Genomic DNA, 288,358 nt, shown 5'->3' with positions numbered 1-288,358 from the left:
TCACGTCGATGTTTCTCTCTCTCTTTCTCTCTCTCCCTCCCACTCTATCTGAATAGAAAAATGGAAAATGTCCTCAGGTGAGGATTTTTAAAAAGTCAATATAAACACATGAAATATTTAAAAAACAAATAGTATGTATGTGTGTGTGTATCTATATCAATATCTATCTACTGAAAAACTCTAGAAACAATGCCCAACTCAGGGACTATGAACACCCCTAGAGACAACTGTGGTCTTGAAATACTATTTCAAGAAACCAGGCTTTTTATTCTTGAAGATCTGGCTGGTTTCATGTATGGAGCAGGAAGTGTACAAAATAAGCCATCCAGTCATTCCAGATAGCAAGGTAGTTGTCAAAGGTACAGGGTCATGTCAAAAAGACTTGAAGCCAACTTGAGGAGTTTCTTGGTGGCCAGAGATGGAACAATTTGAGCTTCAGTAATGATAATAACTACCATGGATTGCAACACATAAAATATATTGGAATTAATGAGTTCATAATGATATATTTTCAAATATAAAAATAATTGGGTTTTAAACTTTATTTTATTGATTTTTTAGAAATAGAGGAAGGGATAGGGAGAGATAGATGGAAACATCAAACAATGACTGGCTACCTCCTGCATGTCCCCTACTGGGGATTGAGCCTGCAACCTGGGCATGTTCCCTGACCTGGAATCCAACCAGTGACATCTTGGTGCACGGGTCAGTGCTGAACCACTGAGCCATACAGGCTGGGCTAATTGGTTATTTTTAAATCAGTCACCTTGAAAATTGGTAAATAGATGGAAACACTCAAATACTTATCCTGCCTTTCCTATATAAACTTTGCCATGTGTAACCAAATAGTAAAGAAGGAAAATATCTCTTTATAAAATTATTCCAGCTGATAAATGAAAACTAAATTATATCATTTGAACATCACTGATTTGCAACCACTAATGAATTAATGAGCCTAGGTAATGAACATCAATGGCCGCTATCATCATTTAAAAAGAGCCATCCAGCCCTGGCCAGTTTTGCTCAGTGGTTAGAGTGTCGGCCTGCAGTCCAGAGAGACCTGGGTTCGGTTCCCACTAGGGGCACATACCTCGGTTGCAGTTTGTCCCCAGCCCTAGTTGGGTCGTGCGGGTGGCAGCCACTTGATGTGTCCCTTTCACGTCAATGTTTTTTTCTCTCTCTCTCCCTCCCACTCTATCTGAACAAAATAGGGAAGTGTTCTCGGGGGAGGATAAAAAAAAAGAGCCATCCAGACATTATGTGCCTCCCGATGAAAGAAACACAACCTATATTCTTGCCAAAGGAGTAAAACCTGCGTTTGGTCAAGACTCTGGGTCTAGCACCCGATCTGCAAGAAACACAGAGGACAGTGAAATGTATTGAATGCACCATAAGGATACAGTCAACAAAATCCTACCTGTGGAAAATGCCAAAGGTTCGTGATTCTCAAAGTGTGGTCCCACACCAGTTACACCTACATCACCTGGGAATTTGCTAGAAATGCAAATTCTCAGCCTTATCCTGACCAACTGAATCAGAAACTCCAGAGGTGAGGCCCAGCACATGAATTTTAATGAGCTCTACAGCTGAATTTGATGCAGGCTGATGCTGGAGAGCCACTGCTACAAGACAGATGTTCAGGGTTCTTCCTCAGAAGTGTAAGAGAAAGGAAGGATGGAAGAGACACTGTGGATTAAAAGATATATACCAAATTTTTAACAATGGGCAACACTAAATCATAGTGTCTGACGATATGCACTGAGGGGGGAAAAAGCCATAAAAAACCATAAGGAAATTATTAGTTAAACATCAAGAGTGTAGTTACTTCTGGAGAAAGGCAGGTTATGACTTTGCTGAAGTCGGAGCACGTGGATGTATCTCTGGAGGGCTGGCAAACTTTTATTTCTTGACCTGGATTATAAAGGTGTTTGGCTAATAATACTTCACTAAGCTATCTATTGGTGTTGTGAGGTTTTCTGTTTTCTTTTTGTTTTATTTCACAATGAAAAGGTATGAAAAAGTATTGTTGGTTGCATGACATTCATGAAACCTCCTGGGCCTTAGCTGCTTTGCCTGAGCTGTGAAGATAGAGCTTCATGTTCACTCTGGAATTTTACTTTACAACCCAAATAATGTTGACCTTATAGTAGTTATTTGTCATAGTTATGGGAAATGACTGCATACATTAGAGTGCTCAAAGCCGGTGCTTACGCCACGTTTGGGGAGTGGAGAGGAATGGCTTTATTTCCACAGTAATTGCCTCCGCGCTCCCATTTTCTCTTTACAGCTGCCTTCGCAGTGCCCTCTCCCACCAGGAGCCCATCGCGGAGAGGAGGAAGGTGTGCGGTGGGACCTCCCAGGCTGTAAGCTCTCCCAGCTCTTCTTTCTCTCAGGAGGATGCATGTTTACAATCTCTACCACGCCCTCCTCTTAAAACTGGGGTCACCACCCAGGCAGCCTGCTGAGAACCTTCAGAGGACTCATGGTTTGATTCCTTTAGCCCCAATGAAGGGGAGGCTTGGGAAGAGATTTCAGCAATGTCGCAGGGCAAGGTCCAACCCATCCGTGACTGAGGTGCGGGCTGAGTTGTTGACGTGGGGAGTGTAACACAAAGGTAAGCCAGACGGGAGGTGTCGAAGCTTTCCTGGATGGGGAAGCTTTCCTGGATGGGCGCTCCCTCCGACCTGTGCCCAGGGCCTCAGGGTTTGTGTGTAGAAAAAGGTAATTGTGGGGGAGCTTGAAACCACTCACTTGGTTTTGGAACATTTACATCCCTTATTTCTCTTTCTTCCTCTTTTAAACGCATATTTGTTTTGTAAATAAATATTTAACATCTTTCTTTACTATTTAATTTTTATATTTTATTTTTATTGTATTTCACAGAATTATCAGTCTAGGACTGATGGGAAATTAAAAACAAAAACGAAAATAAATGTGTCTGCCACAGGCAGTTTAAGAAGCACTGAAATTGACTACATTAAAATCACTACATTTTCTTCATTAAAAGTCACTGTGAAGAGTGGAAAAAACAGCTAAAGCCACGGAATGGGAGAAAATATTTACAACACCTCAAAACAACAAAGGACTAATATCTAAAACACCTAAATAATTTATTTAACTTAATTAGAAAACTGGGCAACAAAACTTGAATAGTCACTTCACAGGAAGAGGAGACCCTAATGGCCAGCAAGTATACAAAAAGGGTTCAGTTCATCTGGGAAATGAAAAAATACCCCAATGAAAAGCAAAAAATTGCCCTGGCCGGTTTGGCTCAGCGGTTAGAGCACCCACCTGCGGTCCAGAGAGACCCGGGTTCGGTTCCTGCTAAGGGCATGTACCTTGGTTGCAGTTTGTCCCCAGCCCTGGTTGGTCGTGTGGGTGGCAACCACTCGATGTGTCTCTCTTACGTCGATGTTTCTCTCTCTCTCTCCCTCCCACTCTATCTGAACAAAAAATAGAAAAATGTCCTCAGGTGAGGATTAAAACAAACAAAAAAAACAAAAACAAAAAAAGAAAAGCAAAAAATTAAGTCTCCCCATTCTGAACGCTGGCTGAGAAGCTCTCATACACGGACCAGGAGAGTATGAATTTGGTGAGGTCATGTTCGAAAACTCTGACAGTGTGACTCTACCAAAGTTTAATACACGAATGCCCCATGAACCAGCAACTTCACTCCCAGACACTTCACAACTCTGCTCTCCTCTTCCCTTAAAACCCAGTTCTGAGCCACCCCGAGGCCATGCCTGCCCCATGCTCCCTGGGCCTGGCCGAAGCACCCCATTGTGTTCACATCACCGAGTGCATCTCTCCATTGTGCACGCAGGGAGTCTCTGCCAAGTGGACGGCTGCATAGCACTTTGTGAGAAATGAAGGTGACACTGAGAACTGGTCTGTTTTGCTTGGGGGGGGAGCATGAGTGATGAAGGGATGACACTAATTTATTTTATGAATTGGGAGATTTACCCATGCTTTGCCCTTTCTCTGTCAGCACAAACAGCAATGAGCTGGCTGCACTCTTAAAAGGGGAAGCTTTGTGGTTCCCCATACACACAGTTGCCGCCTGCTTAGCCACAGCGAGCAGGGCCCTCCTGGTCACTGTACATCTAACCGGAATCGGCACGAAGGCCTTCACACCCCCTCCGAAGGCCTCACCTGGTGGTCCTCACCTTATAAAGAAAAGCCTCAAATTTTGCTTACAAACTGTATGTGGGAAAAGGGTTATATTTGCCAAGCATAAGGAACAAAATGCAAAGTGTTATACTTAATAGCAAGAGTGAGAATTCATTTTCAGTGGTCTCCCCTGTGTCTCGGGGTGTTGCAGATTGCTGCTTTTTGTAGCTCCTGCCTGGGACTGACTCACTGTTGAGAATAAACATCACTCAGGAACAGAGAGAAGATGAATAGTCTGCTGTAAATCCTGTTGGTTCACAGCTTTTGCACATATGTTAGTATCGATATGTGGCTTTCAAACACTTCTCCCATTACGCCGTTGTTCCCCTCCAACATCCCCTGTGGAGGGTTTTGTGTGTTGAATTACTCAGCTCCCTAAACACAGGTTCTCACCTGCAGGCGAGAAACACGGTCCGCTCTCAAATACGCCAGGCCACAAGCGGAGGGGGGCAACTCCCTTCCGAGTTAGGAAAGAAGGACTACATTTGTGAGGGGGGAAGTTTATATGTAAGTATTTATAAAGAATATATTTTTATATTGTATCTATTAACTATATCAGTCAAAGTGTGTTAAGGATCTGTGATGTGCAGAGTATCCTGGTGTGCTGGGGACATGACAGGGAATAAAGAACAGTCTCCAACCTGAGTTCTAACAGTCGAGAGAGCGTGGGTACTGGGCTACCACACAGCAATGCAACTTCTAGCTTTTCACTAATCTTTTAAATTGTCATATTTTTTAGATTCATCACTCATCTGAGCATCAGTCTCTTCTTTTAGGTTTTGAGAAGGAAAAGCATCAACTTAAATTTCTGTTCTTTTGTTACGGGAAAGGGGACCGGCCCTGGGCGGGTCTGCCTAGGGCCGGCTTGTAGTGTGTGGGTTCTTGACTTCCTGTGCGAAAAGTTTCACAGCATGAGTCCAGGGGAATTTAGAGGACATTTATTAAAGCTGGGGACAGTGAAACAAGGAAGGACTGGGGAAATGAGCCTAGGCTGGGCTGCTCTGGCTCAGTAAGAAGTCAGAGAAATATAATGAACATAACAGTCTGAGGAATGGGGTAGTCCCAGAGACGTGGAAGTGGGGTACAGACTGACAATCCCCAGAAGAGGGGGTGGTGGGGGAGAGATAAACCACAGAACTTATATGCATGTGTGCATGAACAGTGGACATGGACAACAAAGCTGGGGACAGGGTGGGGCGGGGGGGGATCAGTGGGGGGAAAAGGAGAAACATCTGTAACAAAAATAAATTAATTAATAATAATAAAAAAGAAGTCAGAGAAAAGAGGGCATTGGGGACAGGCTCAGAGGGTTTGTCTAGGATGAACTGCCACTGCCCATTGGTGCCCTGGTTGTAAGCCTGCTGGGGTCCCTTAGCGTCTAGGAGATGCGCCTGTGGGGGAAGAATGGAGGGAGGGGCATGGGTGTACTCCCCAGAAGGGGAGAGTGGATGCTGGGTCCTGTGTATTGAGAGGGTTTTATTTCTCTCTTGCAGTTAGGAATCTTAGGGGATGTCTCGGGGGAGGGTTTCAACAGAATATTCATCAGTTTTCTAGGTGAGCTCCTTCAGGGTCATGCTCCTCACTGACTGGTCAGCATCAGGGCAGGGGGTCGTTAGTCATTGCAGCTGGTCCTGGTGTTGTCTACCTGGTTTTGCTGCTTTTCTGGGTCTAGAACTGAAGTACAGCTGAGGCCTGAATGTTATTTCTAGGGCTGTGACCTTCTGTATCTGCTGTAAATTGCTCTGTCAGTTTGTTCAGCTATGGGTCTCAGTTTCCCTATTCTGCTTGTCCTGGCTCACTGGCCTGCCTCACTTTTGTTCAGCCAACAATAATTCCTGCGACATCTTCCCGAGGCGTCTCCGCGTGAAGAGCAAAGGCACACACATGGCGCGGATGTGGGTGGCAGCTCCCTGTCCACGGGCATCAGCGTGCTATCATGTGGCCACAATGCAGGCTCGAACTGGGACCTACAAACATCATCACACTCCAAGGAGGGTGGCTCCTGCTAAAGGAAGGCCGTTTTTACCAGCTGTGCCCTTTCCTGGAAGCTGAGTTTGGAAGCAGGGCTGGAGAATGTTTGTTTTGCAAGACAGTGAGAAGGATTGGAGTTCTCAGTGCCCATCCAGGGGAAGGAGGGAGGAGTCAGGGGAGAGTGAGGCTAGAATGCTATTGGGGGACGGGGGGGACGGTAAAATGGCCAGAAAACCACCCTCTTTGGCGGAATGGCCTAAAGGATGATTTCTGAGAGTCCATGTGAAGCAGTTTGCGTCATCCCGGTAAAGCATCCCGTTTCCCTGGCAATCTTCTCCGAGACCCTTCGGTAAAGTCCGCTGCTCATACACATGCTGTATGAATGAGCACTGGGCTGTGTGGTGGGCAGAAAGATGGCCCCCAAACTAGTCCTCATCCCTGGAGCCTGTGATTATGTTAGATGCCTCTGCAGATGTGAGGAACTAAGGATCTTGAGGTGGGGAGATTACCCTGATTATCTGGTGGGTTTCATGTAATCACAAGCATCCTTGAAAGAGGAAGAGGGGGGCAAAGAAGGAGAGCAAGAGGGAGATGCGACTACAGAAGGAAGGCGCAGTGATATGTGACATTGCTGCTTGGAGGGAGGGGGCCAACCTGAGAGCTGGAAAACGCAAGGACACAGACTTCCCCTTGCAGCCTCTTGGAGGGGAAGTATCCCTTGTCAACACCTACCTTTCAGCCCTGGGAGAACCGTGTTGGACTGCTGACCTCCAGAATTGTAAAATAATAGGTTCATATATATATATTTTTTTTATCCTCCCCCGAGGACGTTTTTCCATTTTTTGTACAGATAGAGTGGGAGGGAGAGATAGGAAGAGAGAGAGAGAGGGAAACATCGATGCGAAAGGGACACATCGAGTGGCTGCCAACCGCACAGCCAACCAGGGCCGGGGACAAACTGCAACCGAGGTACGTGCCCTTAGCGGGAACCGAACCCAGGTCTCTCCGGACCGCAGGCGGACGCTCCAACCGCTGAGCCAAACCAGCCAGGGCAATAGGTTCATATTTTTAAGCAACTAAGTTCACGGTAATTTGTTAAACCAGTAATAGAAAACTAATCCAGGGCGTATATCAGGGAGACGAGTTGAGTGCAAAGACAGGAAAATGCAAGGATGATTTAGGGACTGCCATTAGACCAGAAGGTTGCTGCGGGGGTGGAATAGGATTGAAAGTCAGAAAAGTCAGTTTGAGTCAGACTGTGGGGAGCTTTAAATGAGAGATGAATAAATTTAAACATTATCTTTGGTCCAGTGGATGTGGCTCAGTGGTTGAGCATCGACCCATGCACCAAGAGGTCGCTGGTTCGATTCCTAGTCAGGGCCCATGCCCAGGTTGTGGGCCTGATCCCCAGTGAGGGGCATGCAGGAGGCGGCCAATCGATGTTTCTATCTCTCTCTCCCTCTCCCTTCCTCTCTCTCTCTAACACCAAGAGAGAAAAAAATTTAAAAAGAAAAAAAAACATTACCTTTGGGCCATTGGAGAATCACTGACGGGTTCCAGAGTGGAGCTGTAAGGAGCAGAATGTCAGAAACGAGGACCGCGAGAGCGCTGAGGGACCTCTCACAGGGGCCTCTGCAGACATCTTAGGGCCGCCTCTGGCTTGTGTTGATCTGGGCAAGTGCACAGGCCCTTGCACTACCATCCCCACTCCTCTGGAGCACTTCGCCTGTTACATATTCCGGGCTTCCACTTCAGGTTTCATCTGAACAAGGGATCTGTGTCTAAAATAATAAAATGGAAAGAGCCTGACTTGCTGTCCAGAGAGGCTACGCGTTTCATTCCAGGTCCCCTGGATGGAAGGTTGGAGGACAGGGACTGTTCCCTAGGAGTCCCGGCTCCCAGGCCTGCACCCTTCTGGTGGTGGGCTGGAGGGGTTGGAAGGGAGTAGAAGAGGCCATCTGTTAGGTGATCCTAAGTTGTGGTCAGCGGGAGCTTTGAGCATGACAGGAAGGGCCTGGATGGGAAAGACAGATCCCAAGAATCAACGTATCTGGGAGACTCTGGGGACCCAGAGGCAGTAGTGCTTTATCCTTAAGTCAGTGGATGCCAGAGAGAAACACCACACCGGACCCTCCCCAAGTCCACGAATCCACAGAAAGAGGAACTGAACCCTGTAGGGCTCCAGCATGAGGAGTCACATCAGCCGGCCTCAAAGAGGAGACACTAACCGTGCTTGGGATGCTTTCATGAGGACGGTCCAGTCTTGGGTTAACAAAACAATGAGTGAAACTGTAGAGCAGGAAGCAGAGACCTGCGCCTGGGCTTCTGCCCACATTCCCAGAGGAATTACAGTCCCGTCTGCAACCTCCTCAAGGCCCGGCTTCCAGGAACCTTGTGACATCATAAACCAAACAGCTCTGGGAGGGCTCCAGATGAATGTTTAGGACCACGGTTCTCTAAGGAGGCCTTTCAATGGTCAGGGCATTACTGCTTAAATAGAAACATTGGAATTACTTTCACATCATTACAACACACTAAGTAATGTAAGCAGTGAAAATGCTTTAATGAATTACTAGTTCTTTGGATTCCTACAGTTTTGCATCTCATGTACAGGTATCTTTTAGAAGTTTTCAGATCCATACAAAAGCTGCTACAGCTCTTACCCAGATTCTTAAATTTTTACGCCAAACCTGTATGTCTTACTTCTTTCTGGACACGCCATCAGAAGTCCCACCCTCAGCTCTACCTCAGCTTGTTCAGAGTTGAATCTCATTGCCTTTCATCCCCAGCTTGCTTCTCCTCGGATATTTTTGATCTGGGTAAATGGCTTTTCTACCCATTTGTCATTCAAGTCCTGCATTTAGGAGTAGTCTGCATTCTTCTCCTTTTTGCGCTGGCTCCCACCTTTACCCTTTGCATCCATATGACAACATCAACCACCACCATAACAGTAACAATAGTTGTGGCCATTTTTGAGTGCCTATTATATCTGTTATTGCTCATCTTTATAAACCCTACAACATTTATATTATTTAATAGTCAAAGATCCTGAGGTTCAGAGACATTATTTCAGCAAAGTCCACAGTGGGGTCAGGATTTAAAACATATGCATTTTCCACTCCCCAGGGCTGTATACAATAGATCACCAATTGTTTTGCCAAATTTTCCTGTTAAATATTACTCAAATTTCCCTACTTGTCCCATCTGCAGGTAGTTGTGGGCTACCTTAGTTATGCATTTATTTGTTCTTGCTGGGACTGACGGCACAGTCTCCTCGCTGGTCTCCCTATCTCTAGTGCTGCTGTATTCTCAGCTAACTTCTCCAGTGGTGTAATGGCAACCTGACTGGTCAAAAATGATCCTGCACACTCACCCTGGACCCATTACACCAGAATCTCCATGCCTCTGTGTGAGTCCTAATAACAAGCATCCCCCTCCATTAATTCCCTCTATTAATTTTTCCCCCCTAAAGATTTTTATTCATTTTGAGAGAGAGAGATATATAAACATCTACATGAGAGTGAGGCCTCTATTGGCTGCCTCCTGCCCCCCACCAGGGATCGAGCCTGCAACCCAGGCATGTACTTTGACCGGGGATTGAAGGGCAACCTTTTGGTGCATGGGACAATGCCCAGCCAACTGAGCCACAGCAGCCAGGACCGTTAATTCTTTTTTTTTTTTTTATCTCCTCCAATCTCCTCCCCATCCTTAAAAAAAAAATTTATTTTTCTTTATTGATTTTAGAGAGAAAGAAAGAGAGAGAAAGAAATAGAAATGTCAATGAGAGACAATATTCATTGGCTGCCTCCTGCATGCCCCCCACTGGGGATTTGGCCCACAACCTGGGCATGTGCCCTGACCGGAATCTAACTGGCAACCTCTTGGTGCATGGGTGGATGCTCAACCACTCAGGACCGTTAATTCTTACGGTCAACCAGTACAGATAGAGATCTCTAAGAAGAAAACCCCCTGCTAAAACCTTTAGTGGCTCTTGGTCCCCACAGGATAAACTGATGTATAGGTCTTTTATGATTTGGCTACAATTTATCCTTTTTAATCATGCTGGTCCATAGAAGTCACTAAGTAAATTCATGCACAGTGTAGTAGGCAGTTTGGTGAATCCTCAAAGATGTGCATGCTCTAATCCCTAGAACCTGTTACCTTACATGGCATAGGGGACTTTGTAGACCTGACTGAGGTTATGGACCTTGAGATGAGATTATCCTGGATTATGTAGGTGGACCCAAGCTAATCAGATGAGTCAATAAAATGAGAAACTTTTCTGGCTGTGGTCAGAGAGAGATATGATGATGGGAGAAGGGTTAGAGAGATATGATGTAAGAAGTAATTGAGCTGTCATTGTTGGTTTTGTAGATAGAGGAGGGATCCATGAGCTAAGCAATGTGAAAGTGTGTAGAGGCTGAAAATGGCAAAGAAACAGATTCTTCCCTAGAGCTGCAGAAAGGAATGGAGCCCTACAAACATGTTAATTTTAGCTCATGTTGGACTACTGACCAGAACTATAAGATAATAAATATGTTTTGTTTTATGCTGCTAAGTTTATGGCAATTTTAAATGACAGGAACAGAGAAAAATGCACATAGTTTTCTGAAGGTGACCTGCTCATCCACACTTCTTGCATGTACCACCTTCTCTGCCTAGAGTGCCCTTTCAGGTCTACTTGGAAAACTCCTACTCATCCTTCAAAACCCAGCTCAAATTTCACACTTGATCTTAGCCAAAAGGCCAAAGTGATCAAATGGACTGTTTCAGACAGGTATTCATGAATAGTTCCTTCAACTTCAATAACACCTAATATTTATTCATGATAAGTGCTAACATTACTTTGTTTCATATTTATTTGTTTATTTGTCCACATTTTCCATTCTCCTTAGGACTGAGATCTTGTCTGGCTAATTTTATACTCCTAGGCTGGCACAGTGCCCGGGATTTAGTGAGTGCTCAAAACATATTTGCTGGGTAGTAACTATGAAGATATTAAAGGGATTTTATTATAGAAGCACATGTAAGATCATCAATGTTGGATTCTGTAAATTCTTAATAGAATACAAGGTTTTCAAAACCAATCATAGTAATTCCAAAGATAAGTCTCTATTCTCTTTTGAAATCAGATTATATTTATTGTTCTTACATGGAAAGGATTTATGTCTAATGGAAAAACAGAAGAAAAAAAATTACCTTGATTGAAAGCAAATTCTATATCCTGATGTCGTTATTAAAGTTGAGTTTACACATCTTCCCAGGAACCTGACTCCAGCTGGCCCCTTGCTCCGCAGCTCTGTGAAGAGGTCGGGAGCCCATTCCCTCCACGTGTGAGAAAGCCCGTGGACGCTGGGAAAGCCTTACCCAGACCCCAAGGAGGGAACTGGGTGCTCCCAGAAGGGTTCCTGTGGTTTTTCCTGCAACCCCTGGCTTGCACTTAGGGTCAAAGGGAGCCCAGGGCCCGGTCCTATGCCAGCCTCAGGACACAGGAGAAGAACCAGGACAGGGACTTTGGAGGTGTCACCCAGGTTTACTGCCCTAAGGTACCTGGAGAACTATTACTGTTTGTTTTCATGAGTTGCTTGGTTGTGGATCACCTGGAAAGCTATTAACAAGTTCCTGTGGAATCCTTATCCATTAGTCTGTGGTAGGGCCTGGGAACTGGCATTTTTCAAAGCTCCCCAGCAGATTCTGATGTGAAGCCAGGGTTGTGGTTCCCACCAGGCATGATTTTCACATTTCAGTTGGACTAAGAATCACCTGGGTGCTTGTTAGGCACGAGGAGCGAGGGCTCCCATGGGCAGCAGGTCTGGTAGAGCCTGGGCACCTGCTGGTGTGACGCAGCTCCCACCCGTGTGATGCAGCCCTGCAGCCGCTGGGGTGGGGGGTGGCCCCCCCAGCCCCGCCCATCACTGAGGCCAGGACATGGTTCTAAGAAGCAGAAACATGGGAAGGACCTTGGCTAGAGTCCCTAAGAGAAAGCCTAGTGTTACCCATATGCACCGATTTGTCTGTACCATGCTGGTAACAGGAGTGGAAAAAGTGTGTTTGTTCGTGTGTAGTCATACACAACACACCCTCCTTTCCCACCAACTGATAAAAGTGAATCAGGCCTTAATTCCTCCTTACCTACAGTCACCACCACCTGCCATAACATATTCACATCTTACATTTCAATGATAAATTGCAAAGAACAGTTAAATGGAAAGCCACCCATGAACACTCACTACACACTGCCAACATTCAGTTATTTCAGAGTCTTTTTATTTCTGCTCATCCAGCTTGTATTCACTCAGCTTAAACTGTATAACAAAAATGTTTGGAGTTTTCTGGCACAGCGCACAGAAATGTGTGAGTGAGTCACGGTCAGGGTCAAGCCTGCTGTCGGGCAGGTCGGCTGTGCTCAGGTATCTATGGTTTCATTTAGGAACGTTTATATAGGCAATCTTGCTCATCAAACACAAGCACACATTTTCTTCTATGAGGCAGGAAAACACAAACATCCCCAGTACTCATGCTCACTTTTCCCACCCTCTTTCTTGGTTGGATGCAAGATGGTATAGAATGAATGAGTCAGGTCACCTCATCTGCTGAGACCAGTGAGCTTCTCACACACCCCATGTTTATGCATCAGGATGGATCCAGTTGGAGACTTGAGGCAAAGACACAAGTGTGGGTCATCTCCAGGTCAGCTCTGCTTCTGGGAGCTCTGGGAGTGGCGAGCAGACAGCTGTTGGGCTGGGGATCCTCTTGATCAAGCTCAGTGCTGCCAGAGTTTGATGAGACCCAAGGGTTTGGACTCTTCTCTTTGAATCTTCTGCAAAAAGACTCCAGAGTCTTGGAACAGATGTGGCTTGGGCTGGTGGTAGGGTCACAGTCTTCAAGATGGGTTGACACAGGCTGGTGTCTATAGATTTTTCTAGCCCTCTAACCCTGCACATGACAACAGTGAGTGGGTCTAACCCAGTCCTTGTGGGTCACTGTGCCTGCAGCTAGACCAGGTCACACCCCTTCCCTTCTCCAGGAAAGGCTAAGATGAGGAGCTACAGCATTAAAAAAAATTATTGCTGGGATATCTTGAATTAATAAAATTTATAGCAAATCTGAATGTGTGAAAAAATGACAACTGTCCATCTGAACGCATTTCCCCAGCTGGTCAGTTGCCACCTCCTGACAGCCAATGCTGACAGCACAGAAAAACCCTGACACTTTCCCTCCAGGATCTTACTGGCTGCAAGTTGTCTGCAATTTGTGGGAACAATGGAAGAAATATAGGCAAAGGAGGGACTTGACACCTTTTCTACACACTCTTGCCCAGGGCTCACCTGCATTCCAAATTCCTCCATCATTCTTCACACAGCACATAGTGTACTTTTCACTGGTTCATTCTTCAGGTGGGTTTGGGTCTTAGATAAAGGAGGGCAACCACTTTTAAATCCCCCCGTGATATTACCTGCACTGCTGATTCGGTGAGAGACTTTGTAAGATGCCTTCCTTGCTGAGGAAGGGATTAGGTTCATTCTCTGTTCCGAACGGATCGTTCGCCGTAATCGCATCCTGAAGAGGAAAGTACCCAGTGACTTGCTGAATTCTCAGTGTGACGTGAGCTCGCTGAGGACAGGGACCATGCTTGCCTCTCACTGGCCCTCCAAAGTACTTTGCTCTGACTGAGCCCCTCGAAAGTGTTACTCGAATCAAAGAATTATTAATCAACTAATGTCAAGCTATACACGACTGGGTTCTATCCGAATTTAATTGTGCTTTGAGTGTTTCACAACCGACGTTCGAAGGCTTCTATGAGAGATGACTGAAGTAAAAAATGGTAGTGTATGGAATCTGACGAAGGAAACCACATATTTGCAAACTGCTAACAAAATGAAAATGCTTTAAAAGGCTCCATGGCTTTGTGGGGCTGTGGCGGACTCTGGCTCGAAGGTGAGGAGGCCCGTTGCTTGGTGTTGACAGAACACAATGTAGTATAGACAGATGCTGAATGATAATGTTGCACACCTGAAACTAACAATGTTATAAGCCAGTGTTACCTCAATAAAAGAAGAACACGTTTCTCTGGCCAGTCGTGGGAGGGCCTGTGCGCTCACGCACAAGAGGGAGAACTGAGACTTTTCAGTGGCTCTCCAGGAAAGACATCTTTTTTCAAAACACGTTTTCCTTTAGCACAAAAATGTCTTCTTATTCCACTAAAATGGTGGCGTGAGCTACTTATTCATGGGCCCTAGAGGAGATCTAAGTTTAAATCAGGAACTCTCTCCTCGATTCTATTGATTACCTGACTCACGAAAGAGCTGTGATCTGCAGTTGGAAAAATACTGCAGTAGGAAAATCAAGAGTGTCCCCAAACTAAAGGCTCCGAAGGCGGCCACAAAGACTGCTGGGAGGTTTGGGGAAGCTGTGGCCAGAACCTCCACCCTCAGAACACACTCGTCAGGAGCGGCTCCGGGTCTGGGAGCTAGGCTGTCTGCATGCGCTGGGCACAGCACCCCGAGCCCCAAACTGGGGAGTAGGGACAGGGCAGGCTGTGCCTCCTTTCTCCTTCAGCACAGCATGTCCAGGAACAAGCCACTACTCCTTGCTCTTAGCTGAGGCCCATAGAGTTCTGTTATCCCAGAAGGACACCGCTCACTCTTTGAGAAAAAACTCAAATGTCATTTTCATGAAACATTCCTTTAACTCATGCACTCAAGTCCTCTTCTCAATACCTGCAGCACTTAATCCACACTTCACTTTGTGTACATAACACTTTCTGAACTGTGGATTAGTTATGATTTGGTCTTACCTCCTTTACTGAGTGTAAGTAGCTTGAGGACTCTTCTAATATCTTACTCATTTCTGTGTCCCTGAGTGAGCACAGTGCCTCACACACGGTACGTGTTCCATTGATATTTGGTACATACAAGGAAGCCAGAGAAATACTTTTCTTATACCTGGAATTTGAAAATGATTTATCTTTGAGAAAGTGTCACTAATATTCTGCAGAAGATTCACTTATCTAGCATCCATCCATCCATTCACCCGTTCATTCATTCATTCATTCTTCCACCTATCTATCCATTCATCCATGCACTCATCCAGCCATCCATTCCTCCACCATCCATCACTAATCCCTCTTTCCATCCAGCTAACACTTATTGATAGTCTACTGTGTTCCTGAGCTAATCATTGTAATTACTAAGATGGATACGACAGTCCTGGTCTCTGAATCCCTGATTCTAGTGGAGCAGAAGACAAGGCAGAGAGCAACGACAATATAGTATGAGAAGTTCTATGAGGAAGAGCAGTTAACCCAAGTTCCTGACTCACATCATAATCCAGTGCTCTCTCACCAAGTAGTTCGTCTACTTTTCTCAAACTTCTTAAACTCTGCCCCATCAGCAAAGATTTTGTTAAGATTTAGATCCTGTAATTTGTATTATGAAAACCAGCCCTGGCTGGTTTGTCTCAGTGGTTAGAGCGTTGGCCTGTGGTCCAGAGACACCCAGGTTTGGTTCCCACTAAGGGCGCGTACCTTGGTTGTAGTTTGTCCCAGGCCCTGGTTGGTCATGTGGGTGGCGGCCACTCGAAGTGTCCCTTTCACGTCGATGTTTCTCTCTCTCCCTCCCACTCTATTTGAACAAAAAATGGAAAAATGTCCTCAGGTGAGGATAAAAAGAAAGAAAGAAAGAAAGAAAACCATATCTGTGTAGGAATGTAAAATTGTTATAGTACTGAATGTTTTGTCAAAGAGTTTATATATATATATATATATAAAGCAAAGATGATAAAACGGGAATTACTATACAGCATGAAAAGCAAACTGTTTAAGTCGAATAGCTTCACTTTACTAAGGAGGCTCAAAGGCTTCCCTTTGCCCTACGAATGAGTCGGAACTGAAGCCTTACCATTGCTAAAGGTTTCTGCATGATCTGCACCCTCTGCTTCTCTCTCTCCACACTCTTTTCCTAGCTGTGCCCTCATCTAGCTGAGGTGGCCCCCTACTGTCCCTCCACTTGACACACTCTTCCTCCATCCCTGGTGGTGGTGGTGGGAGGGGTTTGCACAGCTTAAAAACTCATCAGAAAGGCCTTCTCTGACCACCTTGTAAAAGGCAGTTGCCCACTATTATTTCCTCTCATAGGAGCCTGATCTTTTCCTTCGCAGACTTAATCATAGCATGTAATTATTTCATTTGATTACTTGTTTCTCTTGCTAGACTCTGAGGTCCATAAAATGTTCTGTTGTTCACCAGCCTATTCCCAGAGACCCACGTGGTTTCTGGTACCTTGTAGATACATTATAAATATATTTTTTAAATAAATGAATGTTATGGCGGTTCACAGAAAGAGCACCTACTTGCAAAGGGGAGGATCTCTTTCCGGAACAGCAAGGGAAAGGCCTCTGCAAAACCAGCAGTGGTACCACAGCGCCACCAAGCGGCCAGTCCCCATTACCCAAGACATCTGTTCCTTTCTAGAAATCTCGGCATTTAGAACACTGTTCCTAGTATCTAAAGGAGAATCGTAATCCGCTAAACTTGTTTCTTTCTTTATTTCATTTATTTTAAAAATTAAAAATTGCCCTCAAACCTCTCTCACCTTTCTCCCTCCACAGAGTGGGACATCTGCAGGCATGTGGAGACTAGCTAGCTAAGGGGACTTTGGGAGTTACTATGGCAACTTTTCCCTTTTTCACTAATCATTTGGAAACCTCACATTTTCAAATCTGCACGCTTTGAAAAGGTCTGCTTGCTTGCACTTACTTTTTTCAAGCTCTGCTTTGATTTACCCTATTTAATTGGCCCCACCTTCTAATTTGTTAAACGACATGTTATTAAAATCCCCCAGCAGGAAATTTGCTGCCACTGAGAGACAAAACTGCATTCTGGGGGTGGCAGTGATCCCCCCCCCCCGAGCACCCCTTACAAGGTTTTGAAAACCCATTTGGGTATTATTGCTGGGCCGCTGTGGCCAGAGTGAGCTTTGGCCTGGAAGCCGCCCCAGCAATGCAAGTCTGGATGCTGGAAAAGCCTGTCTCTTCGTTCTGCCATCCGCGCCTCCTTCTCTGCTGCTGCTGGTCCTGGGACGAGAACAGTGACTCTGACTGTCCATCTCACCTGCTTGTTTTCTCTCATTAGTCATCCCTACAAGACAGGAAAACAGAACGTTCTTTGCTCAAGTAGAACGATGCTAAAACGTGCCGTTGAGGTCTGTCCTGCACAGACATGGAATGGGTGTAAGCAGCAGAACATGCCAGCAGGCGGGCATGGGCAGGGCCGTGCTCGCTCAGGACTGCGGGAAAGAGGGTAATCCAGGGAGGCTGCATGGTGGAGGCTGCCCGATGCAGGCTGTCTCACGGCGGTAAGCAAACAGCAGTGTTAAGTAGGGGAAATGCTGGTTACAAAAAACCTGCTCATGTTGCTAGTAGTACAAGAGCTTCCAGGAGGAAGGCCAGGGTAAAAAAAAATTTTGCGTTGTGAGAAAAATGGGTGCCAGCATCTTCTTAAACATTATCAACCAAGTTTAGGCTCCATCTTGTCCTTTATGTAAAAGGGAGGCAATTTCCCCCAGCAAAGATCAGATCCTTGGTGTACTTTCTGTTAAGTGATATGTGCTTCCACCCCTACCCTATTTTATTTATTTATTTTTATTTTTTTATTTTTTATTTTATCCTCACCCAAGGACATTTTCCCATTTTTTTGTTCAGGTAGAGTGGGAGGGAGAGAGAGGAACAGAGAGAGAGAGAGAAACATCTATGTGAAAGGAACACATCGAGTGGCTGCCACCACACGACCAACCAGGGTCGGGGACAAACTGCAACCGAGGTACGCGCCCTTAGCGGGAACCAAACCCGGGTCTCTCAGGACCGCAGGTCGACGCTCTAACCGCTGAGCCAAACCGACCAGGGCCTATTTTATTTATTTTTAATGGTAAATATGTGGTAGTTGTTTTATCTGAATACTTGTTCCATATAAAAGGGGAGGAGGGTGTCAAATAACACAGAACTATATACAGAAAAACCTACAGTTCCCTTATCTTACTCCCTTTCTATTCGCCTCTCCATAAGGGGTCCACTTGGAGCAGTTTGGTGTGTAGTTTTACATATTATATGAGTGTATGTGTGTATGTGTATACACACATACAATTTAGGTGTACAATTAAACTTTAGGGCTCAATGCTCTTGCTGGGCTATTTTACTGAATGGAGATTTTATTGTTGCTTAATTTTGGTCCACTTTGTGTCTCATGCACAGGCCTCCTTGGTCTCCTGACTCCTCCCCGCCCTTTGTGCAGGCCCCTACTCCTTGCATGTTGGATCTGTGTGTCCTGGGCACGCAGTCTGGATTTTGTCAATGCCTTTCTGTCACCTTCGGGTTTTCTTCAAAAGCCCGCTCTTATGCTGACCACCATGCTTTCCAGAGTCATTTCATCTGAGTAAAATCCACCCTCTCCCTTATTTCCAGCAGCACAAGAGTGCCCCAGCAGCTTCCATGGTGTCTCCTTATCTCTGGGTGTGACACAGAATTCCAACCATCTTCCATAGGGTGTCTAAGGGACCCTACACTCACCTGAGCTCTCTTTTCACCAACTTTGTTATCTTGCTACTTTAACACCAGGTTTGCCTCTTTCAACCCTAGGGTTTCCCAGATTTGGATGAATTGAGGGCACATCCATCCCACACACAATCTAGCTGGTTGGCATTTTGCACTATGAAAGCCATTTTTGCTTAAGAATATGGGGGAGGAAGACACTTTTCTCTACCCTTCAGTGTACTTTCAGGTGGTCTGATAATTAAATCTCCATGAGACAGATTAACAAGAGAAAATAACCAAACTTAATTGTGTATTATGTATTATGTACTATGTACTATGTATTATGTATTATATATGGGAACCCCACATATATGAGAGTCAGAGCCCCACATACATGAAAGCGTCAGGGACAGACGTTAAAGTGAGGTGTATGTGGCATTCTGAGCTAAGGATGAGGTGAGGTGTCTTGGGGCTTCAGAGAGGAGGAAGGTCTTTGCAGGACAGCTAGAAGAGCAGGCATTCAGTATTTGGTAGTTTGCCCTGCCATATAGAAATGTCAAAAATGTTATCTCTAAAAATCTCTTATTATTGGAAAGTCCTCTAATTTAAATTCTTCTAGGTAAATAAGGGGGGGGGGGCTAATGTTTCTTTTGAGCCCAAAGGGTCTCAGTTGCCTTTAGTTCAAAATAATCCTCACACCAGAGAGACACATCTTGGGGTGACTCGTTCTGAACCTCTACAGTCTGAAATAAGAGCTCTGGCAGGGTTGCTCAGTTGATTGGAGCATCCTCTCAAAGCACTGGGGTTTGGAGTTCAATCCCTGGTGAGGGTGGATGCAAGAGTCAACCAATGGAGAATTCCAAAATGGCGGCAGAGTGAATGGAAGCTACACAGACCATCTCCCAGGATCAAACTGGAATTACAACTAAAATAAAGACAAATTGTTGGGAAAAACCAACAGAAAAGCAGCTGGAGGGACCCGTATAACCAGGGACAGAGAACGGACACTAAATCAAGCCTGGTAGGAACTGTGGAGGCACGAGAGGGTGGACTGGGAGCCTATGGACAGCAGTTGTTTTAGCTGTGAGCAATTCCCACAGGGTTAAAATCCCAAGCCAGTTCCACAATGAAGAGGGCTGGGACAAAGCACTAAATTAGCTACAGACACTCACCTTGGGTTCAGCAGAGGGAGGGTGGACTGGACAGGAACTACACGTGTGGAGACTTGGGAGCTTAGAGAGCTGGGAGGGCAATGGGAGTTTTGTGCTAAATCACACACTCACAGGACAGTAATCATTGTACTCAAAGAGTCCCTTCCCAGAGCCCCAGGGAGAAGGAACAGCCCCTCCCTCAGGAATGTAACACCACCCAGCTAGGCCAGAGAAATGCAAATTGAGGCTCATTTACAGCCAGCAAGCATCTGCCCCACCCTCTGGAAATCCTCTTACCCTGAACACCTGAGGGATTTTTCATTCAGTTGAGGGCTACAACCCAAGGCTCATCAAGTAACTGAGACTAATAGCCTCCAGGCAAAAAGCTAGAGAATAACTGAACCTTTCCTGGGCTTGAAAATCTACCCAGAAAATTTGACAGTGGTATTTAACATGGGTCCTCCCACACTCATCCAAATCCAGGAGAGGGAGCCACAACCAGCAGAACACCAACACCCACAGGGAAAAAGTGGCAGGCTCCAAAACCCACTGAGACATCCAAAATGGTGAAACAAAGAAACAAATCCCAAATAAAGAACAGAGAACTCTACTAAAGAAAAAATAAATAAAATGTAGTCGAGCAAGTTATCAGAGGTAGAGTTCAGAGTGATGATAATGAGGAAGCTCAGCAGCATGAGTAGAGAGATAGAAACATTGAAAATCAACCAACTGGTAATGAAAAACCACCAAGCAGAAATGAAGAAAAATATAGCAGAAATAAAGAACACATTGGAAGGAGTAACAAGCAGAGTAGAGGAAGCTATGGATCAGATCAGTGAATTAGAAGACAAGGTAGAAAACTATCACCCATTCAAATAACTAAAAAGAAAAAAACAATTAAAAAACAGGAAGACAGCTTAAGAAAACTATGGGACAATATGAAACGTAACAACATCCACATCATAGGTGTGCCAGAAGAAGAAAATGAGCAAGGATTAGAGAATATATTCAAAGAAATAGTGACAGAAAAATCCCTAATTTGGTGAAGGAAGAAGGCATTCAAGTTCAAGAAGCACAGAGAACCCCAAGTAAGAAGAACCCAAACAGGCCCACACCAAGACACATAGTAATCAAAATGCCAAAAATTAAAGACAACGAGAGAATCCTAAAAGCAGCAAGAGATAAGCAACAGGTTACCTACAAAGGAAACCCCATAAGGCTCTCAGCTGACTTCTCACAAGAAACACTACAGGCCAGAAGGGAATGGCATGAAGTAATCAAAGTAATGAAAAATAAGGATCTGAATCCAAGACTACTCTACTCAGCAAGACTATCATTCAAAATAGAGGGTGAAACAAAGTGCTTCCCAGACCAAAAAAAAAAAAAAAGGCTAAGGAAATATATTAGTAACAAACCAGCACCACGAGAAATGTTAAAAGGACTGCTGTAATTAGTAGAACAAACAGGAGGAAAAATAGAACCACACTAAACAAAAATGGCAATAAATAAGTACATATCAGTAATAACCTTAAATGTAAGTAGATTAAACACTCAGATCAAAAGACACAGGGTAACTGATTGGATAAAAAAGCATGACTTACAGATGTTGTTTATAAGACTTGCATCTCACAACAAAAGATTCACACAGGCTGAAAGTGAAGGGATGGGAAAAAAATCTTCCAAGCAAATGGAAAAAAAAAAAAAAAGAGCTGGGGTAGCAATACTAATATCCAATAAAATAGACTTCAAAATCAAGGTCATAACTAGAGACAAAGAAGGCCACTACATAATATTGAAAGGATCTATCCAACAGGAAGATATAACCTTGGTAAACATATTTGCACCCAATATAGGAGCACCAAAATATATTTTAAAACTTCTGGAGGAATTCAAAGGAGAAATCAACAGCAATACAATCATAACAGGAGACTTCAACACCCCACTGACATCACTGGATGGATCCTCTAGACAAAAAATTAACAAGGAAACAGAGACTCTAAATGAAGCACTAGATCAAATGGATTTAATAGCTCTCTACAGAGAATCACACCCCAAAACTGCAGAATTCACATTCTTCTCAAGTGTAAATGAGACATTCTCAAAGATAGACCACATGTTAGGATACAAACTAAATTTCTACAAGTTCAAGAAGACTGAAAGCATATCAAGCATCTTTTCATATCACAATGGCATGAAACTAGAAATCAATTATAGAAAAAAATGTTTAAATACATGGAGGCTAAATAGCATGTTGTTAAACAATGAATGAGCTCAGCTTGTGTGGCTCAGTGGTTGAGCACCAAAACATGCACCAAGAGGTCGCCAGTTGGATTCCTGGTCAAGGCACATGTTCAGGTTGTGGGCCCAATCCCCAGTGGGAGGCATGCAGTAGGCAGCCAATTGATGTTCTCTCTCATTGATGTTTCTCTCTCTCTCCTTCTTTCTTCCTCTCTCTCTAAAATCAATAAAAAAAATTAAAATTAAAAATGAATGAGTTACCAAGAAGATCAAGGAAGAAATTAAAAACTTCCTGGAAACCAATGAAAATGAACAGAAAACAACACAAAATCTATGGGACGCAGTGAAAGCACTCCTGAGAGGAAAGTTCATAACACTACAGGCCTACCTCAAAGAAACAAGAAAAATTTCTAATTGATTATTTAATCTTACAACTTAAAGAACTAGAAAGCAAACAGTGAGAAATACGCAGAGCAAGCAGAAGGAAAGAAATAGTAAAGATCAGAACAGAAATAAATGACACAGAGACTAAAACAATTTAAAAAATCAATGAAACAAAGAGCTGGTTCTTTGAAAAGATAAACAAGAATGATGGACCCTTAGCTAGACTCACCAAGAAACAAAGAGAGAGGACCCAAAGAAACAAAATCAGAAATGAAAGAGGAGAAGTAACTGATACCACAAAAATACAAAGGATCGTTAACAAACACTATGAACAATTATACCCCAACAAATTGGACAATCTAGGTGGAATGGACAAATTCCTGGAAGCACATAATCTCCCAAAACTGAACTGGGAAGAGATTAAAAAACTTGAACAGACCAAGTACAACTAAGGAAATTGAAGATGTAATTAAGAATCTCCCAGCAAACAAAAGCTCGGCCCGGACAGCTTCACCGGGGAGTTATACCGAACATTCAAAGGAGAACTAACACCCATTCTCCTCAAACTATACCAAAAAATTCAAGAAGAAGGAAGACTTCAAAACTCGTTTTATAACGCCAGCATAATTCTAATTCCAAAACCAGATAAAGACACTACAAAGAAAGAAAACTACAGGCCAATATCCCTGATGAACATAGATGTCAAACATCTTTAACAAAATATTAGCAAATTGGGTCCAGTGATGCATAAAAAAAATTATTCACCATGACCAAGTGGGATTTATCCCAGGGAATGCAAGATTGGTACAATATTCGCAAATCAATAAATGTGATATACCACATAAACAAAATGAAAGTTAAAAACCATATGATCATATCAATAGATGCTGAAAAAGCATTCAACAAAATCCAGCACCCATTTCTGATAAAAACGCTCAGCAATGTGGAAATAGAGGGATCATATCTCAACATAATAAAGGCCATATATGAAAAACCTACAGCCAACATTATACTCAATGGGCAAAAACTAAAAGCATTTCCCTAAGACCAGGAACAAGACAAGGATGCCCACTTTTGTCACTCTTATTTCACATAGTACTGGAGGTCTTAGCCACAGCAATTAGACATGAAGAAAGAATAAAAAGGATCCAAATTGGAAAGGAGGAGGTGAAACTGTCATTATTTGCAGACGACATGATATTGTACATAGAAAAACCTTAAAGACTCCATCAAAAACCTCTTAGATTTAATAAATGAATTTGGCAAAGTTGCAGGATACAAAATTAACATCTAGAAATCAGTGGCATTCAAATACACCAATAATGAACTCACAGAAAGAGAAACTATAAAAACAATCCCATTTACTATTGTGGCAAAAAAAATTAAGATAACTAGGAATAAAATTAACCAAAGAAGTAAAGGACCTATTTGCAGATAATTACAGAACATTGAAAAAAAGAAACAGGAAGATATAAAAACGTGGAAGCATATACCTTGTTCATGGATTGGAAGAATTAACATCATTAAAATGTCCATACTGCCCTAGCCAATTTAGCTCAGTGGTTAGAGTATCAGCCCACAAATCAGAGACTAGGATTTGGTTCCCGCTAAGGGCACGTACTTCGGTTGCAGTTTGTCCCGGGCTCTAGTTGGGGTTGTGTGGGGGGCAACCAGTCGATGTGGCTCTCTCACATCAATGTCTCTCTCTCACTTCCTCCCTCTCTGCCCCCTGCTCTATCTGAAGATAAATGCAAAAATGTCCTTGGGTGAGGATAAAAAAAAATGTCCATACTACCCAAAGCAATCTATAGATTCAATGCAATCCCCATTAAAATACCAACAACATACTTAAGAGAACTAGAACAAATACTTCAAAGTTTTATATGGAACCATCCTGGCCAGTTTGGCCCAGAGGTTGTAGTGTCGGCCTGCAGACCAAAGAGTACCGTGTTCTGTCCCTGCTAGGGGCATGTACCAAAAAAAAAAAAAAAAATTTATATGGAACCAAAAGAGACCCCGAATAGCCACAGCAATCTTGAAAAAGAACAAAGTAGGAGGGATCACAATACCAGATTTCAGGTTATACCACAAGCCCTTATAATCTAAACAGCCTGGTACTGGCACAAGAACTGGCATATAGACCAGTGGAACAGAACAGAGAATCTGGAAATTGACCCAAGACATTATGCTCAATTAATATTTGACAAAGGTGGCAAGAGCATACAATGGAGTAAAGACAGCCTCTTTAATAAATGGTGCTGGAAAAATTGGACAGCTACATGCAAAAAAATGAAGCTAGACCACCATCTTACACCATACACAAGAATAAACTCAAAATGATTAAAAAGACTTAAATGTGACTCATGAGTCCATAAAAATCCTAGAAGAAATTGTAGGCAACAATATTTCAGACATCACATACAGAAGAATTTTTACTGATACAACACCTAAGGCAAGAGAAACAAAGGAAAAATTAATACATGGGACTACATCAAACTAAAAAGCTTCTGCACAGCAAAAGAAACAAGCATCAGAATGGAAAGTGAACCCACTATATGGGAGAGCATAATTGCCAATGATACATCAGATAAGAATTTCCAAAGTAGAGTACTCATACAACTCAACAAAAGGAAGACAAAATGCCCAATTAAAAAATGGGCAGAGGACCTAAATAGACACCTCTCCAAAAAGAACATACAAATGGCCAAGAGACATATAAAAATTGCTTTTCACTAATCATCAGAGAGATGCAAATTAAAACACTATGAAGTATCACCTCACACCTGTCAGAATGGCTGCCATCAACAAATCATCAAACAAGTGCTGGCGAGGGTGTGGAGAAAAGGGGACTCTAGTACACTGCTGGTGGGAATGCAGACTGGTGCAGCCACTATGGAAAACAATATGGTGTTTCCTCAAAAAATTAAAAATTGAACTTCCATTTAACCCTGTGATCCCATCTCTAGGAATATATCCTAAGAAGCCTGAATCACCAATCAGAAAGAGTATATGTACCGCTAGGTTCATAGCAGCACTATTTACAATAGCTAAGATCTGGAAACAGCCCAAGTGCCCATTAATAGATGAGTGGATAGAATAGCTGTGGTACATATACACAAGGGAACACTATGTAGCTCTAAGAAAGAAAGAGCTCTTATCATTTGAGACGACATGGAGAGTATTATACTTAGAAAAATAAGCCAATCAGAGAAAGACAAATTCCATAAGATCTCACTTATCTGTGGAATATTATGAACAAAATAAGATGTTGAACAATATAGACCCAGAGACATAGAAAGGAATACGATTCAGACAAACCTCAGAGGAGGGGGGCGGGGTGAGGGATGAGATAAAGCAAAGAACTTACAGGCATGTATGCCTAACCAATGGACATAGACAACAATGCTGGGGAAACGGGGGATCTGGTGGAGGGTGTCTAGGGGGAAAAAGGAGAAACATCTGTAACAAAAATAAATTAATAAAAATTGCAGAGAGAAAAAAAGAGTCAACCAGTGAATGGGTGGAACAAATCCATCTCTCTCTCTAGTTAACAAATAAATTAATTAATTAAAAGAATAAAATAAAATAAAAATGTGTCCTTATTGTAAAGCTTGTCACAGGAGCTCCACAATAAAATCATTTTGCATTTGCCTCTAAGCAGAATTGTGATAGCTATTGGATGGCTAGTACTCTTCCTCCTTTCAGACTCTTTATTTTTACCTATGATTTATTTGACATCGATGGAGAAAGTAGTTATTCAGGGCATAACCCTGTGATAGGCACCGTGAGGGATATAAAAAAGCCCTGGGACCAACTCCTTTACAAAGGTGTTAATTGGATTTCCTCATCTAAAACCCCCCCACAGCATTTTATTTCCTAACTCCGCTTCTCACAGTCAACTTCATTTGCCCGTTTAATGCAATTTCCTTCTCATGATAAGATTCTATTAAGTGATTATTAAGACATTCCGCGCTACTTCAGCCAAGCACGTCTATAATCATTACCTGCCTCCTGGGGGTGATGCGAGGTGTAATTACCTCCCAGCATCCAGAACTACAGAGACCACTTCCACACAACCAGTCTGCCGGCCCTGACCTTGCTCCCCAGCAGGACCCGAGCCGCCGGTTCGCACCTACAGGAATCCCACAGACCTGTGTTTGATGACAGTCAGTGTCGGGCCTGTGGACATAGCCAGCATGCTACAAGTTGGCTTCCCCCGTGGATAGCAAATCCCATCCCTAAGTGTTGATTTCTTTTGGTTTCTAAACCATATTACATAATAGCTCTAATCATACTGTTACTAAAACAAATAAAAGAACCCTCCACTACAGACCGAACGAGGTTGAAACAAACCCACCCCACATGATCCTCCGCCTCTGTCACTCAGAAACACTGTTCCCCGAGAGCTGGTCTAGGATCCACGGCCACAGTGCTATGGAGGAGCTGGTTTTTAGTCTGCTGGGAGATCCGAAGCATTTACTTAGAAGAGGGTGCACACGACAGTGAGAAAGGACATACGTGACACCCCTGTAATAAGAGACCGGGCAGAAAAACGGAAAGAAGCAAGAATTCATGCAGCGTTGCAGATCGGGGACATTTAGTTTGAGGGCAACAGGCCCTGTCAACTCCAGCGGCTCCTCGGGTCACTTTGCATCACAGCACAACACAGGCGTTTATTTTCACAACGACTCTAACACACCAAGAGACGGGGACATCAGAAAGTGTTTCGAGAACTTTAAATCTGTTCTTAAACTGTGTTCAATCATCTCTTAAAGTAACTCTTCAGTCATAAAATGCAGAAGGCGAATTTTAGTTCAGTACCAAGCAGTGTTTTCTAGCAATTTTAGTTGCCCCTAAGTGGGTTTGGCTACTTTGAGAGGTGGTGAGTGTTCTGTGGCTTAGATGTATTTGAGCAAAGACGGGACAGCCACTCATGGGGTGGCTGCCAAGGGACTTCAAAGGTCAACCTGCCACGCATTTGGTACAGTCTGAGAACCAAGAATGGTTTTTACGTTTTTAAATGTAAATTGTAAAACGCCAAAGATCTATCAGCTTTTCAGTGAGAACAGGCACTCAGTTCTACCTCTCCACCTGGCAAGTCTAAAACATCTACTACCCGGTCCTTTACAGGACCTGTGTGCGCCTCCCGGCCTGAGGGACTGTCGTTTCCCGACTCTGGTGCTGGGATCTGAAGCACGCTGCCCTTCTGATGAGGCCTCAGTCCAAGTGACTCTATAGCAAAAGTGCTTCACTGTGGAGCAGGGACATGGACGATCCCCAGAAACAAACCTCAGTCTACCCTTAGGGAATGTCTGGTAGGATATGCAGGTATTGGATCCCTCCTTCTCCTCTCTTTCTTACAAGTTAAATTTTATGCTTTCAAATTTTCTGCATTGGCTGGGGAGAAAGACAACTCAATAGCTCCAAAGGCAAACAGCAGGAATAGGGAATGTGTCAAAGTCAGCCACACCCCCTTCACATCAGTGCCAGAGGGACACGCCCCAGGGCACCCTCCAGGGAAGGTGGTAGAGGCAAGGGGCAGGGACTGCCATGTTATTTTTACCCGTAAGAAAATGAAAGTGTACAAATTTCTCTAATTTTTTTATTCCTCCAAATCTGGGGGGAAATAATCGAAGTTTAGAAAAATGCCATCTCCACCTGTTCTGTTTTTGCTGAGGGATTAGCAGACCTTGCAAGGCATGTGGGGGGCAAGAAGAGGGTTCATCTGTGACTACCACAGGGGTGTGGTGGTGGGTTCAGTAAGGTGGGTACGATCTCTGGGTCTCCCAGAAGTGAAGATACAAAGGCCGAGAAAATCCTGACTGCCCAGTTAATCTTCAATTAAGGTAACACATCCCACTGTTCAGAGTGTGAGCCAAGGAACAACAGTCTTCAGGGGATTTCATAATCTCTGAGGACAAATATGTTTTGAGATGTTTTTTCAAGTGTGCATCTATGTGTTTCTTAGCAGCAGTGTAGCTAGGCATGGCAGATCGCTCTGGCACCACAGTGTGCCATGTGTGGCACTAAAAATCACATGTTCTAAGTATCTTTAATTATTTCAAGGAATCTCTCTCTCTCTCTCTCTCTCTCTCACACACACACACACACACACACACACACACACACACACACCAGCCTCAGTTCCCTGGCTTCTGCTGTTGCCTGGCACTCCACTGCATGTCAGATTTCAGGGCACAGAAGCAAAGCTCCCTGCAGAAGAAAGGCTGAACGGATGCCACAAGCCTGGTATGAATTGTCCACATCTTTTATTGCATTATATTTGTATCACATTTTACTCCACAAAACCCAGGTTTCACCCACTGTGGGTGCTTGCCCTGTGGCTGTTTTCATAAGCTTCTGTGAGAGAGACTATGAAGGGACCAAAATTCTGTCACCCAGAAGTCGTTTTGGGGGAGATTGATTTTAAGCTGTTTATTAAGAAACAAACGACTCAGAAAGCATTTGGTCATCCCCCTTTCCCTGCCCAAGAGATCCAGACGGAGAAAGCTGCTTCAGGAAGGAGATCTGAGAACGCTGCCTTCGCCTGCTCTGAATGAAGTGTGGTGCACAGAGGGCTCCAGGCAGGTGCCTGTGTCACTGTTTCTGAGTCTAGCAAGGGTTTTCCTGCTGTGTGTGTTCTGCTCTTCTGCAACTACCTGTAAACGTTCTCACTTCTGAAATATAATACCTCCTTTCCCCGCTTTCTCCTTTGTCCAAAAAATCTATATATCCAATGCTGCCTCGGTGTCTCTGGAATTTTCCTGGATTTATCGTGTCTGAGTTCCTCATGTGCATGTATTAAACTTTGATTTTCTCCTATTAATCTGTCCCTGTTAATTTGGTTAGTGACCCCGCCAGAGAATTTAGAAGGTGGGAGGAAACTATATTCATATTTTTTTTTAGCCCCCACAGCTAGAAATATCACAATACCTTTTAGAGTTAAATTGTGGTCAGAAAACTACAATTAGCGTCACTTCACGTGTCTAAGCTTCCTGTTCCCTGCTCCCCCACCTGCCCCTTCTCTTTACACCCCAGCTCTTCACCTTCTTTTTCTCACACAGACAATCTCATGCTTCCCTTGGAGAATGGACTCGGACTGCGTGTACAACGAGAGGCGGGCTGGATGGACACGTTTCCTCCATCACAAAAAGGGCACACGTCTTTATCCAAGCCCCTCTCCCACCCCTCGCCTCCTTCCCGGGCTGTTTCCCGGTCCCTCCGTGAGAACTGGGCTCAGAGGGAGGAGCTGGGCTCAGCATCCGCCAAGGCCGCTGGAGAGCAGGCCGGACGCCCACTCCGCACAGGGACCGGAGCGCCACGTGGGAGGTGCCGAGGTTGCCGCAGAAAGGAAGCTTTGTTCTTTTGTTGAGTTTGTTTTAAATGGAGAACATAAATGATAAACACCCACCACTCGTTCTGGCGGTCTGTGCAGAACTCGCTGGCAGTCCTTGCAGTAGTTTTGGGCGCCCACATTTTCCCTGAACACGGCGGGGTCCACGTGCTGGCCTTGGCCACCAGATGGATTAAGTCTGATTAATTGCCAGCAGTAAATAGTACTCCTATAACTTTGCTCCTATTTAATCAGTGAATGAGGTTTTTCCTTCTGAAACAAGCATGTTTCCCTCTAAAAATTAAGAGTTCTGTTTTCACACAACCCCCAAATCTCACAAAGTCAATTGGAGCAATGCGTGTCCCCACCACCTTGGCCAATGTGCGTGTTGGGGGAGGGGCGGGGAGGGGTGCAGGGAGGAGGGGCAAGAACATCCCTACCCTCAAGGCTCCTGAGAAAAAACTTCAAATGAAGAAGACTGCAGGTCTGTTTTGCCTTCTGCTAGCCAGGTTTGTTCTCTTAGGGAAATCCTACATGCTTCTCAAGGTCGCTCACTTCAAGCTGTGAAAAGCACCTGGAAACTGAGAAGCCAGCCGGCTTGCTCAAGGTCTTACCCAGCCCTAGCAGCGCCGGGCGCACCACAGACCCTCGTGCTTGACTGGATCCATGAATGAGTGCTTTTCGGGTTACATAAATTCTTGATAGTGCTCGGCCTGTGTGGCTCAGTGGTTGAGCATCGACCCCATGCACCAAGAGGTCGCCAGTTCGATTCCTGGTCAGGGCACATGCCCAGGTTGTGGGCCTGATCCCTAGTGGGGGGCATGCAGGAGGCAGCCAATCGATGTTCTCTCTCATTGCTGTTTCTGTGTCTCTCTCCCTCTCCCTTCCTCTCTCATCAATAAAGAAAAAATTCTTGATAGCTTAAAATGTGGTTTGGAAACACATTTAATGTGTGTGCATACTTGTATGGATGTGCACATGTACACAAAAAGATCTAAAATAATCTGGGCAATGCATTAAAAGGGCTAAACATTATTTATTGCTGGTCTGTATTTTCTGTTTTTCATGTATTACTTTCGTCATCTGAAAATAATTAGCTTCATTTTGAAAAGGAAATAAAACATGTAACTCTAAACCAAAACAGTATCAATCATCATCATTATAGTAATTGCAGTTTGAAAGGAACCCAGTGGGTGCTGTGTGTCAGGCTGTTCTGAGTATCTCAGGTGCATTACCTCATGTAGTTCTCATGACCACACTACTAAGTAGGAAATATTATTAACCCCTTTTACAGAAAGGAAATCCATTACTGCAAATGATTTACGTTCTTAAACAGTATGCATAATGCAAAGATAAACAAATGAGCACAACATGCACTTTACCACAAATTTCCCGGGGCCGTAGTATACTGACAAGTAGCATTAATGAAAGTCACCTGAAGGACAATGCCTGCCTCCTTGGGTTTGAGAGGAAAAAGTTTGTGACGGAGCTAACAGAGCCTTTGGCGACAAGACGGAGCTTTCCCCAGGGCTGGGGCGTGTCATGAGCGCACACCCCGAATCTGGAATGATGGCGTAGGTAGGTCTACATAATATCTTGAATATTCTTCTTAAAGGAATGAATGTGAACAGGTTTTGTAGGAATGGAGGAGAGAAGCCTTCCTCTTCCAGAAGAGGAAGGAGGCTGGGAAGAGGTTTCCTGTGCGGAAAATATCCTTCAATGACTGAGTTCAACAAGTACCTGTGGGGCACCTGCTGTGTGCCAGGTACTGGGATGACAGGGGCTTCTCCCTGGTCCTTGCCTTCCGGGAGCTGGAAATCTAGTAGTCAAGCCTAGAGAAGAACAGATCACTAGAAGCATCCAGACCTTGGGGAGAATGGAAGCAGACTCCTACAATTCAGGAAGAGGCATTAGAACATTGTAAAGTTCGTTGATCCAGAAATGAGCTGACCATAAAGCTCTCTGATGTTGGCAGGGAGGAAGGGAGAGGAAGGGATTACACCTTCTCCTTTAAGATGTCTGATTCCCTTCTCCGAGCTCACGTTGTGCAAAGCCTCCTGCATGCTGCTGAGTTACCTTTCTGAATACGGACAGCCTTGGGCCGCTCTTCACAAACCATCATCTGCTTTCCTTTGGCTACAGGGAACTCCTAGTGTGGCATTCGAGGCTCTTTACAGAATGACTCAGCCTATTTTTCTGTCCTCATCCCCCACTTCATCCTTGCATCTCCTGGAATGTACCAGTGTTATTGGTGGGGTGCCCTCTGTGTCCCCACCTACTATGGTAGAAGTGGAGCTCTTGGGGTGCCACTGGAAAAAGAATTTCCTGAGGCCCCCACGGGAAGGTGAGGTACTGTGCAAAGCTTTATTGATGATGTAAAATGAAGGTGATTCCCTTCCAAGTTCCCTTCTCCCTTCATCTTGCCATGGAAAAAGTCCAATCTTGTCTTCTGCAGGGCCAGGATAAAAGCCATTGCTCAGTCTCCGCTCCATATTAAAGCACAGTCCCGTCCAGCATCCGGCTGGCTTAGCCTGTGTTCCCAGTAGCAGACCATTGCGTGTGGGGCTAGTCCACAGGGCAGGCTAGCGCACGGGCGAGTGCAGGCCACGGCGCAAGCGACAAACGGAGCGAAAGCAAGAGAGAGAACTTTGTCTGGGGATGATAACTAGGAGCTTAACCAATTAACCCTACGGGTTTTCACACGCTCGCAGTGGCTCTACCTCTCTTGCCAATTATCTTTCCCCCAGGTTAGACTGACAGGCAAGCACCTTACATATGTCACCCCAACTTCACTGTGCATGTGCCCATCTCCCCCTTTGTTGGACTCTTTCTAGGGAGTGTGAAGTTGCAGCTTCCTGGTAAAGCTGCCCAGATGACCATGTTTATAATGTCTGGCCTCCCCTTTGCTCTCTTTCCATTATTAATATTAATAAACTAGATAATTATGATGATAATACCAGAAATGTACTTTTGTGCACACATGGTTCATGCTCATGCCCCTTTCTAATGGCCTCTACTCCCTCTTCCCTTTAAAGGGCTAACTCAAATATTATCAGTCCTGGGAAGATTTCTCCTCTCTCAGAAACTCATTTCATTCAGTTCAACAAAACATCCATCGTATCCCATTCTCTCGGTGCCTCACACATTGCTCTTCACATGACGGCATCTTAGGGAGCAAAATCCTCAGAATCTGAAGAAATGTTAAACGAAATTGCTAATAGGTGACTCCAAGTTGCAGACTTAGAGTTTTGTCTTGCATGCTAAGCAAACCCTGTCTTTTGTGCAGAGAAGATTTCAATGCAACATTTTGGCCGAGGACATGTGCGGTGGTTGATGAATGACGTCTGCCACTACCCCAGGACTCAGGCGGCAGCATGCCATTTCCCATGATCTCACCGGAAGCTTTCAGAGGGCACATTTTTGTTGTTGTCAATATAATATAGTCCTGGTTGTTTATGACTTTTTGTTAATATAATACTATATTTTGGTGGTTATGAGCCACTTTTTCAGCTGTCTGTGGCCCTTCCAATTGACTTCATCCACATTTGGCCCACAGATTCTTGAGAGCTTCCATTTGTATAAAAGTTCCCATCATTCAGAGCTCTGGCTAGATAATGAGGGAAAAGGTCTTAAAAACAAAATGCATCTGGATTAAATACCTTCCGTTGATTTTTGGACTTATTAAAGCATTATTATAATGTGTAAGCTTAGCTTTCAATGTCTGAGCCGCCAATGCTGCTGATTTTCGGCACAGCTAATCCTGCCTAATGCTGTCTTCTGCAGTCAATTAATAACGTGTTCTGGATGCTTAACAATGAAGCACAGTCTGATTTTCATCCAGCAATTTGGGAGGCAAATGCTGTTGTAAAAGACCAAGTATACTCTTCCCATCCTTATTTGACTGGGTGCCTGCACACAGTTGGGGACATTTTCAGACACTGAAGCTCAAACAGGTCCCTCTTTGATCAGACACTCCCTCATGAGGTTTCTAACCCAAGTAGGAGTCCACTCAGTGTCCTGTGATCATAGTCAACTCAGGTAAAACAAGGAAGCCTCCTGAGTTAAGCAGGTTTTGTACACTCTGGGTGTTTTTTCTTTTTTCACTTTCCTTACAGCGTTCAAAGTGATTATCTTCCTAATCAGGGAAGAACCACAGCAAAGGAATGCAATCCTAATCCTTGTAAAACCCAGGGGCACAGGGGTTTCTTTCTCTAACCAGAAACGAGGCTCACAATGCAGAGAGGCCACCTGGGATGTCTCATTGCCAAGGGACAGGGGAGGGAACAGAGCCGATGCCGAAGCTCAGCCGGAGGGGAGGCAGCTGCCATTTGAACTAACGCTTCTGCAAATCTCCTGCTGGGAAGAAACTAGGAAGAGCTAGTGGATGTAATGAACCAAGACTCCCAGGGAAGCCAGAGAGAGTGAGCAGTACCATCAGCCGAGTCATTTAAAACTAGAACAAGGAAAACACTTTGGAAGAGAAACACCAGTGGGCCATTCAGGAGATGGGCAGGAGCCCCTGAAATCAAGAGCTAGTAATCAACCCTTTAGCCCTGAAAGAAGTGACTTTGGGCACGTCTAGCACAGAGACAAGAGGTGGGTGATTAGCTCCAAACAGGAGTCTTGTACCTGCTTTCGGTAGGGGTCTGGATGACGAGAACAGTTTACAAACGTAGACTGCAGTGGAGGGTAGCACAGAGAGCCCAGGGCGGCTGGGACTGTCTCCTCGCACAGACCCCTCCCCGGCTGTGTCCACAGCAACTGGGCCATCTCATCCTTGTCTGAGGGCATTCAACGAGGCGCCCACTGCCACCTTTATGTGTTAGTGTCTTATTGCTGCGGTCACCAACTGCGCAGACCGAGTGGCTTCAAACAACACAACTTTATTTTCTTAGTTCTGCAGTCAAGAAGTCCATAATGGGTCTTATTTGCTAAAATTGAGGCATTGGCAGGGTTGGATCCCTTCTGAAGACCAAGGGAGAATCTAGTGCCTTTTTCAGCTGCTAAGAACTGCCCATATTCCTTGGCCCACGCACCTGCCTCCATATTCAAAGTCAGCAGTACAGTGTGTTCAAGTCTCTCTGACCCTCTGGCTCCCCTTTTCCTTGTAAGGACCATGGTGATTACACTGAACCCATCTGAATAGTCCAGGATAACCTTCCCATTTAAAACTCCTTCATCTCGGCCCCGGCTGGGTAGTTCAATTGGTTGTGGGTTCACTCCCCAGTCGGGGCACATACAAGAAGCAACCAATGAATGTATAAACAAGGGGAACAACAACTGATCTCTCTCTCTCTCTCTCTCTCTCTCTCTGTCTCTCTCTCTCTCTTTCTCTCCCTCCCCCCTTCTTCTCTGTAAAACAACCAATTAAAAATAAATAAATAAAATAAAGTCCTTAATCTCATCTGCCATGTCTTCTTGTCATGTAAGGTAATGTATTTACAGGTTCCTGGGGTTAGGACTGGATATCTGAGGACAGCCATTAATTGCCGACCACATCCTCCTACAGTCTAATTTCAGCATCCAGAGTGGCAGACATGCCCGGCTGTCTCGGGAGCAACAGCTCAGGAGTCAGGGTGAAGTTGAATCTGATGGGACCGGGAACTGGTGGACTCTTAGACTAAGTGGCAAGAATTTCCTTACTGTAGCCCCTCTATCTGGTCCCATCTGGCTCACTGTCACGGTGGTCCTGAGCTGCAGCTCTGGGAAGCTCAGAACTTCTACCCCTTCTGGGTAGACGCGTTCACCTGGAGCTTGGACACTCCGTGCCAGACCCGTGAGTTCAGGTCCCCTGAGGCATAATTCTTCATTTTGTCTCAAGCTTGGCTCCCCACCTGGGGCTCGACACATGTGGAGTTCATAAGTTATGTCCCCCACCCGCTCTTCCCCACCCACTTGCTAGCAGGAGCTGTTGAATCACCATGACAACAAGGGGCATTTGAGTTGTAGCATAATGCATTTTTCAATGAGACTGGTGTTAACAATCATGGAGAGAAATCACTGAAATTGCACCTATGCCCAAGGTACATGACATGTGAAACAGGTTTGTTGGATGGCTGAAAACTGACCTTCATCTTAAACTTGGTTTCTATAGCAAAAATGCTACCGAATAGCAAATGTTTATCAGGGCCCCTGCCTGAATGATTGCTTTCCAGCCAGTCTGCTGGACATTTCACTGCATTGGCTCATCCACGCAAGTGCCTCCATCACCCTCTGTTACATTGCTCTTTCACTGGTAGCTTCAGTCCCCTTGCTATGCACATGCCTCTGTGCCTTATAGAAAGAGCTTATAACATTGAACCTCAATGTAAGGGTAATGGGAAGAGCAGGGACATGCAATGAGTGGGAAGTTGTTGAACCCGAGGCAGTCTTGTATGGTAGATGAGGGAAGCACACAGTGGTGCTTGAGTCTGGGCTCAAGATCAGACCTTCCCGGATTTTCATCTGAATCTGTCGCTTCCAACTGTGTGACTTGGGCAAGTACAACTGTAACCACCTCATGTCTAGCTTCCTTATCTTTCAGTGGAAGATAACAATAGTACATGCCCGACCCCATCTTCCGTGCCTGCTTCAAACTAGAAGTTGAGCGTACCAGACACATGGCTTCCCATTCTCCTTTGCAGACAGGATGGCACAGTTCTGGACAATGGGCGAAAGAGGGTCTGCAGGGAAGCTTGGGAAAACAGTTTCCTCTAGAGCAGAAGGCATGGGAGGAGATTCCTTTTTCCTCTCTTTCTGCTTTGGATGCTGCCATGTGAGAATGTGATGTTTGGGACCGCCATAACCACGTCACCATGAAAGGAAGGCCAAAGGAATGTGGCGGTGCTCACCCAGTGCCCTGGCATCACTGACTGCTGGACCAACTCTGGGGCTGCTCACCTCTCAGTTGGGTATGTCGAATGAACTCAAAAAGAGTCTGGAGGCTTTGGCTAGAAATAAATGATAATGATTTATTTAAGGCTCTTAGGATTTGCAACCTGGAAACACATCTAGGCAATACCCAAGGAGGTTTCTTCTTGGCTAAGAATACAATGAATTGTTCTCTCAGCCCAGCATGAGCAAACCTGTCTATTGCTTTGATAAAATGTCTATTTATGCTACAAGGCCTTTATATAATGTGACTTTTTTTTTTCCAAGAAGAAAGAGATGACTTGTACAGAAGAGTTTTAAGAAAATTGCTTACTGCAAAGAAAAATTGATGATTATTTTTTATAATACCATCAAGTTGGTCACTGTGAACCTGTGTACGCGGGTGTATGTGCAGTTCATTCTTACCCTCAAGGTTTCTTCCTTATGCATTAAAATTTTATTAGTCAAGACCACCAAAAGGATTTCTTGTCTCCGGTACACTGTGATGATCAGCGTCAATCACCAGATTTTATACTTGTTCGTGTCTTTTCATCCTCCTTTTCCAGTTAGGAACCTGTATTCGTTGCAAATAACAGACTGGGTACATTTGTGTAATAAATATGTAGTTGGGAGATAGATGGTCTCGGCCTGGATTGGCGATTCGTGCTGTTATCAGGAACTTGGGTTCTTCTCTCTGCTTTAGCATGTGGTTCCCACCGAAGGCTGCCTCAGGTTTCACACATGGTCACAATAATGCCAGCATCGCGCGTACCTCCCCGATAGGAAGCAAAAGAAAGAAGGGAAGAGAAAAAGAGTACATCTTTTGAAGGAACCTCCCTGGACTTCCCATCTAACAGCATCCTTATATTTCACTGGCCAGAGGTTAGTCATACGGGCATACCTGTCTGCAAGGGAAGCTGGGAAATGTAGCCGCATTGCGGAGGAAGCAGGGAAGAATGGAGATTGGACGGAAGCAACCAGTATATGTCTTGTCTCATCTTTACTCTGCCTGCCCTTCCCTCTGCCTCCAAAATCCACCTAAGTTCTGACATGATCTGTTTGGGTTTTGGTTCTTCCCTAAATCAGTGTTTTGATGTAATGTTTATTACCTACTGTCTGTGTGGAGGGGCCGTTTGTGGTGTCATTAGTGATGCCCTTGCACCGGAACAGGTCGAGCGGCTCCACCCAGCCAGGATGCGCTCTCACTTGAAACAGAAGCTGATGCCTCCAGCGTGACCTGCCACTAACTTGCCAACACCACCAAAGACACAAGTGTAGAAAGAGGCAAACAACCTATTAATTGAGCCTTCAGCATGTCTCCTTTAATCCTTCTGACCAACGGCCCTAAGTGGTAAATGCCATTATTAACCCTTATTTTATAGAGGAGGAAACCAAGGATCCGAGAGGTTAAGCGACCCAAGATCACACAGCTGTGAGTGGGATTTAAACTCGGGGGTGTTTTATCTCAGAGCTTTTCCTACTCTACCGTGAGTTCTGGACTTTCCTACTCTGTCTTCATGAGTTCTGGACTTTCTCTTGAAAATCAAACTAGGCCCAAGTTAGCACCCACAGATGTCGGGTCTGCCCAGAACCCACAGCCCCAGCCTGGGAGTCACTGACCTCAGAAGCTGCTCTTAGCTCGTTGCCAACCTGCGTTATGGAGGCTGGAGGGGTGGTGGAGAGGTTCACCACGGGTCTGGTCCTGTCTCTGTGCTGCCTTCTTCCCCTCATGGCACATGTGCAGGTGATGAGACTCGTCCAGCCTGGCAGTGAGCCAGGCCCCTTCCGGCCACATTTGCGGTTGTCCCCTGTGCGAGGAACACGAATGCGCTTTTCTGTTCCAGGCTCCAATCCAGGACCCCACATTCCATTTAGTTGTCCTGTCCCTTTTGTCTCCTCCAGTCTGTGACGGCTCCTCAGTCTTTCCTCATCATTCGTGACCTTGACACTTTGGGAAAGTGCTTGGTCAGTTACTTTTGTGGAATAGTTCTCAGATTGAGTTTGTTTGATGTTTTCTTACGATTAGATTGCAGTTGTGCATTTTTATCAAGGATGGCAAGAATGCCATGTGCCCGTCTCAGTCCATTGTATCCGGAGGTCCATGATGCCAGCATGTCTTATCACCGGTGATGTTGACCATGCTCATTTGGTTAGGGTGGAGTCTGCAGGGTGTGCCCACTGTAAAGTTGTTATTTCTCCCTTTGCAGTTAATAAGTGTCTTGGCAGAGATACTTTGACACTAACCTCCTTCAAATGACCTGTTCTTTTCAAACCTCTGCTCACTGATTTTAGCATCCATCTGTGGATCTTGCCTGTAGTGTTCTAAAGGTGATTTTCATCCACCCTCATTCTCTCATTTGTTCATTGTAATTCTTCTGTAAGGAATATCTGTCCTTCTCCCCTACTTATGTATTTATTCAACTATTTATATCAGGATTGACTCAGGCATATTTGTTTTATTCCGTGAATTATAATCCAATGCTATCATTATTTTGCTGCTCAAATTATTCCAGCGCTGGCCATTGGGAACCCTTTCAGATCAGCTCCGTTTGACATGCCATTGTCCTTGGGGGTGGGGCGCCACTTCCTTCCTTTCTGGAAGCACCAAAAGGCTTCATTTTTATCCTGGATTTCCCCTGCGTTGGTCCTATAATCACCCACTTTGCCAAGGGGGCCCTGGTTCCTTTGAGTGGAGAAGCGTGTTTAGAAAACAAGGTCTGCATGCTAGGTGGCCTTCTGTTTCACTGTAAGGCAGCTGAGAATCAAAATGTGATTCCACTTTCAGAGATGAGAAGCACAGAGATTAGCGAGGCTACATAGTTGCCCCATGTGACCCAGCTCACAAGTGACAGAGAAAGTTCAAACCAGGGCACATCCTGTACTCTGAACCCCTCCTCTGGTGCCAATGCCTCATGAGTTATAAATAGGAATTCTTACTTGGCAGGAAAAGGGCAGATGTGCCAAATTAATGTGAGTTTTGGTTGATGGGATGTCAAATAAAATAGATTCGTATATCAAAACAAACTCGGCATCTAATAAATATTTTTGTCTAAACTTTGTTAAATGAATTATCATTATCATTAAATAGTTCTTGATCTCTCTCTGTAGTAATAAAGCATCCCTGTTCGGTTGTACTTTAAATTCTTTCTGGAACATGGTAGGGCATAAGTAAAAGCAGAAGAATAAAAACAATGGCAGATTCACTTTCTGGGTCCCCACGATCTTGGCTGGACCTTTGATGGCAGAGGTTACCTCCCTTTGCCATGTTGCTTTAGTAAGCTACGAAACCAAGGCTTAGGGGGTGAGCAGCTCGCGTTGGGAGTGCTGAGCAGAGCAGAGTTTGCCTCGAGATCTCCAGGTTGAATTCTCATCCGCCTTTGACCCTCACGATCTGATCACTGACAGCTCCAGGCAGGAGGACAGCGTCCAGAGGCACAGCCGGGGCCGGATCACAGGGGAATTCTCTGTACCTGTGGCATTCTCTGCTGGGGAAGAGACCTAACAATTCTATTCCCTTCCTGTTTTTCTGTGTTTAATCCTCAACACCAAAGCTGCCTCCTGCTTCGGGAGTGGCGAGGAATCTGAGACACACGTAACTAGAGGAAGAAATCACGGTGGTTTGACTGAGATGGATTCAGAGGTAGGAGACCTGGTTTCTAATCCGAGTTTTGCACTAACTAGTTTTTTACACCAGGCAAAATCTTTCCTCTCTGAGCATCACTTACCTGGCCTTAAAAATGATAGGTTTGGACTAGATGACCTCTAAGACCCAATCCTGCGTTGTTTGAAAATCTTGGAAGTTTCAAATTCCCTTCCAGAATTTCCCTAAAAGGGTCTTGGGCCAGCCGCATCTCATTGGTGGAACTCTTGCGCCATCTAGTGGCCAACTCAGAGGCCCTTTTTCTCCCTGAAATGACTTCTGCTCACAGGTCTGAGCTCAACGGAAGCAAGAGAACAAAGCCAGTTCAGTCCTTCCTTTGCAGTAGTGTGGCAAACTGCCAGACCTGGGAGAAACCCATGTTTAATTCATGTCCTAGAAAGACCTTTTCTGTGAATACATTGCCACCTCCTATGATAAAAGCCTTGGTGTGGCGGGCATGTGGTTACAAAGCCAGGCTCCGGAAGTCAGGAGCACCCATCCAGGTGCCCTGATAAAGGCAATCAGAAGGAGATGTGTTTGGGTTCCTCCCTGGGTGCTAAATCTGTTACATGCTGGTCCTTAATGCTGTCGGCGCTCCCCAGTTAACACTCATTAAGCATGCGTGCAATGCTTCCATCCTGGGCTGTCCCCTGCGGGCAGACCCTCCTTCCCAAAAGAGGAGGAAGGACCCGTTGGGTTTCCTGCTGACCCTGGAGCAATGCTTCATCATTTAGAAGGTCTGTCTGGGTTTTTTCTCTCCCTGCCATTCCCTTCTAAATAAAGACCACTTCTGAGGCCTGCCTGACCTTCTGTGTCAATCACCTGGGTCGTCCTGGGCTTAGGTGCCTTATCCACCTGTCCTGACGTTTGCCGAATGTTGCCACTAATCCCCGAATGACGGCCACTTCCTGACTGCTCATCGCCCTGTGGTGATGACTGCTGCTCTCCTGCAGCTGGGAGTTCCAGGTCTTTGCTTTAGTTTCTATATCCTGGTGAGGCAAGTACACACAGCATTATTGGTGCCCATTGTACAGGCAAGAAAACCAAGGTCAAAAATGGGTTAGGTGACTCTGCCCAGGTATCCAAACAGGAAGTGGTTGGGTCACAATAGAGTGAAGGATTTCGGACTCCCTGTTCAGTTACGGTGTGTTTGAGAATTTATTTATCTATTTTTAATCCTCGCCTGAGGATATTTTTCCATTTATCTTCAGACAGAGTGGGAGGGAGAGAGAGAGGAGAGAAACATCAATGTGAGAGAGACACATCGATTGACTGCTCCCCCACCCCACCCGGACCAGGGCCGGGGACTGAACTGCAACCGAGATTTGTGCCTTTGACCGGAATGGAACCTGAGACTCTTTGGTCCCTAGGCTGACGCTCTGACCACTGAGCCACACCGGCCAGGGCGAGAATTTATTTTTTTACGCTCTCCATGAGGGGCCATTGGTTAGTTGATTTCCACCACAAACCCTGATGAAAATCATCAATTGCCTGGGCCTCAAATAGCTGTGTTTTGTTTTTGTTTCTTCTTGCCAAGCCAGACAATGCAGTCAGCGGGTGGAAAGAGCACGTGGGGCTGGGAACCAGACAGCGTGGTCCTGCGGGATGTGAGCTCCCGAGGCCTGGCCCGGAGACCGGCCAGCCTGCCCCCACTCCCGCTGGCAGAGGAGGGCTGGGCTAAGGCTTCCCGCCTTCCAAGGCCTGTGTAAGGAAAGGGCACTTCTGATTGGCGGGTTTCCACACGATAACCCTACTCTATCCAAATGATTCAGGGAGGATATCTCTGCTTAGCAGCTGTGTATCTTTCCTCTGGCCAGTTCAGGTTTGCTTTGTTGATTTTTAAGCTCTCTCTCTCTCTCTCTCTCTCCTTTTTCTTTCTCCCAGAGAGCTGGCCTGTTTTGGGCAGAGAATTCCATTCCCAGGTTAAAATTCCTTCAGGGCAGTGATGACACCTAGTTTTCACCTTGAGTGCCCTGCAAATCAGTGAGCGTTGGCTGTGGAGAGCTCTGTGCTCTCGTCCCTGAGGCTCCGCCGGAGAGTGATGGATTGGCCAGGTCTGCCGTGGGCACGGGCCGGGTACCTGCGGAAGGGCAGGGCTGCCCCTGTGACAGGCGGCGGTGAGGAATTAGAGCGGGTCAGGGAAACATGCCAGCTCAGAGGCACACGGTCGCTTAGAAGCGGTGGGAATCCAGGCCTTCGCCCTTCAGGTTCAGCTCCCCCCGCCCAAATCTTCCTCTTGTTGGGGATGATGGCAATCAGGGGCTTAGAAGATGCTTTTTGACGGAGATGGAGACAGAGAAGGGGACGGGGACGGGGACGGGAGGGCACTCTGGCAGGAGGCTCTGCCTGCTCTCTCTGAGAAACTGTACTTAGGCCACAGATGTCTTTTTTCCTTTCTGTGGGACAGAAAGCCTTAACACTTGCCAGGATGACTTTAATGCATGCTCTAAAGACTCATGTCCCCATTAAAATATGCCTCTCTCCTCCTGGCTAGTCCCAAGGGAGACTTCTAAAAGATATGCCTTGCACATGGACAGGTAGCAGCAGGAGGACAGCCTCCTAGCCGCAGGAGGAGGACAGGGAGAGGTAGGGCCGGGGGACAGCGAGGCCTCGTCTCACAGGGGCATCGGCAAGAATGACGACGGCTGTGGCCTCCGCACGGCAAGGCACAGGCCCAGGGAGGCTGGCTGGAGGCCCCCGTCCAGATGGACTCGCTGTGCTGTGAAGGAACATTCTGGTCCCCGGGTGGCAGCTGGGCCTCTATCAGCCGCCCCTGACTGCACACCGAGGGCCCTGCCGGCTTTCTCAGGGGCACCCGGAGCTCTGCCCCGAGCGGAGGCCTGGGCTGCATGTTCCCACAGAGCGGCCGTGCCTGCGGCGCCCGTGTCTCCCCACCTGGGAGGCAGCGCCCGGCCCGAGTGTGAGTGGGGGGCCTTTGACCAGGCTCAGGAGGGAGAACACCCCGGGGTGGAGAAGGCAGCCTCGGCTCTGGGCCTGGGAGACACTGGCACCCACCCAGGCCCTGGAGCCTGAATGCCCTTCTGTTCCCAACGAAATCAAATCTGCTCTTTAAAAAAGTATCCAGGTTGCCAAAACCCCAGGTAAAAGGAGTGCAGTTGACTGCTGCTAGGGAGGAATTCCTCGGGCTCTGTGGGCCATGACCCCTCTCCAAGGAAGGCCTGGGCCGGCTTAGGAAGGGGGCATTCCCCAACACTTGTCCTTCCCTGCAGGATGGTGATTCTGGAGCAAGGAATGACCCAACCCAAGTCTCTGAGCCACCAGAGAAAGGGCTCCAGGTCCCAGCTTTAGGTTTGGGAAAGGCCTTATATATATATATATATTTGATTTTAGAGAGAGAGAGGAAGGGAGAGGGAGAGAGAAACAAACACTGATCACCTGACCCCTGCATGCCCCCTACTGGGGATGGAAGCCGCAACCCAGGTATGTACCCTGCCCTGGAATCGAACCAGCAGTCTCCTGGTGCACCGGACGATGCTCACCTTTCTTTTCTGAAGCACGGGGTGTCTTCCAGTCAGAGCCTCGGGGCAAGGCCTTCCCATCCCCTCCTCCTCCATCACACCCACAGCCTACCCAGATCCCACCAGACTGAGCTACAGATGCTGACCGGCCAGGAAGTCCAAGAATAAAGGAAACCCAGTTACTACTGGCTCTCCAGGGGGCCTTGGTTTTCTTCTTCAGGGTTATTCCTTTGTCTGCCACCTTCAGCACCCATTCTTCAAGCAAGGACACCCTGAGAGGCCGGGTGTGTTGATTTCCAGACCATGATTGTCACCACCGGGTTTGGAACCACACATGATTTGGGTCTTGAAGGACCTAAATCACCGTCAAAGGTGAACTCGTGCCCTGGCCAGTTTGGCTCAGTGGTTAGAGCGTCGGCCCGTGGACCAGAGAGTCCTGGGTTCAGTTCCCGCTAAGGGCATGTACTTCGGTTGCAGTTTGTCCCTGGCCCCGGCTGGGGTCATGTGGGTGGCAGCCAGTCGATGTGTCTCTCTCACGTCGATGTTTCTCTCTCTCTCTCTCTTCCTCCCTCCCACTGTATCTGAAGATAAATGGAAAAAAAATGTCCTCGGGTGAGGATGAAAAAAAAGGAGAACTTGTTATCAGTGAGCTGAGACTTGGGACTATGTTTCTGTCTCCAAGGATTCCACACTTCACTTTTCAGGCTAAGCTGAGTCGCAGCTGGTCAAACCATCTTTGCCGTTGAAACGGGATCAGGATATTTTTGTAAGCATTTCTGACCCAAGCTATCTTGTCAGGTTTCTTTCTTTTTTTTTTATCCTCACCCGAGGACATTTTTCCATTTTTTGTTCAGGTAGAGTGGGAGGGAGAGAGAGAGAAACATTGATGCGAAAGGGACACATCAAGTGGCTGCCACCCGCACGACCGACCAGGACTGGGGACAAACTGCAACCGAGGTACGTGCCCTTAGCGGGAACCGAACCCGGGTCTCTCTGGACCGCAGGTTGACGCTCTAACCGCTGAGCCACACCGGTCAGGGCTTGTCAGGTTTCTTCATCCACTTGGCCCCGTTTTACGTTCGGATCCACATGCATTTCTCTGCATTTTATTGTAGGCAGAGGCTGCTCCCGTGTATAAATATACTCCCTGCCACCTCAGCAGGAGGAGTCCTCAGACAAATAAGTGAACAAGCATGTATTGAGTATCCACTGTGTCCCAGGCACTGGGCCAGCCTCAGGGCCCCCCGTGGGTCCTCAAGAGGCTTTCATACATGAAGAAAAAAGCAACAGGATACAATGTTGCAGGTGCCATGTGGAAGGACACAGTGAGTTGGAGATGTGGAACACAAAGTAGGAGCCATTATTTCCTCCGTGGGGGAGGAGTAGATGGGGGGTGGTGCTTACCACCTGGAATTGTTTTGCAAATAAAAGTTACAACAGAGGAGCTCTTCCACAAGCCCTTAGATTTGCTTGCCAGCCTTCAGCCAGGAAGTCAAGGGCTGTCTGCGCAGTCTGGTGGGGACCAGCGTCTAGGGCATGGATCAAGCTCTCTAAGCTCCCAGGGGAGGGTTAGGACAACAGGTAGTCAGTACCCTAATTTCCCAAGGTGGGAGCTCCATTTGTTCACAGGAAAGCACAGCCGTGGGGAGAGGTCGCTCTAGCCTTGCTCAGGAAACCCCAAATCGAGGTTTTCTTCCTTAAGAGCTATGTTTATCTAAGAAACATTCCAAGTGGGGGAGAAAATAAGTAAATAAAAGAAACAGAAGACACAACCCACCCATTGCCAGAGACCTGCAGTTGCCCAGGAAATCGGGCTCATGAGCCACACCTTGTGATTTCTGTGGAACTGCCAAGAAAAACATTTTCACCGCACACGTCCGGCCTGCCCCACTGCTCCCCCGTGACAGCTTGGGTCCTCCCAGCACCCAAAGTCACGATTCGGGGCATTATAGTTCCTAATGATTGCACCCATTCCCATGCCATCTCCGGTAGTTTCGTCATACAGCATGTATATTACCATGTCATAGACAGAAATTCTCAACCAAGATCCAAAGGCAGCTCCTTCCTTACCTTGCCAATGTCACTGCTCAGCATGGATACAGAGAAACTGAATTCTAATGGGAGCCCCGGCCTGTTTGGTTCAGCGGTAGAGTGTCGGCCCACGGACAATGAGTCTGTGGTTCGAATGGGCCAAGGGCATGTACCTCAGCTGCGGTTTGTCCCCGGCCCTGATTGGGGTTGTGCGGGAGGCAACCAGTTGACGTGTCCCTCTCACCTCGATGTTTCTCTCTCTCTCTCTTTCTCTCCCTCTCTCTCCCTCCCACTGTCTGAAGATAAATAGAAAAGTATCCTCAGGTGAGGAATAACAAAAAAAAATCCAAACATGAATTATGGCGATTGCTAGAGTTCAAGGAGCATGCTCTCCTTTTTTGCTACTTGCTATTTTGTTTCATTTATTTTTCCTCTTGGTAGATTTCTCTGCTTTCTGCAGGAAGGCACACCTCACTTATTACCACCTCTAAAAGCGCTTAGAGTTTACAAGCCTGCATGTTGGAGAAACTCCATGTCCTTTGGAGGTACCTCGAAATCAATCGCCACTGAGGGCTCTCAGGTGCATCTTTGTGCTGGATTCGCCCTCTCTCTGGACCCCAGTGGGGGGTGTGAAAACAGGAGCCCCAGCAAGGAGGTGCCAGATGGTTCACTGCTCCCTGAGCCGGTTCCTCTGGCCTTCCCCAGGCAGCAGCAGGAAGGAGGCAGCTCTTTGTCCATGACACCCCACGCCCAAACCCCCAGGTGCCATCCACAGGGCGTGACATGAGGGAGACAGGTAGCTGCACCTGAGTGGCAGCCAGGTAGAGCCAGCAGGAAACCTCACTTTGCTTTTACTGATTGAAAACCATGATCCAGGCTATGTGCTGCCATTAAACACGAATGGGAACCTATCCCGTTGCCACAGGTTACCTTTAAGACATGCCTTTTGTCCTTGAGGAAGTTGCACTCACTACCCAGTAACAACCCTGGAGGGTGAGTGGGAGAGAGGACTGGACAGGAAGCATGCCCGGGAGGGGAGCTCCCTCAAAGCCACTTCAGGCTGTAACCTTCAGAGCAAAGAAAATGGTGAGCGCAAGGGATCCCCTCCACCTGCGCAGGTGGCTTTGCACCTGGGGGCTGTAAGGCTCGCAGGAGCCGCAGTGGGTCAGGCTTTCTCGGGCACTCGGTTAGCAGCTCTAAAACTCAAGGCCTGTCCCAGATGTACAATAGCACCTGTGCCCAATGTCCAGTTTTAGGCTGTCATCCTACGGAATCGTAACTGTGCAGAAGAGAGGCCTTGGCTCACGGGCCTTCCCCGTGTAGATACTTGGTCCCCCCTTCGGGCAGACACTGCTCTGGGCACCAAAAACCCAACACGATTGCTGTCAGCGTGGGGCTAATGTCCGTTCAAGCAGACAGACAATAAACACATATGCACAGTAATATATAGGACAGTATCTGGTAGTGCCCTGTGCCCTGCGGGGTGGGAGGATCTGAGCTGCCCTGGGCGGGCTGCTCAGGGACGGTGTGGGGAAGGGCTGCCCTTTGAGCAGATCCTGAGTGGAGAGACTTCCAGAGGGAACAGCAGGGACGAATCTGCCCAAGAGCACTGACGACACTAAAAACAGCTACTACTATTAAGTGCTTATGTGTGTACCAAGCACGTTGTACACATTGTATGCTCCTGACATACGTTGTCTCCTTGAATACAAGTACAATTATTCTCCCATTTTATAGATGATGAAGGATGACCGAGTGGGCCTCAGATCGCATAGTTAGACATGGCAGAGCTGAGGCTGGAGCCTGTGTCTAGTCTGGTTCCAAACCACCAAGTCCCTCACCTCTAAGACAAGGTGGGGCGCGGCCCTCTCAGAGAGCACGCCCAGGCCCACGGGCTCTGCGCGAGGGAAGAGGTGTCCAGGCTCCAGGATGCCTGGGAGGTGTTCCTGCTCACTATGCATATTGCTTTCTTTGATGATTGTTTCTCTCTCTTACTTGGAAACATTGTCCAACCGAAGCTGCTTCTCCCGTGGCTTCCTGAGCCGATGCTGCTTCACTGTTTTATGAAGTATGGGTGGTTGCTACCAGGATGCCGGCGAATGCCCCTCTGGTCCTCAGCTTTATTTCAGGGCTGCGTGGTGATGCCAAAAAGATTGCCCAGCTCTTTCAGGAACCTGGGATCTGGGACTCACACTTGACGGGTTTCTTTGTTCTTATGTTAGCCCTGAGATTAGAAATGACTGTCCGAGGAGAGCCATTTCGGTGAATGCGTCACCCCGCAGAACCCGTGGACACCATGCAGCGTGGCAGGAAGAACAGTCGGTTTGCAGTTTTGCAGAGTCAGATGAAAAATAAAAGTCTGCATGATCCAGAGTGGATAAGTCAATGATCCTCCCTGAACCTCAGAGTCCTCATCTGAAAAGTGGGAATAATTATGCCAGTGTCTTTCCACCCTGCTCAGCAGCGGTGACACCCCCAGAAGATGCTCCTTGTGAAGAAGCTCCTGCCTCCCTCCCAGACGAGGAAACAGACAAAGCGCCTGCTGCAGAGCCCAGTTCGGTCCCCTGGATGTGAAAAACCCGGGCGCTCCACAAGCACCCCAGGAGTCATTCACGTTCACACGGGAGCTCTGGGTGCTGGCTGGCTCTCCCACTGCCCTCAGGAGGTCAGGCACGGTCACGGGAGGGTGTCGCCTTGGGCAGAAGCATGGGAAGTACCCTGAGTCAAGAGGAGTAGGAAAGCATCTCCATAAGCACGTTTTGGATTTAGAAAACCCAGAGTGACCCAAAATGCAAATGTGTGAATGGGTGGCTGCAGGTGTGATCAGTGGGGAAGGTGAGAGGTCGAGCCAGTCCCTTTGAGTTCAGGTTGTGACCCTGCCGCTTACTAGCTATGTCACCTTAAGTGACTTACTTGATGTCTCTGTACCTTTATTTCACCCTTTGGTTAATAATAGCGCTTACCGCAGGGTTATTGGGAGATTTCACAAGTAAATGTAGCCCTGGCTGGTTTGGCGCGGTGGTTGGAGCACTGGCCCATGGACCAGAGAGTCCTGGGTTCGGTTCCCGATAAAGGACGTACCTTGGTTGCAGTTTGTCCCCGGCCCCAGTTGGGGTCGTGAGGGTGGCATCCACTCGATATGTCTCTCTCACATCAATGTTTCTCTCCCTCTCCCCCTCCTTTTCTTCCTCTCACTCTGTCTGAAGATAAATGCAAAAGTGTCCTTGGGTGAGGATAAAAAAAAAAAGTAAATGTACACACACACACATAGTCCAGTCCCTCCAAAATTAAGCAACACTTTTTTTTTTTTTTAAATCTTCACTCAAGGACATTCTTCCGTTTTTTGTTCAGGTAGAGTGGGAGGGAGAGAGGGGAAGAGAGAGAGAGAAACATCGATGTGAAAGGGACACATCAAGTGGCTGCCACCCGCACAACCCAACCAGGGCCGGGGACAAACTGCAACCGAGGTACATGCCCTTAGCGGGAACCGAACCCAGGTCTCTCTGGACCACAGGCCGACGCTCTAACCGCTGAGCCAAACCGGCCAGGGCATAAATTAAGCAACATTTAAGTGTTGGCTATTATTATATGGAAAAGACCAGGTAGGTGCTGGTGCTTGATACTAGTGTCTAAAAACAAACAAAAGGGGAGAGAGAGAGAGAGAAAAGAGACAAACTCAAGGACCTTTCAGCGAAAACCATTTGGTTTAAGGGAAAACAGTTCCCAGCCATGAGAAAGGTGCTGTCTCTTCAACATCCAGGGGACGGTATCCTGTGGGAAAAGCAATCCAAAACGTGCCCAGGAAAAGCGGCTCCGTGGCTGAGGACACGCCGGCTGGAGCTCTGGGGCGCAGCTGCGGCCTCTGCAGCCGCGGGGAGCAGCCCGAGCGCTGAGCAGGCTGCATTGTCCTTAATTAATTTCTTCAGGGCTGCAGTAACCAGGAGGCTCATTATCATCTTCATCCTGCCTTTCATTTAGAGAACGAGTAGTAAATGGAAATGCAGCGCACTTCGAAACCTTTAAAAGCTTTCAGCCCTGTAGTAGGAGGGGGGACACCTTGGTATGCCCCTAAGGAACAGGAAAAACCCAGGAGGGCTTCTTTCATCACACGAAAGAGGAGCAATTCTAACTCAACAGCAGCAGAGGCTCCCTGCGGCTTTTCAAAATATGATCCTACGGATCTGGTTGTCCCTCTGCTCTTGTACACTGTTTAAAGACGCCGCGCTTCATCCATATTTATATTCCTCCCAGCAGGGAGTGTAATCCTGACGGGCAGATTCCAGGGACCAGGGGTTTGCAGGGCCTGAGCTCATTGGGGCGGGAGCAGAAAAGGCTGTGGAGGAGGAGGCCCCCAAAGGTCCCCACCAGAGGCTTGGCTGCTGGGCCAGGGTAGGGACACAGGCCAGCGGCTTCTCTAATTCTTCAAGGCTAACCTCGGGGTTACACACCCTCTCCTTTGCTCTAACCTGGCCCTCCCACGAGGAGGTGCCTGAAACCGAGCCAATTCCGTCTTCTCTGCGGAGTCAGCATGTTTCAAAGGACCTCTCACATGGACCTGGACCAACTCTTCTTCCCAGCTATTCCTGTTAAATGAATATGTAAATAGCTTGGAACAGTGCCTGCTTGCAGTGAGCCCTGGAAGAGCGTACTATTCTCACAGCGTTACAATTGCTAACGGCGGGCAGATGGTGGGCCACAGGGTCTGGGGGGTTCTGTCCCTCCCTTGGTCCACATGGCTTCCTGACAGTAACTGCTATACAAGTCATCACGCAACCAGCCACAGCACCTTGAATTGTGACTCAAACGTCCATCCTTTCTATTTCTCCATCTTCCTCTTTGATCCACTTAGGTTGGTAACCCTGACGCTCATCCGGACCCTCCCCCAGTGTGGGGAAGGAGGCTGGGCCTAGGTCTACCCTCCTCCCAACGCCCAGTGTAGCACATGCTTCTGGTGGGGATGAAGGTTAGCCCACAGGAACTATTAGTAATAGATGATCAAGAAATATATCTAGATTGATGAGCTACATACAAGGCTTTATAAACGAATATGCAAGTATTAATCACCATAGTATTGGCACTACTTCCAGCCTCAGGAAAATGAGCAGGATGAGGGACTTGGGGTAGGGTGACTAACCCCACATACTGTAAACTATGCTGACTGACCCGCCACCCCAGTTTATCATCATGACCTTCTCTGACCTCCAGGCTCAAGGGAACCTGTTCCCCAGGCTGTTTACTGTGCTGAGGGGCAAAGGACTCCTGCAAAGTACAGGGAGGTACTAGGGGGGCGGCCCCCTTCCCAGGTCATCCACAGCAAGTTGGGGCAAACTTGGTTGGCTCCCTTCTCCCTTCCAAATAATAGGCTATTCAGTCTTGGGAGAGAAATGAGCCAGCATCCCCAGGGCCATTCCAGGCCCAGACGACTGCCCGCTGGGCGGCCCGTTTCAGGCAGCCATCCCTATGAGCACCCCAGCTGACTCGAGCAAATCAGCCCCCCTCACCCCCGCCCTGCGGACGCCAGAAGGGCACATATGTCTGCATGAAAAGGAAGTTGTTTCACCCTCTGTGGCATTGTTCCACTCAAAGGAACACGCTTCATTTCTCTCAAAACTTGGCTCCCCTCGACTTGCCAGGTGAAAAAGGACGTGAAGTTACAGGAATCGTCTGCCACGGGAAATGAACCTGAGCTCCGTGAAAGACGCTTTGCTGCTTTTTCGAAGGACAGCAGTCCACCTGTCCTCCGAGCAGTATAGAAGTCCGCTCTCGGGTGAAGACAGCAATTATTTCAATTAGCAGTTGTAGTGGGCGCAGAAGGCACCGAGGGATAAACATGCTGCACCAGACCGATGATTTACTCCATCTGCTGCTCCTCCTTGTTCTAGCTAAGGTGACAAAGGCAGCCTGAGGCAGCTCTGGGAGGACGGACGCCCCGCTCCCCACCGACTGGATCACAATTCATCGTTAGCTGCCTGATGAAGAGACTGCACAAGACCTGAGATGCCCACGGTGCCCGGTGTGCCCTCGGTCCAGTACTGCCCCAGGCGCACAGCGACCCCTGCAGAAAATGGAAAACTCCGAGGTTGTATGGTAATCAGTGAACCAATAATTTAGAAATACTTTTGGCTCTATTGCTGACATGAAATAAGGAGGTTCCAAGGGTCTAGAATATTTTTATTCAATGTCTTCTTAAACCATTCTTTTTATTTTAAGGATCTGTGCTTCTGGAATGGGAGGAAGGAAAAGAGAGGGGCAGGAGCCAGAGCCAGAGCAGGCGCCTTGTCTGGGCAGACTTCGACCAGACTGTGCTCTGTGCAGAAAAGACGGAGGCACCCGAGACTGTTTTACCACATGTAGCACATCTGAAGTTTCTGCTTTGATTAGTGCCTCTCTGTGTTGTCTGAACATCTATCATTAAAGCAAAACCTGACAGAACTTCAAGGAGTGACTGACAAATCTGTGATCAGAGTAGGAGATTTAGCACATTTCTTTTAGTAATTGATAGATCAAACAGCCAAAACATTCAGTAAAGAATAAAGGTTTTGAACAACATGGTTAACAAGTTTGACGTACGGGACTAGAGCACCGCACTCAACCACTGGCGAATACACACTGTCTCCAAAAATCACGTGTCACATTGATGAAATCTGGTGGTGCATTGGGGCGCAAAGCAAATAAAAATCTCAACAAATGTCGAAGAATCGGTATCGGAAGACTGCATAAAATGAAGTTAGAAATCAGTGAAAATGATAAGTTAACACTTCCATACATTTTGACATTTAAAAGCATGTTTCTTAGAAATCCAGAGGCGGGAAGGTGGTGGTTGCCAGGGGCTAGCAGAAGGGAGGGCCGTGGTGTGGCTGCTTGATGGGAATGGGGTTTTCTCGTGTGGTGATGAAAACACGTTGCAACTAAATATAGGTGGTGGTTGGCAACATTATAAGTGTATAAATTGCACTCTTCAATATGGTTAACTTCATGTTATATGAACTTCACCTCAAAAAGAAAGAAATGCTCATATCTCTGTTTAAATCCTGATCTGTGGATACATGGGTATGTGGTGTATGAAACTTTTCCAAGCTATACACTATGACATAGGCACAGTTCTGTATTATATGGGTATATGTTTGCATTTTCTATATTTAACCTCCTCAATAAAGAGTTTAAAATTTACAACACATTACTCAACTCATAGTTCAAAAGAAAAAGTTGCACCATGAAGTATATGTGTGTGTGTGTGTGTGTGTGTGTGTGTATAATATGACTAGACTCAAAATTTATGGTGTGCAATGAATTCATTCGGATCTAGGGAAATCAGCCATGACAGAGGAGGATGAATTGTTCAAGGTACATGTAAAAAGACATTCACAGCTTTAAATGTCTGTCTGGGGGGGAGGCTTAAATTAATAAGCTAAGCATAAAACATAAGAAGGTAGAAATAGAATATCCTCAGATAAAGTAAAAAGGAGGACATAATCTTAAAATAATGAAACACATAATAGATACAACAAAAACAATCAACAAAGTAAAAAATTGGTTCTTTGAAGAGACTAATCCCAGGAAAGACCGAATAAGGAATTGGGGGCGGGGGGGTGCACAAATAGTATTAAGAATAAAGAAGGAAAATATACAAAGATAAAAAAGATAATAGAAACATTAGATGCAAAACCTATGCTGGTAAGTTTGAAAATGTGCATTTTACGTGGAAATGAAAATATTCCTAGAAATATATAAATGACCAAAATTGACTAAAAAATAAATAGAAAGCCAACATAATCAGCAATAAAAAAAAAAAAAAATCTTCCCACAAAAGAAATCCAAGGCTCTTCAGAGTTTTATTTGTAAGTTTACAGTACATTTTAATTATAACCTTCAGATTATAACCAGTACATTAAATAAGCAGAATTCATGGGATATAATCGAGAAAGTTACTACATTTTTCATCTCCTACTGTCCCTTTAAATCTTCTCAGTAAAAGTAATCCCTCCCCTGGCACTGAATGAAAACTCAGGCAAGCCCCTTGACTTTTATGGTTATTACTGAGTAATAAAAATGCTTATATTTACTTTTAGACATAATCCCAGACTCAAATTAGTAACTTAAAATGTCCAGTACAATATATAATAAGCTAGGCTTTCAGTGTAAAAGTTGAGACCTCTTCCACCTTCTCTTCCCCCAACCAGGGCTATGGCAGGCTGACCACCTGTTTTGGGGGAAGGAAATTGAGTCCCTGTCCTCTCTTTTCCTCTCCCACCTTCTCAATCACCCCCTTTCCCAATCAGTAAGGTCTAATCTGGAGACAGAAGACACACCAGTTATTTGAGGACAAGTTTAATGTAAAGAATGATTAACTAAATGTAAAGTTACTAACCAGGTCACTGAGGAGACAGGAAGAGAATTCTAAGGGATCACAAACAGCAATTTCAAGCAGCCGCTTCCATGCCCAGGGCCCAGGGAATGAAAGAGAGAGGCGCAGTTGTTAACACTTCGGAGCTTAGACTGAGGATCCCGGCGCGGAGGAGGAAGTGATGCTCAGTTGGTGCTGGTGTGTGAGCTCAGAGAAAGGATCCTGTGAGGTGGGGTGACTCTGAAAAGGAGGTGCTGGCCTGCACGCAGTCCTGTCTTAGGATGAAGAGGCCGATGAGATGAGCCCGGGCCTGCATGTTGTATAGAAACTGCAAACTGGATTGGCTGCTGCTCTGGAAGGAACTGCCACTGGCGGAGTGAAGAAATGATGCCGGGGTGACACTCATAGGGACCGCCAGCAGACAAGAGACCCACAGGAGAGAAGCAGGGAGGAGCACATCTCTCTACTTCTCCAGCCTTGCAGTCTCCCGTTAGCATCGATTGCAGAGGTCGACAGAGAACAGCTGGCCAAGCAGAAATGTGGTTCGCAGGGTTGTGGCCCTAGCATCCCAGAGCAGAGACTAAAAGCATGGTTTGGGGCTGAAAGACAATAACTTCATAACTGACACTGCCCGCCGCCCCCATTCACCCACTGTTGCTTCTGCTCCTTTCCAGGTCTGGGAGGTGGAGAAGGAAGGGGAACAGAAAGTCCTTACTTAACGGCCACTGTTGATTATTAGAGTCTTTGCCCTCTCTGGGTCTGCTGGGCTGTTGAAGCTGCTTTTTTCCCTCATGGAGTGTTTTCATGTGAATCTGTTCTCACCCATCACTGCGGAATTCCTCTGCCTGAGCGAGTGCACTGCATTCTGGAAGTCGCTTACTAACCACCCTTTAATGCCAAAAAAGCAGCCTCCACCTCCAGCTCCCCCTGCAATGAAAGCTCTTCACCTCTCCAACTGACCTGACTCTGATATGATCTAAGATGACCCCTGCCAGCTCTTTTGTGCATTTCTGGGTGTCTGTGAGCAAGGAAATACTCGTGCATTCTTTGCCCGGGCAACCTTGGGGAATGCAAGCTCATTAAGCCCAGCAGCACCCTGCTTTCGCTCCATCACCGAGGAGCTAGCCAGCCCCGGTCTTGCCTTCTGTCTTCTAGACGAGAGCCAGACACACACACACTGGACCTGCCCGGCTGCAGAGTTCTCCAAGAGGAACTACTGAATCCCATCTTGCTCAATTCACCAGTAACACGTTTCCCCCTCCAAAAATGGAGAAATCCATCAAACGCCACTGCTCTCAAGCCATTACATTACACAAGGCATTGATAATGTCTGGGAACTAAGTCCTGGGTATTTCCTTTGAAAAGGCTCTCTTGGCCTACCGTGTCACTTTGGAAGTTTATAGCTCTTAAATCTTGGTGCTTCAAATGAAACGTAATTGAACATCTTCTTGCACCAATCTTAAATTCTTCCAATTTAACCTATGAGATTAGTGTGACATTAGCATAATGTTGATCCTAAAATCAAATAAAATAAGACTAGAAAGGAAAATTATAGGTCAGTTTTATTCATAACCAAAGTTGCAAAAACAAGCTATTCAAAACTAACTAGTATCAACCAAATCCAGCCGAATATGACAAAAATAATCCATCATACTAAATCGGGTTTATCCCGGGAATGAAAAAATGGATTAACATTATACAAACAATTAATGTAATTTATTACATTAACAGATTAGAGAAGGCAGACCATTTGCTCATCTCAATAAATGCAGAAGAAGTATTTGAGAAAACAAACTAATTTGTGACAGAAACTCTGAAAATAATAATGAAGAATGTAACTTCTGTAACAGGATAAAAGCCCCAAACAAAAGCTTATGGCAGATACTATTAATGGTAAAACTGACAAGTATTCCTTTTAAAATCAGAAACAAGTTGATGATGCCCAATATCATCATTTTATTCAACATGATTCTCATTAGTAGAGTTTAAAAAGAAAATTAAATAAAAGGCATACAGATTGGAAATTAAGGAATTAAATTATCATTATTAGCAGATGATATAATTGCCTATAGAAAATATGCAAAAGACTCTATAGTCAAATTATTAGAATTAAGAAAATAATTTAGCAAAGTGGCTGAGTATACAAAACCCAATTGCCTTTCCACATAGCAGTCATAAAAATGATAGCAATCTAATTTATTTATTTATTTTTGCCTTTTTAAAAAACATTAATTTACTTTTGTTACAGATGTTTATCCTTTTCCCCCCATTGATACCCTCCTCCCTGCTCCCGTTCCACCTTCCTCCCTTCACAATATTGTTGTCTATGTCCATTGGTTGTGCATATATGCATATAAGTTCTTTGGTTTATCTCTTCCCACCCCCCACCCCAACCCCTCCCTCTGAGGTTTGTCAGTCTGATCCCTACTTCCATGTCTCTGGGTCTATTTTGTTCATCACCTTATTTTGTTCATTATATCCCACAAATAGTGTGATCATGTGATATTTGTCTTTCTCTGATTGGGTTATTTCGCTTAGCATAATACTCTCCAGGTCCCTCCATGTCGTCTCAAAGGATAAGAGATCTTTCTCCTCACAGCTGCACAGTAATTCATTTAGTAAATGTACCCTAGCTTTTTATCCACTCATCTATTGATGGACACATGGGCTGTTTCCAGATATTAGCTATTATAAATAGTGCTGCTATGAACATAGGGGTGCATATATTCTTTCTGATTGTTGTTTCAGGCTTCTTAGGGTATATTCCTAGAAGTGGGATCACTGGGTCAAATGGCAGTTCAATTTTTAATTTTTTGAGGAAACTCCATATTGTTTTCCACAGTGGCTGCACCAGTCTGCATTCCCACCAGCAGTGTACTAGAGTCCCCTCTTCTCCACACCCTCACCAGCACTTGTTGTTTGATGATTTGTTGATGGCGGCCATTCTGGCAGGTGTGAGATAATAACTCATAATCATTTTAATGTGCATCTCTCTGAATGGCATTGAGCATTTTTTCATATGTCTTTTGTATGTCCTGTTTGGAGAGGTGTCTATTTAGATCCTCTGCTCATTTTTAAATTGGATTCTTTGTCTTCCTTTTGTTTAATTTATTTTTGTTACAGATGTTTCTCCTCCCCCCCCCCCGACACCCTCCTCCCCATCACGCCTCCAACACCCCTAGCATTGTTGTCTATGTCCATTGGTTATGCATACATGCATATAAGTTCTTTGGTTCATCTCATCTGCCCCCCTCCCTATAGTCTAAGTAATCTAATTTTAAATGACAGTAGTATAATAGAAACACAACTATAATAAAATAAGGTTAAGACCTTTAATGGAGCCCTGGCCGTTTTGGCTCAGTGGTTGGAGCGTCGGCCTGCAGACCAGAGAGTCCTGGGTTCGGTTCCCACTAGTGGCACGTACCAAAAAAAAAGAAGACTTTTAATAGAGAAAAGCTTTATAGAAAAATGTTTAAAAAAAGAGACCTAAACTAAGAGATATAATATATTCATAGGTAGAAAGACTCAATGTCATAAATACGTCAACTCTCCCCAAATTCAATACAATTTCAACCAATATCTCAATAGTTTATCATAGATATTAATAATCTGATTCCAAAATTTACAGGGGAGAGCAAACGCCCACAGATAGTCAAGACACTCTTGAGGAATAAGTACAAGGTGTGTGTGTGTGTGTGTGTGTGTTGGAGTGGAGGAAGGTGTACTGACAAATAGCAAAGTTGATATACCTATGTATGTAAGACAAATGTAGTATTGAAACAAGTATAGGCAAATAGACCAAAGGAAAGACTGATGAGCCCATAAATGGATTCATAAAAATATGAGGACTGATCCACTGATACTGTATAGCAGTGTGTGTGTGTGTGTGTGTGTGTGTGTGTGTGTGTGTGTGTGACAGGAGGTGACGGGATGAATTGTTTCAATAGGTAGTGCGGGAACAAGAGTTTATCCATATTGGGGGAAAAATGATATTGTATTCCTTCCTCACACCATATATAAAATAATGTCAGGTGAAATAAAACTTAAACATGAAAGGAAAAACTTAAAAATTATATATGTCAATATAGAAGAGTATTTTATGATTTAGAGTAAAGAGTATTTTCTAAACAAGACCCAGAAAATATAAACCATAAAGGAAAAGACTTATAACTTAGAGAAATTTAAATTATGAATTTATTTTTATTTCAAGACATCATAAAAAAAAATAAGCCAAAAATTTGGAGGACATATCCGTCATGCACATAATTAACAAAAGATTAATATACATAATTGTTGAAGAACTCCTAAAAATAAGAAGAACCCCCTGCTCCCCCCCCCCCGACAAATAAGCAACAAGAATGAAAAGGCTTTTTTTTCACAGAAGAGAAAATGTGAATAGCCAATCAATATACAAAGTGTAGCCTAAGCCTTGGCCAGTTTGGCTGAGTGGTAGAGCGTCAGACCATGGACCAATGAGTTGCGGGTTTGATTCCAGCCGAGGGCACATATCTCGGTTGCTATTCTCCCTGGCCCTAGTCGGGGTCTTGTGGGAGGCAACCAGTCGATGTGTCCCTCTCACATTGATGTTTCTCTCTCGCTCCATCTCCCTCCCACTCTATCTGAAGATTAATAGAAAAATATCCTCGGGTAAGGGTTAAAAAAAAATGTAGCTTAATTTTGTTAGTAATTAAGCAAAAGCAAAATAAAATCATAATGAGATTCTATCTGATTGAGTCACAGGTAGATTCACATCTAATCTGATTGATACATATTTGAAATCTGACAATGTTACATGTTGGAAAGATGGAGGTACAATGAAGTCTCCCAAACACTAGTGATGGGTGATAACAATCAGTTTGGAAGATAATTGGATGTGGTATTGTGCAGGTGACAGCACCATCTCCTTCACCCCCTACACGTGTGACTTAGGGAACTCTTGCACATGAGCACCAGGTGATATGTTTGAGGCAGCTCTGTTTACACTAACAAAGAACTGACCACTCAAATGTTCGCCAACAGGAGAACGGATGGATCACTTGTGGTATATTCATTAAATGGCTGTAACCATGAAAATGAATCCACTACATACCTGAATCTCAGAAATAGAATGTTGAGAGGAAAACCATGCATGAAATATATGAGAGTTTAATAAACTTGGAAAACAAGCAAGGAAAGCAGTGATAACAAAAGGATGACAAAGCTAAATTCCAAGGCAGTGGTTCTCTGTGGGGGAGGGACTCGGGGCTGTGATTGGTGAGGTTCTCACAGGTAGTGTTGCCAAATAAAATATGGGGCCCAGATAACTTTGAATTGGCACAATAAATAATGTTATTAGTATAAGTATGTCCCAGATATTGCATGGGACATTCTTTTTTGTGTGTGTGTACATGCCCCTAGCAGGAACCGAACCTGGGACTCTCTGGTCTGCAGACCAATGCTCCAACTGCTGAGCCAAACCGGCCAGGGCTGCATGGGACATTGTTAAATAAAAAATTATTTATTATTTATCTGAAATTTGAAGTTCTTTGGGCATATTATTTTACTGTTGTTTGTTTTGGTTAAGTCTGGCAAATCCCTACTCCTAGGAAGCTTTGGTGATATTTAGAAGGTTCTAGTTCAGCCCTGGCCGGGTAGCTCAATTGGTTAGAACATTGTCCCAGTCAGGGCACATATAAGAATCAATCAATGAAATGCATACGTAAATGGGACAACAAATCAGTCTCTCTCTTTCTCTCTCTAAAAATCAATCAATCATTTTTTTTTTTTACTTTTTTAAAAAAACCTTCACCTGAGGATATTTTTCCATTTATTTTCAGACAGAGTGAGAGAGAGAGAGAGAGAGAGAGAGAGAAACACTGATGTGAGAGAGACACATGGATTGGTTGCCTCCCGCACAACCCCAGCCAGGGCTGGGGACTGAACTGTAACTGAGGTACATGCCCTTGACTGGAATTGAACCCATGACTCTTTGGTCCATGGGCTGGTGCTCTTAACTGCTGAGCCAAACTGTCCAGGGCATCAATAAAAATTTTTTAAAGAACATTCTATTTTTTAAGTTGAGTGGTAGGTACATGGCTTCTCATTTTATTGTTTTATTTAAAAAACAAACAAACAAACATTAAAGCAAGTCTGTCATTGTGTATAATTCTGCCTGGTGGATCCAACGTTTTGCTAAATCTCAGCAGTAGCTGTAGGCTGGGTTGGGGTGTCGGGTGCTCGTCCGCCCTGGCCACCGGGCGATGTATCAAATTGCTTGTGGCTGGGCTTTGCCCTTGCTGCTCTCTGGGTGCCGCTGCTGGTGATAACTTCACCCACCCCACAACTAAACAGCCGCTGTCGGAATCAGTTAGGCTATCCTACCATCTTCCTTCTACAGTGTCTAGAAGTGTGGGGTGGTATGCAATGCAAGATCCACTTTAAACTCATGTTCCAAGCCATAAAAGATTTTTTAACCATCAAAGGGCCCTGGCATCTCCCCAAGTCCTCAGGAAAAAAAAAATCAGAAAAGAGATCACAGAGAATGTCTAGATTAAAGAGGCTATTAGCTGCAAAATCACTTGTCTAGTCCCATGAGAAGGAGCTTACCAAAGGGAGAAAAGCCTTCCATAACATTTAACTGATGAAGACATTATCCAGAGACTTTTCTTGAAACAAGTGCATAAGCAGTGAGTAAAGACTTTGCAAAGAATTCTGAGACCCTCAAAACAAGAGGAGGAGATTCTAGCATTGCACAAACAGTAAGGGGTGGGGGAGGGGGCCGCTCAGGACAAAGAGCGTCCAACCAGATTTGCCATTTATGAGCTCAGGGTGGTGAGCAGCTCTGTTTTGCTCATGTTGTATTTATTCCCAGTGCTTAATCCAGTGGCTGGCATAAACTTGTCCTCAATAAATGCTGTGGGTGGAATGCATGAATGCATAATGAGAGAAGTAGTAAAGGGAGTATTAAAGGTTTTTACCAGATCCTCAGAAAGGAGGAACTAGAGAGTCACACCAGAATCTGTTGATTGTCTTCTACATGTCCAGAGAGGGCGGAACCAAAGAAGCAGCTATGCCGAACACATTCCTAACAGGAGCCACCTTAAAGGCCTGCTTTGTGTCTGGAACGCTCGGTCACTCTCGCACCACTCTTTTGTACATCTCTGGTTCCGGTAGACCTTGAGAGATGATGGCCCAACTTCTAACGCATTTCCTTTTTCCATAAGGTACTGGCCTTCTCCATGAATTCTTGCAATTGACCATTCGTTCAATAAACATTTATAAAGCATGTACCAGGTACTGTGCTAAGCCCTAAAGATTTAGAACTAGCATTTACTTACTAAATCAGGCATAATGTTAAGCACAGTGCTTAAATTACCTAATTTGCAGCCTGAAGCCACAGATACTATTGTTATCCTGTTTTACAGATGAAGAAACCCAGAGAGAGGTGAGTAGGACATGGTCAACAGCTTCAGGAGGGGAGATGGACATTTACAATACATCGTTCTGAGGATTTTCCAAAGTACCACGGGAACATAGTGTATATGTGACCCGAGATGCTGTCCCTAATCACCTGTATTAGTTACCTATTGCTGCACAGCAATATCACCATCCAATGAGCAGCTTAAAACAACACACGTTTGTTTTCTCACAGTAGCTATGGAATCGGGGGTCCAGGCACAGTTTATCTGGATTCTCTGCTTCAAGGTTTCTCACAATCAAGGTATCAGCCAAGGCCAGGTTCTCATCTGAAAACTTGAGTGGGGAAGGGTACGCTTCTAAGCTCCTACAGCGGTTGGCAGCATGCAGTTCCTCGTGGGCCGTCAGGCTGGGGGCCTGTTTCTTGCTGGCTGGCAGCTGTCGGCTTCCCTCAATTCCTGGCCACATCGCCCTCTCCGTGGGGAAGCTGACGGCAGCCTGCTTCTTCAGAGCCAGCGAAGGAGAGGGTTTCCTAGCAAGAGGGGCAGTGCAGTCGTAGGCAGCATCACCTAGAAGGAGCACACTGTCATCGCTTCCACGTGATATAGGTTGACATGAAGTCACAGGTCTGGCCACACTCCAGGGCAAAGGGGTAAGAGAGGGTGTGAATGTAGATGTTGGGAAGCACAGAAACCGCTTAGGGTCTGTCTGCTCTTCTTCATGGGTCCAGATCAGCTGCCCCTCCCACCTGCCTCCAGAGCTGCCAGGTGCACAGGGCGCCCCCCCACCTGGAGTTGTGAAACTTTTACTTATCTATTGTAAGCCTTGCTTTTATTTTTTAATTTTATTTTTCAATTACAGTTTACATTCCATATTATTTTGTATTCATTTCAAGCGTACAGCCCAGTGGTGAGCCAGTCATACACTTCACAAAGGGGTCCTCCCAATATTTCCAGCACCCACCGGCCCCGTACATAGTTATTACAATATTATTGACTGTATTCCCTATGTGGTAGTTCACATCCCCACGACTATTCTGTAACTGCCAATTTGCACTTCTCAACCCCTTCGCCTTCCTCACCTAGTCCCCCAGCACCGGTTCCCTCTGGCAACCGTCAGAGATGGAAACTTTTATGTGTATGTCCCCAGGATAGCAGGCGCCACGCACGTGGAAGTAGAAGACAGCTCGCTCACTCGGAGGAGCCAGGGGCCCCGTGGGGACGACGTCACAGAGCAGGCACGTTAGACTCTTCCTTGTCACTCAGGTCCAGCTGGACACTGAGCTTCCTCAAAGAGACGTCAGGAACAATTTCCAATGAGATATAATAAAAATCTTGGGTTACTGTGCTCTGGTTTCCTACTAAATAATTTCCATGGAAATAAAAACAAAAACACCCTGTGGATTCAATCCAGTGAAAAACCGTTCTCCTTGTCCTCCTACTATGGTCATGGGAGGCAGTAAGTGGGGTGTTTCCTCTTTTTCTGGAGCTGGTAAGTTGGGCCCAGAGCAAAGAAAGGGCGCTAAGCTCCCTGCAGTCCAAGCTGGGATGGCATCCTGCCCTGGGCACACCCCTCTGAAGGGCTGGCTGAGGGATGCCCTCTTACAGTGCCAGCCACCGGTCCCTCCCACCACCTCACTTCTCTCCTGTTCCACTGTAAGCCTGGTCACACGGGTGTGGCAACAGGAGCTTTACAGTTGTGAGTATGTGAAACAGTTTATTCTTGGGTTATTATATATTAATTTGTATTCGTTTCCACACAAACACTGAAAACTTACTTTTGTCACACCTTGTATATTTAAAAATCACTGTCAAGTCTCTTTTTAGGTTTTTCTTCCTATAAAATTATTTTTGTTTCTTTGGAGTTTCTTTATGGTTTCCACGTTATAGGCCTTAAGTCATTTGCTGTGATTCATCTGAGGTTTGAAAATGATAAAGTTAAGACCAACGCTATATACACCAGGTCAGGACAGCTGCTGCCCAGGGCTGTCTCACTTAGACCTGACCAACGGGCCAACTGGAAGCCAGTGGAAATTTTAGGACCAGCAGCCACACATAAAGAAACCAGTGATGTCCGGCTGGTGTGGCTCAGTGGTTGAGCATCGACCCATGCACCAATAAGTCGCTGGTTCGACTCCCAGTCAAGGCACATGCCCAGGATGTGGGCCCACTCCCCAGTGAGGGGCATGCAGGAAGCAGCCAATCAATATTCTCTCTCATCGATGTTTCTCTCTCTCTCTCTTTCTCCCTCTCACTTCCTCTCTCTCTGAAATCAATAAAAGAAAAAAAATTTTTTTTTTTAAAGAAACCAGTGATTTCTGAAGCAATGAATAGGAAGTAATGCACTAAAACCAGCATGGTTTCCATTTCAAAATGACCATTCTATTGTGCACCACAGCTTCTTCATCCACTCATCCACCGATGGACACTTGGGCTGTTTCCAGATCTTAGCTATTGTAAATAGTGCTGCTATGAACATAGGGGTGCATATATTCTTTCCGTTTGGTGTTTCAGGCTTCTTAAGATATATTCCTGGAATACCATGCAGCTGTAAGAAAGAAAGACCTCTTACCCTTTGAGACGACATGGAGGGACCTGGAGAGGATTATAAGTAAAATAAGCCAAGCAGAGAAAGACAAATATCACATGATCTCACTTATCTGTAGAATATAATGAACAAAATAAGCTGACACAAAATAGATCCAGAGACATAGAAATAGGGAACAGACCGACAAACCTCAGAAGACAGGGGGGTGGGGGAGAGAGAGGAGATAAACCAAAGAACTGGTATATGCATAACAGTGGACACAGAGAGCAGTGTGGTGAAGGCTGGGGGCGGCGCAGCCTGGAGGTGGGGGAAAAAGGAGGGACAGTGTAACACTTTCAATAATAAGGATACAGCCCTGGCCGGTTTGGCTCAGCGGTTACAGCGTCGGCCTGTGGTCCAAAGAGATGGGGGTTCGGTTCCCGCTAAGGGCGTGTACCTCAGTTGCAGTTTGTCCCCGGCCCTGGTTGGTCACGCGGGTGGCAGCCACTCGATGTGTCCCTTTCACGTTGATGTTTCTCTCTCTCTCTCTCTCCCCCCCACTCTATCTGAACAAAAAATGGAAAAATGTCCTCAGGTGAGGATAAAAAAAGCCTCCAAAAACCCAAAATGATGAGTCTGTAATTTTCTCTGTGGGGACAGCGTTGGTACCTCAAATTAAACTAATAAAGAAACAGAAAGTCCAATGCTTGCCTGAATGCCACACTTACGGCACTCTCCTGGGGAGGAGAGGCAGGGATGAGCAGAGCCCAGCTTTGCTGGAACTCAACGTGTTATCTGTTCGGTCACTAAAGGCCTTTGGAGCTGCTGTTCCTCCGGTGCCAAGGAACACTTTGACCCAGAACAAAGCCCCTCCCCCTCCCGCAGTGAAGGTCACGGCCTCCTGCTGTTCCCACCACAGCGCAGATCCCCTGCTCACTGCCTGCACACGGATTCGGATTCCGTTCTGCCGGCCTCCCTTGGCCCTGCTCCTGAAGGATGGCATAGTTACAAAGTGTCTTTTATGTTGCTTCTATTAAATGTGAGCTTTTTGGTGCCCTTGAGTAGTTCTAAGGCAGTAAAAACTAGTCAGAGGTTAATGTTGCTTTTAAAAATTAATATTTAATTTATTAAAGTTCCAGATTAAAAACTATTTTCCCTAAAGCTTTTAAGTTCTGCATCAAACCTTATTGTTCTTTGTATATTAGATACAGGCTATCACACTGTTTAAAGCTGTGCTCAAGGCCTTTGACCAATATACGATCCTATTTCTAAGCATAACTAAGTTCATAACTTCAACTGTTTTAAATTGCATTTATACATCAATGTCTTCTATTTCATTTTTATTATGTCAGTGTTTTGACTGAACTGACATAATTTCCTGAGTACTCAAATACCACAGAAAAGCTAAAAAATCAGACTTATAAATAGGGTTATCCTTAGCTTCTTTTAAATATTTTAATACTGTACCTAAACTAAGAAAATTATAACTTATAAATCTAAAAGCAATTATTCACACATTATAAAACGGAGTCTAAAAATTTGTAATTTTAGCCCCTGCCAGGTGCCTCAGTTGATTCAAGCATCGTCCCAAACACCAAAAAAAAAAAGGTTGCAAGTCCGATTCCTGGTCAGGGCACTGGATTCAATCTCCAGTTGGAGTGTGTACAGGAGACAACCGATTGATCGCGCTCTCTCTCTCTTCCTTTCCCTTCCTCTCTCTTAAAAAATCAGTAAAATCATATCCTTGGGTGAGGACTAAAAAAAAAAAAACACCCACAAATATGTTAATTTTAATATTAGACCAAATAGTCTTAAACATCACAGGCACATGAAATAACAAAGATGTGCTTCTCCTTCACACAAATATTAATATACAACAGATTGATTTCCTTAAATACTTCAGTGCTTAAATCTAAACAAATCTACAGTTGAGTGATGCTTACATTGTATTGGTTTCTTAGGGCTGCCATAAAAACTGCTACAAACTGGTTTGCTTAAAGCAACAGAACTTGATTCTCTTACAGTTCTGGAGGCCGGGAGTCTAAATCAAGGTGTCAGTGGGGTCCGGCTCCCACTGGACTCAAGGGGAGGCTCCTTCCTCTCTTCCTTCTGCAGTGGCTGTCAGCTTCCCTTGGCTTCCTTGGCTTGCGGCCACATGACTCCAATCTCTGCCTCCGTCCTCAAATCACCTTCTCTGTGTCTCCTCTTCGGTCCCTTATAAGGACATTTATCATTGTATTTAGGGCCCACTTGGGTAATTCAGGTAGGATGATCTTACTTTAAGATCCTTACTTTTATTACATCTATAAAGATCTTTTTTCCAAATGAGGTAATATGCACCGGTTCCAGGGATTTGGACATAGACATGTCTTTTGGGGGGCATCATTCAACCGCTCCAGAGTGCCAAGAGAGGGGTGGGTTGCAATTTAGATTGGATCAATAGAGAAGATTAAATGAAGGAGACAACTTAAAAAAATGTTTTTTTTCTTTATTGATTTTAGAAAGAGGAAGGGAGAAGGAGAGAGAGAGAGAAACATCGATGAGAGAGAATTATCAGTTGGCTGCCTCCTGCCTGCCCCCTACTGGGGATTTGGCCCACAACCTGGGCATGTGTCCGGACCAGGAATCAAAGTGGTGACCTCTTGGTGCATGGGTCGATGCTCAACCACTGAGCCACACCGGCCGGGCAAGGAGACAATTTTTTAAATTAATTTTTTTTTACTGAATTTATTGGGATTGCATTGGTTAATTAACTAGATTTCAAGTGTACAATTCTGTAATACTTCATCTGCATATTGTATTGTGTGTTCACCACCCATAGTCTAGACCCCTTCTGTCACCATTCTGCCCCCTCCTTCCCCTTTATCCTCTTCTAGCTACCTCCACCTCCCTTCCCTCTGGTGGTCACCATACTGTTGTTTGCGTCCATGAGGTTTTCATTTTATTTTTACAGTGATATCTCGGTTCTCGAACATAATTCGTTCCAGGAGGACGGTCGAGAACCAAATTGTTCGAGAACCGAAGCAATGAAACCAATAGGAAATAATGGAAACTGGATTAATTCGTTCCAAGCCCCAGAAAATGCCTATTTACTGGCCTAATTTGTATATAATATGTAGAAAAACATAAGTCTCAACAAGAAATAAAAGTGTACAGTATGTCTAAGGGTTAAATTCAGTGTAAAGCGTGACTCTCTCCACAAAGCGTGACTCTCTCTCTGCACTCACACTGATGATGCAAGCAAGGTGCGCTGGGCCGAATGAACGCCATTCGGCTCAACTCGGCTCATCTCGGAAGTTCGAGTTCCAAATATTTGTTCGGATTCCGAGACAAAAGTTTCTCGAATCTCCTGGTCGAATACCGATTTGGTCGAAAACCGAGGCGTTCGAGAACCGAGGTATCACTGTATTTGTCTTTGCTTAATCCCCTCACCAATTTCACCCAGCCCCTCAACCCCTCCCCCACCAGCTTCAATCTGTTCTCTGAATCCATGAGTCTGTTTCTATTTTGTTTGTTTATTTTGTTCATTAGATTCCACATATAAGTGAAATCCTATAGTATTTGTCTTTCTCTGACTGGCTTATTTCACTTAGCATAATAACCTCTAGGTCTATCCATGTTGTCGTGAAAGGTAAGATTTCCTTCTCTTTCAGAGAAGGCGACATTTGAGTAAAGACTTCAAGGAGGAAAGGGAGTGAGCTATATGTAGATATGTAAGGAGACACCATTCCAGGCAAAGATATCAACAGTGCAAAGGCCTTGAGGTGGGAACATCCCTGACATGTACAAGGACAAACAACAGGATGATGTAGCTGGAGTGATGTGGGTGAGGGGGGCTGATGGGAAAGAGCTAGAGAGGTGACATGCAGATCATGAAGGTCACTGGCAACACTGTAATGAGGTGGAAGCCATTGCAAGGTAAAGAGCAGAGGGATGACATGATTTGACTTGAATTTCAAAGGCTCACTCTGGCTACAATGTGGAGAATAGACTGCAAGAGGGGAAGGGTAGAAGCAGGGAGACCAGTCAGACAGCATGTAGGAATTCAGGCAAGAGATGAAGGCAGCTCAGACCAGGTACCACTGGAGCTGGTGCAAAAAGAGCTAAGGCAGTCTGTTGACCTAGTGCGTGTGGGGTGTGGGAAGAGGTAAGTGAAGGAAGACGCTATCACTGGGACCTGAGCAAGCTGAAGGACTGGGTTACCATCAACTGAGATAGGCAGGGCTGTGAATAGAGTGGCTCTGAGGTGGGTGGGAATACATCCTAGATATTCAAGGGGAATTTTCTATATGAGTTTAGAGTTTGAGAGCAAGAAAGAGAAGTTTTGACTATAGAGAGAAATCTGGGAGTTGTCAGCATACCGATGGAATTCAGAGCCATGTGACTCGATGAGATGACCAAGGGAGTGGAGGTGGACAGATGGAGAAGAGAACTAGACCAGAGGTGGAACCCTTCAGTATAAGGAGCCAGAGAGGAGAACAAACCAGCAAAAGAGAGTGAGAAGTGGCGACCAAGATAGTGTGGTGTTCCGGAAGCCAAGGAGCTGTATCCTTTATGGTGCTTGAGTCTGTATTTAACTCTGGAATGTCCTCCGTGTGATGACAGCAAGCGCATCAGCAGTCCCCGCCCTCCCAGTTTCCCCCAATTCTTCCTCTCGGACAGAACATCTTGTGCTTTTCTGCATAGACTTCTGCAGGGGAATCAAGTGGATTTTAATAATTAAAAAATTAGAAAGAAAATAAAAATCAAGACATGCACCTAGAATAGCAATAATACTTTTTTCAATGTATGGATAAGTAATTCAAATAATCTCCATAAAATGTGCACTTCCGATGCAAACGCCCTTGCGGTCATTGGTTCTTAGGGACATCCCAGTTGGTCCCATAGAAATAGTGTATTTTACACCATACCTGCAAGTTGTGCAAAGGTGACCCAAATGGCACTTTTGGACAGTCATGAATCTGGTCATGCATTTGGATGGTGTGGGCAACCACTGAGTATTAACCCCCTTCTTGCCCCATGATTATCTACTGGAAGAGCCTTAGTCACTAGTGTATGGTTTTTTTGAGCTCGAGATCCATCTTATTTTACTTGGTCTCTTTTTCAGTGCCCAGTACACTGTCTGGCTGAGGGCAGACACTCGTAAAAGTTTGCTCGATGAATGAATGAGCAGTGTCTGCTGCATTAATGAATTACTTGAACTAAAACGACTTTCTTGGTCAGAAACTGAAACTCAGACAAGGATAACAATCACACTTGAAAGTGACCTTTTATGTTGAATTTATTGTCTACTTTTGATTGGATCATTGATACTTTTTCCCCCTTATAAATAAAAACTCACAAGTGTAGGCTTTCTACCATGGGACAGGCAGGATACTTTCCCCTTATTTGGACCACACGTATTTCCAAAGAGAATAACTAGGTAGGGGGCTGGGGAACCCAGCTTTCTAGTCAGCACTGCTGTTGAGGACAGATGCTATTTTATTTCTCATCTCTCTTTCTCTTTTGCTACCATTTCAGGAATTATGGTTTTCTATATTCTCAAAGTCAAAACAAACAAAAGATCTCTGTGAGAAGGCAAGCAAACTGATGTTATTGCTGCGTACACCACACAGGTGCGTATGAAAAGCCAAAGAGGCATAAAATAGAGTTACTTGCAAACCAATCCAAAGGGCCATTTCAGAAGCCGCAGCCTTATTAGATATGTAATCAACAGTCTGCTTAGGGCTTCTTCCCATGGAGGAAATGGGGAGATAAAAATTCTTTTTGTCATGTTTTCATATCATTCTTTGCTGTTCCAGAATTTTTTTTTTTTTTCCCAGCACTCAAACAGACGACTATAAAACTGATTGGCTTGCAAGCCAAATAAAATAGAACACGGTAGCGTACTATGTCATTTACTACAAGCTATTTATTATGAGCAGTGCTGTGTTGGGATATCAACCCTGAGATTAAAACTAGAGAAATATAGATTCTAAGATTTTGTGGACACATAAAGCTCCCCAGCCTTGGTGATAGATGATAATGAGATTATACTCAGAGACCATCTTTCATCTCGGTGGAGCCCACGAGCTATCATTAAAAAAAAAAAAAAAAAAGAATTGTGCAAACAATGCAGGGGACATGTGCTTAGCAGTTCGGCAATGCCGTTTTCCTTGGGCCCCAAGTACATTGACAGGCAGGCTGGCTCTGTGGCTACTGAAGACAGACACCCTCCCCATTCATTTATTTGTTGGTTGATGGGTTGAATCATTTTTTCCTTCATTTACTTCAACCCACCTGGCCATGAGAGGCATCCCGCTCCCTGAACATTCCTGGTATTCACCATGTTCTTTCTTGCCCGCCCGCCTGCCTTCCCGGAGTATCCCTCCAGCTGGCAAGCCCTCTTGAATCTCCGAAATCAAAACCCCACTGCACCTTTAACACACAGCTCAAGTCTCACATCTTTCCCCAAATCCTAAGCAACATTTGAGAGTAAATTGGTTCTGAATCTAAATCCTGGCTTTGCTACAGGTTGGAGGTGGAGCTGGGGAACTCCTGTCAACTTCTGGGTCTCGGCTTATTTACTCAGACGTAGGGGTTGTAGTTCTTATTTATTTGGGTCTAAGTGTATAAAGTTCACAGTACAATTTCTAACGCAGAGCAGGTGCTCATTCAATGTTCATTTTTCCTCTTTGCTCCTTTGCTCCTTCAATTCACAGCCCACGTTTAGGTAACTTAATAGACACTGAATTTTTCACAGCAGATGTCCTGGATCTCAGGCTCTTCTGTGAACCCTCCCTTCACCGTTAGCTTTCTTTACTCCATGGTTCTGAGCCCTGGCTGCATGTGGCAGGCACTTCGGATATACCCACCGCCTAGAGATTCTGATTTAATTGGTTGGGATGGAGCCCAGACATTGCTTGACAAACAATTCAAGTCTGTCTGCAACTCGACTGCAGCCAGGCAGCAAGAAGGGCTGAAGAGAAACACATGAATTTTTGGAATAGTCCTAAGTCCCTGTCCACCGGCCTGTCTGGATGGGCCTTGGTCTGGCAGCCCCACTAAGTCCCCTGGTCCACAAACTCTCCCACGCCTGATTTTCCACCTCCTCCTCTCTCCTCAAACCCAGCTCCTCTTGCCTTATCGTTACTCTTTGCTAAGAATCTGAAGCACTCGCTCACTAATAAGATAGGAGAAAAAAGTAAACACACCCCATCAGCACACTTCCAACTCCCTGCACGCCTGGCCTCCCCTCCTCCTACTGTGGATGTGATTGTCTCTGCCCTCGAAGGCCGGATCCTCCACTTGCACCCTGGAGCCATTCCGTCCAGGACTGGTCACCACAACCCTCCCGAAACGTCACCTACTCCCTCTCCACTGGATCATTCCCACCACCTGCTAATATGCTGTAATAATTCTGATCTTCAAATAAATCCAGCCCCGCCTCACATGCCCCTCCAGCTACTGCTCCATTTCTCTGGTCACTTTTTTTTTTTATCCTCACCCGAGGACATTTTTCCATTTTTCGTTCAGATAGAGCGGGAGGGAAAGAGAGGAAGAGAGAGAGAGAAACATCGATGTGAAAGGGACACATCGAGTGGCTGCCACCCGCACGACCAACCAGGGCCGGGGACAAACTGCAACCGAGGTACGTGCCCTTAGCGGGAACCGAACCCGGGTCTCTCCGGACCGCAGGCGGGCGCTCTAACCGCTGAGCCAAACCGGCCAGAGTCTCTGGCCACTTTTTAAGAAAAGAAAAGAATTTAAAAATAGCTAGTCCTCTCTGACTCCATTCTCTCCTCCCAACCTCGCTTGAACCCCCTCCAATCAGGCTGTTGCCTCAGCCACTGCACTGAAACAGCTTTGTCAAAGTCACCAAAAGCCTAAGACACGAAATCAACTGTCAATTCTGGAGTCTCGGGTGGCAGCATTTGACACAGTTGATCACTCCGGTCTCCTCTGACCCTGGGCTCCCTTCTTACACACCAGACTGCGCCTTGTCTCCTCAACGGACTCCTCATTTCTCTGACCTCAAACACGACAAATGCCCAGGGGCCGGTCTTCAGACATGTCATTATCTCTGTCTATACTTACTGTCCACGTGACTTAGTCTAGCCTTGTGGCTTTAAATGCCATTCCCGAGCTGCTGACTAAGTCAAATATCTCCAGCCTGGATCTCTCCCCTGAGCTGCAGAGTTGTTGCTGCAGCTGCCTCTCGACATCTCCACCTGATTGTGTCTCTGCAACAGCAAATGTCACACTAAAGCAGAATTCCTTCTCTCTGTCCCTCTTTCCTCCTCTTCCTCTCTCAAACTGCCATGTGAAGACAGCAGAAAATCAACCACCTGCAACCCACGAAGAGCGCCCTCAACCCCAAAAACAACCTTGCTGGCACTCTGATCTCAGATTTCCAACCTCCAGAACTCTGAGAAAGAAATTTCTGCAGTTTAAGCAAAAAATAATAATTCATAAATAAAATATAGCAGAATTTCTGGCTCCCACCCCCCACCCAGGTCTGTTGCACCTTCTGCCTTCTCTGTCTCAGTCAAAAGAAACTTCACTTCTGTAGTTCAGTCCAAAACCCTGGAAGTGACCGTAGGACACCGCTCTTGCTACCACAGCCAATTCACCAGCAAACTGATTTGTACATCACGTGTTTTTCAACATTATTATATTATCCATGCCCATAATTCTAAATTGCTAAAAAGCATCCTGTCAATAACACTAACTACACCATACACAGTGGCCAGCACTGTTCTAAGTGCTTGACATACATCATTGAATCTCCACGACAACCCTACGAGACAGGCAGAGTTTTCTCCCCATTTTATAGGTGCAAAACTAAGGCACAGAGGGACTTGCCCGGAGTCACACAGCTAGTGAGTGAAAGAGCTGAGCTATAAATCAAGGCAACTTCTCCAGTCATTGCTTGATGACGATGCTTTACATTTATCATGTGGTTAAATATCTAAATTATTTAGAAGTTTCCTTTGTTAAAAAAAAGAAGAACTCCTTGTTATAAAGCATGTTGTTTCGACCCCCTTAGTGTGCAGTCTTTTCCTAATTTAGAATCACTTCTTCAGCTTATATTCTCAGAAGCTGAATTGTTCAAAGAGCATAAACATTCCTAATTCCTGAAATAGCTAACCTATTATTAGTAAACATTGGCTTTTTGAAATCTGAAGTTACATACAGTTTTTAGGAAACTTTTCAGAATGAAAAAGAAGCTATTTAAGTATGATTCTTGATTCATTTAATACTCACCCAATATTATGGACTTCAGTTTCTTTAACTGTAAAATTAAGATAAAATCCCTGCATTACTTCTTCACAAGGATATGTACATTAGGACTTATTTCTTCTCCTTCTTCTTCTTTTTAATTATATAGAATTATTCTTTTTATTCATGTATTTAGTTGTTTTTTTTTAATATGTTTTTATTGATTTTAGAGAGAGAGGAAGGGAAAGGGAGAGAGAGAAGAAAACATTGATGTGAGAAACCTAGCGCACCCCAACCTGGGCATGTGTCCTGACTGGGAATCGAACCAGCAACCTTTCGGTGCACGGGATGATCCTCAACCAACTGATCCACATCGTCCAGGGCTCAGAAGAAGGAACTTTAGTGTTACTTTCCCCCAAACAAACAACAAACTCTGAAACTTAGATCTATTATTGTTCTACTCTAGGAAGAGGTTAATCCATCGCATCTTTTCAGACTGTAGAACACTCAATTCTGACTTTTAAATGATTCCACACATCATAATTTGACACCTACTTTGGCTCACTCACTATTGTCTAAAGATCCTCTCCTCACAATCATCTGGACCTGAAGGAAAGACTAAGTAGAGCTGTGTTTGCCATGGTTGTATAGTAACTGTGACCACAAATACGCTGTTCCTCGTGCTCTCGTCTTAACTCGAACTTCATGAGTTGGATGATGAATAGTAACAAGCAAGCCATGCTCTTAGGTTCTTTTTTGTCTTTTTCCCCTTCAGCCTTTAGACGATCCATTTGCTATCATGTGGAACCTGTAAACTGTATGTACCAACTACTTCTAGAACTACTACTCTAGAAGTAGTTCTATTCTATTCTACTCTGTCAAGAAAAACATGGGTTGGGTTAGCTATTGGAGTCAGCCGTATTGCGGATCTTTTTTTTTATCCTCACCTGAGGACATTTTTTCCACTTTTTGTTCAGACAGAGTGGGAGGGAGAGAGAGAAAGAGAGAGAGAGAGAAACATACATCGACGTGAAAGGGACAGATCGAGTGGCTGCCACCTGCACGACCAACCAGGGCCAGGGACAAACTGCAACCGAGGTATGCGCCCTTAGCGGGAACCGAAACCGGATCTCTCAGGACCGACGCTCTAATGGCTGTGCCACACAGGCCAGAGCTGAGCCCAACTGACCAGGGCGCGGGTCTTTTCTGTGCTCCCCACTGAATCTAAAAGGTTGAAAGCCTGGGAACTATATAGGGTTGAGCAAAAGTAGGTTTATGGCTGTGAGTATGTGAAACAGTTTATTCTTGTATTATTGTTTACTAATTACTGTATTATTTTCCATACAAATAACTGTAAACCTATTTTGCCTACCCTGTATTTCCTAGCATACAAAGCCAGCAAATACCCCAGCTTAGGTTCTGCCGGTGGCAGACAATTATGAGAGGTGGAGAAGGCAGAAGGGGAGCAGAAATCATCCATATTCTTTTTGAAGCGGCAGGCTGGAGATTTTAGTGGCCTCTGGGGGTCCCTCCACAAATCACGGGCCTCAGGAGGCACTTTTCAGACGTTCCTGACTTGTGTGGTGATAATTCCCTGAGAGTTAGCTGCACATATGAGAGCTAATGATGAGCTCCCTTTACCTTTGCTCTTCTAGTTTTTTCGACTGTTTAACAAGCACCTAACCGCCTATTTGAAAAGCCTCTTGCTTCAAGTACCCAGCATGCTTTCTGCTTTTCTAACTGATGACTGACTGATACGTCCCATCTCCTAATTTATAAACATGTGGTCAGGCATCCATCTAACTAAGAAAAACACAACTCTAATTTAAGTGATCAGTTCCAGATTCCCAACCCATAAATTGTAAGCTGACTTTAACCCAAAAGGTTCATACATTTATGTGACTTCCTTTTCTTCCCCTAGGTTTTGGAAAATTCTACATACTACAGAGACCAGATCTATAAAAAGAAACACCAATATTATCGATCTTCCATGGTGACTCCTTGAGGCTGTCTACATCTACACATATTTATCCTTAATATTTTCAGTTCTCTCCCTTTCACTTTATTTCCCTTGGATTATTTGTACTATATATGGATTTATTTATTAACTTATTATTTTTAATCCTCAACCAAGGATATGTTTTTATTGATTTTTTTTTTTTTTTTAGAGACAGAGAGAAAGAGGTGGGGGGAGAGAGAGAAACATGGATGTGAGAGAAACATTGATTGGTTGCCTCCCATACATACCCCGACCAGGAGTCGAAGCTGTAACCTGAATATGTGCTCTGACCAACAATCGAACCTGAAACCTTTTGGTGGACAGGAGGTTGCTCCAACCAACTGAGCCACTTGGCCAGGGGTGTATATACGTTTGATTTTGATTTTTCTAATCATTTAAGGGCAGGGCTTTTTGTTTATTTGTTCCCTAGTACCTAGGAGATGTTCAAAGATGTTGATTAAATAAAACATGAAACTAAATGTGTGTTTTTCTGTTTGCCTTGCTGGAGTACATATTTCGAGTTCAAATTCACTTTAGCAAGCATAAGCAGATTACCAAGCCTCTTAGGTTCTCTGTTTTAATCAGCAGTTCCATTTTATTCCGGAAATCCTTCCCCTTCTTTTTTTTTATCCTCACCGGAGGACATTTTTCCATTTTTTGTTCAGGTAGAGTGGGAGGGAGAGAGAGGAACAGAGAGAGAGAGAGAGAAACATCGACATGAAAGGGACACATCGAGTGGCTGCCACCCACACAACCGACCAGGGCCGGGGACCAACTGCAACCGAGGTACGGGCCCTTAGCGGGAACCGAACCCGGGTCTCTCTTGACCGCAGGCGGACGCTCTAACCGCTGAGCCAAACCGGCCAGGGCTCCCCTTCTTATATTGATGATGAATTTATGACTACATATTTCACACCTGCCTTAATGTCATAGATTTTAGGTGGTCTCCCTAGGTGACTCTTATGCACTAAAGCTTGAGAACCCCTGCAATCCATGAAAACAGAGCTCCTTTTCTTGGAAATCCTTATGCAAGGAGTGGAATTCAGAGAATTTAAAGACCATGGGTTCTTCCTAGAATTCACATCTGGGAGGTGATGTACAGAATCACAGGATTTGGGAGCTGAAAAGGTCTTTACAGTTCATTTAATGTGAGACCCTCATTAACAAAATCAGCTATTGTATCTAGAGTTTCATAGACAGTTTAGGAGAGAACAGACATTAGAACCCTGGTATTCTCAATTTCAATCTAGTGCTTTAAAAAACTTTTTGTTTTTCATTTATTGATAAGAGAGAGAGAGAGAGAAAGGGAAAGAGACAGAGAGAGAGATATTGATTTGTTTTTCCACTTATTTATGCTTTCATTGGTTGATTCTTGTATGGATCCTGACCAGGAATCAAACCCTCAGCCCTGGCATGTCAGGATGACTCTCTAACCAACTGAGCTACCAGGCCAGGCTTCAATCTAGTGCTTTCATTAAGAGGGTTGTCATGTACATTTGTGTGAGCGGTGAACTGAACATGTCTATGAGTGCCAGTCATACTGAGGACATGCATATGTACTCACAGTTTTTCGAAAGGTAGCAGTAAAGTACTAACAAAACTAGTGTATTAGATGATATATCACTAGATGCAAGCAAAGTGTCTGGAGGAAGGGATACCATTTCCTAACATGCACAAAGATGTGACATGGACTTGGGACAGGTGTTCTCCCCACCCCCAGTTGATTTTCACTGCAACCTTATGTTCATATAGAATGTGGAGGCTCTAATTTTAATAACAAATACAATACAGATGCAGTTTATGGAAATTTAAATTATGCAAACTTGAAGGTGCTGATACAGAAAAATGTCATAAAATTTTGCTGCATAAAGCTCTCTAAATAGCTGCAAGAACTGCAAATTCCTGAACTGGTTGACCCGGTGAATGGCAAACCATGTTTCCGGACTGGCACGCGGCGATGCCACATCGTATAGTGCAATGTGAGCCACACGCTCATCGACGTGCCCTGGAGCCTTCACATGCGACCTCAGTGACCACGTATAACAGAGCACTCTGAACCCCAGCCACTGCCGTTAGTCGTTGCCAGCTGCTCCTTTGGGAGACAGGACACTCTACCCAGCTCCAGAGAGGTGCTATAAAAATGAAATATAGACTTAGACCCCTTTTCCAAAGCACCCCCCACCGCCAACAGCAACAGCATCTCCCACCCTAACATTATTCCTCCGTGATAACCGGTCTTTTATTATTATTATTATTATTTTCTTTATTGATTTGAGAGAGAGAGGAAGGGAGAGAGAGAGATAGAAACATCGATGAGAGAGAACGATTGGCCGCCTCCAGCATGCCCCCCACTGGGGATCGGGCTCACTACTTGGGCATGTGTCCTGACTGGGAATCGAACCAGAGACCTCTGGGTACATGGGTCGATGCTCAACCACTGAGCCACACTAGCCGGACTGTGATAATCAGTCTTAAATGATAAAAATTTTAAGTTATGTGGTGTGCTCAGGAGACCACCCTCCACACAAAGTGCAGATTCTCTTTAAAAATCCTCTATGTTTTTAAGTGATTCTAACTCCAACTCTTGTGCCTGAAAGACAGTGTGTAAAATTGGAAGGAGTCCTGAGGGTTTGCAATTTAATATCACACTTAGTGGTCCACCGCGGGGTACAGTCTCTGCTAAGCATCCCAGAAGTCAGATCTGCTTCTGCGTGCTTTGCATTCTTCTTAGCACATGGTGAGAGGCGTCGTTGTGTAGAGTGACTCTGGTTATTTTTACTCCAGGCACTTGCAGGGCTTGAGTTGGTGGTTAAGTCACCTTCCCGGGAGTCTTTATAGGTTTTACTTTCATTATGCTTATTTGTTCAATTGAAAAAGAGGGCCAAGCATTTTTATTGCCTCCTCCCTAAATGATTACAGGATTAATAAGCTAATAAGCACAAAATACTTTCAACATCATGAAATTAGTCTACAATCATGAGGCAGGGCATGCCCTGCAGTCTACGTGGGGTGGCATCCTCAGATAAACAGAGCTGCCCCTCCACCCGCACCCCAGCCTGGAGCTGACTCTGCTGACTTCACCGGTCCTTGGTTCTGGGCCGTCCAACCACGGGTTGTGTGTGCATCGGTACCAGTGAAGCGGGCACGGCAATTTCTAAATTTTTATTTTCAGTATTTATCAAAAGCATCCATGTGCCGATATTGAGGGAAACTGGAGCTTTGATGGAGGCATGCATTTAGTGTTGTTCTTATTTGGAGTTACACAAACAGGGGCAGGGTGGTGCCATAATCGTTTCAGTGCTCAGAGCTTCTAAAGGTCCTATTATGCCCCCAAGTCTACCACCCATGTTTGAAAGTTTCACCAAGAAATTTCAATAATGTATTAAAAAAAATCTTTCTTTCCAAGCAGGCAGTCTTCACAAAGGCTTAAATTCTCCCACGAATACAGACTTATCAGGGCTGCCAATCTAAGAAGATTCAATCGTATCTGGCTAGGGAGTAGCCCATGCTCTGAGTCAAGAACTGGTCTGACCAAAAAAACAATTCAAAGGATCAATGAAACAAAGAGCTGGTTTTTCGAAAAGATAAACAAGATTGATGGACCCTTAGCTAGACTCACCATGAAACAAAGAGAGAACCCAAATACACAAAATCAGAAATGAAAGAGAAGTAACAACTGACACCACAGAAATAGAAAAGATTGTTAACAACTACTATGAACAATAATATGGCAACAAATTCGACAATCTAAGCAAAATGGACAAATTTCTAGAAACACATAGTCTCCCAAAACTGGACCAGGAAGAGATAGAAAACTTGAACAGACCAATATCAACAGAAGAAATTGAAGATGTAATCAAGACTCTCCCAGCAAACAAAAGCCCAGGCCCAGATGGGAGTTTTACCGAACATTCAAGGAAGAACTAACACACATTATCCTCAAACTATTTCAAAAAATTCAAGAAGAAGGAAGACTTCCAAACTCCTTTTATGAAGCCAGCATAATTCTAATTCCAAAACCAGAAAAAAGACACTACGAAGAAAGAAAACTACAGGCCAATATCCCTGATTAACATAGACGCCAAAATCCTGAACAAAATACTAGCAAATCGGCTCCAGCAATACACCAAAAAAATTATCCACCATGACCAAGTGGGATTCATCCCAGGGATGCAAGGCTGGTACAATATTCGCAAATCAATAAACATGATACACCACATAAATAAAATAAAAACCACATGATCATATCAATAGATGCCGAAAAAGCCTTCGACAAAATCCAGCATCCATTTCTGATAAAAACGCTCAGCAATGTGGGAATAGAGGGATCATATCTAGACGTAATAAAGGCCATATATGAAAGACCTACAGCCAACATCATACTCAATGGGCAAAAACTAAAATCATTTCCCTTAAGAACAGGAACAAGGCAAGGATGCCCACTTTCGCCACTCTTATTTAACATAGTACTGGAAGTCTTAGCCACAGCAATCAGACAGGAAGAAAAAATAAAAGGGATCCAAACTGGAAAGGAGGAAGTGAAACTGTCATTATTTGCAGATGACATGATACTATACGTAGAAAACCCCAAAGACTCCATCAAAAATTTACTAGACTTAATGAATGAATTTGGCAAAGTAGCAGGATACAAAGTTAATGTCAAGAAATTGATGGCATTCTTATACACCAATGATAAACTCACAGAAAGAGAAACTAAGAAAACAATCCCACTTACCATTGTGGCAAAAAAATTAACATACCTAGGAATAAACTTAACCAAAGAAATAAAGGACCTATTCGCAGAGAACTACAGGTCATTGAAAAAAAAATAGAGAAAGATATAAAAAAGTGGAAGCACATACCCTGTTCATGGATTGGGAGAATTAACATCGTTAAAATGTCCATGTTACCCAAAGCAATCTATAGATTCAATGCAATCCCCATCAAAATACCAATGGCATACTTCACAGAATTAGAACAAGTACTTCAAAAGTTCTTATGGAACCAAAAAAGACCTCAAATAGCCACAGCAATCTTGAAAAGGAAGAACAAAGTTGGAGGGATCACATTACCAGATTTCAGGTTATACTACAAAGCCACCATAATCAAAACAGCTTGGTAGTGGCAGAAGAACAGGCATATAGACCAGCGGAACAGAACAGAGAACCCAGAAATGGACCCAAAGCAATATGCTCAATAAATATTTGACAAAGGGGGCAAGAGCATACAGTGGAGTAAAGACAGCCTCTTTAATAAATGGTGCTGGGAAAATTGACGGCTACATGCAGAAAAATGAAACTAGACCATCAACTTACACCCTACACAAGAATAAACTCAAAATGGATAAAAGACTTAAATATGACTCATGAATCCATAAAAATCCTAGAAGAAACTGTAGGCAACAAAATTTCAGACATCATACGCAGCAGAATTTTCACTGATACATCACCTAAGGCAATAGAAACAAAGGAGAAAATGAATACATGGGACTACATCAAACTCAAAAGCTTCTGCACAGCGAAAGATACAATCATCATCCCCCACTGTATGGGAGAGCATCATTGCCAATGATGTATCAGATAAGGGGTTAATTTCCAGTGTATATAGAGTGCTTATACAACTCCACAAAAGGAAGACAAAGAACCCAATTAAAAAATGGGCAGAGGAACTAAATAGACACCTCTCCAAACAGGACATACAAATGGCTAAGAGACATATGAAGAAATGCTCATCATCACTAATCATCAGAGAGATGCAAATTAAAACAACAATGAGGTATCACCTCACACCTGTCAGAATGGCCACCATCAAGAAGTCATCAAACAAAAAGTGTTGGCGAGGGTGTGGAGAAAAGGGGACTCCAGTACACTGCTGGTGGGAATGCAGACTGGTGCAGCCACTATGGAAAACACTATGGTGTTACCTCAAAAAATTAAAAATTGAACTTCCATTTGACCCAGTGATCCTACTTCTAGGAATATACCCTAAGAAGCCTGAAACACCAATCAGAAAGAATATATGTACCCCCATGTTTGTAGCAGCACTATTTACAATAGCTAAGATCTGGAAACAGCCCAAGTGTCCATCAGTAGATGAATGGATAAAAAAGCAGTGGTACATATACACAATGGAGTACTACGCAGCTGTAAGAAAGAAAGATCTCTTATCCTTTGAGACGACATGGAGGGACCTGGAAAGTATCATCCTAAGTGAAACAAGTCAAACAGAGAAAGACAAGTATCATATGATCTCACTTATTTGTGGAATATAATGAACTTAACAGTCTGAGGAATGGGGTAGACCCAGAGATGTGGAAGTGGGGTACAGACTGACAATCCCCAGAAGAGGAGGTGGTGGGGGAGAGATAAACCACAGAACTTATATGCATGTATGCATGAACAGTGGACATGGACAACAAACTTGGGACAGGGCAGGGAGGGAGGGAGAGGGGGGAATCAGTGGGGGAAAAAGGAGAAACATCTGCAACAAAAATTAATAGTAAAAAAAAAAAAAAAAGAACTGGTCTGAAGGGTCTAAATAAAAATTTTGGACCTATCCTCTCAATGACTTGCCGATAAGCGTGGTGTCCTAGAAACTGAGGAGAAGCAATGTTTTTCATTTTTTGTTTTTTGTTTTTTCCAAGAGAGGGGTTTGCTGAATTCTCGGTGAGCCCTGTGACCACGGCCACTTGTCATTTCCAAATATACACAACTCCTTTACTCTGGCACCATCTGAGATGTGTGTGCATAGGGAAAAAGCTATGTATTTCCACCGTGAGTTTTCACACTTGGAGCCCCTCCAGACACCATTCTGAGTATGGCGCTCTGTTGCAGGTACTAAAAATGGTGCTTTCCTCAAAATAAAACCTTTCAAGATCCCTTAGTAGCTATTTGGGGACTGAAATTCAATTTCAATTCTCCACCCTTTGGCCAGCTGTAGATTCAAAACGCTTACATAAAACAAAAAGGGTATGTACTTCACGGCAATTGTGTTTTTTCCCCTGCAATAAAAAAGTGTGCTATAGTTACCACAAACTATATTTTTACTTAGAAAATACATAAAACAGCCCTGCCTGGTGTGACTCAGTTGGTTGGGTGTTGTCCCATGCATTGAGGGGTTGCAGGTTCAATTCCCGGTCAGGGCACACGCTCATGTGGGTTTGATCCCTGGTCAAGAAAGGGGGGTGGGGCGTGTGGGGGGGGGGCAACTGATAGATGTTTCTGTCTCACATTGCTGTTTTTTCTCTCCCTTCCTCTATCTCTAAAATCAATAAAAACATATTTAAAAAAAAAAAGAAAATACACAAAGCAATAATGCACCTCAAGAAGAGAGAAGAGATTCTTTTTTTAAATTTTATTTTGTAGGTAGCTTTGATATACGCTTCAGATAGACTCACTTACTACACAGAGTTTGTGAAATCTACACCTTCATATCATAACACTCTATTTTAGGTCATTATTATCTAAAAGCACTTTACAAATCCTTTTATTCAAATCCTTTTATTACAAGTAGTTCTTGCACATAAATGTTATATCACAATAGCAAAAAAAAAATGTAAACTTCTTTTGCAAACTACATAAATACTATCATATCTGCCTTGAAGTTATTGTTACTTTAAAATCAGAATATACTCTAAATGCTGTACACAGAAAACTTTGGTCAGCAGCCTACGTGTATGAAACATTTTTCTTACTGACTTCCCTTTCATGTTGCCTACTTAGGTCTTTGAACGAGAAAAACTTTAAATAAGGCCCATATCAAAATTCAGTCCACAAGTAAGACAGAACCATGTTGATAACTATGGGCAAAATGAGATGTGAAAATTATTCCACGTACTAACTCTGACAAGCCACCAGGGGTATGGAGGTAATTGCAAATAAGGACATGAGTCAAGCTCCTATATGGAAGGACTTCAGCCTGCTTGTCAATCTACCTTTTACTCTGCTGTATGTGTTTTCAAACGACTCCCCTTTCTCTTTTCTTCAGAACACAACAGGATTGTGAACACAACAGGTGGCCAGCGAATTTGTTTCATCATCACTGTTCTTGATGTCTTGAACTGCCAATTTGAAATGTATCGATATACAGGTGCATTTACACACTCATGCACGATTAAGACCACAACAAGGCTTTTTACATTTTTATTTATTTTTTGCCTCAAGAGAAGTTTTTAATGTTGACCTGTTTATTATTACTTTACAGTGAATCCTTTTCTCAGACTGTTCTTTAAATTAAAAACCAAGTTTTATCTGGAGCTTTTACCGATTTGTTATTCTGAGATTCCTATTGAATACCTAGCTACTGGCCATGGTTTCTTTGAGCAAAAAAAACAACCAAAAAACAAAAACAAAACACAAGTACATACATACATGTGTATGTATATATGTGTGTGTGTATATATATATATCATTGCTGAAGCACTTTTAAACATTTTAAATGCATGCAGAAAGAACTACAGGTTTTCCAAACAGCTACATAAAGTGGCTCAAGTAACAGTATTATTCATTGTGGCCTAAGCCCTTTACCAACATCTTTTAAAACACAACGAGAATGGCTGCAAGGCAGCGGCAGAGCCCAGCATGCACGTCCAGGCCAGTGGTGCTGCAAGCGGTTCACAGGACAGCAAGCAGGAATCCATTGTGTTATCTTCCCTCTTCCTGTGCATTTTCTCTAAATGCACGGTGTTCTCCCTTTACTGCCCATGCGCTTAAACTATGCAAAACAATTCTTCTCTTAATGTAGCACTGGTTAATCCAGACCTCAAATAACACTGTACACGGGCTTCGTTAGAGATAGATAACTGCTCTCAACAGCTCTCTTCCCCGCGGAGGCCGGGGGGCGGGGGCATCCGGGGCTTAGGAACTGTTCTTGGAGGCCGTGTTCTGGCTGATACCTTCTTCCAGGTACTGGCTGCCCGTGTTGCTCCTGCTGAGGACTGTGGAGGTAACACGCGAGGGCCGCCGCTCCGGGTTGTTCTCCTGAAAGCAGCAGCAGATCATCTTCTTCATGGTGCTGTACATGTCCTCGTCCTTGTAGGAGTAGATGACAGGGTTCATGAGGGAGTTGAGCAAGGCCAGCAGCAGGAACCACCTCTTCACGTGATGCAGGCCGCACTCCTTGCAGTTCAGGCCGTCCAGCAGCAGAACCACCAGGCCCGGGGTCCAGCACACGACGAAGGCCCCTGCAGGGAGAGAAAAGGCAGGCAACGGGGGCTCAGACCTCGGGCTGCTTAATTAGGTTTCCTCTGGCCCAGCCCCCTTTTGGTGGCATCAAGGGACCTTTAGAATTAGTTTTGACGACTGCAAAGCAAACTTGCACCTTTCGTCTGACTGTCTGAGTGTGAGACCGGGTTTGTTAGAGGCAAACAGCTGAGGACCTTTGACCGCTCCACATTCTCTGGCACCTTCTTATCTGCTGACTCAGGTTTGCTAATTAGGGGCTCACATTTACCTCCTGCTTGCTAAGCACTACACATACCTAATCTCCTCTGTTGGTTCTCAGGACCTCACCAGGAGGCCACTGCCGTCACTATCCACGTTTTGTGAATCAGAAAACTGAAGCTCAGACCCAGGGGCATATACAGGGAGGCCTCACACACTTAACCAAACACTCAGTTGTTCTCTAAGTCAGATTTTCTGCACAGTCTCCTGAAAACGAGACACATCTATGGCATTCTCCTAGTCTTTTCACTAAGTCGCCTGCTCAAACATTTTATTCTTTATATATCCATGTTGGTGCTTAGTAAGCTCTAACATATTCATAGGCCATCTGCTTAATAATCTGCTCTAGACAGATTTTTTGTTTGGCCAGAAATAAATCTCTTTCATGATGTGCTTTTTAGCACATTTATTTAATTAGCACAATTTTTGCCTCAACTGCACATGAATGGTAGTCTCTCTGAGTCTCTAGCCATCTGATTATACTCAGCTTACCTCGAAACTTTCTGACATGTTTTTCCTAAAATGTGAGACATAGGTCCAATAGTCTCCTATTTAGTCATCATAACCTCAGGCCACAGTGCTTCTACAGCACTTAAATGAGCCAGGAACGGGTGTCTTTCCTTGAGCAATGCATCGCGCACCACACTATGAGGCATCATTAGCGTCCCCAGGAAACTGAGGCACAAGAGAAGTTAAGTGACTTGCGTATCATCAACTAGCTTGTAAGGGACATCTATTTTTGAACCCAGGCAGTCTCTCACCATAGGCCGTGCTCCTGGCCACTCTGTGACCTGCCTGCCTCCCTACTGTGATGTGGTCGCTTTCTCCCAAAGTCCTTATCACTTCTACACTTGATAATCCCGTCCCTACATATTCCCTGGGAGCTTGCAATGCGCCGGGCGGGAGCTGTACTAGGCAGTGAAAGAGGTGAAGATGCGCACTGCAGGAGCTGCAGGGCTAATGGGGGGGGGGGGGGGGGGGGGGATAAGCAAGCGAGTCTGCAAACCGCATCACCCAACTAGTTACTCTTACTGCTTAAAACTAGTCCCGGACAGTACTCCTCTTGTTGCTTTATCTTTCTGAGAGGTATCGTGATAAGCAAGTCAAGTCAAGAATTGCAGAGTCAGTGCGGGGCACGAACGTCCCTGAGCTGTGGGGTCAGACAGCTGTGCCCAGCTCCCCATCTCATGAACTACATGAAGGAAGCACATCACTGATCAGAGCCATCGCTCCCTCATTTCTAACACGAGAATAATCTCGACTGTGCAGGTGGCGGTGAGGGCCAGCGGGATGGGGAGTGGTGCCCAGCGGCCTGGGCTCACTAAGCAGTGGTTATCCCACAATCAGAAGACTCCCATTTCAGCCCCAGCCAGTTTGGCTCAGCGGTTGGAGCATCGGCCTGCGGTACAGAGAGACCCGGGTTCGGTTCCCGCTAAGGGTACATACCTTGGTTGCAGTTTGTCCCCGGCCCTGGTTGGTCGTGCGGGTGGCAGCCACTTGATGTGTCCCTTCACATCGATGTTTCTCTCTCTCTCTCTCTCTCTTCCTCTCTCTCCCTCCGGCTCTATCTGAACAAAAAATGGAAAAACGTCCTGGGGTGAGGATAAAAAAAAAAAAAAGAAGACTCCCATTTCATAATGACAGCTCACCAGTGGCTTCTACGTCTCCACCCTGTATGATTTGTGGTCTGGCTGACATGTGAGCATGAAGTGGACTTCGAGATAAGAGTTCAGGGATCTGGCTCCCAGCTCTCCCTTCCGTACAACTCTAGGAGCCCCGCGCCATCGGTCTGGGCTTCGGCCTCCTAAGCTGTAAATTGGGGACTTCAGTCTCGTTCTGGGTGTTTTTACTGTGTGTCTGGACGCTTTCATGGTATGCAATCAATTTAATGGGTTTGGGCAAGTTTCTTCTTAATGAAAGGAAGGAATGGACTAGAAGGCCCATATTGTACTACGTAGACTAAGGGAAGTATTGTTTCATGAAACTTTTGTTTCAGTTTTACAAACTATTCTTAAGTGTATGTTGGGGTATGAAATAAAACAGTTTCTTACTGTTGGGCTAAGTCAAAAAGTTGAAAAAACACTAGTTTAGATGATCGTGAAGCTCCACGCAGCTCCCGTGGCCTGTATTCCCTGTAACAGTGACCCTTGTGCTCCGTCTGCCGTCCCCACCAGGGGTGGGTCACCTGCTGTCGAGAGAGAAGAGCTAGAAGGACCAGTCAACAGTTGCGGCCCCGACTTTGAAGCGAAGTCCTTTCTGTGTTAAGCTGCCTATGTCCAAAGACACTCCTTTAAGAGTGTTTAAGGGCCTTGTGTTCATGAGAAGGAGGGGCAAGTATTGATTAACTTTACTCTTTGTTAAATAAACATATCAAATTTAATAAAGTGTGTAACTTCCAAACCAATGACAGGGAGAGAATGGAACTAAAGGAAAGGAAAAAAGACCTCGAATAATAAAAAAAAAAAAAAAAAAGGAGGATGGGGAGAAAAACATGGATGTGTGAGACAAAGACCAAAGCAAGATGCAGGAAATGAGTCCCAATATACCAAAGACCAAACACAGCGTTTACTATGGTGTAGTTTTAAAAAACAGATGACTCTGAGCAATCTGATAGCTCACAGCACACCCATAGGTGGTAAGACCATGAGGAAAAGCAAGATAATTAACATGAATTCACGATATGGTTATTTCTGCAGGAGAGGAAGGGCCACTGGACGGGCACACAGGAGGTTCTAGAGTTAATGGTAATGTTCTATTAAATAAATCAGGTGGCAAGTACACAGGTATTTAAAAAAGGTTTTATTCTTTGAACTTTACATATACCTTTCTGTAATTTTGTTTGATATATTTCTCATATACTTATACACATCAAAAAGAAAAGATAAAAGTAAATGGACGCTCGGCTAGTGTGGCTCAGTGGTTGAGCGTCAACCCAGGCACCAAGAGGTCACTGGTTCAATTCCCGGTCAGGGCGGCACATGCCCAGGTTGTGGGCCAAATCCCCAGTGGGGGGCATGCAGGAGGCAATCAACTGATGCTCTCTCCTTAATGTTTCTATCTCTCTCTCCGTCTCCCTTCTTCTCTCTCTAAAATCAATAAAAAAAAAAAAAAATTATTTTTTAAAAATAAATGGACAATGTTTTCCTAAAAACTGTTTTCTAAAATGAGGTTTATGCCCTGGCCAGTTTTGCTCAGCGGTTAGAGCATCAGCCTGTGGTCCAGAGAGACCCGGGTTCGGTTCCCCCCAAGGGCACGTGCCTCGGTTGCAGTTTGTCCCCGGCCCTGGTTGGTCATGCGGGTGGCAGCCGCTTGATGTGTCCCTTTCACGTAGATGTTTCTCTCTCTCTCTCCCCCTCCCACTCTACCTGAACAAAAGATGGAAAAGTGTCCTCAGATGAGGATTAAATAAATAAATAAATAAAATGGGATTTTTTTTTAAGTCATAAAAGCTTTTTTCCCCTCTAGCATGGAACTCTAGTTTGGATTAATCAGAGAACTGAAACACTCTAAATAAGTTTTCAAATGTATACTCTGTTTGTCACATGCAGTAATTCATACATATTTTTCCTTTGTATCAAATTACACCCTTCATTCAGTCAACACCTGACAAACTTTTCATGGAGCAATGATTACATGCCAGGCACTATTCTAACATGTCACATGAATTAACCATTTAATCTTCATAACAACCCTTGGAAATAGGTACTGATACTTCCCCCATTTTAAACCTGAGGAAACGGAAGCACAGAGAAGTTAGGTAGTATGCTCAAAGCCACACAGCTGATAAGGGGAAGAGTCCGGATTTGAACCTAGGCAACCTGGCTCCAGAGCCTGTGCTCCAGTCCACATGCTAGGTTGCTCGGAAGTGGGTCCTAAAAAAATCTTATTACTAAATTGGGTGATGGAAGAGCGGGGAGAGGAAGGTACTTCTGGGCTTTAAAGTCCCATTCATAGTATGTCATATCTGGTTTGCTAACAGAAAGATTTTTCAGGTCATGGATGGATGGAAGGAAGGAAGAAGGAAGGAAGGAAGGAAGGAAGGGAGGGAGGGAGGGAGGGAGGGAGGGAGGGAGGGAGGGAGGAAGGATGGGAGGAAGGGAGGAAGGAAGGATGGGGGGAAAGGGGAGGGGAAAAGAAAGAAAGAAGGCAAGAGGAGGAAGAAAGAAAAATTCCAACAAAAAGATATGCTGGCCATGGGAGTGAGAAGAGAAACACAAATCTGACCTTTTCTTTATACTGTTTCCAGGAATAACAAAAGGCAAGTCTTTGACAGAACAGCCCCAAACGCTAACAGCGAAGCCAGAGAGAGGGTGCTTCTGGGCTGTCCTGAGATGACGCGCCTCTGGGCCAGTAACCTGGGACGCGCCACTTAGTTCCAGGACTGCTCCCCCCGCACATCCCAGAGCAGACGCACAGTTTATCCAACAGGTCATTCTTTGGGGGGTTTTAGTGTATGTCAGCAGCTAGATAGGAGGCCGCCCACAAAATTTCAAAGGAGAAGAATATATCAGGAATGGGTTAGCCCTTAAAAACTGTAATCTTGACCCTGGCAGGTTTGGCTCAGCGGTTAGAGCGTTGGCCTGCGGTCCGGAGAGACCCGGGTTCGGTTCCCGCTAAGGGCACGCACCTCGGTTGCAGTTTGTCCCCGGCCCTGGTTGGTCGTGCGGGTGGCAGCCACTCGATGTGTCCCTTCACATCGATGTTTCTCTCTCTCTCTCTTCCTTTCTCTCCCTTCCACTCTATCTGAACAAAAAATGGAAAAATGTCCTTAGGTGAGGATAAAAACAAAACAAAACAAAAAAAACTGTAATCTTGGAGAATGTGTGAGATGTCAGAAACATACAAATGGGCTTTTTTATTTATTGATTTCTAGAGAGAGAGCAAGAGGAAAAAAAAAGAGAGAGAGAGAATTTGTTGTTCCACTTATTTGTGCATTTATTCGTTGCTTCTTGTGTGTGCCCCTGACCGGAGATGGAACCTGCAACCTTGGTGTACTGAGACAATCCTCTAACCAACTGAGTTACCTGGCCAGTGCCTGGGCAACTTCTTAAAAGAGTGGCTGATGATGGATCCTGGGAAATATATATCAGTTGCAATAAGTTTTGGAAGAAAGAGCTAATACATTTTTTTTGTTTTTTCAGTAGACTCAATACTCAGACTATGACAACTGGGAACAAGCAGAGTTTTCAAAGAGGTCATGCCAAGCCCAAATCACATTAAAAAAAAAAAAAAATCAGGCGTTAGCAAACAGTGGAAATCAGGGATGTTTCTCTTGGAGAAGAACAGGCTCAGGAAAGGCGCGATGTGTCCTTACCTGCTGCAAAGCCTAAAGGGCCATCACAGAAAGAGGAGGCACAAGCTTGGCCTGGTCCAGAAGGTCACATGAAGCAAATGAACAGCCCAAAGAGGCGGGATTTGATGTAAAATCTCTGTGAAGTAAACTACTTAGGAGAGGAACTGGTTGTTCAGAGGCCAGAGAGCCTCCCTCGAGCAGGTGTTTCCTTGCCTGGGTTATCCTGAGATGCTCAAAAGGAAGTATTTTTCCTAAATAAGAGGAAGAATGCAGCTTCTGAACTCTTTTCCAGGTAGAAAATTGCTAAATTCTATAAAACCATGAATTTCCACTTCCCATAAAATTCAAACAAATTTGACTTGTTTCCCACACATAATTAAAAGACAGAACAGCTAAACACTGATTAGGGTGAATTCCCTGAGCTAGCAGTTCCCAAACCAGCTGGCCATTGAAACTACAAGGGAAGCTTTTTAATAATGCAGATGCCCTGGTTCCGCATCAGACCCAATGGTCATAAGCTCTGGGGCAGGACGTGGAAATGCGTAGGACTCAGAAGTTCCCTGGGTGAATATGATGCACAGTCAGTTTTATAAACCATTGCCCTATGCCGATCCAAAGTGGTTTAATCAAGCTAATCCTACCAGCAAAATACAGACTGTATATAGACTGAGTGAAAAGTCATGGAAAAGAGAAAGGAGGCAAATTCGTTAAAATAAAAAACCAAGCATCTCTCAAGACCAATACCCTCAGCTTCCATTGGGACAAATATTTGCGCACATGATACACATAATTGAATGCACACACACTAGTAGACAAGGCATACACGATCCTCCTCTGGCCTTTGCTGGTTCACTGGTTCACCTTACCAGGAATGCCTTCCCACCTCCTAATCTGAGATCAACTTTACTTTCTAAGTTTAGCTCACATTCCGCCTCCTACATCAGATCTCTCCCATCTCCACCTGCCCAGCCCACTGTAACCATTGCCTCCTTTCAATTCCTACAGCACTTTCCACCTACAACATCCACGTGGCACTGGGCACATTATCTGCTTGGTTCCAGTCTAACATTCCCCCAGAGCTCCGGGCCAGACAGGGCTTTATAAGTAAAACTCCTAGCCTGATAAGGTTGCTACCCTTGTTATTATTCCAGTTCCATACATGATGGATGGGAAGGTTAGAATGGCTCAAGAGTTTGTCCTAGGTCCAGAAGCCAAGAAACACAAAAGTCATCATTTGAACCCAGGTGTGACTCCCCCAGACATCCTCTTGGGCATTATGCTCTACTGGAAGGAGTTTTTGTTTTGTTTTGTATTTTTTATCCTCACCCGAGGATATTTTTCCATTTTTTGTACAGTTAGAGTGGGAGGGAGAGAGAGGAAGGGAGAGAGAGAGAGAAACATCGACGTGAAGGGACACATCGAGTGGCTGCCACCCGCACAACCATCCAGGGCCGGGGACAAACTGCAACCGAAGTACGTGCCCTTAGCGGGAACGAACCTGGGTCTCTCCGGACCACAGGCTGACGTTCTAACCGCTGAGCCAAACTGGTCAGGGCTGGAAGGAGTTTTTAAATACATATGTCCTGTCTCTCATATGCAAAGCCCCGTAAGCATGCAGGCTGTGCCTCTTACCTGTCCATATCCTTAAAACTAAGTATGGAGCCCCACACTCGGTGGAGATGAGTCAGTTGCATGTAACTGAAGTTTATTAAGTGCCCACACAAGGTCAGGTACTTCACTAGCTGGAGCACCTGCTCATGCAAACAGTGTACTGTCCTGCCCAGGCATTTCCAGGCACGGAACCTAGACGTGATGACTCTGACTACTGTCAAGGAAGATTTCAGGTGAAATGACACTCAGTTGAGTCGAACGCTGAAGGTCATGAATGACTGTGCAGAAGTGAGAAACAGCACGATGTATTTGGGGAATTCCAGATGGTTCAGGGTGGTTTTAATCCAGGTAGGTAATTGAGGAAGTGAGATGAAATCTGAGAGATGAACCTGGGTTAGGTTTGGAAGGACCCTGTGGGCAATACCCAGGAGTCTGAATATGCGATATAGATTAGACCTCATGAGCCTTTTTTTAAACAGGAGTTTATCAAGAAATTAAGCCTGAATGCCCTCAGGTATCCATTGTGTATAATGAATCTCCAAAGCATCTAGAATGGCCTGGTATGAGTTGAGTCATATACCATACTTGAGAGGATTAAGAAAACACTTCTATGTTCCATGGTTCATAAAGAAATCCCACTGGAAAAGGCTAGATCAAAGGTTTTTCAGATTCAGTTACAACTCATTAGTAAGTTGTAAAATCAACTTTGCAAATTTGCAATTGTCTAAAAGGTAAAATAGAACAGAACAAAAATCATCAGAGTACATCAAGTATAGTAACGGTATGTTGTATGAAACTTGTTTCAATTACACACAAAAATACCTGTGTGTATTAAGCCATGATAATATACATTATTTCTTATTGTGAGTTTTAAGTTTTAAGAAGAGTTGGAAACCCACTTCTATAGATCAGTGGTTTTCCAAGTCATTCTTCAAAAAAGTAGAGGAATACTTCCCAAAGGACATCTCTTGTTAAACTTCAAAATCAGAACTTCTCTGACTAAATTGCTTCTCATCTTCATACCACAACCCCCACCCCACACTCATTCATGCCTCTGAGGAGCCCTTGGGAACCCCATGGGAGCATAATTTGAAAACTACTGCTATAGAACAGTAGAGTTTTTTGTTGTTGTTGTTTTTTAAGATTTTGCATCAGGGGCATAGCCAAGTCTTCCGTTTATTTCAGAGTGAAGCTCTGTCTGAGTGCTCAGGATAGACCAGAAGTAAGTGAAACACAGTCTGTTCCCACTTGCATCAGAATCACCTGGGTGCCTGCTTAAAAGTCAGATTTTTGGACCCTTCCCAGCCCTACCAAATAAGAAACTGATGAAGGTATAACCCGGGTATCTCTAGTTTTAAGCAGTTGCCTGGGCAATGCTTCCGTGTAGTTAGTGTAAGAACCCAGGCAGGGAGATTCATCTGGCTGAAATTCAGGTGAAATTATAAGCATGTGAAATAGTAGCAGTGGTGGAGAAGGACAGACACAGATGGGTTAGAGAGTCCGTAAGGAGGGAAAACATTAGTCCTCGATGAAGAAAAGGATCTAGGAAGTGAGGGAGAGGGAATAATTCAGGGTGACGGGGTGGCATGGGGTTCTGATAACTAAGCGGGAGAGATGGAGGAGGGGCAGGCTGGGAAGGAGAGAGTGGTCCAGTTAGGCACTGGGCCCTTAGGGATCTGTGGCCCCTCCAGGCAGAGGACAGGACAAGGCAGCCAGACGTGTGTCAGGACCTGAGAGCTCCAAATGGAAATGTTGACTGGGGAGTCACCAGCAGCGGGTGGGCACAGAAACCATACGTCCTTCTAGTACTAAAAATTTACCAAGCAACCACTTACCATGTGCCAGCTACTACGAGCGAATGTCTTCATGATGATTGTCTTTGGATAACAATTCTCATTTCCTCCTATTGCCGAGTGACGGGTCAGTTATTGATAAGAAGCAATTATTTTTTATTTTAATGATGTTCTCTGTTTTTTTCAGTACCTGTTTAAGAGACTCCTTATAGTCCAAATAGACTATTAATGAGCTTTCCTCTAGTAATTAAATAAACTAGCTTCAGTGCTTACTCAAACACCAATATCATGTGTTCAATGTTAATTTTTAAAGTATAGTGAATCGTATACAAGAATATTCGATTAAGTACTGAAATAATGTTTAATGACTGCAATTTAACACAGTCAGAAACATCAACTTCAGGAATGTCTAACACATTAGAAGATACAATTACAAATGAAAATATTGGCGACAAGTAAAATAAAAGATCTTTCAAAGTCCTCAATCAATCTTACGTTTAAATAATCCATCCCCTTCCCTTATTTGGAAGTTTTCAAAATATATCAAACAATACTTGGGTTAATACCTCATCTTCACATTCTAGGAAAGAAGAAGGAAGAATCAGTCCCTCGGGGAGAAGGGCCCCTCGCTGGAATGTATTTAAGATAGCTCAGCATTCTTGGGATTTCAGTGGAAGGATCCACCGAAGATTGAAGCCCCGGTTATATGAAGCCTGTTCTTCAAGACTCCTACTTTTCCATTCCAACTACGTAGACATATTTTCATCTGTTTAAAAATTCACACGTGCAATTCAAAAGAAATCTTGACGTGTGAGTGGCACACAAATAAAGCATCCGTAACAAAAGCAATCACTCACACAGAATGGTTTTGCCTTGGCACATGGACTATTCATTTCGTCCAAGGGGAGGATATATTTTAAACATGTTCACTCTGTTATTCTTTGTGTTTAGTCCAGGAAAAAGTGGCAGGGCACAAGCAGTGATGCTAACCTAGTAAGCCACAGGGCTGTCTGATTTACTAAAATAGAAAATTACAACTCTACATAAAAATCAGGTGGTGAACCTCATCTTAGGAAGCTCTCTTCTGATTTGAAAATAATTTAAAAACTAAAATGTAAAAGTAAATGCCTCTTGGTTAGAAGCATTACAATGTGTAAGTTGCACACTAATAGAATATTCAAGCGAAAATGCTCTTTCCATACTAAAGAATTTATTCAATAATTTAAAAATAACACTTGCACATGTGGTTTGCATTCAAGTGCATACTCATTTACCCACAGTGTTTTAGAAGTCCAATAACTCAGAAAATAGATTGTCACATATGTGAAAGGAATGAAAATATATACCTTTGGTAAACCTGACTTATTTTTACTGCAGCAAACAAGAAAACACGAAGACACTTCAAATAGATGATGAGCAGCTAAGCGTTCCACAAATCATTCATTTAACACTATTGTTACCACGGCTGGATCTTTCAACTCTGGCAACTGCTTTTAGACACTTGTTTTAAACTTATGGCCAGCTCTGGAAAATTGAAAATCTTGGTGACAAGCGGTTATGAGATAAAAATTAAAGCAGAGGCATACCAGCTAGAACCACAGCCTAGACCTAATTGTAGCGTTTAACTCTGGGCAACAGCTGGAAGTCATGAAGAGCAGAAGAAAATACCCTCTAGATTCCTCTGTGAGAGTCGCAGGCAATACCAACAATACCTCGGCGCCGCACTCACTATCACATCAAGGGCTCCCTGGCACCTGAGAAAAGGTGTGCGGTCAGTTATGCACACTGGTGTGTTGCCTGTATAGTCTTCATGGCTGACAGACCCCAGCGAGCCTGCCCAGGGATCTGAAACTCTTCTCGCCAGTCACTCCTTAGAATGAATAAGGCTGTGTTGCCCCGACCTAAACACATTAACACAGTAAGCTGTAAGCATGTACCATTTCATCACAGGAGCTGCCGTCAGCTCAGAGTAGGGTCCTGGGGCAATGCCAAAGAGGTGCCTTTGGGGAGATTAAACATTTTGACGAGGGTTGGAGCACAGAACACTGCGTGCTGACCGAGTAGCAGATGAGATTCTGGATACCCAGGCGGTGCAGAAGGAGGAAGCAGGACGTAGCAGGAGCTGGGGGATGTGAGTCAGAGATAGTTGGGCCTGGAAAAGTGACAGCGTGGTCACTACAAAGCCCTGACATGACGGTCACCACTTCCCATCCCGCGCCCCGGCAGCCGCCGTGATCCACCACACCTCGCTTCTGAGCCCGGGTGTGCCTGGAATCCGCCACAGCAAACGCTCCAAGCGGCCCCAGCCATCCGCTGGCATTTGCCCTGGAAATGAAACCCACTTCCCATCCCTGTACAACACAAAGAGCGTAGGCTTGAGAACCAGCAGACCCTGAGTTGAAATCCTGGTTTTTGCCCATGGGCAAGTTAATTCACCTTCCTGGGCCTCCCACCATTTTCTTGGCTATGGAATGGGCATGTCGATACTGACACAACTGAGTTTTGGGGAGAATTTAATGAGAGAACGTGTGGAGAGTGCCCAACAGAGAAAATATTAGTTCCGACTGGCCAGACGGTGTTGGTTACTTCCCCTGAGGTACTTCCTTAGGTAATTTATAAACACCTCTGGTAGGTGCTCAATTGCTGTTGTGTGCCCACATGTGTGCACGCGCACACACACACAATTTATCACACTGTATCCTGTTTCTGCATGCACCTGGCTGCTCTGGTAGCCTTAGGAGACCCCTTTTATATCTTATTTAACTTGGGATACCCAGTGATTAGCCAAGTGCCATTCACATAGAAAGTACTTAATACAAACTTGTTAAATGAAGAAGTGAGGGCCTTGGCCGGTTTGGATCAGTGGTTAGAGCATCGGCCCACAGTCCAGAGAGACTTGGGTTCGGTACCTGCTAAGGGCACGTACCTTGGCTGCAGTCTGTCCTGGCCCCGGTTGGGGTCATGTGGGTGGCAACCAGTCGATGCATCTCTCTTACACTCTCTCATGTCAATCCCCCCCCCCCTCCATCTGAAGATAAATGCAAAAATGTCCACAGGTGAGGATAAAAAAAAGAAGTGAGGGATCTTGCTTTGATTCAAATCTAGGCCACTGGCCAGGAGTATGCTTTTAAAAAGTCCATTCTATGTCTCTGCTTCCAGTTTCTTCTTCTGTGTATTAACAAGGTGGGACTGAATGACCTGCAAGGTTCTTTTTGCTGATTCTGGGTTTCACTCATAGCTTGCTTTAGTCATGGCCAATGTATAGTCCAAGTAATTGAGTGGAAAGGCAAAAATAGATGGTCTGTGTAGTGCTAAGCGAAAGACAGAATTTTGTGGCAAATTTAAGATGCATGTCACTTGATTCCAGCAGAAACTGGTATCCGGAGAGGAGGCATCCAGAATGCTCTCAGATAGTCTGTATTTAGTCAGCTTGCAATGAGCATTTAAGTGTCAGGTGCTGTGAACAGCAAGACAAAGGAGACAGAGGAGCTAACGATCACCATGCAGGGTGTACACAAGCTATTGTGAGGGCATACTGCCGAATGGTCTCAACAACAGGTAGAATTGCTGTTCTCAATGGGGTCATCATGGGTTGAGTTTTTAAAAGAATAGAGATGTTAAGAATAGCAGCTACTATTACATTGTTTTCAATATAAACAATATTTGTGAAATAAGTGAAAACAATAATAATATTGAAATCAATAATATTGATTGAATATTACTGAAAACAATTATAGTATTGATTACTGAAACAGCTATTAAAAACAATGATATTCTGCCCTGGCCGGTTTGGTTCAGCGGTTAGAGCGTCGGCCTGCGGTCCTGAGAGACCCGGGTTCGGTTCCCGCTAAGCGCGCGTACCTCGGTTGCGGTTTGTCCCCGGCCCTGGTCGGTTGTGCGGGTGGCAGCCACTTGATGTGTTCCTTTCACATCGATGTTTCTCTCTCTCTCTGTTCCTCTCTCTCCCTCCCACTCTACCTGAACAAAAAATGGAAAAATCTCCTCGGGTGAGGATAAAAACAAAACAAAAAAAACAATAATATTCTATAAAAGATGTTCATAATATATTGCTGAGTTTACTTAAAAAGTTTATAAAACACTATAAATAGTAAGATCCCATCTGATTAAAAATAATAAACTAAGCATGCATTTGTGTGTGTATATGTACACACTTAGAAAAGATCTCAAAATACATATCCAAGTATCCTGGCAGATAAAGGCAACATGATCCAACTGATTTGTCCTTCTTCCTTAAATCTTTTATTGTCTTAATTTTTTGCCATGAGCATGTCTTTTTAAAAAAAAAAAAACTCTCACTAAACGATTTCTGCTTTTATTTTAGAAACAAATACACTTGCATGCACTGAATTTCTACTACAAAATAACGTCATTAAAATTGATCCTATGTGGTTGAGGAGTGAGGTCAAGACTGCCTTTCCCAAAGAATCTCTTAAACATAATTTCACTCCCTTTTACTAAACAGGAAAGTTTACTAAACAGGTAGTTTACTAAAAAGGAAAATGCACAGCAAGAGTGATAGAAAGTCATTAAACCATGCCATAACCCTTGAGATGGAATCAATAAAAATCAATTGTGTAAAATGTGAGGTTTGCTATTGCAATATTAATTTAAATTATTTCTCATTAGTTGTACATTAATCACACAAAGCACAAAGGTGAAGAAGGGGAAACATACTGTGCTGTACACTGAGCCAAAAGGTCTCAAATGATCGCTTCCCCCTCCCCACAGAGCATAACTACGGCTGGTCTCCATTTGAAAGCAGGGACTGGGGGGACGGAGGCTGACTAGATTCCCTCATTAGTCTACTATCAGAGAATGAGAGTCCACACAATCCACTTTCCAGATAACTGAAGCTTAGAAACCTTTTAAACACACACAAGCCTTTCCTCCCTTCTTCACGAAGCGGAGCCTCTGCCTTTTCGTGATACCTGTGCCACTATCGTGAGCATCGTCACCTCCAGAGTGGGTGGCATCTCTTGACAGCTGCCCTTCACGTGTGCCCTCGTGGTGGAGGCCATCAGCTATCCACAGCCGGCAGCATCTGTGCCTCTGACATGCCCTCTGCCCTTCAGTTAGCTGCTTATACAATGCTGTGGGCTTAGCAGGTTTAGTTAGCACGGCGGCCAAATCAAGTCAATAGAGCCCTGAAGAATGACATTGCGGGGTTGGGGGGAGCAGTCAGAGGCTTCAAGATAACTACAGGGTATCCCCCAAAAATGTATACAGGGTGTCTGTAGATTCTATTACATTTTGAGAATAAAATGTATTTTAATGAACACTGGCTTTATAATTATTCAAAGTTGTGCATATATTTTTTGAGGACATCCTATATTTGTGGTCAGAGGACATTTTTCACTATGCGGGTAGGTACCAGAGATTGTTTTATAGATTACATAAATTCAGGGACACCCAGAAAACACATTTCATATCTATATAGGCTAATTTTAAGAATTCATTCCCATGAAACATGACAACTAGCCTAGCACCGTTACATTTATTTACTTTTTTAAGCAAGCAAGCAAGCAAGCAAACAAACAAAATGGTAATTAAGCAAGTCATGTATAGCTTAGTTCCAAAGTTCTGTCTGCGATCTGAAAACTGGTACAAGGACACAGGAAAACAGAGTCACACATTGTTTTCCATTTCAATTCCTCGCTGTGAAAGCAGGCTAAGCAAGCTTTGGACACATCCACACAGATATGGAGATATTCTGTTGTGAATACACCCTACTAATTCTTTTTTTTTTTTTTTATCCTCACCTGAGGACATTTTTCCATTTTTTGTTCAGATAGAGTGGGAGGGGGAGAGAGAAAGAGAACGAAAGAGAGAGAGAGAGAGAGAGAAACATCGATGCCAGGGACAAACTGCAACTGAGGTACGTGCCCTAAGCAGGAACTGAACCCAGGTCTCTCTGGACCGCAGGCCAATGCTCTAACCCCTGAGCCAAACTGGCCAGGGCCACCCTGCTACTTCTTAAACAGCCAACTTCTTCTCCAATAACTAATTTTGCATGGTTGATGCTGTCTGCTGCCAAAAGTGAAAAAAAATCCAAGTGACAAACATTGTTTTTCACTTGGCAAGAGTATGAATCAGAGCCACTCGAATTCTGTAGAAATCCCTTCCACGTGATACTTCTGATCATATTAACTTTTCCCTAAGTTAGTTGGAATTGGTGTTCACCATACTTTTCTTCAAAGGAATGCAATGGGACACCACCTTTGTTTTCTAAGGACTTTTTCTGTTTACTGTGTAATATACAAAGCAACACTGGTAGGAGCATAGTGGTCAAACCCCAGGAACACGTCCGTATTGACTGCTGCACCTGTGAACCAGCAGGACCCTGATGTCAGAGGTGCTGACACAGACTTGTTTTCTCGCTTTCTCAGCCCCTTAGCTGCGCTGCTGCCACCCTCCCCCAACCCTGTCCTGTTATTCTCACACTCTTCGCTATCCAATTTTCTCTTTTTCTTCAGGAAGTCTGCTTGTATCTTATCTGGAATGATAACCGCACCTAACTTTGGCCTTGGGAGGAGTTTCCCTTTGTGTTACATATCGTAGCACCCAGCGCAGCCATTCCTTCAAACACCATCCTGCCTGATGCCCTGTATCACTCTCCACACTTGCTTATTGGGTGGCTGACTGTTTTACTAATTCACATCACCCCATTTGGAAAGCAAGCCTAAAGTGGGAACTCTGCCCATTTCATTCACCTACAGACACTTTCCCTGTATACAGTGCTTCCTTGATCCCGTCTGGAAGGTCTGATTCTAGGAGTCTGGAATGGGGCACCAGAATCGGAATGTTATCAGTGAGGTTCATACTCAAGAAAAAGAACATTATTGGTAAAACACGACCTGGTTAATAATTTACTATAATGAACAAACTATGCCATCTGAAAAAGAAAAAAAAACTCACATTATTCGGAAACATATTCTTAGTTTGCTTTGAGCACACTTTCAAAGTTTGATAGAAGAAATATGAGGAAATGGGTGGTTTAAGTCTATAGTCAAGGTGAAGACAGAGAAGGTGAAGTAGGGTTGGAAAACAAACACAATATGTATAAAAGGTAACGATGAAAGAAAAGGTGGACCCGGCCAGCAGGAGAGGCAATGCCATTTAGGTAACCCCGAGGAACCTGGAAATGGCAGAAAAAAGGTTAAGCTCCAAACCAAAGCCACGCGAAAGAGGTTGTCCTAGCCCCCAGACCTGCAACACCTTTACTGAAATCTGACTGAAGGCAACAGAAGAAAGAACGTCATGAGAGCCAGGATCTCTAGAAGGACCCGCTGCAATCATTCCCAGGGAGAAAAGTTCTCGGTCAAGGTCAGTCTGTTCTCGTGGCTGGGACATTTCTCTATTCTGAATCTTTTCAAAACGCAGCCTCTGATTTTAACTGGATTTGTCATGTATTGAGTATCTGAACCCCTCAGTAATTATATTTCCTTAGTCCAAATAAATATGTTGGCATTCTAAGTAATTAGACACACACACACACACACACACGCACGCACGCACACGCCATCCAGAGAGAGGGCAGGACACATGGAGGAAGTGAGGAGGTAATTCGTTCTGACGCCCACGCTTTATTCACGGTCTTCCCCCTGCTACCTTCACTGCCTGGTGGTCTCTTCCTCGTTCTCCAAAGAACAGCTCCTTTGGTACCTTCTCTGGGAAGCTTTCCCCAGTCGCTCCCCTCGGGGAGCCAGCAGCTCCCTACGCCACGCTTCATGGCGCTCTCTCCACGCTTACTGTCGAATCAGACTCCGTTAGTGGATTATCGCTCTGCTGGCAGGTAGACCGAGAGCACCTGAGGGCAGAAGGGCTGCCATACTCAGATTGGGTTCCCGACACCTGACTGGGGCTGTATGCTTAGTAGGTGCTCAATTTTCAAGGAAGCAGGAAAGCTGAAATGTCACAGACAGAAAACACAGAGGTAACATAACGTAAGCCTGACCCTTGCTGGATTTTTACTTAGAAGGATCCATGCCCATGCACTGGCTTCAGACAGAACATTTCTCAAGCAACAGGCCCTGATCACTTTTCTGTGCCATCGAAGAAGGGCGAGGCTGCGGCACCACAGGAGACCCATTTTGTGAATTTAGTCAACAGCTTACTCTGTCTCCAAACTCTGCAAGTTGGTTGGGTGGGATTCAAAATATACTTTCTCATGAGCACAAGAGATACTTGGGGTTCTACGTCCTCTATAAAAACCTGCTCATCCACAGACAGTTGCTCACTCTGCGATCCTGAACTCAGTGATTTAATTTTCAGTGACTTTTCATTGATTTTTTTTTCTTAGTCGGTTATACCCTTTTTAGTCTTGCTAATATTTGAAATAACTTCCCACAGTCTCCTCCCAAACTGGGAGCCCTACCTTGCCTGAGGCCCAGCTACTTCCTGCAAAAGGCTTAGGAATCTATCTCTGTTTCTTCTGGTTATTTCTTCAAGACCCCTCAGCCCCTTCCCAGAACTCCATGTACCTCTGCTGCCTCTGCATTTGAAAATAAACTAAATTACATCTTAAGACATACAACTGCTTACTCTATTTACCCTGTATATTTCATATATATATACACTTACAGGCACACTTTAAATACATACACATGCTTTATATTATATACAAATATTTTATTCTGAGTTGATAAAATAGAGTATTGGTAAAACATTTCCTTCAGCGAGAGAATGAACATTCCGGGCCCTTGGATGGGAACACAGTTCCCTTTTAAAACATCGTTTTTACTGAACTTTAGCTTCCATCACTGTGTCCCAGGCCCAGGCCCAAGCAGCAAGTGTGAGCACGAGGACGCCCGAGCTCAGGGCGCTGGATCCCCTAACCATCGCGTCCTCCTGGGCAAGGGTGGCGGTTTTCTTCTCATGACCATCAACACATTCACTCCTCTCCGTAACAAGTGCTGGGAAAACAAGACGGTCTAAGGGACATTTCCTGTCCTCAAAGTGTTTGCCCTCCAGCACGGCAAAAAGGGCACACACATAAAAATAACTGTCGTCAGGGAGTAAAGGACATGCATCAAGTGAACAGAATGAGCACAGGATAAAGTAACTCAAAGAAGAAACTTCTACAGGTTGGGCCGAGTGAAGGAGAACTGACGGAGAAGACAAGAGTGTGAGGGGGTCATGAGAGAAACGCAGGAATTGAATTATTAGGTAGGAAGAACACTCCATTTGTCCCCTGACCCACTGGCCAAACACATAACATAAATACACCGAACGCCTTAGAATCAGGCGCCGCGCCAGGGTGCCGCCGGGCAACGCCGCGCGTTTCACCAGGGGAACTACAGACCTGCTGTCGCGGGACCAGCAAGCTGAGGGCGCCTCCTCTTCAGGGTCATTATCATTCAGGGCAGAAGTCTGAGGCTTTCCTTACAGTCCACGTGTTTTCACATTTGGGTTAATCAAGCACATTTCAACCACATTCTATCATAGTTTGAAAGAATCTGCTGTTTAAAAACTTACTTTTACTACCCTAGTAATTAAATGAGATTAGTACGTCAAATGTGTGAACAACAATAAATAATTTGTAAATTGTTAATCAGTGAAGAAGAGACATCTAAATCACGTAGGTATAGAGAAAGGTCGTTCAAGGTTAAAGGAGTGTCTTCGAATTAGACACCAGCTGTGTACCTTACGCCAGGATATTAGACAAGTCAAACACTCTAAATTCATTAAGGGACAAATACATGGAGTCTAGGATACTGTCTCAAACCGTGGAACTGAAGACATCATGATACTCAAATAACAAAAAGCTCATCTTCTTATCCCTTTGCCTCCCACAGGAAAAACATAAAACCCTTCCTCTGTCAACATCTCAATTTTTATTTTCTTGAAGCAGCTTTGTTTATGTATTACTGTGTACAGTGACTAACTGGGTATTTTTACCCAATGATATACATGCCCCGAGGGATTTACTAGTTAGGCAAACTTGGGAGATTTACTTCAACGCTCTAAGCTTTGCTTCCCGCTCTGTAGACAGACAGCAAAATCTGCCTCCTGGGGTTGGTGAGGCCTGAGAGGGATGACTCGAAGGTTCTTCAGGGCAGCACTCAGCATACAGGGTCATCGTCATGTCATGACCTCTTACTGCTCCAGGAAAGGCCTTTTGTGATTAGGAAAACCTACAGTGGCTTTGGTCAGAGGCGCAGTCTGGTGTAGTGTCTGAACAGCTTGGCCTCAAGGGCCAGACTGCTGGGTTCAAATCCCAGACCTACCATTTGCTTTTGGGTACCCTCAGGCACTTTTTGTTTAACCTGTTGAGCCCACCTGGACCTCAGTTACCTCATCTGTGACCTGTAAATAATAAGAATCCCCACCTCCGGGGGTTGCTGTAAGGGCCGTGTGATTGACAGAGCATGAAGTACACAGAGCAGCGACCTGTTAGGCTCTTCCTGTGGCTGCCCCTGCTCCCCACATGTAAGACAGGCCGGGTCAAACTCGAGAGTGTGGCGAGGGGTGAAAAACACTCGGTAACCAGCATTCTTCGAGATGCAGACACTACCTGTTGTTTTCTAAGTAATTCCAGAAGGATCTGATTTTTGTTTTTTACCCTCACCCGAGGACATTTTTGCATTTATCTTCAGATAGAGCGGGAGGAAGAGAGGGGAGAAGAGAGGGAGAGAGACATCGATGTGAGAGAGACACATCAACTGGTTGCCACCCACACGACCCCAACCTGGGGCCGGGGACAAACTGCAACCGAGGTACGTGTCCTTAGCGGGAACCGAACCCGGGGCTCTCTGGTCCACAGGCCAACGCTCTAACCGCTGAGCCAAACCAGCCAGGGCGGGGATGCTGATTCTTAAAACAAATTAGTCTTTTAGGGCACAGCTGTACAGATGGAGCGACAAGAAGACTTGAGTGGCAGGGGGAGCACGCTGAGCCCTCTCCGTTCAGCGTATCTCTGACACAGCACTAGAAATGCTGCAGGTATTTTTTTATTTTATGCCTGTTTTTTTCCTACTAGACCATGTGTGCATCAAGGACTAGGGCTATCCACAGCTGACGTACTTTTTGCATTCCCAGTTCTTAGCACAGTGTCTGACATAAAGCAGGCACTTATCATGAGTGAATGATAAAATGAGTAAATAAAAGAATAAAGATCCATGCAGATATTTGTCCAAGTGCAAGCAGACTCTTTAATACTAACAGAACAGAATCTGACTTTTGGGTCACCAGGTAGGAGCCAATAGCAAACAAGAAGACAGATGAATAGAAATGATGTTCCCATATAACCTCAGTTTCACAGTTGCTAGTTTTCACTGTATGAAGCTTGTATAATGAATCATCTTGTTTGTTTGGCAATTCCCATTAGCCCAGCCAGAGCTAATGTATTGCACGGGCCTTTGGCAAGATTGCTTTATGTAGCTGATACACACCCAGGCAATTAAAATATTTAATGCTGTTCCCAGTTCAAAAATATCTTATGAATAAATCTAATAAAACATTTTTTTGTAGACTCACAGACTCTGAGACTTGCAAGAACTCTTGTTTCTCTATCTATCCTCCCACCCTGTGAAAGAATCCCTAAGTAACACACATAGAAGGGTCATCTAACACCTACCCATCACCTCCAGCAAGGTGGAGCTTACCCTGAGGCAGCCAGATCCGTTGGAGAACAGCTCTCATTTTTAGACGTTGCTGCTAAGTTAAAATATCCTTTCTGTAACTACTACAACTTGATCCTAGCTTTAACTTCCAAGCTCTGTAATATAATTCCTCTTCTAGGTAACAATTCTTAAAATGTTTTTAAGATAACTGTTGGGTTCTTGTTTAGTCCCCCCTCTGATGACAGTTCCCTAATTCCTTGTGTTCTGGTCCTTCACAGCCCCAGTCACCTGCCCCTAGCTACACACCGCACTGACAATATTCCTGGAAGAACATGATGTGTGGAGCTGGCCTCACAGCACCACCGGGACTTACTTGTGTCCAGAGAAAGCAGAACAACTTCTTCTCCAACTCTGGGTTCTTCATGTTCGGTTACTATGTCTATGATTGCAGTGCGTTTCGATAATCGCACAGCATGGAGTGCTCCATACCACAGAACTTCTGGTCAATAAAAACTGTCCTTTTCTCCCCCCACACATGCACTGTTTTAAAGGAGGTCTTTCTTATCATTGTGGTTGTGTAGCTGCAGAGTGCATGCGTGTGCGTGTATTTGCACACATATGTGTTTTATCTAAACCTATGGGCAATATTTATTCTTGCTTGTTTTGGCATATCATTCTACTTACTCTGTTGACAGCTGAAACCTCCTACCCAACATATTAGCTCTTCTTTCCTCTGTTTGCCCCAACAAAGCAATTTTCTTACATCTTCTACAAGTCATTGCTATTTTTGCTGAGGAAATACAGACCAAGCGCAGAGTTCTCTGCCAGTCCTTGGGATTCTTGCTAAGTTGATGTCAAGCCTATCATTAATCACCAGGTGTAACGATTCAGTTATTGATGAATCTCTTGACTATCCTATCACCCTGACCACAGTTGTTCTTGATCACCAGAATATTATGTCCAATTAGCAAAGGACGGTCTGACATCCACATATATACTGTTTATAGCATCCTCTTTATCTATTTGCCTTGCAACCTGATCGCAAAATGTAAATGGGGTAGTTAACTTTCTATTTAATTTCTGTAGTGTGTTAGGAACACCACTTTTTTTTTTTTACTTAAAAATCTATTCTACAAGTTTGCTAAGCATATAAGACTCTTCATCAAACATTAAAATAGTTAAGCAATATAAATTCATGACTTATTTTCTGATGTCATACAAAACCACTCATATTTATAAAATATTCAAAAATTGTCTAGAGATGGCCAGAATATGAAATGTAAAGTTTTAAAGTTCAAAACTATTATATTCTCCTTTTTTAAAAAAAAAAAAACTTACACATTGTGTACTAGGGAAGAATAATAACGTATTTTCAATCAACCATTATGCTTATTTGGGACTTAATTTAGAAAATTAGAACAAAATGTTAAAACTACAGGTCTCCAAATGAACAGTCATTTCTGTGCTTCCTAATGACCTCATCTTTTAGATGAAGAAACTAAGACACAGAGGGATGAAGTGAATCTTATTAGCAAATGACACAATCAAGGCTGATCTCTCCTGCAAATTAAAAGCCCTATATCCTTAAAAAGAATTCTATCACTGAAATAAAATCACTTACTTTATCACTTATTAATTAAAAAACTCATCTGATATGAACACAGCACTTTAGTTATTTAAAGAAAAACAAACCATGTCTTTAGGCTGATTCCACAATGTCAGCTGAAGTGCTCTCCTGCAGGTGGCCAGTCTGGGGCCAGCAAGGAGAATGTGGGATCCCTTCCCGTTCCAGAAAGACAGCAAGGTGACACAGCAACTATGGAGTCAACACAGGGTGGATGGAACGCCAAACTCTGGCAGGAGTTTCTCATCATTAAGGCACGGAAACCAGGTCTATTAGCAAAATCTTGATGATATGTATCATACGCACACACAGTAATATTCACACCAGTGTGTTGCTGCTGAAAGGAAAGGCTGAGATACAACGATGGAAACGAGATGCAGAAACCGGAGGGGAGAGCACCTGGGGAGCATTGGTGTGGACTGAGATCCGACTTCACTTTCCTGTGCATACCCCTTCTGTTCTGGGCCACAGTGAAGTCAGAGGGGATATGGTTTCCTCCTCTGGGCAGAAACTTATATTCTTATTTCCCCAGAAACTAGAGTAAAAGGAATATTATCTGTAGCTAGAAAATAGACGAGGTGAATCAGAAGTGATGTTCTTACAATTTGTGTAATTCAAGACCGTGACTGCAATACCCTCCTGGGGTGGTTGAACTAGGTGGCCTCTCTGGTCCCTACTGGTAGAAGGCAGTGCGGTGTTTTAAAAATCTCCCTAGAACACCAGGGCTCTAGGACGTACTGGGGCATAAAGGGCATCAGGCCAACGCCAGAGAAGAACGTTGCACTCACCTCCCACCAGGGAAGGAGCTGGAGGCTAGAGGAAAAGCTGGGGGCCCTTGAAGCAAAAGGCATCTGAGGGTGAGGTTCACTACTGCCAGCAGACTGGGTGTCAGCCTCTCGGGCGAACGCGAAGGAACATGTGCCACCCAGGAGCAATGCCGGGTCCGCGGCAGAGGCGGTAGATTTCTTTGTAGATCCCGTTTCACTGAATACTCCACCACCTCTCATGGTCTCGTTCTCAGGGATTCCAGATCGGCCACTTGTACGTACGGATTACAGGGAATAGGATCACTGTCCACTCAGTTGTCCACATCAGAAATTCAGGTGTCATCCTTGACTTCTTCCTCTCCTACCCTCACATGGGAACAATTGTCAGCTACTGTCAATTCTACCTCCTTAATGTCTCTCTAATCCATTCATTTCTCTCCAACCATCCTATCCCTCCCTCGGATCAGATTCTCGTAACCTCTAGCCTGGATTAATTTTTAATAGCTTTGCAAATGGCCTCCCTGGCTCCAGCCTCACTCCCTCTAATTCCTCTCCAAAGTGTGGTCAGCGATCTCTCTATCAGACAAGTCCGACAAAGCCACTTAAGTCTTCAGGACTATCCCAAAGTCCACAGACGGAAAGAAGGGTCCTTCGTGACCTCACCCCGACTGACCTGCTGGCCTCCTTGCTCCTCAGACACATTGTTCCTGTCTTCTGTTTTGTTTGAATTGCCATGAACTGGCCAGGTCAGCTTTCATTTCCAGGTCTTTGTCCCTACGGCTCCCTCTGCCTTCAGCACGCTTTACAGATCCACAACCCAGCCCCCAGACCACCTCACGGCCTCCAGTGCGTAGTTTAATAAAAATACCTGCTTATACTTAATGTGAGGGGATCTGTTCAAAGCATTTTTAAGCATTTGGTCACTGAATCCTCATACCAACCCTTTGAGGTAGGTATTATCATGTTCCCCTTCTACAGGTGAGCTCGCATGATCTCTCGGAGTTAGGTTATGTGCCTCCTCTCAGTGTTCCCCAAGAGCCAGAGTTTATCATAACACCTACCATGATTAGTTCTCCCAGTTTTCTGCCCCACAGACCTTAGGTCTTGAAGGGAAAAGGATGTCTGATTTTTGGTGGTCTCCTCAATGAAGGAAGGCCAAAGAATATTTGCTGAGTTAACAAATGATGACAAAGCTGAGGAATATGGTTTAAGAGTTAAGAGCATATTCTAGAACTAATCTGTGCTCAAATCTTGGCTCTTCCAATTACTAACTGTGTGACCCTGACCAAGTTATTTAACTTCTCTGCCTAGAATGGGGATAAGGAAAACCCGTAATTCGTATGAGAGTTAAACAAGTTAATATCTGTAGAGGGCATTGATGAGTTCCTGGCACATATAAGGACCATGGGTTTACTATTAGTAACACTAATGTTAATGAAGGAATTAAAAGCACTTGTAAAATGGAATAAATATCATTAGCTCAACTTTACAGGCAAGAGGAACTGACTAAGAGAAAGTGACAATCCTCAAATATACTCTGACCCTAGAATTACATGTTGCCCAAAGATCTGTTACAAAGCACTGGAGAAATTGCTGAATGGTTCCTGACAATATATCTGAACAGTAGACTTGTAAACAAACAACAAAACCAGCAGAGAAAATGATCCAGAAGTTTCAGGACATACCACTTACTCATATAAAGGATAAACTCCTACACAAGAAACCACATTTATAAGAAAGTTACCAAAAAATAAATAAAATGTTTCCTGAGATGAATACGTAGTATGATCTCAGATTTGTGAGAGTCTTTGGGACCTAACAAGTTTCATTTTATGGGAAATTTTCCTGTACGATTTACTCACTAAGAGGGAAAAACTCGTGTCCTCAGACTTGGCCAGGGAGGTTGGTTCTGTGCTCTTAAAAACAATGCAGATGTTTTATTAAAACAATTTTGTTTAGGAAAAGACTTAACCAAAGGAGTGAGAACCATACCAGGATTCCGTCAGGAGCGTTGTGTTTACGCAGAGATTACTGAAATGGAGACCCCATTGACTGAAAACAGTGGCTAGAGCCACAGGTACAGAAAACGTATTCAGAGTTGACCCTCTGTTGAGCAATCCAAGGCCTTCATGCTCACATCTGTAACCTATTTTATTTATTTGTTTTTAAATCCTCACCCAAAGATATTTTCCCATTTATCTTCAGGTAGAGTGGGAAGGAGGTAGGAAGGGAGAGAGAGAGGGAGAGAGAGGGAGGTAGGAAGGGGGAGGGGGAGAGAGAGAGAGAAAGAGAGATCGAATGATTGCCTCCGGCACAAACCTGACCAAGGCCAGGGACAGAACTGCAACCGAGGTACGTGCCCTTAACCAGAATCAAACCCATGACTCTTTGGTCCGAGGGCCGATGCTCTAACCACTGAGCAAAACCAGCCAGGGCCTGTGACATATTTTATGTCATTATTTTTATTTATTTTTTAATTTATTTTAAAGGCTGCTATTATTTTTTTTTTAAATCCTCACCCGAGGACATTTTCTTGCATTTGTATTCATATAGAGCAGGAGGGGTGGTGGGGAGAGAGAAACATCGATGTGAGAGTGACACATTGACTAGTTGCCACCCACACAACGCCAACCAGGGCCGGGGACAAACTGCCCTAAGCAGGAATCGAACCCAGGACTCTCCGGTCCACAGGACACACTCTAACCGCTGAGCCAAACCAGCCAGGTCCTGTGACCTATTTTAATACCCACTGGAATTTCCTTGTGAAGAAACAGCAACCAGAACTTTTACCATAAATGTTATGCTTCAGTTCTCAACAGTGACTCCATACTTTGGAAACGTTTCGTGACAAAAATAATAGAACATCCACTGAAGTTCACCTTTTCTTTCGAGATCACTAATCAAAATGAATGCCCGAAACTCTATTTCTCATTTTTGTGATAGAGATTAAAATCCTACTTAGAATAAAGCATAATCATAAAAAAATCTTTATTTGCCTGAGAGGTCTGCAAAGACAATGGTGCCTTATGACAAATAATGTTTTATTCATTAATTTAATAAAATGGTGCCTTAAGACAAATAATGTTTTATTCATTACCTTAATAAAAACATTTTGAAACAACTCAAAGGCCGGAGAGTCCTTGGATTTCACTGAAGTGGAGTTTGTCTTTTAGTGGAAAAAAAAATAATCATGGGTAAAGCCCCCATGAGATTCTAGAAAATTCTCAAGGACTCCTCTGTCACTTCCACCTCTGTACTTTCAGGTCATTCAGCGTGTACGACTTCATGTTTGGGGTCTGAAATGGCCACCTACAATCAGGATTCCCTCTTTTCTGGTAACTGCTTCTACCTGCACCCTCTCAACTGATCTCTCTGTGTCTGTCTCAGCTTTGGAGTAATTAAGTATTGCATCCTTCGTTTCTGACTCTGTCTCTGTCGCTCAGTTTCTTGTCTGTCTGTCTCTCTCACATTTGCATGTACACACACATACCCTCCAGCCACGTGGCTACACAGGTGAAGCTCCTGGCACACCTGATTCCTCCCCTGACCAAAATCGGTTCTTCCCTAAAGCCCCTGACCCTGAATGGGCCAATAAAATCCCCTCCCTGGACCTCAGCTCTGGCCAGATGTGAACAGTCTAAGGGTTGGCATCTAATTCCAGGCTGGGCCCGTTGAGTCCTTTCCCATGAAACCTGGCTGCCATATTGGTACCGTATAAACAGAAGTACTGGAAGGGGAAAACAGTTTTCAGAGAGAGAGATGAATGAAAATAGGTACACTGGGGAACATTCAGATGAAAAGTGAAAAGCATTCCCTGGATAACACGGGACTTTCCACCCACTGCCTCCAGGCTGCCGTGGGTTTCTCTCCTTTTCCACTTAAGCAAAGTAAGTTGTTTCCTGTTTTTGCAATCAAAAGGATAGTTAATACATGAGTGGGACTCTACATTTAAGTATAGGACCCAAAACTGAAATACACAGTTTCTTCCAGACATGATATAACCACCAATATCATATCAATCATTTGCTATAATTTCAGAGTCGCAGACAAAGAAGTTCAATCACTGGTCAAAAGCCAAAAAGTTCCCAGAGAGTTTGTAAAAAAATAAAATAAAATGAACTAGCAGAAATCATTTTCCTAACATTTCCATTAGCTTCATAAGTTAGAGCTTTGAAGAAATCTATTAAAGAATCACACTTAAGTAGTTTTCTTTTTAATAGAATGAAGAGTACTTGGGCAGATTATAAACCTCCTCAGTCTGTTTATTCATAGCACTCTTTAAAAATGGCCATTTAAAAAATTATCTGTTAAAGTACTTATGAGTAAGCACATTTTTTCTTTATATAGGTAAATGAGGGTAGCATTGGGAGTTCCTCTTAGAAGCAGAAGATAATACTAACACTTCTATGTTTGAATTTCAAGTTCAATATCACATTTGGCGTGGATTTCAAAGTCTTCCCGGGGTGCTGTTTTGTTCACAAGGAGGTTTTTCTCGTTCGAGCCCTCTTGCGTAAGACTCTTGGAGGAGAGCAAAGTAAGGAGATCCACTGCATGTTGAGACATGGAGGAATGAGTGTGCAGGAAATATAAGCCACCCAGTTAGTAAGCATGGCTTCAGTTTCTGTGATTATATCAAGTCCATTTCACCCTTTCCTTAAAAGATGAGGTCTAGCCCTGGCCAGTTTGCTCAGTGGTTAGAGCATCGGTCCGAGGACCAATGCGTTGCAGGTTTAATTCAAGGGCATGTACCTCGGTTGCGGTTCCTCTCTGGCCCTGGTCAGCAACCAGTTGATGTGTCCCTCTCCTGTCGATGTTTCTCTCTCTCTCCCTTCCTCCCACTCTATCTGAAGATAAACAGAAAAATATCCTCAGGTGAGGATTAAAAAAAAGATGAGGTCTAAAAGGAGGCGACCACGTGCTGAAGGGAAAGTAAATTCCTGTCTTGGTCTCCACACTTGAAGTAAGCCAAGCCTGGGTTAGTCCAAGGCTGGGAGGCTCTGGCCGGCAGGAAACTAACTCCTGCCTTCATCCTCATATTCGGAATTGTGTTTTTTCTTTCCTCATTTCCTTTTTCCCCTCTACATGGCCACTCCTCAATGTCCTGGCTGCTGCTCTCGGCCTATGCTGGAGTCCCTGAGTCGGGGGAAGTGGGGTGACCCATCCTTAGACACAGGAGTAACTTCCCGGCCTGGTAGTGGCAGCTTCTCTCTGTGACCACCTTCTGAGAAACCTCATTTTGAACTGTGATTTCTTCTCTCCAGTTGTAGTAAAACACACTCAATAACGAACTGGGCTCTTACGAAGCCAAGAAACAGGAGGAAGGACCCATCCGTCCTCAGAGTGTCTTGGTCTCACCTTCTCCGTGCCGGAGGGGCGGTGGGTCTGTTCTGTAGTTGTAAGTTTCAATACCGGCAGCCGCGTGCTAGGGAGAGGGGCTGTGTGAGACTTCACACCTGCTGGACCCTGGCAGCACTCACGGTGCAAGTCCTGGTTACACGGACTGCATTGCTCTTCCAAGCAGACATGAGCATGTCCCGTGTTCATTCACCTGAACACGGCCTTCTTCAAAGCGAGCAGCCCAACTGTTCTCTTCCCGCAGATCAAAAGTCAGTGAAGCTTTGGGGCTATTTCTGAAACCCTCCAACTTGCTCTTTTCTCAGGGCTTTTGCTCTGGATGGAACTTTCCCTCCAGATTATCACTGAGCTCGGCCCTTGCTATATTACCACCCAATTTAAAGTCGCTGCCCCTCCCACCAGCTCTGCCCGTCACTCTTTGCCCTTCCCCGCTGTACTTTTCATCAGAGCTCTAAACACTACTTGACACTGTTCTAAGCCATTTGTTCGTGATTCACCCACACTAGAATGTGAGCTCCCGAAGGCAGGAACTTTGTTCTGTGTGTCACTCTATTCCCAGGGCCTCGGTAGGGCCTGGTCCACAGTCAGTCCTACTTAAATGAATGACCAGGAATTGAAAAGCCAACTATCTCAATTTCTAGCTTAACCTGTGCTCACCTCCCTGTCAGCTTTACTTTACTCCTCTATGCTTTCTGCCCTTGGTTTGCTGAGAGGGGTTGATAGATAAATTGTTCTCATGCTTTCAAATGTCTTGTGCTAAAGCAGAAATGTTTCATTTAAAGGTATGTGAATTATAAATATATGGTGTTAATGGAAAGCATAAAGAGTATTGTATTATCTGTGGGAGTGTAGATTGATATTATCTGTTGGAGGACAATTTAGAAATATCTAACGGAAAATTTAAATGGGCATTTCTTGACCTCATTCTCGAATAATACAGTCCATAAAAATAGTCCTACAAATGCTTAAAGATGTATATGCTAGGATGCCCATTGCAGCATTATTTATAATGGTGAAAAATCAGAAGTAGCCCATGAAATATCAACAATTCAGTGTGGAATACAATGTAATCTTATGTAGTCACTGAAGATAATCAGACAGACATGTTGATACTGACTTAAAAAAATAACCAAGATATATCATCAAATGAAAAAAGCATGCTGGACAACTAGTATAAATACTGAGAACACATTTCTGTACAAAAATCATTACTACGTGTGTGTGAGTGGTATCTATATGCTTTTATTACATGCAGGGAAGTGTTGCAAGACAGCACATCCAACTGTTCTGATCTCTCTAAAGACAGAGGGCTGAGGGGACCTCCACTTCCTAAGTCATGCATTTCTGTAATCTAAATTTTAGCAAGAAGCAAGTATTACATTCATAACAATGAAAATAATAAAGGTTTGCAACATCCTTCTGGAGAGAAAGCATTTTTATATTTATAAAATTGTTTACATCCTGAGCTCTAGTCTCAGTGTTTAGATGAATAAATCTTGTCACTTCTCTGGGCTTTATTTATTCCTAATCCATAAAATGAGGCTAAGAATTCTTGTCCTGTCTGCTGCTCAGGGTTACTGGGTGGCTAAATTAAATTCATAGGACAAATTTTATTTTATTTTATTATTATTTTAAAGCTTTATTTATTTTTCCTTTATTGGTTTTAGAGAGAGAGGAAGTGACAGGGAGAGAGAGAGAGAAACATCGATTGGCTGCCTCCTGCATGCCCCCCACTGGGGATCAGGCCCACAACCTGGGCATGTGCCCTGACTGGGAATCGAACCAGCGACCTCCTGGTGCATGGGTCAACGCTCAACCACTGAGCCACACCAGCCGGACTCATAGAACAAAAGCATTTTAAAACCTATTATGTTATTGTTTAAGCTTTTTGTTAGCAGTATATTTCATTTACTCCTGAGAACACTCTAGGAGATATTTGTGTTATGACTTGTTCAGGTGAGGAAACTTGGGAGAAGAGAAATTCAGTTTCTCTCTTGGAGAACAGAACTGGAATCAAATACTCAGACTTCAACTCCTTGTGCCATCGCATTCATCACCCAGCGAGAAGGCAGGGGACAAGGCCCTGTGAACCTGACGCCTCCAAGAGGAAAGGGACAGGATGGAGTCAGGAGCAGTAATAAGCACCCTCGGAACTGCAGAATAAACCAAAACTCCAGGGGAAAATCTGTGTTTCTTATCCTGCAAGGCATGTTGGTCCATCATCACAGTCCGTCTTTCAATTATGCTCAAATAAATGCTTTGATGCACCTAAAAACCAGAACAGTTTAGGGAAACCTCCTTAGAATATTCGAGATTGTTTTAAAGATGAAGAAATACAGGCTTTGATAAAACAAACGTGTCTTTACCTGGAGGAAATACGAGCCTGTAGAAGGCAGAGGCAGCAATTCACACCACCAAGCAGTGGCAAGGGAGACTCGATCCCCCGGGAATTTGGAAAGATTTGCTTGTTATGGCCATGCTACCGTTAGATACAAACAAGGTGTACGAACAAGAGGGCCGGACGACATGGTCCACCTGTTCCACGTGGCCATAATCCTAAAAGTTACTACACACACCAAGGCTCTGAATAAGAGGGCCCGTTTCTAAATAAGACAAATGGGCACCAATTTCCTTAGCTACAAGCAAGCACATCTTAGCCCAATATCACAAAGTTCCATCCACTTTCCAGCACCAAGGGTCTAGTAAGAAAATAAACAAGAGAGCAAGTTTATTGATCATCACAGATGATCAGAAAGATTACCCTGAGAAAGTTTTCCTAAGTGTTGAAAAAGGCATTTTAAAGATGTTTCAGGTATACAGCTGAAACAGGAGGCAGCTACCAATTACACAGGCCCTCAACATTATTTCTTAAATGATAATTATTACTCTCTCTTCCTTGGAAGTGCCATCCAGAGATGTTTCGTGGCAATAAAAGGCTGTCTTCTAGGAGACTTTTTTTGCTTAAATAATTCAATTCAACAAACATTACTTGAGCCCAACCGCGTACAGCGCATTGTGCAAGACAGAGACAATGAGGTGCACTCGTCTCTGCTGCAAGGAAGTTCACCTGACACAGAGCATTACAGTTAGACATTGTAACCTGGTTTGCACGTCTTTGGAATTTCTAGTTCCCATGCAATTTTTATTTCCCAGATGCTATAACCCAGTCTCCTGTGCCCGTTCAGACATACTGGTGCATTAGACGTGGCTGCTCCAAACCAGTCACCTTGTCACCAGGTCCATTTTAGAAGCCGCTTCTCCCCTCTCCTTTCTAGTACGGCTACTTCCCTGCCTTCTCTTTTAGTGACTTTTCCATATGCAACATTCTCTGAAATATGTGGGGGCAAGATTTCATTCCCTGCCTCCTCAAGCGTGCGATAATACTAGAAGCACAGTTCGTGGGTCACTGGGAGAGGTCAGCGAGGGGTCCCCTGGTGTTAATAGCTTGAGGAATATTGTTTCTCCTTCAGACCACACCATTAAATTGTTTTCATGGCCCACAAAGGGATCATTGGTGTCAGAGCCAATGAGATGTGAAACAAATTCAAACGGGCTCATTCCAACCTAACAAAATAGCTTATTCCCAATAACTAACAACAAGGCAATGGCAAAAATTGGCAGTCTCTGTGATGACGGGCAGAAGAGAAGGAATGTGCTCAAGAGACGGGTCCTCGCGGAGCAATGCTGCGGTTTCAGTGTGCTGAGAGCTTCGAGGGGCTACCCTGTGGTCCTAGAGACTGGGGTTGGGAGAGTATCTTCCAAAGGTTTTCAAGAAATGATATCGTATGTTCTCTAGGAGCATCAGAGGTTCTGCTTGGGGCCTACTTCGTGGAACTTCTTCCGGTTCTGAACCACCGTGTTCTTTCTTCTTTCCACCACCCACACGGAAACCCCGAGGCCAGCGGAGCATCCTGTCTGCTCCCTCACGCCCCGTGTCTCCACCTCCTGAGGCGTCCATCGTGTTCATGTCTTTCAACTCCATTCTTCCTTTCCCTGCCTCGCAGTTTTCACAGTAACTCCTGCCTCTCCAGGGTTTCTGCACGGGGTGAGGAGACTCAGAATACCTAGCAAGTTGCTTCCAAATAGGCACGCTGGGACTGTGCCAGCAGACCCCCGACCTAGACACTGGGCTTGTGCACCGGAGGGGAGAAGCTCACGCACATGTTGAAAACGACACGAGGCACCACACCACCCCAGAAACCACATTGCTGTAGCTGACCGTCTGGGCCCTCTTTCCGCGGCCCTCCACGCCAGGCCCCGGAGCAGTTATAGCCCGTCCGATCGGGAGGAACCGGGGAGCCCCAAGCCTCAGTTTAGCCCTAATACTGGTGTCTGCTGTATCTTCACCCTGCTAATTAGGTCTCCAGAGTAACCTGCCTGGTAATATAGGTCTGCTGAGGCGGGGCCTCTCCCCAGCTCCTGTCACTCTCTCAGGGACCTGCTGGCCCTTCAGAGGATGTGTCCACCCATTCCGATCCCCAGCCCGGCCCAGGTCAGTACCTGCATCCAGGCTCCCCTGCACTGACTTCCCACTGGTCCCAGGTGACCTGCTGCACCTGGCTGCTGGAGTGGCATCTGTTGTCCCCAGATCCCCTGCCTGGACCCCAACCCTTCCTCAGTGGAGCTTGGGCACTGTGCTAGGGCCCATGCGCCGTGCTGGCATCCAGGATCTGCCACTGATGTGCCTGTGGCACCGCCCCAGCACCACTGCAAACAGCAGGCACAGGCCTCTGTGATCTGTGAGCCTGCCAGACCCAGCCAGTCCTTCCTGCCATGTTCGCACCAACCCTGGGCCCAGCCGGCAGCTGCCCGGCCTTTCATCTGCTGCAGAACTCCACAGTGGCAGTGTGAGGGGACAGAGCTTTCCACTGCCATCTGCCAGCCCCCACCTGTACTACATCCTTAACCTTCAATGCAGGTCCTGCCACCAAGCTGTGACCCGTTCCTGGTCGGCAGGTGCTGGAGAGGCCCCACCCAGGAAGGCCACTGGATCTCAGGGCGCCACTTGTGAGAGGTCAGGGAATGGCCTCACATGCCGAGGAAGTGCTCAGAGAGCTTTCCAGGAAACTCAGGAGGAGCCAGAGATGCTGGAGAATGTTCTCCTGTAGCGACACGAGTGCTGTGAGCTCTGCATCTGACCTTTCCTGCTCGCGTATGAAAAGTTGTCTCAGCCTACTGCCCCCGGCTCATCTCTGTAAGACATGCATCAGTGTGCTCCAATAGGTCTTTAAGGGGCCTTGAGAGAATGAGACCTGTCTTACCGAACCCTCGGACCCTCGTCTACTCTCTTTTCCACTGTCCGAGGCCGCCTCTGGCTAAGCCCCATGCACCTGGCTCAGCTGTGTTCTCTGAATGACTGGTGCCCAGTGGGGCCAGTCCCCAAATTATCCAAGAAGGCTGCTCCCTCCTGAGGCCCTGAAGCCTCCTGAGGCTTTCCTTAAATCCCCAGGTCCCCAGAGCCTAACCCTAGGGGCTTTGAGGGGCTGCAGAGCCAGGCCCCAGTGAACTCCGTGTAGAGATCTGTCCTGTTTGCCAGACCCTGCAGACTGCAGCCCGTCCACAGTCTGAGGGCCCTCAGGCTGAGCCTGGCCATCCAGTTTCCCTCTGGGGCTGTCCTGGACTTGGGTTTACCCACCCCCTGCCCCCAGCAGAGAACTCTCCATGTTACCTCATTTCTGAGCTTAAGGGAATCCAAGAAAGCCCTCAATTTAAGACCCTCCAGACTGTCCCTGTGGGGCCCCAGGCCAGCCACTGTCCCTTCCCAGATGACAGAAGTCCAGAATCCAGTGACCAGTTCTTGGCATTGTCCCTGGGGACCACATTCGGAGAGACTCTCTGAGTCAGGAGGGTCTGCATGGGCCCTCATTACACAGAAGCCAGCAAAGAAGAATCCGGAAGCCCCAAGAGTCTCCAGGCTCAAGCAGGTGCTACCTCCCTGAACCCCACCATCTCTGCAAGTTGCCTCAAAGCAGAGGGACACTATTTCTCCTTCAAGTGAGGACACATGGAGGACAGTCCAGTTACTGCCCTAGAAATTAACATTAACCTCTCTAGGAGCACCCCTATGTCCATCTGAGGGTCGATCCCATGCGACCGAAGAGCCACAGTTTTAGCTTCTAAGCTGCATAAAGATTTAATTAGCGCGCCCAGAGCAACTCGGTTCTGCTGCGCCACCTCAGCGTCCTCAGGGGTTCCTGGGTCCCGGAAGAGGACACTGAACTCCCCTCTGAGGTGAGGTTCCGTAGGTTGCCGTGTGTCCCGAAAGTTGCAGCAGGACGTACAAGTGGCTGTGCGGATCCTGGGAACTTTGCTACATGTCTTCTGGTGTCTGAGCCCTCAGAAATGAACTCAGTATAACTCTTCTGGGGCCCAGAGCCTTCAACAGAACATCAGGGCTAACTATGAGGAACCCCAGAATCCAGGAGTTTGAAACACATCCTGGGGAGGAAATCACTGTCCTTCCAAAGCAGGAGTCACTTAAGTCACACGAAAAGCTCTGGCTTTCATAGGAGGCCCATCTATGGGGTTCTTGAGTTAAGCCCAGCCAGGAAAGGGACTGTTCTGGATGTAACACTTTACTGCATTAGCCTTGTCCTGGGCCCGAGAGGCAGGCAGAGGACAGACACGGAGCCGGAACAGACCGTTCCCTGACTCGCGGTGAATCCAGTCTGTATGAGCTGTGAGTGGGAGCCCGACTATCTCAGCCACACGGCCTCGGTCTACCTCCTGTCGTGCTCAAGCTGGTGACGAGGAGCCCCGCCCTGGAGACGGGCACCTGCCCTGGAGAGGACGGGGAGGCCTTTAGGAAAATTCCTCTCGCAATCCAGGAGGTCGATCACGAGACAGCGCGTCTGGCTGGCCCTTACAGTCTTGGGGAAGTGAATTTGATGAGACCTAAGCCCCCCAAAGTGCCCTGCATCATAGTAACTGGGTCCTGGGCTAGTTAAGGCCGACAGGTTAAGGTGGGGAGCCACAGCCAGCCCGTGGTGCGTGGGGCCAGTCCATTCACTCAGGGGCCGCTCACAAGGGCCCCTCACTGGGCTTACAGCTCTGCTGTGGCCGCCTTGAAATCCTCAATAATTTTATCTTCGAACTTTTAAAAAAATTAATTTTACTGTTGACAGTATTACAGTTGTTCCCTCTTTTTCCCCCTTCCCCCCTCTACCTGGTTTCCGCCCCTACTGTCTATCCATGGGCTATGCACATACCACATAAATTCTTTGGTGTTTTTTGTAAGTAAAGCCTGGTGGACAATGGAGCACACAGTGTGAGCAGAGTAAAGAACTTTATATTTCAGTATTTTTAGTGGCACTTTTTTTCCTGCTCTTTTGCCAAGAGGCCCAGTCCTGTCAGCAGCCCAAGCAACCAGCTCCCAAACAACCAGTTAACCTGTGAATGGAGGAATTAAAGACATAATAATCACCAGGAACTCTCTGGAGATTCCTCAACCTGTAGCCTCAAGACTAGCAAAAAATCTTTTCTGCCTTTGGGTCACTTAGCAAGTCAATCCATCATTACCTGGTACTCTCTTCAAACTCACCCAGCTCAAAAGAGAAGCTCACTGGTGAGAACCAGGGCATAGGGTCCTGCATTCCAGGAAGCAAATCGTGTTATGACACCACAGGGTCAGTGCAAAGGGTCCTGAGTGGCCGTAGAACCAACCCTGTGGTTATGGTCAGCACAGGACGGCGCTGGGGCAGCTGCTCTGCTCCTGTCCTAGGACCCACCCAGTGAATGTGTCTGTTAGTTCCTCTTGCAAACATTTTTTAGTACCTGCTGTGTGCCAGGCACTGTGGAGATGAAGACACAGTCCTGTCCCCGACAAGAGACACCAGCATTTAGTGAATGCATCATAATAAAACGAGCTAATATTTTTATGCACATATAGTGTGCTATAGAAGCACTGGATAATCAATGCTGCCTGAGGGAGTCAAAAATATCCCAGAGAAGGATCTTGAAAGATGGACAGAGTTCGCCACGTTAAGAAACACCGAGAGCAGCATCGAGACGTCCCTGCACACAGCCCCCTGCAGAATGGTGAGAAGCTCGGCATGGCACGCCTTGGGCTGTGTGGGAAGGGGACTGTTTGGAAAACAAGGCTGGGCATAGAGCTGTGAAGAAGGCCTTGTGACGCCAGCTGAGGAATCCAGGTTTACCTAGTGCGCAACAGGAGCCAAGAAAAGATTAGACAGTGTTAACTGTGCTTTTTAAGGAGATGCTTCAGCTGGGGGTATGGGAGAAGGGCTGGGGCAGGAAAAACCAGGGAAGGGAATCCAGGCAGAGACAGTGGTAAGCAAGAGAATGGCGAGGCTTCGTCTAAGCCTAAGGGATGCGGTAAAATTGGAGACACCACTCCAGTAGACTTGTCGACTAACTGGATACGGGTGTTGAGAGAGAGCGCCCTACCAAGCGTTCCGTTTGGGGCAAGGCAGAAGGGACCTGCGGGGCAGACACCCAATATATCACGTGGAGCAGGTTTACAGGGGAAGACGGAGTCTGCAGGGCCTGCAGAACATCCTGGGGTGTGTGTGCATCAGGCATCTGGAAACAGATCTGGATCTCCGGAGGGAGGCTGAGGATGGACACTGCTTTGGGAAGCATTCCCGTAGAGGCATTGGTCCTCGCCACAGGAGTGCAATCACCTCGAGAGAACTTGGGGAGCCAAAGGGCATTTCAGGGATGGCCAGAGATGGGAGAGACTGGACAAGAGACAGAGAAGGAACAGAAGGGGGAAGAAACCATCAAACTGTAGCATCAAACTGAAACCATCAAACTTAAGCAGGCAGCCGCGGATAAGGGAGGTCAAGCCAGATCACTCAATTCTGCACCTGGGAGGGCTGTGCTGGCTTCATTGGCACAGTCTCAGGAGGGGCAGAGCTGGCCCGCCATGGTCTGAGGTATTAATAGGATAATACAAGGAGGGAGAGAGACAGAGCAGTCGTTAGAAAGGGGAGGTAAGGTCACGGGTATATTTTTTAATGGTGAAATATACAGGAGAGCAATAATAAAGATGAGAGCCAGCTCCGAGGGAGGCTGGAAGCAGTAGGCTCTGGAAAGCTAAAGGTAGGGATGGGGGCCTTTGCAGGTTGGGTAAGCTGGTGAAGGGAGGGGGGTTAGGAACATTCATGCCAGATGACTTCTATTTTCTCAGTTAGCAGGAAGGTGAGAAAAGGCAAAGCTCAAAGGCTTTAAGGAGTCTTAGTTTCCAGGGTGGATACCTGCTTCCTGCTATTTTCAGCTCTGCCTCCTGCCGGAGTTGTGCAAGCTCACGCTGCACTGTCCTGCTCCCCTGATGCTCCCCTGCAGCCCCTGCAGCTCCCAGGCTGCTCCTCCCGCCCTGTGTAGACTCAGCCTACTGCTGACAGATGCATCTTCCTTCAGTGCCTGCTAGGACAGGCCAGCTCGGCCTCTCTCTGACACCTGAGCCACCTATGACCCATAGAGCCCTGGGCCAATCCCAGCAGTCTCCCCCGTGCTCTCTCTCTCTCCCACCCACCTCCCATCTTTCTAAAACTCAGCTTTGCATTTTAGAAGCTCCCACCTTCCTCTCAACCCATCAGTACCCCCAACAGGCACTCCCCTTGCCAGATGAGGCAACTTAGCTGTGGGCCGAAGACCTATTTGATTTGGCCTGCATGGTGTTTTAACAAAAGGAGAATCCATCCAGTTAGCCATAGGTGCCACCCTTCCCTATTGCATCATACCCACCCCAGGCCCAGTTCACACACCAATGATATCTACCTGCTCTCTGCAGGTGTGTGAAAAAAAGGCCACACTGTCTGAGGATTCAAGACCTTCTGTTCTCTGGCTTCAGTGCGTCTCTCAAACCATATTGCCATTACTCTGCAAATCCCTTAGTCCAGAAATGAATCTGCCCTGTCCCGCTTCCCACTCCTGGCCCCGGTCTGGCCTCCCTAGGTATGTGCACGCCTGTCTCCCACACTGCCTCTCCTCCTATCTGCGTGCCCTCCCCTCTCCACTGTCACGCTGAGATCAGGCTCAAATCCCACCTCTTCAAGGTCTCTAGACCATCCACAGCGTCTTTCGCCTGGACTCCTCTCACATGACCCTTGTGTATATTTCTTTATCTTTTTCTTTTTGTAAGTTTCCTATTTCCTCAGATAAGCCTATAGAAAGGATTCCTTATACGCTGTATATGAGGAAAGCCACATGGCGCAGACCCGCCTCTGGGTGATCTCTCTCGCACACGAGCCAACCCGACTCAGCGACCTGTGATCTCCTGACCGTGAAACACGACAGCAAGCACAGACCCACAGTGCCTTCAGGGCAGAGGCCACAGCTACCGTCTGCAGACTGCCTAAAACTTAGTAGGTACTCAATAAATAGTTGCAATGAGTAAGTGAAAAAAAAGCAGAACTCTCTTTTTCTTCCGAAAACAGATGGGCAGTAAAGTGTCTCCTTGCTGGAAACAAACAACCGCTGCTGTGCATCTCGGTCATGGAGGCGTCCAAGGCCAGGTGTGCTTCACGGAGGTCCGAAGGGACAGACTCTAGAAGCAGCAGGAACTAGGAAGACCAGAGCTCTGGCCACAACACTAGCAGTGATTTACAAGGTGAACTTGGGCAAATCTCTCAACAGCTACTGATTCCTCAAGGTAATGGGATCCTTTCTTCTCACACTCTGCAGAGTTACAATGACCATCTGGTGGGGAGCGAGAGTGAGTGGCTGGACTGGAGGAACAACTATCAGAATAGGCGGGAGGGCTGCTCGCCTGTGGTGTCCTCAGCCAATACTACGGGTTCGCCTGCTCTTTGTCCCAGCTTCTGTGTGGATCCCTAGGTCTGTGATAGGCTGGGATTCCAGCAAACACCCTTGACTCCCTATTCCCACCCAACCTGTTTGTTTCAGCTACACACAAGATGCAGCAGTTCCCAGTGGAAAATTTAAAAGGACAAACAATGTTCACATGAGTTTGATAAAATTCTACCATGGTCAGCACGCACCATGCTGTTCCAGGTGTCAGCCCGGAGTTGAGACAGGTAGTGATCACACTCTCCTTTGGCAGAAACCAAGGCCCTGGGACAGCAGTATTGAGTTTCGGAACGGTGACCCTCCCAGGAGGCTGGGTGTGGGCAGAAGGGGTGGATGTAGTTGGGTAATCGAACTTCCCTGCTAATTGACATAAGCCAGAGAAAGACAAACACTGCAAGCTATCATTTATGTGGACTTTAAAAGAAAAAAAAAAAGAATGAGAACCCCTGTAGGACCTTGAGGGTACTGACAGGTTGAGAGGAAGGTGGGCACTGCTAAATGCAGGGTAGAGTTTTCCAGAATAGAGAGGTGGTTGCCAAGGGTGTAGGGCAGGGGCAACAGGGAGATGTAGGTCCCAGGGTACAAAATTTCAGTTACAAATTCTGAGGATCTAATGTGCGACGTGATGACCATAGTTGGTAACATGGTACTGCATACTTAAAAGTTGTTTAGAGTACGTATTAAGTATTCCCACTCCCCAAAAACAAAAACCGAATTAATTATGTGAGGTGAAGGATGTGTTAATTCTCTTGATCTTGGTCATCGCTCCACAATGTCCATGTCCATCAGCTCATCACACTGTACACCTGCAATGTGTTCAATTCTATTGGTCAGTCATTTCCGTAACGTTGGGGGGAAAGAGGTAGAGTTTGAGAAGTGTTTGTTTACCCTGCACTCAGGAAATATTCAATAACTGCTTGTTCCAGCCGCAGAGGAGAGTTTCAGGTTTCTAACAAGAAGAAAAGCCAGAGAACAGTTCTGAAGGAGGAAGTGCGAGGGAGTGAAAGCCGAGTGCACTGGGATATGCGGGGCTGCAAAGGACGTGCAGGAAGGCAGAGCAGCAATCACGCCGGACACACGGACGAGGACTCAGAAAAATGACTTCTGCACAGATTCAAAGGGAGGCATCTGCCACAGCGAAGCAGGAAAAAGAAGGACCAAGAGCCAGACAGCGAAGGGCTACAGACAGCCGTCCAGCGGTGGGGACAGGACTAAAACTGTGCTGGAAGAAGTGGCAGGAAGCGAGACAACGTGGAAGGGTGGATGGAGTGGCGTGCAACGATGGGACGTTTTTATTTATTGGAAACTGTCTTCCTTCTAGCATCAGACATTGAGGTTTCTCAGTCGCCACCCCAAGGGCTCTGTCAAACTGTATCGCCAGGAGAAGCAGTGGGGAGCAGGCTGTATTTTTGCACTCACTCGTTTACAGGGTGCCCTGGAATAAACGCTTCTCTCCCTCAAGGCCCTGGTTGCAATGTGTGTCTGAAGCACAGGAGCACGTCTGCACTACGGTGCTCCTTGAAGTAGCTGTTTCAAGACAAAAGTACGAACGCCCTGGACTCAATGTACCAAGCATTGGTGCCCGGGTGACTTGACTGGGAGAATGAGCATTCTGACATGACTGCGCAGCAACCAGACAGCTCTGTGTGCCAGCAATCTGGTCATCTCACTCAGCACTTCTTAAGGCAAAGCTTTAACTTTTTTTTTTTTAAAGCAGATATTTGATTACTAAGGCATGCAAGGCAGCAAACACTGAAAGCAGGCTTCTGTGATACAGAAAGCACTCTAAGGCCACAAAAGCTGAAAACAAATGTTTCAGAATTCCCAGGGACTCTGGTTAGCTTCTTTGGATTCCTGGTTTCTGCGTGTGCACGTGAGTGAGTGTGCCCTGTGTGTGTGTGTGTGTGTGTGTGTGCGCGCCCCCCCCCCCCCCCCCCCCTTTTAAAAATAGAGCAAGGGCACTTCATTGATGAAGGCTGGAAACAGAAACAGTATCTAAGGTCTGGGTTCTGGTCCCCAGTCTTTTCGGAAAAAGACAAATTTCCCGTCCTAGTAGAGATGGTAATGGTACCTGACTGGCTAGGCATCCCGGTAGAATTTATTAGCAAGATGAGGACAGTTTCGTATGAAGACTGTCTTGAAGATCTACAGACAAGATGTTGGTGCTGGATGACAGGATTCTTATTAAGCTAATGCTTGATGGTCAGGGTCTTGCTTATAATGTTTTATTCATAAATACTGCAAAAGTGAAATGAATTATTAATGCAACGATCATCTGTCGGAGACAGGAATCATTAACAGAATCTCACCGGGGCTGGGCTGGTTTATAGGGACTAGCAGTGCAAATGCTTTTCAGTTCTGTGGGGACCACGTGTGCAGACTGGCCCTGGTCCCCAGGAATCAAGCTGGCGCCATTCACCAGCTGTCAAGTAGCCACTGCAAAGCACACCCAGTTAGCTTCCTCCCGTCTACCTGTCCACATTAGAACACCTGCCATCACTATGGCACCCACAGTAGGTCCCCAGTCCCCATCTCTCCAGTTCCTGTGGCATTACTGGGGGGAAAGGGTACTCTGCTTGAATACAGGGCAAGGTTCCTCAGGGTCAAACTTCGGCCTAAATAGAGTAGCTTACTCTCCTTAGTACTTATTATGTAAGTTGCGTACTACTTACTAAGTGCCAAGCACAATGCAAGGTACTTTATGTGTCTCATCTCATTGTATCCTCCCAAACTGGCCATGCCAGAGGTCCTGATTATCATCCCCAACTTTCGGATGAAGAAGCCAAGTCACAGAGAGGTTAGGTACATTGCTCAGGGTCACACAACTTGGAAGTGGCAAAGTTGGAATTTAAATCTGGTTCCCTCCTTATTCCAAAGCCCCTACCCTTGCCATTGACTTTAATGAACATCAAGTCGGAAGCCTGTGGGACTGTCATTCCTGGGAGATATTGTCATAACTGTTACTCCGAGGCTGCAAAATCTTCAAAACCGATCAAGAGGAAGCTAGACTTCAAAAGATCAAGCGACTTTACAGAAGTAAACTTACCTAGAAATTAGTCTGCTTGGACTCTAATCTCAGCTCTCCTTCTAATTATGGGCAAAACACTGGATCCCTCAGGGCCTATTTCCTCATCTGGTAATAATACCAGAACTTCCATCATAGGGCTGTCAAGAAGATTAAATGAAATAAAACATGTAAAATGCTCAGAACCACATATAGCACATGATGAGTATTAACTATAATTATTTATACCAGTATGGGTCTACGGGCAAGATGCTTAAGTCCACCTAGGTTTCCTTATCTATAAAACAGATGTGCGCAGTTGTTATGAGGATTAAGTGAAATAAAATCCTAAAAGCTTATCACATGCAGACCCCCATGTAAGAGGCAGACCGAAAATATGTTCATTTGCTTCCCTCTTCCCAATGTAGTACTATCACTTAGTCATCTGAGACCTCCGCCTCCCTTATTATAAAACAAGATAGCCACTCATTCCCCAGCCATTGTGATCTCAGGGTTATACCACAGCTGGAGCCTGCCAAAGGCCAGGCTGGATTCAAGGAAACCTGGGTCCCACTGATAGTTCCCACCTTTGAAAAGCCCTTTAGCTTCCCTAAGTCTTCTTTATCCATTCTATGATCTCTGAACAAGTGTGTCACAGATCATGTCAGATATGCAAAGATAGATAAGGTACAGTCCCTGACTTCAAAGAATGCACATTCTAGTTTAAAATAAAGGCACATAAACAATTAAGTGCATTGATTAAAGTATGGACAAGACAGAGGTGGCCCCACAGAGGTGGCCATCAGATTTACCGAGGCAGGACAGGAAAGATTCAGAGAGGATAAGCCCTGGGGTTGAGTCTTACAAGATGAATGGCAGTTTCCCAGGCAGAACGAGAGGAAAGGTATTCCAGCAAGTGCAAAGACTTAGGGATGCAAAACTAGGGACTGTAAATAATTAATTGTAGCTGAGTACAGGGTGCATCTAGGGGAGTGGCAGGAAAACAGGATAATGTCATCCCCACTTACCTGGCAGGGTTTCTGTGAGACCAATGAGAACAATGTATTTAAAACGCTGGAAAGGACACAGTGTTGCAGAAATGTCATGTATGATTACTAGTGTACTCTAGGAAGGCTCATTATGGTACTAACTTCACCCATTTCCTAGCATGAGAACTGCGGGCGGGTATTGTTTCTTGTTAGCACCACCTTGCCTCCTTCCTCTCCCGAGAGAAGGCAAACAAGATTTAGCATTGATCTAAGTGCAGAGGTGAGAGGGAGAAATGAGAAGAAAAACATCCAACTCTTTGTTTCAATGACCACAAATCTTTTGAAAGTTCCTTAACTAAATAGTTCTCATATTTTTTAAAGAGTTCAGTTCTTTTTGGCCAAAAAGGAAACCTTGATCCTAAAACCATGATGTTTTAAATATTCTTGGCCATAGCCCATAGTAAGAAATACCATAATCTAACACACACACACACACACACACAAAGTTGTAAAAACAATACTTAATACCTACTACGTGCAATGCACTCAGATATTTTCTCTTCTATTTTATGTCATTTAAAAAGGTGTCAGTTAAAATCTCCTAACTGATTTCATTATTTGCTAGTGGGTCACAAGCTTTGAAAAACACCACCTTAAGGCATAGGAAGGTTCATGGAAGATTTCAAAAGTATAATTCACAAATTCCCTCAACCTTTCTTTTCTTTTGTATTTCAAGGCATTGCAAAACAGGAGCAAGTCCAGCCCATTTTCTGGGAAACAAAACATCCCTGCGTGCACAGTTCACATGGTGTGTTGTCTGACAGAAAAGGGGAGGTCTCCACGTGGGCTTTCTTGTGTGTTTGGTTGCTGCAGATGATTAGGCATGTTGACGAGTAGAATTTCAAAACACAGGCCTCTCTCTTGGGCAGGACCTTGGTGCACTGTGGAAAGTAAGATCTTATGTCCCCAATGTCTTTTCGATGAGAATATTCAATAAGCAATTTCTTTCACTTAAGGAGCCCATCACACATCATCACCCAGAAGTGAGCAAGCATTCTGCCTCAGGGCTGCTAGAATGGGAACACAATGACTAGATGCCTTTCCAATCATGCACAGATTTAAAATTCACAGCACCATCATCACTACTACCACCTCCCTCAACAAGGCAAGAATCTGCTCCCCATCCAGCTCTGTATACTTTTGTGTCCAACTAAAATCCTCAAGCTGGAAGGAAACACAAAGGGCATCTGGTCTACCTCCCTCCTTCCAAAGAGGATAGCCAACCAAACTTCTCCAGCTCGAAGTGGAAGTATTTCCCCTTGTACCACAATGTGCATCTGTGCTCCACAGGGCTTTCCTTGTGCTGCACAAGCTTTAGATGTTTCTCCTATCACACTTTTAATGATACTGTTTATCCTACTTGGAATGTTTTTCTCTCTTGCCCACACAAATCCCACTCATCCTTTCAGAACACATCCCAAGCTCTCTAAGAAGCCTTCCCCAAACTCTACAGACCTGTCCATCCCTCCCTCCTCCTCTGAAATGAGATTCAGCTCATTGAACTCATGCAACCTTTTGCCTCTGAGATGCTGTTTAACAAGATTAACGTATTTGTTAATTGACTGACTTTCTAATATTTAAAAGATGGTGTGTTTATAAGTAATTTTAATCTTAAATTAACCCTTCTTACAGCATACATAGTAAGGAGTAAATAGAAAGATTTTGCATTTTATTAGGAAGATATTTAAATCAGGTTATCATTACAGCAATAAGTATTAAGCTATTAATGTCCATGTACTCAGAACCAGTGACAACTGCAATGCAGGCGCCAGCACTGCTGTTTTTCTGACACTGGAGACACTTGTCTCGGGCAACCAAATTCTTGCCTGTATCTGACAGAGCACCTGAGGGGCTCCGTCCCTGAATGGATACTATGGTAGATGCATCATGCAAGGAGACTCTGTACTTTGATACATAGTCAATCCACTACACTGTGTTGGCTTTGGTTTTTGTTATAATAGGATCACTGAATTTTATAACTTTGAAAAAACTTAAAAGATTATCTATTCCATCTCATACGAGGAAATTTAACCCCTAAAAGAGGTAAGCTAATGGGTTTCAGATCACCCTTGTAGAAAATGACAGAGTTGGGGCCAAAAAACCCAAATCTTCTGTTATCCAAAGAAATCAGGAGCTAGAAGTCTAAAAACCCCAGTCCACCTAGCTCTCAGTTTCATTTCCCCTGTCCCTAAACTTCCCGTCTTCCACCAGATCCCTCTGTCTCACCACCGACGCACTTCCCCAATCCAGGACACCAAACTGTCTTCCTCTCATCAACCACCTCCCCGTGTGGTTCCATTTCAGTGTCACGACTTCTCTTATCCCACCTGGCAATTTCCCTGTTTATTCAGGTTTCTCCCTTATCCAATACCACATCTACCAAAACCACCAGGTTGCTTTATTTTAAACCCTTCCTTATGGTCCAGACAACCTTACCTACGAAACCGAAGCTAGTGACCATGACTGCCTCACAAGAGTCCTGTTCCCTCCACCTAGGATTAATAAAGTCTTTTCCACCTCATGCTGCGTGTGACTATAATACGCTGAAAACAGACAGTTTTCCCCTTCATCAGGCAGGCAAATGCTCAAGACACAAAGCCAAGCAAACGATTGCCAGTTGAGCAGGGAAAGTAGCCGAGTCCATCCACACTACCAATAAATGACAAAGTTTACTCTTTACCCAAAGTTTCCTCTCTAGCTCAAGAGTGGAAACAGTGACTAACTGACCCCTTGTTTTCTTCTTGTCTACCTTCTCGCCAAGGCACTCAAAGAAGAACGAGGTGCTCAGAGCAGAAGACAGGACAAAGACGAGCCCAGTAAAAAGTCCAAACAAATCAAAACTAGCTGCAGAGTGTGGTGTTCAACATGCGGCCTCGGAAGGCCAGCTGGCCGGTCTTGGTTCCGCCAGTGACAGCTGAGTGACCCTGGGCGTCCCGCTTGAACTCTGCTCAGTTTCATCTGGTAAGTGGGGTCACAGCAGTACCTACCTCACAGGGTTGCCGCAAGCATCAAGTGAGTTAATACATGTGAAATACTTAGGACAAGGTTTGACACAAACGGAACACAACCTAAATGTCTATGCAGTGAAATCAACCCTGAGTCGGAAAGTATTCTGACAGCCATGCCCTGCGCCTGCCGATCTGCACCCTGCCTAGCAGCTCCAGGACTCAGAGACATCATGATGCTTCCTGTACCGCACTGCAGACGCCCTACGTCCTCCACGGTGGTTGCTTCCCGAGAATTCATTTTTTAATTCCTCTTCATCGGGACTTGACCAGAATCAACTCCTGGGTCTCTCGCTAACAGTCTCCATCGCTGCAGCCACCACACCTGGTGTGGAAAGGCCTCGGACACAAGACAAGGCCTGTGAAACCACACAAGTGCCTGTCTGCCCACACATCGCAAACTCTGCCTGTAACCCAGGACTGGAATTGGGGGACAAGAGGCCACCTCCACAGAGTAAACAAAATGAAGGCCATATTCTCCACGCCAAATGTGTCTTCTCGGTTCAGGGCGCACACCTCACAGAAACTGTCCTGAAGCCTCTCCTCCCTGTCCCTTTGCATTGTGCTGGGACTGGGCTCTTGGCTACACTGAATGTAGTCTTCTCGAGGCCACTAACACATGACCACTCTGCTAAGGCCCATAAACTCATCCGTCTCCACCGCCCAGGAGGGTCACCTCTGCTGATGCTCCTGGTCCTTCGGGGCTTCCCGCTCTTGGCTTCTAGGCTGGCTGTTCCTGCCTTCTCCTCCTCCTCATACTGGGGTGTCCTGAGGCTCAGGCCTGGGTCCTCTTCTCTTCTCCATGAGGAGATCGTCCAGTCTTGTGGTTTAAAACACCATTTCTTTTCTCAATGGCTCTCAAATACAGCTCTCCAGCCTGATTCACACATGCAGCTGCCTACTCAGTGACCCCACTGAGGTGTTCGTTAGGATCCTAAACTTAGCTTGTCCAAGACCAAACTCCTGACCTTGCCCCCATCTCCCCCTCTTCTGTCCTCCCCATCTCAGTAAGTAACACTCCCCACCGGCCCCTCTTCCGCTCACCTTCCTTCACACCTCACCAGCCAGCAAATCCTATCAGCTCTCCCTCTAGAAACATCCAGAATCTGACCATAGCTCATGACCTCCAAATTGCCCTCTGCTCTCCATCACGGTGGTCTCTCCTGTACTGAAATACCCTCGCAAGAAATTCTCCAGCATTTACCCTTGCCAACCATAGTGTTTTCTCAAAACGGCAGCCAAAGAGAAGCCATTAAAACTTAAGTCAGGTCATGTCACTCCTTGTTCAAAAGGCTTCAGTGGCTTCTCATCTCACTCAGAAAAGTCCTATGCTAAGTGTATAGCCCTACATAATCGGAGCCGCCCCTACATAATCGGAGCCGCCCCTTCCTAACCACTCCGACCTCCCCTCCCCCCTCTCCTCTGCTCACTGCACTCTGACCTCACCCCCTCCTCTCCCCTGCTCACTGCACCCCGACCTCACCCCCTCCTCTCCCTTGTTCACTGCACCCCGACCTCACCCCCTCCTCTCCCCTGCTCACTGCACCCCGACCTCACCCCCTCCTCTCCCCTGCTCACTGCACCCCGACCTCACCCCCTCCTCTCCCCTGCTCACTGCACTCCAGCCACGCTGCCGCCTTCTGTTCAGGGCCCCTGTGCTTACTGCCTTCCGCCTGGGACACCCTTCCCCAGACAGCAATGTGCGTGGCTCTCGCACCACCTTCGCATCTCTGCTCAAAAGTCATCCTCTAGATCGGGGGTGGGGAACCTTTCTTCTGCCAAGGACCATTTGGATATTTATAACATCATTCATGGGCCATACAAAATTATCAACTTAAAAATTAGCCTGCTAGCCCTGGCAGGTCTGGCTCAGCAGTTAGCATTGGCCCTCAGACCAAATGGTCGCGGGTTTGATTCCCGCTCAAGGGCATGTACCTGGGTTGCAGGTTCAATCCCTGACCCCGCTCAGGGTCCTGTGGCAGGCAACCAATCAATGTGTCTCTCTCACATCGATGCCTCTCTCTTTCTCTCTCTCCCTTCCTCTCTTCCACTCTAACTAAAAAAATCAGTGGAAAAATATCCCCAGGTGAGGAGTAACAACAACAAGCTAGCCTGCTGTATTTGGTCAGGCTAATTCAGTGAGATGTGTGATGTTAGCTGGTGATGATTTTGCGGGTCAGCCCTGGTCTAGATGAAGCCGGCCCTCACAGCACTTTTTAGATTTGCAAACTGTACCTATTTGGCACTCCTCATCCCCCTTCCCTGCTTTATTTTTCCCAATGAGACTCATCAACCTCTTATTTTATATATTTTATAGTAAAACATATTATAAAATTACTTTGCTTCTCCTGACTAGGACACTCATGCTGTCTTCCGCTACTAGAGTAAAAGCTTGAGGCAGGAAGGACTTATGTCTGTTCTCATTCACTGCTGCATTCCCATACCGAGTAAGTGCCTGGTGTACAGCAGGTGCTCAATACATGTTTGCTGAATGAATGGGAATAATGGCTCTCTTGGTTCCTCTTACCTAAGACAGTCATCACCGTCTTCATGAGCTTCATGGGTGTCCTCCGGCGGCTGATGGAGCCACTTGTATGTGGAGACAACACGTTGGTTTTCCTCTTGACATACATGTAGATCCGCAGGTACACCACAACCATGATGAAGAAGGCCACGAGGTTGGACACAGTCCAGAAAATGAGGTAACTCCTGCTGTAAATGGGGGCCAGGGAAGAGCAGGCGGAGATATCACAGAGGCAATTCCAGCCCAGTGTGGGGACCGCCCCCATAAAGATGGCAATGGCCCAGACAAACAAAATGAGCAACGTCACCCTCTTTTTGGTCAGGTTGCTGTGGACCCGCATCCTCATGATTGACATGTGCCTCTCCACGGCAATCACCAGCAAATTGGTCAGGGAGGCAGTCAAGCTAGTGTCCAGAAGCCCCTGGCGGAGGAGCCAGCGGTTGACAGTCAACGTTTTTGAAACGGGGCCAGTGTTGAACATCAGGAACACATAGGCAATTCCAGCAAAGAAATCTGCAGCGGCGAGGTTAGCCAACAGGTAGTAGAAGGGGAAATGAAACTTTCTGTTTTTAATCACCGCCGCGATGACCAGAGAGTTAGAAAAGAAAATAAACAGGCAGAAAAATGTTCCAACGCATAAAACAATCACCAGCTTCGTTCCTGTCCAGTCATCGACAGTGTCGGCACTGCTCCTGTTATAGAAGAAGTCCATCTGCTTATCATAGTGACACTCATTCATTGTGGAGAAGGACTGAACATCCTAGAAGAAAATTAAAGAAAAAACAAAATCATTCTTTGCAAAATCAATCAATAAACCACTCACTGCCCCTTGTTTGGCCAGCCCCTCTCAATCCTTCAGACCTCAGGAGATGTCCCTTCCTCTGGGACCCTCGCCCCTGATTTCCTATCACAGCGTTTGTCTCACACTGGTAACTGGTGTCTGTTTCCAGGCCTAGGTGCAAGCTCAGTGAGAGAGGATTTACGTCACCACTATAACCCCAGGTCTCATTTGCCCTGGCTGCCTGACGGCAGACCTTCGCTGAATGCTGGCTGACTGGCTGGCCGAATCAACCAATACATAAGTGATCATGGAGCCAGCAATAAGTCAAGTATTCCGGGCCCTGCAGTATCCAGGCTGCACTGGTAACAATAACAGCACGACATATGCATGCTTTCTCCTGGTGGTTTCCAGCTCATTTCTTATTTATGGGTTCTATTCATTAATCAAAGGCAGGTTGGCAATGCCAGGCACATTCTTGCCAAGATAACGGGGGTTGAGTTACTTTTCACATGACCAAGTGGCTTCCCCAAGAGTTCAATTTTCCACCACTCTGATTCCAGTCCTGATCCTGCTTTTGCCGTCTTTTGGTTTCGAGCTACAATGACAACCCTCACTTATTAAGCAGGTGGTGCAGGGCTGGAGACTGGTCTCAGTGCTCCTTCCTTACCTTTCTGTTACTCCTTTCTTAGTCTCCTAATCCAAACTGTACCAGCGTGAACTTATTTACTGGATTTTCCAACTCAATCACTTGGAGTCAGTTTCCGTCCCTGGGCTCCCTTCAACAGGCCTCCATGGGCAAGGCTGAGATCTGGGGCTTGGGCAGACCTCCAAGGATATGAGAACATACCTGCCAAGCGAGGGCAAGTCCTCAGGACACAAGTCTGAAAGTAGACCCCAAACTGGGGTCTCAGGCAGACAGGGAAGATACTACTCTCAGGACAAGATCTCTTAGACCCCAAAAGTGAGGGATTCTGGCCAACGAAGGGCCGAGCAGAGGCCCTAAGACTACCCCGTCTTCTGTGCTTGGCGGGAAGACCAGGTGTTCTGCCTCACAAGGGTCTGGGAATAGCCAGGAAAGGTCCTATCAAAAGAGACTGGGGTTGAAGGCCTGCAAATCTAGCTTCTGGGGAGAAGAACTGTGGACTCCCTCATAAGCAATGAGGCTGCAATTTATCTGCTGGAGACCCAGGAGGCTTGGGCACTGAGCAGTTCACTGCCGGAAATGAAGCGTCTCTAACAGCAGGGGCTTTATAGAAATCCCCAGCTTTTAAGGTTCTTATAAATTCTGAAATCCAACACCACATACAGAACCAGGATAAGCATATCAGATATCAATCTGAAGTCCTACAAAACAGAAATGGTATGTTAGGCAGTCTCCTTTTTATTTACATCTTAATGACATGATACTTTTGAATGAATTAGACAGGTACCCCTCTGCTGTAGCAAATGAAAGGTAAGCACTTCACTTTATATGCTGAAAATAAAACTGAGAGTGGTCTCAAGAGAAAAATAGTCCTAGTGCTTTTAAATGACAAGGAAGGGAGACTCAATTTTAATAACAACTAAACAAAAATTATTTTTGCAGAATTCACCAGTACTTAATTGCCAATATCAGATAACTCCATACAACAGGCCAATATATCTACACTTTATTGTGACAGTTTTCCTAAATTAAAAATATAGATATATTTGATCATTTTAATAGCTTCCTAATATTCCAGTATAAGAATATACCACACTCCATTTAACCGATCCCTAAATGCTAGACCCTTAGGTTGTTTCCAGTATTTTGCTTTTATAAGCAAGGTTACATTCTTGTGCATTTATCTTTACATACTTGGCCAATTATTTCTTTAAGATTAATCCACAGACTTCAAGTTGACAAAGTAAAGGATGTAAATTCATTTAAAGGTTTCTGATACATATTGTCAAACTGTTCTTGAGACAGATTGTATTTCTAATCCTACTAGCAGCATATGGGAGTTGAGTGGAAGATACTAATCTAGTGAAATTCAATTTAAATATCCAAGGAGAAAATTCAGCTTTCAACAATGTTGAAAGTATACAGAAATTCAAGTCAAACAATAAAAAAACAAAACAAAAAAAAAAAACACGCGAACTGTTAATGATGCAATTAATATGTGTCCTTTCACTAATGAATAATAATGAATTTTATTTTTATTTTGCTATAGGCTATAGATACCTAAGAGAAACACATCTCTAATTTAAAATTATATTATCCTTGATTAATTCATCAGTAGTATCAAGAGTAATATGCCAGAAAAAAAACTTTAAAATTTTCTTTTGAAGGAGCCTTATCTTTTATTATTATTTTTTTCTTTATTGATTTTAGAGAGAGAGGAAGGGAAAAGGAGAGAGAGGTAGAAACACTGATGAGAGAGAACATAGATTGGCTGCCTTCTGCATGCCCCCCATTGGGGATCGGTCCCTCAACCTGAGCATATGCCCTGATCAGGAGTCCAACCAGGGACCTCTTGGTGCATGGATCAACGCTCAACTACTGAATCACACCAGCCAGGCAGAAGTCTTAACTTTTTATTTTTGGTTCATAAATTTGGTTGAATTTGTAATTATATGATATCTTAATAAGCTCAATGATTTTTACTTCAAAGGTCTTCAAATTCAACTTTCCCCCATAAAAACCAGAATGGCACATTCTTAGACATATTTTAACATGTAACTGAGAAGTAGTTTTGTCTTGTAAATGAGAGAAAACATGATTAGCTGTAACGTCTGACAAGCAGCTCCCTATAACCCTGAGCCTCAGATTCTCCCTTTGGGTGAAACAGACAAGAACCAGAGAGTTCACTCAGGGAATTGGTAAAAGATATTTCACAGGACAGAATATTATGCAGCCATTAAAAATCACAATTACCACAAAGTTGTGTTAATATGAGAAAAAACATATGCCATTACTTTAATTACAAATAATTATATATGTATGTGTATGTATACAAATATTTATATACATATATACACACGTAAATGTGTGTTGGTGTCCTATTTTTTAAAGTTACAGAAAAAAGGTTTTATTTTTAATTTCAAAGTGTAATATTAAGAATGGTGGAATTGTGGGTCATTAAAAAAAATTCTTTCCAGATTTTTCTATTCCACATTTTCTGTAATAAATAAGTAGACTTTTACATGCTACTGTACAAATTCTCTCTTAGGGGCACACATTCTACTTAATGTGTTGTACCTTTCTTTGACAACTACAGTCTGAACATCAAAATTAATGTTCAAAGGAAAAGCCTCAAGGATTCACTTATGGTCATTATTACTACATTTAGCAGCAAAACGCACTTTAGAGTTTTTCAGTGATAATGAAAATAAAATAGTTTTCTACTTATATAACCATAAAACCTTATATGCTGACAACTAACCAAATCAGGACATCATTTCCCCCAACTCGCCTATAAAACATTTCCTAATTCAATCATCCCAGAGCTCCAAAAGTGAATAACAGGAAGTTTTGTGAATTAGTACTCTTGATATTTTTCTCCTCTGCCATACACTGCCAAGCTTGTTGACAGTCCCAGTCTATCACCAATACATATCAACTACAGATCACTGTATTTCCTTAGCAGGAAACTACCAAAAACTTTGGTAAACTTGTAACAAATTATCTGATTTATCACCTCTGGACCTCTCTCAAACCTTGAAATATTAGTCTGTGATCCTAGCCTAAACATCCCCTTCTCTGATCAATACAAAGTCACTCCACACCCCTGAGGCTATAAAACTCTTAGAAAAAACATAGGCAGTAAACTCTTTGACATTTCTCTTAGCAGTATCTTTTTGGTTATGTCTCCTTGGGCAAGGTTAATAAAAGAAAAATTAAATAAATGAAACTACATCAAACTACAAAGTTTCCGTACAGCGAAGGAAACCATAAACAAAACGAAAAGGCAATCTACAAAATCAGAGGAGATATTCCCAAATGATATATGTCTAATAAGGGGTTAATAACCAAAATATATAAGGAATTCATACAACTTAATGCCAATAAACCCAAACAATTCAAATAAAAAATGGGCACAAGACCTGAATAGACATTTCTCGAAAGAGGAAATACAGATGGCCAATAGACGTATAAAAAGAGGTTCAACATCACCAATCATCAGGGAAATTAACACCACAACAATATATCACCTCACACCTGCCAGAATGGCTATCATCAATAAATCAACAAATGAAAAGTGCTAATGAGGATGTGGAGAAAAGGGAACCCTCACACACTGTTGGTGGGGTTACAAATTGGTGCAGCCACTATGGAAAACAGTGTGGAGATTCCTCAAAAAAACTAAAAATAGGCCCTGACTGGTTTGGCTCAGTGGGTAAAGCGTCAGCCCGAGGAATGAGAGGTCAAGGGTTCGATTCCATCAAGAGTGCGCACCTGAGTTGCAGGTTTAATCCCTGGCCTCAGCTGGGTTGTGCGGGAGGCAACCAACTGATGTGTCTCTCTCACATCAATGTTTCTCTCCCTCTCTCTCTCTCTCCCTCTAAAAAAACAAGAAAAAATTCAGTGAAAAAATATCTAACGGTGAGGATTTAAAAAATAGAGCTGCCATACAATATAGCAATTCTACTTCTGGGTATTTAGCCAAAGAAAACAAAAACACTAATTTGAAATCACAGATGCATTCCTATGTTCATTGCAACATTGCTAATAATAGCCAAGATATGGACAACACCTAGATATCCATCAACAGATGAACGAACACGTAAGTGGTATATACTGGGTGGAGTAAAATTACGTTTACAGTTGTGAGTACACGAAACATAGAATATTCTTGTACTATTATTTGTTAGTTGTATTATTTTCCATACAAACAACTGTAAACCTCCTTTTGCCTCACCCTGTATATACAATAGAATATTATTCAGCAATAAAATAGAATGAAATCTTACCATTTGCAAACACATGGATGGACCTGGAGGGTGTAGTGCTAAGTGAAATCAATCAGACAGAGAAAGACACATACCGTATGATTATACTTATTTGTGGAATCTAAAAAAAAAGTAAGAAAACAAAATAAAAGCAAACCCATAGATCTAGAGAACAAGCTCATGGTGGCCCAAAGGGGGTGGGGAAGTAACCCCACAATCTCAGTACCAGAGCACCCTGTTATATCTTCCCCAGAGCACCTACCATCTGTTACATATTTTCTTTTGTGTTTACGCATTTAGAGCCCATCCCCCACCATGCCTTTTAAGCTCCTGTTGACAGCATCGGCATTTGTGGAATGAATGAATGAATCATCATCCTACACTATCTTTCCCCCACTAAAATGAAAGGTTCAATTAAATGCCTCTGCTGACTTACATGTCACCCACTAAATATGCCAATTAAGGAACTCCTTTCCTATTAACTACGTGACCTTGGGTTAGTTACTTACTCTCTCTACTTCATTACTGACACTGTATTTTTAATTGCTGATATTTGAGTGATTAGTTGTGCCTGGTGCCAGACTAAGCAATTTACATGGGTCATCTCACTGAAGCCTCCCAGCAATGCAGATACTCGTATCATAGCGATTTTGCAGAAGAGGAAACTGAAGCACCCTTCCCTGAGGTCACATAACCAGTGAGGGGAAGGCCCCAGATTCCACGGCAGCAGCTGAGCTCCCAGGTACACATGCTTTTCTACAACCTTACACTATCTCTCCACAGACAAAGCATCAGACAGACCAAGCGTCATACTTAAGGTAACTACAGAACTACCAAAACAGAATTACCCGACCAAATGACATCCGAAGACTGTCTCGCACGATAAAAATATTGGGTATTCTAAAGAGTCTTTGGTGTTTTTATTTGTTTTGTTCTAAGAGCCCTAAGAAGCATAAATAAGTCATTTTCTAAAGATATTATTTTCTAATTTTATGATAACAGGCCATACAATACAGTCAACATCAAGATAAATTTAACATTGCTAAACTTCAATTCTGCCAAATCCTAAGCTATTTTCTTTTCTTTCTTTTTTCTTTTTTTCTTTTCTTTTATTCTAAAAGAATAAAGGGCTTGAATAGTTCTGACCCAGAAACAAAAGATGTTAAACTCTGGAGCTATTACCACAACTTCAACCTTCAGTAATTTAAGACTTCATGAAATGAAAGTTTAGAAAGTCTATATGTGGAACCCAAATGAAAACTTCATGGCAAAGCTTTCATTTAGAATCTCCCAAACCTGATTCTCTAAAAAAAATGTCCAGCCAACCCATAATGTGGAAACAATTATGAAAATTAAGACATCTGAAAACCACTCAAGCAGCTTTTATTTCTAGTTACATCCTACGAGACAAGTCGCTGCCTGCCTTCCAGCTGGCTTTCACCCCCACTCTCCTCTTCCTCCAAGGCAGAATTGGGGTGTAGTCCAAACAAGGTCACTGGGTACTGGGCATGTTTTCGTCCCCTCTGGTCCACAAATGTAGAAGCGTCCTCTCCATTCTGGGAACCCCGGCGACATGGGAGCTGGGGGCTTGGTTGGTCGGCATGCTCAGCAGGAAAGAGACCACTCCTGCATAAAAGCAATCATGTTTGCTCACTGAATTCTTTTAATCATTCATGCTAATGGAAAAGTCAGGACAGCATGGGAGATTTAAACCCACATATGACCCCTGAGGCCTTTGGACTTGCTGTTCCCTCTTCCCAGAACCTCTTCCCCAGAAACCCAAAGGGCTCACGTCTCCACCTCACGCCTGCTCAAATGTCACTTCATCAGAGATCCCTTCCCTGCTGCTCTCTAAAAGAGCACCTCACTCCACCCTGCTGCACCTTCGCGTGTTAGTGCTTATTGTCCTCACAGCATTTCTCAATACCTGACACTATCTACCTGGGGTGACAGCCCATCTCCCCGTGTGCTGAGGACGGCGGGGATGTTGTGCTGTTACGGCACATCCCCTCTACCTGGGACGATGCCCAGCACATAGCAGACGCTGAGTAAACACTTGTTAAATGCAGAATTCAATGCGGTGTCCTTGTGCACATGTGCCCGCATGCACCCTGACCGTTTACCCACACTGAGCAGTCTTACCTTCTTCTTCTGCACACTTTCTAATTTGGGTCTCACAACTCTTTCATTTCCCTCTGGAGACTTGGCTCCAAGCCCTGCTGGCTGAGAGGTGTGAGGAAGGGTGTTTGCCAGCCTTGAACAGAGGCTTCATCAGAACAGACAAGACAGCGTGATCTGAAGGACAGTCCTGCAATGAGACCTCTCCCTTGTCAGTCCAGACATCAGAAACTATGGCTCCTCTTGGGAACATAACTTCAAAAGAGAGGGGGACTCGGTGGCTAAAACTAGAACAATTTGAGCAACAAAATCAAAGTGTTATAACCCAAAGTATAAAATGAACATCCAAGAGTCCATACCAATGTAAGTAAATGACTGAATAAAATTATAAATAAGTGAGGAAGGAGAGGCAAATCTCCCATGCTGAAGAATTGCAGATAGATGATAGAGCTATTGCACGCTAAAGGAGGGGAACATAACTCCCACTCCTTGAGTGTGGTCTATGCATAGTGACTTCCTCCCAAAGAGGACAGTACGAAGAAGTAGGGAGTGAGTCACTCTTCAGTGGAGAAACTTGACAAACACCACTTCAAGGTGATCAAGGTCAACATCAACAGTGATAAATCATGTTGCTAGTCTGTAATCTCAATAGAATATGTTAAGAATGGCACATTACTCTGTTACCTTCCTCCCCAAACCCGTAACCCCAGCCTGATCATGAGAAAAACTTCAGACAAATCCCATGGGAGACAATCTATAAAATTCCTGACCAGGACACCTCAAAAATCGTCAAAGTCATCAAAAACAAGCAAAATCTGAGGTACTGTGACAGCTAAGAGGAACCTAAGGGGACATGACACCTAAGTAGAATGTGTATCCTAGATCCTGGAACAGAAAAAGATATTATGTACAAACGAAGGAGCTCTAAATAAAGTATGGATGTAAGTTAGTAATAATGTATCCATATTGGATCATTAATTGCAACAAGGGTACATTAACATAAGATGTTAATAACAAAAAATTGTGAGCAGAAGTGGAGGTATTATGTGGGAATTCTATACAATTTGCTCAATGTTTCTGTCCCATAAATAAATATAAGTAAAACTGTCCTATAAATTAATAATTTTAAAACTATTTTTAAAAGATGGGGAGGGGGGGCAGTGCCCGGCCGGTGTGGCTCAGTGGATTGAACGTCATTCCATGGACTGAGAAGTCCCGGTTCGATTCCTGGTTGGGGCACATGTTTGGGTTGCGGGCCTGATCCCCAGTGGGGGGTGTGCAGGAGGCAGCTGATTGATGCTTCTCTCTCTCTCTCTAAAAAAATCAATAACAACATTTTTTTTTTCATCCTCACCCGAGGACACCTTTGCATTTATCTTCAGACAGAGCAGGAGAGAGAGAAGGAAGAAGAGAGAGAGAGAAACATCAATGTGAGAGACACATCAACTTGTTGCCACCCACACAACCCCAACCAGGGCCGGGGACAAACCGCAACTGACGTACGTGCCCTTAGCGGGAACTGAACCCAGGCCTCTCTGGTCCACGGGCCAACCCTCTAACCGCTGAGCCAAACTGGCCAGGGCAATAAAAACATATTTAAAAAAAATGTTTTAAAAAGATGAGAGTGAGGAGGATATTCTCTCTACTATACTGCAGTAATTTCAAAGTAAATAAAGTCGTATGTTAACCCTCTAACCGCTGAGCCAAACTGGCCAGGGCAATAAAAACATATTAAAAAAAAATGTTTTAAAAAGATGAGAGTGAGGAGGATATTCTCTCTACTATACTGCAGTAATTTCAAAGTAAATAAAGTCGTATGTTTCATAAGCAGTTACTTTACTCTCTGCTATGGTAAAATACACTGAAGGATAGCAATTTGTTTGAGAGTCAATGCAAAAGGATATTGTCTGTAATTAGAGCATTGGAAGCCTCTGATATTACTGGGTAAAGCTCAGATGTTAAGCCTGTTAAGTGGAGGGCAGTTACAAAGTGGCCACCCTATCCTAATGCACTAGGTCATTTCTGCACTAGAAGCTAAACTCGACCTCGCTAAAGTTTCGGTACTTGGTTTTTTAAGATCGTATGGTAGTCTCAGGCACAGGAAATTGTTGTAATTTGGATCCTCTGTTCTCTACATATAAACAGGTCTCCACAACACACCCACGGCCTCTACTTGGTGGTAAAGACAACAGCCACACAGAGAGGCAGGTACGCACAGGCTGTGCTTGGGAAATGAGAAACTTCTGTGCCTGAAGTCATCTCCAGCTCGGAAGTGGTGACACACGGGTAAACCAAGCCGGAGCAGAAACAGGGTACTTACTGTCAGCACCTGTTTGTGAGCCCTGTAGGTAGGGAGGACAGCCTGCTGTCTGTCAGCCGTTTCAACTGCTTCTTCTCTTTCCATTGAGCGGGTGATTTACAGGTTGTGGTATACACGCACAACCTCTACCCTAGGACTTGTTTAATAAACAACTGTGATCAAGTTTATCGTTCCCTGGTTGTCGCTGATGACTAAAGACTATCTTAAACCTCTAGATTAAACAGGAAAGCAAACTTGAAAACATACAGAACTAAACCAAATAAAAAGAGGTGACAGCCAGATTTCACATGGATCAGCAAATTCATTTTTAATTGAACTTATTGGGGTGACAGTGGTTAATAAAATTATGTAGTTTTGTTTTGTTTTTTTTGGTACGTGCCCCTAGCAGGAACCAAACCCGGGACTCTCTGGTCCACAGGCTGACGCTCCAACTGCTAAGCCAAACCAGCCAGGGCTAAAATTATGTAGATTTCAGGTAAACAATTCTACAATACCTCCTCAGTTGTACAATTGTATTGTGTGTTCACCACCTCAATTGTACAATTTTAATCTCACTTAATTCATTAGGCTAGAAAGATGATAGATAAATTTTATCCTTTGACCGTCTTAAAAGTAAAGATGCTAATCAAAATGCTCAGAATTAATAATATGCATAAATAACATAACTGTGTATGTTCTATTATGTGGAAAACAATCCTTAGACCGTTGTGTAATCATATGTCAGTAGCTTTGCAGGAGAATATGCCAAAATTTAAAGAGAGAGTCTTCTTGTACAAAGAATGTCATCACTTGGTGAAAATGTAGTTTGAGAAATTTCAAAGTGCTTCCTCACAGCAAATGACTTCCCACAGAAGAAAATTAGATTTCTTCATGTTGCAGAATTAACAACAGACCAAATTTCAGTCCAAACTGCTTGTCCTGACCTAACTACGGTACCGCATCCCGGCTTACTCCGTTTCGTGACCCCCGCCTCCTGCTTCCGGCTCTGACAATGTTCAAGAGTCTCTTGCTCTACATGGTTTGTTCCAAATTACCCGTTACCAGCGACAGGTCAGTAGTGATCTGCAGTGGTCCCTCCCTGCTTCTCGACACACCAGCCCAGGTTAGTGCCGGGCTGCCTCCTGAAACTCTATAGGAAAGGAACTCACGTTTCCAAAGCATGTATCTGTAGTGGGAATCAGTTGTTTTAATCGAGGCTTCAGAGATCGGAAAGCAGAGTGGTGCTATTGCTACAAGCCAGAGTCCCAGCTGAATTCGACACTGGTCAGAAAGCAGGTTCATCACTAAAGCAAGAGGCTCACAGCCCGCCCCATCATCCTGCCTCACTCTCCCACCCCAGCCACATCTGTGCAGACAGCCAGGTCATGGACATGCATGTGAAAGGCCTCTGAATGCTGTGTCTGACCTCATCACTGGCCCGTCCAGCTCCACTCTCCGACCTCTCCATCTGCTCTTGCAGGGCCGCATCAACAGATTTCCTCGCCTTCCAGCTCCTATCAGTGAGGTGGATGAGAGGTGGGGCCAGAGATCTGGAGGAGGCTGAGATATGACCCCTGCTCCCTTTCTGCCTTGTTGGCTAGGTTGGCTCCTATCAGGCAGCCTCTCCTTCTCCCTACCTTCTCTTTCAGGTTGAGGGGTGTTAACTGCTCTTTGCTGTTTCTAGTTCTAGGGCACTGCAGCTACACCTTCTCTTGTTGGTTTACATGAACTCTGCCCTCCTACAGTTACCAATTTACCATCCCCCACTCCAACGACCAGTTTGACTGGGTTGCCTGTTTCCCGTGGAACTCTGAATAATACAGATGTCATTTAAAGCACAATGTGATACAGCAAAAAGTGTTATTTGAAGCTCTAGAACACATAACATTTTCTGGTTATAAACACAGTCACTGTCAAGGAAGGAAAGAGGAAGAAACCTTGTCTGTATGGACAAGGAACACAGTTCTTCTGATGCCCGCCATGTCCCCTACACATACCAGAACCCTAGTAAATTCCTCTACACATAGTGATTCAATAAACGAGTGACTTATCCACAGTTATAGGGGTTACGTAAAACAGACATGACTGCGCTGGATTCCAGCAGAGCCCTGCACAGCGCAGCCTATGTCTGAGGCCCAGCGCAAGCCAGGACCAGTTCCAACTCTCTCTGTGTTCCTAGTCTTGTGTACCATGGAAATAAATGACATGGATTTAAGTGTTAACTTGGACCTAAGATTCAGCCAGGCTTGAAATATGACACTGCAGAGAAGGAAGCAGTAGACTTTTCCATAGGAGGCTTGTGAAGAGGGCAAGGGGGAGGGCACAGCCTGAGCCACGGGCGCCCTGCAGCCTGGCGCGAGGCAAAAGCAACACAGACCTGGTTACAGGGACTGCATTTTGGTGGGCATCACTGATGCATCCTCCTGATGCTAGCTCTGCTGCTGGAAATGCCACTCAGGAGGATGCATCAGGAGGATGCACTCAGGAGTGCTGGGTAAGTGCTGCTCTCCCAGAAGTTCTGTAGTCTGCAGCCCTGGTGGAGATGCTATAAATGCAACAGGTCTTTAGACCCTGGGGACACGAGCCAGACATAGTCCCTGAGTAGACAAGAAAAGCTTGGGGACTCAGGAAAAAGCTTGTCCCTATTCCATCCATAGCTTCATTTTATTCTAGCTTTTTTTTTTTTTAACCTCTGCTCTTCCACAGGAATACAAACATGAGAGGCAATCCGAGATCTGGAACCTATACAAATCTATACAAGTGGACCTTTCATACATACATCCATTGGTTCTCCTAAAGTGGCTTTTTATTTACTAGATTTAGACTCTCTGTTAGCCATGGGGGAGGGGAAACCCAGACTGTGCACCACGGTAGCATTCTCTGCCTCCGTGTCAGCCCGCATGGCCAGACTGTGAGCTTCTCAAGGGCTAGAAGAATCTCTCACTCAGGTTTGTGCACCCGATGCCCAACATCGGGGCATGCAGTCGATGCACAAAGGCTTGGCTCACATGGTGGTTCGTTTCAGTTAGCTGGCTGGAAGTAGAGTAGACAGAAACCTGATCACACTGTACTGAGTAACGCTTGGGTGAGATGGAAGTAGAAGGAAAGTATAGGTAGGCTATTCTTTCAAGAAATTTGGCAGACGAATTCTTGGAACCTCTCCTATAGTCTTCCACATACTGTATTAAATATTTGTTTGTCTTAACCTCACTTCTAAGTCTGCTGGGAGCAGAACCAGCATCTTCTGTCTCCCTGTTCTTTGAAGCACAAACACAGAAACTTGCTTGTAATCGGCACAGAATAAAAATGTGCTCATTTGATTGAATAATTCCCAAATCACGTGTCCAGTCCTTTTCTTCTTTAGTTTCACTGTGGGAATTGACACATAATGTATTCCCTTCCTAAAACCCCCCTCCCAAGCCTGTGTGGCCTGTCCTCTCCTGGACCTCAGCCCCCTGCGCTCAGCACTGTCTCCTGTTCCTCCCTCAGCCCTGCAGTGTGCACCTCCTGGACTCGGCCCTCCCTTTTTCCCTTTAAACTTTCGTCCACTAGAACTGCTATTGCTTCAATTATGGCCTCTATGTGACGACTCCCGAATAATCTCAAGCCCTGACACCTCTCACATCCTGTCTCTCTCTTGCTAAGCTCTCAAATTGCCTCCAAAATAAGCAAGAAAGACATCGCCATGAGGGTAGCAGGTATGCAGGTTAGAACTCTCAATCTCCCTCAGTTCCGCTGTTGGAGATGACAGGCCACAAGCAGGAATACAGTTTCGAGTTTAAACAGCAGGTCTTTAAGGGGGAGGGGGTTAAGGTGACGCTGGCCTGGGGCCTCAGCAGGTGTCTGCAATGCAGCTTCCTCAAGTCAGCAGAGGTCTGGAACTGGGGAGGCTCCATCTAACTCACATTGGCAGGCCCTATAGTTCTCCCTCTTCCTGGTGCTTTGCTTGGGCACAGGGTAGACATGGAGGCTCCCTTCCCTGATGCCCCTGCCCCCGGGTCCTGCCTGCTGCAGTGCCCCAGCCCTGCAGAGGCTCCTGCCCCAGCACGCTTGTGGGTTCTAGCTCAAACCCGAGCATGTGGTTTCTGGTATTCCCCAAGACTGGTCCTCAGCCTCTGTTCACGTGAACTTCCCCTTGTTAACCTCACCACACTACCAACCTGTGAATCACAGGTCCAGCAAGACCCCAGGACTCCCTTTTTCTACGGAATTCTGTCCTGGGTGACATGACACCAAATTCAGCTGTTCTTCAAATGCATTAATAATTGTACATTGTATACTGCCCTGAAACTGCTCTTGCAATTATTTTCTGTATCATTATCAGGCTCTACATTCTATGGCAGACACTGCTAAGTTGGGTTTTCCTCTTCTTACAGAGTGATAAACTTCACTTTCCAGACTTCGTAGCTAGGGTGGCACGTGACTTAGTCCTCCCCAACCGAAGGTGAGCCTAAATGAAGTGTGCCACTTCCAGTCGTCCCTAAGCACCGAGTGGTGCTTCTCCTGCAAGTTGGAACACAGACAGGCCTGCGATCCAGACCGATTCCCCAGACCAGGCAAAGCCCTGACGCATGGCTCAAAGCAGGACACACACTAGTTTCCATCCACGAGGAGATAAGTACAGAAATTGTGAATAAACACTTACAAATGTTTACAGTAACTTGACATTGTTATAAAATACAAATGGGTGATCAGTGGAGTATAAACAAGAAGTACTAGAAATTAAGAAGCCAGTCTTTCAACAATGCAGCTTAGAAGCACGGCCCTCGCAGATGGTGGAGCGACAAGAGGTAAGGGACCCTTCGAACCTGAACCACTCACCTTGGGATGGTTCACCAGAGAAAAATAAACGTATGTCTTTGTTTTCATCAAGTCACCGTGTTTGGGGCCTCTTGGCCTAGGCAGCCTGTAGCTCTGGGTGAAGGTGTTGGAAAAAAACAGAATGCGAGAGTGTTGGTTGATCCGAGCCACTCAGCAAGCATTTCAAAAAGGAGATGAGCTCAGGCCAGAACTACTTGTCAGTTGTGTAAGCAGAGGTGGAAAAGAATAGACAGCATCCAGAAACTGAGCGCCCTGGAAGAGTAGAGAACTTAACTGTTTCAGTAATTCCGAAGAGCAGGACACAGCATGGCCACTGACGCCTCCCAGGCCTCCCCACGAGATGCTGCCGTGGAACCAAAGGAACACAGACCCACGGTGAAGGCGGAGCAAGGGTGCGGCTCCCTGCCCTGGCCGTGCTGTAGAGGACCTCAAGCAGAGACCACCAAGAATCTGGATGTGGTAACGGGCAAGGGGAATGGACTAGATGCAACAAGATCAGAAAGAAGCCTATGACCTTAAATAATTATACTGCCATAGAGGCCACAGCTTGGCTTGGAAAGGCCCACGTCCATTCTCCCCCAAGAAGCACACACTTTCCAACACGGATTTCAGGTGCCGCCATGGGGGGTAATAGACAAGGAAGAACTTCCCAGGGGACAGAGTCACAGTCAGGGCCCTGTGAGGCTGCTCCCTGAGGGGTACCAACCCCCAAACTGACTCCACAGCCAGGGCACAGAGGGCTGAGTAACTCCTGCTCAGCAGGGCCTCATCGTTCTCAGGGATGCGTGGCTGCTATGCACATATCTCCCATTCTTCTGAATGGGAGTTTTTTGTTTTTGTTTTTGTGGTTTTCTTGTTTCTGTTCTTCCATTGGATAATAGGTGTTTTTCAGTCAGCATAAAGAACTAATGAACAGCCCTGGCCGGGTTCGCTCAGCAGTTAGAGTGTCGGCCTGCGGACCAGGGAGTTCCGGGTTCAATTCCAACTAAGGGCACGTACCTCGGTTGCGGCTCACCGGCAGCCCCGCTTGGGGTCGTGTGGGTGACAACCAATCAAGGTGTCTCTCTCACATGGATGTTTCTCTCTCTCCCCCTCCCACTCTGTCTGAAGATAAATGTAAAAATATCCTCAGGTGAGGATTTAAAAAAAAGCACTAATGAACATTTTAGCATGGGTAGCTAAAAGGTTAGAGAAGGGAAGGCCAGACCTGTGGAGTTCTGGTAAACTAACCCTCTCCAGGAAAGCATGGGGCCTGTGGCTCACAGTGGGCAGGGTACTGAGGGGAAGGGCGCAGGCCTGGCATCTGCTGGACCTGACTCAGAAGCAGGTTCACCACTTTCAGCAATGACTCCAACCTGGCACAGGGCCTTTTCCTTCTCTCTAAAACTGGCATAATAAGTACACCTGACACATCAGATTGTTGAAAGGACTAAATTAAGTTTATGTTTATAAAGTGCAAGATGCATTGCACCTAGGAAGGACTCAATAAATGGTTGATCATACTTTCCAAAAAAGTTCAATAACAAAAATTTTTACAGAAAAAAAAAAAAAAAATCCCAAAAGTCACATAGAAATACAAAGGATCCCACAGGGCCAAAACAATTTTGAGAAAAAACAGATTTGGAGGGCCTCCTAGTTCCTGATTTTTAAAATATATTATTACAGCCCTGGCCAGTTTTGCTCAGTGGTTAGAGTGTCGGCCTGCGGTTCGGAGAGACCCGGGTTCGGTTCCCACTAAGGGTGTGTACCTCGGTTGCAGTTTCTCCCTGGCCCTGGCTGGGTTGTGCGGATGGCAGCCACTCGATGTGTCCCTTTCACGTCAATGTTTCTCTCTCTCTTTCTCTTCCTCTCTGTCCCTCCCACTCTATCTGAATAAAAAATGGAAAAATGTCCTCAGGATATTATATATATATATTATCCTCACCTCATTTCTGGGTTCAGTACCCGCTAAGGGCACGTACCTCTCTCGTTGATGTTTCTCTCTCTCTCTCTCTCCCCCTCCCTCCCACTCTGTCTGAAGATAAAAGCAAAAAAATGTTCTCAGGCGAGGATAAAAAGTATATGTATATATATAAAATATATTATTACAAAGCTACAGTAATCAAAACAATAAGGTACTGCCCCGGATCATGTGGCTCGGTTGGCTGGGCATTGTCCCACTCACCAAAGGTTGCTGGTTCCTTTCCTGGTCAGGGCACATGCCTGGTTTACGGGCTCAATCTCTGGTAGAGGGCGTGCAGGAGGCAGCCGATAGATGTTTTGCTCTCACATTGATGTTTCTCTCTCTCTCTCCCTCTCCCTTCCTCTCTCTCCAAAAAACAAATTCTTAAAAACACACACACAATATGGTATTGCTATAAAGAGAGATCTATAGACCAAAGAAACAGACAGAGCAGAAATAAACCCATGCTTATACAGTCAACTGACGTTCAGCAAGTGTGCCAGGAGTACACCGCAGGAAAAAGGTAGCATCTTCAACAGGTTCTTTTCGGGAAACTAGCTATCCACATGCAAAAGAGCATGACCTCTGAAGATGGCTGGCCTGAGTCTGAAGCCTTGCATACCGGCAAGTTAGTGAACCTCTCTGTGCCTTAATTTCCTCACCTATAAAATAGGGATAATAACAGCACCTTTTTCCTAAGACTGCTGGGAGATTTAAATAAGGTGCTTAGAATAGCTTCTGACACACAGTATTAATTGTATTACTGCTATTTATTAGTAGGACCCGAGGAAAGTTACCTACCCTCTTTGAGACTCAATTTCCTCTGCTGCAAAAGGGAGAGAAACTCTAACTTGTTGGGTTATTGGGACAAAATGAATGATATAGCCCATGGAAAGGCCTCAGCTCATTTCTGAGTCAGACAAGTCCAGTAAGCCACAGAGCAAGGCTGTTCCCAAGAGTTAGGAGAGAAAGGTGACTACCAAGGAAGGGAGACCAACAGGGGAAACCCCCTCCCTCAGGCTGGTTGGGTTCCTGGAATAACCACCCCTAAAACCAGGGCCTTCTCCTCTCTACTCTGTCCAGTCATAAACTGGTGTTTCTCACAACCATGCAAAACATTTAGTTCTGGATGAATATGTGTAAGAGAAGGCTAGCCAGCTGGGTTGAAAAACCTCATGTTTAACCTTCTGATTCTATTATTATACTTCTTCTAGACCACTCTATCTGGATCTTAGAGTAATTCACCCAAATACTGTCACTGATATACCAGTGCATGACCTCAAAGTGCGTGCACATCTCTCCTCCCATTTGCTCCATGACGCTGGCAGCGCCTCCCTGTTCTACAGAGAGGAAAACCAAGCCTGGAGACACCGATTCATCTGACCAGCTGCCATCATCCTGGCCTTTTTTCAGTGGTTAATTCTATGCCCCTCTCCCCCAAGAGATGAAACATGCAGATTTGCTTCTATCACAACATTAATGCCTTTTACAAGCATTTACTGATTCTAGAAGAAATATACTATGCTTATGGTAAATGTCAACAAAAATTTGTAAGTATATCTCTATTCAGAATTTCTGACAGGAGTTTACAGGGAAAAGTTCACATAATCAAACAAAAATGACAGAATAAAACTCTAAATATATGATAGGAAATAACAATGATTAGTCAGTTGGCCTGTTTCAGAGAAAGCTCAGAAGAGCAAGCAACCAGCTGACTTCTAACATGTTGAATTACATAAGAGACACCTTCTCCTAACGCATGTTACTTTGCCATCAACCAGTCTACCAGTTGAACCAGGCCACAGGAATCAGACTGGAAATTAACTGAGAAGGACTAGTGATGACCTGGTAGCACCCTTGCTGACATCGCTTGTCCTTTCCCTCTGCCAGATGTTCGTGGATTCTGCATATGTGGAGAGTTGCATACATGCCATGGGCAAGATCCACTGGTCCCATCATAGTGGATTCTACCCAACCACTGGTTCCTCTCATCCCCACTGTTCACTACATGCAGGAGAAAGACAGATACACAAAAACATGTATACAGATGTAAAATGCACTCAGGAAACTTGTAATCTAGAGCAATGAATATTCAGCCAGGGCTAATCCTCCACTCTCCCCAGGGACATCTCCCAATATCTGGAGATACTTGTGGTGGATATGACTGAGGGGTGCTACTGGCATGTAGAGGGTGGAGGCCAGAGTGGTTGCTACACATGATACAATGCACAGGACAGCCCTGCAACAGAGAAATATCCAGCCCAATGTCAGTGGTACCAAGGCTCAGAGACCCTGATCCAAAGGATAAGATGAGACACAGAATGAAGTATAATACAGAGTTGACTGTGGTATGAGCTGTAACAGAGACAAAAGTAACGTGTGATCAGATGGACAACATTCAGACGTATAGATAAAATTCGGTGTTGGAATGGGTATAGAGAAAATGACATTCATAATAGTGAATATGTAAGTTGATACAACATTTTAGGAGTGCAATTTGGCAACATGTATCAAAAGCTTTAAAAATGTGTATACTATTTCTATCTTTGCTTCCTTTTCATTCCCATCGTCCCTCTTCCGTTGCCTTCTTTCTTTCCTTCCCCAGAACTGAGGGATAAACATCGGCTGAGAACGCAGTATGATGAGAGGGAGTTCAGGGAATCGCACGCACAGAGGCTTGGGCAACTTGCTTGGGAAGCCACATAGAGCGGTGAGCTGGAGGGACTGGAGGCTGATAATGAAGCTGCAAAGACACACGGGCTGGCAGGCCTGGCAGCCAAGGACAAGAGGCCCCTGCCTCTTGGGGGGGGAAGGGAGGTGGGCTCAGAGGAGACAGGATGGTCTCTGGTTGGGGAATGGGCTATTTTGAGCAAATAAGTATAATAGCAAAGATAATGGGATCAAGTTTTCTAACTGCCTGAGACGATATGTACAAAGACATAAAGGAGAGCCCTGGCTGGTGTGGCTCAGTTGCTTGGGCATCATCCAGTGCACCAAAGTGTTGCCTGTTAGATTCCTAGTCAGGGCACATGCCAGGGTTACGGGTTTGATCCCCAGTAGGAGGCATGCAGGAGGCAGCCGATTAATGTTTCACTCTCACATTGATGTTTCTCTCCCTCTTTCCCTCTCCTTTCCTCTCTCTCTAAAAACAACTTTTTTTAAGCTATAAAAAGGAAAGAATAGAAAGATCCCTGGGTGTCGGATTGGAATTGGAGGTATCAGTATGAATGAATGATTTTAATCCATGGCCTAACATAGAAAAATTTATAAATGTTTCTGTTTATATTTCTCAGCTTTGTTCTCTCAAAGACCTAAAGCAATGAAACCCCAGTGACAATGGGCACAATTAACCTTCCATATCTTGGTTTCTAAATACTATTCTCTACCAAAAGGGAGGAATAACTAAGTCAGAGAAAGTACAAGATACACCTCGATTATCATGTAGCGCCAGGCATTTCTCAAGTGCTCAGTGAATGATAGGGATGTCAAAAGGCCAGCTCAAAGCAATTCCCCACCTGCCAAACCGAGGACCATTTGAGCATCAAAATAGTGACAGTAACAGATCTCAACATAGTGCATACAAAGGAAATCCATGAATACCTCCTAATATAAATTAGTAAGTAAACGAGGGAGAAAAAGTTCTTCCTTGTAGTAGAATGCCAACGAATACATGTAGGAGTGACAGAAATAAAGAATCACTATTTGGCAGCCTTCATAGAGGTTGCTGATTCAGGAAGATGCCAGCAATATGATAAGGCTGTAGGTGGAGATTTAATGAGAAACAGGCTATTAGCATAACCTTAGAATACTTCCCCACAAACACCAATACATTTCAAAGGGGAAAATGGTAAATTTAGGTTGGGAAGATCTGGTAGACACCAACATAACCAGCCAGGTGACCAAGGCCAATATTCCAGTAGTGGGACTGGTTGACATTTGGTACCATCTAATGTTATGCACTAAGAAGAGCAGAGCATGTATTCCTGCCAAGAACACATGACCTGAGTCTGGTTCTGAAGAAATACCTGCCAGACACTGGTTGAGTCATCCTACAGAATGTAAGACCTACAGTCTAAGACCTGTACAACTGCAAGGACTTCAGGAACAGGGCAAGCCTGGGGAACTACTCCAGCAGAGACATGACAAATTTAACATGGATCCTAGATCAGACAGGAAAAAAAGACATTTGGGGGCAACTGGTGAAATATGGATGGGCTCAGTGGACTGGATGGTAGTGTTGTATCAATTCCATTTTCTGATTTGAAGGTACAATAATTAATTTTATGTGTCAACTTGGCTGGGTTAAGAGATGCTCAGATAGCCGATAAAACACTATCAGGGTGTGTCTGTGAGGGTGTTTCTGGAAGAAATCAGCATTTGAATCAGTAGACTGAGTAAAGAAAATGACTGTCATCAATGTGGGTGGGCCTCCTGTGATACACTGAGGGCCCGAATAGAGCAAAAAGGTAGAAGAAGGGCAAATTTGCCCTGTGGCGTGAGCTGGGTCATGTATCTTCTCCTGCCGTGGACATCAGTGCTCCTGGTTCTCAGGCTCAGACTGAACGGCACCACCCGCTTTCCTGGTGCTCCAGCCCGCAGATGAACGCCTGGGACTTCTTGGCCTCCATGATCTCAGGAGCCACTTTCTACATAAACCTCCTCATATCTATCACCCAACACAGACTAATCTAAATGCCATGGGGACAGAGAAAAAGATTGTAATTATTTTTGATTTGCTAGATCCATATGACAGTTTAGTCGGGGGGGGGGGCGCCCATAAAAGGACTGACCTATTAAAAATCAACCAGGGCAGGAGGCAAGTGATACACTGATGTTCTGTATCTGATCCCTTGCTTTGGTCTTCAATTACTAGTTACTCCCAAGGACTCTGAGCCTCGTGTTTGGAGTGAAAGACTCTCACCGACTCCACAGCCCACCTTTGACTTAGCTAGCCCAAGTTCATCTTGGGGCAGTTCCAGAATCTCTGCCGAGGGGCTCTGGGGCAGTCTCGGTGAAAGGGGACCCTAGGGGGCTGCCTTAAAGCTGCTTTTACAAAGCAAGCACGCTGCTTTATTTAGACCTCGTGTCTGTCTGGAGGGCCTTTGGGCAAACTGGTACAGTTTACAGAGAGGCTAAAGCGCCCTCCAACCCAGCCATGCCAACTGCCAAGCTTCCCTTGATGATACCACCGAACTTGCACATGGCTAAGTCAAGGCCCAGGCTAGTAAAACTGCAGCCTCATGTCCCAGGGAACAATGAAGACATGGGATTAGCTGGTGAGTAATCAGGAGGGCTAACAGATGTCCTTTGGAAGGGGTGAGGTAGGCTACACTAAGTAGGTTGTTTTCCAGAGTGACACCCAGTATGGCCCAGCCTGGGGTATAAGGATGATTCACATCTGAGAAGAAGCAAGGTCCATGGGGCCAGGACTGCATCAGGATCATAAGCAAGGGCTGAGTTCGAGGCAGTAAGCAGACAGGACAGGAGGCTAGGGGCCAGGCCAGGAGATGAAGAGGAATAAGAATGAGGACATTGGCCTGGGGAATGAAGAGGGCGTGGGTACAACTCAGAAAATCAGAACCTTCCTCATGCTGCCTACTACTCACCTGGCTCACCACAAAGCTCAGGCAGACAGCAACACACGTCTTTTAGATCGAATTAAATAATTAGCTTAATTGTTTGAGAGAGGGAAACGCCTTGAGTCAGTTCAGTGCTTTGCCGAGTGAACTCTAGAGACCTAAGTAAGCAAGAAGGCACGGGGCAGGGAGGACGGGGCAGGGCGCCCACTTCAGCGTCTGATGATGCCATCACCGCTCTCCTCTGACATACTGGCTGGTTAGCTCCCAGTCTTTGTCCACTAAGAACTGAGATGAGCAGATAGCACAGATAATTCTAAAAGGGAAATAAAACTTTTTTAGAACTTTGCCCTGTGTCTTCGCTTGCACAGTATTAGATCATCTCAGTCCTCAAATGTATCTTCCTCTTGTATCCTCACAGAGCAGTTTCTCAATCTGTGGCAGGGTTTCATCCTTGATGTCTCATCTGACATCAGAGGATGGGAGAGAGGGGTGTGGAGGAGCTGAAGCCATGGCCACTCAGTGCACCTGACACCCACATGGAGATGTAGCACCCCCGCACAGTCTGCCTGGGGTGTCCCACATCTGGAGGTCCTGCCTCTTTAACTCTAATGTTTATATAGATCTCATGGGGTGCAAAGCTCTTTCTCATACATGACTTACTGGGGACCCGACAACAACCCACACAGGTAGCTAGAAAAGGAAGGATTATCTCCGTTGTGTAAATGAGAAAATAAATTCAAAGGTAACAAGCAATTTATTCAAGGTCACAAGAGCTCACAAAAGTGGGGGGAATTAGAACCCAGACTCCAACTGCCCCTCTAACCCAGCATCGTAAAGGCACAGACTCTCAGGGCTTCTGTTGACGCCTCTCCCATCCGTAGCAGGACTAAGCTCCAGGGGACTCCTCCACATACATACAGAATCCAGTACCAGGGACAAAGCACCAGCAAGACCGGAGAGGAGGCGGCTCAGTACCCGCAGGAGGGATGATGGAGGAAACAGCAAAAGGACGACAGCCAGGAAGTGGGGAAGCAAGGAAAGTTTGCGGAACTTCTCGAAGTCCCCTACAGCTTAGGGATCTATCTTTGCGCTCTTCCAGAACAATGTACAGTTGCACCCATGTTTCCAGAAATGTCAATACTTCAATGTCTATCTAGAAGAAAGAGTAGGTAACTGGCATTTAAGGAATATTTCCTGTATATCAGAGACCCTGCTAAGTGCTTTTCTCTTTTAATCTTGGGAGGTGGATATAATCTTTATTTTTGCAGGGAAATGAAGGCTTAGAGAGGCAAAGCAATGCATCCAGGTTGCAAAGCCTGGCCTGAACAAAGGCTGGTCTGACTGCAGAGCCCTGCTCTGCTCTTTATACCACATTCGTAATGCCCTGGGCCTGGGCTCTCCCATTTAGAAGCTTGCAATCAGACTTAACCACCCTGTTGGGTATAATCACAGGCCAGAAAGCATTTTTAACTAATGTATACTCCCAGGAGAATGGCTAATGGGTAATTTGAGCTGTAGTAAATCCCATTCGAGTTACAGTGATTCTCCTTGCTCCAGCCCAAGGAAATAAGAAGTTGGGCTTAAGTTATGGTAGATTTCTGCTCTTCAGCAGGAAGACGGAAAAACTGGGAGAGAACCAGTCAGCCTTAGGCATGTGGACATGACTTGGAGAGTATGTTCCGTGGTGGCTGCCTGGCCACAATGCTGTGTGTGCATTTGTTCCTGGGTGCGCGTGTGTTTTAGAAAAATGAGGGCATGAACATGATGCAGACTCTCAAACAGGTTCTGATGAACATACACGAAAAACAATCATGTGTTTTAGTGTTCTCATTTCAGTCTTCATTCATAGAAAACATACAGATCTGTTCTATCAGACATCTTATAAAACAGCCAGATATGTAAAATAGATCTGATCGAATAGAGTCTGGTAGTTGATTTATGTATTTGTCAGACTTAAAAAAGAGGATGTGCCATTTGTACTTAAATCAAAGCTACAAAGGTTTGAATTTTAAAGACAAAAAAACAAACAAACCAAAAAAAAAACAACAAGAAAAATGTGTCTAAATGATCTATTTTTCTAGTTATATGGTAATGACAATCAATGTAAGTTATGTCCAGATGGTTAGATGTCCAGATACTGGGTCAAGATACTAAGTCCCATACTCAAGGCACAAAAGACAACTCTGGAAGCTTATCTCAAATCCATAAGCCTTACTGGCAGGGTTTGCTTGCTGTTTTTTTTAGAATAGCCCAGTTTGTTTAGACAAGAATGGTGTTAACAGAGCCAAGGTTGTATTTCTAACTGTATCACTTCTGTGGGTGCGGGGGTGGAGGGCTGGTGAGGAAAATTGTACTCACCCCACAGTCCACACAAAAGTGGATCCAATGTCTCATGGGGAGCAGGGTTAGCAACTACTGATAGCTCACTGGAAAACCAGCAACCTTCGCAATACAAAAGTTCATGTGTTAATGAAATGCGGTGCAGTGCATGGAATAACCTACTCATAAAGGAATCCTCTGTGACTAACGTTTATTTTATTCTCCAATTTATAAAAAACAAGTAGGAACCATGAGAAGTTAGGTGGCCCTTAACTTCCAAAGTAACATTCCAAGACCAGGTACTACTCGGGATGACACAGGAGCAAGGAGGTCAATGTGTTGCAATAAATTAGGGGTGGGGGGCATAGTTCATGAAATGACTCACTTAGAAATTGACCTACAGCCCTGGCCTGTGTGGCTCAGTTTGGAGCGACGGCCAGCCCCACAGAGGGTCTCAGTTTCAATTCCGAGTCAAGAGTGCCTACCTGGGTTGCGAGTTCCATCCTAGGCGTCAGGTAGCATATCGGAGGCAACCAATCAATGTGTTTCTCTCACATTGATGTCTCTGTCTCTCTCTCCCTCCCTTCCACTCTCTCTAAAAATCAGTGGAACAAATATCCTCAGGTAAGGATTAACAACAACAAAAAAAGACCTACAAATGCTTTGGAGGACGGTTTTAATGATTACCTTAATAAGATTAAATTGTTTCCAATATTCACTGTCACTCCTCAAATTACATGCCTGAGAAATTTCTAAGCAGTTTTGGGTAGTCGCAGCTTGCTGAGGGAAAGCAATAAAGTAACACTGCTCCAGAACAAAGCACTTTTGTCTGCACGGGGACCTTCACTTACTCACAAAGCACACCCCCAACAGTGTTACTAGTTAATAATAACTATTTCCCGAAGTCTTAGATGCCTTGCATGGCTCGAGCTGTTCCCTGACGCACCATTGTACCGACAGGAACTGGAGGCTGGAAAATGTTACATCCCGGGGCTCCGCGGGAGAACCCCCGTTCCCCACCGACGGCAGGGACAGTTTGGAAAAGAAGCACCTGTGCAAAAGCCCGGCGGAGCCGTGTCGCGCTCCGGGCACCCGGCGCCCAGCCCACGAGCCCACGAGCCCACGAGCCCACGAGCCCACGAGCCCACGAGCCCACCAGCCCACCAGCCCACCAGCCGCGGCAGGGGCGGACGCAACGCGGCTTTGGCATCCCGGTCGGTTTTTACTCCTCGGGAAAATGTGGGAAAGGGCAAGGGGCACCACACACCGCCCACGGGGTCCTGTGCCAGGACCTTGCAGTGGGTTTGGGGTCCGGGCTGCATGTCAGGCAACCCCGAAAAGCTGGGCCCTGCGGGGGCCCCCGCACGCCGGCCTCCCCACGCGCGCCCCGGCCGGCCGCGGCTCCGGGAACCCTCCCAGTGCCTGGCGCCCACTCACCGCTCACGCTCGCCCGCGCCGCCGAGCCCGGGAGCGGGGGCCCCTGCGGCTGCCGCATGCCCTCGGGCCGTGCGCGACGGGGCGACGGGTGCCGGGCTCCCGCCCGGCGTGAGGAGCACAGGAGGACTCGGCGGGTGGCGGGGGCGCGCCTCTTTTCCAGCAGCCGCAGCGACGCGTCCGGAGCCCGAGGAAAGTTCGGCGGAGAGAGGGGTGGCGCCGAGGGGGCGGAGGGGCCGCGTCCCCGCCCTGCCCCGCCCTGCCCGAGGAGTCCGACCGTTCCCACGGGAGAGCGCCCCCCACCGGCGAGGCGCGGATCGGGTTCTTCTGCAGATGCTCTCCCGCCTGGGACTCGTCCCCAGGAGGGTGGTCCGCCTGGAGGAGAAGCCAACCAAAGGACCGCTAGCATCCACAGGCCTCACAGAGCCACACCGCAGAGTTCCCTATTAAGTGCTGTCCCTCTGTCCCTCACATTTGTTTGAAGATTTCCAGAGAAGTGCAGCCCTCACCCATCCACCCCCAACGCCCGTGGGAAGCAGGCGCATTGCCAAACAGAACACTTGTTCTAAAACTCGACCCTGAGGGCGCAGGCAGCCCCAGAGTGCAGGGATGGTCACGAATATCTGGCCTGAGGCTTTTTCCTAGACACCTTTTGATTAAAACAGGAAACAAAAAATATTTAAAGTTATGAGAGGCTTCTTGGCCTCCTGGGGTAAATAGTACTGGATACTTTGGTTTTTAAAGCTGAAATATAAAGCCTCCACTGACCCACCTTTGGTAAAGAAGAAAGATGCGAAGTAAAACAATGTCAGGAAAACTTCATTCTCTCTGAAGTCTGCAAAGCAAAATGAGATCACAGACGTGCTAAAAGTTGGGCCTTCCTGGTGACCTCATGGAAGGGAAATATTGTAATGTGAGGTCCTTCTTACCCATGCTTGGAAACCTTGGGCAACATTGAGTGCATGTGCCCAGATGGCCGCCTGTGAGCTTTGCCATTCATTCACTCATTCATTCTTAATTCAACTTTTGTATGCCAACCAGGAATCCTATTCCAGGCAACAACTTGAATGATAGATTGCCCCTACCATCAAAGAAAGTCTTCTCTCTTTCTCTCTGAAGATCATGTTTTAATAATGTTTTATTCCTTATGCAGTGGACTTCATCTCATAGGCCTTGACAGCCTGGGGTGCCTCAAACCTTCACAGCGATGTGGCTAAATTTTGATCAACATGTGAAAATTATTGTTGCTCCACCTGAGTGTTCAGAAAATTGGTGTCTTGCAGATGAACTGTGTACAGAAGGCTACACCTTGCAAAGCTAACGCTAAAGAAAGATCCTGTTTACCAGAACAAGCAAAAACCTTGCTGATGACATATGAGAACAAGGTCGGGGGAGTGAACAGCTCAACAAATAACACAATGCTGAAGGGCCACCTCGTGAACACAAAAATTCTCAACCACCAGCACTTAGCAAATGCTTGACTCAACAGATGTGTTGCATATTGAGTAAGTTGTTGCAGGCTGGACTGGGAACTGTAAACACCGGTAAGAGACTACTTTTGCTGGAAAAATGTGTGCCAAGTTCCAAACAACTTATTAACAAAGACAGTTTGGAAACACATTATTGTACCTTGGGAACTTCCTGAACCTGAGCTTTGCAAAGTAGAACGGGGAGTCTGTAAGCCAGGTGTGATTGCCTTTAACGTATGAATCCTAAAAATGGAGAAAGGAGAAGGGAATGTGGTGAGCTGTGCTGCAAAGAGAAAAAGACATTAGCTAGGTGGTTTTTAACAAATGTGGGTCATATCTGAGCAGAAGGCAAGGAAGTGATCTAGGAAAAAGATGCAGAAGGGAGAGGGAAGGGAGAAGACCCAGCTTACACATAGACCTACGGGCAATAGGATAAGTGCAAATAAAGGTGTGGCCCCAAATCCTAGTTTTTATTTATTTATTTATTTATTTTTTAATCCTCACTTGAGGACATTTTTTGCATTTATCTTCAGATAGAGGAAGGGAGGGAGGAAGGAAGAGAGAGAGAGAAACATCAATGCGAGAGAGACACATTGAGTAGTTGCCACTCACACGACTCCAACCAGGGCCGGGGACAACTGCAACCGAGGTACGCACCCTTAGTGGGAACTGAACCTGGGTCTCTCTGGACCGCAGGGCTTCCCAGTTTTTTAAAAAGAAGCTCAGCCCTGGCCGGTTTTCTCTCAGCAGTTAAGAGCATCGGCCTGCGGTCAGGAGAGACCCGGGTTCGGTTCCCGCTAAGGGCGCGTACCTCGGTTGCAGTTTGTCCCTGGCCCTGGTTGATCATGCAGGTGGCAGCCACTCGATGTGTCCCTTTCATGTCAATGTTACTCTCTCTTTCTCTCTTCCTCTCTCTCCCTCCCACTTTATCTGAACAAAAAATGGAAAGGTGTCCTTGGGTGAGGATAAAAAAAGAAGAAGCTCAAGGATTACCCACCAGAACCTTCTTTAAGTCCTTGTAGGGTCTGTGGTGTCTCACTTCTCTACCAATATGTTTTCCTTAGTAAAACAAAGTTAAAACTAATATCAAAAATGGCAACGCCAGAGGGCATATACTTTGCCTTAAAGATCACTGGCTGGAAAGTTATTCAGAATTTTTCAACTAACATTTGCAGGTCAGCTCCCTGTATAGCGTTTTGTTTTGTGTTCCTGGAAACACAGATTTATAACATTGTTTCTATATGGAGAAAAAGGAGGCATTCCACTGTGCTAGATGGAAAAGAATTGTGATGGCCTTGGAGACCCTGTGTCAGCCAGCATTTTCCTTGGCAGGGAATAAATGCAGCAAAATAAATAAACAAATTAAATTAGAAACAGGCCTGCCTCCTGCCACGGTGAGAAACAATGTGGGACTCAGGCAAACTTTGTCCTTTCTGGATTTATGGAAAGAGGCCCATGTTTCTCTGCCCCCAACTTGGTTTGGACCTCTGATCATATGGACAGGAATTCATAGATTTTTGCATTCTTAACTTTGAGAAATAACTGAACTGAAATATCTGAACTGAAAGGTAACAAAACTTGCATTTTGTTCATCTGTACTAATCAGTGATGAGGGTGCCCACGGCAGGTGAATAATGTGAGTGGAAAGGCAGCTAGTAAGTGAGAGAGGTAAGTGGCACCTGAAATAACAACTAGAACAGCGATTTTCAACAGGTGTGCCACAGAATTTTTAAAACATTCAATACCTGACTATTTAGCCAGGGGCACTGACCCCTTTTCCCTTAGATTGTCAAATAAATAAATGACAATAGGCAACACAACAATAGCCGTCTGGTGTGAATAAATCAAAATTATACCTATTTTTTGGTCAGAATCAGCAAAAAATATATTTTTGGTGTGCCATCGAATTTTAGTAATTAGTTTATGCGTGCCATGAGATGAAAAAGGTTGAAAATCGCTGAGCTAGAAGGTTCTGAGCAAAGAATGAGCAAACGGTTAACTACAGAAATCAAAGAAAGAGAGATGGCATTAAGCCAGGTGATGGCCTGTAGAGTATCTTTCAATTACATGCAACTGCAAGCAGAAAGCAATAGGAAGTCACAGAAAGAGTCAACAAATACCAAAAAGTCAAAAATCAAAGTCAATTTTATGTCATTTAAATTGAACAAACCATCTCATATGACATGTATGAATCATTCAAAAATACTTCTTAGATATTCGTCCCATCACTACTTAATTCTTCGTATTTTTGTGCTTGAGAAAAGAATGACTAATTTTGAAAATAAAAGTCATGATGGAACTCTTACTCTAGCAGATATGAAAAGTTATAAAACCATAATAACTAGGGTACCCCAGGACCCAGATGTATGCCTATCAACCAGTCATAATTCACTTGCAAAAGTATCCTAGTTTGGTTGATAAATTATATAGCGAATTTAATTAATAATTAAAACAATATGACAGTGGTGAAAAACTAGAGATAAGACATTTGACCAGAAGAGCTATCCCATATAGAGATCCTAGTAAGTATAGAAATGTTTGTATTTAAAGAAGTTCGTATCTTAAATGAGTAGGAAAAGGAAGGCTTATTCAATCCAATGTATTTGCTTTGGGGGAGAAATAAGGTTAGATTCTTACCAAAGTAATTTTTATATGAATAAAAGTTGGTTTGTTTAAAGAGAGAAAGAACCATTAGAAGAAAATAAAACAATTAGAAGAAAATAAAGATAAGTATTTCTTTGACTTAAAGTTTGGGGTGAGCGTTTTTAAACATAAGCAAGGGAAGAAAATATTAATTTCTTGACTGTATGCAAATTAGATACTTCTGCACATAATAAAAATAATCCTATAAATTTAAATTTAAAAAGAAAACTAAAAACGAGGGGAGAAAACTGTTTGCAGCATATAATAGGTAAAAGATGAACACCATGCCCTGGCCAGTTTTGCTCAGCGGTTAGAGGGTTGGCCTGCGACCTGGAGAGACCCGGGTTCAGTTCCCACTAAGAGCACGTACCTTGGTTGCGGTTTGTCCCCGGCCCTGGTTGGGTCTTGTGGGTGGCAACCACTGGATGTGTCCCTTTCACATCAATGTTTCTCTCTCTCTCCCTCCCACTCTATCTGAACAAAATATCGAAAAATGTCCTCGGTTAAGGATAAAAAAAAAAAGATGAACACCTGTCCTACACGACTTATTGTGAGGCATGTAGAGAACTCTTACTATGTAAAAGATTAACGTCAAAACAAAAAAATAAGTCAAGCATATCAAGTATATGAAGAATGAGCAAAAGAAGAAAAACATATTATGACCAAAAATATGTAAAAATAAATTTCAGCCCTGGCCGGTTTGGCTCAGCGATTAGAGCATCGGCCTGAGGTCCAGAGAGACCCGGGTTCGGTTCCCGCTAAGGGCACGTACCTCGGTTGCAGTTTGTCCCTGGCCCTAGTTGGTCATGCGGGTGGCAGCCACTCAATGTGTCCCTTTTACGTCGATGTTTCTCTCTCTCTCTCTTCCTCCTCTCTCCCTCCTACTCTATCTGAACAAAAAATGGAAAAATGTCCTCGGGTGAGGATTAAAAAAAATAAATTTCAACAAGTGTAAATGAGCAAAACAAGTGTAAGTTAAAGCGAGATACTACTTGTCACCTGTCAAATTGGCAAAAATGTTTGATTAAAGAAATTTCTAACATGGACTAACGTTTCAGGGAAATGGGTCACTTCGTGTGGTGCTGGTGGGAATGCACACTGGTAAAACTTTTCTGGTGGGCAATTTGCAGTACAGCAGCTCTCCTCCTCCTCAGAAGTACTTATGTTTCCCTCTCACGTCACTGTCTCTGCATGGAGATGCGTCTTATGGTCACCGTCAGCCAGACGCACTTGCGAGTAAGTTATCATTGACTGCCCATAGGTGCCAAATTTTAAAGAATGGATGTCGGCCTTTGGAAGAAAATCCTGGAGCAGAGAACAGATCACTTTTTTTGTTTTAAGTGCTTCATGCAAGTGCTCCTGTCACAGACCACACAAAGTCCAAGAGTGACCCCAAACAGCGAGGACGTGTAGGAGTGAATACCTTAGCCATTATTTGCTCCTCCTTTGTGGCTACACAAGAATTAAATATAAGCTGACTGTATATATAAATAAATCCAAAACACTCTTTCAGTCATTATAAAATAAATGGTATATGCGATAAGATAGCATTATGTTTAATTGGCATCATTTTCTTTCTTAGTGTTACGTAAAATATTGCTGCAACTCACAGTTTATGAGATCTTGGGCATAATGTACTGTGATGTATCAAGAGCTTTAAAAATGTTCATACCATTTGACCCAGTAAATTCACGTCTAGAAAGGTATCCTAAAGATGCCATTGAAGGCACACAAAGATTTTAATGCAAATATCAATACTTCAGTATTATTTATATAATTGACATGTTAAAAACAATCTCTAAGTCTACCTAAAAACCAAATATAAAATTGATCAAATAAATTATTATACATCTATAGGATTGAATGTTATGCAGCCTTAACAATCATGTTTTCAAAGAACGTATGACAGGAACATACTCATCACTTCATATTAAATTTTTACATAAAGTAGAATACAAAATTATATAACTAAATTATATAACCACAAAAACATGTGTTTGTATTTAAAAAATACCACAAATAAATACCCCTATATGTCAACTGTAGATATTATGAGGTGAGATTATCATATTTTTATTTTTTATATACTTTTCCACAATTTCACAATTTTCTGCAATGAACATGTATAACATTTATAACCCAAATTTCCTAAAAATAATACTTTTATTATTGGATCACATGACTTTTCAAACAAATCATTATAGATAGAGAAAAACGTATGCCGTCAAATTGAGATTGAGAGTTTGTTCAGTTATATATGGTCCAAGAAACCAGAATCCAAATGGAGAGGACTAGCTTCCTCCCATCGGCAACTTCTGTACTTCTCTAAGGAAAGGTCCCAAGCAAAAGCTAGAAAGTTAGTACTGTAAATGGTTTACAAACATTTACAATGAGCCTTGGAGATCACGGGATGGGAAATGGCAATCTGCCAAGGAAAGCGTACGTTAGTCATTCAGGATCATAGTGCATTAAAGCTCTCTGTCCCCCTGGCAGGCTTTATTTTGGCAACCATTTCACTTTCTTTACAACTGTGATAAAGTTGCATTTGGAGATAGCAATTGAGATTTTCTTCTACTACCTTTTTTTTATTTTGCCCCTCTGACCCCATTTGTTGTTTTGGGGAGCATTTTATAAAGGAGGACACAAAACAAACAAACAACAAATCTGTAAGAGAAAAACCCAAAAGAATAAAAGAAAACAGTTTGCAGCTCTTGGGTTCCTACATCGATTTTTCTGCAGCTCGTAGCAGTAAAATAATGATCTAAACACCAAGGTTTGTGATTTACGAAAGGTGGGTTCTCTTGAGCTTTAAAGGGCTAAACGCTGGAGGAACGTGAACACAAACTTTATTTTCTCATAAACAATCAACTGGAAGAAAACAGATGAAGAACCAGACCTCCCTGAAGACTAGATAAGGTTTCCCAACTAGGGAGACGAATTTGATCTAGAGAAGAAACAACAAAAGACATGGGCATGAGTTTTCTGACTCCTCACCACTCCTCAGGCTAAGTCACTGGAGAAACATACATCCTCCCTCATGTAGAAACCCACAGTGTGGTAGATTGTATCATTCAAAAATATAAGCTGTCCCTCCCTCAGTGAGAATCATATGTCTCTGCTTGTCCATTTGACTTACTTTGGCCAATCAAGTGTGAGCGGTACTGACCAGCACAAAGTCCACTCTGTTCTCTTTTCCTCTGCCCTGATTCGGCGATGTCCCGCTAGAAGCAGCGCCATCAGCCTGGATCCAGGAAGAAAGGGCAGGGAGCAGCACCAAGGCTGACCCGGAATGACATGCAAGTGACCCATAAACCTTTGTCCTTTTAAGCCGCGGACACTTGGGGAGCATTTGTCACTACAGTGGGACCTAGCCTATTTTAACTAACACGAAAAAATGTGCTCTACCCGGCTGTCCATCAGAGACTTGGACAGGAAACATTCATGCATAAGGGCTCTATGCCATGGTGATCCGGGAACAGCAATATTGAAGTGGTGACCCGACATAGCTTGACATAGGAGGAACCGAATACTGTTTTCTTTGGGCCCCAGAATAATGAGAACAGCACTAAAGTCAGTTCCTTCTGGAAAAGTACCTAAAGGGACATATCGGCCAGAATGATTGGGAGCGGGAGTCACTTCTCAAAAGGATGTAGTGAGCCAGACATACATTACCTACCCACCCCACCCCCACCCCAACATCTGAACACCACAAAGGCCGCTCAGAACTCAAGTCTCACGACGGAGAAAACTTGAGGGGTGGGGACCTACGTATAAACGTCGAATGCCCAAGACTGCTGAATTCACATGAGTTTACCTGGAAAAGAAGACAATTAAATGTTCAGTCAGTAATAGAAATAGGAGGTTCAAGGTAGATTTAGGTCCATTTTTAGATATATAGTTACATGTTTGCTAGCAAAGTTCGCGATCTGAGAAATGTGTACGTATTACACCAAGAGAGTTTAAGGGAGCATCATGGAGGTTGCATATAGTCAAGAATGTGGGTGTTGACAACCCACTCAGGAAAGCTGAAGCCATGTGTGGACAATGGTAACACTTTATAAAATAGGCTAACTTCTCCTAAACCTGACACTCCAGCTATGACTAGATATTTGCTTTGCCGAAGGCAGCCACTAGCAACACTTTCAGCTGTACAAATATTTGTTCTGGTAAACCTGATAAAGAAAAAGAAAATACTTGTAAATAAATCTTGTTAGAATTTTCTGCATTCTATGCACTAAACTTTCTTTCTCGTTTTGCAAAAGAAAGCTGTAATGTGACACTAATATTTCATCTCCCGGATTGATTTTTTTCAATTCATCAATTGGACTTGATGAATACTGGCCAGATTAATATTTAATGGTTTTGTATTTTGGATACTAATACAATAGACTAAGACACAAATGTTATAAAAACAAGCTGAGCTGTTAACTTTTAGTTTATATAAAACAGAAAGTTGATTCATTTAAAATGGAAGCTCAAGAGTTGAGTTTTCAGCCTTTTTTTTAATGTACTAAAATTTGAAACAAAAAATAAAGAAAATAAAATAGGATCCTATAGTTTTATGAAAGAAGCATAATAATTACATCATATTATTTTATATGTGTTGCAAACATTAATAAATATTTTACTTACAAGCAAGAAAACATGTCATGATAAATTATCTTGCTCCAAAAGAAGATTTTCTAGGAGGCTCAAACCTCAGTTTCTTTTTAATTTCTGGGACATGGCTTACTTTGATGATGCTGTTGTGGTGGGAACAGATATTGTGGAGGCAAATATCAATGAGGGGGGAAAGGTATGAGTATCAGTAAAAAGAATAGTGGTCCATGAATAGAGGAATAAGCATACAAGTAAAAAGTTATGAAAACTAGGGCCAGGACTGGAGAAGGAAGAATTGGCTACAAGTGGGGCTTTGCCCACTGATGGTAGTGGCAGCTCTGATTTCCTAAAGGTGTTCGGGGGTGGGGTGTGCGTGATTGCTGAAGAAGGCGGAAAAGCATCCTGTGAGAGAAAGACTACCATCGAACATCTGCTGTGCTGAGAGTCCCAAAGCCAGACGGAGATAGTACAGCACGTAAGAGTGTGTCCATTCTATTCCCTCAGCTCTGATGCGGGGCCCAGAGAGGCAGAAACTAAGACAACTGCAAAGAGGGGCACAGTGACGACCAGACCCCTCTCCCACTTCGGGGTTTCCAGCTGGGAACACTCAGGCCTTGGAAGGAGAAAAGTTTTTAACATCAAATGAAATTCAAAAATTTAATTAATATACAGGTGGGAGATTACAATGACTGAAACAGAACTGTTTCTGTGTCTGAAAGTAATCACAAGATACCTAATTATCTAATAATAGCTAGAACATTTATGAGACTTAGCTAAGCTTTCATCCAAAGAACAGGAAAAAGGCAAATCATAGATCAGGTTTAAAAGGGCAATTGGGAAAAAGTTAAATTTATATCCTGTTTACATCTTAATAAGTCCAGCTCATGCAAAATATTGAAAATATAAGTAAGACACTTGAAAAGGGAAAGAGGTTAGCATAAATAGAGAACCTAAAAGAACTTCTAGAAATGAAAAACTGAGTCATTGAAATTTTTAAAAGCTCAGTGAACCTCTTAAACAAAATTTTTTAAATGGCTGAAGAGAAAATTAATGAGCTGAAAGATATATCTAAATGAATTAATTAAACTGTAGCAGAAAGAATAAAAGGGATTACACGTAAAAAAGAGAGAGAGTAAGAGACACGGGTGGCTCAACATATTTTCTAATCAGTTTCCAAAATCCAGACGAGAGAATGGGCAGAAGGAAAGAATATTTTTAAAAAACAAACGACTCAATATTTTTCAGAATTGAAGGAAGATGAATTTTTTGATTCAAGAACTAGAATGACCTCAAACAATTAAATTTTTAAAAATACACACATACATACAGTGAAGTATTAAAAATGAATAAATCTTAAAAGCAACCAGCAAGAACAAACAGACCACTCAGACTAATAACACTTCCCAACAACAGAGACCAATAGAGATGGAGTTCCATTACCGAGTGTTGATGGAAGATACTAGGCTACCTAGGATTTAATTTTCAGCTAAAGGATTACTGAAAACTGGGGGCAACAATACAGACATTTTTCAGAGGAAGACTGGGTCTCAATAAAAGAGCTACTAAAGAAAGAAGGAAATTGGGCCCAGAAAGAAGAAGTGGTTTGCAAAAAGCATTTTGACTAAGGTAAGTGGTAAAAGCATGAGTAAATCTGAATAAACATTGTCCATCCCAGACAGTAAGTCAAAATAACAATTTAAGGAAAAGGAGATGGAAAAAGGAACTAAATACCAGACAAGAGACACATGTCAGACAGAGAGTAAATGGAGGATGAGGGTGACCGACACAAAAGATCGAAGGTTCTTATATTATAAGGAGTAACATAGAGGTTTTTATTAACTTTAGACTTTCCTAATTTAGTTAAAAAGTTAAAAGTATGTACTAAAGTAAAAGAAATAGAAGGGAATCAAGAAAAACTTCATTAATCCAACAGAAGGAAGAGAGGAGAGAAAGAAATAAGAAAAAAAGAGCATGATATATGGAAAACACAAATTAGGATTGTAGAAATAAGTCCAAATATATGTTATCACAACAAAGTAAGCAAAATAAATGAGTCCATTTGAAGAGAGATACTGTACCGTAACTGAACCAACAAATCCAGCTACATACTATGTGAATGAGATATATTTAAGTGGCAAGGATAAAACATATAGACTAAGTAAACACCAAAAGAAAGCCTGGGTAACTTTATTAACATCAAATCGAAGAGACCTTGAGGCAAAAAGTGCTATTTGGGATAAAGAGAATCAGTACATATATAAAATAAATAATTCTCCAAGAAGCTACTTTGCTAAAAAGCAGAGTTTTGTCTATAAAACTTATCTCAAAACTTTGATTCACCCTTCAGAGAAGTAGTCCTACTGGAAAAAAATAATAATGCCTTCCTATCCCACCTCCCAGATAGAATTACTAGGTTTGGTTCTTTTCCCTCGCCTATTTAATGAACCCCATGGCAATCAAAAGGGTTTAAGGAGTTAAACATTTTAACAATGTCAAAGGAAAAGGACTCATGTTGAAAGTTCGTGTTATTGTATTTATTAAATTCTGATTGCAAAGAACAGCAAAAGGAAATATAGATTTAAGTGAATGTTATTTGCAGGTTGGAAACACTGACTCTAGTGTATTAGCAATTATATTAAATATTAAATATGATAAAATAAATGGCGTTTCCAGGGAGAACAGTAGGTTGTTTCAGAAATTGCATTCCTCTTGTGCCAGGTTTCAGATACATTTCTCATAATGCATGGATATTTCAATTAACTTTATTTAGTTTTTCTGTTTGTCAAAGAATATACTTTCGCTATATATAAAACAGGGATAAAAAAAAAAACAAAAAAAAACTTGCTCTACCTAGTGCAGGATTATTGAGAAAATAAAGCTAAATAATACATGTGAAAGCCCTATGCAAACTTTTTAGTACCATATAAATGTAAGGTACTATTATGTATCCATGGTCCAATGATGGATTATTAGTATTAGAAAGTTTTTCCCACCATTTCTTGAACAAGCCTGCAAAATCTTAATTCTCTGTTATTGCGCTTTATCTAATATTCAAACTAAAATTACTTCCATGTATATGTTTACACAAATACAAGTAAATCATGCCCAGTAAAACAGTTCTCAACATTCACCTTTCTCTCACTGAACACACATAGCTACAGTTAAGAGAAGGAAACTCATTTCAGTGTTTAGTTTAAAGAAATGTATTTTCTTAGTAATGGGTTTTCTAGCTCTTATAAGTATGACTAGAATGTCTCACCATACTTTGCCACAATGTGACCCATTACTCTTACCTAGGTGACCCTGAATTCTTGGGTGGAGAACATGAATCTGGAAAAAAAGATGAGTCAAAATTGCAATGAAAAGGGGATGAGGTAGAATCTGCAGTGAATGTGATACAGCAATATTCCCTCCCAACGCCATAGCCTTCTGCGGGAGAATCCACGCGGCCCCACACAAATGTATCTGCAGAAAGAGTAAGGGCTATGAAGGTAGGCAGACCTGTCAAAAAGCTGAGTGAATGAAGCCAAGTTATTTCATCTCTCTGAGCCTCTGTCTTCTCCTCTATGAAATACGGGTAAGACAGGCTGCTAACCTGAGTCTTCAGTCTGTTGCTCAGTCTGTGGGCTCTTGCCTGCAGGAGATCAGGACCTCCTTATGAGCTACCACTGTGACCTCTGGTTCGCATATTTCACCTTAAAGACCTGTTCTCAGCCCTCAGTTTCTCATACCTCTGCAGAGTGTCAATCAAATTACAAGTAATCAGCCAACTCTGCTGTCTTTGTAGGCGTCCCTTTATAACTTCTAAATGCTGGAATCATCCAGATTCATCGCAGCTGCGGTGACACCCTACCACAGGACACTTTTCCAGGTCACCACTAGTGAAATCTTTGGCAACTGGGCCACCAGGAGACAGGGAGATCCCTGAGGGAAACAGGGAAGTGAGCTAGGGGAGGCAGGGAGGGCTGTCAGGTGGCAATGCAGGTCTGACCTGGAAGGAGAGAGTAAAAGAGGAAGCATTGGGTAGGAGAGTCTTAGATGCAGCATAGTTCTAAGAGGGATTCAGCCAGGTTGAGGGGAATCCATCAGAGGGCTCCTCCTGTCTGGCAGGACCTGGCCTCCTTAGGATGGCTGTTGCATCGCTCATTGGCTGAGAGCAGCCAATGGGAAGTGCGGTCTCCAGGCAGGATTCTGAGCAGCCGCTGGGGCATCCGCATGCTTCTCCCAGCTGGAGACCTGAGCTGTGCATTTTTGGTTTCCCCCATGATGGAGAAATCAGACATCCTGACTGAGCAATCAAAATAAATATCACCCATGAGAGACACCAATGTCATGTGCCTCTGGATATGATAGCCTGAGGAGGACACCGCAGTGTTTCTGTGGTATTCAGGCCAAAAATGCATACCCTTAATCTAATTGTGAGGAGAGATCAACACATTCAAATTAAGGAGCTCTGTGTAAAATAACAGCCGGTATTTTTTTTTAAATCTCTGTGTCATAAAGATAAAGAAAGGCTGAGAAGTGTTCCAGATGAAACTAGAGAGGTGTAAAATAACGGCCGGTATTTTTTTTTAAATCTCTGTGTCATAAAGATAAAGAAAGGCTGAGAAGTGTTCCAGATGAACCTAGAGAGGTGTGACAACTAAATTCAGCAGTAACCCTGACTTGGGTCCTGTACCGGAGAGGAAAGAATGCTATAAAGAGAAATACTGAGACAATTGGTGAAATTGGATTATGGGCTGCAGATTTGATAAATAAAAAAACATTGTGTCAATGTTAAATTCCCTAAATTTGATCATTGTACTGTGATTTTATGAGACTATTCTTGATCTTGGGAAATAACAAACTGAAGTATTAAGGCATAAAGGGGTATAACATATTCAACCTACTCTCAAAGGGTTCAGAAAAATAAATTAAATAGAGAGACAAAGACTATGAAGGGCATTTTCCAAAAGGTACACTAATGGAGATGCGCATACAACTGCTGACTTTGTCAATGATCAAATACTTCACTGAGGCATGAAAAGGACATGAGCGATATTAAAACACATTATTAACACCCACTCTCCTGGCTTCTGGCCAGTAAGATGAAAGTGGTGCTGGGCTGAGGTTTTATGGGGTGGCTATCTTTTTTCAATCACAACTATTTGGTGATTCATTATTGCACACGCCAGAAACTCCACCCCAGTGGATGCAATTATCTGTTTCTTTTATTTTCTTTTAAGAAGCAAGCTCCATAAGATTCTAATTGTGGACATGTTGACTTTGATTCATTAGTCAGCAGTACCATGCTGGTTTACATAAAGGGGGCGGAAGGAGGGGATGATCAGTCTGCCAGTGTACATTTCAAGCTACAGAAATTAAAAATAGATACTAGGTCAAAAGGACACACCTAGACATCTGAGATGTCCCTATCAAGCTCTGACTTTTCACAGTTCTTGCATCAAAAATACCCAGGCTTATAACTTAATCTCCATTCACCAGTATGTCCAATTTCTCTTTTCAAAGCTTGCTTATATCCATCATCTCCTAGACATTACATCAACCATGTGAACTACCCCGTCCCAAAGATGGGCTGTCCAGGTCTGAGCCCCAGCTCTGGTAGTTACTGTTGTGTGACCTTGAACAAGTTACTTAACCTCTCAATACTCTCAATTTTATTATCCCTGTATTACAGATAAGGATTCTGGGGCTTTGGGCAGCTTAACAACTTGTCTAAGTCATTTGGCAATTCAGTATTAGAGCTGGAACCTTCTATGGAGCGTTCAACTCCCCCATGAAGATACCGATTCTTTTTCATTAGCACCAGCATTGTGTGAGTTCAAGGAATGTTGCTTTACAAGATGTTGTTTGAAAATAGAAGTTGCATTTCTCATTAAGTAGGTCAAACATTTTTTTTTCCTGCCATTTAATTTTATTCAGTAAGTATTGTTTAGAAGGCTGGCAACAGAAAGGGAAAGTGCGAGAGGGCTTTGGGGGTCACAAACTTTGGGTTTGAAGCCAGGCTCTGCCACCTCCTCTGTGCTCAGGTTTTCTCTTTGGTAAATGGAATCCTCATACATACACTGTAAGTTTCTTGGGATGTGTAGCAATAATATATGTACATAGTAGGCACTCAATAGCTTTAAAAGTATACAACTTTGAGTGCTTGCTGGCCTCCAGGAACTTTGCTTGCTATACACACGAAACACAGAGACACAGAAAATTTAGTCCTTGCCATTGGGGCTGACCCCCCAGGAATCTGTGATGGTTCTTCGTACACAGTAAAAATGCAAAGCCAGTCATACATGCTGCAATTATTTTTTCCTGGTGCACTTAAAAACTTTTCTTTACCTTCTTAATTCTCTTAAGAAAATTGTTATCTTTAGGTAGTAAATGTGATTTTTCTTTGGTGGTTCATTTGTAGCTTTAAACTCAGAAAGCCCTCCTCTGTTGGATCAATTCAATATTCATCTATATGTTTTTCTAGTTGGTTTTTCACATTTAAATTTTTAAGGTGATGAATAGTTATCTTTTTAAGACACATTGCTGATAATACTGATTGATCATACCTGCCCATTTGGTTTGTACCTATTTCTGTCTCAGTAACTTACCCCCATGAACATGAATGGCTATTCCTTTAAAAAGGTCCATGTGAAAGAAATATATATCTGTGGGTTTCAACCTATTCAGTTGCTTCATTTTTAAGGCAGAACAATAAATATCAATTATTTTGTCTCAATCATGTAAATCTGGAAACTGACGGACTGTTTTGTGTGAGGGCTGAAGGTCTGGGCCTCTCTAAGCCTAGAAAAAAGTGGGAGAGGTGAAGTCACGTCATCCCCTATTAGCCACAGCCACGCCCACACCCAAACCTCCCTTATGCTCATCTTTCCCTGATGGACATTTACGCAGAGGAGATAAAAGTCTAGTAGAAGAACCATCACTGACCCACACATCTCTTCCCCAGTCCGTAACTGTGGTTCCTTCAAAGCTGTTCCAGGAGTTTGTCTCCAGAAAAGACAAGGGAAGCAGTCTCCAGGTTAGTCTGGCTGAAAGTTCACATGCATTTTCCCCAGAGACAGGACTCTGGGAGACAGGAGATCAGAGAGAAGGCGGGGCTGCCTTACTGTCCTGGAACAACTGTGGACGTGATGATCTCCCCACTGGTGTCTTGCTTGTTCACCAGGGTCCCCGTGCTGGTGAGGATCACCCCAAGGCCATGACTTGGCCCTCTGAGAACACTGAGAGGGTGGACCTCCAGCGGCCTGTGCGGGGCTGCCCACTGTGCTCCTCGGGGTGCAGACCGCTCCCCTGCTCCGTGGTCAGCCTGCAGAGCTTTGAGCGTTCTCTCTCACACCAGCCCACCGACCCCCAACCTGGCTGCCCTGACCTCCTGCTTTGAGAGGGGAGGAAACACCTGATGAGATGTCCCTGCACCCTCACCCAGTCCACGCAGTAAGGAAGTGTTTGGAGTTTACCACCTCTACCTTCATGGGGCGAGCTCCCTGGAGGCAGGCAGAACTCGAAAGGAAGCGTCCCTGGGGGTGGTCTGGGCACAAGCGCTGACCTTCTCTGGGGCTCCGGGAGTAAATAGGTAGGTCAGCTCACGTGCACTCAGGCACTTGAACAGTTTCATGTGTGTTTTTGTTTGTGAGGCAGGGCCGTGCCACCCTCTCTGTCCTGTCCACCATCCAGTCTACCTTGGCAGGAGCTCCCCTCTGACATGACTGCATTCACGACCATCCTCCACAGCGAGGCCTTGGGGGTGAGATGAAGCACATCATCCTTCCTCAGAGTCCCTCCATCAGTTCACCCCCACGCTGCCCTGCCCCCACACCCCCACGCTGCCCAGCCTTAGGGAGACATAGAGACACAGCACCTCTGTGCTCTTTCTTGTACACCCTCCTTTCCCAGGAGGCCCCACTCAGCTCTGAGCCTCTGTGATCCTACACCCACGACCTGGTCGTGGTCACAGGGAGGGGTGGGAGGAGGGACTCCTCATGAAGTCTCTGTGCCATCTGTAAGCTCCAGACTACAGATGTCGGCCGGCTTTGTTAGCAGTTACACCCACAAGTCTCGCGCCCTTCGTAGACACCAACTGTAGCTGGCCGAGGTCAGAGTACTTCAGAATACGTGCATGTGTAGGATAGATGGGGCGATGCAGAAACAGGGAGTCTTGGATAAACTTCTTTTAAATATGTGGAATGGGAACAAAATACACATTTAATCAATTCATCCTAAGAAATATAATTCTCAATAATAAAAGTGATGAAAAGAGACCCTCCCCTCTAAATGCAGAGCCCAAGAACACAAACTCCCAAGAAAATGACGGTATTTAGCAGAGTCTTTTGATAAAGAAAAAATATATATGTGCAGATAGATAAAACATATACATGCAATCTGGTATATTCTTTAGAGGCCGTTTTCAGGCAAAGTTTTCATTGTGTCTAATTATAGTTATAGCATCAGTCTTTTTTTTTTTTTAATCTGAATAACTGCAGCGGCTTTGCAACTGATGTCCCTGCTCAGCTCATTCCACCCCCATCCACCCCTCACAGCTCTGCCTTTTCCGGTCATGTAGCTCCCAGGTCTAAAGCCCTCCCACGGTATCCAAGGTCCTTGTGGCCTCCTCTTGTCGCTTCTCTAGTTTTCTATCATTTTCCCGGATTACAATAACCTCTACTCTAATCATCCCGAAACATAGTTCTCCTAACTGACTGGGTCCTCTCTCAGATGTGCAAGGCTTTGCCACAATTCTCCCTTTATCCGGAAATCCCTACCCCCCCCCCCCCACCACCACCACCACACCTTGGCCATCTGGCCAAATACGGTATCTTACTCAAGTCTTGCTTCTAACACTCGTTCCTTCAGGAGGCTGTGATGTATGCTCCGGGCAGGCAGGAACTGTCTCATTTCCCCCAAAGGCAACCAAGGGCTAAGATGGACTCACTGCCCTGTAACCAGGTAGGGTGGGCTCATGCAGGGGGGCAGGTCTGAAAGGCATTATTTACTCCCTCGCCTTCTGTAGACCCAGCATGGCAGGCTCACAAGTGAGGATGTGAATTCACTTTGTCAGAGCAGTCGTTCCTCTCGGGGTACATCCACTCAGCCTCCAGGAGAGTAATAACCACGGCCCACAGGCAGCGGGGGTGAGTAATTTACTGCTGCTAGGCAATTAGTGTTGCTAGGGGAAAAAAATGGCTTTCATTTAAAATTCTCTTTAAACCATATGTATCATGGCTCATGGGATAATTTATGTATCATTAGAAACTAAGAAACATACATCACACTAATAAATTGTCTCTCCCATTCACCAGTCAATAGCTCCAAGGGGTCTTTAAAAAGTCAGAGTTTTGCTGCCCTTGTGATGTGAGGTGGTGAGCAAATGCTCGTGTATAAATCATGTAGCTTCTCATCCACTCCCTGGCTCTCTGGCACAGACAGATGGCAAGAGGAACATGTGCCATTATTTTCACCCACTGGTTTGCAGCAGCCTTTGCTCGTGGTAGGACAGCCGTGAATTGCATTGCTTTCCCTAACAACTGGAGTGTGTGTTTGGCACTTGGTTGATTTGAAATCTTCCGTGTTAATAGGTCATTTTCTCCAATATCCGTGTTTAACAATTCTACAGGTTCTCACTCAAAGACAGGTCCTTCATGCTGAAAGCAAATGGCTGCAGAGAGCCAGGAGACAGTGCTGGAATGGCCAGTGTGCGGAGCAGGTCCCAACGGACTTTGCCGTGCAAGGTCGGAGGTCACGTGGCAACTGGGCCACTGTGCTTGAGTTTGGGAGAGGAACTACCCTTAGCCGATTCACTGTCAAGGGAAAAACATGAAATGGAAAGCCAGAAAGTCAGGCTGTTCATCAATGGGGGGTGGGGCACAGGGGAAAAGGGGCAGCCCAGCGTCCAACCTGCCCATGTGTGCAACAGGGAAACAATATTGCCCAGTACCCCCAACCACAGTTGAATCTCCATCTGTGTGAGTTAAGAAAAAGCTCCACAGCCATTTATTTGTGAGGACAGAGACTGAGAAAAATAGTTTACCCAAATGCCTGTTTAAAAGCAATCCCCATTCAGGTTCACACTTTCTTTTTATTACATTTAAATTGTTTTAAAGAAAATATACACTGCTGATTTCCTAGCCTTCCCCCAAAAGGCCATGCGTTAAGCACTGAGTTAGTCACCGAGTTATAATCTTATCATCAGAATTTGCTACATAACTTGTGGGATGCCTTGTTCAAAAACTATTAAAAATCGCAAGACTGTGATAGCAGAGCATTAAACCAAGTGCGGGTCTTTTGGGAATGCACAGGTCACAGAGCCACGAAGCTGGCCCTACGTATGATCAATATTGAGAGCCCAGAATGTCTCAGGTTAAAAAAAAGGGTGTGGGGGTGGGGGGCAAAGGCATTCAGTACTTATTCCAACATGTCAAATCACTGGTGTCCTATCCCTGCGCCTGTGGTTCACTGTCCTCCTTACTGTGCCTGAAATCTGAATGCTGCGCTTAGTGTTTCACATGTGAGGTTGCCTCAGTCACCTGCCAAGCACGAGCTACTTCGTGCATTTTTTACAAGTGGTGTTAAATTCTAGATGTTCGGCAGAGAAAGACACAGTGTCACTGGAATACTGTGGTTGAGATGTTCACATTTCAAGTCAGGAGTAGCAAAATAAAATTTGCTCAAGTTATAGAAAAATAAAGGTGAAACCAATTAGCAGTAAGATGGGGTCTAGTCATCCAATTTTACTGGAGTAAGTGGTGATCACAAGAGAATTGCTCAGATATCTGGAATCGTATCTTTTTTTTATTGAATTTATTGGAGTGACATTAGTTAATAGGATCACATAGGTTTCATGTGTACATTTCTATGATACTTACTGCATTGTGTTGACCCGTCTCACAGGTCGAGCAACAAGGACTCTAGAGGGGGAGTGAGGATGAGGAGGGACAAGAGACCCGAGAAATGGAGACAAGACAGGGCTCTGATCAAGTCTTGTTTATTCTGGGGAGATCCACAGTATATATAGGGCAAGAAGCAGAAAAACAAGAACATTTGTTGCCAAGTGAAAAGTTTGTGGTAACCACCCTGAAGCAATTTCAAGTAAATATCATGTAAATATCACAGGTGGAACAAAAGATAAACAGGGCATAACTGGCTGACTTAAAGGAATGCAGAAACATTGTATGCAGAGATATCCTGCCTTGGGGCAGGAGATGGCAGAGCAGATTTTAGCAAAATGGATGCCATGCAAACAGTCTCCCACATTGTGTGTCCACCATCCAAATGGAATTTTATCTTTAAGCACCACAGCTCTTTGTATTGACAGGAGCAGTCTGTGGCCAGGCCACAGTACCCATTCATTGTACTTCCCCATGACTGTAGGGGCCTCTGCATTTCAATGACAGTGCTGGGCTGCTTTTACAGGGAGGACCTCGGGCATTAGAGGGTGACTAGCTATTTGCTCCTAGATCCAGAGACTGGGCTGCTGTGCTTTCCTAACCCTGAGATTCTGCGCCGAGGCCTCCACTGGGTCCCGCACGCCTACTGTCCTTAGGACGTTGGCTCTCAGGAGGGATGGGAGTGGTTATTAGAATCTCATAAAGAGCTGTTCCTGAACACCCTTTCTTACTCTTTTATGTTTGCTACCTTGGATTTGGTGAAGGCAGTGGGCTTCTAGTAGAGAATGGAAGGTCTCGCCAGGGTGAAGGACTGGGGTTTAGACAGCTTCTGCACCCTGGAGACCTTAACCCTCCCGCCAGGACTGACAGCTTTGCTCCTAAGGGCGGGGCACCTTAGACTGCTCACATCCAGGCCCCTCCACAGCTAAGTGCAAGCTTCTGACAGCTGAGTCAATCATTGCCTCCAGGACAGAATTAGATGTGAGACGTCTGCACACGGGAAGTCCTAACTGGAACAAAGTCCACCAAAGTGTGTGGTGAGCTCATTACAAAATAAAGATCTCCCTGTTTGATCCAGATGAATCAATCTGTACATCTGTAGACCAGACGAGAAAAGCTTTTTGAAGGTCTCATAGTCATTGAGCACTTATGACTCACGGTCTGTTCCACACACTTCATATTTGGACATTTAATCCTCACAATCCCCATTTTAGAGATGAAGAAATCAAGGCACAGTGTGACCTGTGCAAGACGATTCAGAGAGCAGAAGGAAGACAGAAGCCCAGGCAGATGGGTTGCAGACTAAACATCATGTCTTCGCTATCCCCTGGTCCGATGGAACCTACATACTAACATGGCAAAAAAGCAAAGGGAAAGAATGGCTGAGGTTGGTTTCCATTCAAAGCCAGGCTTTGCACAACTTATCTGTCTTACAAGCCAACCCCACAGGTTTATCATCACCACTTCCAAGTAGAAAGTAACTTTCCCAGGGCCACAAAGCTAAAGGGTAAGCCGGGATTTTAACTCAAGTATATCTAGACGACTTCCACACTCATGTTCTTTTCTATCACCCCAAGTCAACAAGCTTAACGATGTTGCATCTGGCTTTGAGGGTGTTACTGCCAACCAAGAAGGTACATGCTACAAGAGTTGGAAATCCCAAAATGAAATCAGTCGGTGGAAGGAACCTGTTTCCTAACTTACAGCCAACTCTCCAAGGAGAAGCCTAGGGTAGGAGAGAAAAGGTTTTGTCCCAGAAGTGTCTGTTAGCAGAGTTATGAGAACAACATTGTTCAATAAAATCTGAACAGATAATACAGTTGGTAAAGTGACACTTGTTTAAAATTATTAAAAAGAGAGAAAACAATGTTTTCACAGATCCAGGGTAACCTTGAAAAAAGATTTTTCTTTTGAAAATATTCTGTCCCACTGGAGGGAAAGGAAATAAAAGGAAACAGAAAAGCCAATAAAAGAAAAGCATGAGCTTGGACGATGATCATTAATCTTCTATTCAAATGGTAGTCAGGGCTGCAGATTTCAAATAAGGCTTGAATAGCAACTGTATTATGAGACAAGTTAAGCACTGGGGGTACACTCGGAAGTGAGTAAGAGATCTAATTGCATACCTGATTCTGGAGTCATACAACTGACCGCAGAAACACCAGTTAAATGCTCATGAGTTTAAAAGTCAAAAAGGAGGGACGTCTGTAATACTTTCAACAATAAAGATAAATTTACAATGATAATAATAATAATAATAAATATAACTCCACATTTTTGGGTAAGAAAAGTAGTTAATTAAAATTATAATCTTAGCAAAGTATTCCATGTGTACACACAAGTCACTCACTTTATAAGCTTTAATGGTATTGACTGGGTGATTTTCCTGGCCTAGAGTTAGTGCGGGAACATGAAGAAAGTGTGGGGACAAGGAGAAAGAAAGGGGCATGAGATGGAAAATCTAGTAGGGGCTTGGCAGGGAGGGGCAGGGGAACAAGAGAGAGAGCCCTGGATGAGTGTCCTGTTTCATTCAAATTCTTCTCTTCACAATACATTTACAATAGTTGACCCCGAGATAGATAGCCCAAGTGTGAAATAAACTATGCATGAAGTGATCGTAATCTCTGAAGTCATTATTATAAATATGTATTGAATAGCTTCTGTACACTAGCCCCTATATCTCCTTTGCTGCTTTTAAGAAAGTTGGAAATCCCTTTTGGAGACCAGAGACATGATATGACATGAAGGTTTCACTAAGTAGATGTTAAGAGAGTCTACATTAAAAAAAACAAAAAACAAAAAAAAACTCCAGTAGTTCCATATGTTATGATAAAAATAAATTTATTTAGGTAAAAAATACCATCTTTCCTTGCTTGACAAAGGCAAATCCCCACCACAGAGGAGCCTGTTTGTTAGAACCAACAAGCTCTGCTACAGTTGGCTTCCACGTGTGCACAAACAGCAGTGAACACAAGTGACGAGGTGTTTCCCATTCATCTCATGACCGTGCCAACGGTTGCTTCATATCATACTGAAGAAAACCACAGGAAAATAGGCCAAGAAATGTTCACTGAAAGAGGTCTTTCTGTTAACTTAAATGTCACCTTGAAATGGCCTAATGGTTTTCCAGCTTGAGTCTCTAATTTGGTATTTCAACCAACTCATCTCGGTGCAGACCATGAATTAACAAATGTCTTCTAAGCCAAGAATCACTTTTAAGACAAACCCCTATTTGAGGATAAACAAACACCTTTAAATGTGTGGCTTTAAACACCATTGTTTTGCACATTCTGAAATGGGATTTTTCTTTTTGTGCATCCCAACACTGTCATGTCATAAATTAAAAGAATTTCATTACCACTGATCTATTGCACCAATGCCCAGTAATTGACAGCAGTCTAGGCTTCATCATCCAAGCAAAGAAGGGAACTTGGGGACTTCATTTGTGCTCCTCCAGCTGACAGTCAGTCCCTTTTATCACTCCACATTGAACATCAGTATGTTTGGACTTGCTGGTCCACCTCATTTGGGGTCCCTCTGCACTGGCTGGATAAGGATGCCTGAAACTCAATTATCTTTGGCTGAAGAATTTTAATTAGTAAGTATCAAGTTGTTATCACTTTCTTTCCTGCAACAGAAAGGGGTAGGAGGAAAGAGAAAAGAGAACAATGACTCAAAATCTTCGAGAAGGAATAGGAATACTCCAAACTCTGGGCATAAATAGGTTCTCAACATGCTAAGGGGAACATTAAGAAGGAAAAAAATTGAGAAGGGCATTTGACATTATTCTTGGTTTAGTACATGCTCTGGGGCGACGTGGAGGACCTTCCATCTCCCTCCCTGGACACAACCTTCTTCACACCTGAACAGCAGATCCTCCTTCTTCACAGCAGCAGAGAAGGAGAAAGGTAAACTCCGCATCTGTTCAACGGAGCACATCTTTCCAAAGAACCACATTACACTGGAGCTGGAAGAGGTGTCAGAGGTCACCTGCTCCCCCTCATGACCCTGAGGAACCAAGCGGTGTAGGAGAGGTCGTGGGACACACTCGGTAACTGGCAGAGTCTAAGCCAAAAACCCAGGTATTCTGATGATCAGGCTTGAGGCTCTGTCAACAATTTGAAGGAGAATCATCTGTGGTGGTTGCTGGACGGCTTGGTTGAAAGAGAGTGACCCCGTCTGTGTTCTGGGGGTGGCAGAGCTGTGACAGTCAGGGCTGTCTGTCATGGGTGCCGAAGAGGGGGCCCACACACCAGTATCTGCAATGCCCTTCCTAATTCCTCTGGTTGCTCTGTGAGATCTTTCTCCAGTATTTACTCTCCATTCATAGCCTTCTTCGATTTGATTCCATTCTTTGGCTCCTGGCCTTTAAACACATCTAGGTGTACTTAATTTTTTATGAAGTCAAAGCTATCACTTGTCTCAAGGCCCAGTACAATCCATTTCCTTCATCGGGGGCTGTGACCTTCATTCACTCTCTTCAGGGTCCACCAAAACGCCCCCAGGTCTAGGCTTAGATCTGATTATTCGGTTCAGGATGTTCTAGCTGACTGCACCCACAACTGTCTTTGCTAACAGCCACCTCTGTTGTTATTTTTGATACCCTCTCTGTTCAAAACTTTGAACATCCCAGTTTTTCAGCTGATTTCCTTTGGTGGACTCTCATGTTCCACTTAGTTCTTTCATTACAGACGGCCTGACCCTCCGTCTGCAGTGTCTCAGCAATCCGAGCACAACTTAGGGCCAACTGTCTGCGGACACTGCTCCCCAGCACTCAGACCCAACCTTAGGGATTCAGCTTCAAGCCCACCCCTTCCATCGTTTACTCATTCCATACACTGCACAAGAAAACACTGGACAACCTCCTGGGCTTTTTATGGTGCAAACACACACACACACACACCAAACCCCAAACACCTATCGGTCACTTTCCAGAATTCACGACTACATTCTGAGCTGATTTTTGTTGTTGTTGCTGTTCTTTGCAGTTAACTACATAGTCGAAAAGCAACTTGGAGTGACTTTCCTTATACAAGGTGCCTCTGAGGAAACAGCTGCCTATTAAGAAAATTAATTTCCCCTTATCCCAGTTTCTATGCCAACAATCTAATGCTCTGAGAGGATACAATGTGATTTTAAAAACTGAACTCTTCTCAGAAGACCTCATTTTATATTTACCAGACCGTCTTTGGAAATGCTTCAATCGGATCCTTTCACATCCCAGGATGCGGCATGAATTGATTAGAAGGAAATCCATCCTGTGGTTTTAAGCACCAATTATGTTCCCCCACCTTCCTTCAGAAATGTACTTTAGAGAATCCTTCTCAAAAACCATGGTTTAGGGGATACTTTGAGTTAACAACCCCCTACCCTGACTAGAGAGGAAAACAAACATGAGTAAAATAAAAAAATATTATCCTCGTCCTAGTCCCTAAACCATCACGTGGAGGCTTTGCCGTTGAGGTCTAGACCAGCGATTTTCAACCGGTGTGCTGCAAGACTTTTCTAAAACATGCAGTGCCTGACTACTTAGCCAGGAACACTGACCTATTTTCCCTTAATAAGGGGTGGGGACCATCTGGTCCTCAGGCTGCGTAAGGCCCACAAAATCAATACCAGCTAACATCACACACCTCACCAAATTGGCCTGACCAAATATAGCAGACTAATTTTTAAGTTGATAATTCTGTGTGGCCCGCAAATGCTGTTATAAATATCCAAATGGCCCTTGGCAGAAAAAAGGTTCCCCACTCCTGACCTGTCAAATAAAAAAATGACAACAGCCAACACAACAGTAGCCGTTCAAGTGTGAATGAATCAAAATTATACCTTTTTTTGCCCTGGCCGGTTTGGCTCAGCAGTTAGAGCGTCGGCCCACGGACCAGGAGAGTCCTGGGTTCGGTTCCCGCTAAGGGCATGTACCTTGGTTGCAGTTTGTCCCCGGCCCTGGTTGGGGTCGTGTGGGTGAAGGCCGTTTGATGTGTCCCTTTCACATCCATGTTTCTCTCGCTCTCTTCTTCCCTCTCTCCCTTCTGCTCTATCTGAAGACAAATGCAAAAAATGTCCTCAGGTGAGGATAAAAAAAAAATTATACCTTTTTTTTTGGTCAGATTTGCAAAAAAACATCTTTTGGTGTGCCGCAGAGTTTTAGCAATTAGTTTATGTGTGCCACGAGAGGGAAAGGTTGGGAATCGCCCGCCTAGACCATTGTCTGAAGTGCCCTGATGAACAGTGAGCAAGGGCCGCTGGCCAGGGACGAGCCTCTGGCGTGCTCCCACGCCGGGACTGGACAGCCCCTCTCCGGCAGGCTTCCTGCCCCGGTCAGGAAGAGGATCCGTATCTCACGCGGCGGAGAGGGAACACGCCTTCCACACTCCAGACTCCTGCCTCTGCAACTGAGGGCTTCGACCTCCTCCGCTGGCCACTTCGGGCTCACCCTCTCGCCTTCAGGGACTAATTCCTGCCTTCTCACATCGTCTCACAATATCCCCGTGAGAGTTCAACCAGGTCATGTCGCTTTCTACCCTGTTTTCTAAGAATTCGTTTCTCAAGCCGGTTCCGAGGGAGGAACGACGGTCTTCCCCCGGCGGGCTGGCTTCTGAGCGTGGTGAGCGCTGGGAAGTCCTCTGCGAGGGCAGCTGGCCCGGAGCATGGGGACCAGCGCACAATACCCACCTCCTCAGACAGCACATGCAGGACAGGAGGGCCGAGGACTCTTTCTGACACTCCTCTTGGCTACTGCATTCCTTCAGGAATTCTTGCAGGTCCGTCATAGGAAACCCATTCTGTTGGTATTTCTTCAAAAAGTACACAGTGGTGTTACCTTGTTTATCAAGCGTGAGAAATCGCTCCCTTTGTCAACAAGCCAAACCCACCTTTGCTAACACACAACTCTCTCCTATCGGAAGCTCAGGTCCCAGAACTGATGTTAACAATGATGAATCAGTGTCGGTCCCAGGAAGCCAAGCAGGGCCACCACGGAGCAGAGGACAATCCAAAGGACAACACCAGGAAGAAAGCCAGGGTGAGGCAGGGGAGGGGTGTGTTAGAAAGAGAAATAAAGGAAATAATCCAAAGTTTTAAGAGCAGATAAGACTTCCCCTCCCCTCACCGCCCATGCAGAGCCCCCCTGAGAAGTAATCTCTATTTCTGCTTCTATGGAAGACGGTCCCTTAATGGGGCAGAAGGCAGTAGGTTGATCCAAACAGACACAAAGACCCCGAGAGCTCCTCTCTATGCTAAGTGAGGCCATCCACCACGTCACCAGGACGTGGCCCACCCACAGAGACACTGCCACATCACAGTCGGGCCCACGGAGCAGAAGTGTGCGTGCCACAGCTCTCTGCATGCCCAGCCCCGCTGGTAGAGCCGACCCTCCACTCCCCCAGGGAAACGAATCTCCCCTTGCACACAATACACGTGCTCAGGAGTGTCTCCAATGAACCAGGTTCTTAACCTGTCTGAGAAGGTTCCAGAAGAGGACAGCACCCTGAGGCACTGACACAGCACCCTGGTTGCTCCCCTGTCAGGCCTGAAACAGGACTTTCCAAGCACGACTATCCGCTGTGCAGGGGTCACCACCAGAGGCAGCAGAACGACAGCCAGTGAAATGGACCCAGACTGAAAGGACACAGAACCCACCAGGTGGCTCAGGAAAATAGGAAGTGAAACAGCCACAAAAGCCTCCGCTTCCCACTGGTGTTCCAATATCGGCACGGTGTCAGGGTGGTGGTCACCCCTTGTCACTGAAACTTACCCCTCAAAGCCTAAGCTCCAGGACAGAAAGGCACACCTGTCGCTGCTGAGACCAGCAGCCCAATTACCTGCCTCACCAACCTCAGCCCATCCTCACCCATCACCTTTGCCTTTGTCACCACACCTCCAAACCAACCCCCCGATCTGGGCGGCAGGGACAATGTCCTAAATGCATATTTAAAACTAAACTGCAACATCCGACAAGTCTCTTTTCTGTTTTCAAATATGTTTTTATTGATTTGAGACAGAGAGAGAGACAGGAAGGGAGAAGGTGAGAGAAAGAGAGAAACATCAGTCAGCGGTCAGCCTGCCAACCTGAGCATGTGTCCTGACTGGGACTCGAACCAGTGACCTTCTGGTGCACAGGAAGACACTCAACCAACTGAGCCACACCAACCAGGGCCAACAACTGTCTTTTCTACAAAACCTCAAGATTTAACTAAAATGTAGTATTTTAAGTAAGTAAAAAATATAGTTTTTCCCCTATGTTCCAATCTACACAGAATTTACAGTTTTCTTGACAGGAAATAATGATAATTACTTACCTTAATGGTGTCATAAGAGTCTGTAATAAGTGCAATGAAAAGGCTGAGAATCATATATATGAAGAGGCTGATGAAGGAATATAAATACAGGCGACTGAACAGCCACACCAAGATGCTCTTCTGCTGGATTTGAGCGAAGGTGGCAAACATGTCATCGCCGTTGACCAGAGAAAACAGACACTCAGAAACTGTATTCAGAGCTACAAACTGAAGAGGGGAAACCAAAATTAGTTTTTGAGATATGTCATCCAAAAGAGCAGAGAAGTATCTAGTTAGCTCGTTTGGCTGAGGCTGCTGTTGTCACCGTTATAACGAGTAACATTCATTTGAAGACAGTGAGAACACCCAAGCAGGCACACAGTCCGTATCCAAAACTCCCTGGGACACTCGCTCTCTCTGGACATTTCCCTCCATGTTTCCCCATGCATCTTTTATATATGGACCGTCATAGATCTAACAATTTTGGATCTTGACTTCTTTTCTACTTAACATCATCTTATTCACATGTAGAGAGAGCATTGAGTCACATAACAGACCACTCCTTAGAAATGTCAAGTTTAACTCCTTCCCTGTCGCTGAGCCTCCCCATAATGTTTGCTATTGTAAAGAGCAATGTAATGAGCATTTCTAAGCCTCATGTCTTTCCCTGTTATTGGGTCTAAGTGATGAACATTTATAAGGCTGTAGTCTGCTAAACAAACCGCTTTGGACAGAGCCGGAGCAGCTGTGTCCTACAACCAGCAAAGACGCAGGACCGGCTTCAGAAATGTTGCTAAATGGATGGTTCGCTGTAGCCTTTCCAATCACAGATCCTGGTGATGTTAGCACATTGAAAACTAAAGATTCTCAGTGATGGGAGCGTGAAGGATGAACGACCATGCCCCATGCCTTCTAGGGGCTCCCAGCTAACAGCGGACAGACCACAACCAGCGTAATACGACGCCCCGTGGGAGAGCTGCGTGGGGAGTCTAGGGAAAGTGACCCTCAGAACTGGGCCTGAAGGCCGAGTCCCCAGTGAGAGGAGAAGGGTAGGATCTGCTCGGTGAATATGGGGACATACGGAGCTGAGCCTCAGAAGTGGCCGGAGAGGCGTGTCCGTGCCACAGCGCATGGGGCCTTGCTTGGTCTTCCGCATTCTTCAAACTACTGCAGGCCAGCACTGTGAACCAGGAAAACTTTCAGCCGGAAGGGTGACCTGACCTGTTTCTATAGGGAAACCAAGATCTTCTAGAATGGGGAAAGCCCAGGGCAGGGGCCCCCGAAGGGAAGAGTGCATGGGGTCCAGGTAGATTGGAAAAGGAGGACACTGAGAAGAAAACAGGTCTGGGAGGGATGAGTGGAGGACACTACAAATGGACGCAGTTTTAGACAAGGCCGGTGTAATGCCAGGTGTAGTGTGAGGTGCAGGTGTAGATATGAGGCCGTCGGAGGCGCACACCTGCAGCCCGGGGGCTGGGCTGAGGCTGGCGTGCCTCTGAAATCCACGCCAGCTCTCCCGGCTTAAGTGGCTGACAAATCCTGCCACCACTGAACACAAACAGCAGGTACTTAATAAATAACATCTCTGGGGCCAGAGGGTTAACATTAGATGAAAGCCCTAAGGAACAGTAATGACCTAACAGGCAGAAGATGCTACAGCTTTCAGAAACAGAGCGGACAAGGTCCTGTAGACTTCTGAGCCTAATTCTGTCCTGTGTCCCGAAGTCGGCGTGGCTTTGGGGACAGCCAAGTCCCTGCGGAACGTCTGTAAAACATCTCCACTTGGAAGCTGTGCTACTTCCCATTCAACAAACCAAAACCTCCCGCCACCCTAACGTGGAACTGGGCTTTCCTTCCCCATTTCCCTGTTTCTGTCTGTGGGTGGATTACTCCCCTCTCTCTCCAACCGTCAAAGTTCTGCTGCTCCTACGTTGCTAGGATCCAGTCTGTCTACTCCACCCATGTGTCTACCTCTGTCTAGATGACTACAGAACTCTCCAAGAAAGTCTTCTCCGCTCAATCTGTTTACCCTCCAGTCCACGCTGCAGCAAGGTCTAAACTTCAGAGAATACAGCCTTCTGGTCATTCCTCCTGTGTAAGAATATACGAAGTCTGGATGCAGAGCAAGAATTCGGGCCAAGGAGGCTGGGATGAGACCCTCCTTCCATCTCCTCGTCAGAGTTGCCCTGTGCTTTTCTCCTCCCACACCAGACCCGCTTCTCCATCTTTTCCTCGTGGGGTGTACTCCCTTCATCTGATGTCATGTCCCGTGTCCAACGCAGCCAACATTAAAGGGCTATTTCGAAGTCCACCTCAAGACAGGTGGCCTTCACTGCTCTTGTCCCTTCTCTGTGTCAGTTAGAGCCACAGCGGAAGCTGCTGGTTGGCCTTCTAATTGGTTTTGAACGCACTTCTCCATACTCCATCTGGATGGAAACACCTCCCTCCTCCATGACTGGGTGCATGGGGTCAAGTGTGACCCGGGCAGCTGACACAGATGCAACCAGGGGCCGCGCCTTGGCTGTGTCGGCAGCAGCTCCGAAGCCGCTCCCCTGGCTTCAGAGGGGACATCCAGTGGGCAGGTCCCAGCAACATGCAGACGACTGAAGAGTAAGACAGGCCGTTCTCAGGGTAAATATTCCCATCCGCACCGCTAGCCTTCAGACAACACAGTTAAAGCTGGCTCCTAAGGATATCGATTACAGTCTAACAGCACCATTAATAATTCATACGTCTCATAGTTTCTTTGGGACTCTGGCCAATTCCTTCCTTTAGTTTCAAGAACCCCTAACAGTTTGTTTGGCAGGTTCTAGAACTGCAAGTGGCTAGTTGGTCGGCACATATCAAATTCATTCCTTCGTTTCCAACGCGGTGACTAGTATCAGTCTAGACACAATACCTGTCTCAACATCAGTGTTATTTACAACATTATACCTCTCTCTCCTCTCTGCAGGTGAGATTTATTTAACCCACCAACTGTTAAAACAGAGACTCAGTAAGGTGCGTCGGTAAGTCATTGGTACACACGCTGTCATTTTGTACCACAAGTGGCAGTGAACCAGTTTCCGTGGCCAAAATCAGCAGTAGAAGTGGACATTAGAAATACCCACAGGAGGGAGAAATAAGGTTTTAATGTGCTTCCAGACAAGGACTGCATTTATAGGGAGTCGCTTTGGTTCTTAGGAGCTTGTAAAGCCCCTGGAAGGCAGGTACCGCGCTGCCTCTCTGCTTCTTGTTCCTGTAACACACTTGCTGAATCCTTCCCACATCCTGTGCACCACGCTGGACACGGGGAATACAAACAGCAAGGAGCCTGCAAGAACTCAGGCTAGAAGAACCTGACAATGCTTGGTGCACAGTAGACATTTCATAAATATTAAACGGCCCTGGCTGGTTTTGCTCAGTGGTTAGAGCATTGACCCATGGACCAGTGAGTCCTGGGCTCGGTTCCCACTAAGGGCACAGACTTCGGTTGTAGCTCATCTCCGGCTCCGGTTGGGGTTGTGCGGGTGGCAACCGGTCGGTGTGTCTCTCTCACATTGATGTTTCTCTCTCTCTCTTCCTCCCTCTCTCCCTCTTGCTCTCGCTGAAGATGGATGCAAAAGTGTCCTCGGGTGAGGATAAAAATAAATAAATAAAATAAATAAATAATATTAAACAGGTATTTCCAGAAAGAGTCCCACAGGTTCTATGGGACTACAGTGAGAACCCAAGCATTTGTTTCATAAATGAAATTTGGAAATCAAACCAGAAAGAACTTTCATTTAAATGAAAACATAACCTGGTGTGTGTCAGAGAACAACATAAAAATTGGCTTCAGGAGCAATACTTGGGTTTCACGTTTTAACTGGTAACAGTCCCTTTAAATAAGAGCGACGCCTGGCTAACACTGGGGGCCTCGAGAGCATGAGAGCACGAGATGTAATGAGAGTTCTGCCAAACTTGTGCCCCTGGCGCCAGCAAAGCCCAGCGATTTTTCCATGCCTTGGTGTCCCCATTCACAAAATGGGGACAATGCTAGATGTGACTTATTCCTCGCAGCAAAAATGTCCTCTGGAAAGCCACATGAGAGTAATGCTCTTCCAAATTTCATCTTGAATTATTAAACATCAGCAGTCTCCGGCCCTCTGTGCCCGGACACTTGGATGGAGCGCTGTGCCAAGGTCCATTAGTCTGGCACCAACACCTCGGGACATTCTTGTACGTCTTCCCTCTTTCAGCTGGACCACTGAAACCCGGTGTCGACCAGGAAGCAGAACAGTAGGTCCTGCTGTCCATCAAGCAGCAGCATAAAACTAGTTCTCCTGATTCCTCCTCTCGAGAGTGGTTTGTTTGTTTAAATAGAGAGTTCGCTTCTACGCCCAATGTTGCTATGATTCTAGAAAACACTTGCTGTGCTGCCCAGGTAATACTGAAGGTCTTCTGATTCAACAGCGACTGCATGGCAGAACCTGAAGGTTTTGAGAGTTTGAATTGATTGGGGCGGGGGGCCCCAGGAGGCAGGAAATATTTCCAACTCCAGATTTAAAGAAGCAGCAACATGGAGAAAGAATGCATAGAAATCCTGAGTCAGACTGAAGATTGTCTCCTTCCACTGGTGAGTGTTTTCACTAAATTAACTGAACTACGCCTTTCTCCGATATATCAGCCTGGGTAGGGATGGGCAACAGATGCCATAAACAGACCTGCCAGCAGCCCTCATGGCAGCCCTTCGTCCTCCGTTCTGTGGGGCGTGGGCATGGTGGTGGCCACGAGCCACCTGTGACCAGGAGCACCTGATGTGCGTCAGGGTAAAACACACACTGGATTTCGAAGATTTTGTATCAAAAAAAAAAAGGAGTGTAAAATATCTCACTGTTCAGATAAAATATATCAAATCAATTTTATCAGCTTCTGTTTTAAGTTTTCCATGCTGCTACCAGAGCACTGTAAAGCACACGGCTCTCGTGATTTTATTGGGCAAAGCTGATCTGGAGCGTCCCAATCTCACCCGAACCCTCTAAGGGGACAGAACTGAACACATGAAAATGCAGTCAGATTCACGGAGCAAACTGAGAGAAATAAGACTGAGTATGTGGTTCTCTCGTAGTTCACCTCCTCTTTGGTCAAACGAAATGCTCTTCTGTAATGCGGTTTTAGGTAATACCAAGAAAAGTCCTACTGGGTATTGGTCAAAGCATGAGTATAGGAGTCAGGAGGGCCTGGCTGTGAATCCGACCTCTGCCATTTACTAGCTGTGTAGCCTCAGGACACTCATCTAACATAGTAAGATCCCTATTTTCTGTAAAATATATATTATTTCCCCACGGGACTACTGGAGAGTTAACATAGCAAGGGAGTCAAAGAACTTGGGTACCACATCTATCTAGCACATAGTGCTCAAGAACAGTAGCTATGTTAGTAAAATTCAAGCAACACTATCTGAGCACCTTCCAGACAGTGATGGGATCGGGAGATGAACAACAGAGGGGATAGGGCCACTTGTCCTGAGGCCTTGGAGCCAGTGAAGTAAATCTGAAATCTGTAAACTTGGTATTTATGTCACGCAGTGCAACACTGCCCTCTAGTGGCAATCATTTGGAGAGGCATGCGGAGAAGGCAGCAAGGAAAGAAGAAAAACGTCAATTTTCCTGGGCACTAAAACAGTACGTTCTCCAGATCAGAGAGATCACATCAAAGAACAATTTTTACTCATGAGTCATCTTTAAAGCACTGGCATGGAATTGGAAGAGCAATAATATTATCAAGAGATTTACTATTAACCCAGAGACTGTCACTTTGTTAATTCCACAGTTTCTACAACAGGAAAACAATCATTCTCTTTGGATATATTTAATGCAACCCTTAAAGAAAAGAAAGCCTGGGTGTGTGCCAGGTTACTAGCATATATTCAAGTAGGTCAAGACAGAAAGCTTGACCTTTGTGGATTGCTCACTCTTTGTGACAGTTTATAAACCAGATATGATCACATGTTTTGTTTCATGCATCAATCAAGGAAAATCCTTTGCATTTTACCTCTTCTTCCTGCAGACACCTAAGCCAAGACGACAGAACCATGGGCTACTGTGGAAATTAAACAAAAGAGAAGACAGAAATACTAAGCACAGTGCCTGACACACAAGCACACGATGTTGGCTGCCGTTATTTTTATTTCTGGTGTTTCTATTGTTCCAAATTCCAGAGGCCCATGGCAGAAAAACTGCAAGTTGTGATAACTCCTTTTACTTTTTTGGTTTGAAACCAAGGCCTACCTAATTTAATTTCCTGGTGTTTCTACCAATCAAAATAATTGTTTTTTAAAAAGATCAGCCTGGCTGGTGTGGCTCAGTGGTTAAGCGTCGACCCATGTACCAAGAGGTCGCCAGTTCGATTTCCATCAGGGCACATGCCCAGGTTGTGGGCCCGATCCCCAGTGGGGGGCATGCAGGAGGCGGCCAATCGATGTTCTCGCTCATCAGTGTTTCTATCTCTCTCTCTCTCTCCCTTCTTCTCTCTCTGAAATCAATAAAGAAGCCCTGGTCGGTTTGGCTCAGCGGGTAGAGCATCGGCCCACGGACCAATGAGTTGTGGGTTCAATTCCAGTTAAGGGCACGTACCTCAGTTGCGGTTCGTCCCAGCCTGGTCAGGTTGTGTGGGAGGCAACCAGTTGATGTGACTCTATCACATTGATGTTTCTCCATCTCTCTCTCTCCCTTCCTCCCAGTCTATCTGATAGTAGGTAGAAAAATATCCTTGGGTGAGGATTTAAAAAATAAAGAGAAATAAAATCAATAAAGAAAATTTAAAAAATAATAATAAAACAAGAAGATCTGAGTGTAACTTTGAGCATAAATCTGAGATTATGATGCTGACTGAAGTCCCGCAATTATTTCAAATTCGGACACTGATCTTTAATAAGGCACAGGGAGGATACTGTCATCAAAACCACCTACAAAGACCAAGACGTGTTATCATTTTCATCTTAAACCTAACATGGCCCATTCTGGGCACCCTTTCCACCTTTGTTCTCTTCTATTAATTTGGAATAAACCCCTAATACTTGAAGTTGGAAAGATTTTGTAATAATTTCCCCCATTCTATTTCCGTTTTTATTATAGTGATCTCATGTCCAAACACTTCTTATTTGATGATCCGCTGGCTTGATAAGTGACCCACAAACAAGTCCCAGGCAGCTATGAAATGTACGCTCTGGTCTCCCCCAGCTGTTTCAACATCCTGAAAAGGAAAAGGGAAAGAAAGCAGAAGCAAAGATACGGCTCGCTGACGTCAAGGGTGTGTGCTGGGGACAGCGGGATGACGACGAAGTGCTGGCAGCCCCCTTCCTGGGTGCCACGCGCCTGGTTTGCAAAAGGAGGCATCGGTGCTACACACCTTGTTATGATACGGGCCTAAGACGATCCAGCCACAGAAGGTGTAGCCCAGGTAGATCATCCCCGCACAGGCGCAGAAGCGAAGGACCTTGGGCAGCGAGGCTTGCATGGTTAAGATGAGCACCTGGAGAAAACACCGGCAGCGTGGGGGAGAGTTAACGGAGCTCACTAGAACCCGAAGAAGACATGAATCTCAATCCCGGGGGCGCTCCCCAGTGCCACCTCCTTACGTTGTATTTTTGAAAGTAACCCAGGTATCTGATGACTCCAACCCAGACAAGAAGCGTGGACGTTCCGAGCAGAATGCTGCACAGATCGTAGTTCGTGATGTTCTAGGGACAGAAAAGCAAGCGTGAGTAGCACGCCCCCCTCCGCTCCGCCTCCTGATCCCACTGCAAGTTGACGGGAAGGAAGGTCCGCTGCCGCTCTGCAGGTGGCCCAGGGGTGCACACGGAAGGAGGGGACAACAGAGAGCACAGTCCCAGACGTTTCCTCCTTTCCCTGTAGGATTTCCATCGGTTGCGCTGACTTTCTGTTCGAATGCTATCCTGAACGGGAAAATGTACTTACCTGGGCGTGGAAGAATACGAACTAATGGTGTTTGTTAAATATGAGGCGACGCCGGTCCGCTGCTTTCGAAAGGAGGCTCAAACGTGATTTACTAACACGGGCCCTGCTCTCCAGGGTGTCTAGGTCTGACAGAGGAGACAGATGCGCAACCACGATTTTAGTATCACACGCTAAGTGCGGTAGGAGACACAACACCCAGCTTGTCACAGAGCTGCCCGTGGGTGCGACCCCAGAGCGGAGCTGGGCCTGGAGGACGGCGGGGATGGGGCGGGGGTGGGGAGCATTGCAGGTAAACAGACACAAGGCTGAACCAAGGCCCAAAGCTAAGAGCCAGAGCTGTTCCAGAGGGTCAGCACGATGGTCAGAGAGATCTAGGCAGGAGAGGGAGGCAGAGCTAGATGAGGAGGACCCTGGGGGCCACTTCACCCCAAGGGGTTCGCAGGAGAAAGGATGGTAACAGCAACGTAGACACTTCCAGACACTTTTCTCTGACAGCTGGGTGGATGGATCTGAGGGATGTAGGCTGAAGGCAGACAAGCAATGAGGAGACAGCCATACAGTCCAGGCCAGAGAGGAAGTCGGCCGGAAGGAAGCCAGAGGGCGTCAGCATGGACAAGGGAGGTCCGTTAGTGTCGGAGGGACAGTTAGTAAGAATTCCCAACCGACAGCATAGCCTGGAGGGGAGCAGCGGTGAAGTAATTGAGACTTGGCCATAAGGTCAAATCAATGAAGTTATACGCAGAGTCAGGCACCCAGCCGACACTCAGATGTTCCTGCATCGCCCCCTCTGCCGGGCCCCTCTGGTCAGGCGGGGGCACCACCGCCTCCTGATGGGGCTGGTTCTCAGTCAGCTGCTCCTCCTGCGACTTAAAAGAATAAATGAACCCCCCCCCCCCCAAACAACCGATCTTCTCAAACTTCAGTTCCTATTCTCAAGACACTGCCAAGCTTCCTGCGGGTATTTGCAGGCCTGTCATCTCCCACAGAACACTGGCTCCCTTCTTCTCTCTTCAGGAGGAACTGGGTCAGAGGAGGCTTCCAACACATGGGTGTGAGAAAAGAGGGTACATGAGAACCAAACTGGTCTCCACAAGGCTTCTGTACCCCAAAGGATGTGCGGGCATCCAGGATAGAAAGGAGCACAGACTGAAAGTGGGTGGCCCCTCACCTTTACTTGAATTTCCATCTTTAGTATGGATCCAATTATGGTCATTAGGTCGCTGATAATCACCAGGACATACCATCCATTGATGAACTCCCATTGGTCAGCATTACACACGTGTCGCTGGTACTTCTCCAGGAAAAATTTTAGGAATCTCTGCAGCGAACATTTTAAAAAGCATTTCTTACAAACCCCACTGCCCTCTGGAAGAAGACAAGCGAAGAACCGTGTTCTCGCCTACAACATGATGCGGCATTTCCTTTCCCAACCCGGTAGATGCGCTTCAAGCCCGGAGACCGCGGCCCACAGTTTCTCCCTGATCTACCCGGCTAGACATAAGCATCCAACTGCCTACCAAGTGAACTCAAACATTATATGCTTGTGCTCTAACTCCAACAGACTCTTGTAAGGGCTAACAGTACATCCTAAATATTTTACATGCTATCAACTCATTCAACCGGACAGCACCCTACAAACGAGGCACTATTAGCCCCATCTTCCAGAGGAGGGAATGGAGGCGTGGAGAGGCGGAACCCAGACCTTCCAGCTTCAGGCTGTGTACTCCCAATGCCCACCCCCCTGCTGGGGCAGAACCGGGACCCTGACCTGGGATCAGAGTATCAGGGGACTTGAGGGCAGGAGGGGCAGAACGAGAAGTGGATATTTACAAATAAGTTGACAAAGGTCAAGACTAAGAATAATGAAATGTAGACTGTGTTCTTGCTCCACTGGTGGTATTCTAATGACTTCACGCACCTGACCCCAGAGCACTCGCACCCACGCTGCAGACCAGAGCAAGATTTGTGGGGAGCTGGGACATATGTTCACAAGGGCCCTGAGTGTAAAAAGGTAAAATGAAACTCAGGGGAGAACTTTAAAACTATTTTAAAAATAGAATAAAGTATTGTACACTTCATTATCACCCATTTATCATGCCCCCCTGTCAAAATGAACTCTGATTTGAAGACAAAAGATGAAACCCACATGTGCTAATATTCTGTTCCTAAGATTACTCCTGAATTCAAAAGGGGTCTCATTTATTCTGGAAACATTCAAAAGCTTGCGAGTTCCCCGTTATGCACCTGTGCTCATTAGCTCAGTTCTAAGCAGGATAATTATCTGATCCCATCCGACACAGTGGGAGCTTTCACTCACCCCCACACCTCAGGCTGGTTAATGCCTTTTAGGGGCAATCGCTCAAAGGAGTCTAATTTACTCCCGGACTCTGGAAAGGGCAGGATGACCCAACATCAGGGTCCACTGTTGGGACAGACTGAGGGCAGAGGCCAAGAGGGAGGGACGGAAGTCGAGCACACACTCACCTTTCGCAAACGCAGGGCGAGAACAATGGACCTCGTGCACAGAATCAGGGATGCCAAGCAAATCACGATGACGAAGGCGTCAAACGCCAGCACGTACTGAGTATTTTTCTGAACTGAGGAACCAAAACAGAATCCAAACGTTAAACACACCTCACTGGGGAACAATTTCTGAACAAGATGGCAGTCAAAACAGAAGTTCAAGTGATACATTCTTAAGCATCAGAGACAAATCACGAGGCATTCACTCAAAGTCTGCAAATGACATCCCCTGATGTTAAGAGTTATACCTTTAAAAACATATAAACTCTTAAGAGGTGTACTAACATGCATTTATAAATATTTATATAGAATAGAATCTGACAGAAGGTGGTCCATTTGGACTCCACTCAAAAGAGGCAAACCTGCTGACATACTCTCAGGTCTTTCACATCAAAGCACAAACATCGACTTCTGGTCAAGATGGCAGGTAGGTAAACATGGTATCGCGTCCTCCCACAACCACATCAAAGTTACAACTAAACTACAGAACAACCATCATTCAAAACCGCCTAAAATCGAGCTGACTGGAAGTCCTACAACTACGGAGTTAAAGAAGGAGCCACATGAAGACTGGCAGAAGAGGCGGAGGTGGACGGGCTGGTCCCATGCCCACCTGTGGCGAATAAAAATCAGGAGGACACCTCAGCTGGGAAGGTCCTCCCTGAGGACTGAGGGGTCCCTGTCCCACACCAGGCGCCCCGCTCAGGGTTCCAGTGCCAGGAAGAGAAGTCCCCATAACTTCTGGCTGGAAAAACCAGCGGAAACTGAGGCTCAGGGAAGCTGATGCGGCTGGAGCCCCAGGCAGCTCCCTAAAGGGCCCGCACACGGACTTATCGGACTCTCTCCCTCTAAGCTTGGAGGGGAGGCAGCTCGAGGGGCACCAGAGACATACAGGGAAGAACTGAGCTGTTTGGCACCGGAGCGAGAGCTGGAGAGGGGACTTTCTCTGGGACAAACGTTCTGTAAGAGGCCTTTGTTCCTTTGGTGAGCCCTTCCCGGGGGCGGCAGACAGAAGCCATATCTGGGACTCCAGCAACCTGGCTCACACTGGTAGCCCCGCCCTGCTGACTCCCTGAGGCCCCGCCCCGCCCCATCCAACTTTCAGGCCCACCCAAGCTGTTGCCACTTGCTTAACCATAGGATTGGCCTGTCTTGGATCCTGCTTCAGGTTTTCCTAAATTCTTTCAAACAAGCAGCATCTGGTCTCAGCTAGCCCCATACCACTCGTTGAGTAATACATAGAAACAAACACAGGGAGGAAGCCAAAATGAAGAGACAAAGAAACAGGTTCCAAATGAAAGAACAGAACAAAACCCCAGCAAAAGAACTAAGTGAAATGGAGATAAGCAACCTAACAGGTGCTGAGTTCAAAATACTGCTTATAAGGATGCTCAATGAACTTAGTGAGAACCTCAGTGAACTTAGTGAGGGCCTCAAGAGCATAAAAAAGGACCAGTCAGAAATGAAAGAGACACTAACTGAAATAATGAATAATTTACACAAATTCAATAGTAGAGTAGATAAAGCCAAGAAGCAAACCATCGATTTTGAGTCTAAGGAAGCAATAAACACCCAAACAGAACAGCAAAAAGAAAAAAGAATACAAAAAAATGAGGTTAGTGTAAGGAGCCTCTGGGATAACTTCAAATGTGCCAACATTTGCATCTTGGGGGTGCCCGAAGGAGAAGAGAATAGGTTTCAAATGGAAAACCTATTTGAAGCAATAATGGCAAAAACTTCCCTAACTTGGTAAAAGAAACAGACATACAAGTCCAGGAAGCACAGAGACTCCCAAACAAGATGAACCCCAAGAAGCCCACACCAAGACACATCATCGTCAAAATGCAAAAGGTTCAAGACAAAGAGAGAATCTTAAAAGCAGCAAGAGAAAAGCAGATAATTACCTACGAGGGAGTTCCCATAAGACTGTCAACTGATTTCTCAAAAGAAACTTTGCAGGCCAGAGGGAGTGGCAAGAAATATTCAGAGTGATGAAAAGCAAGAACCTACAACCAAGATTACTCTATCCTGCAAAGCTGTCAGTTAGAATCAGTGGCCATATAAAGACTTTCCCAAACAAGAAAAAGTTAAAGGAGTTCATCACCACCAAACCGTTATTATATGAAATGTTGAAGGGTCTTTTTGAAAAAAAAGATAAAATATATGAAAAAACAAAATGGCAATGAATAGATATCTATCGACAATGGAGTCTACAAAGAAAATGAACAGGCGGAACAGAAACATTCTCATAGATACAGAGAACATTTTGTTGGTTGCCAGATGGGTGGGGGTTGGGGGAATGGGTGAAAAAGGTGAAGAGATTAAGAAGTACAATGGGTTGCTAGACTGACAAACCTCAAAGGGAAGGGTGTTGGGGGGTGGGAAGAAATAAACCAAAGAACTTATATGTAACCAATGGACACAGACAACAGTGTGGGGAAAGGCAGGAGGGGGGCGGGAGTGGGGAGAGGGTCAATGGGGGGAAAATGAGGATCATCTGTAATATATTCAACAATAAAGATCAAAAAAAAAAAAAAAAAAGCACAAGCATTAAGTTCTCCATGCATGAGGAAACAAACAATTCAAAATACCTCCCACTCAGAATCCCCATTCCTGCTGCTGAGCCTCACTGTGCACTTTCCCAGCAGATAAACTCTTTCTGCACATGTAGGGAATGACCTCTTGGAAGGATAGTAAGCAGGACAGTAGTAATCAGATTTATGTCTTGGAATACAGTAGCATGGGCAATGTACAGGAGGAAGGTGATCTTGTAACCGTAGCTTCTCTCAGACTTCATGGAATTGTCCCCAATTCCAATGATGGCTCTCCCCTGCCTGGCCCCCTACCCACCCCTGCAGTCTCAATTACCTGCCAATCCCTTCTCTCCCCCCATCTTCTCTACCTTGAGGCCACACTGGTCTTCCATGTCCCAGCTCCTACCAAGTTCTCTCTCTCTCTCTCTGGCCTCTGGAGCTTTGCAGATGCTGATCCCTCTGCCTGGAACAGCACCCTCTCCATCACTCACGTTTAGATTATTCTTTTCAAGCCTTAGGATTCAGAATGAGTATCTTCCTTTCAGAACAAAATTCCCTAAATTCCCACCCTCATTAGCCCCTTCCCTGCTCTTTCGTAGCACTTTCTATAAGCGTGCACACCTATAGCTCCTTTGAACTCTCCTTTGCTTGATGACCGCCGAACCTGAAATTACGCCTTCAAAGACGGCAAGGAACAGAGACAGTGCAGAATCGGGAAGGACATGGCCTCTGGGCCTGAAAACCAGGGTCTGAATCTCAGCTCTGCACTCAGAAGCTGAGCATCCTTGAGAAGGGTGCCTCAGTTTCCTCATCCAAAAAATGGGTAGAATAAAAAAAACTAATCATAGGGCTATGGTGAGGATTAAATAAGTTTATATATGAAAGCACATGAAACGGCCCCAAGTAAATAACATCGGCGAACGCTCACAGAGGCTGCTATGGAATCACTCGATGCCCATCTTCCCCACCAAATGACTGGCTCTGAGAAAGGACCATACGTGTTTTGTCAACACTGCAGTGCCTTTGCTTAGCGTAGTGCTTCAGTGTACGTACAGACAAATGCAGAGACTCCAGCAGAACACGAGAAGAGCCCTGAATAATCTAAGTCAGAACTTGTGAAGGTTGGAGCTAAGTTAGAGGCAAAGAAGTTAAACCATGGCGGGAGATGAAGCAGAGAGAGGGGTCATGGTCTCCAGTGGGACCCGGGGAATGAGGAAGGACCAACCAGGCATGGCTCCTGGTTTTCTGTTTTCAATAAATTGAGCTCAGTCTGGATGTTCATGATAAGAGAGGATGACTCGGTGGCAGCTAAAACCGTGGGTGTGGACAGAGCCACTCAGAGAGACCACGGAGAGAAATGCAGATGGGGGGGGGGGGCAGTGAGGGCAACAATGTCTGAGAATTAGAAGAGGAAGTGAGCTCTGGAACGAGATGGACAAAGGCCAGAGGAGAAGGAAGCAGGACTGGGAACTGGCAACCTTCCGAGGCATCTGCATCCAGAGTGCTCCTCAGCGACTCCTCTGCTCCGGTTTGGTTCAGTGGTTAGAGCATCGGCCTGTGGTCCAGAGAGACCCGGGTTCGGTTCCCACTAAGGGCATGTACCTCGGTTGCAGTTTGTCCCTGGCCCTGATTGGGTTGTGTGGGTGGCAACCACTCGATGTGTCCCTTTCACATCGATATTTCTCTCTCTCTCTCTTCCTCTACCTCCCTCCCACTCTATCTAAACAAAAAACAAAAAAGCAAAAAAAATGTCCTTGGTTGAGGATAAAAAAAAAAAAAGACAGAAAGATCGGAGTGTCCACAGATTCACTAACAAGGGCGTGGGCATCAATGGCATGAGTGCCTGAGAGTAAAGCTGCCCACCCGGGGGATTAGGACCACAGCCAGCCAGTAAATGTAATTCACCGAGCGAATTATTCAGTCTCGCTAAGCCTCAGCTACACAACGGGAGAAGCAACTTTCTGCCTGGTGGGTCGTCAGGAGACCGGGTAAAACATCCATGCTGTGTGCTTGTGGGGACCATGCCTAGCACCCAGCAGTGACATTTCCCTTGAGCCATGGATGTACTTCAGAGGTTTAGGTGAGAAAGCCACTTAACTAAACTAGAATCCGAGCCCTTTTTTTGGACCCATAGAATGAGGCAGAGGGAATAGAGGCACTTCCTGGGAAAATGGAATTTAAAATCTTTTTAAATGCAAGGAGAGCCTCCAGTACCTTCCTTTCTAACATATAACTAGAACAAATCTCTAAGATTGCTTGTAGTGGGCCTGGCCGGTGTGGCTCAGTGGTTGAGCATCGACCCATGCACCAAGAGGTCGCTGGTTCGATTCCCAGTCAGGGCACATGCCCAGGTTGTGGGCCTGATCCCCAGTGGGGGGGCATGCAGGAGGCGGCCAATCGATGTTCTCACCGATGTTTCCATCTTTCTCTCCCTCTCCCTTCCTCTCTCTCTCAAATTAATAAAGAAAAAAAAATTTTTTTTAATCCTAGTATTAAAAAAAGAAGATTGCCTGTAGTGGGAAAACTGAGGCCCAGATTTAGAAAGATAAGTCATCCTTCCTAACAGAGAAACTGGTATTGTACAGTTTTTAATCTGATTCATTAGGAAGACTAGTTAGGTGTGCCACAAAAAGTATTTTATGAACATTTTAATTGCTTTCTTACTCTACTGAAACTGTTACCCCTGTGGGAACATTTCTCAAAACTGGGTTTGAAAAACATTAGTCCAGAGAGACGCCTCTGCCAACCTGGTCAGGGAAGTCCTTCACACCACCCTGTCCTTTCAGAGGCCCTGCCAAGCCCCCCACATACCACCACTGCCCGCGTGTGGCTCTAACCCAGGGCTCCCCCACTCATAAACATCCTTTCCCAGGGACACCCATTACATCGCCCATCAATGGGGGGTCCTGCCTACTAACACCTCTTCCAGCCCCTCATGTCCAAGTCACTACATTCATAAAATAAAGTTAAAGTGAAGGTTGGTGGCACACTGGGAATGGGTATTAGAAGTCAAAAGAAGCAACATTTGGTTTGTATGGGAAAATAGACATTCCCTCATATTCTGCCTTGAGCTGACACAGGTAATGAAGAGAGGGAGAGAGAAGCCTCAGGGTGAATATGCGGATGTGAATGAACTCAGGACTTTTTGGAAATAGCACAAGGACCCCACCAGATGTTACCCTTGCCTTTGTCCCACCTCCTGTCTCTTCGCTTCCCCAAAAGCCAGGGCAATCAATCCACCAGACTGTGGGGGAGAGGGGAGTTCCATTTCCTAAGCTTATTTCTAAATCAGTTTTTAGAGGTTTTCACAGCATCACATCATTTTATTTTAAATTCATATTTTCCTAGTGACAGAATCTGGTTTCTTAGGCTGCAGCGCTGGAAGCCTATAAAATAGTAGTGTTTCTCCTCACCACCACAGGAGGGCGCCAGACCTCTTTTCTTCTTTTTTAAATCACTTTATTTTTCAATTACAGTTGACATACAATATTATATTAGTTTCAGGTGTATACCCCCGAGATTAGACATTATATAACTTACTAAGCGATCATCCTGCTAAATCTCATACCCATAATATTCTAATAACTATGTTATTAGAACCACACATAGTTATTAGAATATTATTGGCTATATTTCCTGCACTATACTTTACTCCCCCATGACTATTCTGTTACTATCAATTTGTATTTCTTAATCCCTTCACCTTTTTCACCCAACTCCCCAATCCCCTCCCATTTGGCAACCATCAAAATGTTCTCTGTATTTATGAGTCTGTTTCTCTTCTGCTTGTTCATTTATTTTGCTTTTTAGATTCAATTGTTGATAATATATATTTATTTGCATTTTATTGTTCATATGTTTGTCTATGTTTTCTCTTCTTCAAGAAGACCCTTAACATTTCATGTAATACTGATTTGGTAGTGATAAAAATGGACATGGAAAGCATTTTTAAAAAGTCAGAAATGAAGGCTACACTGACTGAAATCAAGAATAATTTCCAGGGAATCAACAGTAGAGAAGATGAAGCCAAGAATCAAAACAGCAACCGGTAGTATAAGGAAGCAAAATATACCCAATCAGAACAGCAAAAAGAAAAAAAAATAAAAGAGGATAGTGTAAGGAGTCTCTGGAATAACTTCAAGTGTGCCAACATTCACATCATGGGGCTCTTGGAAGATGAAGAGAGAGAACAAGAAATTGAAAACCTATTTGAAAAAATGACAGAAAATCGGTGAAGGAAATAGACACACAAGTCCAGGAACTGCAGAGAGTCCCAAACAGGATGAACCCAAAGAGGCCAACACCAAAATCATAATTAAAATGCAAAAGATTAAAGTCAAAGAGAGAATCTTACAAACAGCAACAGAAAAGCAGTTAGTTACCTACAACGGAGCTCCCATAAGACTGTCAGCTGATTTTTCAAAGCAGGGACCTATAATCAAGATTACTCCACCCAGCAAAGCTATTTAGAAATCAAATAACTTATAAAGAGCTTCTCAGATAAGAAAAAGCTAAAGAAGTTCAGACCTCCTTTCTTCTGAGTACAGGCCAGGAAACCCCCCTGGTGTTGTAAGGAGCCCTGTGGGGAGGAAGGGAACCAGGTTCTGCCAATATGTCTGACTGACGAACTCATTTGGTCATAATGACTATTCCAAACCATATTTCATATGCAACAAAGGTTAGCTTTTATCACTTAAAATCACTGCAACCTATACTTGGACTTGGAAAATATGCGTCTGACCTATGCATTTCTGTGAAACAGAGAGTATCTGCTGAGGAATAGTAACCACATTTGAACAGAAACTAAAACTATATATTGTAATCAGAAGCTTAAGTCAGTTACTGGAATTTTGAAACCAAACCTTCAAAATCACCAGGGCATATAATTGAAGTAACAGGCCACAAGTTGAATCTAGTTTTAAACTAATCTAACCTACTTAGGAACCATGGGTATTTTACATTTCATTTTCTTAATTTTATAATTCTTAATCTGGTCAATAGCAAAATTAGTTAAACAAAACTTATGAATTAAAATAGACTGACCATCCATCATTAACATCATTCTGAACCCTCAGGGAGACCAGGCTCCATGTAGCCCAATTTAAACTATGGATCAAGAGGTGTTTTCTGAGTCATGACTGAGTAAATGACCCAGTGTTTGTACAGGCTGCTCTCTGGGCTCTGAAGGCCTTGATCTCTCTGCATTGTCAAAGGCTCAGATCAAAGCACACCTTCTCCAAAAACCATGGCTAGATTTTATTTCTCACTCTGCCCCAGTTGAAATCAACCTATACTTTCTTCACCCTCATGCCTTTTGTTCCTCCACCACTTATTGCTGTCCATGACACGTTAGAGATGTTAAAAGCATGTCCGTCTCCCTCACTAAGGCGTTTTCTTTCTTTTCCAGTGCCCAGCAATTACTAGGTACCAACTCTTGTTCTCAGTGCTTTGCTTAAATTCTAACTCATTGAATACGCAACACGCTGGAAGGTAAGCATTATTATTGCTCTCATTTTGAAGAGAAAGATACTGAGACACAGAGAGGTTAAATAATTTGTCCAAGATCACAGGCATAGGACACAGAACCCAAACCCAAATCCAGGCAGTCTGGCTGCCAAGGCTGTACCCCTAACCACTGGGCATGCTGCCTCTCCTAAGAGGTGTATAATCAATATTTGCGGAATTGAACAAAAATGCAAAGCTTTGGGCTGTGCTTTACAGAATCTAATGCTCAGGATGTGGTTTTCCGGAGCCCTGTCTTCCTATCACCATCCAAGTCAACCATGTTGACACTTGAATCCCCCCCAAAAATGTGAAAAGTCACCCAATGGGCAAGCATGTAACATACGTACCAGATCCAGATATGTTTAATCCTTTACATTCTTCGATGTTAGCATCACTGTCAAAATAGATTTTGATTTTGCCACTGTGAGCTTTGTTGTCGAAGGTGATCTGGAAACAGAAAAACAACTTTTAGATGGAGAGCAGGAAGTACAACTTAAAATTTTAATGGCATCCGAACAGCAGGCTGATCCAAAAACTGCACTGATGAAGATGTCCTCGTCACATGATCCCTTTACAACTTACATTAATGAAAAAAGATGGTCCAAAGGCTGAATTATGAAGTTGTTCTAAATCCACAAGCAGGGTCAGAGAAATCCCAAAGCAAAATCTCAGCTTGTCCCAGGAACAAACACGAGATTGACCAGTTTTTGATGAGAACACAGAGACCTCGCTGATTATACTGAATGGAATTTAAAAGCATTTGCTTCGATTTATTCCTTTGGGCGTGAAATTCTAGGTTTTTACTAGGTTGGAGATTATTTTTCTGCTTATCTCCTAGATATGTAAGAATGTGGCTTGTGTTCAGAGATACCCAATGCTTGTGGATTTACTCATAGATCAGCTACACTGTCAGCTCTCAAGTTCTTGGACCATGAATTTTCTTAATTTCGCCACATAATGTGTAGGTCACTCCACAGCAGCTAATCGCATTCTTCCTCACCACAAGTCACAGTTAATTACTCATTTCTTTGTTCCCTTGTTTTTCTATGTCTTCCACTAAGCTGTACGCTTCCGCTGCACCTGTAAGCGTGGCGGTGTCTGGTACACAGCAGGGACTCATTAGCATTTACTGATTGTTGGAGAAAGCCCTCTTCTGAGTTGCTAGAAGACAAGTGCATACACCTTTCAGCTCAACATCCAGTTTTGCTCTTCCATAAATATGAAGGAGGGAAGAAAGAAGGAGGGAGGGAGGAGAAGAGAGAGGAAGGAAGGAAGGAAGGAAGGAAGGAAGGAAGGAAGGAAGGAAGGAAGGAAGGAAGGAAGGAAATTCCATGGAAGTGAGAAGACTGACTACTCTCCCCACAAAACTGAACAGTCTCTTCTACTGCACACGTCTCCTCCCGAAATAAAAGAAGCCACAACTGATCGCCTGCAGAATGGCCTTCATATCAAGGGGGCAGTGTCTGCACAGAGGGTTTTTTGTGTTTTTTTTTTATCCTCACCCGAGGACATTTTTCTATATTCTTGTTCAGATAGAGTGGAAGAGAGAGAGAGAGAAACATCGACGTGAAAGGGACACATCGAGTGGTCGCCACCCTCACAACCAACCAGGGCTGGGGACAAACTGCAACCGAGGTACGTGTCCTTAGCGGGAACCAAACCCGGGTCTCTCTGGACCACAGGCCGACGCTCTAACTGCTGAGCCAAGCCGGCCAGGGCTGCACAGAGGTTTGAAAGCATTTGCTATATTTGCAAAGACTTTCCTTTGAAAGTGGGAAAAAAATTATAGACACTTAAAACACTCATCATCAACTTTTAACAAATGTATTAGAAGAGTAAGGGGTCAAAGCCAATTTTGAAAGCTTCTCTTCAACGCAGAAATTTTGTTTTTAAGAAGTTGGAAAGGGCTTTTCTTTATTTTCAGAAGTAATGGTCTCTGGATCAACACTGCTATAGTGTCATTTAACGGTTCTGAACACAAGTACATCTAACACATTTAGAGGCTGGTGTGTTTTACACTGTACGTCTACAGAAGGAGGAGAGAAACATAACAGAAAGTCGCTTGGTAAATAGACACTTGCCGTATTCTGAAAGACGTAACAGTCTGGTAGCTCTCGGGAAAGAATCGTCTGTAGGTCAATGCCTTTGAGGCGAAAGGAGATTTTGACTTGTAAGAGCCTGAATAAAAAATGGTATATGGTATAAATTATCAGTCTTGCTCTCCTTTCCTCATCCCTGTCTCCTGGGAAAAGAGTCTTAAAAACGTATTTACCTATAAAACTCCAGTGTGAAGAAGGACGAGTTCTTCCAGTCCTCAGAGTTCCTGGAGAGGGCCCGGAGGTCTAAGTAAATACAGTCTAGACCAGTGAAGAACAACAATTGTTTCAGGCAGAAATCAGACGCTGAAACCCGTGTGAGGAGAAGCAGGACACTTCCAAAGTACCTCCCCACAAAACACTCATGAATGATGCAGGAAGACCTGTGACTTTACAGCGGAGAAGCGGGCAGATGGCAGCATCCTGCCCAAGTGACCAAAGTTAACATCACCAGTCATGAGGTAAAGAGACATCCCCTACCTCCTGAAATAATGGACTGCTCGTGTGGTATGCCCACCAAATGCATAACCCCAATCTGGTCATCAAGAAATAGAAAAACCCAAAGTGAAGGGTATTTTACTCTTTAAAAATGTCAAGGTCATTAAAAAAAAAAAAAAGTAACAACAAACCAAGAAACTATTCTGCTCCAGGTTGAAGAGGCATGACACCTAAACTCAATATGTGGTCCTGAACCAAGGAGGCTGAGGTGGGAGGGGACTTTTGCTCTGGAGAACATGAGTACAGTGGACGAGACGGGAAAGGGGTTTGCAGATCACAGTGCTGCCCCAATGCTTCGTTGTGCATTGGAGTTCTGTGCAGTGAGAACGTGGGAGGTCGCGCTTGGGAAACACACTGGAGTATTTGCAGGTGAAGACATCAGGTCAGCCTCTTATCCTCATGCACTTCAGGAGCAATATTTAAGCATGGGAAGAATGATAAAGCAAATGTGGTAAAACGTTTGCATCTGGGAAATCTAGGTGAAAGGTATGCAAGGACATCTTTGTGCTATTTTGCAACCTTTCCGTGTCATCTGACATTTTTTTTCAAAATCAAAAATAAAGAGAAAGGAAAGGAACTTAGGTTGTATTCGAATAAAAACAAATGATGAGCTGTATAACTATAAAAGTGAGTCCAAGTGCCTCACATAAAAATTCATCTCATCACTGTGGGGCCCAACGCCTTGGCAGGGACCCGCGGAGGTCCCGGGCTGGTCACTGCCTTTCAAGGTCACAGCGCCCTCCCAGACAGGACGGGTGTAATGTTGCCGAGCTGACTCACTCTTACTCGGGCTGCGGCTGCCTTGAAAATGCAAACTCCCGGAGCTGGTTCTCCGTAGGTGTTCCAGAACCTTGGTAGACTCCATGGCTAATTCTTTAAGAGTCTTCTCCCACAATTGTAATTCTCTATTTGCTTATCTCTCCCCTCAACTAGAGTGTAAGATCTTTGTGAACAAGAGCATGCTATGTTGTGTGGTTAAACCATTGCTTCGCACATGGCTGACACCCAAAATATGTCCCAATATAGGACATACTTACATTTTGTGAAAATTAGTTTTCCTGGGCGAAAAACAAGGACATGAGCTGAACAGACAACTCAACAGGCACAATATTTAAGAAAGGCTGCTGTCGGAGGGGGTGCCTCCCTGTTTTTGGCAAATAGACTATTAGTGTCAAGAAACAATTTGTCGTTACCTTTCTTGACTGGATCTTGATTAAAATGGAGAGAGCAGTTAATCAAAAGAAACTTGTTCTCCACAGGAAAAGACGGGTGATGACGAAAATAGCACAATATATCAGGGACTACACTGTGCCCGGTACTGTGCTAGGGGCTTTATATGTTCTCTTAATCCTCATCCTGTTTAATCCCCAAAGCAACCTTGTGAGATAGGTACTATTGTTGGAATTTTACAGATGGACAAACCAAAGCACAGAGAGGTCAAGGGACCTCCTCAAGGTCACACAGCTAGCTGACGGCAGACCAGAATTTAAATCCACATGTGTTCAGTTCCAGAGCCTGAGCTCTTTACTCTACACTGATGAGGCTGACCTCTGAGCACCTATTTCAGAAGAGACCCAGGTTCCCTACCCAACTCACTCATTTGCTCAGTAAGTATTTGTTGAAAGCTTTTATGGGCCAGCCTCTGGACTCGACACTGAAGGTAAAGCAATGAACAAGACAGAATGCGGAGCTCACATTCTAGTGGGGACGATAAACCAAGAGTGAAAAGACACCCATGGTGATTTCTGTGTGGGATGAACTGTGAAGACGGCAAAGGGATGGAGAATGCCCGCGGGGCGTGGCCCTACCTCGGGAGACTGGCTAGAGAAGGGCTCTGAGGTGCTGAGGGTGTTGCATGGACACCTGAGGGAGGAAAGAGAACCCGCGGGGTGTGGATCCAGGGGCAGTGCTCTGGGTAGAACAAAAGCAAGCGTGTCTCCATGGCAAAAGAGCTTGGCTTGTTCAACAAAACAATGATGTTAGGACAGGGAAATGGGAACAGGTATGGGGGCCTTTGGAGAGGCGGGCGGGTAGCCAGCTCCTGTAGGGACTTGTGAGTTTTATTCCTAATGGAATGGGAAGCCACTCATGTTTCTTAAACCGGGAGGGACATGACCTGATTCACGTAATATCTTTCTGATTGTGATGGGGCAGGTCAGGGAGCAGAAGAGTCAAAACTAGAAACGGGGAGAACAGTCTGAACGAGAGATGACGGTGCGTGGACTACGGCAGGGACAACGGAAATGGAGTAATCAACAAGTTCGAGGTTGGGGCTTGAGCCTCTGTGACGTTATAGCATGATATGAAGATACCAGTGTCGTTTTCTGAGATGGGGAAGACTAACACACGGGCTGGGCCAGGGGTAGGGAATGGGGGAGGTTCGGAATGTTGTTTTGGACACAGCATGTTTGAAATCCCTGGTAGGGCCACAGTGGGGCTGTCAAGTAGCCAATGGGATACACGAATCTGGAGCTCAGGGGGACAGTTCAGCTCAGAAATGTAAATTTAGGTGAGAGAGAAGGGGCATGACTTCTCAGAACCTGAACGGTGCTGGGGTGAGGCCTCTGACTGTGACCTTACCTCTGGGGTGTGTGTGTGTGTGTGTGTGTGTGTGTGAATGTATGTAACACGAGGGTGAATGAAAGTGGAGGGAAGCTGTGCCCAGAGCTTTGAGGATGGGCGTGTTCTGCTGTGGAGAGCTCCTCCAGGAAGCATCAGCTGCCGGGCCTCAGGGCACAGCTATGGAAGAGCCTGGTGATGGAAGAGAGCGTCCAAATGAGAAAGAAGGGAGAGGCAAGCCCCTTAACAGCAGGTGTAAGGGACGCTGAGGGACAGAGGTCGCTAGGCTGGGCACAGGAGGCACTCCAGCGCGGACAGTGGTGTCTTCAGTCAAGGAGGGATCTGTTCAAAGCCAAAGGTCCTCAGCCGGAGAGCTCTGACCAGTGCCTCCGAAGTTCAGTGTGCGTGTGACTCACTCAGGGAATCTCCTTAGGATGCAGATCTGGACTCAGCAGCTCTCGGGTGGGGCCTGAGATTTGGCATTTTTTTTACAAGCAACCAGGTGGTGTCCCCGTTGCTGGGCTTGGAGTAGCAAAGACCTGTCATCACCACATCATTACGACGACCTTGAATTAGTCACCCAGCTTGACTGAGTTCCAGTTTCCTCAACTGCGAAATGAAGGCCAACTGAAGGTATTTAAGGTCCTTCCACCTCTCACATTCTTATTCGAAGGTGACATAAAAAAAGAAAATCAAAACATTTAATTTAAACTAAATTAAAGCCCCTATATTCTGAAAGAAGTAACGTGTTCAAAATCTATGTGCCAGATACTGTGCTAGGCCCTTTTCTCCTGCATTTCCTTCATTCTACGATGTTTGTCTTTTCACTTTTAAAAACCTCTAGAACAGATGAGTCTTTTAAAAAATGGATGGCATCTCAGAGTTAGAGAATTATGACAGCATTTATTAGGTAATTTCGTACTCCATGTTAAATTTGCCGTGTAAAAGCCTATTTGGTTAGTCGAGTGTTGTTGTGGTTTCAGGAGCACACTTTACCAAACACACATTCAGATCCAAAGTCTGGCTGACCTCACGCTAGAGTCATTGCTCAGGAGACCACCAAGAACCCGGTGGCAGCAAAACCTAAGACTGAGACGTTTTCAGAGGATGGCAAAAGACCTACGTAAAATCATCAAGCCTCAGACAGAACAAACTGGCGTTAGAGTAGCAGACTCATCACTCAAATGAACCTCATGTACAGAACCGATACTCTGGCAAATGAAATAGCAAATGGAGGGTAGATTACATGTGTTCTCTGAAAAGCTGGGCAGGTGATGAAATGGTCGTAATTCCTCACATTCCTCACATAAGAAATTTAAGATCCACGTTACAGAAAATGAAACATTACATTAGAATGATAGCTATCGAAATGTAAAAAAAATTTTAAAACAGGATTTATAACTTCCCCAAGTAAGGCTGAACTGTGAAGCCGCAGGTCTAGTGGCGGGAATGGAGGGATGGGCCCACAGCACAGATGAAAGGAAATCTTAACCCAAACTGCACCAGCGTGTAACTAAATATTACCCTACAGAGGCAAGAGGCGTGCCGGAGATCTGTGTTTAGCCCACTGACAGACGGTTCTCTTAATAGGAAAGAAATGAAAATTCAAGAACAGGTCATCTAAAGAGCGTCCAGGTGACCTACTTAGACTACAAGGCCACACCACTGAAATCAAACTCAAATCCTATTTATAGCACCTGCAGGCTTCCTCCACTGTGTCCAAGAAAAGAAAGGCTTAGAATCCTGTATCTAGTCTTTAAAACTATTCTTTATACAGTTTTTTCTTTTTTTTTTTTTTTAATTTATCTATATTGTTGAAAGCATTATAGATGCCTCCCCCCCTTTCCCCATTGTCTTTATACCTTTTGAATAGATACATCAAAACAATTTTCTTTGACAAGTTATATTCAATAAGCTAAAGAATGCAATTAACTTACTTAAATAGTCTCTCTTTTTTTTTTTATCCTCACCCGAGGACATTTTTACATTATTTGATCAGCTAGAGCGGGAGGGAGAGAGAGAGAGAGAAACATCGACGTGAAAGGGACACATCGAGTGGCTGCCACCCACACGACCCAACCAGGGCCGGGGACAAACTGTAACCGAGCTACATGCCCCCAGCGGGAACTGAACCCGGGTCTCTCTGGACCGCAGGCCGATGCTCTAACTGCTGGGCCAAACTGGCCAGGGCTTATGTAGTCTCTCTTAAAGTCAAATGAATAATCAACTTCTCGCCACTTGGGTAAAAGTATTGCCTATTCTGACAGAAAGGAAATGAACGAGAGCCGCTGCGCAGTGGTCAGGGGGGACTCTGCTTCCCCGCACGCCTGCCCTACCTGGCCACCGACACTGACTTTGGCCAGATTTCTTTCACCAGTTTTTCAAGAAAAATCAATAGAGGAAAACAATTGTAGGAATCACTGGAAAAGAGTTGCATGATGCCTGCAACCGAGTCACACATTTCTAGGAGAACCAGTGGCCTGTGGCTTACGTGAAGCAGAGGGTCACCGCACAAGCTTCCGGTGCTCCTCCCACAGTGACAGGAACACCTCCCACAGGGAGCAGCAGAGCCGACAGCCTCAGGAAAAAGATTCCGCACCAGCCCATTAGCCCCTGACTACCCAGTAGATCTCAGGAGAGCAAAAGCCTGCGGGGCAATCAGACAAGCCACCTTTCAAGGTCGCAGGCCACTGAACCAGCCACTGACACGGAGATGATCTCTGAAAGCAACCTGGGGCCCCGATGGTGCTGGCTTAGGAGATGCTTCTTGCAGAGTCAGGAGCACAGGACACACTGATTCATGCAGAGTCTAAACAGGCAGCCCGTGCAAATGGAATCAGAACCTCTGTGCCTTATGGGGATATTCTATGGTACGGCCAAGACACCTTAAAATCAGATCATAGGCAACAGAGCCAAGTGAATGGTGTGGTGCCCTCCTTTTAATAAAACCACTCCATATTTAAACTGCTCCTGAACCGTTATCTAGTTGAGGAGCTGTGACTGATTAATCTTTGTAACCCCAGTGCAGTCATGCACAGATCTACGGGGTTACATTCTGAGAAATGTGATGTTACATGATTTCATCGCTGTGTGAACGTCACAGAGTGCACTTACACCAGCCTACATGGTATAGCCCACCACACACCCAGGCTAATTGGTGTAGCCCATTGTTCTGTAGGAGAGGAAAAATAAGCTTCCCTCTACCCTTCTGGGTTCTTGGTTGAGTCATCCCTGTAATAAAAGACAGATTAACAAGAGAAAAACAAACAGAAGTTTAATAACATGTATACCTGCTCTCTACAGAAACCCAGGAAAACTGAAGCCACTTCCTTAAATACCATCTTCAGCTGAAGACCAAAGAAGATGTTGGGAGTGGGGAGAGTCACTTATGGGAGGTTACCAGGGAAAGCACAGTAAGCAAAGGTAAAGTTGTTAAACAGATTTAAATCTTTGTCTTCTGCATCGATAAGAGTCTCTAGAGACAAGCCCTGGTCAGTTTGGCTCAGCGGTTAGGATAGAGCATCAGTCCGCAGACCAAAGAGTCACAGGTTTAGATTCCAGTCAAGGGCATGTACCTCGGTTGCAGTTCATCCCTGCCCTGGTCGGGATCCTGCAGGAGGCAACCAGTGGATGTGTCTCTCTTATATATCAATGTTTCGCTCTCTCTCTCCCTCCCTCCCACTCTATCTGAAGATAAATAGAAAAAATGTCCTCCGGTGAGGATTAAAAAAAAAGAGTCTCTAGAGACAAGTTTATCCCCCTCTTGCTGGCACAGCTTGGGGGGGGGGGCACCCTTACAAATGCATGTGTCCCTTACAAATGCAAATGTCTTTTACAAGGGGTAAGTTCTACTTGGTTTCTAGAGCTTCTTTTTCCATGTTTGCTATTTCTTAAATTAACCAGCCTGAAAATCCTTTTGCCAAACAGACATATTTTGGGGTGACAAATTCTGTTCTCCTACAGCTCCTAGTCTGTATCATGTTACTGCACTGAATACTGCAGGCAATTGTAGCATAATGGTTAGTACTTGGGTCATGCATTGCACTATGATGTCACTAGGCAATAGGAATTTCCACCTTCATTATAATCTTATGGGACCACCATGGTGTACGCAGTCTGTCATTGTTGGAATAGTTCTGCAGCACATAACTACTACATAAACAGTGAGTGCCTGAGGCAGGGTAGGTGTGCGCCAGAGGTTTGCTGAATCAATGACAAAACCCCCAGAGCCTTATGTGAAATATTTTGCAATTACATAAAGCATTCTTTTACATTCTTAACAGAATGGCACAAAACAATTCTGCTTGTTTAGATATTAACTTTTGGCCAAACAACAGCCTAAAGAAGGAAATGAGCTGCTAATCACAATTTGCCTTTGAAGATCATTAATATATTTTGCAAGTAATAAAAACAAGAGTACAAAGCATTTTAACACACATTATTTCATTTAATAAATACAGACTCATTTTTTTTTTTTTTTTTCAAAAAGCCTCATTGTCCCCCAAGGCGGAGAGAAAAATCTAAACAAACAGGAAACACCTGGGCATTTACCCCAAAGCCAACCTTGAGTTGCACCTAAGAGATCCACAAATTTCTCCGGCCTATTACCATAGACTGCAGTTTCCTGAGCCAAAGCCCCTTTCAGGCAAATGTTACAGCAAGAGCTTCAAATAGGTTACCAGCCACAAATGCAAATTTCAAGTTGTTCCACTTGCCAGCACGGGAGGGCATTTTGGCTCTTACCACAGAAGATGATAAGTATATAATAAAGTGACCCATTACCTGTTTCAATGTCACTGTAAATATTCAGTGTCTCTTTCAAAGGAAACATGGCCCCTTTCTTGTAATGCTGCTTACAGACTTTTAAGCCAATTTTATTCTCTTCATTTTCTCCATAACCTACGGTCCCCAGGGATATGTTCTTTAGACGATGATACTAGTAAAAATAGTTAAATAAAAACACTTATGAGCTTTCACGAGCTTCGTCAGAAGTTATAGCATATGAAATACATTTTGCCTATTTTTTTTTTATTGTTTTGTATCATATCCCTCAGTAGAACTCCCCAACGTAAAATACCAGAAGGTCATTTTCTCAGGTGGGGCAGAAACACTCCACCTCAGAGAATTCAAAGCTAAAGTGACCGTGTGACAGACCTCGCACCTCCCTCAGCCCAAGCTCAGGTCCTGCCACGTTTCTGACCTAACAGCAAACCACTGAACCTCTACCTAGAACACCAGGTGTTCTATCTGCCAGGTCCATTGCTTCAGGTCTTGACTCAACATTCCCACCTCAGTGAGGCCTTCGTCCTGTGCAACAATAAACGCAAACTTCTATCGCCAGCTCACAGGCACCTGCAGCCTCTCCCAATCTCCTCCGCAGCTTCTTCCGCAGCAGTTATCACTTTCTGACAGACCACTGACATCCCAAGCCTTGCACACCCCACAGCCACATGAGCATGACCTACACTGGCTCACTGTCACTTACATTAACACGGCCTCACCATTTGCCTATCTGCACGAACAGGACTTTACCAGCCCCGTGTTCATTAATATGACTTTATTATTCCAGGAAATGTTCGCCCAGGAACATAAATGTTGCAAATAACTGTATTGTCTGTTTCAGGAGCATCCCCAAAATGCATTTAAATAGTCAATTTGAAGATTTAGTCTAATAACCCCAAGACTCCTTGAAATCACCTCCCAACCCTCACCTGGCTGTGTCCACCGGCCCTAAACAATTATATCATGATCTTCACCCAGTTCTAATCAAGCTCCCCCACACTGAAAGACCCCACCTTTCTGTCCTTACGTCAGACTTCAGAATCGATGTCTGGACACCCCCCTTCACCCAGGGCACGACTGAGAACAGTGAAGAGAGCACCTCCCTCACTGCTGTAAGCAATATTCAGCTTTTATCATCAACGTGCGTTTTTGGTGGTGTTTTCAGGGAGCCAGCGTTCAATACTATACATTTCAGTTCTTTTCATTTGTCTGGCCCTTCCCTCTAAAATTAAGTTCTACAAGGACAACAGGGTTTTGTCTTTTGTTTGTGCTGTATCCCCAGTGTCTAGAAGAGTACCTAGTACATGCCAGGTACTGAATGAATGAATGAATGAATGAGAGAGAAAGAATAAAAATAACAGTTTCTCCTAAATGCTTTCTTCGGGCCTACCAATCTGGTTTCTCAGTACCTGCCTAGATACAACTATATCACATTCCACTCCCTAGAACCTCAAATTCGGTATCTCATCCATCAAACCTTTTAAGATTATAAATCTTCTCTTGGCCATTTGATCTGGGGTAATCTCCCAAAAGTAGTTGGTGTGAAGGGCTAAATAAAAAAAGTAAATCTTGCCCTGGCTGGTTTGGCTCAGTGGTTAGAGTGTTGGCCTGCGGTCCAGAGAGATCCGGGTTTGGTTCCCGCTGAGGGCATATGCCTCTGTTGCAGTTTGTCCCCGGCCCTGGTTGGGTCGTGCGGGTGGCAGCCACTTGACATGTCCCTTTCATGTCCATGTTTCTCTCTCTCTCTCTCTCTTCCTCTGTCTCCCTCCTACTATCTGAACAAAAAATGGAAAAATGTCCTCAGGTGAGGATAAAAAAATGTAAATCTTAACAAAAAACTTTCAACACACCAAATCCATTGTGTGGAAATGCAGCTACAGAAAAAGCAATAAACATTTTTTGACAGACTATGCAAGTTTTAATTAAAAAAAAAAAAAAAAAATATATATATATATATATATATATATATATATACATACACACACATACATATACATAATTTTCTTTTTTGGCTAAGACAACAAGACCACGTATCATATATCCTAAAAATATAGGTCATTCACAACAAACACTTGCCTGATTAACAGCATAAAATATGCTCTCATAGGCATCCTCTTGGTTATATACACTGCAGCTGTAGTTGTCCTCATCTGTGCCGGAATAGCCTTTCAAAAACAAGTACTTAAAAGCAACCGTGTTTTCTTCCTTGAAAGCAACCACGAGCTGGTTACTTAAACCAAAACGAATAAGCTAGAAAAGAAAATCAAATAAGCATATGTGAATTTTACCATTTAAATGCCTCTTATCATCATCAGCCCTCACTTATAAACATCACCAAAAAAAAATCTCCCTGATTTGGTTTTTACTGATCACATCAATGTTTAAAAACAAGTCTCAAAGAAGATAAACTCATCAAGCTACAAGAGCAATTTTCCATAGCTTAAAATTAGAAGAGATTATCACTCTCAATGACCAAAGGCCCTGCTGGGTGTGTGTGTGTGTGTGTGTGTGTGTGTGTGTGTGTGTATTTGCCAAATTCTTCCTCATGTTATATGTTTACCATTGGTTTCTCCCAGCATCCTTGAGAACACAAGTCTGTTGGCCTTTAATGAAGAAGAAGAAAAAGAAGAAATTCAAATCAGTTAAGTCTGATTCCATCTTTCCTATACTTGGATTTCAAATTAATTGTTCTAAAAATTGGTGTACTCAGTAAAGCAATAGTTCATGTTTCATTGATTTAACATTTAGAAATCATAACTATTATTTAAAATCACAACTATGTTTTGAATGTGGCTTTAAGAATGTTTTTGAAAAGTGGCCTACATATACCTACTCCTGCTAAGAGGACATAGTCGTCAAAAGAATTCAATTACTCCACTTCTGCAAGAACTCTTCTATAAGAGTTATACCTAAGAGTTCCCTCTCTGAGATCTACAGCATCAAAGCATCAGAAAGACACTCTGGCCAGTTTGGCTCAGCGGTTGGAGCGTCGGCCTGCGGACCAGAGAGTCCCAGGTTCGGTTCCCGCTAAGGGCACGTACGGAAGGAAGGAAGGAAGGAAGGAAGGAAGGAAGGAAAGCAAGCAAGAAAGCAAGAAAGAAAGAATAGCAGGGCTCATTTCACCTCTGTGACGTCAAACCCATTCATTGTCATCAAATGCCTACCTTCCCTGATAAAACTCCTACGTATTCTCTCTTACACTGTATCCTAGCACAAGGTTAGGCACCAGGGGCTCTCTTCCTTAGGAGTAAAAGTATTCTTTCTGCCCCAGAGTTTTCTTCTTGTAAGCCAATAAGTGGGGGAAATTGGAAAACACTAAAGGTTAACCCAAAAAACCCGGGAATTATACACACAGCTACACACACAAGCAACCTCTTTCTCAATCACTCTCTCACACACTCTCGCTCACACACTTTCGCACACACACTCTCATGTACATACACACACTGATTCACCTGTTCATTCTCCTGACCACTTGTTTACACAATCTCCCAAACAAATATTGCCAACTTAACTCTAGAAGCAGTGATAGGAGACCCATTCCACCCATGCTCAAGTTAAGCTAAAACAAACAAACAAACAAAACACATGCAAAAATATCTGAAGGGGGGTGGACGGATAACTTGACCAAAAATGTGGCATACAGTTTGCTGATATTTTAAACCACCACCTTATTTAAACTTAATGCTTTGGGAATGAGAGAACTGGAGGTGTGACCCCCATCTGGCATCAGGAACAAAACAGTTCCTCCATTCTATTGTTCATAGAACTAGCCGAGGTCCACCTGTATAGCCTAGAATCAGGGCTGGGATTTGCAAAGCATCCCTCAGTAGAGGAGAAGAACCCTGAAGGGGAGACTGTGAGGCCCCCTTCCTGCTATGGAAGAATCAAACTCTCCCTACAGAGCAAGGGTAAGAGATGGTAGGATTGGCCAAATAAGTTTATTTTTAAAGAGGGGTTGACAGAAAAATGCATCTTAACCCCAGTAACTAAATCTTAAGATTTTCTGAGAATATAAGACCAAAGTAATTACACAATTAAGTGCAGTCTGGCAAAGATTTTAAATTTAAGACCTGATTATGAAATCAATCAGTGTAGGAGAAAATATTCTGTACCAAGTGAGAACAAGACACCACTCTAACAACATAAAAGAATATGGGAGGGAAAGAGGAGAGCTAGCAAAAGAATGTAGACAACTCTCTCAGATTATAAATCACTGCCGAATGGAGAGTAGGAATGTCTAAAAAAAAGGTTCGTTCTCATCAATCCTGATAAAATGCCACCCACCCCATTAGAATTGAGGGGGGTGCTAAATGAGACTGAAAAAGAGGAGGAAGGAAAATAGGATTTGAAGGAAGGAAATGTATTCAAGAAATCTGCTCCGGTTAGATGTCACCCAAGTAGTAAACCTTATTAGAATGATCCCATAGGTGAACAAAAGTTTCATTGCCCTCCTGAATTTTGTTAGGGGAGACAGGGTACACCTGCACAATCCCCAGAAATATTCTAAGTGAATATGTAAAATATTCCCAGGGGTCCTCGTGTACTAAGGAAATCATGTCAGGCAAGGTGGTGGGGGAGATGGACATCAAACCGTGCCTGCGAGGTAAGGCAGGAAAAAGAATCCCTCTAGACGTGGAGGAACAAACAGAGCAGGAATCGCTGGGTGAGGCCAGCTGGCTGGGATTGGGGATGAAAACCTGTTGGGAAGGCAAGTTGAAGGGGACTGTGGAAACCTGTGAGTACCAGGCTGCAGAGTCACGAGTTTCTTCTGTGGGAAGTAGTGTTCTACAAAAGTTTCTGAGTAGGAGAGCAGCCCCATGAAGGCATTCTAGGAAAGATTAATCTGACATTAGCATTGAATGGACTGGTATGTAGGTGGATAAGAAAGGTAGGCCTAAGATGAAGACTGAAATAGCCCAGTTAACTTCTCTGTCTTCCTAGACTGCACACTCTGAGGACCTATATTTGGAAGAGAAACAATATGAGAAGAAGGGTGTGGACTTCAGAGCCAGATTGCTGGGGCTCAAATTCCAGCTCCACCCTCCAGAGTCAACATAATTGTACAGTTTTATGAACTTGAGTGTGTTCTTTCCAGAACAAAAGTCAAGTGGCAGAACACATAAATACAGTTTCATCTTGGGGTAAGGAATACACCAAATGAACTCATAATATAAATTACCTGTGTGGTGACCATGAGTATCTTCAAAATCTGCAGACCCAGTTTCCATGGAATCTGGTGTCTGGCTCGGTACTTCTCACAAGGGTTCATGAAGTAAAACTTCAGGTCTTCCCTCAGACTTTCTTCTTTCACATCAGAATCAAGATGAGCCATTGCATTGCTGCCACAGAAGATCAATTTTTAAATACACAGCACAGCCTGGTCATCAGAAAGCTCTAAATAATACTTTCTGTTCACATGCTTTACCCATTCTTACAAATAAAACTCCCTCTGCAACGAGTGAACCTGTCTTCACTTTAGGAATCTGAAAATTATTCAGGACCCTCTATCATTTGCTTTTCCACACAGCTGTTTGTCTTATCCCAAATGGCCACTTTCAAAAATTATAAGACTAGCCCTGGCCAGTGTGGCTCTGAGGATTCAGCATCATCCTATGCACCAAGAGGTCACCGGTTGGATTCCCAGTCAGAGCACATGCCCCGGTTGCAGGCTCGATCCCCAGTAGGGGGCGTGCAGGAGGCAGCCAATTGATGTTTCTCTCTGATATTTCTCTCTCTCTCTCTCTCTCTCTCTCTCCCTCTTTCTTCCTCTCTCTCTCTCAAAGCAATACAAACATTTAAAAATATATGAGAATAAAATTTTATTTGCAAGGCTCATCAATTCCTACATTTTAACCTACAGCACTCACCTGCCACTGAACTAGATGGGATGCTTCCATGTACTTTGAATGGGAAGTCACAGAAATTTGGTACAGACTAATAAAAATAAATTGTTATAGAAATAGAGAATCTTTGTTCCATCACTTTGTACTGAATGAAGGATTATGTTCTCCTTTATTGGTAATATATCAGTGATTATGAGATCCTAAAATATAAATATCTTTAAAAAGTTAAAATAGCATCTCTGTGTTCATGCCTAGTCAGATATCAGTGTCACCTTACATTAGTAAAATTTGCTTTTACTATTTCAAGGACTCAGTAGTACACATATGACTCAAGCTAGGCCACAAAGAACCAATGAGATGTGGTCACAGGACTGTGATTACAACTGAAGGAAGAGATGTGGTCTTTCCACTAAGTAGTCCCCAGAGAGGGGTGTGCAAAACAAAGAAACTGAACTCTATCTACAATTAATATAACATAAAGTATAAAATAACAGTGGTATATGGTAGTCTATAACTTATAAATAAATATACACACATTAGGGATATATACTTAACTTTTTTTTTCTTTATCCTCACTCGAGGACATTTTTCCAATTTTTTTTGTTCAGATAGAGCAGGGGGGAGAGAGAGGAAGAGAGAGAGAGAGAGAAACATCGACGTGAAGGGACACATCGAGTGGCTGCCACCCGCACAACCAACCAGGGCCGGGGACAAACTGCAATCGAGGTACATGCCCTTAGCGGGAACCAAACTGGGGTCTCTCTGTACCGCAGGCCGATGCTCCAACCGCTGAGCCAAACTGGCCAGGGCTATATACTTAACTTTTATGTTGGGTACATAATCAACAAAGTTTGGAGATCAGAGACATAAAGCATAGCTTGTGAGTCTGAAGTTCCTAGAAGCCACCTCACCATCATAGGAGGGCTCGCCAGAGAGTGGCGCTAACACAGAAGAACAGACAACAGGACACTAGACCAACAACAGGGTTTAAGCTCCTGGATCCAGCTGTGCCTAAAGCCATCCTCCAAGACTTCCGATCTGAGCTAATAAATACCCGTTGGTGTTTGAGCCAGTTTGAATTAGATTTCTGCTTCTTACAACATGAAGAGTCTGGATAGCAAATTTAATAAATAAATTCTATTCAGTTCAGCCAGTCAAGCTACTCATTTCTTGGGATCTTCTTATAATTGGGGATCCTTCTTGGGGATCTTTTCACCTGAAATGTCTAAATGACATATTTTTATACTGACTTATGAACTCTGTTATCTACCTTGACTAACAAGTTTTAAAGAAGCCCAAAAGGGAAAGGCTATTTTAAGACCTTGTTAAGACTTATATACAGTTGTTCATAATTTTCTATTTTTATTTTTTAATTTATTTTTTATTACTGATTTTCTATTTTTAGATAGAGTTTTAGACCTCCTATCTCCAGAATTAGTAGGCTATTCAGAAGTTTTCTGCTTCAAAGGAAGAAAAGGAAGGAAGGAAGGAAGGAAGGAAGGAAGGAAGGAAGGAAGGAAGGAAAAAAGGAAGGAAAGGGGAGGAAGGAAAAGAGAAAAAAATGCTAGATAAAATGTATCTTTTAAGGGGGAGGTGGAAGAAGTACCTTGTTAAAAACAAAAAGAAACAAAAACTAGCAAAATGAAGTTGATAATGTCCTGAGAACAGTTCAGAGTGAAGCTGGGAGGCTCCAGGAAGTTGAGCTAATAGACCTCACCTCAGGTGAAACTGAACTCTTGAACTTGGCTACACCAAATGGCTACCTCCTGATACAGTTCTTAGAACAGACTGATTCCCTGAACTTTCTATTAAGAAAGAAATATTTCACCTAACAAAGCACATAAGCAAGTAATCATGTACAGTATAAATAAGTCTTCCTGTGAGCTCCAATCACAGCTCTTTCAACGTGTATAACTCCTTTAGAAGCTCCCCCTTTCTTGTCTTTATAAACTATGTTTTCTTCTTTCCCCTCAGAACACAATTGGATTTCAAATCTGTGTATCCTGGATTGCAATTCCTTAAAAAAAAAAAAAAAAAAAAGCCCCCCCCCCCCACCACCACCAAATAAAGCTTTTGTTCTTCGCAGTTTTTGATCAAAATTGATTGACAAATTGTAAAAGACCGAAGAGTTAAAAGTGCACAAGTCCTGGGGATCTCATGCACAGTATAGAGAATGCAGACAACAATACTGTATTATTGCCAAGTGACTAGATCTTAATTATTCTCAGCACAAAATAGAAATGATAATTATGGGACGTGATAGAGGAGCTAACTGTGGCTACAATGGCAATCACATTACAATATATAAATTAATCAAGTCAACATGTTGTGCATCTTAATTGTATATAATATTATATGTCAAATATACTTCAATGGAAAAAACAACACTTATAAAAAAGATGTTTCTAAAAAATTAAAGAGAGCAAAGAACTCCCAGGCCTGTCTTGAGCGGTCCTGGTGAAGTAGGAGCCCACAGCCATCCCTGCACACTTGGGCTTCTGCTGTGGCCCCAGGAAAGGGGAATAAGGGAGCCAAGACTTAATGCCCAAAGCCCACCCAATGTATAAAAGGAGAGCCCCCTCAAATTTAGACAGGCTCCAAAGAGCTAGCCCCTCAGAAAAATAACCAGCACCCAAACCGGCTGCCCCCCAAAATGTAGAGTACTGTAGAGAAAGCCAGAGTAGTTTCAAATCAAAGAGCAAAAAAGGAAATTAAAAATATAGGCCTATCCTGAGAAATGAGGGCCAAAACCCAGCCCTTTGAGCCTCAGGCCTAGGTGAGCCAGAGAACGTCAAACCGTGAGCTTGCCTTGTCCGGGGGCGCAGCCTGGGATTGCCCTCCACCTCCCGCAAACAGGGGGCCTCTCCAGAGGTTCACCCTAGGACTTGGGGTGCTCTAACAGATCATGTGTTAAACACATTTACCAGTAGTAAAACACAACCAAGCTCGCGAGGAAACCAAGTAACAAGAAACAGTCAACTTAGAAACAGGACCAAGTATATCGGACTCAGACGCAGGTTAGAAAACAATCCCGCTTCCCTCATCGAAAGACAAATGCAGTACAATACCTATAAGACAAGCTTGGGAAAAACAAAGGAACTTTCAGAAATGAAGTATAATTTAGCATAATGAGTCTCATTTCAAAAGAATGAGAAGACTCTTGAAATGTGTTTGCCCTGCACCTGTTCTAATGACCTCTTGATTCGATCTACCAACTTACTCAGCATTTACTGTGCTGGGCGACCGTGCTGGGGGCTAGGGACACAAAGCTGAACAGGTTCCCTGCACTTCACATGCCCGGTGTCCAGGGGAAGACACAGCCTTGTGAGTGCACAGCCACAAGCCAGCAAACAGCTCAGGGAATGCTGCGCCATAGTGGGAAGAGCATTGTGGAAGCAGAGTCCTGACTCTGGGAGAAGGGTTCAGAGAGCCAAGGGAAAGGCCATCAGAACAGTCATCATCCACGGAGCGGTAAGTGCTATGAGGACACTTGATGAGGAGCATCGAGGGAGGATGTCCGAGAACAAGGTGGCATCTTCACTGTGGCTCCTCCAACATGAACTCTCAGGTCCCCGAGAACATGGATCTGTTAAATTATTTACATGACTGTATCCTTCCAGAAGTCTTTCACTTGGGCATTAACAGAGCTGCTACAATGCTTCTAGCACCGTGGTGAGTTAGAAAACGGGAAAAACTACCATGAAAAGCATTCCCCTTCTGTGTACAGGAGCCACTGGGTGAAGTACAGACTAGTGCCGGTCAAGTGTGGTCAACGGGTGATAGGAATACAAGAAAAACTTAGTTTATATGAATATGAAGTTACACGATAAGACTGCTGTTTTGATTTCTGTTTGTTTTTTAAAAAAATAAATTTAATGTAAGTGTAGAAATAACATCCAAAGTTTGGAAGAAAAGGTAATGATATTTTGGGTTGAAAATTCTAGTATGTCAGGGAACATGTAAATGTATAAGCTTTCTAATCTTTCTTTTCTGAGGGCTCTTTCTTGCTCCCCCTTCCCAATTTGTAGATTCACCTTATTTCCCGGGTAGGTGAAGGGTATTAAACACAAACACAAAACACAAGCGCATGCATGCACACTCACACACACACACACACACACAAGCAGACAGACATCTTATTCCTGTAACAAAACTACAATGGTAAAAAAAAATAGTGCAAAGAGAAAAGAAGAAAATTTACTAAAACACAAGAGAGACAGGACAATATCATAGGACTAAAACATTCCTGCCTTGGACCCCTACTTCTCCAACACCCTCGAGTGCTGAGTACCGGAGCCTTGAAAGCTGTAATTACAACTTCATAAACCAGAACTAAGTCAGGAGGAGAAATACTGCAACTTGCATCCCACATGATGGAAATTACCAACGAGTTTAGAAAAGGACAGAGAGATGCTCACTTGTAACACAACTCAGGGGAAGTGGAAGTGACTACACCATAAAACCAGTTAAGGAACAGAAATCAGTGAAGATCTGTATTATGGTGACCCATGAATTGCAGGGCAGTCAGGCAAATGAAATTGCATAGGATAAATAAGAACAACCATGACTCATGAATTGTTTGTTCCACTAAACTATAGGAAATGAATGATCTGGATTTGTATAAGCTTAATAAATGGCACCATTAAAGACCAAAGGAAGAAAGCACAGTATTTGTAAGCATAAAAACAAGATGTGGAATAGAATGAAAAGTCACCCTCACAGTGGCCTACATGAAAGCTAGAGATGCTTGAATAGAAAAGTAAACAGGATTTAGTTTTTTTAATTAATTAATTTATTTTTGTTACAGACGTTTCCCCCTCCCCCCACTGATTCCCTCCTACGCCTCCCTCCCTGATTCAATGCAATCCCCATCAAAATACCAACGACATACTTCACAGAACTAGAACAAATACCTCAAAAGTTCATATGGAATCAAAAAAGACCTCAAATAGCCACAGCAATCTTGAAAAAGAAGAACAAAGTTGGAGGGATCACATTACCAGATTTCAGGTTATACTACAAAGCCACTGTTATCAAAACAGCCTGGTACTGGCACAAGAACAGGCATATAGACCAGTGGAACAGAATAGAGAACCAAAAATGGACCCAAGACAATATGCTCAATTAATATTTGACAAAGGTGGCAAGAGCATACAGTGAAGTAAAGACAGCTTCTTTAATAAATGGTGTTGGGAAAATTGGACAGCTACATGCAAAAAAATGAAACTAGACCATCAACTTACACCATACACGACAATGAACTCAAAATGGATAAAAGACTTAAATGTGACTCATGAATCCATAAAATCCCTACAATAAAATATAGGCAACACAATTTCAGACATCCTACACAGCAGAATTTTCACTGACACATCACCTAAGGAAACAGAAACAAAGGAGAAAATGAACACATGGGACTACATCAAACTCAAAAGCTTTTGCACAGCCAAAGATACAATCATCAAAATGGAAAGGCAACCCACTGTATGGGAGAGTATCATTGCCAATGATAGATCAGATAAGGGGTTAATTTCCAAATATATAGAGTGCTCATACAACTCAACAAAAGGAAGACAAAGAATCCAATTAAAAAATGGGCAGAGGAACTAAATAGACACCTCTCCAAACAGGACTTACAAATAGCTAAGAGACATATGAAGAAATGCTCAACATCACTAATCATCAGAGAGATGCAAATTAAAACAACAATGAGGTATCACCTCACACCTGTCAGAATGGCCGCCATCAACAAAACATCAAGCAACAAGTGTTGGCGAGGGTGTGGAGAAAAGGGGACTCTAGTACACTGCTGGTGGGAATGCAGACTGGTGCAGCCACTATGGAAAACAATATGGTGTTACCTCAAAAAATTAAAAATTGAACAAACAGGATTTAGTTTTAAAAAGCCTGAGACTGGTGCTGTGATGAGAAGTCAGGTGGGAAGTATCAAACTACCATGGGTCATTAAGAAAACCCCTCCTCTCTCCAAATAATCAGAACTGTGTGATGTCCGCTAATTTTAAGGCTATCACATGACCAAAGACAATTCCAGTTTTATCAAACCAATGACTGAAAGATCTATGGAGGCTTGAGATTTTGAAAAAAGCAAAACGAGTTACCAGTAATTCCTAACCTCGCTGGGGTCATGAACCCCTATGAGAACTCGTGGAGACTCTTGGTCTGGCCCTACAAAAATGCACACATCAGTTTCAGAGAAGGCACCTTGTCCCCAATGGCACAATCTGCTCAGCAAATACGCTAACCACCCCAGGTGCTGTGCTTTTCAGCTTGCATGATCCTTGACCTCAAAAAGAGATATGAAAGTTTGTTTTGCACTGTCACAGTCTTCAAAGTGGGGTGCAGGCATCTAAGGGATATGCAAGACCATTTGCTGCTAAGTGAGAAGGGCTAGGGCTTCTAACTGTATCTACCTAGCAAAGAGAAGTTAAGATTTACAAGTTTTAATACATGAATTATTATATACTACACCTAAGATGCCCTCACTGGTCAGAATGCCAGGTGCCTGTGTTTCACTTAGATGTGCAAGGCATCCTGGGGAAGAGTGTGTGCTCCTCCTGTAGGAGGTTGACGGGGGTTCTCTTACTGTTTTTAGCATATCCCCACCTCTTAGGATTTATGTGGGTCCATTTAAGCATTTTTTTAAAGGTATATTATTCCACTTTAGTTAACCCTCATAGAAATGGGCAAGGGGCATAAAGATTACCACACACACACACAAAAAAATTAGACTCATCCTAAAACTGATACAAGCCTAAATTAACATTGAAAAAATGGGAAAATTATCACTTTCCTAATACAAACTTCCTGTCTTAAAAAAAAAAAAAAGATGAAAAGTGAACCTGATCTGAAAATAAGTTGTGTGTGTGCGTGGGGGGGGGGGGGGGAGGTAGGAAACAGAATTATCAAGAAAACTATTTAAAATACAGGCTGAATCTGCTACTGTTAAATGATGAAGCTAGCCCTAAGTGTATATTTTGCGCTAACATATTAACCAATGATACTAGGAAGCCATAACAATATCAGAAAGTCACTGCATTTAGCAATTCATTTTACTCTCCTTAACTATCTCATTCCTTAAAATACTCACTTTTCTTGTTTTATAGTATATAGAGTGCTGTACACAATATATAAATAAATGAACATTCAGAGAGGGTGGATGTTCTTTTAACTGATGTGGATAAATTATCGAAAATATTTGGGACTATCTCGCTGGTGTTTCAAGCTCCCACCACACCTTAGATGTAGTTGTCCTATTGTTACAGCAGCTGATATTATAAACTCATGAGCTCGGGAGAAAGTGATGTTTGCTCCCCCTGCTCCAACAAATAAATAGAAAATAACCTTGGCAGGCATCCTTTTCCTATCACACCTGCTTAGGTAGCCTAGATGGATGTAGAGACACTAGAGTAGGATGTTCTTTCTAATTCACAACCAGCTCTTCCCAGCCAGAGGATGGAGCAGGGAAGGCAGGATGAACCACTCCTTCTTCCTGTGTCCGCAGCACAGTGCATGGCACCACCAGCTTCCAGGACCCCAAACCAGGAGCTGACACCTGTGTGGCTATGTATCCTCTGGCCCCACCTGCTTGCCCTCTGTCATTTTCCCTCAAACTTAATTGTGGACATAATTTCTACCCCCAATTTCTGCCCCTTAGAAACAACTACCTTTTTTTCCCCTCTGTTATTTACTTTAATATTTCTAAATAATACTATTCTACTATTTTTCCTCTTTGAGATATTATCAATTTATACCCTCCTCTGAAAAATATGGATTTAGCTCTTATACCTAGCCCCACCATCACCACCCGTTCTACCTCCCCACTCATCTTCCCAGTAAAGTTTTAATTAAAATTTTAGATAAATTAACATATAATTTATGAAGCAAACATGCAAATACTTTTCATAATTGAAGACTATTCATATTCTTCATGGTTTTATAGTCTTTCTGTAAAATAAATTTTTTTTTAATTAATTGCTTTTTTCCCCATTTGCTTAGTTTTCTACGTCATCCAGGACTATCACCGAAGTCTGGCTGAGTCTGCCAGCTCCCTGCAATCCGTTCACACAAGTTGGGGAAACCCCGTCTCCTTTCTTCCCCCAGGGACTTCATTCCTGGAGCCCTCGTTCTCCTGCTCCAACATGACTGGTTACTGTCTGATCCCTGCTCAGGGCCATCAGTTTGGGAAGGCCCTTCACCTCCTTCCTAAGACAAGTTCCACATTTCCTGGATCCCATCTCCACTCTCTCTTTGCTTCCTCATTTTTGTGGGTAGTATCTTTCAATGTCTTCCTGTGAAAGGAGCCTGGAAGGTAAATTTTGAGACTTCCTGTGACAGGCACTGCCCGCCGCCCGCCCCATCTGCATTCCTCCCCTCTTCCTGATTTTGTTGAGGGGAAGAAATATGTTAATACTGAAGGACAGAATAATTCAGTATCAGAACTAGACAGGAACTTAGTGCCACTGTTTTCAAACCTGGGGTGCTTTAAAATACTGGTGCCCAGCACCCACCTGCAGAGATTCTGGCCTTGGCACGGGTGCAACCTGGACATCTGGGCTTTCAAAACGCTCCTCAGGTGAGCCCGGCTGGTGTGGCTCAGTGGCTGAACGCCGACCCATGCACCAAGAAGTCCTGGGTTTGACAAGTTGTGGGTTTGATCCCTAGTAGGGGGGATGCAGGAGGCAGTTGATCAATGTTTCTCACATTAATGTTTCTATCTCTCTCTCCCTCCCCCTTTCTCTCTCTCTAAAAAAAAAAAAAAAAAAATTAATAAAGAAAAAAATTTTTTTTTAAAAAGCTCTCCAGGTGATACATGCACCCAGTTTGAATTCCTCCACTTTAGAGATTTACCTGTTCCTGTCTCCTCATTTTACAAATGAGACAACTAAGTTTCCCTGAGGTTGCAGCTTGCCCCCAATGATAAGAATCCAATTTTACTGACCCCTTTGTCCAGTGTTCCTCCTTGATCCCTGAATTAATATTTCTGAAGGAGTAATGACCTGTAAGATGGTCAGGAATGAAGAAAAGAGTTATGTTCAAATAAACTAATATTTCAAACATAATATCTCTTATTTAAAATGTGTGATCATTATACAGAGAACTTTTTGGTGCTTGCCAGATGGGAGGGGTTGTGGGGAAGGGTAAAAAAAGATGAAGGAATTAAGAAGTACAAATTGGTTGTTAGACCGATGAACCTCAGAGGGAAGGGGTGAGGGGGGAAGGATGAGATAAACCAAAGAACTTCTATGCATATATGCATAACCAGTGGACACAGACAACAGTGTGGGGAAGGAGAAGCACAGTGGGATTGGGGAGGAGGGGGTCAATGGGGAAAAAAGGGGGGGCATCAGTAATATATTCAACAATAAAAATTAGTTAAAAATAAATAATAAAACATGTGATCATTTGGCAAACAACGGCATCCTAGACCACAAGTTCAGGCAACATCTAAAAGGTCATGTTATTGAAACGGAAAGGAGAAAACAAGTTAAGCTACATGATGAAATGAACCCAACAATCATCTCCCTCCAGTTATGTCTGTGCTTCAGATTCTCTAGAGCAAACCCTGGGTTTCCATTCATTCTGCTCTACTGAGCCTGCTGCTGATTCCAGCAGCCACTGCCCAGGCCTGGACCTGACGGCTCAGCAGCACTTGATGCAGCTGACCACTATGTCCCTGGGACACACTCTTCTCTCCACTTCTAGAACACCGCATTCCCTGGTTTTCCTCCTGCCTCACTGGGCATCTTTCTGCTGTAATCCTTCATCCTGCCAGCGGTTGTCCACCTTGGCTGCACAGTAGAACCACCTGGGCATTTTCAAAGGGGTCAGTCCCTGGCTTCCAAGCCCTGGGATTCTGGTTTAATTGGTGCCATGTAAGAGGTGGGCATTGAGATTTTGCTAAGCTTTCCTGTGATTCTAGTTGCAGCAAAGTACAGGATTTTTTTGCTCCAGAGTCAGGTGTTGATTTCTTCTTTTCCTTAACCCTCAGATCCACTCGATCAAGTCTTCCTTCAAAGTACATCATGGAGTGGTCCCCATCTGTCTATACCCAGTGCAGCCTCCCTGATCCACGCTCCATCATCTCTCCTTGCAACTGCAATAGCCGCCCAATTCCCCACATAGCAGCCAAAGAGGGAATTCTTAAAGCAGAAATCAGATATCACTTTCCTGTTTCAAACACTTAGTGGCTTCCTCTTGCTCTCACACTCAAATCCAACCCTTCCACCACTGTCTACAAATCCCTTGCCCACAACTTCCCATACCCTCTGTCCCCTGTCCTGACTACCCCACCGCCTCCTCTCTGGCCCTGAAACATTCCCTGCTCTAGGCATTTGCATTTACTGTTTCATTTGCCTGCTGCTATCCTCCCCTCCCCCAACTCCTTGTATGTCTGGCTCCTTCTCATCCTTTACCTCTCAACTCAAGTGTCATCTCTTTATAGAGGGCTCACTGACCACTCTATTAAAAGTGACATTGCCTCTATTATCACTTAATTGCCTTCATAATTGAGATGACAATCTTTATTGGTCTCCCCTACAAGAAAACTTCATGAGACTCAGCCTTGCTTAACACTCTATCCCACAGCATTTAGCAGAGTACCTAACACATAATAGGTGCCCAAAGAATATTAGTTGGAAAAAAGAAATGAGTCAATGAATGAGACAATAACCCTGAGTATATGAACGTTTCTTTGGCCAGTATCATTAAGATCAAATAACAACAACAGATATAATAAAAACAACACAATAATAATAGAAGATCTAAAATGTTGATATAAAAATTGAATTTAAAATATACTGAAATGTATTTAGGTAATTTAGTTGCTTAGTTTGTTGATAGAAACCCTGTTTTGTTTCTATTAATATTCCTAAAGTTTTTCCAAAGAATGAATTAGTCAATGAATTGCTATCATGAAAATTTGGAACCCACTGGAGAGAGAGAGGGTTAGAGTCCTCCCTCAAACTGAATACAAAAATAAAACTTAGACATATTAAAAATAAAAGCAGCCCTGGCCAGTTTGGCTCAGCAGTTTGAGCATTGGCCTGCTGACCAATGAGTCGCAGGTTCGATTCTGGTCAAGGGCACATACCTCAGTTGTGGTTCATCCCTGGCCCTGATGGAGTCATGCAGGAGGTAACCAGTCGATGTGGCTCTATCACATCAAAGTTTATCTCTGCCTCTCTCTCTCCCTCCCTCCTTACTACTCTTATCTGATGATAAATAGAAAAATATCCTCGGGTGAGGAATAAAATAAATAAATAAATAAATAAATAAATAAATAAATAAATAAATAATAAAAAATAAAAATAAATAAATAAGCAGAGAATACAGATTTTTAAAAATATGTATAACTTAACATGACTTTCTAAGCACATCAAAATTCAGAAGCCATGAAAATAACTGACAGATCTTAACACAAAAATTTGACTTCAAAAAATTAAAAGACACACTGAGCAAAAAGGTCTGCAATATATTCAGACAGGCAAAAGTTTACTATCTACTACTTGTAGAGAGCTCTAAATTATTAATAAGCAAAAGATCTGAACAGGCCAGTAAACATTTAACAACAAGAATGGAAAAAAAAGAAAAGAAAGAAACTCTATGGAAGGAAATGTAAATTTTTGAAGGAAACGGGCAGTTTCTAGAAGAATATCTATGCTCTAGAAATCAAATTTCTATGGAATTATGTTAAAATGTTAAAATAACCATCAAAATGATGATTTCAAAAACATTCATTGTAAATTTGTATTAACTTAAAGAGGTCTGTGACATATTGTTGAATTTTTTTAAGTTATAATGTAAATATATTAAGATCTCATTTTCCCAAAAATGTTGACATTTATATCTGTATGTAGACATTTTAAAAGACTAAATGTAGAAACCAGGGAAAAAAAATCATTCTACTCTCTCTGAAGTGGTACTATAGGTCATCTTAATTTTCTTCAAATTTTCCATATTTTCTTGACTTTTGGCAATTAACATGTGAATTCTTGGGTTGTTATGAGTTAAAATAAGCCATTTCAAAAATAAAGAAAAAGAAAAAGAAAGCATCCAATGATATGTATCAGGTAACCAGTATTTCTCTGCCCTTAGTTTGTGAGTGGTGGATGGGAGGTGGAGTGGGGAGAAGGAGTAAATGCAGGGACAGAAATTCAGTGTTTCTTTCTACAGCAATGACCGTGTTGGCCCCAGGGTACATGACAGTGCAATCTGCCACTCAGTGACAGGTGGAAGACTTTATTTAGGCCAATCTCAAGCAGCTCCCACATCAGTGTTTTCCCACTTCCTACAGTGGACTGATTAACTCAAGTTTTGCTAATCTCACAAAAGAAGGAGAGAGAGAGAGAGATGTCCAGTTCCCTGAGGCTCTGGGGTAGTGGGGCCCCAATTAAAGAAAGTTAAAAAAAAAAAGTCAAAGGAAGAAACCTTAGTTACCTTCTCAGCACAGAACATAAACAACATGGGCCATTCTACTCCTGAAATGCACCGGAAGAAAGACTGTAGGGGCTTTTCATTTCCCACTAAAGCCACCCATAACAGATGAGCATGCTACAAATTTCAGTTATTTCCCTAAAGTCACCCAGCTGCTCAATTCCTAGGTAACCATTTCCCATCACCGTGGCTGCCTCAGGCCAGCAGGAAAGCAGAACTAGAGCTGCATCGTGCTTGTTTTGAACGAGCCTCCCCCCTTTTGAAAACACATCCTGAAGAATCAGCTCTCTGGGTCAGATACACCTAAAGCAAAACTCCATTTCTCAGCTACAGAGGATTTCAAAAGCAGTTAAAGCCGACTAATGACTGGAACTGTGGCAGTTCCTTACAGGTTTTCTTCACTAACATTTTCAGTAAGTGCCCAATTTCACAGAGTCATGCTGATAACTCTCCCTAAGAAGACGTAAAACTAAAAGAAGGTATAAAGTTATAATTAATATGTTTTTTCCCTCAAAACATTGACAGAATTTACCTTATTTTTGGATGGGCCCACATCAGTGTCCATTGGGAAATCCCAAGAGTCACTCTATTCCTAGCAGTTCCCTCTAGTTGCTATAGGTGATACACTCTTCCTAAAAGCCCACCATTTAGCCCTGGCTGGTTTGGCTCAGCGGTTAGAGGGTTGGCCCGTGGACCAGAGAGTCGTGGGTTCAATTTCCGCCAAGGGCGCATGCCTCGGTTGCAGTTCAGCCCCGGCCCTAGCTGGGGTCGTGCAGGAGGCAGCCAGTCAATGTGTCTCTCTCATTCTCTCCCATGCTATCTGATGATACATGGAAAAATATCCTTGGGTAAGGATAAATTTATATATATATATATATATATATATATATATATATATACCCCCACCATTTAAATTGTGGGTCTTTTGGAATGACAGACACCAAGGACGATTTCCCAGAATCCTTAGCCTCACTAGTCACAAACTATTGCCTGACAGATGGTTTAGGCTGAAACCACCAGACTTATTCAAGGGGAGATGATAAAATACAACCTTCAGAGGAGAAGAAAGGAAGCAGTCCCTCCAGCTAAGGGGAAAGAAATATTGGCAACATGCCCCCAAAGCTGTCTTGTCACAGTGGGGAGAAGGAGGCAGGGGCCCAAGCTCAAAACAGAGAGAGAAAGCTCAGCTACAGGTCGATGAGGAGAGTAGGAAGAAGGACAAAAACCTCCAGATGACTGCCAAAGCAAACAAACACGTAAACAAACAAACAAACAAACAAAAAGGCTTTAAAACACTTGATAGGGGAAAGAATATTGCATTTTGACAAAGAAAGTTGAAGTCTGGTAATAAAATTAGTTTTCTCTACGAAGCCCATAACACGTGATATAAAAGCTCAGGTGATTTTGTTCTTCAGAACTGACTTGGATTCCAGGCCTCCACTAAAGGTAATAGTCCAGCCTCAGGGAAGATTCCACTTTTAATCTTGATAGCCAAAGGGGTTTTTCTTGATCACTATTTTTCTTTGAAAACTGTAGCCAGAAGAAACCACCTGTTATTACACTAAGTGCTGAGAATTGTCTTGTTCTGGGTTTCACTGTACTGTTAGAGACCTAGCCACAGCTTGTGAATATGATCGTCCCTGATTTTGTTCTGTATTCTCTGCCACTCTGCTCAAAACCTCTCTCCCTAGTCTTCTTTCTACTTGCTTCATTAAGATATTGTTTATATATATCTGCTTCAATTGCAGTCAAGGGCATGTACCTTGGTTGCGGTTCATCACCCGCCCTGGTGGGGGACAGTCAGTCGATATGTCTCTCACATCAATGTTTCTTTCTCTCTCTCTCTCTCTCTCTCTCTCTCTCTCTCTCTCTCTCTCTCTCTCCTTTCCATTCTACCTGATGATAAATAGAAAAATATCCCGAGGTGAGGATTTTTTTAAAAAGATATTTTATACGTATTATTTTGTTTAAAATACCACTTTTGATATGCTCCTCCTTGGAAGAAAAGAACGAGGCCCCTTTTCACACGTCACGCAATTTATCAGTTTTTAAGTGCAGGAGATTAATAAAATTGGCACTCTTATGTGACCTCTGCATGGGAATGGTCAGGGTTAGTGTGGAAAACATGCCTTGTTTTAAAGGGTCCAGGCCACCAAACCTGGTCTGTGGAAAGTTCTTATGAAAGGAGAAGGGAAGTTTTATGGTGATGGGAGTTTGACTTGTCTCAGAGTCTAAAGAGGAAGATGAGCTAAAATCTTGAGACTGCTGGCACAAACAGGAAGAAGCTACCAGATTCCCCCAAACTTGTGCTGTTTGGTTAGCACATCACGAAGGTGGTGAGCAATTTCTGAAAGTGTGACGTCGGTATCCCACCTCTGGGGAGAAGGAGGTAGTTGGTCCCTTCAACATGAAATATCAGAATCTGTGTCCTGACATCCATCCATAGACAGCCTCTCCTACCTAACTCTTACTGACCCCTTCTTTCATTCTCAGTTGCTGTGTAGTAGTCTATTTCCCACTGGTATTGTACAACCAGGTACATATATATATATATATTTCAAATTTGGATCCCTATTTATGTGGACACCCAAGTGTGTGTCCTCCCATGCTGTAAGAATGGATGGGACCTTCTGAAGATACTCACTGGACATGATAAAATCATTTAAGTCCTGAAGAAAATGTGCTAAGAGAAATACTGGATTTAAGAAAAAAAATAGAAAGGTAATAACACCACACCCACCATGAGCACAACCCTGTTTATCAATGTAAGCAAAAGACAGTAAATGAACCCAGAGTCTATTTGCTCCTTACCTTTTAAGGACAGCAATTTTAGGGCTAAGGCAGATGGAAGGAATGTTTAACTTCTACCCATCTACCCCATTAAATATAAACCTAGGGAAATCATCTATAAATTACATGATATCTAGTCATTTTGTTATAACAAATTGCACTAAAGGAATGTGTTCTAATTCAAAACTGGTCTTTCAGAAGTCTAAGACATATATGGCGCACTTGCTTGGAATTAAATACCTATCTGGACAGCTACCAGAGATCAAGTAAATTCTCCTCTTGAACTCTGGCTTTCCTTGCTAGCATTAAGTCCATTTATAATATTGAGAGTGCTGAGCAGGAAAGACAGGAAAGTCTCTCTTCTATTTTAAGAAAGTTTAACGACCCACCACTATATTTGTTTTTCGAGCAGGGAAGGGGGAGCCAAGGCCCGTTTGTACTCATCACCCCCAGGCTCAACTGCGCGGCTGGCTGGTTGCAGCTTTACCACTGACGCGGGGCCCCTGGCAGCGACACTGGCTGAACTGTGCGCCTTTTCATGAAGGCAGAGGAATTGAGGTTAACCACACTATAACCCTCCCACCTGAGGAAAAGGCCTGTTTGTTCCGGAAGGCAGGGCCCAGCCTTTTTAAACTAACTGCTAGCAGTTAACCACAAACGTTCCCAGGGCAGCAAAACATCTCTAGTCTAGAACAGTAAAGCCATCAGGATGTCTCCAGAGTCTGATATCCAGAAAGACGCAGCTCAGGCGCCCCACCTGACGATTAACCTGAAAACACCTGACGCTCTCTTTGGCTTCCTAGCCTGAGGACAAGTATGGGACCGCCAGGCCAGGCCTCCGCCTTCCAAACTTTCCACCGCTCTCGGGGTTCTGAGCAGGGAAAACCTTCAGGGCACTGGCAGCTCGGCCTCGGCAGGACCGCCTCCCTGCAGCTGGAGCTTTTCCAGGCGGGCCCCTTCTGTGGGCCCTGCTCCCTTACCCTTCCCGCCAGCCGCGCGTGCAGACCTCGGCCCCCAGGCAGACGCGGCGGGTGGCCGGGTGCGGCGGGCGCTGCTCACCGGCGTCGGTGGCCCGGCTGCACGATCTGTGCTCGCCGGAGGGGAAGCGGCGCGTGGCCAGTCAGGCGTCCCCGCCCCTCCTCGGAGTCACCACCTACGCCCCGTCGCTTCCCGCCCGGAGGAGACGTATCCTGGAAGGCTTTTTCCACGTGTCGCGATCCAGCCTCTCGGAGCCCGCGGAGGCGGGAAGCAGCGAAGCGGATCAAGGAGGGGGAGGTGGGCGATGGGGAGGTGGGCGATGGGGAGGTGGGCGATGGAGCGGAGGTGCATACGCGAGAAGACTTGAGGAGGAAAGCAGCCCAGGGAAGGGGCAGCGGTGGCATCCCCGGGAGGGACCGTGGAATAGAGGGGGGCCCGTGGCGCGCCCAGTGGACGGCGCCGAGCGCCCCTGGGGTACTGACCTGCGGCGGGACCCCCAGGACAGGGCTGAGGCTGTGTTCCACACTGGCAGGTCCAACGCCTCTGCTCCGCGAGACATGGCGCGACCCCAGGGCTGCAGGAGCAGGAGGCCGAGGGTGGGACCGCTGCACCTGCCTCGGGCGCGGACGCCGGCCCCAGGCTCCCACGCTCGCGTCTCGGGTGCCCTGAGCCCGCTCCGCCTCTTGGGTATCTGCCGGGAGGTAGGACTGGGGTGGCGGGAAGCAGCGCCTTCTTATGGGGTCCCGGCGACCCGCGCGCTCTCCACACCGCCCCCGGGCGGCGGGGCCGCGAACTCCCAGCCCTCTGGGCTTCTGCCTTCCTTCCTTCCTTCCTTCCTGACTTCTCCTTTCTCTCCTTGTTTTCCTCCTCCATTCACGTGTCCCTTTCTTCAGCTATTTTTATTTTGATGCGTTCGGGACACACTCACTGAGTACCAAGCAGAGTGGTGTATACTGTGGATACACGAAGGAAGAAAGACAGTCCTTTCCCTCTGAGACTTCACAGGAAACTGACAAGTTCCTTCGTTGCAGCGGGGATTGTTGGTTTGCTTTTTCTAAAGTGCACGATCACAAAACTCTGTAACAAGTCACGTTTCAGAGATGTTAAAAGCACTACCCGCACAGAAGGGAAAGAAAAACAAATCGCTTTTTGCTTGCGTGGGAAAGCTGGAGCGGGCCTCCCGCGCGGGGGTGAGTGTCCGAGGGGTCCCTGGCTGGCGCAGCGGGATGGCGAGACCCGCACCGCCAGAGCCAAGTCCGCGCTCCCGCCTGCAGCCGCCGCGCTCTTCACTCCAGGTGCCCGAAAGGAACATGCCTGTGGGAACCCGGAACTGAATCTTACAGATGAGGGTCGAGGCCACATGCCCAAATACCACGTGCAGCTGAGGGTGATGCTGACTTGGCAGTTTGGACCCGGCCAACATGCTGTTTCGGAGGGAGTCGTCTATCCCCTACTCTTCCAGTGGTACTGGAATTCCCGAGTTCCGGGCTGTTTGGATGCTGATTGCTGCTTTTAAGCAAATGTTTAAAAGGTCTCTGGGTATACAGTTAGGTCAAAGAATACACTGCCAGGTAATTATTTTAATATGCGTCTCTGGGTAGAAGCAGTTGGACAGAATAACGTTTGTGAAAGGATACGTAATTGATCTTGTTTTAGAGCCTCTTTCATCAGGGGTGCCCACTGGGTACAGGCAGACTTGAAAGAGCCCCTTTGTGTAGTGACAGTCCCCTAAGGTGGGTGCAAGCCGTGTGGTTTGGTTCCTTTTTAGAAGGAACAGAGAGGAAATGTTCTTGTGGGGAGGGTGGGGATTCCTGTGAAGGAGGCAGACTGTGGCAGGACTGGAGAATGTTGGAAGAGGTATACTGTAAGAATAAAACAATATATTTATATATTATATATACATATAGATCATACATATTTATATAATATATATAATTTTATGCTAACAAATACTTAAGCTTTTTTTTTTTTTCTTTATTGATTTTAGAGAGCGAGGAAGAGAGAAGGAGAGAGAGATAGAAGCATCAATGAGAGAGAAAGAACGTTGATGGGTCGCCTCCTGCATGTCCCCCACTGGGGATCAGACCCACAACCTGAGCATGTGGCCTGACCAGAAATGGAACCATCCATCTTTTGGTGAATGGGTCTATGCTCAGCCACTGAGCCACACCAGCCAGGCAAGCCTTCTTAATTCAAAGAAAAGCCACCAAGAAGGGACAACCCTAGTAACCTCAAAATGCTAGGACTCCACTAGGGACAATCTCCCTTTAGAAGGGTATTGTAAGTTGGGATAATGTTTTTTGTATCAGCACACTTCTCACTGTAAAGGTTCTCTAAAGCTCTGGCATTTCTACCCAATAATTTACCAATAAGCAGTTAAAAACAAAGTTAATTGTTAATATTGCATTTACTAAGAACATTTACCATGTTCAAGGGCTCTGTGTTTTAAAGAGGCCAGAAGTACTTGAGCACCTACTAGGTAGGAAGGTTGATTTACATGTTACCTATGAAATGAGTAAATGATTTGAGAGAGGTTGAAGTTACTTCCCAGAGGTCACCCAGAGAATGTGTAGTAGGTCCAAGATTTCTATTCAGGTGGTTTCTATTCAGTCTCCAAAACCTTTATTCTCACCACACTGCTACACTGACAAAGGCATGATTAACATGCCTTCAGCAGCTTTCCTGATCTGTAGAAGTTTCTGTAAACACTGCACATCTGTAACAATCTATAAACAGTTGCACAAGGTATTGAGGAACTATGCATACATAAATAGCTGGATGCATATATTATCAACAGGTATAAAGTAACAGTAAGTAAATTCTTACAGAACACTGTAGAGGGAAAATAGTTGCAAAACAGCTCCAAGTATCTCAAATTTTAATATGCTAATAAAACACCAGGGGATCTTGTTGAAGCCAACTCTGATTCAGTAGGTCTGGAATAGGACTTGAGGTTTTGTGTTTCTAACTAGATGTTGCTGATACTGCTGGTCCATGCACAACTCTTTAAGTAGCGATATTTAACTTGAATGTGTGAGGGATTTGGGGATGGAGAAGAGGAGAGGTGAGTGAGAATGGAAAATACTTGGAATTGATGGCTGAAAGTTGTGACTATTCCACAAACTAAAAGATAATTATAGTTTCTAGGTACCTAATCTAACCATTCTATCCTCTATTCTGAGGATACTTTTCTATTTATCATCAGATAGAGTGAGAGGGAGGGTGAGTGAGAGAGGAGAGAGACAGAGAGAAACATCGATGTGATAGAGCCACATCGACTGGCTGCCTCCCAGGGCTAGGACCAACCACAACCAAGGTAGGGCCCTTGACCAGAATCAAACCCGAGCCTCATTGGTCCGTGGACCGAGGCACTAACCACAGAGCCAACGCAGCCAGGGCTAAGTTTTACACTTTCAAAAGTCACTACTTATGGTAAAGATCCTGGCTCGGTTCTCACTGGCAGTAATGGTCATTGTTTTGTGGTATGTTTTTGTTTCTTTCAACATCTGTGTTCTGTTCTCTATTTCATAGTACAAAAGGTTACGTACACTGACTCAAATTTGTAATGACCGATAGCCACATCACACAAGAATCTTTTGCTCAATAGTATACTATAACATGGAATTTTAAATTTATAGACCTGGAATTTCTTTAGCAAGTTGCCTTCATATGCAAGTTTCATTGATTTACAATGTTAAAAGGGAATTTTTTTTAAGTCCAGAAAATATAAGACAGGCTAAAGTAAAAAATGCACTAATTTTCTGGGATAGGCCAGCAAGAACAATATTCACTGTGAAGTTTATGTGGAGAAAGAACAAGTAAAATAGGAGAAACAGTGATGTCTTTTACTTACTTACTGTTCACATCCTTTCCAATTTTTATTGATGGGCAAGTAGCCTTTGTACATTCTAGATATCAATCCCTTGCCGGTTGTAGACATTATAAACATCTTCTTCCAGTCCTCACCTGTCTCTTCACTTTGCCCATGATGTTCTTCCTTGGATGGAAGTTCTTAATTGAGCTTAGGAAACCAAAATTAAGAATATTAATCCTTATGGCTTGTTTTTTTACAACTTTAAGAAGTTTTTCTCTACCCCTAAGTCACAGATATTTTTCTGCATTTTTTTACATTATTTTAGTTTTATCCTTCACCTCAAAGTCCATTGTACTTCAAATTTGCATATGGTGGGAAAGAGGAAGGCAGCTCATTTTTTCTATGTAAATAGAAAATTTCAGCAAATTACCTTATGAATCAGGGCTTAGCAAACCTTTGCGGTAAAGGGTCGGACAGTAAATATTTTAGACATTGGGGGATGTCTCTGTTGCAGCTACTCAGCTCTGCCACTGTAGTGTGAAGGCAGTCAGACAATATGTAAACAAAAAAGAGTGACTGTGTTCCACATATCATGAAATATTCTTATTTTAATTGTTAAATAACTGCACTAAATAATAGTACAGTTTTAGCTTTACAGAAAAATTAAGCAGAAAACACGGAAGGTCCCCATATACTTCCTGTCCCCACACATGCACAGCCTTCCCTACTATCAACATCCCACAGCAGAGTGGTGCATTTGTTACAACTGATAAATCTACACTGGCACATCATCGCTCTTGTTGTTGTGCCATCTATGGGTTTTGACGAATATAATGACATGTATGCACCAGTACAGTTTCATACAGAGTAGTCTCACTACCTCCTATAGACTGAATATTTGTGTCCTCCCCCAAATTCGTATGTTAAATCCTAACACCCAATGTAATGGTATTTGGAAATGGAGTTTTTTGGAGATGATTAGGTTGAGCCCTCATGAATGGGATTAGTGTCGTTATAAAAGGTCCCTTGCCCACTTCCACCATGTGAAAACACAGCGCAAAGGCAGTTGTCTATGAACCAGAGAGCAGGCTCTCACCAAGTATCAAGTCTGCTGTTGCCTTGATCTTGGACTTCCCAGACTCCAGAACTGTGAAAAATAAATGTATGTTGTTTATAAACCACCAAAATGTGTACGGCATTTTGTTACAGCAGCCCAAAAGGATTAAGACACTGCCCTAATAATCCTCTGAGATCGGCCTATTAATTTCCCCCCTTCCTCAACCCCCAACAACCACTTGTTTTTTTATTGTATCCATGGTTTTGCCTTTTCCAGAATGTCATATAGTTGGAATTACACAGTATGTTGCCTTTTCAGACTGGCTTCTTTCATCTAGTTATTTGCATTTAAGGTTCTTCCATGTCTTTTCATGACTTGATCATATCTTTTTAGTACTAACTAATGTTTTATAATTTGAATGCAGTACAGTTTATTTCTCCATTCGCCTACTGAATGACATCTTAGTTGCTTCCAAGTTTTAGCAATTATGAATAAAGCTGCTATATATATCAATGTGCAGATTTTTGCATGGACATAAGTTTTCATCTACTTTCCATAAACACCAAGGAACGTGACTGCTGGATTGTATTGTAAGAATATAGTTTTATTTAAAAAAAATTCCAAACTGTCTTCCAAAGTGGCTGTGCCATATTGCATCCCCAAAAGAAACAAACGAGAGTTCCCATTGTTCCACATTCTCACCCGCATTTGGTGTCGTTAGTGTTTTGGATTTTGGCCATTCTAATAGGTATATGGTGGTATCTCATTGCTGATTTATTTCCTAATACTATATAATGTTGAACCTTTTCATATGCATACTTGCCATCTGTATATCTTCTTTAGTGAGGTGTCTATTCAGGTTTTGGCTCATTTTTTTGTCCGGTTGTTTGTTTTCTTCTTGTTGACTTTGAAGAGTTCTTTGCATATTTTGTATAACAGTGTTTATCAGATATGGCTTTTGCAAATAGTTTCTCCTAGTCTGTGGCTTGTCTTCTCATTCTCTTGCTGGTATTTTTTGCATAGCAGAAGTTCTTAATTTAATGAAGTCATGTCTTTTTTTTTTTTAAAGATTGTGTGTTTGCTGTGGCAACTAAAAAGTCGTCACCAAACCCAAGATCATCCAGATTTTCTATTATGTTACATTTTAGGAGTTTTGTAGTTTTTTGTTTTACATATACAATGATGATCCATTTTGAGTTAGTTTTTGTGATGGGTGTAAGGTTTATGTCTGGATTTTTTTTTTTTTTTTTTCATGTGGGTATCCAGTTGTTCCAGCACCATTTTGAAAAGACTTCCTTTGTCCTTTGTCAAAGATCAATTGACTATATTTGTGTGAGTCTACTTCTGGACTCTCTTATGTTCTATTCATCTATTAATCTATTTTTTCACCAACACCACATTTCCTTGATTACTATAGGTTTATAGGAAGACTTGATGTTGAGTAGTGTTAGTTTTCCAACTTTATTCTTCTCTTTTAATATTGTGTTGGGTATTTTTTTTTTCTTTATTGATTTTAGAGAGAGAGCAGGGAGAAAGAGATAGAAACATCAATGAGTGAGAACATCAATTGGCCACCTCCTGTATGCCCCCACTGGGGACTGGGCCCACAACCTGAGCTTGTGCCCTAACCAGGAATGACCTCTTGGTGCATGGGTTGATGCTCAACCACTGAGCCACATTGGCCAGGCTGTGTTGGCTATTTTGAATCTTTTACCTCTCCATGGAAACTTTAGAATTAGTTTGTCAATATCCACAAAAATATGTCACTGGGATTTTGATTGGGACTGTTTTGAATCTATAGATCAAGTTCGGAAGAACTGACATCTTGACAATATTGAGTTTTCTTACCCATGAACATGGAATATTTCTCCAACTAATTTTGTTCCTTTATTTCGTAGTTTCCTTGTATAGATCTTGTCATATGAATTCTAGAATTCAGTATTTGAGGTTCAAAAAATCACCTAGAGTTTTTAATTGTTATTACATTGAATTTATAGATAAATTTGAAGGGAATTGAATATTTGCTATGCTAAGTTTTCTCCATTCATGAATACATTATCTCTGCAATTACTCAGATCTTTATTTCTTACAATGGAGTTTCTGAAAGTTTCTCTGAGAAGGCCTTGCACATTCTACCTTAGGGTAATTGCTAGATAATTTCTGGTTTTTGTTTCTATTGTGAATAATTTCTGTTATATTTTCTAAAAAAAAATATTTATTCATAGAGGAAACTTAAAGAGTTGTTAAATTAATCTTACATACAACAACCTCACTTTAATTAGATTTGAAAATGTGTTACTTTCATTAGGTTTTCTATATAAATCATCACATTTTATCTTTTTTTCCTAATCCATCACCTCTCTATTTATATGTATTAATTTAATTTGAAAATGGTATGCGGGGACAAAAAGATTAAAATTCAATATATATCAGATTTTTCAAAGCTTTATAAAAGTAATTGGAGAAAATGTCCGCTAAATTGTTTAAAGAAAATATGGCATCAACAAAAATCAAAATTTACCTAAAAATAATTGTAACAGTTATCCTAAGATAACTATTTTGATGCCTATAAACTCTTTTCCTTGGGATTTCTCTCTTGACTAATGTGGTCAAGAAATAGGCTCATGTGAAACCTGAGCCTTAGGGATAGTTCCTTATCTGCAGCCCCAGGGAAGGGATGTGGCTGTTCCTGGTCTAGCTTCGGGCCATGCAGCCATGTGGACCACTTACATCAGAATCACCTTCTGTGCCTGAGAAAAATGAAGATTCCTGGCCTCACCCTAGGACTTGAAAAGAAGAAATCTCTGCTGATATTACCTGGACAACCACAATTTTAACACAACATGCCCCCCCACCCCCTTCCCCAGTGATTCCTTCATCCACAAAGCTTGAGAATCATTATGTTGGAGAACCGGACCTCCAGACAAATGGACATCACCAACAAAAGTCTGGTAGCCCCCATCTCCTCCTTGCTCCCCAGTCTAGAAGCTTGGGAGAAGAAATGGAGACTTCTATTCTCCATTTCATCTTACAAGAACCTTGACATTCTTTATTGCATAAAAGGAAACCATGAAAATGACTGGCCCCAAATAAAAATAATTTATTTGCCTACACAGAGCAAGCCATAGTACAGGTTTAAGGACACCTCTAAAGAGTTGGTGCTGTTTCCTTCCGGAAATAGTAGAGATATTCTCTCATGGGCACAATTACTAAAGAGTAGGCCCTGAAGTTGATCAGGGACTCACTCCTGCCACAACAGGAAAGCTTGGGGAGTCGGTGTGTGTGTGTGTGTGTGTGTGTGTGTGTGTGTGAATGTGCCAGTCGCTGGCTTTACTTCCGCAGCAGGAACGTGACTCCAGGGCAGAGCGAAACCCCAGACCCAACACCGGATTAGTGGTTTTATGTTTCCATTGAAGTATTATTGCTAGCCCAAAAATCTCACAAGGAGTACAGTATTTACCAGATATTAAATACAATTTAAAATTTTACATTGCATAAATTTAGTAATTTCTAAAAATGACCATGATGCAAGTATTAGAACAAAGGAAAAAAACTCACCTAGAGGTTTAGATTTTTTTCATTTCTAAAACGTCAAAGGCACTGCAAGCATAGCTTATATTTGTTGTAAAACCTCACATTTCAACACCTAGGGTCCTTATTATGGTCATGATTACTAATAAGATTTTAGTGTCTCAAGGCTATCTTCATTTAGTCCTTAAACCAAAATAAAAATTAAACAGATTAGTTTCCTTCAAAAAAATTTTAAAAAGAATTTGCATTGGGAATTTTTTTTAAACTCGATTTTAAAGAGGGAGGAAGGGAGAGAGAAAGAAACGTCTATGTGAGAGAGATACATCAATCAGTTGCTTCTGATATAGCCCAGGTATGTGCCCTGACTGGGAATTGAACCCATGACCTTCCAGTGCATGGGCCGATGCTCCAACCAGCTGAGTCATACCAGCCAGGGTGAGAAAACCTTTATTGCACATCACTGAATTCATTTCTATTTGAACAAACAGTGCACACAAAAAAGATTCAGGTTATAAAAATCCCTAAAACTTCTAATCAGCATTTTGCAAGGATAGAGACTTAGTTTTTGTGTCTTTTAAAAACATTTCCTACTAATTTTTGAAATTTTGAGGGTAACTGTTTTAAAAAATATTTTTAATATGAGCTATGGAATCCACAGTTCCTGACCTAAAATGCTACTCCTTTCTAAGAGACCAAATGCACCTACGAGGGCAAATGGTCCATCACAGTGTTCACAAGGCCACGCCAGTACTAATACAATAATCCTTGTGGGACCGAACATGCATTCGATATGTGTTTTCATTTTCATATATAGATATATATAAAAGATACTCTTTCAACTTTTTACTGTAACACTGAAGGAGAAGAGAAAATTTATACATGCATACTAAAAAATCCTGATCCTCTCCAAAACTAAAAGAAGTATATCACTGTTGTCCTTCACAACCAAATATTGGATTGTTAGCTGGTGATGGTTGTTTATTATTCTAGCCTGTCTTAAAATGCAGTGATTACTGGATACACAGCAGCCATCTCCTCTCTCTCACCACGGACCCGAAAGTGGCCCAGTCCAGGGGTAGGGAGCTGTCTGGAGTCACTGTCAGGCCAGGTATTGTTTTCCACCAATGCCACACTCGGCACAGCCCTAATCACTGTAAGCCACAGGTTAAGAGCGAGAGTAAAGAGTGGCATAGACAACACCTTCTCAAGCTGTGGCAAAATAAAGAAAGAACAAGAAACTAATAGCTTCCCTAGTCAAAGTTAGGGTTTTGGTTTGTTGTTTTTTCTAAATAAACCTTACATAAAGCTGAAAAGACATTAAATATTGCTTTTAAAATTATAAAACTAATGAAGTACAAACCTAGTGAGTTTTTAGTGAATTACAGCTATCAATTTGCTCAAAATAATAGTCTTCAAACATAGTCCACCAGATCTTAAAGTATCTATATAATCTCCCAACTCAGCCACACATCATATTTTCCTCTAGAGCACAGATAAGCCCGATAGCTACTTTTTACAACAGCAGAATATAGACACTGGAGGGTCATCGTCTAATCTGTATTTTCCAGAGTTGGGTAGATCTTTGCACTCTGATATAAATGTACGAAGTCTGGTCTCCGGGAAGCCCTCTTGTTGGTAATGCTGTACGGAAGAATAAAAAAATAGCTCTCATTAATAAACTCCTTGAAAACAGCTTTATTCATTGAAAATAGCTCACTTGGCAAGGGAGGAGACCTTTCTAGAAGGGTAGTTTGGTCACTTCCAAGTATTTTCATAGAGCCACTCTTAGGCTTGGCTGAGATAAAGTGGGCCTGAAATTCTGCAGTGCCCTCCTGCCCTCTCCTTTGTGGGTCTGGTTCAACCCAAAATGAGCATATTGGATCTGAACCAGTCTGAGCTCTCCTTCCAGGAAGAATCCAGCCAGTCCTGTTCCAGTTCTGAGAATCTCTGTCACCACTTCGTCCTGCAGCTCATGCCTTGCAGGCTACTGTTTGTCAGGCACCTTGGATGCAACTGGTTCAGGCCACAAGTAGCCCAGCTGATGCAAATAACAATGGTGTTGTTGGGACCTGAGGGGTGGGCATACCTAGCCTTCCTCGGAAGACCTCAGCCCAGTCCTGAATGCCCCTAAGCCAGTCCAGGTGTCTGGACGAAGATCTGGATGCTGTGAGGGACCTTTCCAGTCTGCATACCCTTTTTGGAGTCTCTCTTCTGGACAGACAGGCTTGTTTAAGGGCCTCCTATTTATATCATTTTGGGATATAAGAACTCTAGAATGTGCCCTGACCAGAAAGGGTCAGAAACAACTTAGCTTTCTAACTCGTAAGTGCCCTGAGCCAGGGAAAAGAGGTTGACATCTAAACTACGAGTCTCAGGCTTGTGTTATGGAGAGTTGTCAAGTCATGTTCCCCTGAGAGATACTGGATGTTACCTTTAAATAACAGATAGTTCTCAGCACACAGAGTGGAAGGTAGTAAATTTTTAGAGCATTATGGGGAGGGATTTGGACAAGTACAACTACATTCTTTCCCGGTCACCTTGGTGACTCCAGGCACAAATCTGCCAAGCAAGTATTGAGGACAGTCAGTTCCTAAAATCTGATGCAATGAGAATGAAGTCATGGCCCTGGCTTCATGAGCAAGATTTTCATAATTATCAACTCAAAATCTATCAACTCCCAGTGGCCTTCTCTTATCCCTGGACCATCATGTTTCATGACCCCTCTCGTACCCAGAAAGCGAAGTCCCCAAGTGAAAGTGTCTATGCAAATAGTGTGCCTAACAGTACATATAAGGTTATTAGAAATTTAAGTATATATGTTCAGAGGGCTTAAACTGGTTGTAAAATATGCCTTGGAATAATAATGTAAATAATAACATCTTTTGAAATCAAGTTCTTAATGGGGAGGGGACCATTCAGAGTCTTGCAAAGAGTAATGGGTTTAGGTACAGCACACTTTGAATGAAAAGGTCAATTTTTCTTTATGAAAACTGGATTTTAGAAGTTCCCCACCCCAAATTTTGGCTTTTTGGAATGCCATCTGTTTTACTCACCCAATACCTACTGATCCTTATAATTCTAATAAAAGGTTAGGTTTGTATAAAAAAGCACAATTACATGAAGACAAAACTTTCAACATTCTAGAAATTCTATTTCTCCTTCATTTCTGTTTCTCATTATCTAAAATTGTTTCATTATCTAAAATTGAAGTCCTTCTTCTCCACCCTGAAGAAATTAACATTCCATCAGTCCCAGCCACACCCCATAGATATTATATTTTATTGTCCTTCTGCAAGTTCTAGGAGATATTGCCATTTATGGCTACTGATGAACCTACCTTAATCGTTTCATATGTATCAGTGATCAGTGCAATGAAAAGACTCAAAATCATGTATATAAAGAGACTGATGAATGTGTAGAGGTAAATTTTGCTAAATAGCCAGACCAAGTAACTTTTTTGGTGCATTCCTGCAAATGTGGCAAACATATCATCTCCATTTATCAAAGAAAAAAGGCACTCGGAGACCAAGTTCAGAGAACGGAACTGAAAAAAAGAGAAAAATTCGCGTTATTCTATGTTCCTTCCCATGGATGACATCATATTAAAAATAATGGGACCAGGTGTCCCAAGTTACCCCCCCCCCTTTTTTTGTCCCATGCCCCTAGCAGGAACCAAACCCAGGACTCTCTGGTCCACAGGCTGACGCTCAACCGCTGAGCCAAACTGGCCAGGGTGAGTCAAGTTACCCTTTCAAACCAATAACCTGAGGTAACTACACACATTTGCTTGGTTATACCACAACATGGGCAGGCCTACTATTTTTCCTGGGACAAGCAGCTGCCTTTTGAGGCTCCTGTTAAGAGGTACATGCTGAATGGAAGGCAGAAGGGGCTGGGTCCATGCCCTCAGGGCTTTCGTGAGTCAAGCTTTATCCTGCCCTTTACCTTCATGGGGAGAGATCCTTGAAATGCTGCTTCTGCGAAACCCAGGTCCCAACCACGCATGATCATACTTCTCATCTTAAAGTTCATGCCACTTAAGATAATAGCATTATAGTTAAGACCATGATTCCAGTAACAAATATTCAAATATTTCTACCAGTTTCTCCCTACACTACTTTTTAAATAAAATCACATTTCAAGATATCTTAACTAAGAGCCTCCTCTAATATACATTGATTAATCAAATCGACTAAACTTTACTTCACTGGTGGAAAAAGGACTTAATTATTTGGCCTACTGAGGAAGTCGAGTGAATCAATTATTCTCTCAGGATGGTCGCACTTTACCGGTTTAGAAACATGGCAATAGATATACTACCTTCAGTATATTAAGGCTGAGTCACCAAATAAAAGGAGTTCATTTGAAAGGATGCTGGCACTATTCTAAGAGCTTAGTGGTACCTAGACAACAGATGGTATGTCAGTACCTTCTCATGGTAAGGCCCCAGCACAATCCATCCACAGAAGCAGTAGCCAAAATAAATCACAGCTGCACAGCAGCAGAACCTCATGACATTGGGCAGCGCCGCCTGGAGGGTCAAGATGAGGAGCTGGGAAAGTAACACAGGTCATCAGAACCCTTCTGTCCTTCAGCCAAAGCAGAGCAATAACGATAAAAGGAGAAAGACCAACAGCGCAGAGAGCCTTGGGATTTCTTACGTTGTACTTGTGAAAGAAACTGAGGTATCGGATGACGCCAATCCACACAAGCAAGGTAGAGGTCCCAAGAAGTATGCTGCAGACGTCATAACTTGTTAGACTCTAAAAGAGAGTGGGGAAAAGTAATCAGAAATTCCTATGAGCAAGGACTATTTATTGGGTAGCTTAGGAGTCGGGCACTGTTCTAAGTGCTAAGGACAAAGCAGTGAACAGGCAAAATTTCCTACTCTCATAAAGCTTACATTCTAATGAGCGGAAGAGAGATAACAGCAATACATTAATAAACACTTGACACATTAGCTGATGGTAAGTGTGGAGGAGAAAATTCAGGAGAGGGGATAAATAATGCCTAGGGAGTTGCCTTTTAAGTAGGGTGGTCTGGAAAGTCTCACTGAAAAGGTGGCATGTGAGCAAAGTCCTGAATGGAGCGAGGGAGCAAACCAAGCAAAATCAAGGAGAGCTTTTCAGGCACAGGAAGGAACTAGTAAGTGCAAAAGCTCTGAGGCAGGAGGGCACCTGGCAGAATTACTAAGTGTGATCCGTGGGGATAGCATGAAGTCATAGAAGTAAGGGGGCAGGTGGTTAGGGCCTCACGGATAATTTAACAACTCTGTCTTTACTCTGAACAGGGTAGGGAGATTTGAGAGCACTGAACAGGAGTGACATGATCAAATATTGGCTGCTGCGGCCGAGCACAGATTGTTAGAGGAGTGAGAAAACTATTGCAATGATGTAAGTGAGAGCCATGGTGACCTGGTGGTGGAGATGATGGGGTGGTTTTTGAGAGCAAATCAACAGGATTTCCTCTTGGATTAGATGTGGGGGAGAGGAGAGTCAAGGATGGATCTATGACTTTGGTCTTGAGAAACTGAAAAGAGTTGGTATTCACCTCAGTTAGAAAGGAGAAGGAGGTTCAGACTGTGGAGGTGGGGATCTTAGCAATTCTGTTTTAGTTTCGTTAAATTTGAGAGGCCACGGTGACATCCAAGTGAAGATGTGGAATAGACATTTGGATATTTGAGATATCTTCAGGAAGAATTCCAAGCTGGAGACACAAATGTGCAAATCATTGGCATGGAACAGAATAGATCTCCAAGACAGTGGCAGAAAATAAAAGATGTCCAAGCACTGAACCCTGAAGCACTGTCACTGTAGTAGGTTGGAGAGATGAGAGGAAACTGGCAAAGGAAAGTCAGAAGACCAGCCCTAGGTTGAGGGGGAAAGCAAGGTAAGTAGGAGCCCAGCAAAAAAGTGTATCAACAAAGAGGGAGTGTTTGCAGTGTTAAAAGCTGCTAATAAGTCAGAACGATCTATTGATTATTGATTAATCCAATACTTGATTATTGGACTTAGTAGCATGGGAGGTCCTTGGGAAGAACACTTTCTTTTCTTTTCTTTTTTTTTTTTAATCCTCACCCAAGGACACTTTTCCATCTTTTGTACAGATAGAGTAGGAGGGAGAGAGAGAGAGAGAGAAATATCGACGTGAAAGGGACACATTGAGTGGCTGCCACCCGCACGACCAACCAGGGCCAGGGACAAACTGCAACCGAGGTACGTGCCCTTAGCGGGAACCGAACCCGGGTCTCTCTGGACCGCAGGCCTACGCTCTAACCGCTGAGCCAAACCGGCCAGGGTGGGAAGAACACTTTCTATGGAGTGGCAGGGCAGCCCATTTGAAACAGATACAGGAGACAATGGGAAGAACAGAATCAGAAACAAGATGAACTACTCTGTTGAGGTTGTGTTTTTTGGTTTTTGGTTGTTGTTTTTTTTTGCTATATAAAGGGGAGCATAAAATGGGGAAGTAACTTGAGGGGGAAACTGGTTAATGTTTTGTCTTTTTAGAAAGGAGGAAAAAAAAATGAGGATGTATAAGGAACGGAAGAAGTATAGTGGGAACTGTGCCCTTGAGTAAGCAAGTGGACGCAACAGGTGGTAGGAATGTGGAGTTGGCCTTGGATAGTAGCCTAAATAATATATCCACAGTAACAGAGAAAAAGCAGTGTGTGGGCACTGATGCTGGTAGGTAGATCAATGAATGGAAGTCTGTGGAATTTCTTTTTTTTTTCCTATTGTTCTTTTGAAATAGAAAATGAGGTCATCAGCTGAGAGTGGGGATGAGGCGGTGGTGTTAGAGGATCCAGAAGAGAAGAAACATATGCAATTATCATCTAGATGGGGGTAGTGAATGGTCTAGAGAAATGTGGAAAGATTGTCGATTACCATTAAGAGCTCATTGAGGTTAATGATGGTTGAGGTTGGTAAAAAATACAGATTTTCTGCAAATCTTCCCCCAATCCTTTCCCCCCCCTGAAGTTAAATATTTATTCTGATGATTTATACAACAGTTAGGACGTGGTGGCAGCTGTTCCGTGTCAACCTAAACCTATTCTCTCCTTCCGAGGCACACGCCCAGGCTGTATTCCCCAGCACCCCTTGCAGTTAGATGTGACTAAAATCTCCCCAGTGGGATGTGAACAGGAATGAAGGCTACCTCATTGAGCCAAGGCCGTAAGACTGGGAGAGCTACCTCCAGACCAGACCATGTTTTCCCTTCCAAGGGCTGCAACCTGACTGGGAGACGACCCAGCATCAATCGCGCAGTCTAGAAGAGCCTGTGATGGCTGGCAGATAAACCAGATGGGAGAAACTTCGGTCCCTGAATGACTGCATGGAGCTGAGCGACTCAACAACTTGGAAAAGCCACCCTGACTGTTACATGAGGGAGAAATAGCTCCTATTTTATCTGAGCCATTGCATTTGGGGGTCCCTGCCCAGGAATCTGAATCATAACAGGCTATCCTTATTTTTAGTTGCAGCCAAGGCTAGAAAAATACAAATTTAAACGATATTCATTTGAGCAATTTTAGTTTTTTACTTTGATTTTTGCTTTGGAGGAGAGGGCTGATATCTAGTCTGGGTTAGACCTAACTCAACATGGAAACTTTGTAGCCCATCATTGGGAAAAATAAGAACATTGAAACATTCTCAATTTGAATGGACAAAGAAACAACTACAGCTCTCACCATAGTTTGGCCTCACTCCAAACCCCACAGCCCTCCTCTTTGTGTTGAAGACTCTGGCATTTCTTATAAGAACAACAAAAAAGCACCCCTTACCTTAGTTATCTTGGTATGGTTATGAATTTTGGTATGAGTAAGAATTCACAGGCCCCACCCCAGAGTTCAGATTCAGTAGGTCTAACTCGGACATTTTTTACCAGGTACCCAAATGATTCTGATGCAGACTTTTGAGTCTTTGAGAAACTCTGCCTAAATGATTTCCTGACTAGATTTAAGAAAACAGTTGCTGTCAATTCCAAGTTTACTCAATATAATGTTTTAAAAATATCATTTACTCTACAAACCCCCACATTCTTAGAAAATAAATTACTACTGATACAAATCTGATACTAACAATGGCCTAAATAGGAAAAAAATTTACCTTGGCTTGGATTTCCATTTTCAGAATTGATCCAATGATTGTCAATAAGTCACTGATAATAATCATAATGTACCATCCATTGACAAATTCCATTTGATCAGAAACAGAAACCTCCTGCTTATAATGGACGAGGAAAAAATTGACAAATTCCTTCAAGGAAAAAAGAGGAGGCACGTGAGTCTCTGTCAATCAAAATGGCTGTAACATTCTCAGAAAGCAACAACCTCTACCTGTTGAAGCTGAATTCCTTTAATCACAGATCGTAAGCACAGGATTAACGAAGCCAAGCACATCAGGATGACAAAGGCATCAAAGATCATCATGTAATGAGTGTTCCTCTGAACTGGAAGGGAAAAGATTACCTGTTTATGAAGTAGGACATTAATATGGTGACAACTATTTTCCCTTTTCATTTTTAGCCTCATTTATTTTAACAGTTGCTTTGTCTACCGCAGTATAGATGTACAGTATGTTAAAGGACACTCAGATTATAATCTGTTTTTCCCTACTGGAAACAATTCTCCAAGTCCTCTTGGTGCACAGGTGCAAGGTTCTTTAGGTGAATGAATATCTAAAGGTGAAATTGTTGAGTTAAGACATATGCATATTTCTAAAATGAGATCCTAAGAAACTGTTCTCCAAAAAAGATCATGCCTCTTTACATACCTACACAAATCACATCTTCTCCACCACTGGATATTAGTAATCTTTAATTTTTGCCAATCAAAAGAGCAAATCTATTATTCCCAATGGTTTGAAATGCCATCTTTATCATGTGCCAAATTACTGTATTTATCTTTACCCTTTTGATGTTTTTGAGTATTTTTTTTTTTTTTATCCTCACCCGAGGATGTTTTTCCATTTTTTGTACAGATAGAGTGGGAGGGAGAGAGAGGAACATCGACATGAAGGGACACATCGCGTGGCTGCCACCCGCACAACCAACCAGGGCCGGGGACAAACTGCAACCGAAGTACGTGCCCTTAGCGGGAACCGAACCCGGGTCTCTCTGGACCGCAGGCCGATGCTCTAACCGTTGAGCCAAACTGGCCAGGGCTGTTTTTGAGTATTTTAATGCCTAAGACAAATATCTCTCATTACTCTTTTCTGAAATTTTGCTGGCTATTTTTCCTTACTTATTTTTCACATATTCCAGATTTTCAAATTCAAAAAAAAAAAAAAAAATCTTGCTGGTAATTTTTGGAAGTGGATCTTGTCAAATTTAAAGATTACTTTAGGGAGAATTAACATATTCATAATATTGACTCTCTTTTTTTTAATCCTCACCCGAGGACATTTTCCCTTTTTTTTTTTTGTTCAGGTAGAGTGGGAGGGAGAGAAAGGAACAGAGAGAGAGAGAGAGAGAAACATCGACGTGAAAGGAACACATCGAGTGGCTGCCACCCGCACGACCGACCAGGGCCGGGGACCAACTGCAACCGAGGTACGCGCCCTTAGCGGGAACCGAACTCGGGTCTCTCAGGACCGCAGGTCGACGCTCTGATATTGACTCTCTTGTCCAAAAACATGGCGTGCCTTTCCATTGATTCCATTGCATCCTTCCAAAGAATTTTCAAATTTTATATGGATCCTTCACATTCCTTTTTAGAGTAATTTAAATAATTCATGTATTCTTTACACAAAGATAACAAAGAGAAAAGGCCCTGATAAATGTTCTTCCTATTAGTATTTAGAAGGTTCAAAGTCCTTCTTTTAAAAATCACAACCATCAATCAAAGATCTTTAACTAACAGCTTGTGGTCTCTTGTTCTTAACACAGTTAGCCTCCCTGCATATCCTACTAAAATATACTTATCTAGATATAAAATATTTATTAAGAACCCACTATGGCCCTGGCCGGTTTGGCTCAGCGGTTAGAGCATTGACCTGCGGTACAGAGAGACCAGGGTTCGGTTCCCGCTAAGGGCACGTACCTCGGTTGCAGTTTGTCCCCGGCCCTGGTTGGTCGTGCGGGTGGCAACCACTCGATGTGTCCCTTCACATCGATGTTTCTCTCTCTCTCTCTTCCTCTCTCTCCCTCCCGCTCTGTCTGAACAAAAAAAATGCAAAAATGTTCTCGGGTGAGGATTAAAAAAAAAAAAAAAAGAACCCACTATGTGCCAGGTGTTTTTCTTGATGCTAAAGATACAATGATAAACAAGTTAGACAGCATCCCTATTTTTACAAATGAAAAAGCTAAGGCTCAGAAGAGACTCTTGGGGTCTTGGTCACACAGCAAGGGAGAAGTCAAGTAGGATTTGACCTTGAAGCATCTCACACATTATAGGTGTCTCCTCTCCGATCAAAGGTAGACTAAATGAGGAAAGATTGCATTCTCAGACTGAATGGCATCAAGAATCTTGAAGCTGAACTGGAGAAAATTGACTGAAAATAATTAATCTCATTTTCTAGTACCTTATAAGTAACTTAATGGTATGTTGTGCTGGACTTAAGTAGGTCAGGGACTCTTCGATTCTAGTGAGCAGAAGAATCACCCAGATGCCTAAGATGCCGTTTTCCCAGCTCCAGGTAAGACAGCCAGTATGTCTGGGGTGGGGCCTAGGAAGATGCAGGTGGTCCTTAATCATACCATACTTGGATAATAATTGCTTTAAGGTTTCCTACTGATCGATGCACAAAGTTCAGGAGTAGTAAAATGAAATAGTAAGAGTAAATACAATGAAATTTATTCATTTAGTATCCTTTTCACTAATAATAGGTAACTTCAAATTTATGCAACTCTTGAATCACAAATTTTATTTCAATCACAAATTGTTTAATTGAAACACAAACCTCTTTTGTCTTCTGTAAACACTGCAACCCTTCTCCACAAACTTTAGAATAGGGAAAATAAGACCATATAAAAATGCCTGACACATAGGTTTTCCCACAAATATTTATTTCTTTTTCTTTTTCTCTTGTTTTGTTAATCCTCACACAGGATATTTTTCCATTGACGTTTTTTAGATCGAGTGGAAGGAAGAGAAAGAAACATCGATGAGAGACACATCGATTGGTTGCCTCCCGCACAACCCTGACTAGGGCCAGGGATCAAACCTGCAACCCAGGTACATGCCCTTGACCGGAATTGAACCTGAGACCCTTCCATCTTAAGGGCCGATGCTCTAGCCACTGAGCCATACTGGCCAGGGCACAATGTTTATTTCTTAGTTGTTTTAACTTTTTCTAAAGTAGATTTAGATATTTATGTAACAATTAGATGCCCTTTGGCCAATATAATGGGACAGTTCACTACAGAACTAGCCCACCTGCCTTAACAGTAAAGAGCAATCTAACTCGTTGAATAGAGACAAGCTCTGTAGCCGAGCACAGGTTGGCTGAGACCTCTGCCAGGTGGCTCCATTCATGCTGCCAGGACTTTGCACTTGTGAGTTTCCAGAATCTCTGCATGGGTGGTTCTGTCTCATCACTCAGGTCTTACCTAAAACCTACTGCCCCCTTGTAAGGCCTTCCTTTACTATGCAATATAAATAACCTCTCTGTCCCCATTCCCCCACACCAACCTTGCGCACATAGAGCCACCGTGGTTCTCAAATGTTAATGTCACCTGGAGAGCTCATGAAAACAGTTTCTGATTCAGTGGCTTGGGCTGGAGAATGTGTGTTTCTGACAAGTTCCCAAAGGGTGCCAGGAACCAGTAATATGGAGTGACAGACTGCAAAGGTCTGAAACCTAACTCTGTCACTTACTGGCTGCGTAACCTCGGACAAGTCTGTAACCTCTCTGCGCTTCCGTTTTCTCGTCTGAGAAGTGGGGCTAATCACGTCTGTCTTATTGAGGTTGCTGTGAGGATCAAACGGGTTACTTTACATAGGGCGGTGAGAACTCTGTGTAGCATATCAATGCACGTTAGCTATTACACTTTATTTTCTTCACATTCTATCTGAAAGGGTTTTGCTCACTCACTTGTTACCCCCTTGTTTGTCTTACTGCAGTGGAATAGAGCTCTACTAGGTCAGGGGCCTTGTCTACCTGCAGAAGTAGGGGTGCTGCCCATCTCAAGGATTTTTAAAATTTTTAAACGAGGAAAATGTAGGTAGAAGTACTTATTCCATATGCATTAAAAATATTAGTTTGGGTGTAAATGATTTATTTACTTTTTGCTGGGGGATTGTGTTTGTTTGTTTTTTTGTTTTGTTTTTTAAGTAAGGAGTGAACCAACAGAGGCACTTGCAGAAGGCCGGAAAAGTCATTTTGATTATTAATAATTTATGTATTACCTGGAACATCTGATAACTACAATGAATTGATCTACTTGCAGAAAAATAGGGACTTGGAAACAGTACAGTTCTTTCATCTGATGCCCCACACATCCATGAGACCAGTAATTTAATAACCATTTTTGAAAACTAGTAAAATGTATCAGTTACCTGATCCAGACACGTGCCAGTCTTTACATTCTCTGATGGAAATGTCATTATCTAAACTTATCTTAATTCTTCCACTATGGGCTTTGTTGTCAAAAGTTATCTGCAAAGAAAAGGAAAGGGGTCAAAAACATACCGATGGTTTTTGATGCCAAGCTACCTCCATGCATAATTGGGAAACAATTCTTAAAATGGGAGTTAAGAATTTAACAATTCTTAAAATCAGGGAGACCCAGAGTCTCATCCCTGATCTAATGCTAACTCTGTTCAACCTTGGTAAGTTCGCCTTATTTCTCTGTGAAATGAGAAGTTCAAACTTTTGGTCTCTATGATTCTAGGACAGTATTCCAGCCCTGGACAACTTCTAAAAGAGACTTCCCATTCTAAGTCCCTCTAGATGCCTTCTTGGTATGAGCAAGAACTGGTACCAATAAATAAGCCACAGAGATGTAGTGTACAGCACAGGGAATACAGTTAATAATATTGTAATCACCTCATATGATGACAGATGTTACCAGACTTAGTATGGTGATCACATATCAGGGTATATAAATGTTGAATCACTATGTTGCACACCTAAAACTAATATAGCATTGTGTGCCAACTACACTTTAAGTTTTTTTAAAAAGCTCATTAAATAGTGCTTTTCCCCACAGTTAGGGATAGATTTTTAGTGCTGTTGCAATTCTTACTAACACAAAGAGGTTCGTTTTTTCTGTCTTGAAACATTTTAGGTGAAACTTTTTTGATTTTCCTTCTGGACCTATCTTAGTCATTCTAGACCCATATGTACCGCCAAGGATGTGGCCCCAGGGAATCACAGCCATGCCTTGCTTCAAGGATAACCCTTCAGGACACAGGCCCAGAGCAGGACAAAGCTGTACCAGAACCCTTTCCAGAGCCCGCTACTGCTCTCCCCTGAGCGCCCTCTGCTTTCCCCCTGAGCGCCCTCTGCTCCCCCCATGAGCACCCTCTGCTCTCCCCCTGAGCGCCCTCTGCTCCCCCCCTGAGCACCCTCTGCTCTCCCCCTGAGCGCCCTCTGCTCTCCCCCTGAGCGCCCTCTGCTCTCCCCATGGGCAGGGACTGGAAGGCAGGGTGGTAAAACCAGTCTTTTTAAAAATGCCTTCTCTCTCAAGTGCTTTTAAAAGTCTGTCATTTAAATGAGTTTTATTGCAGTTTCTTTATGTGGGGTAATCAAATATCACTTCAGATATAAGATGTCAAATAAATGTAATAATGAGCCTGGTCACTTTGTCTCCTCATGTTGGACTGTTAGCTTCTTTTCTTGACAAGCAACCAAGGCCATTGTCAATGTCTGTCCCTCCCCATAACCTGGAGGGCTCAGCTCATGACCTCACACAGGAAGATGCTCAGTATTATTCGACTGAGTTCCCCTTGCCAAAGGGAAATCATGTTTTTCCACAAAAGAGCCTCAGGGTCTTAGCAATAGCGGGTGCTCTCTAAATATCTGTTGAGTAAATACTCTTTGGTTTAGTGGCAATCACATCTCAGTAAGGCTTAGAAGAATCTGAATTCTTTAAGCAAAGAAGAAAAAATACTGGATGGGATTAACAACATATTAGATAGCACAAGAAAAAGATTAGTGAATTTGAAGACCTAGCAATAAAAACTATTCAAAATAAAACAGAGAGGGATAAAAAAAAAAAAAAAAAAAAAAAGACTAAACAATGAAACAAAAAGATAGCATTAGTGAGCTGTGGGATAACTTCAAGTGCCCAGACACTCACGTAATTAGAACCTCTGAATAGTGAGGGGGAAGAGACAGAGAAATATTTGAAGAAATAATATTGAGTAAATATCAAATATAATGAAAACTATAAACTCACAGAACCAAGATGTCCAATGAACTCTGAACATAAGAAACATAACGGGGTAAAAAAATTAAAAACTACACCAAGGAATAGCATGATCAAATAGTTAAAACCAGAGATAAAGATAAAAATTTAGCCCAGCCGGTGTGGCTCAGTGAATTGAGCGGTGTCCCATGGACTGAGAAGTCCCGGTTTGATTTCCAGTCATGACATATGCCCAGGTTGTGGGCTGATCCCCACGGGGGGGGGGGGGGGGGGGGGGGATGCAGGAGGCGGCTGATCGGTGTATCTCTCACATCGATGTTTCCATCTTTCTCTCCCTTCCTCTCTCTCTAAAAAAATCAATAGAAACATATTTTTAAAAAATTAAAAAGATAAAAATTTAAAACCAGCCAGGTGGGTGGGGCACATCCCATGCTGAAAAATAAAGATGAAGATGACAGGAGATTTCTCATCAGAAACAATGCCAGCTGGAAGAGCAACATCTTTAAAGCGTGGGGGTTGGGGGGGCAACCATGAATTCTATACCCACTGAAACTACCTTTTAAAAATGAAAGTGAAACACTTTTTCAGACATACAAAAGCTGAGAGGATCCATCGCCAGCAGGCCTGCACTATAAGAAATGTTAAAGGAGGCCCTTCCGGCAGAAGGAAAATGTGGCCAGATGGAAACCTGGCTCTATGCAAAGGAATGAAACATACTGGAAATGGTAACTATGTGGGCAGATGTAAATACTTTTTTCTTGTTATTTAAATGGCTTAAAAAATAATTGACTGTTTAAAGCAAAAATAATAACACACATCATGCATTTTGTAACACATCTGCAAAGTGAGTTGTATAACAACAACATAAAGGCTGAGATTAGAGAAATGAAGATACGGGGAAAGCAAAGGTAGGTTTACAGCTGTGAGTACACAAAACAGAGTTTGTCCTTGTATTAGTTATTTATTGTATGGTTTATTATTATTATTAACCTACTTTTGCCCACCCCTGTATGTTGTTGTTCGGGTCTTATACTATTTATGTAGGGATATATCATCTGAATGTAGAGTTTAATAAGCTAAATATGTGTATTATATACCCTAAAATAATACAATAAAGTTATAGCTAATAAGCTAACAAATGAGATAAAATGGAATCATAAAAATACTCAATCCAAAAAGAGGCAGAGAAAGAGAAACCAATTTAATAATCACAAGCAATTAAAATGGTCTAAGTACTATAATTTAAAAAGATTGTGAGTTTTGCATTAAAAAAACAAGACTCAACTATGTGCTGACTAATAAGAAATTCAGTTTAGCCCTGGCCGGTTTTGCTCAGTGGTTAGAGCATCGGCCTGCGGTCCAGAGAGACCCAGGTTCAGTTCCTGCTAAGGGCACGTACCTTGGTTGCAGTTTGTCCCCGGCCCTGGTTGGGTTGTGCAGGTGGCAACCACTCAATATGTCCCTTTCACGTTGATGTTTCTCTCTCTCTCTCTTCCTCCCACTCTATCTGAACCAAAAAAAAGTGGAAAAACTGTCCTTGGGTGAAGATAAAAAAAAAAAATTTAGTTTAAATATAAGCCAGAGAAACGTTTAAAAGGATTTAAAAAGATATACTATGCTAACACTAATCAGAAGAAAGCCGAAGTGGCTAAACTAACATCAAAGTAAATTTTAGAGCAAAGAATATTACCAGGGTTAGAGTGGTATTTTGTAATGATAAAAGAGTCAGTTAAAGTGAACACAAGAACCCTACATGCTTACACACCTAATAAAGAGCTTCAAAATACACAATGCGTCCTTGCTGGTTTGGCTCAGCGGTTAGAGTGTTGGCCTGCGGTCCAGAGAGACCCGGGTTCGGTTCCCGCTAAGGGCATGTACCTCGGTTGCAGTTTGTCCCTGGCCCTGGTTGGGTCATGTGGGTGGCAGCCACTCAATGTATCCCTTTCACGTTGATGTTTCTCTCTCTCTTTCTTCCTCTCTCTCCCTCCTGCTCTATCTGAACAAAAAATGAAAAAATGTCCTCGGGTGAGGATTAAAAAAAAATACACAATGAAAGAATTTATGAATGAATCCTAATATACACCTTTGCATTATAAATCCAACTGGGCACCCACAAAAAACGTTTAATAAATAGCTGTTGAATAAACTGAATATGCACTATATATCAGTTACTTAGGTAGGTCTTTTACATATGTTTTCTGTCGTGACAACAACTTTGTGAATTTTGTTTAACATATGAGAAAACTGAAGCTCAAACCAATGAAGTATTCCCCCTGAAGTTACATAGCTACTAAACTGGTGAGCTGTAATGAAAACCTAGGCTTGTCTGACTGTGAAGGCCATGCATTTTACATCAGGTGCTTGCTGCCCCAGTTCATGTTTACCTATGACAGTGAAGCTGCCCTAATGGCTTTTATTCTGAAAGCACTGTGTAAGATGTAAGTTCTACCACAGGCCCATGAGATGCACTGTTAAATCCACAATGCACAGGCATAGCTTGGGATGATTATATAACAGTGAAAATATAACATCGGCATGTGGCTGACAGGTCAGTTGCTTTACCACAATACTGAGTCCTTTAACAGGATCTCCATTTCACAAGTGTTTCATTTATTCATTCAACAAACATTTGAGACACCTACTATGTCCTTTGAGGGATGGAAAGATTAATAAAATGGTTCCTGCCTTCAAGGAGCTTTCAATCTAGCAGAGTTGATGACAGACACCTAGAAAACCCTAAAACAAAGAAGAAGGTGGTAAGACCATAGAAAACACAAAACAAAATAAAAATCTGGGCGTTCAAAGCACAGAATGTATTTCTAACTGAAGAATCACAAAAGGGTCCGTGTAGGAGGTGTCAGTTAAGCTAAGCCTTGAAGACTTATAAAAATTCTGAAAAGTTCCATTTTCCAGTTCAGGGGGGGGGGGGGTGGCGGTGGGGGGGGGGGTTGAGAGGAAGAGAGAGAGAAAGAAAGCGAGCCAGTGAAGATAAGACAGTGAATAACTCAATTTTTAAAAAAATCAAGTAATATTAAAAATACATAACTTGGTTAATATTAGAATCAAAACTTATAGCTTAATTCAAAATAGTCTTACAGCTTTTTCTTATCAAATGTTATGAATAATTACTACATTATACCATACTCGGAATGTTTTTGAACCTCCGTCTCTGAATACTTGATTTCTTACAGCCAATTGGTTGAGTACTGTGGACATAACTTTAATACAGACTACTGCTGAAGTAACAGAAATCTGTATTCTATGAAGGCAACTCATATAAAACGCTTCCCTGCATATGACCATACGGCATTGGGTTGCTGACTCTGATCCTCGTGAGCTGATAGACATGTGAGAGGCATCTTGCGCTCTCTAGACATTAATAGCTCCATTTACAACGAAATGTGGAGAACATAGACGCCCTAGGGTGGGCTGAAGGGGGAGAAATCCCCCAGAGCATTCAGAGGCGGCACAAGGAAGGCTCTGTGAGCAATAACCCAAAGGTTACAAACATCTATTCATGGTGAGGAAACTCAGCAAGAACCTTGACAATGACCTTAAGTGCACAGCCACAGACGGCTAAATGCTAACCATACAGAACCTACAAAACTCTTCTCCTTTTGTATTTGGACATCTACCCTGTGCCAGACTCTCGTCTTGGTACTGAAGACACAGCAATGAACAAGCCAAGGTCCCTGCCCTCAGAGGACTTAGGTTGAGGAACAAGTGGACAAGTTATTATAACAAAATAGAGCTAGCTGTACCAATGCTTTCTTTATGCAAATTCAAGTGGAGACATCCTCTATATTTGATCATGCCTTAATACAAGTAGATGAAACCCTTTTCTCCAGACTGGAACCAAATTCAGCCCAGCCCCTACTTACAGTCAGAGTGAAGTCATAACAGTCAGGGAGCTCGTGATGACGAATAGTCTGCAGATTAATGGCCTTCAGTTTGAACTTCAGCTCCACTGTTAAAAGTCTAGAAAGTAGAAGAGGCTTCAGTGCACTGACAATATTCACACACAAATGTACGTTACGCTCCTGTCTGCCTCCCTCACCTGTGAAAGTCCAGCGTTAAGTTGAGTTTATTTTCTTCCAGTGTTCCAATGTAAGAAGATTCATCTGGCTCCACAGAGAAACATTCTGCCATGGAAAGGAACAAAACATAACACAGCAGCCAAAATAAATAAAACTGCATCTTGAAAAGGTAATGTATATTCAAAACTAGATATTCAGGTTTGAGTATTTTTCTGAATTAAGGTTTTAAAGGCTAGACATCTATACCACTTGGTTACAATGACTCATTTGTTTTCAGGACATAAGTAGCTACATTTCTGCAGTGGATGGCGTAGAGAAAGATCTGAATTCTATCTCATTTGTCTTCTATAGAAAGCTATCTTCCTTCCTGTCCTTTAAACCTAAACTTTGAGTCCCCCCCATTTTTTTTGTATGCTAAACATGGGTTTGAAGCACTTGTAGAATCTTCAAAATATTCTAAGTATAAAGGATCTACATTTGAAATATTATGTGTTGACTATTTTTCTTCAACAAGCACTTTAAAAAAGAAAGAAAGATAGCTTCTTAGAATGTGTTCACTAATCAGTACTTTAATCCTTTAATATCCTTCTCTAACAACAACAACAAAAAATTCCCACTGGCTATTGTTGAAGAATTCAAATAGTTGTTGTCTTTTATTAAATATATTGGCCTGACATTGATTAATAAGATTAGTAATGGCGCCATTGTAATTTAACCTAGTTATGAATAACTAGAAAGGAGCAAAGGGAAGGTCAAATAATATAGGCATGGTATTTGTGCAGTTTTGCCAGGAAGCTTCAGTTCACTCTCCGGGAAACCACCAGTCCATTCCCTGCAGATCCATGGGGTAAGGAACTAGACAGGAGAAGAACAGACACATGGCCAGTAAAGTCCGGGTGACATAAGGAAGGTAGTTGCCTGTCAGTCACACCTGGGAACAGGTCATCGGCCAGAGTAGGCGTGGCCACTGCAAGCGCAGGAAGATCTGAGATAGTTAATCTCCTAAACAAAGGAATTTACACTCTTGGGCTCTTGTTCTCTTGTGATCTTGACTCCTGTCCTCTGGGGCTCTCACACTCCTGCATTTGCCCACACGGTCCACAGCCATGTGCACCCCACACAATGGACTAATGGACTGCAACTAGCCTAATGCTAAACCAGACCCTGATCCACCATGAAACGGAAACTCTGGACACTGGTTTTGCTTTTAGCTCTGCTGAATCCCAGCTGCACACCTTCTAGGACTGGAAAAAGGGAAATGGGACTTTGGAAATGCAGGGATGTAATTCCACAAAAATAAAGCTTTCTACTGTGGGGGCCTCCATAAATGCTTATTCCAGTAGTACCCCAAGAACCTCATTCCCACTAGCAACGGAGAAAGACCATCCACGCATTTCTTCGATAATACCCATTTTTTAACGGAACAAGCTAAGCTAATATTTCAAGTAAACTTACAAGTAACAGTTTGCTAATAAGAATAAGCTGTTTTCTTCTAAGTTCTAGTTCTCATTCTTACCCCAACCAATCTTCATAGATACTGAATAGTGAATTGCTAGTGAAGGGAGGTAGTTTTATATACATCAAGAATATGAGCCCAGCCGGTGTGGCTCAGTGGTTGAGCATCAACCCACGCGCCAAGAGGTGGCCAGTTTGATTCCCAGTCAGGGCACATGCCCAGGTTGTGGGCCAAATCCCCAGTGGGGGGCATACAGGAGGTATCCAATCAATGTTCTCTTTCATCGATGTTTCTATCTCTCTCTCCCTCTCCCTTCCTCTCTCTCAAAAATCAATAAAAATAATAATAATAACAATAAAAGCATCTCACGTTTGCTTTAGAAAAAGAAAAAAAGAAAGGAATTTGCAAGCATGATTTTTTGCAAGGATAATATCTGCCTATGTAACTAGCTTATCGAGCATGAGAGGCAGTGGAATATAGTGGCCAAGAGCCCAAGCAGCCTGGGTCAAATTTCAGCTCTGCCTCTTACTAGCTCCATTGGGAGCAGATCACTCTCTGAGCTATACTTTATAGTCTTCTATAAAATGCGAATGATAATGAACCTTACTTTGTTGGGGGTTTTGGTGGTTTTTTTTGTTTGTTTTTTACAAATTATACGTTACAGTAAAAGGCTTAGAACAGTACCTGACTGACACACAATCACTTCATTATGGTTTTTTATGATGACCTATTAGCACAGACCAAATCAATATTTTCGGAGATGAACTTACTGATTTTAAATATAAATCAAGGAATTAAAATGGGAAGTTCTAGCTTATGGAAGAACATTACCAGTTTCGATTTTGGGGTCAATGTCAAAGGTATCATTTCCAGGACAGATGTTTCCTTGCTTGTAGAAGTACTGGCAGATCGCCATCCCAGACTGTTCCGAACCCTTATTCTCATAAGCATGATTCCCAACTGAGACGTTGCGTAGCTGCAAGTACTTCAACCAAAAAGAGAAACAGGAAGTGGGAATGCCAGCCAGGGCAGGAGTGAAGCCACGACCCCCCTCCCTGCCTTTGAAACCGGCAGGTTCCCACCTCCACTCTGGGTGGCGACCTCCCCACTGATAGGCAGGGTGAGTGACATGCGACTGTTCTCCAACACAGCAGAGGGGCTCCGAGCACTTGAGAACTTGGGTGTTCTGAGTTCAAGGGTCAATTCTGTGACCTCAGGCAGATCACATACTTTCTCTGCTTCTGGTTCCTTATCTGCAAAAGTAAAGGCTCAAACCACATCATCTTCTCTCCTCCTCTAAAGAACTATGTTCAGGAACTGGTTTTTACATTCAGCATGAATACACATTTTATTTATCTTAGACCTACATCCAGTGAGGTCCGAGTTTTGCTTTACTATTGTAAGAATACAGCTTAGTCACTTTCATAGCAATTATCCCCCTGTCCCACTGAGCCCTTTACCTAAAACAGAATGTTACTTTTACAAATGAGGATCTTATGGTATCTTGGAATAACTGTCCACAAACCTCTTAATGGATTTCTATAGATGAAAAACATAAAACTAAGTGTTTCAGAGCTTATTCTGAACCATGTCGTTTGGCACAATTGGTGATACAAAGATAAGGATATAGTATCTGTCTCTTATAGTTAATAATTTAGTGGGATAGACACTTAGATAAATAATTCTACTAAAAGATGCAGGTGAAACATGCTATGAAGGAAAATCATTTATAACATGAGCCCATGGAACTGACTCTGAGCTGGACCTGGTCGAGGCAGCTTGTTAACAAATCCGGTGCTTAGTTCTTAGTTCTCGGTCCTCATCAACTTAACTTCTCCCAGGGGCTTGATGCAGCTGAGTGCTATCCCCTTCGTGGGATACTTCCCTCACTTGACTCCTGGGACCAGGCTGCTCCTTCTCCATCTCCTTAGCTGACTTCCTCTTGCCAACTCTACATCTTGGGGTGCCTTGGTTTCAGTCTCCAGCCTCTTTATTGACATTCTCTCCATGGGTGATCCCAGCCAGTCCCATGTTTTCTATACCACCTATATGCTGATGACATCCAGATTTATATCTCCAGCCCTGACCTCTCCACCAAATTCCATATATAGGTGGGTAGCAATCTACCTATGGTGGCTAAGAGGAATCTGAAACATAAATGGACAAACAGGAAAAACTGGCTCCTTCTACAGCACTTTTCTCCAATAAACAACCGCGTAAGCCAATCAACTTTTCAGGTCAAGACTTAGGAATGATCCTTCAGTCTTCTTCTCTCTTACTCCACTTCCAATCCATCGGAAAATCATGCATTAATTTCCAGTTATGTCCCACATCTGAGCACTCCGCTCCCATCTCCCTAGTCTACTCCACCGTCACGTCCCACCTGGTTAACCTGGTTTACCGGCTTCTAATCCCGACTTTCGCCACAGTCTAGTCTTTGTGAAGAGCTCATAAGACTGTTACAAATATTTCCTTACTATAGTTACAAAGAGGAAGTGAATTAATGCACATCAAACCCTTAGAACAGTGACACACAAAACGTGAACCTGTTTCAGACTCTGTTCCTGCTGTTTCTTCTCCCTGGAAGCGTCTTCCTTGAGATGCCACAGCTGCCTCCCCACTGCTTTGTCTGCTCTCGGCTCACCTGTATCACCTTATCAGAGAAGCCTTTCCTGACCCCGTTTACTCTGCCTGTTTCTTCCTCTTCCTCTTCCTCTCCCTCTCCCTCTCCCTCTCCCTCTCCCTCTCCCTCTCCTCTCCCTCTCCCTCTCCCTCTCCCTCTCCCTCTCCCTCTCCCTCTCCCTCTCCCTCTCCCTCTCCCTCTCCCTCTCCCCCTCCCCCTCCCCCTCCTCCTCCTCCTCCTCCTCCTCCTTCTTTTACAGTACACTTATGACCAACTGATAGATGATATCTTTACTTACTTACTGCCAATCTCTTCCCATTAGAATTTGACTCCTTTGATTTTGTCTTTTTTATTACTACTGTATTTATGTACCAAAAACAATATCTGATACATAAAAGATGCTACAATTTTGAGTGAATAAATGTCAGCCTTTGCTAATGTATATAAGAGTCTCTTCCTTATTGAAAGCCCGTCCATGGCGTCCTGTCTCACTCAGAGTAAATGTCATAGCTTCTTCCTGGCCCAGTCACACTGGCCTCCTTTGTATTTTTCTTAAATATACTCAATGTTTTCTGGCCTGGGGGGCCTTTACTGCTGCTACTCCTTCGTCCTGAAACATTCTTCTCCAGACGTTAAGTCCTCAGGGAGACCTTTTCTGACCACCCTGGACTATAAATACCTCATGCTAGTTTATTTTACTTCATAGCACTCATCACTATATACAATCAAATAATTTTGGTTAAACTTGTTTTAAAACCATCAGGGCAAGGACTTTATCAAGTCCACCATTCTAACCCCAGTACTTAGAACAGTATTAGGCACAGAGTAGGTGTCAAATTAATGGCAAGGTAAAAATATGATCATTATGCCATAATGATTCTTCATTTACTACAGTGAATCTATGCACAGTTAACCACTGGGGTAATATGTGTGATGATGGCACCAAGCTTTCTGTTAGCACTGGGATTGGGAAATGAGCCAGAAACCTATGGTGAGAGAAGAAAGTGGCATAAAGTGTTGGATAGCATTACGTTCCACATGCAGGGGGAAATAATATGCTGGACATATTCCAGTCTGAGATTTTTGTTTGTTTTCTACTCAAGGAAATGGTGTATTAAATCTTTCTAAAACTACTCTGAGTGAAATTGGTAGTTTTATAAGGGGGAGAGCCCTTTAAATGAAAAAGAAGGTAAAAGATATTGAGTGTGGCCACCTACTTCAGGCACGTCATGAGAAGGCAGCTTTCTTTGGAAAAGATAATAATACTGGGGAAATAGAGAAAGACCAAACATGAGATGGATCTACTCCATAAAAGAAACCATAGGCAGGCGTCTACAGGAGCTGAGTAGGCTGTTGAGGACAGGACTTTGTGGACATCACTCATTCACAGGGTCTCTGGGAACTGCAGCTGATTCAATGACATGTAACACAGCCAAGCAGACAGTGTGCCTGGAATGTGGGCTGTGTAATGGGCGGTAAAGCTGGAAAGACAAGGAGGGGTCATGAAGTAGAGTCATACCTAAACGAGGTCCTGTCGCCTTTCTGGGTGCCCTCTACTTGTGAGGCAATCCCTACAGGAATTACCGAAACATATGAAACTCCTACCACAGAAACAGTGTATCTTAAAGCTTGTAAGGTCTTGAAACACAGAAGATCTGAGGCACAAGGCTGCAGGTAGCTGCTAACTTTATGAGCAACGCTACAACCAGACTTCCTTGCTCTGTTAATAAGACTCTTGCAAGAGCTGGATGGTTAGGGGCAAGTGACGGGACTATGTCCAGCTAAAGGGCAGCTCTGGAGCCCTAGTCAGAGGACTCTGGGACAAGAATGTGATGTGGGACTATGGCTAAAAGGTAGTGAGCAGTGGGACTGACTAATGGGGCTCCTAAGTGGCTGGGGCCTCTGTGGGGCTTCATTCGGGCTGGACACCTGCCCCACTTGCCTCTGCAGCCCTGTCTTGAGAAGAGTTTCTCATGTAGATCCATGGGTTCCAAGTCATCCTTTAGGAGACAATATAAAAATACATAAAAGATCCTCATCTGGGTGATGTGGCACCCAAAGTAAAGCAGATTCAAACCATTGCTTCTTCGTGGTCCTTCTGTGGTCACATATATAATGAGCCTTTGAGCTCATTTATTCATTTACAAAAATCTGAGTGCCTGTTGGGTACTTCTGCCTTCAAAGAATAAGTACATCAAATGTTGTGGCACCAAACACTATATCTATATCTATATCTATCTATCTATCTATCTATCTATCTATCTATCTATCTATCTATCTATATCTATCTATCTATCTATCTATCTATCTATCTATCTATCGCTTGTAAGGTCTCCATATACATATATGGAGAAAGAGAGAGAGAGAGAGAGAGAGAGAGAGAGAGAGAGAGAGAGAGAGAGAGAATGAATGAGAATGAAGAGTATTTGCACAATTAAATCTGTGATTTTAGGTGAATCCATTAGAAAACAGCCAGGAAGTAGTAGGGCAGTGGGTAGGGACGAAGGGAAGCCAATCAGAAGTAGGAATGTATAGACTATGCTTAAGCTGCAAGAGTAAGTGATTCCAAGACGCTGGGGCCTGTACATCTAAGCAACTTGCCAGAAAGAGAAACAGGTGTGGGTTCAGGTGGGAAGAGACTATGAACCTGCTTTGGACAAGGTGGTTCTCAGGTGTCTGTGAGCTGTCTGGCACGTGGCAGTGTGAGGGACTGCTTAGGAGTCACCTCATCTTGGTGATGCCTGAACACTGTAGAGTGGGGGAAATGCTACAGGAAAAGGGCAAGCCTCTAAGGACTGCCCAAATTTAAGAGCAAGTGAAAGAAAGGAACCCAGTAGAGATAACCCACAGATTATAGAGGAAAGCCAAGATATAATTGAAAACAAAATAACTGGTGTTTTGACATTCAAAGAGATGAGCATATATAATAAACAAAGAGTGATGTTATAACTGGCACTGGATCAGAATGAACCCTAGAGATGGTCTAGTTAGAGGACATCTGGGGGCTAAACCCTTCGGGATAACTAATCAGTCACGGAAATACCTCTAAGAGCTGAGAAGCCACTGTCCCATCTGTCGGTTCCCCTCAGGGACTATCACCTATCAGGATATCTCCTTGCGGCAAACAAAGATCCCTCTTTCACATCAGTCCATATTGTCCCATTTCAGTTCTCTGGAACCTTGGAGAATGACCTCTTTAGCCACAAAAACTCTAGTTATTCGTAAAAACTGTGATCAAGATACTTTTACCTTCAGCTAAAAATGCCTGGTAATTGTTTGGAAGATGATGGGAAATCATTTGCCCAAGGTAAACCACCCAATTAATGTTATCTACTTATATACAAGAGTAAGGAATCTACATGCATTTCTATAAAGAATATGAAAATCTGATCAACAGAATGGCCTGAATGCCAAATAGTACTATATTTTTATAACTCATTTTAAGTCTACTAATAAAGGTAAACATGTTTTAGGAGGAATTTAATAAACTTTTTACTTCTTGCCTCCCCCCCCAAAAAAAACCCAAGCAAACTATCTCCCCCTGCAAGAAAAACCCAAACAAACTACTAGTTTGGTTCAGAGTAGCTTTAGAGCAACTTAATAAGTTTACAACAAAAATCTCAAAACAGAATATCTCCAGCATTATACTGTTTTCTCCCCTTACAAATTATAAGACATAATTCTGTTTAACATCTTATGTAGCTTACTTCTATTACTGTAGATTTTGGGCCAATTTTTGCCATCAGAATGCTAACAAAAAGCCATAATTAATACCCTGTCTTAGCAATTTGCCATCTCACTGTGCAGAGACTGTCTCTAAATAATGAAGAGCCATGATTGCATTGTAACAATTATTTGAAGAAGAGTTGTAATAATTTTGAAACTAACCCAGGTTGGAAATACTACTTCAAGAACACTTCCAATGATACCTACAAAATAAGAGGTTTAGGATCATGAGAAAGTACTGTTCATAGCAAAAACAAAATTGATTAGAAACTCAGGATAGGAATTTGGCTCATCTGAATGAAAAACAAGCTTACTTTTTTGGCAGTTAATCAATGTTACAATAAGATCATTGTCACGCATGATTTAAAGGTCTTATTTTTTAAGTGAACTTTCGGGCCTTGGTTGCTATATATACTCAGCAAAGTGAATATTCTCATTAAGTGTTAAGGGCCCCTGAAACTATAAACCCTGAGGGCTTAATGACTACTTACAGCCAGGGTCATGGTTAATAATTTTAAACCTTTGAAGCTCTCTTGGCAAGTTCTAGTTCTGATTCTTTTAATTAACTCTTTAAAGTTTCTGTCTCTGTGTTACCAACCGAAAACTCTTCTCAATTACCAGTTTTGCAAAAATCTGTTGCCAATAATTTAAAATTTTTTAATGACTTTATACATGTTGCTCATACAGAACATGTATAAAAATGTTCACCCTTCTTGATTTGAACATCAGTTCCTATTATGTACATTGCTAACTATTTCCCAGTCTGTTCTTTCTGCCAAGTAAAGAATGCATGTGCATACCTGAGAAAGGGAAATCAAGTAAATTCCATTAAATTTCTGTGCATTTAAAAAAAAAAATTGCAGTGCTAATTTACCTGGTTCACTGCGAAGATGATCTGACTGTATACATCACTCTGTGTGTACACGGCATACGTGTCATCCGCTTGGTTCACGTATTCTTTTAGAAAGAGGTGTTTGAATGCATTAGTGTTATCTTCCTTGAAAGCTACCACCATCTGGTTACTTAGCCCAAAAAAGACCAGCTGAAGGGAAAAAAAGAAAAAAGAAAAAAATAAGAGGGTAGAAAAGCAACAAAATAAAGGTCTCCATATAATGATCATTTTATCTATTCAAGATTCAGTATGTAATCAATCATGAATATGCTCAATAGAAATTAATCGTTGGTAGCTCTGAATCAATTTGCCCTTAAAGATAAGAAAGCTGCTTTTGCATCCTTTCAACATTTATTTTCATATCTGATCTCATTTATGGCATTGCCTTCACCATCAAAAGCTTTAGAAGTTCAGAGAAGTTCTTTAGGAGTTCTTCAGGGGTTCAGAGGAGCAGGGTCACTTTGGCTACAAAAATAGGAAGGCTTACTTAAAGAAAGAATTATAGAAACCCTGAAGTATGTGCAGAACTTGGGCAGAGAATGTTTGAGTAGTTAAGAAGGTAGCACAGAATTTAGCACTTTGGGAGGACATAAATCAATTAGAGGAACAGTAGAAGAAATGGAGACAGGTACTGCAGAGGCCTGAACAGCAAGTAGAAGAGTTTAGAACCGAATTCCGTAGGACCTCAAGATGATCTTGAAGAAATACCTTAAATGAGTCTAAGTCCCACAATCAAGCTATATTCCTAGGTCACATGACCAAAACTGTGACAATAAGCCCCAAAGTAAAAATATCCTTTCAACTCACCTCTAAATTAAAGTACATTAATATAACATATCCTTAATCTTCATGCAGGATTGATCGCAGACTTTCACAGGAAACCAGTTGTGCACACACAAGAAGTTGTTTAACTGCACTGCTGTCCAAGTAACATAAACTCTGTCGATCATATCCAAAACCATACTTTACTCCAGTCTCTCTTTCACCTTTACATCCCTCCCAAACCGCCTCAATCTATCTCTGTTTTATACACCCCCACCCCCACACATTACATACTCGTAGTGTAGAACATACACTCTGACTTCCATCCCAGAGTGAGGCAGGGTGTATTTTATATGGAAAAGGGGACGGACACCGAGCACCTATGTGCCATATTCTATTCCAGCAACTTTCCTCATTCGAATCCCACAGTGTAGTTCCTAATGTACCTATTTTATAAGATGAGTACATGAAGGCTCAGAGGAGTCAAATAATTTTTCCAAGTCACATTTTCAAAAAGTGTACAGTTAAAACTGGAGCCCATCTGACAGACTAAATCCAAGCTACACAAAGTAACCCAGGGTCTGATCAGGAAAAATACAGAGCAGACAAATCTTTTTCCCTTTCTTCTCCCCTTGCAAAGGTACACCCTAACCTTGCACATGTTATCCTCTCCACTTAACCCAACTCCTACTACTGAACCGCCTCTCAGCTAAAGGTCCCATTTAAATCCCAATCAGACGACAGTTGGATATTCCAGGGATTTCACATCTGTTGAAGCTGATGACCAAAAAGCCTCCAGAGAATTCGCAAACACATTCTTATCAATTCATTCAAATACATGAGGACAAATTGAGATGGCAACAGTCCTCGTCCTGAAGTCCTTACGAGCCTCGAGGCAGACCGGAGGACCAGCGGCTGAGGCAGTTGCTGTAATTCAGAGGCGGAGCCAGGAAGTGGGGGAAAGAAAACCTTCAGTAAGGTGCCTATTATTGTACAAATTTTTCTTTTGCTACTGAAACACAAAGTCTCCAACTTGACAGAAAGACCACCTTCTTTTCTCTGAAAAGAGGGAATCTGTCACCAAGACACCCTTATTCAATCAATTACAAAGTTGTCTTTATGTAATATTTGCTTGATTGCTTAGATATAAATTAAGGAAATATCACAATTGAGACACCATCAGTTCCTTTAAAAAAAAAAAACCTACCTAACTTACCTAAACACCTTTCACATGTTTATTGCTAACAGGCTTAACATTTTAAACCATGGGCCAGTTTTCCTCTTGACCACTCTAGGAAACACTAGAAGGTTAGATGAACTCCCTAAAAGATTAAGGAGTAATTTAGATCATAAGTCTTAGAAGGAATAAATCTGAGTCTGAATTTCAGTTCTACTCGTCTAGTTTCCCAACTATGACAGGCTATTTTACTTCACTAAGTCTCAGTGTTCTAATCTGTGAAATGGGAATACCACTCTCTTCGATTTGTGTTAAGAATTGAACATGGCCCTGGCCGGTTTGGCTCAGCGGTTAGAGCGTCGGCCTGCGGTCCAGAGAGACCCGGGTTCGGTTCCCGCTAAGGGCACGTACCTCGGTTGCAGTTTGTCCCCGGCCCTGGTTGGGTCGTGTGGGTGGCGGCCACTCGATGTGTCCCTTTCACGTCGATGTTTCTCTCTCTCTCTCTCTCCCTCCCACTCTATCTGAACAAAATATCGAAAAATGTCCTCGGGTGAGGATAAAAAAAAAAAAAAAAAAAAGAATTGAACATGATGATGCCCATACAATGTTTAGCACTCATTCAAGTAGAAAATATTTATACTCAACCATTTGCTTTTAACAAGACCTAACTACTCTCACCAACAGAAACACATATCTGCCCAAGAGTAAATCACAACCAGTATAAATAAAGAATCACAAACACAGGCTTTTCCAACTTGTCAAATATTATACTGAGAATTGAACATCCACTTTTATGGTGATATATTAGAGAGAGTGCCCTTGCCTATTGAGTCTTGACTCAGCCACTGACTAGTCGTGTGGCTTTTTAAAAATTCTATTAATGTCAGTTTCCTTCTCTGTAAAATAAGGGATGCTAGAATAGGAGTGTTGCTGGGATTAAATGAAATAATGTCCTTGAACAGAGTAGTCACTCAAATGTTCAGTTCCCTTGACACAACAACTAGCATTAGAAACTTGTGCAAGAATACTATCAACTTCTTGTGATTATAGAAATCACCTTAGCTTCTAACAATCTTAAGCATTTATTCTCAATAACCAGTTAAGATTAGTGATTTCAGGGTTAAAAATTTTTTTTCCTTGAATACTAGTTGTTTATTTATTTATGTTTTTGTTTCTTTCACAAAGAAAAGAAAGTACCAATAAAAAACCTATCACATCTATTTTTCCTATTTAAATTTGCTTTTATTTTTGCCTATTTGCTTTTAATGATAGATCATTGTTCTCACCAACAGAAAAACATGTCTGCAGAAGAGTACATCACAACCAGTATAAAGAACCACAAAATTTGGTTTCTCTAAAAAACGGGAAAAAAAAGCCAAGGAAATGAGATTCATAAATCTCCTAAAAGGAAGTCTCTTATTTCCTTCACTACCTGCGCCACTCGTTTTCAGTTAACTCACATTCCTCCACAGGAGGACTCCTGTGATCACAGGGCTGTGAGAATCCGAGCACTTGCCTTAACAGAAATCCTTGAAGTTTCTGAAGAGAAATTCCCAGGAAACTGGGAAAGAAAAGGCTCTTCCAGCCCTGGCCAGTTTGGCTCAGCGGTTAGAGCGCCGGCCTGTGGTTCAGAGAAAACCCAGTTGCGGTCCAGAGAGGCCCGGGTTCAGTTCCCACTAAGGGCACGTATCTCAGTTGCAGTTTGTCCCTGGCCCTGGTTGGGTCGTGCAGGTGGCAGCCACTCGATGTGTCCCTTTCAAGTTGATGTTTCTCTCTCTCTCTCCCTCCCACTCTATCTGAACAAAAAATGAAAAAAATGTCCTCAGGATAAAAAAAAAGAAAGAAAGAAAAGGCTCTTCTGATTGGACAACAGCTAGTTTTCAAGGTGGATTCAGAAACCTTCAACTAAACCTCTTTTTTTTTTTTTTTATCCTCACTCGAGGACATTTTTCGATATTTTGTTCAGATAGAGTGAGAGGGGGAGAGAGAGAGAGAGAGAAAGAGAGAGAGAGAGAGAGAGAAACATCGACGTGAAAGCGACACATCGAGTGGTTGCCACCCGCACGACCCAACCAGGGCTGGGGACAAACTGCAACCAAGGTACATGCCCTTAGCGGAAACCGAACCCGGGTCTCTCCGGACCGCAGGCCGACGCTCTAACTGCTGAGCCAAACCCGCCAGGGCTAAACCTCTTGATTGAAAGCCAAATAATAATAATTTTTTTCCCCTAAAAACTAATTAGATTATGTGACTGAAATGATAACTTAAGGAAAGATGAGAAGGAAAAAAAAAAAATTCCCCAAGTCTTCTTTCACAAATATTGAAGAGAGAATGTTTTAAGATTTCATGTTTCCTTATTTATTCTTCTCCATTACACATACAGTTCAAAGTTATGAAAACCACTGTCCATAGTCCTCTTTGGTATGAAAAGAGTCACCAAACTCCTGACCTGAGATGCTCACCTGCATAGTCACCATTACAAGTTTTATAATTTGTATGACAAGTTTCCATGGTTTTCTGCCTCGAGCCCAGAATTTCTCACAAGGATTCATGAAAAAGAATTTGAGTTTTCGCCTCATCTGGTCTTCTAATAGAAGCTCCTCAGAGGGAGATGTATTCTGGTTAAATGTGGCCCCATTTTCCTCAGACTGAAAGCTGCAGCTATTTATAACCACCTCGGGAGTTGCCATCTCTAGAGGAAAAAAACAAAACAAAACTGTTTCCATTCTGTAAACAAAGACACAAATATATATTTTTTGCTATTGCAGGATAGTTGATGGAGTTTAAACAAAAGATCTGGTTTCAAATAAGCAGCATTGTTCTCAACTGCACTTTAGATGTTAAAGTGTTACAATTAAAATGTTACATGTCATTTTTCTTTTATTAAGTTTCAGTTATTAAATGGATTTTTACTCAGTTAAAATTTATCAAATCCAGCCCTGGCTGGTTTGGCTCAGCGGTTAGAGTGTTGGTCTGCAGACCAGAGAGTCCTGAGTCCTGGATTCCATTCTGGCCAAGGGCACATACTTCGGTTGCGGTTTGTCCTGGGCCTTGGTTGGGGTCATACAGGTGGCAACCAATTGATGTGTGATGTCTCTCTCTCTCTCTCTCTCTCTCTCTCTCTCTCTCTCTCTCTCTTCCTCTCCCCCTCCCACTCTGTCTGAAGATAAATGTATAAATATCCTCGGGTGAAGATTAAAAAAAATTTTTTTTACCAAATTTAAGGGCTGCTTCTATTAGAAAAAAAGTTATATGTACTTATACATATATGGTATGTATAGGATTTCTGTCTCCTTCAGTAATAGATATAGTTAGCACATAGATTGTGACCTAAAAACCCAGGTCAGGGCTTCAGAGGGTAGGTGGACCTTAAAATTATATGCAATTCTTTTGTATATGTAGATATGGCCTCTTTTCTTGGGGAGAGACTTAAAAATTTATCAGCTTATCAAAATAGTTTTATTTATTTATTTATTTTCATTTTCGCCTTTGTTTATTGTGGTAACAAATACATGAGGTTATCCTATTAACACATTTTTTTTTTTACTAATTTATTTTTGTTACAGATGTTTCTCAAAATAGTTTTAAACCACTGAGTTCTGTTTAGTTTTCGATTCTGGTTCTACAACTTGATACATCTGTGACATGAGGCAAGCCACTCAGCATCTCTGGGCCTCAGTTTTCTCTTCTGCAAAATAAAAGTAGCTGCCCTTGCATGATTGTATCCAGTGTTAAATAAAAATGCAAATAAAACCCTTGCATAAGGGCTAACACTAAAGCAAGCAGCCTCACTTTGCTACAGCCTCAACAGTTTCCTAAGCAGCCAGCAAGTTTCTTAAGTGACAGTGTGAGTCTCAGAAGGCTTTATTGTTCTGCATTGGGGAGCACAGAAGCCCAATTTAAGTCCAAATCCCGATCAGCCATGTCACTTGTATTTGCTTTTTATTGGAGACTTTATATTTCTGTAGCGCATTTTACTTTCAGCATACTTCATACCTATTATTTTGTTTGTCCCTTTGAAAAGGATAGGGTTTTTCCTCAGACTAATATTGATATTAGGGGAAACCTGTTTAAAATAAAAGACCCCAAACCACCAGGGAGAATAGAGTCCTTCCATATAAAAGGCTGGCTCTGTGATATTTTCCAATAACTTGTATTCAAAAATCAAAGGGGGGGGGGGTTCAAACTCTTAGAAGACATAAAGGAGATGCCCAGCCAGTGTGGCTCAGTGGTTTAGCATGGACCCATGGACCAAGACAAGAGGTCACCGGTTCAGTTTCAGCCAGGGCACATGCCAGGGTTGTGGCTCCATCCCCAGTGGTGTTTGGGTGTGTGTGGGTGGGTGGGTGGGTGGGTGCAGGAGGCAGCCTATCTATGTTCTCTCTCATCGATGTTTCTATCTCTCTCCCCCTCTCCCTTCCTCACTAAAAAAAAAACAATAAAACATATATATTTTTTAAAAGACATAAAGAAGAGAAAAAAATTACCAATACCTTAGGATTTTCACTCAAATACATGTTCTTTTTCTTCAAAAAGGTATGACATTTTTAATCAGCATTTTAAAAGATTTTAATTATAGGACTTAAAACCAAGATGATTTTATGTTGCTCAAAACTTACATATGAACAACATAATGAAGCTCTCAATAACCAAACATGTTGGTGAATTACAGATTTGAGGTCACATTAAGCCCTTTCTATTTTAATACAGGGAAAATTAAACTTTAAACAAACTAGCCATACGTCATGTAACAGTAACCCACAGGAACAAAGAGAAAATGAGCCAACCCCAATTAATTTATTCAGCACATTGCACCTCGTTGTCCCGGAAACCAGATATTACATGTACAAGGACAGGCCGCTAAACTTGCTTTCCCAAAAGCATCACAAATGCCCTCCGAACAGGGTGCGCTGGGAACAAGGCCACCTGTCCAGACCCCTAGCGGCTGAGGGAGGGAGGACCACAACCCTTCACACCCGGCCCCAAAGTGCCCAGATGGATGCAGGGGGGGGGGGGGGGGGGCGGGAGGAGCTGCGAATCAGGAGAGAGGTTAATGGAGGAGTTGGGCCTGCTCTTGGAATCTATAAACACACAAAGGTTATTTATTCAGGGTGATGAAAGGCTTAATTGGATTGAGCTGCAGAAAATTAGAGAAAACCAGGGAATATGTGCAAATACCAAATGCTTCCAGTTGGTGACCAAGTAACGCAACCTCATTTCTTCAGAAGCGCGTTCTCACATCATCAGACACAAAACTTCGCTCTTTCGCGTTCTTTCCTTCATCTTTTTTTTCTTTTTTTTTTTTAACCAGCGCTCAGGCTGACTTGATCAGGCGGGTACCAGCCTGATCAAGACCAGCATGAAGACCACAGCGATCATCCGATCATCCGGGAGTCAGGCCTGCAGTAGCCGAGATTTCCTCCGGGGCCACAGCACCCTGCGCCCCTAACCCCGGAGCCCCGCAGGAGACTGCTTTCGCCCAGCGCAGGGATCCCGGCTTTGCCCGCCCCTCATTTGCACCCGTCCCCACACCTCTAATAAAGGGACATCCGAGAGAAGAGAAGCTGGCGGTGCAACTTACAGCCAACTCTGAGCCCCGGCCGCACGCAGACCGCCACCCCTCCCAGGGCGTCCAGAGGGGACAACCTCAGGTGGCTTCCGGCTCCCGGAATCTCCGACTCGGGCATCTCGATGGGCAGGGGCCAGGCCCGGGGCCGCGGGGCAGAGGCTCCCGGCCACATCAGCTTGGGTCCGGAGTACCTTGGGTTGGGGGACTCGCCGGGTCCCCGCCCGAACCCCGGACCCCGCGCGCCCCCACTGACCTCGGCGGGGCGGCCAGGCGGGCGCTGCGCCGAACAGCTGCAGCTGGTACCCCACGGCCATGTGTGTCTCTTCCATAGAGCCGACGTCCGGGGACCCGGCCCTCCCGCTTTATGTCACCGATGACTCGCGACATCACGGTTCCTCCGTGCGCCGCGGGCGCCGTTCCCATGACACCTGATGCCTCTGGGTGGTGCGAGACTTAACTCACCTGCGGCCCGTAGCACAGGAGGGGGTGCTGGGCGGGGACAGCGGGTGGCCCGGGGGAGCGCCGTCAGCCGGCTGGCGGGGAGGCGTTAGGTCTTCTCAGCTGCCGGGGGTCGCGGTAGGTCGGGGCACCACTCTGGAAACCTCTGAGGCTCGGCTCAGCATGGAAGAGGGGGGGTCGGGCCGCCAGGAGCCGCTGCCCGTGGCATCCTGCCTCCTCCCGCCGCTGTGACTCGTGCCCTTCCGCCCACTGCTCCGGTTCCCTTCCACGCCCTTTCGGGGCCTTCTTTCAGGGGGACAGGCGGGGCGCGGAGGCTGTCGGAATGAGCCCGGCTTCCTCCCGGCACCCCGCCCCTACCTCTTCACGCCTCTCCGGGTCCCGGTAAACAACTCGCACAACCCTACTCGGGCTCTCTCTGATCGAGCAGGAGTTGCCGCGAGGTGCAGTGACAGTACTTGGGCTCTGGGCTTCAGACCCGTAAAGGGGCCGCCCCTCTGGTCCCGTTCTGCTCACGGAGTTGGGGAAGTGGGAGGGGACGCGGCGCGAAGGTGCGCAGAGAGCCTGGCTGCTCACAGTGCGCAGCCCTCTCTTAACAGCCCATTCCGATGTCTGTGTACTGGGGACAGCATGAAGGGTAAGACTTTTCGAGCCTGAGAGGTGTACCCTCTCTAGGCCTTCCAGTTTTGCAAAATCGCTATGAAATTAATACACTGTTGATTAGACTCCTCTAGACTCGGTGCTGGGACAAAAAGAGCCCCGAAAGCTCTTAGAAGAAATGGGACTTGAAACATTTGAGGTAGTGACAAAGACTCTGTGCTTGTCCAAACTTTAGTCAGGCTCCTAAACTTTCTCCTAGGTTCAGCTGTTTACTTCCTTGTTAATTCCAGTTATAGCAAGAACCCTGCCAAGTCGGTTTACTACCCCCTCCCGCCCGCCCCCCAACACACACATACACTCCCAACATCTGATTGTCCTGGATGTCTGATGGGCTTTCTCATCTTCCGTCATCCTTCAGGTTATGTCTCAGCACCCTGGCCTGTTTTCAGTTAGGTAGGTTCAGCCAGAACTTTCCTTCACCCCTGTTGTTTTCTCTTTGTAATTTTTCAGTCCGAATTTGAAACCGTCTTTCTCCTCCATTGTAAAACCCATTGCAGTGGTCCCTATAACTATCTGCATGGCCCTGAATAAAATCTGCCTTCTATTTTTAATAAGTGCTATAGAATATTTTGTTCTTTAAGAGTAGACCTCCAGCTGCACAGTGTGGCTCAGTTAGTTGAGCATCGTCCCATCACCAAAAGGTCGCTGGTTTCAGGTCAGGACACATGCCTGGGTTGCAGGCTCCATCCCCAGTAGGGGCGTGCAGGAGGCAGCCAAAGGATGTTTCTCTCTCTCTCCATGTTTCTCTATCTTTCTGTCTCTGTCTCTCGCTCTCTCCCCATCTCTCTTCCAATCTCTGAAATTAATAAAAACGTATTTTCAAAAAAGAATAGACCTCCAACCATAACCTCTTTCTTTATGAATTTTTAAAAAATTAAACCTTAGTTTACTCCTTATCAGGAATAGATCAGGAACCTTAATTAATTTGGATTGCAACCACTTTAGATATGTTTTAATTGATTTGGGGGTGGGGTACTGGTAAATTTGTAAACAACATTGAATTTTCATAACAGGTAATTCCCCAGATTATAGATAATTTATGAATGGAAATATCTTTTTTTTTTTTTTTGCAATAGGGTACAAGAATTGCATGCTGTTCATTAACCTGAATCCCAAGTGCTGTGAACAACTGGCATACTCAATTCTCAAATGCACTTTGGAAAATACAATTTAATCTCTAATGCCCACATGCCTCCACATGCTTTAACACCATTTCCTTATAGTAACAGTGAAGTCATCTTGACAATGGGACTTTGAAGTACTTGATTTTTCTAGAATGATCCAAACTTTGGAGAAGTTTGCAGGTATAAATGATAGTCCTAACTTAACCCTAGAATTGACTTAAGTAGACACATGAATGAAAAAAAAAAAAAAAACCCGGCTTTGTAGCCAGATGGACAGGGGCCCTAATTCCCTTCTGTGCCACTTATTGAGTGACCTTGGAGAATTACTTAACCTCTTCACTTCATCACTCCCTTCTATGTATAACCATCTAATAACAGGATGCATGCAAAGCATTCATTACTGTGCCTGACATATTTTATGTGCTTGTAAATGTTTTGTTTTGTTTTTGAGAGGAGATCTAAATTAATGAAAGAATCAACTTCACTCCGTCTTCAGGAAAGGAGAAAATGATGGAAGAGAAATCTGCCACTTTAAAACATATTCCTAGAAGGAGATGATGACAAGGTTGTGCATGAGTCTGCAGTAAAGTTACTATTCTTCTGGGAAGTCACAGAGTCAGAAGAAATCATGTGATAAAATCCCTGATTGGCTCATTCTGAACAAGCGCAGTTTGTAGCTGTTATTCCAGGAAACCCACACAATGCAGAACTGCTTTTCCTTTTACACTTCCCACTGGTGTAGTAAATAGTAACTTTTTGCCAACCATTCATAAGATGTTCATGAATAGCAAGACAATATTATCAAGATGTTAATTCTCAGCAAGTTTATTTATAAAGTCAACCTAATATTGATAAAAATTCCAGAAAGCTGTTTTCTAGAAATTCACAAGTTGATCCTAAATTTCTTATGGAAATGCAAAGAACTTAGAATAGTCAAACAATTTTTTGAATAAGGACAAAATTGGAGGACTTGCCCTATCCAATTTCAAGACATTATAAAGCCGTCTGAGCAAGACAGTTTGGTATAGAGTATATGTAGAAAATGGAACGGACTAGAATGTTCAGAAATAGATTCACACATATATATCAGTCAAGTGATTTTTGAAAAAGGTACAAAAAACAATGTAAAAGGGAAAATTAAACCGTAACAATCAACAATTGTCTTACATGAATGTATTGACACCAAGTCAAAAGGAAGACAGGAAACTCTGCCATGAGGTCAAAGACTAAGGTCAGCAATGTGAAGAATGACAGAAGTACATTAGAGAAGCAGTTAAAATCTTAGTCAGTATTGCTTGTAATTGTTGTCATGCTATAAGTGTATGTTCCTGGCCCTGATGGAGATTAGTTCATACAAATGTAATAAATATTAATAAGTTTGTATACATACTATACATTGTGTTAATCCTAAGCATGGTATTCCAAGAAATAACAAGTTTTGTAAACAAAATAACTCCCTGCATTGGTGATTTTAACATATTTCTATGTAATACTGTTGATCTTGCTAGAACACCCAAATGTGACATTATCTGAATACTACCCAATCATGTTTGCTGCATTTTCCAGGGTATGAGTATTTACTAAATGATATAGTTTTTTTTTTTTTTTTTTGTAAAACAGGCAAAACATTTTTATTGTTAAAAAAGTAAATGAGCCCTGGCTAAGTGGCTAAGTTGGGTGAAGCATCATCCCAAGCACCAAAAGGCTGTGGGTTCGATTCCCAGTCAGGGCATATACCTAGTTTGGGGGTTCAATCCCCAGTTGGAGTGTGTTATGGGAGGCAACCAATCTATGTTTCTTTTTCACATTGATGTTTCTGTTTTTCTCCTTCCCTCCCTCTGCCCCTCCCTCCCTCCTTTTCTCTCTCTAAACGTATCCTCGGGTGAGGATTAAAAATAAAAAGTAAATGAGAATTCCAGTGAAGATGGTGGAGCAGGCAAACTCCGTGCTTGTGTCCTCCCACAAGTACATCAGAGTTACAACTAAATTATTGAATAACCATTATTGAGAAACACCTGAAAACTAGCTGAACAGAATTTCTTTAAGGATATTAAGAAGTCACATGGAGACTGGTCGAGGGGCAGAGCTATATAATGGGCAGGTCCCACATCCATAGTGTGGTGATTAAGAATTGGGAGCGGCTTTTGCTGTGGGAGCCCCCAGGTCGAAAGGAGTGTGGCCTTCTCTTCTCCACGCCATGGCGTGTGCTCGTCCACTGATATCCGTGTACTCTGAAAAAGGGGGGATCTTCTGGCAAAAATGTCACTTTGCCTGCTGTGTTCAAGGCTCCCATTCGACCAGACATTGTGAACTTTGTTCACACCAACTTGTGCAAAAACAATAGATAGCCCTATGCTGTCACTGAATTGGCAGGTCATCAAACCAGTGCTGAGTCTTGGGGTACTGGCAGAGCTGTGGCTCGGGCTCCCAGAGTTCGAGGTGGTGAAACTCACCGTTCTGGCCAGGGTGCTTTTGGAAATATGTATCGTGGGGGCCGCACGTTTGCACCAACCAAAATCTGGCACCGTTGGCACCGTAGAGTGAACACAACACAGAAACGATATGCCATCTGCTCTGCCCCGGCTGCCTCGGCCTTACCAGCACTGGTCATGTCTAAAGGTCATCGAATTGAGGAAGTTCCTGAACTTCCTTTGGTGGTTGAAGATAAAGTTGAAGGTTACAAGAAAACCAAGGAGGCTGTTTTGCTTCTTAAGAAACTTAAGGCCTGGAATGGTATCAAAAAGGCCTATGCTTCTCAGCAAACGAGAGCTGGCAAGGGCACAATGAGAAACCGACGTCGTATCCAGTGCAGGGGACCCTGCATTACCAATAATGAGGACAATGGTATCATCAAAGCCTTCAGAAGCATCCCTGGAATTACTCTGCTTAATGTCAGCAAACTGAACATTTTGAAACTTGCTCCTGGTGGGCACGTGGGCCGTTTCTGCATTTGGACTGAAAGTGCTTTCCGCACGTCAGATGATCTGTATGGCACTTGGCGTAAAGCTGCCTCCCTCAAGAGTAACTACAGCCTTCCTATGCACAAGATGCTCAATACAGACCTTAGTAGAATCTTGAAAAGCCCAGAGATCCAAAGAGCCCTCTGAGCACCACGTAAGAAGATTCATCGCAGAGTCCTGAAGAAGGATCAGCTGAAAAACCTGAGAATCATGTGGAAGCTAAACCCATATGCAAAGACCATGCGCCGGAACACGATTCTTCGCCAGGCCAAGGACCACAAGCTCCGGGTGGATAAAGCAGCAGCAGCAGCAGCATTAGAAGCCAAATCAGATGAGAAGGGGGTTCCAGTCAAGAAGCCTGTGACAGGGAAGAAAGGAAAGAAGGCTGTTGGCATTAAGAAGCAGAAGAAGCCTCTGGTGGGAAAAAAGGCTGCAGCTACCAAGAAACCAGCAACTGAGAAGAAGCCCACAGAAAAGAAACCCACCACAGAAGAAAAGAAGCCTGTGGCATAAACTTAAATTTGCTGATTCCATAAAGGTCAAATCACTTTGGACGGCTAATCTTGAATAAAAACATGATCAAAAGCAGTGAGAAACATGACTTGTTGCATGTGTTGTGTGAATCTTGGTTAGAAATTTTTGTTATACTTTGTTTTCCATAATTTCAGCCTTTCATTTGTTTCAGTGTGGTCTAAAGTGGAGCATTTGATTTATACAAAATCCATGCTGTTGAGTGGAAAGAGAGATGCTCCATAAATCCAAATATAAAATCCATTTTGTAAGTAATGTCTGATTAAAAGATTTGTCTCAGAAAAAAAAAAAGAACTGGGAGGGATATCTCTGCAGGGGTGTCCCCTGCGATCAAGGAGTCCCAGCCTCACACTGGGACCCCAGCCTGGGGCAACAGTGCCAGGAAAAAGGTATTCCTGTAACATCTGGCTGCAAAATCAGCAGGGAGTGTGTCCTAGAAAGACAAGGGGCTGCTAGAGACCAAGGCGCTGTTCTTAAAGGGCCCACAAACAGATTCACTCATGGACTCTCTCACTCTCATCCTCAGCGCAGGCAGCAGCTCCAAAAGTGCCAGGACATACAGGGGGGAACTAAGTTGACTAACTTCAGGACAAAGGCAGGAGGGGCAGGAGTGGGGGCAAGTTTTTCTGGTCACAGAAACACTTGCAGGTGCCACTGTTTCTTTGTTGAACTCTCCTTCTACCCTGTCCACTGGGTGCAGGCAAGCACCAAACCTGTGCTCTCCATTAACCTGGCTAACGCAGTCCACCGGCCCTGATGATTCCCACCCTATTTGTTTGCCCAGCTAGAGCCTCTCCCAGTGGCTTGTCCACTCAAGCAGTCTGACTGGGCTCTTGCTGTAGACTTTCCCAATATCTCTCAAAGGTCCACAAACACACAACAAGCAGTAAGCTAGCCACTGCTCCTTGTAGCTTTTGGTAAGTGGCCCCAAGTTCACCCAAAGCAACAACTGGTCTCAATTTTCATTGTAATTTGCATTGAGTGGCCCCAAATCTGGCATAAGCAGTGGCCAGTCTTGGCCTGGAACTTAGCTTCAACCAAGTGACCACAAGCCTAGCACAAGTGGTGGCTGACCTTGGCCTGCACTTGGCTTTCCCAAGAGGCTTCCAGACCTAACAAACTGGTAGCCAGCTTCAGACCACATCAGAGTACCACCAAACTAGCTCCATAAGTGACACACTCTAAGGGTGGTCTTGGCAGACACCAGAGCCCTGCTATAGTTCTCACTCTATGGAGTCAGCACTCCACACAACAGCTTGTTCACTGTAGTCATGGCCCACCCTCACGGTCAGTAAGCCTGTGGTCAACCCCACTCACTGACATACCAAAAGCAATAGAAACCCAACTGCAACAGGAGGGCACACACAACCCACTCAGGGGACACCCCTAGAGCACTCGACTCAAGTGACCAGAAAGACTCCACACAGTGTCTCACAGGATACCTTCTGCATAAGGCTACTCTGTCAAGACCTGGAGATGTCACACATCTACCTAATACATAGAAACAAATACAGCAAGTCTGTCAAAGAAGACAAAGAAACATGTCCCAAATGAAAGAACAGACAAAACTTCAGAAAAAGAACGAAATGAAATGGAGACAAGTGATCTATAAGATGTAAAGTTCAAATCACTGGTTATAAGGATGCTTAAGAAACTTAGGGGAAGAACTGATGAGCTCAGTGAAAATGTCAACAAAGAGATGTTATTTATTTATTTATTATTTTTTTATTCTCACCTGAGGATATTTTTTCCATTTATCTTTAGATAGAGTGGGAGGGAAGGGGAGAAAGAGAGATAAAGAGAGAAAGAGAAACATCCATGTGAGAAAGACACACTGATTGGCTGCCTCCCTATGACCCCAACCAGGGCTGGGACAGAACTGCAACCGAGGTATGTGCCCTTGACTGGAATCGAACCTGCCACTCTTTGGTCTGTGGGCCAATGCTCCAACCACTGAGCCAAACTGGCCAGGACAACAAAGATATTTTAAAAACCCCAAAAGAACCAGTTAGAACTAAAATATACAATAATTA

At 44.0% G+C, this 288,358-nt stretch overlaps 3 protein-coding genes and 1 pseudogene across 11 annotated transcripts; 1 reads left to right on the top strand and 3 right to left on the bottom strand.

Annotated features, from left to right (window-relative positions):
- Positions 1 to 83,971: 83,971 nt before the first annotated feature.
- On the bottom strand, positions 83,972 to 159,459 carry LPAR3 (lysophosphatidic acid receptor 3). The gene is made up of 3 exons (XM_036256955.1): positions 159,264 to 159,459; positions 133,060 to 133,816; positions 83,972 to 84,417 (listed from the first exon to the last, which is right to left on the bottom strand). The coding sequence occupies exons 2-3, from the start codon at positions 133,793 to 133,795 to the stop codon at positions 84,092 to 84,094; spliced, it is 1,062 nt and encodes a 353-aa protein (XP_036112848.1). The 5' UTR covers positions 133,796 to 133,816; positions 159,264 to 159,459; the 3' UTR covers positions 83,972 to 84,091.
- A 22,745-nt stretch (positions 159,460 to 182,204) lies between these two features.
- MCOLN2 (mucolipin 2) lies at positions 182,205 to 238,237 on the bottom strand. Of its 9 annotated transcripts, none has more exons than XM_036255804.1 (14): positions 220,753 to 220,865; positions 218,131 to 218,173; positions 217,647 to 217,820; positions 215,571 to 215,724; positions 207,908 to 207,992; positions 207,717 to 207,813; positions 205,983 to 206,082; positions 197,558 to 197,670; positions 196,242 to 196,391; positions 194,734 to 194,835; positions 194,505 to 194,627; positions 187,155 to 187,361; positions 185,530 to 185,651; positions 182,205 to 182,482 (listed from the first exon to the last, which is right to left on the bottom strand). In XM_036255804.1, the coding sequence occupies exons 2-14, from the start codon at positions 218,131 to 218,133 to the stop codon at positions 182,446 to 182,448; spliced, it is 1,467 nt and encodes a 488-aa protein (XP_036111697.1). In that variant the 5' UTR covers positions 218,134 to 218,173; positions 220,753 to 220,865; the 3' UTR covers positions 182,205 to 182,445. The 9 variants fall into 9 exon arrangements, with proteins under 9 accessions (XP_036111697.1, XP_036111690.1, XP_036111693.1 ...); XM_036255797.1 differs by lacking the exon at positions 218,131 to 218,173 and adding an exon at positions 238,120 to 238,237 and having other exon boundaries at positions 182,209 to 182,482; positions 220,753 to 220,912; XM_036255800.1 differs by lacking the exon at positions 218,131 to 218,173 and adding an exon at positions 236,681 to 236,742 and having other exon boundaries at positions 182,209 to 182,482; positions 220,753 to 220,912.
- Positions 238,238 to 247,545: 9,308 nt separating this feature from the next.
- Positions 247,546 to 281,069, bottom strand: MCOLN3 (mucolipin 3). Its single transcript, XM_036256071.1, has 13 exons — positions 281,057 to 281,069; positions 277,488 to 277,717; positions 273,069 to 273,236; positions 266,677 to 266,830; positions 264,410 to 264,494; positions 264,234 to 264,330; positions 258,539 to 258,638; positions 254,378 to 254,490; positions 254,148 to 254,297; positions 250,701 to 250,802; positions 250,469 to 250,591; positions 249,377 to 249,583; positions 247,546 to 247,680 (listed from the first exon to the last, which is right to left on the bottom strand). The coding sequence occupies exons 2-13, from the start codon at positions 277,713 to 277,715 to the stop codon at positions 247,546 to 247,548; spliced, it is 1,662 nt and encodes a 553-aa protein (XP_036111964.1). The 5' UTR covers positions 277,716 to 277,717; positions 281,057 to 281,069.
- Positions 281,070 to 285,031: 3,962 nt separating this feature from the next.
- LOC118627022 lies at positions 285,032 to 286,307 on the top strand (annotated as a pseudogene).
- The last annotated feature ends 2,051 nt before the right edge of the window (positions 286,308 to 288,358 follow it).

Source organism: Molossus molossus, unplaced genomic scaffold (genome assembly GCF_014108415.1).
Source record: "Molossus molossus isolate mMolMol1 unplaced genomic scaffold, mMolMol1.p scaffold_m16_p_12, whole genome shotgun sequence".
In the NCBI taxonomy this organism is placed as follows: Eukaryota; Metazoa; Chordata; class Mammalia; order Chiroptera; family Molossidae; genus Molossus; species Molossus molossus.
The sequence above is the reverse complement of the archived record's forward strand: the minus strand, read 5'-3'. Positions and strand labels throughout refer to the sequence as shown.

What these genes read in the sequence shown, in the direction of transcription:
- LPAR3 (XM_036256955.1), bottom strand. Translation starts at nt 133,795, where the DNA reads ATGAATGAGTGTCACTATGATAAGCAGATGGACTTCTTCTATAACAGG. An exon ending in GACGGTGATGACTGTCTTAG is followed by an intron (nt 84,418 to 133,059) that starts GTAAGAGGAACC and finishes CTCTCCCTGCAG; the next exon opens with GGGCCTTCGTCGTGTGCTGG.
- MCOLN2 (XM_036255797.1), bottom strand. Translation starts at nt 238,196, where the DNA reads ATGTCTCGCGGAGCAGAGGCGTTGGACCTGCCAGTGTGGAACACAGCC. An exon ending in TACTCATGGTCACCACACAG is followed by an intron (nt 217,821 to 220,752) that starts GTAATTTATATT and finishes TTTCTTTTCTAG; the next exon opens with CTTATTCGTTTTGGTTTAAG. An exon ending in ATTAAACATATCTGGATCTG is followed by an intron (nt 197,671 to 205,982) that starts GTACGTATGTTA and finishes TTGGTTCCTCAG; the next exon opens with TTCAGAAAAATACTCAGTAC.
- MCOLN3 (XM_036256071.1), bottom strand. Translation starts at nt 277,715, where the DNA reads ATGGCAACTCCCGAGGTGGTTATAAATAGCTGCAGCTTTCAGTCTGAG. An exon ending in TTAACGCTGGACTTTCACAG is followed by an intron (nt 264,331 to 264,409) that starts GTGAGGGAGGCA and finishes TCTACTTTCTAG; the next exon opens with ACTTTTAACAGTGGAGCTGA. An exon ending in TGGGGCCTTACCATGAGAAG is followed by an intron (nt 249,584 to 250,468) that starts GTACTGACATAC and finishes TCTTTTTTTCAG; the next exon opens with TTCCGTTCTCTGAACTTGGT.